Source organism: Adiantum capillus-veneris, chromosome 27 (assembly GCF_014529385.1).
Source record: "Adiantum capillus-veneris isolate H3 chromosome 27, ASM1452938v2, whole genome shotgun sequence".
NCBI classification, from domain to species: Eukaryota; Viridiplantae; Streptophyta; class Polypodiopsida; order Polypodiales; family Pteridaceae; genus Adiantum; species Adiantum capillus-veneris.
Genome location: NC_140957.1, coordinates 51,716,751 through 52,005,108, shown reverse-complemented (window position 1 = coordinate 52,005,108; position 288,358 = coordinate 51,716,751). Strand labels below are relative to the sequence as shown.

General features: G+C 42.9%; 3 protein-coding genes and 6 pseudogenes across 3 annotated transcripts; 4 read left to right on the top strand and 5 right to left on the bottom strand.

The window, feature by feature from the left end:
* Positions 1–151,228: 151,228 nt before the first annotated feature.
* LOC147421970 (putative ribosomal large subunit pseudouridine synthase SVR1, chloroplastic) lies at positions 151,229–257,528 on the top strand. The gene is made up of 10 exons (XM_086502620.1): positions 151,229–151,805; positions 211,441–211,520; positions 216,732–216,832; positions 216,927–216,999; positions 217,133–217,226; positions 217,331–217,379; positions 217,599–217,749; positions 217,823–217,879; positions 255,256–255,311; positions 256,989–257,528. Exons 1-10 carry the CDS (start codon positions 151,367–151,369, stop codon positions 257,113–257,115), a joined length of 1,227 nt encoding a protein of 408 aa, XP_086358746.1. The 5' UTR covers positions 151,229–151,366; the 3' UTR covers positions 257,116–257,528.
* On the bottom strand, positions 166,410–182,848 carry LOC147421976 (uncharacterized; annotated as a pseudogene).
* Positions 170,124–173,141, bottom strand: LOC147421977 (uncharacterized). The gene is made up of 7 exons (XM_086502379.1): positions 172,458–173,141; positions 172,260–172,391; positions 171,953–172,165; positions 171,586–171,826; positions 171,090–171,445; positions 170,762–170,923; positions 170,124–170,618 (listed from the first exon to the last, which is right to left on the bottom strand). Exons 1-7 carry the CDS (start codon positions 173,139–173,141, stop codon positions 170,124–170,126), a joined length of 2,283 nt encoding a protein of 760 aa, XP_086358505.1.
* On the bottom strand, positions 183,929–184,897 carry LOC147421975 (uncharacterized; annotated as a pseudogene).
* LOC147421974 (uncharacterized) lies at positions 185,008–185,664 on the bottom strand (annotated as a pseudogene).
* Positions 186,077–209,317, top strand: LOC147421973 (uncharacterized; annotated as a pseudogene).
* Positions 232,791–238,008, top strand: LOC147421972 (uncharacterized; annotated as a pseudogene).
* Positions 240,178–241,293, top strand: LOC147421971 (uncharacterized; annotated as a pseudogene).
* A 4,249-nt stretch (positions 257,529–261,777) lies between the features above and the next one.
* Positions 261,778–264,760, bottom strand: LOC147421969 (uncharacterized). The gene is made up of 3 exons (XM_086502801.1): positions 263,218–264,760; positions 262,901–263,070; positions 261,778–262,822 (listed from the first exon to the last, which is right to left on the bottom strand). Exons 1-3 carry the CDS (start codon positions 264,656–264,658, stop codon positions 262,118–262,120), a joined length of 2,316 nt encoding a protein of 771 aa, XP_086358927.1. The 5' UTR covers positions 264,659–264,760; the 3' UTR covers positions 261,778–262,117.
* Between the last annotated feature and the right edge of the window lie 23,598 nt (positions 264,761–288,358).

The following is a 288,358-nucleotide window of genomic DNA, read 5'->3' as shown; positions in this document are numbered from 1 at the left end:
TCCTCTCAACGTATGTAACATTTAATGGTCTAGTAACTCGTGTGTAGCAGAAAATAGCATGAACATAGTGAGCATTTCATTAGAATAGATTCCTAATGAGAACAACAAGAGTGCTTGGGTGGAGAGAGCAACAAAAAGTATAACACCTAATTAGATAGCATGAACAATACTTCAAAAGAGAGAGAAATTAAGCAATTGACAACAGTTGACGATTGGATTTGCATGGAGCTGGTCCCCCCTCCAAAAGGCTTTGTATTATGGTTTCTCCCATCAAGAGAGACATTTTACAATACAATCCTTTGCGTTCCTTCAATACTAGCTAGTGCAATGAAGATGGAAACTTCAAGCACTAAGAAAAACACTTATCAAACACAACATCAATTTCCTCTTGGTCTGAGACCCAAGACCTCACACACCTTTGAAGATGGTGAGAGTTAGCGCGGTATGAGAGTAGATTGAGAGGAAGGAGTAGTCTTTTGAGAAAGATGTACATCTCCTCACATGGTCACTCATATTAGCATAGCTTAGCTTAGTAATTAGCATGGTAGAGGAGACGAGCATGCATTGAAGCTTGGATCTTGGTTGGATTTGCATCACAAAGCCAAGAGTTGTTCGTGTAGGCCTCCCTTCTCACAAGCTTGGAGTAGGCGATAAGCTTTCCATTAAAGCTTGAGAAGAGAGAGAGAGAGAGAGAGAGAGAGAGAGAGAGAGAGAGAGAGAGAGTCTTCTTACTCTACACATGAGCTTGTGTGAGTGTGTGTGGATAACTGCCTTTGAAAAATAAGCCCCCTCCCTCTCTTGATCGACCCCTCTTGCTATGTGCTCTTGCTAGCACCTCATTGGACCTCTCCCAGCTTAGCCAATGAAAGTTAAGTAGCATAAGTGATACTCTTCTAACATGTGTCCCCCTTTCCCCTTTTGTGAGAGCTTTAGGTAATTAATTAATTCAACTAAACTCTCATTGGACCCCTTTGCCTCCTAGCCAATAGGAATCAGGCAAGCCATTGGGCTGCCGAATGCTCATTGGACCCCTTGGGAGACTATCCAATAGTCTTCTAGAGAGCTTAAATCCTATTGGCTCTCTTATTAAGCGTTTTTAAATTAATTAAACTAGATTTACTCTAGCCTAATTCTCATTGGTCCACCTCCATGGCCATCCAATAGGATTTGAGTACACCTTGTGGGCATCTGGCCTAGGGAGCTGACATGTGTCCCCCATGCCCTTTGTGTAAAGGGATCTTGTGTGTGTGTGATTTTCTCTCTCATCCACTACTTCTTGGGCTCGCCCCCTCCTTTGTAGGACTTTGGGAAGACTTTTTGGGACACACACAAAGCATCTAATTTCCTAAGCTTCTGACCATTGGACACAACCTTTGAATTTTGGAATCTTAGCATTTTGGAAGTCTTAATGGGCTGAACCCTAAGGTCTTTGGAGCCCATTGTTGCACATAGATCTTTTGCAGATGGCCCCTCTTTTGGATCCCTATCGTGGCCGGTCTGCCAGCTTAACCAATATTCTAGCTTTTTCTCCCATGTTAACCCTCACGCACATTCCTATCACCTAAGACGGATGCCATATTATTTATTTGGTAGAGTCAGGTACCGGGCTTGTCGGTCCAATAGGAAAAGGGTAAGAGTGAAAAGGGCTTTTCGGTCCAATAGGAAAAGGTTAAGAGTGATCGTCGATGAGAGGCGCACTCTAACTGGAACATTCAAGGGATTAGTTGGCTAAGCATGGGTGCCCAAGTGTGAATGGGGCGAGCTCATATAAAAGTCAACTAAACCTAAAATTCACTCATTCTCTCATTTGTGCAATTGAAGAGTGCTCTTGCTCCATCTCCATCTTCTCTTCTTCACCTCTTTGTGTGTGTGTGTGTATGAGAGAGAGAGAGAGAGAGAGAGAGAGAGAGAGAGAGAGAGAGCGGTCGAGCATTGCGATAGTGGCACGGTGGCGGCAAAGCGGTTGAGCGCAATGCTTCGGCAGCTTCTTCTTCTTCGCGGCGAGGAATCCTCCACGACAGCAAGCGTAGAGTGGTGAGTGACACACCATCGCCATCTTTGAGCTTACTAGTTTAGGCTTGTTGTGTGCTTGGAGCCATTTGTGGCTCGCACACAGTGTATCAACAAGTTCCTTGCATTGACACGTGCGACATACGAGTACATTTTTGGCGCCGCTACCGGGGAATGCCATACACTAAGCTTGAACGGCACTCTGTGCTTCTTTTGTGGTGCAATTTCAATTGTAGAAAAGGTAGGGAAGGAGGGGGTGTGTGTTGAGAAGAAGGATTTTGTGTTGCTACTGTGTATTTCATTGTTAATGAAGTTTTAAAAGGTTACTGTGTTTTCTCTGTGATAAGGTCTTAGTACTAAGGTTGTTAGTTCTGTGTAATGTAATGTACAGTAAGTAGGAAGTAGATCTCTGAGAGATAATGAAGTGTGTTAGTGTGTAACAGTAGGTGTATTAGTTGTAAGTAGGTAGGTAGAGTGTGTGTGTGCTCGCGCGCAGCCGCGGCGACCTTATCCCAAAAAAAAAAAAGTTTTAAAAAAATATATTTAAAGATAGGACCGGGATTGGGAATATCTCCTAGACCCAAGCCCAGACCCAAGCTCAAGCTCACGCTCAGGCTCAGGCCTCAGTCGCCCTTTAAAATTAAGTATTTTAGATGACTTTTTTGAGGACCAATGCAGCTTCAGGTGTTCGAATGTTGTGCTGTAAAGCACACCGCGACCCTCTGAGTGATATGCTCGTTTTGAGCTATCACACACTTTAATTAAAAAAATCGATCATTAAAAAACATTAAAAAACGAGTGAAAACGGACGCCTAAAAAAGTAAGCGGTTAACATTTGAGGTTATTCGTCGATGCTTGTAGGGTGCCAAAGGCACATGCATCTGCGCTCTGGTTATGTGCTAGAGACGGAGCAACTAGAGAGAATTTTGACTTACGCAAGTTCTCAATATCCACCTACTTTAGGCTCCGGGCCCTCGTCGGGGACCAAAGGTAGTACAAACCAAGACCCGAACATAGCGGCTAGTGACTCTTCCTCTGACTACGACGTCATGGAGGATTTCCCAATGCCTAATCCCGATAGCTCAAGCCAAGACATGCATGCCATGGGCCCACGACCGGGGCTGAGCGTGCTTAGCTGCCTGAAGGAAACCTTTGGTAGAGCCACTCGCTCCGAACATGGAGCTAATGATTTAAATGAGGGGGGTGGGGAAGTAAATTCTCCATTCGTGACCAACGTAGACCCTATACTCTTAGAGAATGTGCACGTGAATACTTCATGCACTGCACCTCTTAAATCTTCAGAGCTATTCCCCTGCGAGGTCATATTACCCGATGGTAGAAGCCTTGCCGAAGTGCAAGAGGTTGAGCGATATATCACTGCGGCTAGGGAAAAGGAAGTCAAGAGCTTACGCAAGGCGGAGCAACAAAGAGAGTTAAAAGCGAAAGCCCCTATGTCAATATCCTTGCTAAGAGAGCAATCGAGTGCTCCTGACTTAACAACCACTAAGGGCCAACCACTAGAAAGCAGCATTGCATCTAGCTCAAAGGACACCCCTAGCACCTCAATCCTAGATAGAGCAATCTTAAATGAGAACTGCGAGTACGAACTACAAACGGAAACTCTAACAGACTTATACACAGATCACACCTATCACGTGGGTTGGTTAGATGTCCTACAATCCACAATGGGTGCTACTAGTGTGGAGGATCAACAACAAAGATTTTGTGAGGCCATCCATAGGGTCATTGAGTTAGAGAGACAGAACAAGCGGATCAACATCCCTTCAACGGGTCTCATGAGATTCTTGGATATAGGAAAGGCTAAACAAACAACCTTATCGCAAATGGAGACTCCCTCGGTAAGTCCGATGGATCCTCCATATGTTGTTTCGCAAGGGGTCTCGGTGCAATCTAAGGCCACAAGTGATAGCTTTACCTTTCCAAGTCTAGCTCATCTTTCCCTTGATGACACCATGGCTGCCATGCCTACCCCAATGATGGGCATGCTGAGAAACACGCCATGGACCTCATTTGTTAGTGAAGCACCGCTACATGGTAGCTCAATGCCTGCAACAGTACCTACAAGTGTGTACCAATCGTATACACCCATGGGTCCTCGTACTCATGTAGCCCCTACCCCTCCCAGTGTTTCAACTACCTATCCTCCCCAACCACAACACCCAAGTTCTTATTTCCATGGGACCATACCGGCTACCATTGGAATATCACATCCGATGTCTGCTATGCCTAGGGCCACACATATGAACTTTGGGCCACCACATGGCATAACATCGTACCCAATGTGGAACCCAAGGGCTTCCTATGCGCCAAGCCCAATGCCAATACCTACTCCACATGTAGTCTCTGGAGCACCTCCACCCACGGTTCCTGCTCACTTAGGTGACTTGACAACATTTGCTCAAGCTATTGGTCGATCTATTGCAGAGAACATGCATAACACGCCTAATAGAGAGCCTAGAAGTAAGGCAGTACAAATAGCCAAGCTCACACAAAAATTTAGTGGAGACGGGGATGTGAGAAAGCATATCGAAGTGCTTGAACAAATATGCGATTCTCTAGGAGAACACAATGACCTACATAAGAGTAATGCTTTAAACCTAACCTTAAGTGGGAAGGCAGGGGATTGGTATAGAACCCTAAGGGTGGAAGAAAAATCGATTTACGCTACTCTTAGGAGACTGTTCTTGAAAGAATACATACAAGCGGGAGTGCTTTGGGGTGTAGCCTCTCAGCTCCAGAAAGCCCAACGAGAGGAAGGAGAGTCAGTGAGAGACTTTATTAGTCTCTTGAAGCATTTGAATTCTCGTTGTAATCCAAATGAGTGCTTCAACAATAATCAATTGCTTGATAGATTCATTAGGGTATTACGACATGAGGATATCTACAATGGCCTAGTCATTAGAGGTATCACCACTTGGGAAGCAGTCACCACCAATGCGATCCAATTGGAGGATAATTTAACGATTCAAGGAGAAAGAGTGTCTGTTGAGCCTAAATCGATTAGCTCGCAAGCATCAGGGCATCAGCCAATGACCCTAAAGCCTATTGCTAAGGAGCCAAAGATATCTGAGATGACTTTAGCAGATCTCACCAAGGCTATTCAAGAGAATCTTAAAGACAATTGTGCTCCGCAAAACAATCATATGTATCCAAGAAGGGAACAACAATGGTGCTCAGTATGCTGTGGACCCCATAGTACCAGTGAATTCCCTAATTTAAGAGTAAAATTCAATGGGAACTGCAATGCCTGTGGAAGGTATGGTCATCAAGCTAAGGATTGCATAATATTTAAGCGCGCGATGGCCAATAGACCAACCTTAGCATGGACAGACACACCTTGAGTGCCTGCATTGATGCCGGCCCCACCTCTTGAACAAACGTCACAACACATGGTCCCTAGGGCCGAAAATGTTGTTCAAACAACACCCTTACCACCTCCAATGCTAGGACCGCAACCACCACATCCGAGAATCACTTCTGTGAATCAAGTGGGTTGTGAGTCATCTATTGCTTGTTTGGAAGGCTGTGAGGAAGATATAGATACTACTATTGCCTATGGGATGGATGTGCTTGAAGAAAGTCCACAATACTACATGGAGGACTATTGGGGACAAGTCAAACATGTATATCAAGTAGCTGCTCTTGATGCAAGAGGCCAAAATATCAATTACACTGCTAAGAGACCACCTCTTCAATGCTATGAGTGTGGAGGTCCACATCGTGTAGCCAAGTGTCCTATTAGGCTACAAAAGAACGCCACACTAATGCAAACCAATCAAGCGAGCATGTCTACAATGCCGATACTGATGTGTAATCAATGTGGCATAGATCATTTGATTGCCCAATGTCCAAATAATCCAAATGCACCGAAGATCACGCCATTAAACTTGATTGAAGTTACCGAGGATCCATCACAAAGTACACCTGTGGTACTAGTAAACGTACTCACACGATCGATGCTCCAAAAACAAAATTATATTCTTGAGGAAAGAGACACAGCATCAATTGCCCAATCTGAAAAAAAGAAGAAAACACGAAGGAAGAGACCGCAAAAAGTACCGAAGTCAGACCCCAGTTCAAAGACCAACATAGGGACTGGTGAAGACCCCGTATATATGAACGACGCTGAAGAGGATTCTGATTCAGGTGAAACCATGGAGACCAAAACGACCACTAAGATAGAAACCAACAAGGAAGATCTTCATGAGCCACAATGGCCAGTATCCAAGAAGAAGATAGGAACTTATCCAAACCCTACAGAGGAGATTGAGCGAGTCAAGCAATTAAGGAGTTTGGTAGAAGATACCCAAAGAGATCTAGAACCAGCACCTAGGTAGATCCATATTACAGACACCGTGTTCCCTACGCAACAACAATCTCACCAAGTCCATAGACCCTTAGCCATACCTAGTGTCATCCAAGAAGAAAGTGACTTAAAGTCATGGGAAAGTGGGGGTACTCACTTCTTGATGGAAAGAATGTTTACAGAGGGACTACTTGATCCTATCAAAGAAATGGAGATCCCATCTTTCCCACATCAAGGGATTAAAGCCCAAAAGGTGCCGTTAAACATTGCCAAATTGATGGATTTCATGTCTTCAGAAGTCAGAACCACCATCATGTCCAAACTATATAAGGACCCTGAGCTAGTCTCAGCTCTTCGAGCCTTCCTCAATGGAGAATTGAAGTTTGGGCTACCACCATTTGCACAGATGGATGGAGCTGGGGAGATGCCAATAGAGGAGGAACACTTAGATCCACAACCCAACCTAGATGAGAACCTTGTTATAGAAATACATGTTAACAAGTTGGGACAATACTTTGAGGGTGATGAATCCAATGCGACTATACCATTCACTACTAAGGGATTAACTGTGAAGGGAATCCTTGATGGTGGCACTAGGGTTAACATTGTGACTAAAAATTTCTGGGAAACTATGGGAAGACCTCACCTTGCGACCACGACCATAGTAGTGAAGATGGCTAATGTGTCTATTGTTAAATCTATTGGGATGCTAGAAGATCTCAAGATCAAGGTCTTTGGACATAAAATAAGAATTACCTTCATTGTTATGGATTTATCCAAACACACTATGGCCTCATAGATGATCTTATGAGGTCCTTTCATGAGGGAACCAAAAATGGTGCATGGCTGGTCTTAAAACCATGTCTACTTGCAGCTCCAAGATTCTGTCATTCGAGTGGATATTGTGACGGGTCGAGCACATCCTCTAGGAAACAGGTTTATAATTGATCATAGATCTAACACCACAGCTCACTCAGCCCCATTGCAATATTGTTACACGTGTAAAGCGGACATTGGTGTTGGGAAAGATTCTCCTTATGTGGATGTACTACCTGGGATAACTGAATCGGACAATGTGGATTGGGTCCACCTAGGAGCAACCATAGACACTTGGGGAAATAGGGGGACGACCTGGGTAACACCTGAGGGGGATGAAATTGCCACCACTCGTACCCTTAAATATGCTAGAAGCAATGCATATAGCTTCTGACGACCTACAAGATGAAAGTTTGACTGGCATTGAAACCAGTAGCGACTCACAAGACTAATGCCCACATGATTTGGGGTCAGAATCATCAATTGAAATTGAATCTGAGGATGAAGAATCTGAGTTAAATCTTAGTGCAAATGTGGGGACAAACCATTCAGGGCCCAGTGGTACACCAGATGACAATCTATCCAAGGGAGCAGAAGACACAAGAAGCGATTCATCCAGTGATTCTTGAGGAGTTCCTTTTCATATATGCCTAGAGCTTGCTCAACAGGGTCGAGCCTTCAACTTTCATAGCCTATGGCGTGCCCTTTTTGGAGCAAAACAACTCCAAGGCAATCACCACAAGCATCACATTGGACCTCAAAGGGATTTGAGAGATCCGGTAGTGTAAGCACAGGTTGAGAGATAAGCTTTTCTTTAAGCTTTTTGAAAGCATTGTTCTCCTTGGCAGAGCATGTGTACCTAACGTTTTTCTTTGTTAGGTCATGTAATGGTCCTGCTATAAGTGAGAACTTTTCTATGAAGCGTCTATAGTATGCACACATACCTATAAAGCTTCTTAGTTCATGAAGATTCCTTGGTTTAGGCCATCCTTTTATTACCTCTAACTTTGATGGATCCATTTGGATGCCATCTTGAGAGATAACGTGACCTAAATATTGAATCTCTTGTAAGAAAAATTCACTTTTCTTTCGATTAACATAAAGTTTATTCTCTCTTAAAACTTGAGTTATTACCTGGATGTGTTGCTTGTGCTCGTCTAATGAATTAGAGTAGATGATGATATCATCAAAGAACACTCTAGTAAAGGTTTGATGAGGCCTGAATAGCTTCTCCATCAAGCGGTTGAATGTGGCTGGTGTATTGGTCAATCCAAAAGGCATGACAATGTATTCGTAAAGACCAAATGTAGTGTGAATTACGGTCTTTACAATGTCTTGATCAACTATCCTTATTTGATGGTAGCCACTTTTTAGGTCAATCCTACTGAAGTAGGTGGACCCTTGTAGCTTATCAAATATGTCTTCTACCCGTGGAACGGGAAACCTACTCTTGATAGTAATCCTATTTAGTGCTCTATAGTCAACACACATACGATATGTGCCGTCCTTCTTTTGCACTAATAGCACAGGAGAACAAAATGGAGATGAGCTAGGCCTAACCATGCCCTTCTCAACTAACTCATGCACTTGCCGCGTAATCTCCTCTTGTTGAGCTTGAGAACTCTATAAGGAGGTTTGTTAGGTGGTGAACTTCCTGGAAGAAGTTCAATTGCATGGTCATCGTTGCCTCGTTTAGGAGGTAGCTCACAAGGGATGTCGTCAATAAAGACATCTTGAAACCCCTTGAGAAAATTGGATAACTCTAGTTCCTTTTGATTGTGTATATTTTCTTTTGCTAAAACATTAGGTTCATTTAGAGAGTCTTTAACAAAAATCATGTAAACGGAAATAGATCTCTTTATTGACTTATTGAAAGCTTGCGTATGTATAATGGGTATGGTGTTACCCATTTCCTTAGCATCTATGTACATATCTTTTTCCCTGAACCTAAAGGAGATTCTCCTTTCAAGGAATTAACATTGGCAGCCATGCGGTCAAACCATGGTGCACCTAGGATTACATTCTCATGCTTGAGAGGAGAGATAAAGAAGTCCTCTTTGTCCACATAGCTTTGGACATGGAGCCTCAATTTCCCGATTAAGGGAGTGACTGAAGCTTCTTGCCCCTTGAAAGCACCATCTGCAGGTAGGATATCTCCCATCTCGTAAGCTTGTATTCCTAGCTTGGTGGCCAACTCTATGGATATGAAATTGTGAGTAGAACCAGGGTCAAAGAGAATAAAAGCGTCATGTTCTCTTACCTTTCCCCAAGCATGGCATAGAGGAGATCCTTTGTGGTGAGTTTCCTCCTCTTGAATTTCGACCAAGGTAGCTCTAGGAGGCTCATGGCGGGTGTTCTTTTGGGGACAAGTGCGGTACGCATGCCCTTGCTCGCCGCACTTGAAACAAGGGTTATCCTTGTGATAATGCTCAAGCTCTTCAGGAAGAGTTTTTTTTTACCTTTGTAAACTCCCTTCTCCTTAGCTTTGTTGGAGTTGCCCATAGGAGACTTTTGGACATTGTCCTTCCCCTTAAGCTCATTGGAACCCTTGTTTTCTGTGGGCTTAAAATTTCTTTTAGCTCCCGTTTGGAAATTGATTCAAGAAGCCACCATAGTATGGTGTATAAACACCGATATGGTGCGTGGCCTTTGGGAGTTGACATACTCCACCATTTCTTCAGTTAAGCTCGCACAAAATTGTTGCTTTTGCTCTCCAAAATCCAACTTCTTAAAGACAGTGGCTTTGAGTTGTAAGTCCCAAAACTTGTCTACATATTTGTGAATGGATTCATAGGGAGAGAGCTTCAAGCTTTGCCATTCGGTGAGTACTTTGTCTTTGGCATCGGTGGCCAAAAACTGCTTCATAATGGAAGCTCTTAAAGCTTTCCATGTTCGTGGAGCTTCACCGTTGGCCCGTAGGTTAGACCACCATTTCCTGGCGGACTTTTCAAAGTGCATAGCTACATGGCATAGCTTAGAGGACTCCATGAAGCCCTCATCTCCAAACGCCGTATCAAACTGTTGGATAAAGGCCAAGACTTTGTCCGTAGCACCAAAGGTGCCATCGTCGGTGTTGAGCCAGCAGAGGATCACACCCGCATTTTTGCTCACACCCATCATTTTGTAACCATTGATTGTAATAAATGTCTTTCCGACATTAATTTTGATTTGAGCCATTCATTAAGTAACGGGACTCAATTGAGTTTCCAGCTTGTAATCCCAAAGTAATTTCACCTGTTGATGTAAATAATTAGAGATGTTCTCACCTCCAAGGCTGAGGTATATAAGCCAAAGTTTTGTAACCTAAAAGGAGGATTCAATTATTAATCAAAGTGAGTTTTTGAGCGCCGTGACTGTGTCTGAGAGAGAGAGAGAGAGAGAGAGAGAGAGAGAGAGAGAGTCTTATCTCCTTGCTACGCGAGCTACGGGGCCGCCATTGGAGAAGCGACACCACCATTGTGTTAGCAACGGTGAGAGCTACGCACAAATACCAAGAGTGCGCGTTATCCGCTTCTACGTGTGGTAAGTTCCTACGAGCTTCGGTGTGAGTTTTCTTCCAACTCGTGTGTCGGAATAGAGCGTGCAGCATATCTATAGAACCACAACGAGTAGAGCTACACATTAGTACCATCGGGGTCAAGTTTCGGTCACCTGTATTTTTCGACCTGTCTTCATACGCGTTTACCGCACGGAGTGGTTATAGGTTGATTTTGCAGTTCAAGTCTTTAGGGTGTTGTTCTTACCTAGTGTATAGACTTTCCCTTGAGTTTGAGATCGATTCAATGATTCTAGATCCTGTTTCGTATAGCATTCGTTCGTAGTACGGATTTCAGTCACTTGCGTGTTTTAGAACTTAGATTTTATTTCCTTAGTAGTGATTGTCATTAGAAGGTCGAGTAGGTGATTTGACACCCACCTAGTTGTTTCCATGCGCCTGCGGGTCAAGCTCCGTCCTCGTCTGACAAATTCTGTTGTTGGTTGAGTTCTCGCTATTTAGCTTCCGCTAGCGGCGTAACCGCCTTAACATTTGGCGCCGCTGCCGGGGACGAGAGCCCTAAGTAGGTGACCTTAGACTAATCCTACGAGGTGAGTCGTATAAACTACTTTGTATACTTTAGTTAGAAAAGACTCCGAAGGTCTCGAGAGATACTAGGAAGTGGGGTATTCCTGGGTCTTCCGCGTTGACAGTATTTTTAGTCTAGCTTAGATTAGATTGTTTTTGATGGTGTTTAAGTGGTTGTTGACATAAAAAGCATTTGCTACTCCTTGTGTGGTAGTAAATCTCTTTATATTTTCAATTGCAAAAAATCCATTTTATGATTAGAAGTAGCTTAGGTAGGGCCTGATTTGATCCTGATCTAGAGCTATCAATTGGTGTTCTATTCGCTTGATGTGTTTGATTGCATGTTAGATCACTGAAAAAAGTCGCTTTGGTAGTGAAATATGTAATAAACAAAGTTCAGAAAAATTTTCTGTGTAACTGATTGTTGCTGAGCACTTAAAAGAGCTATTGGAAGAGTTCTGTGCTGAAAAACTGGAAATCTGCAACTTTAGACATCATACGCGTATGATGTCTTAGGACCTAAACAGAGACTAAAATTGAAAATTTGACATTGCCAGAGTGTTTAGAAGGGGGGTTTTACCCTAAGATCAACTTAAAACAAGGGCATTAACACTCAAAGAAACCCAAAAAGACAAGTCGGAGTCCAAGAAACGCAAAGAATAGGAAATTTTGGATTCAGATCTTGTTTTTACATTCAAACCTGACAAAAACACTTGAAACTCAATTATAAACATTGGAGAAAGCTTAAAACCAAAAATAGTCAAAATCTGGGACAAAAGACATCATACGCGTATAATGTCTTTTGGCACATCCACTACTTATTTTTGAAATCTGACCTGACAAGATTGTCACAAACACTGTTGAAAGCATAAATATCAAGTTTGGACCCAAATTGATGAAAAAGACATCATACGCGTATGATGTCTTTGACCTAATTTTGGACATATTTTGATACTTTGCCAACACAGATCCATTGTAATAGCTGTCTAGAGGTTATATTTCAAGTTTCATACCATTTGGATCACAATTGACCCAAAAAACAAGTCAAAAGCGGAAAATTGCCAAGAAAAGCCTGAACTAGCCATAACTTGCTCAAAAGAGTTCAAACTGAATTTTGTGAGTGAACAGAGCATAAAGGGGCCACTGAGAGTGAGCATAACCAAAATAGTCAAAATCTGTGAAAAAAGACATCATACGCGTATAATGTCTTTTTCAGCATAACAGTAACAAAATTCTCACTTGATGAAACAGAAGTTGTCCAACTGACAAGATTAAACAATTGACCAAGTATCAGTCAGTTTGGATCAATTCTGACCACAAAAACTTGGGGAAAACAAATTGCCGAGACGGAAAAGTTACAGTCCTTTAGGGGAATTGATGAATTTGAGATCGGGCAGGAATCTCCGGAATAATCAACCAAAACAAGGGGAACCAGCAAGTGTCATATCAACCGAGGGAAGTGTAAACCAAAGTTGGGTGCAACCATTAGAGCCGATCTTTGAAGGAAGTGTCTCTGATACTTCTTCGGAGAGATCTTACGAGATTTTCACCGAACACTTGAACCTGAACAACAGAGAAAATATGGCAGCAGGATCATCAAACCCTTCCGCCACCATGAAGCTATTGTTCATAAAATACCAGTACGACAATGAGCAAGGTGCCAAGATCTACAAAGATGGAATGGACCGCTATTGTGTAAAGATAGAAGATAGACCTAGTGAGTTCAAGGACTTAGTGCCTGTGAGCTATAGCGGAGATAGATATCTAGATGACGAGGGTACCATGTACTTGGTAGTCCTAAACCCTAACATTGTGGACAAGTGGGGATTGATGGGCACCAAAGCCAAAATAGATGAAGAACTCGAGGAGAAAGCACCAATAATGAACTTCCCTAATGCGAGGTTAAGAAGAGAGAATGAAACTACAAGGATCAACACTGATAACATCTATGTGGGGCTGTACAAATATAATAATGGGGAGCAAGATCTCTATTATAGATGTGAAGAACCCTACACCGGAGAGTTGACAGACCAAAAAAGACTTTATGTCTTTACCTACACAGAGGGATCGGAAGTGAAAATTGCCGCTTACGATAAGTATGGCAGGCAATACTCAACAATGGGCAAGAAAGAATTAGAAGGATATACATACTTTGGGGGACCACTACATCAGTATTATGTTACTTCTAGCTCACATAGACCAGCACCAACAAATGGAGTGCAAAACTCAATGACAACAGGAGGACAAAGAACTCAGGTTGCTGACTCTTTCAGTCAACCTTGGGACTCGAAGCTCGGACCAATGGGATCATTACATTCCAGAGAGTCAATGGAGACAAATCGAGGTAGTGCAGTTCCAATCCCCACCTATACCACGCCAGGTCCAAGGTTTGAAGCGGAACCATCACATTTACCTCCTAGTAGTAGATTCAGGGCGGGGGAACCGACAAGGGTAACCCATGAAGTCCATGATGCTAGAGAAAGCTTTAGCCGAGACACAGGAGCAATGAGATTGGTAGCAGATCATAGACGTATGAGACCATCTCAAGTAGCCAAGTGTATGCCAAAGAAGTATGGTGGTTCAGGAGATCCGTATGCACATGTGTCACTCTTTAAGCAAGTTTAAGAGCTGAGCAGATAACAGATTTCCATACACAATACGAGGGATTTGGTCTTACTCTAGAAGGTACTGCATTGACATGGTTTCAACCAATGAACATTGGGGGATTCCATGACATTGACCATTTGCTAAGAGAGTTTGCTGAGGAATTCTCAAAACGAGGGATTAAGCACAATACGGTCTCACAAATATATGCTTTTAAACAGAGAGAACACGAAAAAGTGAAGGAAGCTTCACTTCGCTTCAAACAATACATTGAGAGATGTCCAGTACGTGAACGACCACAAGATGACAGACTATCTGTTCTCTTTATTGAGGGACTGAGGAAAGACACTCTCAAGAAGGACTTGCACTTGAAAGCTTGTACAAGTTTCGAGCAAGTAACGAGAGAGGCATTGTACTTAGTGGATAACTGTACGGTTTATGGAGAGGTGTCAGCGGATACAGATTTTGCATCCAGTAGCTCCTCCTCCGTAGCGAGCGAGACTACCACTAAAAAGAATGTTCAAACAACAACCATGCCAAATGTAGAGCAAATGATAGAAGATGCTCTAAAAAGGATGGCACCATACCAAAAACCATTGCCAAAAACACTGAAATGGTGTGCTATTGAACAAAAATGGACAAATCATCCAACAGAGGAGTGTTATTACAACAAAGGGTATGTAAGGGAGCGCCAGTATGCACCTCCTGCTCAATTAGCACCACCTCAGATACATCCAGTACCTCGATACCCAACGGGAAATGTACCAGGACCTATGGGGATAGAAAGACCGCAACCGGTATTGGGACAACAACCACCTTTACCAGGAGCAAGACCAGTGGGCATTAGATATGCACCAACCTTAGAGAATCAGGAAGAACAAGCCTTAGTGCCTGTTCAAGCCTATTATGAAGAATCGGGTGCACACATGTCTCCGACAGTGTATTACCCACCAGAAGAACCAAAACAACCAGAACCATGGGGCATGATGGGGAATGTTGGAACACCAACAGTTACAAGTGCTTCTGATGAAGAGAGATACAATTTGGACGCAAGAACCTTGATGTTCATAGCTCATGGAGGGTTAACAGGACAAAGACCATCCTATCCACAAAGGACGAATCAAATGGGACCAAGACCAGCACTAGGACCTTGTTACAAGTGTGGAGGTGACCATCTGATGAATGTTTGCCCACATACGGAAATCATTAGAATTAACGCTTATTGCACTGAGTGTGGGGTTACTCACTTCATTGAGGATTGTTCAAAGAATCCAAACAAAGTGCAAAAGACGACATTGAATATGCTAGAAACTATTCCTACCAGCAGTGGGTCTGAAAATGAAACTCTGATACCAACGCAAGTTGTTACTAGAGCTCAAGCTAAGAAAACCACTAGAGAACCTGAGAATGGAAAGTTAGCGACTGAAGTGGTTAGTCAAGGACCGCGGAGTCAGAAAAACACATGGAAAGCTAGAAAAGCACGCATGAAGTTGAGAAAAGAACGTGAAGACGCTATTCTAGCTGAGGAACTAAAGCAAACTAAAGCTAGATTAGAAAAACTTGAGAGTCAAAACGGGAAACGAGAGATGAGCCCGGAAAGAACGAAACAAAAGAGTATCAAAGAAACAACGAGCTTAAGCTCAGGGGGATCAGTGCTAGTCGACAAAGTACACGAACCATTGGACGCACTGATGAGAGCTTACGAAGCTAGGTTAAAGAACAACCAAACACAAGAACAGAGGTGGATGACATACCCAAACGCGGAATTGGAAAAGCAGAGACTTGAAATGTGCCAGAGAATGATCGAGACTGCACAAGCCTTATTAGAACCACCAAAAGAAACAATGAATTGTGGAAAGGAAAACCCAATTCAGCAAGAGACTATCGTTTCACGGGTAGCTGAAAAGACTCCCAGTGCACAAAAGCCTGAAAATACACAAAAGGATGACCGCATAGTATTGAACACAACCGATCAGGAGATAGAGAGTTTTCATCCAGTCATACAGAGGATTTACGGAAAAGATGAGGATTACAATGAATTTTGGAAACAAGTGAGAGAGGCAAACTTTGCAAACGAGCTAAGTTGCCAAGCTAATCAGACAAATTGGGAAAAGGACATCAGGAATCCTCCCATAGTGGAATTTGAGGCAGGATCTCAAGTGGACTTGGATCTGCAATCTTACTGGGGAGATGGGGGCTCTGTTAGAACAATGGAGAGCAAACCTCATTCACTGAAAACCTTACCTTCATACTTAGGAGAGTATGAAGCAAAATCCGAGATTAGAGCACTTCCCTCACGAAAAATCTCATCAGAAAAAGTCATGGACTCGCAAGGATTGATAGAGATTTTGTCAACACCAGTGACATGCACTATCACTCTAGCTGAGCTTTTGAGGCTAAGACCACATATGTGGACCACTGTAGGAAAATGCTTGGAGAAATTCGGGATAAAAGATCCAACATCGAGATTGCAAGAGAGCATTGAGGAGCTGAGCAAGCCACAAAAGAACGCTAAGCCTGTACCCTTAAACAAGGTCGGAGAGTATTGCGAAGGTGAAGAGGGGAATACAACCTTACCAGTTGAATTCCAAGGAGTGAACACAATGGCAATACTAGACAGCGGAGCTGGGGTAGCCATTGCTACAAAAGAAATCTGGAAAAAATGGGGGAAACCAGCAATAAGGAAGACTAGGTTGAAACTCCAATTAGCAGATGGACACATGGAGAAACCTATGGGGTTATTAGAGAAAGTTGTAGTGACTTCTTGCGGCATTGAATACGAACATACTTTTGCTATTGTCGATTTTGGCAAGGAGAATAACTATGATATCATACTGGGAAGACCATTCATGAGACAGTTGAAAATGGTCCAGGATTGGGGCTACGATCACATATACCTGAGAAATATGGAAACCACTACACGTGTGAACCTGAAAGACCATAGCTACAAAGATGTGAACCGAACACCGGTAGAGGAGTTTGATTCAGCTACTTTGGCGGGATCCGAATTTCCAGCTTGGTTAGGTAAACCCAAGGAGTTATGGATGTGTGGAGCTTCGAAATGTGGAAGTCTGAAACGAGAAGAATGTGTTTTAGAAAGGGCTATCGAAGACGAAACTTATGTAGGAGAACCCTTTCCAGAGGACACGTTTGAACCATTAGAATGGACACACATTCTAGCAACCCTAGATGTTTGTGCAATTCCGGATGGTCCCACAACGAAATTTTGCGACAAGGACGGGTACGACGTGGTTCCGTATTTCATGTTGAGAACTGTGCTCGAAAAAGAAACTGAAAAGAACGATACACTGGAAAAGGAAGATGAAGAAGAGGTGTTTCAAGACATTCCCAATCATCCAGAGTGGGGAAATGAAGCAGACAACGAGTCAACGGACAATTCAAGCGGAAACGAAGAAACTATAACGGATGTTCGATTTTATGATTTTCCGAACCAAACTAAACAACGCCAGAAACACTATAGAGCAAAGAAAAAAACAAAAGGGGTTAGAACCAATCCGATGCCTAGAATAAGAGGAAAAAATCAATTCCTAATGCTAGTAAAGACTGAAGATTGTGTTAAGGATAAGATTTCTGAAAGAATGAGAGGCAGTGATCAAAAGAGCTTACGAAAAGACAAAAGAGGCTCAAGAAATCAAGTTCAAAATAATGGAACAAAAACTGAAACAGAAAAATCAGAAAAGAACAAGCGCAACAGAGAATACACGGAGTCCAAGTTAGAACGTAGAAACAAGTACCGAGAGCTCAAGAAAACTCTGAAGGAAGTTTGGATGACAGAAATTGAGAGTGGAGAGGACGAAAACGTCAAAATCAAGGAAAACATGGATGTTCCCTCTCACTATAGGAAATTCACAATAGAGGATAGGAAGGTGATATTAACCCCACCTATTCGAGAGAGGAAGGAGAACGAATCTTATGACGGACCGGAGGATGCAAAAAAAGTTGATTTAGCAGCTCCAGGTGAGACGCCTAGACCGGTGTACATAGCCACAGATTTGTCTCCAAGCGAGGAAGAGAGACTTTTGAGTCTTCTCAGAGAGTATAGGGATGTGTTTGCATGGTCTTATAAGGACTTAAAGGGAGTTGACCCATCGATATGCCAACACTCAATCCCACTGAAACAAGACGCAAAGCCTAGCAGACAGAGACCATACACATATAATGATACTTTTGCTAAGCGAATCAAGGAGAGATAGATAAGCTAATGGAAGCTGAATTCATATACGAGATTGAACACACTGATTGGGTATCTCCGATTGTGGTAGTACCTAAGAAGAACGGAAAACTCCGAGTGTGTGTCAACTTAAAGAAAGTGAATGCTGCAACAATCAGGGACAATTATCCCCTGCCGATAACTGATCATGTTCTAGAGCGTGTATCAGGGAAAACAGCATACTCCTTTCTTGATGGTTTTTCAGGATATAACCAGCTAGCCATAGCACTGGAAGATCAACATAAAACAGCTTTTGCAACGGAGTGGGGAATTTATGCTTATCGGGTTATGCCTTTTGGTCTAACCAATGCTCCCGCAACCTTCCAGAGGCTGATGACGCATGCTTTCAAAGAATACTTAAGGCTGTTTCTCGAAATATACATGGATGACTTATGTGTACATTCTCTACTGAGAGATGAGCATCTAGAACACCTAAGAAAAGTATTTGAGAAATGTAGGACATATCGCATTTGTCTCAATCCTGAGAAATGTGTGTTTATGGTCCGACAGGGCAGAATTCTGGGACATATTGTCTCACAAAACGGAATATCCACGGATTTAGAGAAGATAAAATTTATAGTGGATATGCCTAGACCAACCAATGCGAAACAAGTACAGAGCTTTATGGGACATTGCGGATATTATAGACGATTCATTTACATGTACGCTATAATAGGCCAACCACTTTACAGGCTAATAGTGAACTTTGAATGGACAGAGGAGTGTGAGGAATCATTCAAGAAATTGAAAGAGGCACTCATTACTGCTCCAGTCTTGAAATCACCAGATTGGGAGAAGATATTCCATGTGCACATAGATGCTTCTGCATATGCAATAGGATGCATTCTGGCTCAGCCAGAAGAAGGAAACATGGATTTTCCTATCTGTTACGCCAGTCGACAGCTCAACCATGCAGAGAAGAATTACACCACAACAGAGCGAGAGGGATTAGGAATGATATATGCTGTGAAGAAAATTCGGCATTATCTTCCAGCCAACAAGTTTGTGTTTTTTTACGGATCACCAAGCCTTGCTCTACCTAGTGAATAAACCATGCAATACCGGGAGAATAGTGAGATGGTTCATTATCTTACTGGAATTCGACTTCACGGTAGTAGTAAAGAAAGGAAAAACACATCTTAGAGCTGATCATCTTTTGCGATTGACGAATGGAGAAGACCCTATAGGAGTAGATGACGACATGCCAGACGCGTACTTGTTCAACATAGAAATGATACCTAAGTGGTCTCAAAATGTCGTTGACCTATTAACCTATGGAGGAGAGTTCGATAGAAGAGAATACAACCTGAAACATATTGCTATTCAGCAATCCAAGAATCTTCAATTGATTGCAGGAAGGTTGTATCAATTGGGAAATGATCATGTTTTACGACTATGCATCAATCCTGAGGAATATAATATATATCTGTGCGAAGCACATGTTCAGGAATGTGCATTTCATTGTTCAAGAAGGAACACATATAGGAATTTGTTACAATTGGGAGTCTATTGGCCAGGAATGAAAGAAAGCGTACATGAATATGTCACTGTATGTATTGTATGTTCATCAAAACCGCCAGCCGAGTATTCAACATTATATCAGATAATGATCGCTCCAGAATGGAGTCAGTATATTGTTGAATATCTCACAAATAGAACTTTCCCAGAAGGAACGTCAAAAGCTCGTCAGAAATCTGTAGAGACAGAAGCTAGAGATTACGCTTTAATAGGAGATCAACTCTATAAGAGAGGTAAAGACAACCAGCTTAGGATTTGCGCATCAGAGTCTGAGTATGTGATAATCCTGGAGCAAGCTCATGGAGGAGTAGGTGGAGGCCATTTCTCAGGTGATAAGACAGCAAAACTTGTCTTAGCCGCAGGAATATGGTGGCCAACATTACATATGGACGCTGAGGAATACGTTAAACGGTGTGATGACTGTCAGCGGACCAAAGTACCACTTAAAAGAGATGATATGCCGCTTAGACCAATGATGGGGGCAAGAGCTTTTGCAAAATGGGGGATTGATTATGTCGGACCCATTTCACCTCCTGCATATAAGACTCATGCACAATACATCATTGTGGCTACAGACTATCTAACAAAGTGGGTCGAAGCAAAGGCAACTCAAAAAGCAGATGCCAGGACCACGGCACAATTTCTATATGAATACGTCTTTGTACGATATGGATTGCCAATAGAAATTGTGAGTGATCGAGGCACACATTTTATAAATGAAGTGATAGAGATCCTTCTAGATGAATTCATGGTAATCCATAGGAAATCAGCCCCGTATCATCCACAAGCAAACGGACAAGCTGAAGCAACAAACAAAACCATATGCACGGTCCTTACGAAGATTGTATCTGAGTCGAGAACTGACTGGGACCAAAAGTTGCATTCAACATTATGGGCATATAGGGTAGCATATAAAACATCAATAGGAACGACCCCATATAACATGGTTTTTGGGCTAAATGCTATCTTGCCAATAGAATTCTTGATTTCAACCTTAAGGGTGGCTAAGGATCTAGAATGGACAGGGCACGAGCTCTCTGATAGATTAGATGACCTGGAAAAGCTAGATGAGCTTCGCCTAAAAGCAGTAGCTTCCATCTACGCTCAAAAAAGGCGACAAAAGGAATTTTTTGATAAGCATGTGCGGACTAAAGAGTTTAAAGTTGGGGACTATGTCCTAGTTTACACTCTGAAACAGCATGCTAAAAAGCTTAAAAAGCGAGGGATGGGACCTCTGGTGATTAAAGATCTATCACCAAGTGGAGCCGTCAAGCTTGCTACATTAGACGGAGAAGAAATGCCCAATTGGATTAGTGGATGCAGAGTGAAAAAGTATCTGTTGCCGCTAACACAAGACATGCTTCTCAAAATACATCAAGAAAAGCTGCGTGTCCAGAAAAAGAAAAAGATTGAGGAGGAAGCGCAAGCCGAGGCGAAGGAAAGAATGGAGAAAAGAAGACTACTGCGTCAGAAACAGCGCAATGAAGGAGCAATACGAATAAACGCAGTTAGTATAACAGAAATGGGGAATGACAAAGAAGAACCCATCATTGAATGCAAAGTAGGAACCAACCAAATCAAAGCCAGAGCACTATTGGATTCAGGAGCTCAAGCTAACCTACTGTCACTCAGTTTGTATAGACAATTGACAAATGACACTAAACTACAAACTGCCAAGCAAGAGTTAAAAAGTTACTCTGAGAATTCAATCAAAACTGTCGGATGCACAGTTTTACATATACAGATTAACCAATATGTGTATCCTCATATGTTTTACGTGGTTGAAGACCAAGCTACACAACATCCATTATTGCTAGGACAACCATGGCAGAAGCAATACAATGCAATGATTGACTGGAGTTCTAAATCAGTGCTTATCAAATACGAAGGTGAAAGTCAATCAGTTAAGTTCACCAAAGGAGAAGAGCCAACTCCAAAGGACAAATCCAAAGACAAAGATGAACAACAACCAAAGAAAAAGAAGAAGCAATGGCAACCAAAAGTTTCTATACAACCGGACTACTCTTCGACGAGGAATTCTCAACATTGGATAAGGAAGACAAGCAATAATATAACAGTTCAACCTTGGAAAAAAAACGGAGTCAACGTTGGTATGGAGACCAAAAAAGGTGGTGCCGGAAAAAACAAACAGAGTCTTCAATACCAGACAACAGAGTGATCCCCGACAATCAAGGACAGTGAAACAGATCTGGATTCCAAAGAAGTTCATGATGGCACAAAGCGACAGCAAGCAAATTTGGATCCCAAAGATTTGTAAACCGGAACTCCCTTCAATACAATCAACGGAAACTCCTAGGTATTTCAAGGAGAGGAAATCAACACACAGAACAAAGGAGGTTTGGGTCGCAAAGAGTTTGTGGCAAGCACAAGCAAAGCGGAAGCAGATTTGGATTGTGAAAAATGACAACAAGGTAACGAAGAATCCATCTACTGATTCTACTACCGAAGTGCCAAAACCAACCCAAAACCCGACCACCAATCCTTCAATCAAACAAAGAGCAGCTTTATTGGAAAGACTGTTGTATCATCGCTCTACAATTGCATTGGGAACTTATGACCAAAACAACTACAATGCTTCACCCACAGACACTTCATAGTCGTCCGAGAGGACTCAGACTAGGAGGGGGGGAGGTATACAGGAGCTACAAAGCAGCTACAAGCGGAAAAAACAAAGAAAAACAAAAATTATATTACAAGGGCAGTGTCTTACATGATTTTGCAATTTTTTATGTTTGATTGCGGATATTGATAATATTTATGCCCTTATATACCTTGTTTTGCAACAAGAAGAGATCAAATGATGAATTTGGGTCTCTAGATGTGTAAATATCACTAAATAAGAGTGTTTTTGGAGCTAAAAAGTGGAAAAAAGTGGTAATCCAAGTCCAAAAATCACAAAGAAGTGTATATTCATATACACAGGGTTACCATATTTATCGTGTATGTTTGGAATTTTTTGGCTTCAATTTGCTATTTTCCTTTATTTTTTATGATTTTCTTAATAAAAATAAAAGAAAAATAAAAAAGCAGGTGAAATGAGATCGGAAAAAAGAAAAGAATAGACGGTGATGATCCTAATGACAAGGGCAACCCATGGTAAAAATGGGGTACAATTCTGAAAAAGTTGCGGAAAGCCCGAAATGACAGAATTTTGGCAAAGTGGACAGATTTCTCAGAAACAGGTCAAATGGAGTCCAAATTGAGAAATTTCAAATCCTAAAGTGCATTTCACGACGAGATAGGAGCACATGTCAAATTTGGTAACAAGTGATCCGGGAAGCCCGAAGTTAAGTATTTTTCACTTCACTATCAAGCTCATTTCCACTATTACCTTCTTGGAGAGAGCAAAGAGCACACAGGAGCATCCGACCTTCTACCGCCTTCTACGACTGCTACGAGAGCTCAGAGGACACCAGACATGAGAGGTAGACTCGTTGCCATAAGCTTTTGATGCTTATCGTTAACTTTTGTCGCGAAAACTCACCAAAACCAAGAAACAAGAGCAGACGGGGAATGGGGAAGAACGCTAGGTAGGGGCACAACCGCCTAACCAAACCTTGCAAGAACTTAGAGGTGGGTTACCCTAACATAGAAGATGAGTTTCTAGCACTCAAAGCTCGAGAAAGAACGACTGGAAAAACCCTAGGTCAACAGAGCCTGCAAGAGGCAAACAGAAAAAAGTTGTCGGAACGACACAAAACTTCTCAGGAAGCTTAACAACATCGAGGGCAATGCAACCATGGAGTATCTCCGGGTTTGGATCACCAAAAGTAGGTCGGAACAACCGATTCGGCTGCGGACACACAAAGCGTCATTTTGGCATAACGGCTAAAATTGACGACCAAATGACATGAAACTTCACGAGCAGTTTCAACTATACATGGATGACTTATGTTTGCAAGCAAAACCCAAAAGAAAGCTGATTCACTTACCGATGGTGAAAAAGACGCTTTCGAGCAACCAAATGGATAAAGATGGAGAACGGGGAGCCAAAGTCAAGTCCAACCAACTGGATGGCTTCACAACATATCCAATGAGCTGGAAATGCAACTCTCAAGAAGAAAAGTTGAAGAAATTCAACTCCAAGGCAAAAAGACGACTTCGGAGACTGAAATGCCTATAAGGGGGCTTTTTAGCTAAACTGATGACTTTTTAAGTTGAAAACTAGTTAGCAGGGCTTAGGGCACTAGCACAAAGCATTCTTTGCACAAAAAGACCAACATTTCAAGAAAAGACATCATACGCGTATGATGTCTCACAGCATGATTTTCACATTCATTTCAACATTTGAGTGCATAGCCTCATTCCACATGTTAATCACATCCTATGAACCAAGTATCATGAGAATTGGAGTTAGAAAACCCAAGGAAAACCAAAAAGACGCAAAGTAGGCCATAAAATTGATTTTTGGTCCTAATTTTGTCAAAATAACTCCAAACTCATTGAAACTTTGTAGGATTGTTGATTAACACATCTACAAGCTATCTGGAACCAAAAAGCACCATTTTGACACAAAAGACATCATACGCGTATGATGTCTATTTGCACTTACAGAGCCAAAAATGCTCATTTGTCATCATACATCCATTATATATATCTAATACATGCTACATATGAAGTTTGGAACCATTTGGTCAAGTGGATCACCCCATTAGCCCAATTAAGAGAAAATCCTTCATACAAAGCCTATTTTTGTTCCAAATCCAACATATTCAAGTCCAAACCAAGATTTGAGTATAAACAGTCCTTCACTAGCACATGGAGAGTCCACAGAACCAATCCCATGAAAAATTGATGAAAAAGACATCATACGCGTATGATGTCTCCAGAGCCATTTTTAGTCCAAATTCTATCCAAACTTGATAAATCCACTGAATAAGCCTATCTAAAGCCAAAACCAAGCTTATAGAGAAAATTGGTCCAAAAATGCACTAAAAGACATCATACGCGTATGATGTCTCACTATGTGATTTTGGCACCTCAGGGCTTCAACCACCAAACAGAAGTGTTCTACATGCCATTTGAAAGTAATCCACCAAGTTTTACCCAATTTGGATCATAAAATCCAATTCCCTTTCAAAATTTTGCCAAGAGCCTGAACTGGAGTAAACTGGCCAAAACTTGACCAAATGGGATCCAAACTCAAATCCAAGCATATGATACTCATGTATACACTATCAGCTACAAGCACAACCAATATGAAGTCATTCTGACACAAAAGACATCATACGCGTATGATGTCTCAAGCATGTTTTTGAGCCCAGTTTGCATATTTTTTCACCTACATTGCATCCTTAGGCCCTGAATAGCTCATGTTTCAATTTTCAAGTCATTTGAATAGTTAAAAGCTTCATTTCGGCTTTCAGTACTAAAAAGACGCTAACTTCTGTAATTGGAGTTACAGGATCCATGGATTCCGCTAAGTCATCGGCAACTAAGAGAAAAAGACCAACCATCAAGGATGCTCTTGCAGAAGCAGAACCTTTTGATATTCCAACAGAAACCCTCAAGCCAACCAAGACTTGGGTGGAGGAAGCAGTACTAGAAAAAGAGGGAATAAAGATCTACCAGGGGACTTTCAGAGATCCTCAAGGGCAATCGGTCGATGTACCTATGATCCCACGAGAATTAGTGGATTATAGAAGATCAGAGAACATCAGCAGATACCTGGAAAAGGCTGACTTACACAGGTTCTTCACCTCGAGACCATCAGGTGTAGACACAAGAAGAGTGTATGAGTTGGCAACATCCATTCAGAAGGATGGGAAAGCCACATTGACAGCCATGGATGGAGAAACAGTTGAAGTACAGATCACTCCACAGCTCATTGCAGATGCGTTGAAGTTGCACAACAAAGGGAGTTCTGTCAGAGAAAGAAGGGAGGCCATAGAGGTCTATGGATCAAAGAAACAAAATACAACCTACAGAGATATGGCAGATCAACGAGTGGCAACCCTTTGCCGATTATACAACCAATTTTTCCATGTGTGCAGTAAAAGACCGCAGAAGTATACTACACCACCCCATGCCATTGCGACAACCATCACATGGGCACTGAAGAGCAACGTGCCAAAAGAGGTGAATTATGCTCAATACATCCACGAGCAAGTAATCGCCATGCACAACCAGAAGCCAAAGTACATAGGAGGAGGAGAAATCCTAACAAGAATAGCTTATGAAGCTATTGGAGCTAGGGATCAAGGGCCACGGGTTCCCTCCCAGAATGAGTGGCTTAGAGAAGCCGATGAGGAGGAAGAACAGCAAGAAGTATCCAAGAGGGCGTCCACAAGAGCACGCCGAAAACTAGAAATAGTTTCAGAACCTGAAGAGGCCGTGGACGAGCCGCTCAAGAAGAAAGCGAAGAAGAAGGCCGATCCCAAGCAAACCAAAAGTCAAAAAGCCGCAAGAATGGAAAGGCTGGTAGAGCAATTTAGAGCGGAAAGAGCTCTAAAGGGGGACTTCGAAGAAATGTGCGTGCCAGACCCCAGTAAAGTCGGAACCAGCTCAGCCATGCCACATGTTGATCAATATGATCAATATATTAGAGCTTATGAGGAGTCAGAGGCCATACTGGAGCAGCAACCTGTCGAGCCTTATACTGAAGAGGAAGTACAGCTTTTAAAAGCTGAGCTGAAAAAGGACGACAAGGAGAAGAAGGAAGTAGATGAGTCTACTGAACTTCGAGAGAAAGACGGGCAAGCAAACAAAGGGAAAGCCAAGATGACTGAGGACAATCAGCCCTCTTTTACTGTTGTACCAAGCCCGAAGAAGATGGAAATTATTGTGGAGGAAACCACAATAGAAATAGAAACAGAAGTTATGGAAAAGTCGGAGGCCGGGACCAAGGAAAAGGAGATAGATCCAGTTCAGCAAAAGAAAGATGATTATGAGGATCTGGTAGCGATCGGATACAGTGAAGAGGAGGCCCTGGAGGCAGTTTATGGGATATCCCTACGAAAACAAGATGATCGGAAAGGGACGAAGGAAAAGACAAAGGGTACAATGGAGAGTAAAGAGAAAATGGACGAGCCGAAGCCATTGGAGGTGGTGGAAGAAAGAGCTGTCAAGTTGACAGATGAAGATGAAAAAGACATGCACATGGTGCATGAACTGCTCAGCAAGATTAAAGAAAGATCCAGAGCAAAGGAAGTAGCACTTGAGACAGCAAAACAAAAGGAAGCAGAGTTGCAGAAGAAGTTAGAGAATGCTATGACTGAATCTGAAAGTCATAAAGCATCACTCTACGACGCCGAAAACGAGAGAGACAGCTTGATACTCCAACTAGCCGAAGCTTCAAGAGAGGTAACAAGTTCACAGGAAGCAAAGGAGAGAATAGAAGATGAGCTGGAGGCAGCCAAGGATGAGCTCATTGAGCTAAGGGAAAGAGTCGAACTTCAAGAAAGGACAATCACGAGACTCAAGACCACCCCTAGAGCTAGCAGAGCAGGAACAGAACAAGAGGGAGCCCTCGTACCAGCTCTGGAAGATCAGGTCAGAAGTTTGCAAAGAGAGCTAAGGTTAGAGCAAGTGCAAAGATTGCACATGGCGGAGGGATCATTGGCTGCAGAGGAGAGGCTCACATCAGAAAACCAAACACTAAGGACAGAAAATGAGGCCCTCCGCAAACAGCTCCAAGACCTCCAAGAGCAACAAAGAAGAGAAACAGAGACACCACAAGAAGAAGCAGGGGGAGCAGCCATAAAGCTACCAGAAACTGGAGAGGCAACCACAATTGAAGATCCAGCCCCAGTTCAAGAAGTGGCCTCGACTTCAGGAATCTCCGAAGAAGAAGAACAAAGGCTCCAGGACCAAATAGAAAAGTCAACAGAGGAAAGTGCCAAGGCGGAAATGGAATGGGAAAGGAGACTCCTCATCTCCATTAGACTTCAAGGTTTAGACACAAAAGTGCTCCATGAAGAGTGGATGCAACCCAGCCTGCCTTTCCCTCTGATGAAATTTGAAGTGATAAAGACGAAAAAGAGAATAGAGGAGGAGCAGTATGTCGCTCTTTACGAAGGCGACATCACAAAGGATGAACAATCAAAGAGGATTGTAGATTCTCAACCTAGATGGAGGAAAGGTTGGCTGAACAAATACCCAGCCTACCTCATCTACTTGGTAGAGGCTCCAAAGGAGATTCGGGAGGATGCAACCTTCTGCCCGGTGCCAAGAGTCAGAAGCTGGAAAGAGCATGGCAGGATTGCAGAAAAGAAGCCAAATTGGCTTAATTACCCAAGGATGCCAGGACCAAAGGCAGGAGAGAGAATAGGTAAAGCCTACATGGTGAAAACCCTAACGGGCACCATCAAACTCTTTACTGGCTCTCCTGACCTTTCGTGTCAGATGCTAAAGAAAATCTGCAGGACTCTCTTAGCATGCATTGAAGTGTTCGCGCCAGATAAAGCCACGACCTCGAGTCTACTATCGACGGCCGACACAGTGATGGATATGATGTATGATCTTTCATTGCAACCATCACCAAAGGTGTTACATCTCTTGTACCAAAGAATTATGTTTTTGCCTAGCTTCCACATGCAAACATTCGAAGAAGCTTTCTACACCGGCTTTTTCACTCACGAAAGCAAAATATTCGGCCCAACCTTGACCATCGGCAACCTACGCTACGAATCACATTTGCAGATGCTCAAGACGACAGGACTCTATTGATCAAGCCTAAAAGTCATGTCAGGGACGACATGAACGCGGAGGGGGGGAGTGTTGAGCCAGCAGAGGATCACACCCGCATTTTTGCTCACACCCATCATTTTGTAACCATTGATTGTAATAAATGTCTTTCCGACATTAATTTTGATTTGAGCCATTCATTAAGTAACGGGACTCAATTGAGTTTCCAGCTTGTAATCTCGAAGTAATTTCACCTGTTGATGTAAATAATTAGAGATGTTCTCACCTCCAAGGCTGAGGTATATAAGCCAAAGTTTTGTAACCTAAAAGGAGGATTCAATTATTAATCAAAGTGAGTTTTTGAGCGCCGTGACTGTGTCTGAGAGAGAGAGAGAGAGAGAGTCTTATCTCCTTGCTACGCGAGCTACGGGGCCGCCATTGGAGAAGCGACACCACCATTGTGTTAGCAACGGTGAGAGCTACGCACAGATACCAAGAGTGCGCGCTATCGGCTTCTACGTGTGGTAAGTTCCTACGAGCTTCGGTGTGAGTTTTCTTCCAACTCGTGTGTCGGAATAGAGCGTGCAGCATATCTATAGAACCACAACGAGTAGAGCTACACATTAGTACCATCGGGGTCAAGTTTCGGTCACCTGTATTTTTCGACCTGTCTTCATACGCGTTTACCGCACGGAGTGGTTATAGGTTGATTTTGCAGTTCAAGTCTTTAGGGTGTTGTTCTTACCTAGTGTATAGACTTTCCCTTGAGTATGAGATCGATTCAATGATTCTAGATCCTGTTTCGTATAGCATTCGTTCGTAGTACGGATTTCAGTCACTTGCGTGTTTTAGAACTTAGATTTTATTTCCTTAGTAGTGATTGTCATTAGAAGGTCGAGTAGGTGATTTGACACCCACCTAGTTGTTTCCATGCGCCTGCGGGTCAAGCTCCGTCCTCGTCTGACAAATTCTGTTGTTGGTTGAGTTCTCGCTATTTAGCTTCCGCTAGCGGCGTAACCGCCTTAACAGTTGGTAAGGAAAGAGATGCTCTTCCCTCCCTCTTTGAACTTCTTCAGTTTGGAGGACCTCTTCCACATGGCATAGGATTTCCTATGGAATCTTCTTTTTGATGGTTCAAAGGTTGCACCATCACTTTCTTCAGAAGGTGAAGAATTTGAGAAAGATGGAGAAGAGAGTGACCTCTTTCTCACCTTTTTCTTGCCTTGATCTTCTTTGTCTTCACCATCACTTTCATAAGAGGAAGAAGATGAAGAAGATGGAGAAGAGGGTGTCCTCTTTCTCGCAATTTTCTTCTCTTGCTTTTTGTCATCCCTCTTTGAATTATGGTGTGGAGAAGCATGCGATGGTCTTCTCCATTTTGGAGATGATGGAGAGCGTTTATCCCGTCGTCTTCAGAGAGCCATCTCCACCGAGGTGGCAGGAGACTCACTTCTTTCTCTTTCCTTTGGTGGGGGCTCTTGAATTCTCCTTTGAGAAGGAGATGCATCATCAAGGAGAAAATTTTTGAGCCCTTCATATGGATCCTCTTCTTCTTCCCGAATCGGAGAGAGACCTCTTTTGGAAGTCTCGCAAGGAGGCTTCCTAGGTGCTCTCTCGTCATGGTGGGGAGCTTGGAGAATCCCATGAGCACGAAGTTATTGTTGCACTTACTTTGGAGGGATGGATTGCCCATGGCTTGTTGAAGCCTAGAAACAAGATAGCTAACAAGTATCAGGGCATCATTAGTAGCCTGCTCATTAGCAAAATCAAAGTTATCAACATTAATTTCACTCTCTTTACTATTGTCAGCCATTCTAACAACAACTATTAGGTGTAAACTTTTTAGGTGTACTTTGGCACTTAAAGCCCTAGTTGCTACTCCTCTTTACCTCTTTAGAAAAAGCACTCAAGCTACTGTACCCGTGGCTTGAATACCATTAACTGCAAGGAATAGAAGAGAGGGTCGTTCAACACCAAAACAACACTGGCTCCTGTCAAGCTTCTAATAGCTCAATAGTGGTTAAGCCATAGGCAAGCCCTGTAGGACTCCACTATTAAGACCATAGCTCTTGACGATGATGCTCCGTTAACTGCACAAAGGTAGGTGCACTGCAAGGCTGAAAAATCCCTATTCTACTTACTCACATGCAATTAATAATACCAACCATTTATAGCTAGCTTGAGGACCTCCCTTCTTGAGCAAGAAAAGAGAAACCTTGTGCTCTGATACCAATGTAACATTTAATGGTCTAGTAACTTGTGTGTAGCAGAAAATAGCATGAACATAGTGAGCATTTCATTAGAATAGATTCCTAATGAGAATAACAAGAGTGCTTGGGTGGAGAGAGCAAGAAAAAGTATAACACTGTTAACCCTCACGGCTCACGGACACCCTATCACCTACGATGGATGTTGTATTATTGACTTGGTAGAGTCAGGTACCGGGCTTGTTGGTCCAATAGGAAAAGGGTAAGAGTGATCGCCGATGAGAGGCGCACTCTAACTGGAACATTCAAGGGATTAGTTGGCTAAGCATGGGCACCCAAGTGTGAATGGGATGAGCTCATATAAAAGTCAACTAAACCTAAAATTCTCTCATTTGTGAAATTGAAGAGTGCTCTTGCTCCATCTCCATCTTCTTCTTCTTCATCTCCTTGTGTGTGTGTGTGTATGCATGTGTGTGTGTGTGTGTGTGTGTGTGTGTGTGTGTGTGTGTGTGAGAGAGAGAGAGGGAGAGAGAGAGAGTGCGCGATCGAGCATTGCGGCGGCACGACGGCGGCGAGGCGGTTGAGCGCGGTGTAGCGGCATCTCCCTCTTCTTTGCAGCGAGGAATCCTCCACGAAAGCAAGCGTAGAGCGGTGAAAGACACACCATCGCCATCTTTGAGCTTACTAGTTTAGGCTTGTTGTGTGCTTGGAGCCATTTGTGGCTTGCACACAGTGCATCGGCAAGTTCCTTGCATTGACACGTGCGATATACGTACACATTTTTGGCGCCGTTGCCGGGGAATACCGTACACTAAGCTTGTATGGCACTCTATGCTTCTTTTGTGGTGCAATTTCAATTGTAGGAAAGGTAAGGAAGGAGGGTGTGTGTGTTGAGAAGAAGGATTTTTTGTTAGTACTGTGTATTTTTTTTGTTAATGGAGTTTTCAAAGGTACTGTGTTTTTTCTCTGTGTAAGGTGTTAGTATTAAGGTTGTTAGTTCTGTGTAATATAATGTACAGTAAGTAGGAAGTAGATCTATGAGGGCTAATAGAGTGTGTTAGTGTGTAACAGTAAGTGTATTAGTTAGAAGTGGGTAGGTAGAGTATGTGTGTGCTCTCTCGCGCGCAAGCCGCGACGACCGTATCCTTTAAAAATAAAATAAAAAATAAAATTAAAATTAAAACAAATCAATTAATTATTATTTTTTAAAGGTAGGACCGGGATCGGGAATATCTCCCAGACCCAAGCCCAAGCTCACGCTCAGGCTTAGACATCTATCGCCCTTTAAAATTACGAATTTTAGCTTCACACGTAGCTAAAAATCGACTTTTTTGAGGACCAACGGAGCTTCAGGTGACTGGGTGATACGATCATTTTGAGCTATCACACACTTTAATAACCAAAAAAATCAAACATTAAAAAATTTAAGAAAAACATTAAAAATGTAAAAAACACGAGTGAAAACGGACGCTTAAAAAAGTAAGCGGTTAACCTTCGAGGTTATTCGCCGATGCTTGTAGGGTGTCAAAGGCACATGCATCTGCGCTCTGGTCATGTGCTAGAGACGGAGCAACTAGAGAGAATTTCGACTTACGCGAGTTCTCAATATCCACCTACTTTAGGTTCCGGGCCCTCGGCGGGGACCCAAGGTAGTACAAACCAAGACCCGAACATAGCGGCTAGTGACTCTTCCTCTCACTACGACATCATGGAGGGTTTCCCAATGCCTAATCCTGATAGCTCAAGCCAAGACATGCATGCCATGGGCCCACGATCCGGGCTGAGCGTGCTTAGCTGCCTGAAGGAAACCTTTAGTAGAGCCACTCGCTCCAAACATGGAGCTAATGATGTAAATGAGGGGGGTGGGGAAGTAAATTCTCCATTCGTGACCAACGTAGACCCTATACTCTTAGAGAATGTGCACGTGAATACTTCATTCACTGCACCTCCTGACTCTTCAGAGTTATTTCCCTCTGAGGTCATATTACCCGATGGTAGAAGCTTTGCCGAAGTGCAAGAGGTTGAGCGATATATCCTTGCAGCAAGGGAAAAGGAAATTGAGAGCTTACGCAAGGCGGAGCAATGAAGAGAGTTAAAATCAAAAGCCCCTATGTCAATATCCTTGCTAAGAGAGCAATAAGGTGCTCCTGACTTAGCAAACGCTAAGGACCAACCCCTACAAAGCAACATTGCATCCAGCTCAAAGGACACCCCTAACACCTCAATCCTAGATGGAGCCTTCTTAAATGAGAACTGGGAGTACGAATTACAAACAGAAACTCTAACCGATCTATACACAGGTCACACCTATCATGTGGGTTGGTTAGATGTCCTGCAATCCACAATGGGTGCTACTAGTGTGGAGGATCAACAACAAAGATTTTGTGAGGTCATCCATAGGGTCATTGAGTTAAGAGACAGAACAAGGGGATCAACATGCCTTAAACGGGTCTAATGAGATTCTTGGATACAGGAAAGGCTAAACAACCAACCTTATCGCAAATGGAGACTCCCTCGATAAGTTCGATGGATCCTCCATACGTTGTTTCGCCAGGGGTCTCAGTGAAATCTAAGCCCACAAGTGATAGCTTTACCTTTCCAAATCTAGCTCATCTTTCCCTTGATGACACCATGGCTACCATGCCTACCCCAATGATGGGCATGCCAAGAAACACGCCATGGACCTCATTTGTTAGTAAAGCACCGTTACATGGTAGCTCAATGCCTGCAACAGTACCTACAAGTGTGTATCAATCGTATGCACCTATGGGTCATCGTACTCATGTAGTCCCTACTCCTCCCATTGTTTCAAATACCTATGCTCCACAACCACAACACCCAAGTTCTTATTTCCATGGGACTATATCGGCTAGCATTAGCATGTCACATCCGACGTCTGCTATGCCTAGGTCCACACATATGAACTATGGACCACCACATGGCACAACATCGTACTCAACGTGGAACCCAAGGGCTTCCAATGCGCCAAGCCCAATGCCAATACCTACTCCACATGTAGTCTCTGGAGCACCTCCATCCATGGTGCCTGCTCACTTAGGTGACTTGGCAACATTTGCTCAAGCTATTAGTCGATTTATTGCTGATAATATGTGTAACATGCCTGATAGAGAGCCTAGAAGTAAGGTAGTACAAATAGCCAAGCTCACACAAAAATTTAGTGGAGACGGGGATGTGAGAAAACATATCAAATTGTTTCAACAAATATGCAATTCTCTAAGAGAACACAATGACCTGCATAAGAGTAATGCTTTAAGCCTAACCTTAAGTGGAAAGGCAGGGGATTGGTATAGAACCCTAAGGGTGGAAGAAAAAACGATTTACCCTACTCTTAGGAGACTGTTCTTAAAAGAATACATACGAGAGGGAGTACTTTGGGGTGTAGCCTCTCAGTTCCAGAAAGCCCAACGAGAGGAAGGAGAGTCAGTGAGAGACTTTATTAGTAGCTTGAAGCATTTGAATTCTCGTTGTAATCCAAATGAGCACTTCAACAATAACCAATTGCTTGATAGATTCATTGGGGGATTACAACATGAGGATATCTACAATGGCCTAGTCATTAGAGGTATCACCACTTGGGAAGCAGTCACCAGCAATGAGATCCAATTGGAGGATAATTTAATGATTCAAGGAGAAAGAGTGTTTGTTGAGCCTAAATCTATTAGCTCGCAAGCATCAAGGCATCTGCCAATGACCTTAAAGCCTATTGCTAAGGAGCCAAAGATATCTGAGATGACTTTAGCATATCTCACCAAGGCTATTCAAGAGAGTCTTACAGACAATCGTTCGCCGCAAAACAATCATATGTATCCAAGAAGGGAGCAACAATGGTGCTCAGTATGCTATGGACCGCATAGTACCAGTGAATGCCCTACTTTTAGAGTAAAATTCAATGGGAACTGCAATGCCTGTGGGAGGTATGGTCATCAAGCTAAGGATTGCATAGTATTTAAGTGCGCGATGGCCAATAGACCAACCTTAGCATGGACAGACACACCTCGAGTGCCTGCATTGATGCCAGCCCCACCTCTTGAACAAACAGCACAACACATGGTCCCTAGGGCCCAAAATGTTATCCAAACAACACCCTTACCACCTCCAGTGCTAGGACCGCAACCACCACATCCGAGAATCACTTCTGTGAATCAAGTGGGTTGTGAGTCATCTATTGCTTGTTTGGAAGGCTGTGAGGAAGATATAGATCTTAATATTGTCTTTGGGATGGATGTGCTTGAAGAAAGTCCACAATACTACATGGAGGACTATCGGGGACAAGTCAAACCTGTATATCAAGTAGCTGCTCTTGCGGCAAGAGGACAAAATATCAATTACAGTGCTAAGAGACCACCTCTTCAATGCCATGAATGTGGAGGTCCACATCGTGTAGCCAAGTGTCCTATTAGGCTACAAAAGAACACCACACTAATGCAAACCAATCAAGCGAGCACGTCTACAATGCCGATACTCATGTGTAATCGATGTGGCATAGATCATTTGATTGCCCAATGTCCAAATAATCCAAATGCACCAAAGATCACGCCATTAAACTTGATTGAAGTTATCGAGGAGCCATCACAAAGTACACCTGTGGTACCAGTAAACGTACTCACACGATCGATGCTCCAAAAACAAAATTATATTCTTGAGGAAAGAGACACGGCATCAATTTCCCAATCTTAGAAAAAGAAGAAAACACGAAGGAAGAGATCGCAAAAAGCAGCGAAGTCAGACCCTAGTTCAAAGACCAACATAGGGACTGGTGACGACCCCGTATATATGAACGACGTTGAAGAAGATTTTGATTCAGGTGAAACCATGGAGACCAAAACGACCACTAAGATAGAAACCAACAAGGAAGATCTTCATGAACCCTACAGAGGAGATTGAGCGAGTGAAGCAATCAAGGAGTTTGGTAGAAGATACCCAAAGGGGTCTAGAACCAGCACCAAGACAGATCCAGATTACAGACACCATGTTCCCTACACAACATCAACCTCACCAAGTCCATAGACCCTTAGCCATACCTAGTGTCATCCAAGAAGAAAGTGACTTAAAGTCATGGGAAAGTGGGCGTACTCACTTCTTGATGGAAAGAATGTTTACAGAGGGACTACTTGATCCTATCGAAGAAATGGAGATCCCATCTTCCCCACGTCAAGGGACTGAAGTCCAAAAGGTGCCGTTAAACATTGCCAAATTGATGGATTTCATGTCTTCAGAAGTTAGAACCACCATCATGTCCAAACTATATAAAGATCCTGAGCTAGTCTCAGCTCTTTGAGCCTTCCTCAATGGAGAACTAAAGTTTGGGCTACCACAATTTGCACAGATGGATGGAGCTGGGAAGATGCCAATAGAGGAGGAACACTTAGATCCACAACCCAACCTAGATGAGAACCTTGTTATAGAAATACCTGTTAACAAGTTGGGACAACACTTTGAGGGTGATGAATCCAATGCGACCATATCAATCACTACTAAGGGATTAACTGTGAAGGGAATCCTTGATGGTGGCGCTGGGATTAGCATTGTGACTAAAAATTGCTGGGAAACTATGGGAAGACCTCACCTTGCGACCACAACCATCATAGTGAAGAGGGCCAATGGGTCTATTGTTAAACCTATTGGGATGCTAGAAGATCTCAAGATCAAGGTCTTTGGACATAAAATACAAGTTACCTTCATTGTTATGGATTCCTTCAAAGACACTATGGCATCGGAGATGATCTTAGGACGTCCTTTCATGAGGGAAGCAAAAATGGTGCATGACTGGTCTAAAATCCATGTTTACTTGCAGTTCCAAGATTCAATCATTCGAGTGGATCTTGTAAGTTGTCGAGCACATCCCCTAGGAAACAGGTTTATAATTGATCATAGATATGACACCACAGTTCACTCGGCCCCATTGCAATATTGTTACATGTGTAAAGCGGACACTGATGTTGGGGAAGATTCTCCTTATATGGATGTACTACCGGGGATGACGGAGTCGGACAATGTGGATTGGGTCCACCTAGCAGCAACCATAGACACTTGGGGAAACAGGGGGACAACCTGGGTAACACCTGAGGGGGATGAAATGCCACCACTCGTACCCTTAAATATGCTACAAGCAATGCATATAGCTTCTGACAAGACTCATCCTAATATAACGAAGAAAACATACAAGTGGGTCCCTAAAGCTTCTTTAGCGACCATAGCTAGTGCTAAAAAACAGAAGCCTTGTAAGAAATGTCCCACTTGCCCTAAGAAATGTAAGAGAATGTGGCGTTGGATTCCTAAACGACTATTAGAAGCACAAGGCTACTATCAAGGAAATGATCAAATCTGGGTGCCAAAACGTAGATTGTGTTCTTACCTGTCACGTGACCCATGTGCGCCCAATCCTGTAGCTCCAAAACGAATCAACGATCACGGAAAGAATAAAATTACAGAATGCCTTACACCCGCTCCAGAGCTAGTTTGGGTACCAAAGAAAGAACAATTTGTTCCACCTAGCTCAGGAAGGGGGGAGTCCCGTGAAGCTTCTAGCTCCTCATGTAATGCATCCATAGAGGTAAAAGCTTCTCCACAGCCTCCACCTACAATAGTGGACCTCTATAAAGATACAAAGGAATCCACACCTCCCAGTGTTCAAGAATCACCTGATGAACCACTTCAAGTTTGATCCTGGGAGAGTACCTTACCACCCTTGCAACTCGATGAGGCACCTAAGGTAATAGAAAAATACTGGCAAAAATCCTCACCTATTACAAACTGGAAAGATTGGTTTCAAAGGGTGACGAGCACATTTCAAACGGTATGATCTAACAAGAAAGGGGGGAGTGTTTGATGACAGTCATCATTCACTCATTCCCCTCTCAACCTTCCTCCCTGACCTCTTAATCTCCCAATCTTAGGGAATGTATATATATAGCCTTATACTCACAAAAAATAAAAATAATAAAGAGCAAGAGCAATTAGCAAACAAGCATGCACAATAAAAGTCAAAACATTGACCAGACCTACACATTCATATCCGGTACATTGAAACAGAAACATATGTCATAAAACACCTTTGATCCTCATCACTCAAGTAATGGAGGGTGGGTGGGATTAGTAAGATAGGAGTGTTTCTGTTTTAGAGTTTGGTGATTAGCAAAGTTCTTTCGTCCCACTGATGTGCCTCCTAGAGGTATTCTTTGTGTTTCCTCGTGTGTACAGAAGCGTGTTGCTGTTGTTAGGATCTAGACCTTCATGGAATCTTTATCTCGACTCACTCTTCAAATCAAGTGCAATTATCAACGCAAACAGGTGTTTCTTGTCCATTAGCATGGCCCCTTATCTTTTTTTCATCTATGTTTGTCTGCTTTAATTGTGATTGGTTGCATAATATTCAGCACATTTGCTTAGTACCAAACATTAAATTCAATGTAATTTTTTGTCATAATCACTTGTCTAGATTTAAAAATCAAGCAGTCCCCGACTAAGCTAGTTTGACCAAGCTAGGTGTTAGAGATCTTCTCTTAATACCATGGGTAATGCCTTCCTAATAATCAATGGTTACTTAGGTTCTTAATCCGATTTAGGCAGCATTGTGTGAAATGTACCAGGGCTTTCTAGTGGGCTTGACCCTATTGACCTTTAACTTAAGTATTATAAAGGGATTTTACTAGTGTGATGAGCCTGGGGAGGTGTAATAGTGTTATATGACCCCCCAAAGTTACAAAATTAAAATGCTGAAAACGAACAAACAAAAATCAAAGTGTCACAATGTAAAATCTTAAGCTGGAAGAGAAATCTCAGCTTGATTTGGTACTTCACTCACATGTATCGCCTATGGTACTAGAGCCCTAGAGGTTCCCAGTGTGGGCGCTTTTCCTTGAAAATCAAAAAACCCAAGGCATACAAAATAAGCACACACATCAAAATTGAATCACTGTGAAAAGACTTTTGGGGATCAAAGAAAAGGTAATCAGTCAGGCGATGATTTCATGAGAAATTCCTTTTATCGTAGCCTAACTACAAGGTCTTCTAGGTATAGCCTCTAGTCAGCCCTCAAACATGAAATACTTGGCTCTCACAATTAAACAACTTAATTGATTAGACAAAATTAAGAAGCTTACCCATGGTATTAATCGTCGATCTCTAGTACCTTTCGACCGTTAAATTAGCGACCCCAGACACGTGTCCCTCATTCCATTTGTGTAAAGGGAGCTTGTGTGTGTGTGTGAGTTTCTCTCTCATCCCCTACTTCTTGGGCTCTCCCCTCCTTTGTAGAACTTTGGGAAGACTTTTTGGGACACGCACAAAGCATCCGATTTCCTAAGCTTTTGACCATTGGACACAACCTTTGAAATTGTGGAACCTTAGCTTTTGGAAGTCTTAATGGGCTGAACCCTAAGGTCTTTGGAGCCCATTGTTGCACATGGCCCTCTTTTGGATCCTTATTTTCCCTCCTTTGGATCCCTACTGTGGCCGGTCTGCTAGCTTAAGCAATATTCTAGGTTTTTCTCCCCTGGCACTTCCCCATATTATACCTGTTCAAGGCCAGAAACCCAATTCCATAAGTTTTGGAAATTTAGGCCTCTTTCATTGTGTTGGTCTATGGACGCCACCATTTTTTCCAGTAGGTTGGCATACTTTGGCTCCTCTTGACTTGCTTTTCATATGTTGATACTGCTTCGTGAAACAAGTCCTTCAACTCTTGTAGAGACTGATGTAGCCTTTGTGTTATTTTCCATGAGAAGCGATTGTTGATACGTGTGGGTTCTTTGTGATTGATTTTCCACGAGCGATTTTGGAACCCACCTTGTCTTTGCTCCTCGTGTGACCGTCTTTTGCATTTGCTCCTTTTGCTTGATGACTTGTTGATGGACACTAGGCTTCGGTAGCCAGACTTGACAATTTCCATTGTAGAAGCCTTGATTTTGGAGTAGATGACGAGGTATCCATCTAGAGATTTTAGCTGCCTTGGCTACATTTGGCTTATGTTGGATATTGGTTATCATTGCTTGCCTTTGGGTAGAAGCTTGTGTTGCATGATTTCTCTTGGTTGTTCCAGATTGAGCTTCCAGATTGAGCTACAACTTTTGGTAACCATGTTTGAGTGCTACCTGCATTAAATTCTTGTGCTTTGAGTAGCTTCAGTGGAATCATATGTTGCTACACCTGTTTGCGTTGTGTAGCTTTGTTGAGGTTTGACTTTGACACCCCTTCTTGTCGCATTACTTGTTTCTTTGATCTTTTCTTTTGCTGATTGTGGTTGTTCTTTTTCTTGCTTGAGTTGTTTATGTTTTGTTTATAGCTCGGCTTGCTTTTTGTAGGAATTTTTTCTTGAGGTGAGTAGATCTATGCTATTACTTTAGGCTTTTGGGCCCAAACACTAGCGTTTCCTTGGAAGTAGCCTTGAACAGTGATTGGCTCATTTGATGCTACCCATCCTTTCACATTGTGTTGTTGTTGAAGCTTTTCCTTGTGGTTGAAAGAAGATGTTCCTCTAACTTTTTGTTAAGACCAGACTCTCTTTGATATGATGGGAGTCAATTATGTAGAAAGTATCCTTGTACTCCCCAGTACTCAACTTGAGTACGGCTTTTGCCACTCCAAAGGTAGAAATTGGCATTTTAGAACTTGTGTACATTATATCCTCTAGCTGGGTGATTGGTGCCTTTCCCATCATTATCCATGTGCCATAAGACATTAGATTCTTTGTTGCTTCTGGATCTATCACAGCTAAACATGTGATTTTAAGTCCTATTTTCCCGCATATGCTGAATTTGATCATTGTAGGAGACAATCGATCTTCTTCCTTATCCCTGCCCTTCTCTTGATCTTGTGTTTGTTGAACATTTGAGGTTGAACTTGGAAATTTTGCTCCTTTATCTGCTTTCATTTGCGCTTTTTCTCGAGTTGGCTTCTTTGAAAAAGCTTTTGTCGATTCTTCAGGTATGTTAATGATGACATATTCTCATGGTTGCTCTGCTTCCTTTGTTTGCATTTTGACACTATGCTCCAAGACGCAGCCATTTGTCTCACCTTTTCTGCTTTCACACTCACAAACCTCGTTAGCTTCCTTCAACACCTTTATCGTAAATAAGGGATTTATGTCATAGCCATTTGGAAGTTTGTCTTGAGCATCATGTGCAAGATCTTGTATAGAAACTTCATCCACAATATGTTTGAAATCGCTTACCAGTTCTATTTCAGTAGCTTTAGAGAGGTTTTCAGTTCCTTGGACCGTCGAAACCATTAGAAAGGGTCTTATATCATAGCCATCTTTGTCACAAAATTTGGTAATAATTACCTTGTTTACGCAGACATCAAGAGTTGCTTGTATTTGATCCCATCCAAAAGGTTCAAACTACTCCTCTACGGATGGTTTCTTTATGTAAGCTTCATCTTCTACTAAACGCTCTAGGATGCAATCCTCCTTTTTAAGTCTTCCACACTCTAAAGATATGCCCTTTGCTTTGCAACCAAGCAAGTGCCTCCTTTTCCTATTCAATTGTGGAGTTAAATTCTTCCCCCAGGGTTCACTCTACATCTCTATAACTATGATCTTTGACATTGATTTTTGTAGTGACCTCTTTGTATCTCAAGTAGATATAGTCATAGCCCCAATCTTGTACCATTTTGAGCTGACGCATGAATGGTCTGCCTAATATGATATCAAAGTTGCTGCTCTTGTCAAAATTCATTATGGAGAAGGTGTGTTCATCATACTTTGTTTTAACACATTGGGCCACTTGATATGGTTATAATTGTTGTGGTTCAATCACCAATCTAACCAATTCATGGTCTTTTTCAAAGTCGGATCTCGCTCTCTCCTCTCGTCTTAGAGAAAATCCTCATGGAATCCTCTCTAATATGTCATTAAGCATCGTTTTTTATTGAAAGTAAGTAGAGATTAGAGTACCCTTGTATGTGTATTGTTCTAAGTCAATTGGATCAACAAGTTGTACTCACATCCATCCCTATCTACCATCAAAAGTTGCACTCCGTGGGCATGTGTATATGTGAATGCGTAGAGGTTCTAATGGGTGGTCAACTCTCTAGCAATGGGTTCTACACACTTGTAGAAGATATATGGATTTCCATTTGTGAACCTATACAAGCCCTCATGATCGTAATCTGTAAGCACTCTCATGGATTTGTTGGTTTTGATGAATCTCACGTTTGGTTTGTTGGTCAGAGGATGCCTCTCCCCTAGGTATTCTCCCAATCCCATTGTTGAAGGCATTGTAGAATTTCTTGCGTTTTTCATGTCCCTGAGTGGAGTAGAAGACCCTGGTGGTGGATGATTTGGCATGTTTGAGGTTCACTCAATAGTCTCAAGATAGTCATTGACAAGACCACTTTGGTTTAGTACAACCTATCCCTTTTTTCCACTAATCACGTCTTTCAAAAGTCAGGAATTTGTGGTCCTTTGGTCTTTTGGGACTAGTCTTGGGGTACCTGCGACCTAGAAAAATCCAACTTTAAACAGGTGTGTTCTATTGTCCGCAAGCTTTCTTTGTAGCTATACCTGACTCAAGTTGGAGTTGTCTATCAAAAGTTAGAGCAATTTTGGTGAACTGCACTTGAGAAAGCACTAAAAACAGTCTCAGGACTAGGACACATGAGCTTTGGCTTGTATCTTGGTCTTCAAAATGTATTTTTAGCTCAAACTTGAGATTTGGGTTGTCCTCAATTATGTCTACAAGATCATCAAGTCAAATGCCCTTACTATGCTGAGGTACATGGATCACGATCCATGACCACTTGTCAAATTTTTACTTGAAATATTGACAGTATCTAGACAAGGTCATAGGGGCTTTGTACCAATTTTCATCAAATTCAGAGGTTGGGGTACATGGATCGCGATCCATGTTCAACTACATTTGGACTTGATCTCTTGGCAACTTGTTGCACTCTATGTCCACAAGCTAAATCTCAAATCCTTTTGGATTTGGACTTGTATTGATAGATCAAATGCTCAATACTTATCTGCACAAGGGTTTTCAATTTGTCACCTGTTTTGCCCTCTTTTGATCCAAATTTTTCAAAAAATTTCAAAACTGGACTTGGGGATATTTTTTCTTGTGTATGCACTAATGATCTGGAGATTTTCAAGTCAAGTTGTCATATGGGGTCATGGATCACGATCCATGTTTGCATCCCAAATTGACTTTTCTTGGTACCAACAGAATCTGCATGATTAGTAGGTCCTATGGCATCAAATTTTTTGAAAATGGACCTCAAGATTGAAAATTAGGTCAATTTTTGCACTTTGTCACAATGCTTGACAATTTTAGGCTTTTGGATTGTTTTTTGGTATCCAAATTCACTTTTGAAAAAACCACTAGACTCCTTGTGATGGGCTCTAGCTATGGTACAAGTTTGGTCTCAGTCTGTTGACAGGGAACATGGATTGTGATCCATGTACCCTTGTGTTAGATTGCACTGAAACTTGGCACACAGCTTCCCCTTGGTCCACTGTTGGACTTAATTACGTCAAGCAAAAGTCAATCCATAGAGCTGTTCACCTTAAACTATTTTGGCCCTTTTGATCCACTTTTTGGACTTTTTGACAACGCTTCTTTGGGAAGTTTTGTTCAGAAAGGTCTTTGCTATAGACTGGTAAAGTTTCTTTCCAAAAAAATTCTCAGGGGGTCATGGATCGTGATCCATGTTCCACCACTTTTGGACTTAATCTTTGGTGTGCTGATAGCTTATGGTCTTTCTAGCGTGCGCCACAAAAAAATTCAGAATTTGGATCAGTTTTGCCCAACCAAAAGTGACTTCAAAAGTTTGTTGTGGAGGTTTTGAGAATGCTTTGTTTTTGGCTCTTTTGACCATTTTTTACAACTTTTGTGCATATGGTTCTTTTGGGAAAGTTGTTCCGAATAGTATCAGCTCCCTACTTGTCATGTTTTAGTGAAAGATCATGATGAGGTACACGGATCGCGATCCATGTTTAACCTCATTTTGACATGAAACTTGGTCAACTTATTGTCCATGTTATGGTGACACTCTTCCCCAAGTCTTTTTGAATTTGAATCACTTTTGCCCAACCAAAAGCAAAATTTTGTGTCTGCTTTGTGGTTTTTGGCTATCTGAAAAAAATTTGGTGTTTTAATCAACTTTTTCTAATTTTTTGTTATGGTCCCTTTTGGCAAAGTTGTTCCACTAGTTATCAGGGATATACTGGTCAAATATTAGTCTCAAATGCCAAAAAGATACATAGATCGTGATCCATGTTTAGAAGAATTTTGTCATGAGTTTTGTTATGTTGGTTCTCTATTCCTTGTAGAAGCCAAATCTCACCCCTTTTTGAATTTGGATTCCAAAAAGTTGAAAAACCCCAGATTTTGTGTCTACAATGTCTATTTTGCTATTTTTTCTCTCTCAACCAATTTTGATGTGATTTTTGAGTTTTTCTTTCAAGTAAACTTGATCAAAGCAATGTCCCACTGATGCACAATCTCATTGGTCACTTCTCTGCAAAACTGGTCTCTGGGGTCATGGGTCACGATCCATGTTCCTCCATAGAATCTTACCAAACTTTTTAGATTGATTTTAGAGAGTTTGCTAATGCCCTTTATCGACAAATTTTTGAATTTGGATCACTTTTTAGCTCTCTACCACATCAAAATTTCAAATTTTCACAATTTATGGTCGTTTCAACCAAAATATGGTTATCACCCTTTTTTCCCTCAATCTTTTAGCCCAAATTTGATGGTGGTAGTTTCTACTTACCCTACTCCTATGTACAAAAATGAAACTAGGAAGAAAAACAAACAAAATGGTACAAAATAAAGTCAAAACGAAAAACGGTACAACACTCTGAAAGCATAGAGAAAATCAAAGAATGAAATGCTTTTGGCTATCTCACTCACAACCCTCTTTACCTCTTGAGAATAGACCTAGCAAGTCCTCGACTTCTAGACTCTATCAAGCACTAAACCCCATGTCTAGCTGCTGCATTGCTAAGGTGTAAACGGAATGGAAGGAAAATCTTCAAAAAAGAACACTCTAAATATGCATTAGGTCACTCACCATCTAAGGATCATTATCCCCGACAAAGATGTAACATAGCTATCTGGCACTTACATAATGTCAATAGTCATGGAAGTGACTCAGATGGGGCACGAAGACTCTTTGAAGTTGTCAATCTCAAGAAGTGAACCTAATAAGCTAATTGTGAACAAATTTATAACCTCACTCCTATCTTATTGCAGACATGGCGAGTGTTGGGGTATAAAGCCCAATGTGGTCGCCCAGGTAAGTGGGCGGGCCGCCAGGTATGTACACATATTCTTTTGTAAAAACCTAATAAGAACTCACTATGCTCTACACATTACAGTAGAGCGAGTTCACCGTATCGTCGTGCTCTTCTTCTCGCACTCTCTCTCGCGTCGCACTTCCGCTCGTACTCCTTCAACTGGTATCAGAGCTCAGATCGAGGCTCGGGGCAGCACTGCAGGAGGCTAGAGTCACCAGCTCAGATTGGAGTGAAATTCGACAGGCAAAGACACGGCCCCAAATCTTGTGGGAGGTCATCTCGGTCATCTCGGTCACCGTTCGGCTTCGACAAAGTTGCTGAGGGTATCGGTCATCTCGGTCACCGTTCGGCTTCGACAAAGTTCTGCGCAGGCCATTTTCGACTACGTGGTCTCAGCGGGTGCAGATCCGACTCTGCAAATTTGGGGTTTTCGGCCTACGACTAGAGGTGCTGAGGATATCGACACTCCCAGAGTGTTGATTTGTGGCTGTCTACACATCGAAGGATGGCTCACAGTTGTTGGAGGCGTGTCACATACGACACGGGCGCATCTACACACAGACTGTAGGCGACATCCACTAGTTCATCAGGTAGCTTGTGTTTGCTACTTGATATTCCAGATTTCATCCTGACATTGCAGGTACTTCCACATGGGATGTATTGTCAGAGATTATGTATGTTTGTTGAGGGTTTGCTGGCTGTGAGTCACACAGCAAACAACCGCCGCAGTGGTTACAGCATACAGTGGGAAATTTGTGGATGTATGACTTTGTGGGAAGTCTATGTACTGTGAGATTTACTGCAGCCTTTGTTGAGGGTCGAGTGAGGTTTTATTGATCTGGGGGATTCTCGAATGTTGAGATCCTTTCGGTGATACAGGTCTTGGAGCGATCCCTCGAGCACCCTTAGATAGGCAGCTAGGATGTATTGACTGTGAGTTAGACAGTTGGGATTGCATCTTTGCTTTACTGCCGTTGAGGCATTGTCGCAATCTATGCTTACAGGACAGTGACAGGAAAGTCAAAGACAGTACAGGTGTAGGACAGGTTTACCCACAGCTTACAGTGTCAGAGAGACAATGTTTTTAAGTTGTTTTTGGTCTGTTTTTTGAGTACACCAGAGCCATTTTACAAAGGAGACTCTGCCGAAATTTATGCAGAATCTGAAGCTTTCTTGGTTCATTTGACAGGTTGATATTGGTTCAGAGGTCAGTTTACAGGGGAAACTCTGCCGAATTTTTCCCAGGAAAGTAAACTACTGTGAAGCGTAGCTATGGCTGGATCACAGGACACTGCTCTTTACAATATCAAGAAGCTGGATGGAACCAATTTCCCATTGTGGAAGAAGCAGATTTGGCACGTGTTGGTACAAAAGAAGCAGATAAAACCTATAAAGCTCAAGGGGATAAAACCAGAAGATATGGACGAAGATGAATGGAGCGAAATGGATGAATTGGCACTTTCTACCATTATGCTGACTTTGGCAGAAAGCGTTTACTTCAATGTAGCAGACGAGATGTCGGCTTATCAAGCATGGTTAAAGCTGAGTGATCTTTATGAGAAGCAGAGTGCAGCTTCACAGGTATACTGGCTTAAGAAGCTTGTTGACTTGAAGATGAAAGAAGGGACACCTATGTCCAATCATCTGAATGAATTCAACACAATCTATAGTCAGTTGTCAGCTCAAGGTGTCAAGTTTGATGAACCTGTTAGAGCTATGTTCCTGTTGATCACATTGTTGAAAAGTTGGGACACTTTTCGCACAGCTTTGAGTAATTCTGCACCTCCAGATGGTTTGAACATAGCAGGTGTAGAAGGAAGTCTGCTTACTGAAGAAACCAATAGAAAGACAATGGACAAAGGCAAAGGAACAGCCTTAGTTGTCAGGGGAAGGACCAAAGAAAAGTACAAAGGTGGAAAGAGGAATCAGTCTCGTAGCAAGTCCCGCATTGCTAAAGGCAAGAGTGACATAGAATGCTACCATTGTGGCAAGAAGGGTCACATGAAAAGAGATTGCAGAGAATGGAAAGCAGAAAAAGGCAAAGAGAAAGCTGAAGACCATGGTGAGAAGAACAAGTCCTCAGTGAAGATTCAAGAAATAAATGTGACAAACACTGTTGCAGAGGATGACAGTCTAGTGTCAGGAGACATCTACTTCTTGAAGAATACAATGGACTCAGCTCTTCTTATAGCATCTGATGGAAATGCACTGAGTGACTGGATTATAGACTCAGGGGCATCACTTCATGTGTCTCCAAACAAGGAGTGGTTTACCTCTTATGTGACCACTAAAGATCATGTTCGGCTAGGCAATGGGCAGACATGTGAGATCTTAGGTGTTGGAGATGTACAATTGAAATTTCAGAATAGCTCTTCTTTCACGCTGAAGAATGTGAGACATGTTCCCGCAATTACAAAGAGCTTGATCAGCACAGGTTTACTTGATGATGCTGGCTACGTCACCACTTTTGGACAGAACATGTGGAAGATATCCAAGGGTTCTATGACAGTAGCACATGGAGTAAAGTCTGGAGGACTTTACATGGTTTATGTATCAAATGTCTCTAAAAATGTAATCAATGTAACCGAGCAGCCGAACGTTTCTTTGTGGCATAGCCGGTTAGGACATATGTCCAAGAAGGGAATGGAAATCTTGTCTCGTTCTGGTTATTTGCCTGGCTTTTCATTTAATGATTTTGAATTCTGTGAACATTGTCTGTATGGTAAGCAAACACAGCAGCCACATAAGCATAGAAACAGTAGAAGAGATACACAGTTGGCACTTGTTCATAGTGATTTGTGTGGACCTATGCTTAACCTATCTCTAGGGGGAGCTTCTTACTTTATGACATTTATAGATGATTACTCGAGAAAAGTATGGGTTTACTTTCTCAAGCACAAGGATGAAGCGTTTAGTGTTTTCAAAACGTTTGTGACACTTGTGGAGAATCAGAGTGGCAAGAAGCTTAAATGCTTACGCACTGACTATGGTGGAGAGTATGTTTCAAAGGCCTTTCAGGACTTTTGTGAGTCAAAAGGTATAAAACGTGAACTTAATGCTCCTTACAATCCTCCTCAAAATGGTGTTGCTGAGAGGATGAATAGGATTATACAAGAGAAGGTCATAAGTATGTTGTCTAATGCACAGCTGCCAAATGGGTTTTGGGCTGAAGCTGTATCAACAGCTGTTCATCTTGTAAATAGATCTCCTAGCAAGGTTCTGCAGAAGGATTCAGTGCCAGAGATAGTATGGTCAGGCAAAATGCCCTCATACAAACATCTCAGAGTCTTTGGCTGTGAGGCATATACTCACGTTCCAAAGGAATTTAGGAACAAACTTGAGCCAAAGAGTAGAAAGTGCATCTTTCTAGGCTATGGTAATTCTGGTGAGATGGGGTACAGACTTTGGGATCCCGAATCCAGAAAGGTTGTCCGCAGCAATGATGTTCACTTTAATGAATCCAAATATCATTCTAAACCAGAGAGGGTTGAGGAGATTAGAAGAGTTGTCTTCCAAAAAGATGGACCTGCACGTGCAAGACAAAATGTCAAGGCTCAAGAGGAGTAAGGATAGGATAGAGTGGAACCACAGGTTGTGGCTGAGCCTGAGCCACCTATTGTGCATAGATCTGGACGTGTCACGCGACCTCCTAATAGGTTTGTTCCATCTATGAACTATGTCATGTTGACTGATTGCAATGAGCCTTCATGTTACAAGGAAGCACTGCAAATGAAGGACTCCGGGAATTGGCAATTGGCCATGCAGTCAGAGATGACAGCTCTGCATAAAAACAAGACATGGAAGCTAGTTAAATTACCACCGGGCAAAAAGGCTCTACCTTGTAAATGGGTTTACAGGTATAAGATCACCGCTCATGATAGTCAACCAAAGTACAAAGCAAGGCTTGTTGCCAAGGGCTTTAAGCAAGAACAAGGCATTGACTTTGATGAAGTCTTCTCTCCGGTGGTCAAGATGACTACATTGAGATGCTTTCTTGCATTGGTTGCCATATTAGATTTGGTGTTGCACCAAATGGATGTCAAGACAGCGTTCTTGCATGGTGATTTAGATGTGGAAATTTAAATGCAGCAGCCAGAAGGGTTTGTTGTGAAAGGCAAGGAAGATTGGGTATGCCAGTTGTTAAAGAGTCTTTATGGCTTAAAACAATCATCGAGGGCATGGTACCATAAATTCCACAAGTTTATGCTTTCTCAAGGCTACAAACGTAGTGAGTTCGATCACTGTCTATATACAAAGAAGGCTAAGGATGGTAGTTGGCTGATCCTTATTTTGTATGTGGATGACATGTTGATTGCTGGCAAGCACTTGGAAGAAATTTCAGCTTTGGAGTCAAAGATGGCAAAATCGTTTGACATGAAAGACATGGGTGAGGCAAGTCATATACTTGGTATGCGCATTGAGAGAGACAGATCAAAGAAGTTGATATGGTTATCTCAAACAGAGTATATTGACAAGGTTTTGCAACATTTCAATATGGAGAAGGGAAAGGCATTGAGTGTTCCATTGCCACCATATGTGAAACTTAGCAAACAAGATTGTCCTGTGTCTGAGGAAGAACAGGCTGAAATGGATAAGATTCCATATGCGTCTGCAGTGGGTAGTTTGATGTATGCAATGATTGCTACTCGCCCAGACATTGCATTTGCACTGGGAGTAGTAAGTCGATACATGTCAAACCCAGGCAAGAAACATTGGGAGGCAGTGAAAGGAATATTGAGATACCCGAAAGCTACAAAGAGTATGCGTATATGCTATGGGAGTCAGGAGCTAAGTGTAAAGGGTTTTACAGACTCAGATTATGCAGGTGACTTACACAACCGAAGGTCTACGTCAGGGTATGTCTTTACATTGGCTGGTGGAGGTGTATCATGGCGTTCTAGATTACAAGATTGTGTTACTCAGTCTACTACAGAGGCTGAATATGTTGCAGCATCAGAGGCATGCAAAGAATCAATTTGGCTTAATCGACTAGTAACAGATTTGGGAATCAAAGAAGAGATGCATGTGTTATATTGTGATAGTCAAAGTGCTATACAATTGGCTCGCAATCCAGTTTATCACTCAAAGACAAAGCATGTGGATGTGAAGTATCATTTCATCAGGGAAATGCTCGAGGATAAGCAACTTCATCTTGTAAAAGTTCACACCACAGAAAATCCTGCTGATCTACTTACAAAAGGACTTCCCTCAGAGAGCTTTGCGCATTTTCGTAAGCAGTTAGGTGTAGGGTAGTACATCACTTCTCTACATCTCTTGTATATTAGCTTGTATAGTAGCTTCTCTCACACTTAAAGTACCACATTGGACTTTAAGTGGGAGGTTGTTGGGGTATAAAGCCCAATGTGGTCACCCAGGTAAGTGGGCGGGCCGCCAGGTATGTACACATATTCTTTTGTAAAAACCTAATAAGAATTCACTATGCTCTACACATTACAGTAGAGCGAGTTCACCATATCGTCGTGCTCTTCTTCTCGCACTCTCTCTCGCGTCGAACTTCCGCTCGTACTCCTTCAGCGAGAACCACAAATATAATTGTCAATCCATGGGACAAAGCTGACATGACTAGTGCATAGAGGCTACAAGAGGGTGTTAATCTCTTGGAATACAACAGACAACTCGCATCTAACTTAAGCTACACTCAAATTACCAAAGTCACCAAAAGCTAGTCGCTAATCAACAAACAAAACATGACCATTACAATGTCAAACAACATCCGAATGTTACGAAACTTCTAGGACTAGTATATAAGACCTAAGCACACATATAGTATGGTCTCAAATCTCACTTTTGATGAAGTGAAAAAATCACGATTATTAATAGTAGTGAGTTTTTGACCTCGAATACATCTAAATGCTTAGTAATGATGCCCCAATACCCTACCTATGCTCACTTTGTGATTTCCTAGCTTAAATTTCTACTTATGAAATTAGGCCACGGGTCGGCGACGCCAAAAGCTACAGATTACCATGATATATTTACGCCAATGCGTAGAGCTCTTACCTGCGGTTGCAATGCAACAGACGGCACTGCAATGTGACAACTAGGAAGGGAGTAGGAAGCGCGAGAAGGAGAGAAGTGAGCACCGTTAGTTCACGCTATGGTTCTATTATCCAAAAGTTGAAAACAGCTTACAAAAATTTTCCTTTATACCTTAGCCAAGGTTTCTTTGGTCAAAACTAATAATCTGGGAGCTCTAACTAAAGATAAGTTGATACAGTTTGGAAGCTTATAGCCCTGGCTCATCGATTACACTATCCATCTGGAAAATAAGAGTTACAACCTTCCCGATTTGTAAAAAGATTAAGTGTTCTCACAATAAAAGTTCTCAAAAAATGTTATCTGAGTTAGCTTGCTGCTAACATTCCCCCCTCCTTGAATGTGTTGTCCCTTGACATAGCTTCATGGATTGAAGTAGTCTTCGGGTTGACGTCTGGCGAGGCGGTCTTTAAGCGCGTGTAGAGTTTTCTCATATATCTGATTTGTCTTTCTTTGTCAGGGACTTGCAAAAACTGCATGGTGACTTTGTTTTTAAGTTTGATGACTAAATAGCCAACAAATTGTGATGTAAGATTGTTGATTACTGGCCCAAAAATATTTGTCCGCTATGTGAAGCATCCAATATAAAATGCCTCTTCAAATGCCAACATATTGTTTGATGCCAAGAACATGCATCTTGCATAGAAGCCGTAGAGGACTTCTTCTAAGGGCTGTCCACTCAAATCATAGCATAGACCTTTGTTGCCTTCTAGGAAAGACATCCATGGGGCCCTTGCTTGCTCAAGCTCATGAAAAGTTTGAATGCATGTAAGAAACATTCTGCCCGTGAGGGTTTTTACCATGTGTTCCTTCGTCTTGGGTAGTTGAGCCAAGTTGGTCTCTTCATCCTCAATGCATCGTGTACCTGCCATGTCCTTACCCTTGGTACATGATAGAATGTGGGGTCCTTCTATATGGCTGCAGGTGCTTGTGTAAACAGAATGAGGTATCTAGAGTTTTTGTTGAGCCAATTCTTCTCCATTTGGGGTGGAGAGCATCTGAGCCTTCTGCCTGCATATGCTTCTAAAGTCTTCCTTTAACTTCAGTAGCTCCACCTTTATCAATGGGTAGGGTAGCGACTATTGACGCCATTGAGCATTGATTTGGCTGGGAGTGAGTTGAGTTACATTGACTGAGGGGAGAACTCTCAACTCCCAATCCATTGCTGCTTTCCATTCAACGTCTACTTCCTGGACAATTTGCTCTTTCAGTGCATCTTCTTCAGCTTTAGAAAGTTGGACCATTGGCACTTGCTCGTCTTCAGTGATTGGCACTTGAAACTCTAACTCTCCTGCTATCCCTTCTGATGACTGTGTTTCCATATCAACAAAAGAGACTAATGGTATATCTATGCTTGGCTGTTCAGAGGTTCCTGCCTCCTCTTAAGCTGTTGTATGTCCTTGTCTCAACAGTTGGTTGGCTCTCTTTAAATCTTCTATCTCCATGAGTAGCTGCTCTTTGTTTGGTGGACACAGCGGACTGACACGTAAAAGGCATGTACACCAAACCTTGTTGTACTCGCTCATTTTTTCAAAAGTAGTGGTGTAATTCTGCTAATAAGGATTCCCAATTGTAATATATTTTGTCATGCCCTCTTAGCCTCTCTGACTCTACACCCCTTGTAAGTGCCCGAATGGCCGTGGGAAAGCCCCCTTAGCTCTTAAGTCAAAACCCTTAGTTTGGACTAACACATTATCTTGAGCAAAAGAAAGTATTGGACGTTGACTGTGAGAGCTTCTCGCTGCTACAATTTGCAATCCGCTTTTCTCCTTGTCTGGTAATCAGAATTCAATTCCGAATAGCACATTGTGTTCCTTATCTCTTGCTCTACAATCTAAGTGTAATCATTCTCGATTCTGTTGTGGTTCATGATGTCTTGTTTGTGAGCTAAATGCAATGATTTGAGTTTTCAAATGGTTGTTTTTTTATGTTTTGACCTTGGATAAGTGTTTCTATGCTTAAGGGGGACCTTTCCGTGTAGTTCTGTTTCAGTTTTTTGCACATTTTTTGTGATGGATCATGATTTATATACCTTCCCAGATGATTGCAGAACTTGGTAGGATTGTACCCTTAGGTGTTATAACACCTCTCCTTAAGTTTCCTTGCATTCCGAATTCGTTTGGATGCCGAAAAGGCATGATAATCCAGAGCGGTGAGATCGGACATAGACTGATAATCCAGAGCGGTGAGATCGGACATAGACTGATTTTCTGACTAAGAAGTGGTTGATTTGCTTTTTTCCTAGTATGAATAGCCCTTTGAGTTCACTTTGGTGAGATTGACACTCTCGTTAAGTCTATGTGCCCCATCCCTAGTCGCTTCCTTGCATATTGACATTAAGTTAGTACAAAAAGCTATGTTGCAGACGTCTGTCGCGGCGACCCGCTAACATTGGCGTTGCTGCCGGGGAAGTCGATCCTTAGGTGGTGAGTGACTCAGTTGTACAAAAAATCCCTTCCAAAGCTTTTGACACCCATTTCGTTTACGCATAGACAATAAAAAGCATCTAGACGTACGTTTAGTGCTTAGTAGAGACTCGAGTCTGAGACTAGCCAATGCTACTCCTTAGGAGCAAAGAAAGTTGTGAGTGAAGTACAAGAGAGTATTTCATTCTTTGATTTTTCCATGCTTGGAAAGGACTATTTCAAGACACACTTCGTTGTCATTTTTGTACTGTTAAATTCATTTATGTTTGTGCATCTATTTCAGTTTGTAGGAGTAGGTTAAGTAACAATTTCCACCATCAATTTGGGCCAAAAGGATCAAGGAAAAAACTGTCCAAAGTCTTATTTTGGTGCCGAAGACCATAACTCTGAAAAGTTGTAAAATTGATGTTCAAAGCCTCAAACCTGAACCAAACCCAACAAAACTTGCAACAGGGGATATACAATCTTGCTAGAGACAGATCGTGCAAAATTTTTCCATCTTGCCTATCCAACATGGATTGCGATCCATGTATCTTTCAGACAAAATGAGTAAAAATTGTTTCCTTTGCCTAGAACAAACTCTCAAGCATCGGAACCTTGAGTCTGGCCATAAATGGAGTGCTAAAAGATAATCTAACTCAAGAAATTGGGTTAAGCAAAGCAAAACCTTGAAAATTAAGAAAATTTGGAGAAACTGAACTTTTATTTGTCCAAATTCAAAAAGGGGTGAGAATTGGGCTCAACTAGAAGCGCGGAGCTAGCAGGACAAAAAATCATGACCAGATGTTGTCCAACATGGATCGCGATCCATGTTCCTGATAGACATTTGTAAGTGAAATTTGACCCATGCCGTCCTGAGAACTAAGGAAATAACTTTTCCAAAAGGAGCCACAACAAAAAAGTGAAAAAACTTGATCAACATACCAAAATAGGAGTTGTTTGCAAAAAATCGCAAGCGGACTTAAATCTTGCTTTTGACTTGGAAAAGTGGGTCAAATTCAAAAAGATTTGGGGAAGGGCATCATCATACCCTCTGTCACAAACTCACAAAAGGTAATGCCAAAATCTTGCCAAACATGGATTGTGATCCATGTACTTTTTTTGAATTTTGAGCTGATAATTGGCAGGTAGAAAAGTGATAACATTTGAAATACTTTCTCCCAAAGAACTTTGATAAAAAAAGGTCAAAAGGTAGGCCAAAAGGGCATAAAATAGATCAAGGGGGAAACCGCTAAAACAAACCCTAAATTTGATTTTTGGTTGACCTAAAAACACTCCAAAACACTTAAAAGACCATATAGCCAGCATCTTTAGACCAAGGACTAGTTGTGTGTCAAAGTTTTAGTACATTCTGGCACTGAGGTACATGGATCGCAATCCATGTTCCTCTGACACAATTTGATACAAAATTTGCACGATAGCTAGAGGACGTCATAGGGAATATAGACGCCTTTTCAAAACTGGATATAAAAAACCAGACCAAAAGCCCAAAACTACCAAGAACTCTGGCAAAGTGTCAGAATTGACCTAATTTTCAATCTAGAGGTCCATTTCCAAAAACTTTGATGCCATAGTATCTACTAATCATGTTGAATCTGATGGTACCAAGAAAAATCAATTTGGCTTCCCAACATGGATCATGATCCATGTTCCTGTGAGTCAGAATAAAAGCAAAATTTTACCACAGAGAGAGGTAGTCCACAGGAACCTGATAGCTTTTTCAAAATTGAAATTGGACCTAAAGTGTTGATGTTGTGAGTAAAATTGTGTGCTATTGAAAAACCTCGTTAAATTTTGTCGATTGAAAGCTAGAACTATCATGAACGGCTATAAACTCACATCTATCAAGCATTTTTTGACAGATTGCAGGTACTACAGAATACTACCCAACAAGTAAGATCAAAACGGGGAATTCAGGCTAGCAAATGAGGTAACCCGGTTTGGATTTTTGCAATAACAATTCTTCATGAATTTTCGATTAGGAAGATTGTACCAGAATAGCAATCCCAGCATCATAGACCAAGTGAGCAGTCACTCAACTGAAGGTAGCATGAATCAAAGACCACTGCATCCTATAGAACCCATTGTAGAGGAAAGCTTTTCTGACACCTCGTCAGAAAGATCATACAGCTTAATGACTGAGGACTCCAACAAGATGAACCCTAAGGAAACAGCTTCCATGAGGGTGGGTCCTTCTCAACCTGCATCTGACATAAAAGTGTTGTACTTGAAGTTTTAATTTGAAAATGTGCTGAAGGCCAAAATCTATAAGGATGGAATGGAGCACTACTGGGTTAAGTTGGAAAATAAGCCAAGCAAGTTCAAAGACCTTGTAGATGTGGATTATGATGGGGTTAGATATTTTGATAGAGAGGGAATGATGTACTTAGTGGTTCACAACCCCTATATTATGGACAAATGGGGGACGATTGGCACCAAGGACAAGATAGATGAAAAGCTAGCAGATGAACCAACCAAAATGGATAAGCAAAATGCGATGCTCAGATCCACCAATGGGACAGAGCAGCTTGATACAGACAACACTTACGTGGAGCTATATAAATTCAATAATGGAGAACAAACACTCTATTATAGATGTGATGAACCCCGCATCAAGGAACTGACTGGCCGCAAAAAAAACTATACATTTTTACTTACACAGACGTGAGAAGTATTCAGGTGGTCATAATGGACAAGTATGGCCAAAAATACTCTCCTATGGATCGTAAGGAGTTAGAAACATATACATATTTCGGAGAACCACTCCACCAATACTATGTAAATCCAGAAGAAGTGAAAACCACGATCACACGAGATTGGAAATTGGGTGCGTAAGTCCTGTGAGAACCAAAGTGGAAGATTCTTTTGAACATAAAAAATTTCCAAACACAAGGTCCATGGGATCAACGGGGTCTAGGGCTTCTATGAACATACATAGGGGCAGTTCGGCACCTGACATAACTTACACAACTAGAATCCCTCCGACTATTACACTAGATCGACTTGATGAATGTATAGTGGATAGGATAATCATAGTGCCAAGAGGAGATTATGAACCTAGAGAGACCACACCAGGAGGACCAACGATCGTGAGGATGGTTGCGGAGCCCAGACGCATGCAACCATCTCAAGTGGAAAAATATGTGCCCAAAAAGTATAGTGGATCGGGAGATCCGTATGCCCATGTTCGATCTTGCAATGTTTTCACTGGACAATCCTTTTATGACGTGTTTTAAGCCTCTAAGTCAAGTCAAAACTTAATTTGGCTTAAATTCTCAAGAACAAGTAAATAATATGAGTTTTTGCAAACTCTTGAAAATTTACCTCAAATGCATCTTTAAGCTTACCCATTGGTTCATACAACCTTTAGAGCATTATCTCCAGCCGGATTCAGTGGGTTGATAGTCTTTTGGTGTTGTTTCAAGCCATAGACCTGAATTTTTACAACTTCACATAAACAACTCACAATCAGTTCTTTTGGAGTGAGCAATGCTTTGAGATCCACCTCGGATTCTACTTATCCTACTCCTAGGTTCTACCGCGATGGGGTTGTGGAAAGTGTCCACAAACACTTGTTTTCTTGTTTTTTATGGTTTTTTGAGCCTTGATCTTGAGACTTGTGTCATCCATCAACCATTTTCAAAATCCTAATCTAATCCTACAGTCATAAAAGGTACTTAGCAAGTACAATCTGCTTCCAAGCTACCTCTACAGAGCAAAAAACGACAATCGTAAGCTATGCTATTTTTTAAAGAGAAAGTTGAACTCTAGGTGAACCTAGAGGAAGTTTAATGATAGCTACACAAGACGCTCATGTTTTCCATAGTTTAGGTCTATTTGATCCCCGACAGTGGTGCCAAATGTGGGACGGTCTTCTAACCTCACTCCTATCTTATTGCAGACATAGCGAGAACCACGAACATAATTGTCAATCCATGGGATGAAGCTGACTCGACTAGTGCATAGAGGCTACAAGAGGGTGTCAATCTCTTGGAATACAACATACAACTCGCATCTAGCTCAAGCTACACTATAATGACCAAAGTCATCAAAAGCTAGTCGCTAATTGGCAAACAAAACATGACCGTTACAGCGTCAAACGACATCCGAATGTTAGGAAACTTCTAGCACAAGTATATAAGACCTAAGCACACATGCTTATGCTCTCAAATCTTACTTTTGATGAAGTGCAAAAATCACAATTATTAACAGCAATGAGTTTTTGACCTAGTCGTTTTTGACCCCGAATGCATCTAAATGCTTAGCAATGATGCCCCAATACCCCACCTATGCTTGCTTTGTGATTTCCTAGCTTAAATTCTTACTTATGATAAAATTATGCCGCGTGTCGATGATGCCAAAAGCTAGGGATTACCATGATATGTTTATGTCTATGCATAGAGCTCTTACATGTGATTGCAGCGCAACAGATGGCACTACAATGTGACAACCGGAAAGAGAGTAGGAAGTGCAAGAAGGAGAGAAGTGAGCGTCGTTAGCTCATGCTGTGTTCCTATTATCCAAAACTTGAAAATAACTTACAAAAATTGGCCTTTATACCTTAGCCAAGGTTTCTTTGGTCAAAAATAATAATCTGGGAGCTCTAACTAAAGTTAAGTTGATACAATTTGGAAGCTTATAGCCCCGGCTCATCGATTACACTATCCATCTGGAAAATAAGAGTTACAACATTCCCGCTTTATCAAAAGAATAAGTGTTTTCACAATAAAAGTTCTCGAAAAATGTTATGTGAGTTAGCTTGCTGCTAACACTAACACAACAACTCAACAAACAAATCCTTCACTCAATGATCAAGGAAATTTGCCTATGTTATTTCTCACCGCTCTAGGTCATTACGCCATTTTGGCACTCAAACGGACTTGAAATGCAACAAAACTTTAGGAGGAGGTCTAGGAAACCTAGGGGCACTATCCTACTAAGTTTGGTCGCAATCCAACAAGGTACCAAAATCACGATCCATCATGAAAAAGGTCTTGAAAACTAAAAAAGATTAGTCTAGAAAGATCGCCCTATGGTCTACGAACACTCTCTATGGTCAATGAATAAAAAAAGTGATTTAAGCACTCAAATCTTTAATAAGACTCACAGACGTGTAGTCGTGAACCACAACAAAACTGACCATGCTTACACTTGAACGAAAGAGCAAAGAGAGAGGAACACAATGCAAGTTTTGAAATTGAAAATGGATTATCCAATAGTTAGAAAAGTTGGTTACAAGTTGGAGCAGCTTTGTAGCTTGAGCATACATGCAGTAGAGCTCTTTTCTCTTCTAAAGCTAAGCCTCCTTTCACAATAATGTTATTGACCTTTATACCTAGGGCTTTCTAAATGGCCAATGGTCGGCTTACATGGATCTTTACAATTATCATGACAAAATTACAACCCAGGGAATCAACCTGCTACTCTAGAATCAGGATTTACACAGAGTATCACTAGACTAGCTGGATAAAATTATAGAGTACAAATGTGGTGTCCGGCTACATGTCTGGCCAGGTGGGCGCTCATACGTTCAATCCACTAACAGTGATGTCTTCATATCATTAATAGCAAATCCCTTGAGTTCATTGTTTATGGGTTTGGTCTATGTAGAGGATACATACTCAAATTGCGAAGATTGATGATGCTATCCTTCCTTCTTGAAGTGAAGCAATGCACGACATTACAAATCAGCCTACTCGTGATGGATGGTGGGGTAAGTTTGAAGCCACTTGTACTCCCCTGGGTACTTGACTTGTTATCAGGATTATGGGAAGGCACTCCAATGATTGATCCAACTTCTTTGCCTTATAAGGCTTGGCCTTTCCCATCCCCCTCCTCCCCTCATCCAAAAATTCATCCTTCTTGTTCTTCAGTCTGCTCTCAAATGATCGATCCTCCCCAATTTCCACTCTTGCTCTTGACTTGATCCTTCCCCATCTTAAATCTTGCTCACAAGCATGCTCTTGCTTAGCACAAGCACAACAGCTACAATCAATCGCTCAGAATGAAGAGTGTAGGTGTGAAAGTTGTTGTGCTAAGCACTTTTGTGGTCATACCATGGTTGGGTAGTGTAGCTCATGACTCGCCCTTTCTAACAAGATCAAGGGCCAACTTCTTTGCACTCTTGATGTTCTTCCTATGTACTTTTCTCCTAGCTGGCAGCCTTTAGATCCTTGATCCTCCAATGACATCTATTTTGTGCTCAAGCCTCAGGCTCATCTTAGCAAGCAATATCTCCCTTCTCCTTGTCGGCTGGTTGGTTGCATCCCCTCCCTTAGAGCATCTTTCCTAGCCTCTCTCTCTCTCTCTCTCTCTCTCTCTCTCTCTCTCTCTCTCTCTCTCTCTCTCTCTCTCTCTCTCTCTCTCTCTCTCTCTCTCCCCCCCCCCCCCTTGAGGTCTCCTTCTCACACCCACTTGATAGATCTATCCCTTCTCACTCTTTAACCCAATATATCACTCACATGCACACACAATTATACCTCTCTCTCTCTCTCTCTCTCTCTCTCTCTCTCTCTCTCTCTCTCTCTCTCTCTCTCTCTCTCCCCCCCCCCCCCCCCAATATACCTCACTCAAATGGACATGCATGTATACACACACAAAAACATACACAAAAGAAACTAAGCAAGTAGAAAGAAGATCCCAATGAAGCAATCACACTCAAGCAAGCACTTAGAAATATACTCACACACTTGGGCAAGCACTCATGCACATTAGCGTGGCCTAAACTCCCAAGCAAACACACATGCATGCAAGCAAACAATTACACATAAACACACACAAACACAGTCACACGCAACCAAACTCTCTCTCTCTCTCTCTCTCTCTCTCTCTCTCTCTCTCTCTCTCTCTCTCTCTCTCTCTCTCTCTCTCTCTCTCTCTCTAGCAAGCAAATACCATAAAAGATAATAAAAAAGTACGTACCCAATCAAATCGCAAAATACACATGTGCAAAGAAAGGTGCACGGTATGGTTAATGCCGAGGAGTTCTAATTGACACAAGGGCGATCATGCCTAAGTTTCCATGGTGCCAAATACACATATGCAAATAAAGGTGCATGAGAATGCCGAGAAGATCCAAGTGACACAGAAGTAACCAACATTGTAGGTTCACTATTGAGATCATGACACGTCCATTGATAACACCCTTATGGTTTCTATCAACAAGGAAGTGCTATCCTTGGGTACGAGAGAAGGTAGTTCAAGCGGCCAAATGCACAACGATGTGAAAATTGGAAGTGATACCTTTGGTGGCATAGTAAACAACCCCATCATTAGGAGAAATATGGACTTTGCATGGGCTTTGAAAGGAAGCCTAATTTTAAGGGATTATATGGAGGGTTAAGGGGACAAGCACATTCTAGAAGCTAGCTTTTAATAGGCTTTTCTAACCCTTTTGTAGGCCCATATTGGATATGGATCTAGGAGGTCCCTTTATCTCTCTAGCTTTTTGAAAGTGAAGGGGGAAAAGAGAGTGTCGCATTAACTACTCCCTCTTTTCTTTTTCTCTTGCCACATCATAAAAAAGCGTGCATAACTAAGGGACAAAAATGACCATTTGTTCAAAATTTTATTTTCACTTATTTTCAGTCTAAAACTTCCCTCCAACATATATGCATATCAAAAAAACCATTTTTTGACCTTTTTTAAAATTTACACTCACTAAAAGTCCATTTTTTCAATATTCATCCCCCCCCCCCCCCCCTTCCCAAAAAAAAAAAAACCTTTGTTCTCTCCTCCTCCTCTCTCCCCTCTCCCTCCCTCCCTGTCCCCTTCTCCCCCCTTCTGCTCCTCTCCCCTCCCCCCCAACCTCACTTTCCTCTCCCTCCCTCCGTCTTTTCCTCCTTTGCTTCCTTAGGATCAATTGCAATGGTGCTCAATGACATCACAAACTATGTTCCTCCACACGTACTTCACACACCACAATCGTAGATATTCTCTTTTCCACAAAGTTTGCACTGGATGTACGTGTTGATGAGAGTAGAGTTTATCACAAGAAAGTTCCACTGCTAGTTAGATTGATATCACCGTTATTGCCATTTGAACCCCATAAAATCCTGTAAGATGCTTCCATCCAACATTTAACAGCCTCTTGATGTTTTTTCAATATGTTGGGAGAGGAGAGACAAGCTTGTTAGGTTATTGCAAGTGGTTGTCTATAGGTGCAAGTGATTCTTTGCATTGGTGGATGCACCAATGTCAAACACTCCATCTCAACACATTGGCATTACAAGAAAGAATTGCCTCTTTGGAGAGAGAGCTTGCAACTCTCTAACAACAAATGCAGGAGAAGGATGCCAGCATTTCAAAGCAGTTCTTGCCTCTACTTGTTTTCTAGTGCTTGTTGGTGAGTGTTAAGTTGTGAAAGATCAAAGGCTTGAGAGGTTGAATGTCACTCTAATAATGAAGCCAGATTGAAAACAAAGCAAAGTGATTCAATCGAGCCATCTCCCACTCTATCTTTCAGTGAGCAATTGGAGAAAGACATTTGGTGGTTGGGCGCTCTTGAGGTGTCCAAAGAGACCAATGGAGTACTTGCATGGATTTTTGAGAGAACTCCATGGATTACAGAAGTCATACACTTTCAAATTGTGGATGAGAAGTTGGAAGTTGAGGGTTTAGGTAGCTTTGATGTGGAGTGGCACTTGGGCGGGGACTTAAAGACCATAAAGTGTTTTCTTGGCTACAAACAAGGGGGATTCTTCATTCTATCATTGCCCATTTTGCAATGGGGGGACAAACCTAGCAAAGCAAAAGCACAAAATAACTCTACAAAGGGTGATTCAATGCCTCCATGGAAAGAGGATGGAAACAAAGCTACTATATTTTTTTTTGTTGAAGATGAAGGTAGGGAATAGAAAGCGTCTTTTTTGAGATGCCCCATGCTCAATGCATTGAAGGACAAGATTTGGAACCTCATCTTTCCATCGTGCATTGAAGGACAAGATTTGGAACCTCATCTTTCCACTTTGTCTATCTAATGTGCATTTCTATACATTACAAAAATTCATGCACATTTTTGATAGGCTATTGAAGCTCCACATTTTCACAATGAGTCCATTGCAGAAGTCCCAAGAAGCGATCACTAGGATGGAGGCACTTCTCAATTCCATTAGTTGTCATGGTGGGAATGCGTCAATTGTTGTTGTTGCAAAGAACAATTGACACATTCCCATCATGACAAAAAGCAAGGCACTTCTTGAAAATCTAATCCATGAAACCCATGCCAAGACGATGCTCAAAATATCTCTAACCACTAGGTAGGGGAGTGACTTCATTGTGTACAATGGCAACATCGCTAGGGTGAAGTTTTCCTTTGTAATATGCAAGGGAGGACTATGGTCCAAAGGCCAGCCATTTACTGCCCATCCACTCAGCAAACTCATCAATCTTTGGGACATCCTATCAATCACCAACCAAGGGTAAGAAAAAGAAAATTAAGGTATGAACAAACAACTTTGAAATTAGGATAGAACTTACCTACCGCTCCTTTTTCTCCTCCTCTCTATTACCCTTGACATCCAAGTCAATGGATGACTTCACCACATCCATAATCTTGGGATCATTAGAGGGGGGTTTTGCACTGGAGTAGGTAGCCACAACCTTGGCTTCCTTGGCTTGAGAATCTTTCTCTGTCACATGCAACTACTTTGTTGCTAGAACCTTCTCACACACAAGTGCAATAGTGTTAGTGACAGACTCACTAACACTATCACAAGTGCAATAGTGTTAGTGATAGAGTGATTGAGTGGCAAGATCTTGCTCTCAAGGGCATCTTGAGTGGAGTCTAGGGGAAATTAGGTCTTGGTAGTGCATAGCACACTCAAGCACGCATACATGCACATACCAAAGGCTTTCTCTAAATCATGCCAAAAAAGAAATTCCTCCCCATCCACTACCAATGAAGATATGCGTCCCATGTCTATTTTTGAGATAGCCTCATCCATTAGTGGAGCATCCTCTAGAGTGGCACTAGTGCTAGCCACAACAATGGGTTTTTTCAGCACTTCCTTGAGCCCCTTGGGGTACTTAAGTAGAAGTTCTTGGCCTTCGACTGAAGGGTTCATGGGCACACCCTCTAGCTCCTTGGCATCCTTGATGATGATGCCAACCTGTAGGTGTGGTAGTCACACCTCCTTCAAATTGGGTTCCTTGCTGAAAGGGAAGATGAAGTTAGTGCAAGAAAGGTACTCCACCGAAATTTTTCCCTTCTTTAGTGCTAGCACCCCTAGGGCCTGCTAGTCCAAGAAATGGCCTACATCAGTGATAGTTTCCTGGAACCGTCTCAACCACTTAGAGAATGGGGATTTCTTTTGTGGGTGTAGCACAAGAGGTCACAAGGCACCTAGATCCCTACATGTGGTGGGATAACTATCACATGTTTGATGATGTGCTTCTCCACCATAAATGTTGAAATCTCCATAAATGCATCCATATGGAGGGTAATTGTGGTGCCAAGGTTGGGGAGACGAGTAAAAAGTGTGAAGTTCCAACTTTACCTTGTAGTTGGTGTCCTCAAAGAAGAGGGTGAAGATTAACAAACGGGTGGATGTGGATACAGAGGTAGAGGCTATGGATGCATTTATGTTTGGTTTGGAGTGTTGACAGATAGTGGAAGATCTCAAGGGTTGCGAAAGTGCAAAGTGAGAATGAGTTATTAAGCCCCCCTTTCATAGTCCTGGCCTTTTAAAAGAAAGACACTTTTACCAAAAATATCTGCCTTTTTTAATAGGGCAGCCAAACCAGACTATTGCAATGGACTTTTACCTCATTATGATGCCAAGATTTTGAAAAATACACAAAAATGATAAACAAATTGTACACAAGACCGCTATTGTTGAATGAAAAATTATATTCAAATTCCAAAATGTGCTCAAGGTAAGCAAATTGATTATAGAGGGAAATTTATTCAAAAATGTAGAAGTAACAAAGCTATAATAGCGATAGCATAGTTCCATTCATACCGCAATCGTCTTGGACCTTCATTTTGTCTTCCATTCTCTTTCCAATATGCAAAAATTCAACATAAAGTGAAGCAATGAATGTCAAACCACTTTGGTGGACCAAACCTTTGGTGAGAACATCCTCACCTTGCGACCTTGGAGATGAAATTGAGATTTTTGAAGGTCCTCAAAACCCATAATGGTTAAATGTTCTCGCACGTTGCTGAGAGTCCAATGCTTGTTCATTTGGACAGCTTCCAAAGCATCATTGGGTATCCTCACTAGAATGTCAACACTGACAATATCTCCCTCTACACACTATAAGGGAGTCCACACTACAAGCTTGCACATCCTATGATCATAGTGAAATCATATGTACAACGAGGTTCGAGATTGTAAATAGTGCATCCAAATACTTGATGCTCCAACCCTACAATGGTACCTATCTCCATTGTGTGTGCCCTCTACAAAACCCCAGTTCTCTTTTGAAAGCTTCCCAAAATCCTCATAGTGCACGTCTTTGTATACAAACATTGTGATTGTCTCCACACAAATGAAAACTCTTTAAAGATATGCACAAAACAATGAACACGTAAACACCAACTCAAGCCCACAAATCTAGAAGCTTTAGAATATTCTAAGGAGTTTCAGACATCTAATACCATTTTTTGCTTGAAAGATGCTACTGACCATAAATCTGGTTGTGGCCACTCCATACTTAATAAAGAAGATATCTTGATTGGTTTAAGCTTCCCATAACCTTCACAATAGTAGGAAAAAAAATTCTTCTTTGAACCAATTTGGTTGGACAAAGGTGTTGCTCCAATATCCACATGTACAACTTTGAATATGCTGAAGAGGCTGCTCCTTCACCAATGTAAATGGAAATATGATTGCAAAAGCAAGTCAAAATATAATTATGTAGCAACAAAAAATTTCCAATGTGACTTCACACCCAACTATGTATTCTCAAAACATGTACTCACAATGTAGTGGGAATCAAGCAGTTTGTTGCAATGGCATGCTTGACATTGAAAAAACATGTTGTACAATGGCTATGGTCCCCTTGTCCTTGCGATTCTTGAAGCAAAGGAGCTTTCCTTTCCAATGATGATCAAGGTTTCCACGATTTCAAACATGGTGAGGGCTAGTAGCAAATGGTTGCATGTATATCCAAGCACCTTTGGTGAAGTCTTGTGGCACCCATTCATTGTCTACACCTCTTGTATTGTGATATGTAAGTCCAATGACCTTATCCTTTGGCCGCTTTTGCGGAGTAGAGCTTGCCACATGTGAGTAAAGAAAATTAGGAGGAGGAGGAGGAGGACCTTGCTTGTACAAGAAAGGGAATGAGCTCGCTTGGTGTGCCAATGGGAGATGGGAGTGGCAGAGAAAGGAGAGGAGCTTAATTAGTGCCATAATGGAGATAGGAGAAGGTGGATGACCTCTGCTTGGTGTGGCAATGGGAGGGGGAGGGGAAGAGAAAGGAGCTTCCTTGGTGCTGCAGTGGAGGTAGTAGTAGAGAGAGAGTGTTGGAGTAGAGGGTGAGTGTGATGGTTGCAACAAAGAAGGGCGTAGAAAATGGGTTTTAGAGTGAGATTTTCATTTTTTAGGTATGGGATAGGTTTGGAGAGTAGAAAATGATGTTTTGATTTTTTTTATTTTATTTTTTTAGGATCTTTTGTGCATATCTTTTACTTTTAGAGGTTAAAAAATGCTTTTTTGACCATAAAATAGGTTTGAAAGGATTCTGAGAAGATAAAATTTGAATTTTGTAAATTTTTAAAAAATTTAAATTTTTGAGGTTTTTTCAGAACCGGGTCAAAAAAGAGGAAAACTTGGAGGTTCAACAAACCCAACCCCCCCCCCCCCCCCCCCCCAACCAACCACCTTCTCATTGGGTAAGAGGTGTAAGACTACTTTGTCTCCCTATTATTTTGAAGGTGTAATGTGTCCACCACCCTCATTAAGAAGTTGAAGACTACTTTGTCTCCCTATTATTTTGAAGGCGTAGTGTGTCCACCACCCTCTAGCTATTGACTGGCCTCTAATTAACCTTAATCCCAAAGGGCCCCTAGAGGGTTCATATTTTTTCTAATGTTTTGTCCACTTGGGTGGACGAACACAAGGTGGCGTATGAGTGCCTCTATAAGATCCCCTATTTTGGGTCTTTTTAAAAAATAAGAAAAATAGATTTTTAACGTACATCTCTTTTTTTTTTTTAAAGAATGCTTGTTGTGCAATGTTGGGAGGTTTTAAAATGGAAAGCAAGGTCATTTTCATGTTCTGGTAGGTTAAATAAACACTTAATTCAGTTATGAAAAAAAAAATCTTGCTTTTTAGCTTTTTGGTGCATTTTGTGAAAAACATGGCCGAATCCTTAATCTACAAGTTCTAGAGAAGCTAAGGTTGATTTTTTTTTAAATCTATTCTTTGAGTGGTTTTCACACTATTCGTGCTTTTCGATGAAAAACAAGTTTATTTTCTAGTTAAGATAGATCATATGAAGTTGCGGTTCAATTTTAGAAAATTTTGCTTTTTTTAATTTTTCACGTTTTTTTAAAAGTTTTTCATGCTTTCCGTCATTCCCGAAATACAATGTCCTTTTTAAAATTGTTTAACCCAAAAAATATTATTTTTGGTCACCGATTGCGTTAAAAATGGACATATAAATGGAGAAAAGAGATTAAGTAGATTTTTTTAGATCATTGTTTTTTTTTTAAGCGGCATCGTAAAGATGCCAAGGCAGTACAATAAGTGTTGTGATTACACCGGGGCATCACAATGCAGTTAAGTTTATGTACGTCTCCCTAGTTGCTTAGATGCCAATTAACTCATTGACTTAGTGCAGGAAACTTGGATGGTTTTGGCTAGATTTGGCTCCCAAAATCAATGCCATGGTTTCAGCAAAAATCCCAAAAAGCTAGGAGCTATTCTAGGCCAAAAAGGGACGCTTTGTTTTGCCTTGGGGCATACTCCAACTTGTTGGTGAGTTATAAAAGGAGCACTAGTATGCATTTTTTAGTGCCATTAGTTGCATAGAATACAATGAAACTCTACGTACAAATTCTACGGAGGTGGTGCAAGCTCTCCATCACCATCTCCATAAGAATCTCTCTTTCATTCGCGGGAAAAAGAAGAAGAAGACCAACTCTCTTATTATATTCTCTTCTCTTTTCACAGTGTACATGTTCTATGTCAACTTCAGCTCTCAACACCACTCTCTTGCGGCAAATCAAGAAGCCTTTTTTATCGCCAGTAATCACTTCTTATTCACGGTAAGAAGCTCTAAGCTCCATAGCCATCATCTTCTTCTCTCTCTACGTTTGTTTTGGGAAAACTACGCTCTTGGTGGTTGATTTTCTACATACATAGACATGAATGGGCTTGTTGGAGGTGTACGACGATATCCCATGCTTGTCCCATCATGTTTAGCATGATATATGCATACGGTGTGTTTATGATCACGTAGATGCATAAAAAGCACCTTTGCTTTCACGTCACATAGGCGATAGGGACACTATTTTTTCCGTATCTCCTAAATTGTTTTGAATCAAGCCAAATTATTTCAATCAAAGATTAAAAACATCAATTCTTTTTTACGTGTCATGTGAAAATTCCGCTTCAATGAAGAGCCATGGTCAACATATAGCTTGTTGCACAAGTCAAACACTCTCTTTTGCACGTCGTGTGCACATTCAAAAATAGAAAACAATTGTTTTGCACCTACATACAAAGTCATGGCATATGGTTGATCAAGGAGGTGGGGTTATTTTGCATCATGATTGGGTTGATGTGGTGATGGTGTATGATGTATAAAACCTCAAAGATACGTGTGGATGTCTCATGTTCATGTGTGTACTGCTTTTCACCCATCTAGATCAAAACTAGCTCTATGTGTAAGGGGGGTGAAGTGTGGTTATGGTACATTATTTTTGCATGGTCAAACACTTTCAAAAAGGTGTTTTGGTATTATTTTTAATCATTTGTCAAACTTCCTTGTATGCATCAAAATCCATTCTTTTTAAGGGCCATCTGTGTTGGCTCAGTTTGACTACTGCATGTATAGTCAAAACTCCAAGTGTAGGAGTCAATGGTTTATGGTCAAGAATTGAAGATCCCTTACGGTTTTGATTGTGATTTTCTGTTTGTGGAAGGTGATGTGTCTCTTGGACTTTTTGTTTTGTTTTGTTATTGGGCTACAAAAAAAAATTTGCAACCATGTTATGTGCTAAGGTTAGTTTTTGCAAGATGGATGTGCATCACCAAGAGTAGGGTTGAGTGTTCACCCATAAGATTAGGATTGGATTATGGTTTATGGTTTTGGCTTGGATTATGAAGTAGTTTAATGGTTTATGTTAGGGGTGTAAGGGTAGAGACCTTGTACAACCTGATTGCCTTGGAAATTATTGTTGGTGCATACGTAAGATGCTATTTTGATTGAACTCATGTGCTATGTTTCTCGACAATGTTGATATAAGATTAGGATCACCTACATCGCTTAGCCTTAGATAAAAGGGTCGATGAACTCGAGATTTGTTGGATTGAGGGTGTTGCTTACATCTTCTTCTTTTTGTTAGGCTCATCTACATGGTTAGTGTGTCAAGATTTGAATGACCTAAGTGTGGCACAGAAGAAGCATGGCACCTAAACTAACATTGCTGGTGTTGATTTCCTACCACCTATTAATGTTTGGAATCCTTTTAGATCTTGGATTCATGGAGGGAGGTGAAGCGGCTCGGCTTATGTCTATATCAAGTAAGTTGGGGGTGTTTTGGCTCGCTCCAAGAGAAGTAAAATTCTCTCTGTCCATAGTAGGAGTGGATATGGATTGGTGGATCGGTCGATTCCATGCAGGGTATGGTACTTCTACTTAGTCATTTATGCTTTTGAAGTTATGGTATACCCAGATTTTGTTGTGTATTAATTCATGGTTTGCCTATTTCATTTAGATGGGACACTTAATGATTCTCTTTTTTCATTCTTGTGTATCATTTATGCACTCTATTTCACCCTCCACTTTCTCTCTCTCCCTTTCTATTCTTGCAATGCAGTGTACACATATATTCACCCTTCACTTGGCCATTTTCTTGAGTATGTGTTAATTCATACACAAAGGTGACACTAATCACTAGGTACCTCTGGATGCAGTCAGCTCATGGATTAAACTCCATGATAGGTTTGATGCTCGAAAATCCTCCCCTATGCAACTTTGATGTATGATGAAATTGTATAATCTTTCACAAACACTTGGAGAGGGATGTCTCTCTTTTGGTAGCAAGCGAGTTAGTTATGCATCCTGCACACATCCACAAGTGTTGTTTGGGAAACAATTCTATATTCATGAATGTCAATTAGTGACATTGATTGGTAATAACACTTGCTTGAGTTGTCTTCTTGTGAAAATTTGAGTGGGATTTAATTACAATAAGTTAATTAGAGTATTACATAATTGTATTAAGGGTTTTGAATGCTTGTTTTGTAGTTAGCAATGGCTCTTGAAGTGGCTTTTGAATGCTTTAGCCAGGAAATCAAGTTTTGGCCATAGTATTCAACAATATGGTGACATAGTTATCAAGGGATGCAAGAGAACTATTCTACCTTGAGATCAAACCCAAAGTCTTCTAAGTAGCAAAGAACTCTTCTACCTTGAGATCGGAACCAAAGTCTTCTCAGTGCCTTGAGAACTCTCCTACCTTGAGATCGGAACAAAAGTCTTCTTAGTACCAGAGACTAGGACTTGATAGACAAGTGTTGACAATAGTTACCTCACTCGTCATCAAGAGTCTTTTCACCGGCTCTTTATCTACATTGATGATAGCCCAAAGGATTGGTTTGCTAACCTTTGAAGTTACCAAGAAATTTGAAGCACTTGCAACCATTATAGGGAAGGAAATATTAGAAGATAATGATAGACCCAAATGTCATATGAGAGGTTTAAAAGAGTTCCTAGTGATGAGAGTAAAGAGAATATTTAAAGAACAAGCTTCGCAACATGCGTAGTGGTGTAAACCTCCATAAAGAAAAGAAATTTGATGAATAAAGAGCGTAGAATCAATTTTGATATCCATGTGTATTAATTCCTCTCCCTCTCTTTTTCTTTTGTTTACTAAGATCTCCTTAATCATCTAGATGAACTTCCAAGTGACTTTTTGAGGAATGTCTTTTTCAACTATGTTGTCAGGTTCAATGTCTATTGGTGGAGAGTTGAAGTGGTTCAAACTTCAAAAGGGACTTAGAGATTACCTTACTCCAAAACCCTACATAGCATGGGTGTAGACAATGAGAACAAACCCTAGCCGAGAAGACCAATACTAGGAAGAACTGGTAATTGTCAAGCCCAATTATTGCGCTAATTGTACAATGAACAATCAATCAGAGACCTAGTATGGCACCTATAAATAGGGCTCATTACTCATTTGGCAGATCCTCATCACCACTGGAGCTAGTTCTACTCTTATACTCTTTTGGCATTGGCTCAAATTCCTTTGCTCTCACTGTTGTACTTGATATCAGTTGTACTTTCCCTATCTAAATATACGGTCTAGTTCTAGTTCTAGTTCTAGTCTTAGTTTCTTGTTCCATTTTAGTTCAGTCTTTGTCTGATCTTGTATCTAAAATCTACTTGCCTAATCTAATCTGATTAAATTTAATAATCCAACCTGGAATAGCTATAAAAAATGAGTAGCTCATTCTACTTTGGCGATCATGGCAATGAGATGAATAGCTCTTGATAGAGAGTTATCTCCTAGTTGGGTTTTGGAGTTAGTTGAATTCAATCATGCTATCGAGAAGAGTCAAACATGGTTGCAAGTTGACAACCAGTTTCATGGAGAAACTAGATTGTGTTAGTACCATTCTAAAGGAGTCAAAGAGAGGCTTTGACACTGACACTGACACTAAGCTTGGAAATGAAACACATGTGAAATTGGATCAGTGGGAAGCTGAAGAGATGGAGGATTCCCAACATTCTCATCAGTCCAGCGGTAGGCATTTGAAGAGAGCAAAGAAGCGCTCTCGCTCTAGTAGATCTCAATGAAAAGATAAGGGCAAGAGTTGGAAGCACACTGATGACAATGATGGCAATAGGGAAAGTCACATATCAGCACATAGGAAGTCAAAAAGAAAGTTGAAGCTAGATATTGTGTGAATGAGAGAGATGACAATGATAAGTGGATGTTGATACATGTCATTACAGCAAGAGACCAACTAGAGACAAGAAATAGTTTCAAAGGACAAATCAAGACATCATGAACAAACTATAGACTTGAAAATTGCATTTTCGGTGTTCAAAGGGGGTAGAAAGAATGATCTAGACGTGCATATTTAGGCATTTGAACATTATGTTGACCTAAAAGATATCGATGAAGATGAGTGGGGGCGGTAGTTTCCCCAGACATTGAAATATTCAGCTAGGAAATGATACTATCATTACCCAACTAGGAAGGTGTTTGAACAATATGCTAAGTTGAAAGATATAGATGAAGATGAGTGGGGGGTGTACTTTCCCCAGACACTGAAAGATGCAGCTAGAAAATGGTACTATAATTACCCAACATGCTAGCTAAGAACTTACAAAAAACTTATCAAAATGTTTTTGCTTGGAAAATTTTGATCATAGTGGTGATGAGGACATCCTCTGTGAATTGGACATGATAAAGCAATGGAAACTATTACTTCAAAGCTACGTTGAAAAGATCAAGGAGCTCACTCAACAACTGCATGAACCCCCATTAGAGAAAAGAATGAGGGCTTGGTTCCTTAGTGGATAGAAGCATAAAGCCTATAGGAGGCTTTATCCCTAACTAAGAAATTTAATGATCTGGTTTAGAGAGCTTTAAAACTTGAGCATCAAGCTAAGAAGGCAAAGGGTCATAGGTGTAGACGAGATTCCAGTGACACTGACATAACCATTGAGGAGTCAAAATCAAGCTCCAATCCTAGCTCATCTGATAGTGATTTAGATGATAAGGAAAAGGGTCATAGGAGTAGAAGAGATTCTATTGACACTGACACAACAATTGAGGAGTCAAAATCAAGCTCCAATCCTAGCTCATTTGATAGTAATTCAGATGATAAGGCTAAAGGCAAAAAGAAAGGGTCATGGACAAGGAAGTTGGAGGAGATGTCAAAGCAAATAGCTAAATGACTAAAGTTCGACCCTCAATCATTAAGCTAGAGACTTGGTGTTCAAAATGTAGATCCAAGAATCGTAGGCCAAATGAGTGCAGTTAGTGTACATACTGTAAAGCATATGGACATGTCTAAAAACAATTGTGGAATCATAATTCACCATTTTAAGAAGGGTAAAGATCTATTGATGATTGCATTAACCAACCCAGAAGTGGTGAAAGCAGATGGAGCAGTTGATTCCAAAGAGAATGAAGCGAGTACAAGTGATGTAACTGGAAAAGGCATGTATCAAGGGGTAAATGGTAGAGGGAGGGGTAGAGTTGATTTTGGCAAGAAGAATTTCTGTTGTTATAGTTGTGAAAAGTATGGCTATTTTGCATCCCAGTGCCTTGAGAATGCAAAACTAGAAGGAACTAAGTAGAAGCCAGCAGAACAAGTACCAGTTTGAGTGATCACAAGAAGCAAAGGTATGGTGATTGAGGAGCTTCCAAATGAATCAAAGAAGGAAGTGAAGCACGCTGTAGGGATGAAGAAATGGGAACCGCAAAGAGCTACATGGAAGGCAAAAGGCAAGACAAAGGTGGTTGATGAATGACAAGAGCAAAGGGATCTAGCAACATAGGTTATAGAGGATCTGCAAAAGAGGATGCCATAGCAATTAGAATGCTCAAAGGCTAGGACCATCCATATGTTTCCATGTTAGTCTTCAGTGGCTCTGAACGAGAAGCTTATTATAGAATCTGGTGAGGAAAAGGTAGAAAATACATTGGATGAATTTGTAATAGTTGTAGTCAAAAGTCACACTAAAGAGATGAGGCAAGTCACAATAGACTTGGTTGAAGGTGAAAATACTGACTTGGGGATGGATAAGGCTAGAGAGAAATCATATGTCCATCATAGGGTCAACCAACCATCAGATGAAGGAAGCCAATTGAATGGCATTGTGAAGACAGTCAGTTGGAAGAGAGGTCTTCCAGCTCAGATGGTAGTTTTGGTAACGGGCAGGATGAAATATATGCTAAGGTATGTGAGTGGATTCAGAAGCTTATAGTAGAACTGGTGGACGATATTAGAAGAACCATACCAAAAGCTGCAAAATTCATAAGTAAGAGGAGGAAAATAGTAATAGAGGCTATGGTAGTAGACTTATCAGCAATAAGAGATGATGAGGTTCATGTCATTCAAGTGGACTACAAAATAAAAAAGCAATGGGAACCATTGTCAGGAGTTATATTGGATGGTGGGGCAGGAGCCAACATCTTGGAAGAACATCCGAGACAAAAATTTGGGGATACAAGATCTCAAGCTGGCACCTTCAGAATCAAAATGGTTGATCAAAGAGTAGTTCAAGCTATTGGCATGATTGAGGACATGTAGACCAGAGCTAGAAAAGGAGAAATTCAAGACTAGCTTCTTAGTGATGGATATATAAGGGGCATATGGAATGCTGTCGGATAGACTATGGATCAGAACTACTGCAACCATATATGACTATGCAAGTCAAACATTGACTACTCGGGGAGCCAATACAAGAATTCAGATAAGAATTGATAATAGAAGAAGCTGAAAGAAGGCAATGAGTCCATAAGGACTTTGCAAGAAGTATGGCACAAAGAAGATCCGAGTGAATGTTCACATCCATTAACATTTTTCCAATTGTAGAGATTTCTTTAAATGTTGTTCTAATGGATAAAGAGCAAGCCAAAAGACAACACCACCAATACTCTAACTAATTTACCTAATCAAATCTTGGTGACATAACTGTTTGGTTGGATGGGCAAATGGTAGATCAGTCTGACCAAGAGAAGCAAGAGTCCAGATCATAGGCAAGGTATGGCCAGACTAATATGGAGAATCCATACCAAGCTTCGAAAAGGGTGGAAATGGAACCTAGACTCCGGAGTTAGGTGCTACAAAAAACGGAGGCGTGGAGATCCCTGCAAAATACCAAAAACAACACAACATAGCTCATGAACAACAAACTTGCATACCTGCTAATCGTACTTGCACATATTCTGAGATATACACAAGAGGAGAGAGGCAAACAACGACAAAGAGTAGGAAAACACGTGCATGTGCACCTCCTAGAGCAAAGTGCTATGCCAGCACAGCGAGTGGGAAGAGATGGGAGGAGTGAAGAATAAGGCAGACACTAGGTGCAATCTCCCACATTGGCTGGCCGAACTTACATGGCCTTAGCTTATAAAGAGCATTTAATTTATGAAATGTCCATAAAGATGATATCCTTCTACATAACCTTATGCATTGAGAATTTTCATGCCTGCAGGTGATTTGATATGATAGGATTGTAATTAGCTTTATCTGCAAAAGTTTTTCTCAAAATAAGACACTAAACAATTTTATTTATTTTTTTGAAGTTGAGAATAGCTTAACTGTACATTAGATACATTAACATTTTGAAAGTCATTAATGATAAATTTGATTGAAAGTAAGACCTCAACTTTTTGCGTTTGATCGAACTATAGTTCATTTTTCAGGTATAGTTTGATCAAACTATAGCTCCTTCAATTTCAACATGGAAACCTATCACTATAGATTTCAGGTTTATTCTTTGACATTGTTTACCTCGAAAAAAAATAGAGTTTACACTCACGTCATGAGCAACATAATTACCTCTCATGAATGAAAGCAATTTTTCAACAAGAATATCGTCGGACACTAACACATTTTGAATTTGTTAACTATACTTTGGTTAAATTTGATAGTTGCAGCTTTCTCTTACTTGTGCCTATCCCCACATGCCCACAATGGTATATATATTTTCAAAAACAGTATACCCTTCTGCCATGCATCTACTCATGCGAGCTAAGGTGCTTTGGGTCAATGAACAACAATTTGTGAGTACTCTACTACTCAACTATACTCCAATGTCGTGTCACACAGGTAGTAAATATTTTTCTCTTTTATGTCTTGTCTAGTCCATTAGTCACATGCACACAGATTCGCCGATTTAGGCCGTGTGTCAATGCTCATCCTGGTGTAGATTCACCAATTTAGGCAGCACAACAAAAAACTACAGATTCACGCTTTTTAAACAATACCAAATGCAGATTCACCAATTTAGGCAGCATTAGTGCAGATTTGCCGATTTAGGTAGCACGTTTATTGGTGTAGGTTTGCCGGTTGAGGCAACACCGATCACAAATCATGTTGCAGTGGCTGGCCACCACTGTAACTGGTATGATTTTTTTTACTTGCGTATACAAAATGAAGGATATTTGGATTTGGATTTGAAACGGGTACGTGTTGACAGATATTTGAAATTGGATTTGGAATGGGTATATGATGATTTTTTGTCATGACATTATATATGGAATTGAACTTGAGATTAATGAGAATTGATTATTGAATGATGAGTGTGACCAATGATATCCTGATTCATCAGGATATGACATATACTACTTATTATAGTGGTATGAGACACTAGAATAGGCAGTATGTGGATGACGGCAAGCATAAGCAATGTTGTTTACTTTTTTTTTCCTTTTACTATGTGATATTTTTTACACAAAATACTAATCACTGTTTTTTTTTACAAGTATCGTTTGCAAATTCGTACTTTGCAGCTCAGGATAGTTGCTTTCTAGCGGAGAGATATGTAATGGAATTGATATTTTATCATATAGCGCAAGTGACAGATGGAAAAGGCTATGGGTTCTGCAGAAGGATATCATCTTTATGGACATTTCAATATTTAAATTCTCTTTATGAGCTAAGGCCACTTAAGTTCGGCCGACCGATGTGTCTTCATCTTTGAGCATTGAAGAATCTATAAATAAATACGTGCAAGAGGGAAATGCTCACTCTTGCACGGGAGGAGATTGCACCCAGTGTCTGCCTTATTCTTCTCTCCTCCCATCTCTTCTCTCTCACCGTGCCAACATAGCACTCCGCTCTAGGGGGTGCACCTGCACGTGTTTTCCTACTCTTTGTCGCTCTCTGCCTCTCTCCTCTTGCGTATAGTTCAAAATATGTGCAAGTATGATTAGCAGGTTTGTAGGTTTGTCATTCATGAGCTATGTTGTGCTATTTTTGGCATATTGCAGGGATCTCCACGCCTTCGTTTGTAGCAATGAGTATGCAACATGTATTCAAACTAAAAATGAAGCATTGGCCAAAAGGAAAGGAAGTGGTCCAAATTGACTACTTTTAGACTATCAAGATTGAGCAATGGAATCTTGGCTCAATGAAAATCCCAAAATGGTGAAGATTAACAAACATTTGCAACCAAAGATTAAAGAAAAATCAAAAGAATTGTTTCATAAGTACAAAGACGTATTTGCATAGGATCACATTGAAGTTTGAAGTGTGTCGATCCAAAAGTGTTTCAACATCAAATACCATCGAAACTAGATAGATGCCATACCAATAAGACTGCAAAGGTATCAAATTAATCCCAATTATTTCAAGAAGGTAAAAGAGGTGATAAAAATCTCCTGAAAGTTGGGTTCATTACTGAAGTGGCCAGCATCGATTAGTTGTTTCTAATTGTAGTGGTACTAAAGAAGAATGGGAAGTTGAGAGTGTGTGTGGATTATTGAAAGCTTAATGGTCATACCATATAAAGATCCATTCTCACTTCCATTCACAGATATACTACTAGATGAGATTGGTGGCCACAAAATGTATAGTTTCATGAATGGTTAGAGTGGCTACAATCAGCTCAAAATTGTACCAAAAAAGCGAACAAAAATTACTTTCATGTATCTGGTAATGCCATTTGGATAAGTAATGCTCCAACAACCTTTCAAATATGTATGATGGAGATCCTCAGTGAGTTCTTGTATAAGTTTTTGGTTATTTTTATGGATAAATTCATAATTTTCTCAACTGAAAAAACCACATGCATGCATCACAATCCGGGGAGAGATTCCTTTTAAATTTGTTATTCTTGTTACAGGCTTTAGCTCGGTGGACCTATCAATTGTCCCTTGCATGTAGCTTGAATTGTAATAAGGTTTATGAGGCTTGGGGGGATCGTGAGGATGGATTGCGATCCATCCCCACTAGTCTTTTCCCAAGACTGTTGAGGCAAGTTAATAGGGTGGTGTGTTACCAGTGACCTCACCTTTGTCCATGGATCGCGATCCATATGTGGGTTATATCAAAGGTTTTTGTTGAACCCTAAGGTCAAGATCCGTCTAACAAATCACGATCCGTTTAAAAAAAAAACCTCTTTAGAGTTGCGGCTTGGGGTCGTGTCACACCAAATCCTCCTCTTGAGGTGTGGCCATGGAAAATATACAAAAGCAAATGTACGTAGAGGGAATGGTGGGGGGGTTGAGGGGCAAAGGACCCCTCTCTTGACATGGCGGACAAAGGCCCAAAAGGAAACCACACCCTAAACAAGAGAGGCTTGGGCAACATTTCAGGGTTGAACAAAGAGGAGCTAAATGAATGCAAGTTGTAGATCAAGAAAGTATTGGCTGAGATTATAAGCACTTTGTCCGGGAATAAACAAACAGTAGAGGATGCAGAGAAACCATCCGACCTCTGGATGCTGTCAAGGGAGCTAGGGCATTTCAAGTCCTTTAAAAAACCCTCTTGCAAAGAGTGGAAGTGGAGGATGCTCTCACCATTGTGCTCCCTACTGCACTGATCAAGAGGCAACTGGCCAAGCTTGCTAAATCTACAATGGTCTTTGTCTTCATGGGTAGGGAGCCTACCAAACCCAAATTTGCTAACTAACTTCATAGCTTAGATGTCTTGAAATAGGGTGGATCTATTATTATGCTCAATACCTTGCTAAAGGCTTCTTCTCAGTGCAATTCAACAACAAAGCGATAGTGACCAAAGTTCTGGCCAAAATCTTGTTGTTTTTCAACATGTCGCTGGTGTGTGTGCTCCCTTGGGATCTCTCATCTCAATCCCTTGATGCATTCTAAGATATGTGCTTGATATGGGTGGAACTTGTCAACCTCTCATTGTGACTGAGAAGCAACTTGAGAGACCTAGCGGTAGTAGCCCTCAGTTCCCCTTTGTTTGTACCATCAAGCAAAGCAATAGGTACATCAACCAATATGGTGTGTATTTGGTGGGATGTCAAAAATCCCCAGCCAAAGAATGTGCTTGTGAATGTGTGGGGGCTAGTCTTAAGGTAATTCCTTCGAACTTTGGTACCTTGTTTACTGCTTGTTTTAAGTGTAACCAATTTGGACACTTTGCTAGGTAATCTCCATCTGCCTTAGCCACAGCCCCGAGCCTGATATTTGGTGAAAATATCATGCTTGACTCACTCTAGATGGATTATGACACAACAACCTCTCCATCAAATATCAATGAAAAGTCATGAGAAAGGTGGGCAGTCGGATACAAGCAAGAAAACCCTAGATAATTCAAAGAAGCCCACCAAAGTCCATCATAGGAATGTAGAGGCCACGCCAAAATACTGCTTCATTACCGTTGCCCAGGAAAAAAACACCATCCCTAGTGCTTCAAATTTAATTTTTCTATCACCAACTTTTAGAAAGAAAGAGGATGGCAAAAAATATTCAATATCTCATGCAAGCGGTTCAAATCCTAGGTGTGAGCGGTTGGGCAGATGAAAGAAGCTCTACCAAACATTCATTTGTAAAACCCCCTTCCTCTATGATAATATTTTTGTGGCTCTTTGGGATGCCAACCCAAAAAAACTCATGGTAATTGAGGGGAATGAGAAAGGACCAATGCAAGAGGACAACATGAAAGAGGCCATAGAAGAAGAGTTCCTAGAAGTGTAGGAGGTCGTATTCCTATCTCAATAATGGAAGAGTTTGTTGTCCAATCACAGAACGTGAAGGGGCTTAAAACCTTGAAAAAAATCTCTCTCTTCTAAGAGGAAGTTAGAAAAGGCAAGGATATCAACTTTTGGGATATTCAGGAGCATCACCTTGATGGTGCAAAAGGAAGCAAGTGGTGGGGAAGAAGCTTGTGTTCTATAGAGAAGAATTTGGTGAATATAGTGGCATCCTCTCTGTTGCGGACAGGGAACTAGAGCCAAAGATGATGTTTCATCATCCCTCTAGGAGGGTTCTAGGAGTAGAGGTCAAGTGGGTAGATTAGTATATTGCCATCATCAACATATATAGACCTTGCTCGACAAAGGAAAGAGCAAACCTTTGGGAACACCTGAAGGCATCCATGTTGAAGGGGAATGGTTCCTTCTAGGAGAGTTTAATATGGTGGAGAATGGAAAGGACAGAACAGGTTCATTGAACATGCTTGCTAGATCCAAAAGATCCAAATGGGTAAGCTTGTGTCAGAAGTGGGTGTAAGTGGACATGTGGGAGGTGGGCCCCTGGAATAGCATGCTTGGGTACACATACACTAGTCTGCAATATGCCGAGATGGTGTCTTGATTGGATTGGTGCTACTGCTCTCATCAAGCGGATTGGTTGCTATCAGTAATGGAAATAAAGGTGGTGACCTCACAGTTCTAGTCAAATCATCTGCCATTAAGCATGAAATTTAGAAAAACCAAAGGAGAAGATTACTGAAGAGCGCGTGCGAGAGCGTGTATGTGTGTGTGTGCAGCAATGGAGAAGAGAGGAGACACAGATTCGGGTGGACTCCAAACACAATAGTGTCAGGGTTATGAGTCCTTATTCTTTTATATAGAATGAATGGTCAGTGTTAATTCCCAGTAGTCTTTGGCCGCCCAACACTCAGGCACGGCACATTGGGCTTTACCACCCCAACAACCTCCCACTTAAAGGACAATGTGCCTTTAAGCTGGGGTGACAATGTATATATATACACAATACAGGTAGACATTGCCATGATCATCTACCCAATGCCCATGAGTGCCCGACAATTTGCAAACCTCTCTGAAGGTAAGCCCTTTGTTAGAAGATCAGCAGGGTTTTCAGTGGTGTGAATCTTGGCAAGCTGCAATCACTTGTCCTCAAGCACCTCACGAATGAAGTGATACTTCACATCCACATGCTTTGTCTTTGCATGAAACACTGGATCCTTTGCCGATTGTATAGCACTTTGGCTATCACAATGTAACACAGGCATCTCAATATTGATTCCCAAGTCTCCAACTAGCCGACCAAGCCATATAGCTTCCTTGCAAGCTTCTAAAGCTGCAACATATTCAGCCTCTGTAGTAGACAAGGTAACACAATCTTGCAAATGAGATCGCCATGAAACTGCACCTCGAGTGAATTCAAAAACATAGCCTGAAGTGGACCTTCTCTTGTCCAAGTCTCCTGCATAATCTGCATCCGTGTAACCAATTACACATGCTTCCTTTCTACCAAAGCAAATGCACATGTCTTTTGTACCATTCAAATATTGCATAACCCCTTTCATTGCCTCCCCATGTTTCTTGCCTGGATTTGACATATATTTGCTAACAACTCCCACTACAAAAGCAATATCAGGACGTGTAGCAATCATAGCATACATCAAACTCCCAACTGCAGATGAATAAGGCACTTGTGCCATTTCAGTCTTTTCTTCTTCAGACTTAGGGCAATCATTGTTAGAAAGTTTCACATATGGAGGCAATGGAGTACTCAACGCCTTCCCCTTCTCCATATTGAAATGCTTGAGAACTTTACCAATGTACTCAGATTGAGACAAATAGACCAATTTCTTGCATCTGTCTCGCTTAATGCGCATGCCAAGGATATGGCTTGCTTCACCCATGTCTTTCATTTCAAAGTTTGCATGTAACTCTGACTTCAAGGCTGAAATCTCATCCCTGCATTTCCCGGCAATTAACATATCATCCACATAAAGGACCAAAATTAGCAAACTACCATCGTTAGCTCACATAATGTAAAGGCAGTGGTCCATATTGCTACATTTGTAGCCTTGAGAGAGCATGAACGAGTAGAATTTACGATACCACTCCCTTGATGACTGTTTTAGTCCATAAAGAATCTTTTCTATCTGACACACCAAGTCTTCATTGCCCTTCTCAACAAAACCTTCTGGTTGCTGCATATAAACTTCTTCTTGAAGATCACCATGCAAGAACGTCGTCTTGATATCCATCTGGTCAAGTTCCATGTCGTCTTTAGCAACCAAGGCAAGTACACACCACAGAGTAGTCATCTTGACAACCAAAGAAAAGATCTCATCAAAGTCAATACCTTGCTGCTGCTTAAATCCTTTAGCAATAAGTCATGCCTTGTACTTGGGTTTATTATCATGAGGTGTAATTTTTTGCTTGTACACCCATTTGCATGGTAATGCATTTTTACCTTTAGGCAACCGAACCAACTTCCAAGTTTGATTCTTATGCAAAGTCCATTTCTTATTGCATAGCTTTCTCCCACATTGGAGTAAATCTATCAGGAGGCCTTGAAACTCTTGTAGACCTTCTCATAACTGCTTGAGCCGGTTGTCCCTCAGCAACATCTTGTACTGCAGGAGGATTTTGTACTTGTTGTTTGACATTAGCCACTTCAGCCCTATTGTGGACAATTCCATCCTCTTGGAAGATAACTCTCCTGACCTCCACTGTATGCACAGGCTTCTTATGCATCTTTTCTTCATTGAACTATATGTCATTACTGCGAACTATCTTTTTAGCTTCAGGATCCCATAACCAAAGTCCCATCTCGCCAGGATTGCCATAGCCAAGAAATCTGCATTTCTTTGACTTAGGAGCCAACTTGCTTCGAAACTCCTTTGGAACATGGCAATACGCTTCACAGCCAAAGACTCTAAGATACTTGTAAGAAGGTGGCTTCCCAGACCAAAGCTCTTCAGGTGCCTTCTCATCTAAAGCATTGTTAGGAGATCTATTAATAAGATGGACAGCAGCTGCTAACGCTTTCGCCCAAAATCCATTAGCCAACTCTGCATAAGACAGCATACTACGTAACTTTTCTTGTATGGTACGGTTCATCCTCTCAGCAACACCATTTTGTGGAGGGTTATATGGAGCAGTCAACTCTCTTTTGATGCCTTTGGAATCACAAAAATTCTGAAATGCTTTAGTGACATACTCACCACCATTGTCTGACCTCAAGCACTCTAATTTCTTGCCAGACTGATTCTCCACTAATGCCACAAAATTCTGAAATTTTGAAAGAACTTCATCCTTCTTCCTGAGAAGTCACACTTTCCTTGAGAAGTCATCAATGAATGTAACAAAGTACAATGAACCTCCCATGGATACGTTAGGCATAGGTCCACAGACATCACTATGCATTAACTCTAATGGCTCACTTTTTCGAGTGCTTCCCCTTTTGTGTGGTGACTGTGTTTGTTTACCATAAAGACAATGCTCACAAACTGAAAAGTCTGAGAAATTGAAGCCAGGCACATAACCAAAATAAGATAAGATTTTCATTCCCTTTTGAGACATATGTCCTAACCGGCGATGCCACAAAGAAACACTTGGCTGCTTGGTTACACAAATTACATGGTTTTTAACATTGGATACATGTAGCATGTACAAAGTCCCAAACTTTGAACCATGTGCTACCACTAAAGAACCTTTGGTGATCTTCCGCGAACTATCACCAAATGTGCAGTAATATCCTACATCATCCAATTGTCCTGTACTAATCAAGCTTTTGGTAAGCTTTGGCACATGTCTCACATTCTTGAGCATGAATGAAGAACCATTCTGAAATTTCAGCTGCACATCGCCGACACCAACTATGTTGCAAGCAAAATCATTGTCAAGACGAACACGAGCTTTACGGGCTTCATCATATGTATTGAATCAGTCTCTGTGAGGAGTCACATGAAACGATGCACCTGAGTCAATAACCCAATCCTGTAAAGCATAGTCATCAGTGCAACCAAAAATGATGAATCCATGGCAGATGTGAGATGAATATCTCCATTAGAATCTTCAACAAAAACATTGTTGATCTCTTCAATCTTTATACTGCTTTCCTTAGTCTTGCCTTCTTCCGACTTCTTGTCTTTACCTTTCTCTTGTTTCCACTTTCGACAATCTTTCTTCATATGACCCTTTTTGTGACAATGATAGCACTCAATGCCTTTTCGGCCACGTGATTTGGTACGAGATTTTCCTCTCTGATTCTGCTTGCCCTTTTCTTGTGATCGACCACAAACAACGAGAGCAATGCTAGTACCACGAGAAGTATCAAGATTCTTCCTGCTAACCTCTTCAGTAAGCAAACTACCCTCAACATCAGCACATGTTAAACCATCAGGAGGTGTTGAGTTACTTATGGCTGTGCAAAAAGTATCCCAACTTTCTGGCAACGTAACTAGCAAGAACGTTGCATTGACCGAATTGTCAAAATTGACTCCCTGCGCAGAAAGCTGACTGAAAATTGTGTTGAACTCATTGAGATGGTTGCACATGGGTTTACCCTCATCCATCTTCAAATCAACTAACTTTTTCAGCTAATAAACCTCTGATGCTGCACTTTGCTTCTCATACAGGTCACATAACTTCTTCCACATCTCATAACTAGTCTTTTCCATGTTCACATTGAAGTACACATTCTTTGACAAAGTCAGCATGATGGTGGACCTGGCAAGCTCATCCAACTCCTGCCAATCATACTCATCCATATCCTCAGGCTTTATCAGCCGGATCTGCTTCTTCTGTACTAAGACATTGTAAATTTGTTCCTTCCAAAATGGGAAGTTAGTGCCATCTAACTTCTCAATGTTGAACAAAGAGTTCTCCAATGATGAATCCATCACTCGACAAGGAACAAAAGTGATAGATCCGCTCCACTAAAGAAGACGATAGAAAATCTAAAAAATTTCGGCAGAGTCTCCCCTGCAAAACTGACTTCTAAACCCAAACAAATGTGTACAATGACTGAAATGCTAATCAAAAGTGGCTAAACCGGCAAGATAAAATCTCAAAGAACTGTCACTGTCTAGAAGAGTGTCTCTGACCAACTAAACATTGTCAAAGGCATACGCATAAAGATGATAGCAATGCCAACAATGGCGGGTCAGCAGATGCACACCAATACTGCACTAACCGCATAAACATACATCCTATATCGATGCCCAAACTATGGGGATGTCAGGGGCTCGCTCCAAAACCTGTATCATTGAAAGGATCTCCACATTTGAGAACCCCCCAGCTCAATAAAACCTTACCACAACCCTCAACAATAGGCTTTGCATATTTCCATCACAATACATAAACCGCATAAGATCTTACATCAACCACAGAAACCCTTTTCTGTAACCGCTATGGTGGTTTGACTGATATAACAGACCCTCAAGACCTTACATCAAATATGCATGTGACAAACATTGCCGAAAGAGTCTGCAACGAAAACCTGTACACAGAAGAATCGACAAGGGTAGACCACCCTGCTGTCCGAACTAAATATCTCTCAAACTGTGCAAAATTTGCAAAAACTTCCTTCTGCAAAGTTGTAGATCACGCAAAAACGGTTGATCTATAAGCTGGTTTTATATATCAAAATAGATATGTAAAAATCTGCAGCTTCTACTTCACGACCTACAAGCAGTCTGAGTGACATATCTCAAAATCGGTGAAGATTTTGAGAAAACTTTCTTCTGTAAAGTTGAAGAGGATGAAAAACCGGTCATGAGCCATGAGAATTTGCTTAAATGAAGACGTTTTGGTAGGCCAAAATAGATCTGCAAAAACGTGCTGCAGTTTTTGCTGCTTCTCCGCTTGCCTTCCTGCTGAGGTCCAATGGTGCTCCCAATCCTTGAGCTCTGATACCAGTCAAAGAGTGTGTGCGAGAGCGTGTTTGTGTGTGCAGCAATGGAGAAGAGAGGAGACGCAGGTTTGGATGGACTCCAAACACAATAGTAGAATGAATGGTCAGTGTTAGTTCCCGGTAGTCTTTGGCCGCCCAACACTCAGGCACGGCACATTGGGCTTTATCACCCCAACAATTACTACCCCCAAGGGTATAAGAAGCTACTTACAAAAGGGGACCACTTGTTTAAGCACCCTCGCTTCAAAATCTTGGCCTTAAAAGCTATGATCAAGCTTAGTAAAGATGCGGATTTGGCAAGCTCGAGAGCCTAGGATATTTGACTATCTTACAAAATACTTAATGCTTGATGCTTAAAAAATCACCTGACTATTTAAAAATCATCTAGCTACTTAGTTTTTCAAAAAAAATTGAATGATCTTAAGTCCCTTATCACGGGAATGGGTAACCAAGCCTTGGTTAATGGAGTCCTTGACGTAAGCATTAAAAGGGGCCTCATCAAACCTATCCCCAAACAAATTTGTTTCTCTCAACTGAAACATTGGCATCCCATCACTAAGATGTCAATGGCCTATAAAGTTATTGCCAAAACTGAAGGCCTGATGCTCTCTCCCCTCCTTGATAAGTTCATTACTCCCCACCAACATGGATTTATCAAGGGAAGGTCAATATATGATAATATTCAATCAACAATGGTAGGTATTGAGTATACAACATTCACTAAGCAGGAATGTATTCTGATGCAGCTAGATTTAGATAAAACTTATGATAGGATTACATGGTTTTTCATTGAAGATGTCATGAAATCTTTAGGTTTTGGGCCGATGATGTGTCGTTTGATCGGCACCCTTGGAGCTAGGAGCCGATCCAAACTCTTGTTCAATGAGCGAATTGTGGGTGCATTTGAAGTCAAAAGATCAATCAAGCAAGGTTGCCCACTTGCCCCTCTAGCATTTGCCATTGGATCTTATCCTTTGGCGTCATTGCTCGAATATTGCGTGGCAAGAAGGGATATTCAAGGGTTGGCTCTTCCTAAAAACAACCAACTTCTTGCAGCACTATTTGTGGATGCTTCCCTTCTATCCCTCAAAGCTTGCCCTCAAGTGATTAGGAAGGCTCTGAAGATTGTGCAAACGTATGCCGTTGCATTAGGGTCAAAGTGTAGTATCAAAAAATCAAGATTGATTTCTCTTTCAAAAAATGACTCGCTCAATCCGACAGTGTGGTCTCGGGAGATTGTGTTAAAAGGAAAGATTTTAAGAAACTTGGGAGCTCTTCTAGGGGTGGATGTGACCCACAAGAAAGGTAAGATGGGTGTTGGTTGCGTGCCTCTGAATCCAAGTTTGAGTGGAAAGCATGGTGGTGTCCCACGAATAGACACTTCCTTTATCCACAAACCAAGGACGTGTACAACACCCTTATGGTCTCATCGGACTAGCTCTTTCCCATGAACAAGCAATGGGGCAAGCATTTTCCAGAATCAAGATGGGTAACAATCACGAAGAACATTTGGGGCCCAATATGGACACTTCAGATAAAGGTTTTCATATTTAAGGTCCTATTGGGAGCCTTACCTATCAATGTGAAGATCCTAGCTAGAGGCATTGGTCTAAATAGATGCCCACAATGTAGAATGGCCAGTAAGGACCTCCCCCACTTATTCAAGGAGTGTCCAACAATCGGTGATTTAGAAAGGAAGATTTGTAAATGGGTTCAAAAGACTTGGCAGATTGGATTCTTCAAGAATGATCTCTTTCTGGGTGGGAAGGTGTTCAAGAGTAAAGCACTACTTATCAGCACGTAGATTGTTAGATTTTGCTACTTCAAACATGTATGGAAGGCCATGAGCTGTCAAGTCTTTGAGAACGCCCTTGAAACAACTAGTACATAGAGATTATACAAGAAAGCTAGGAAGCGATTGTTGCCATGGGAAAATGGATGAACTCTGATGAATGGAACAAGGCAATTGGTGCAGTATTTAATGGTTAGAAATTGGGTTTGTGCTCAAGTCTCCAAATCTCTTCCTTGGGTCCTTGTCAGTGTCATGGGATGGCTCCCCTATCTGCTGATGTATCTTTGGTTGCTAGGAGACTTCATGTCTTGACACGGACATGACTAAATTTGTAATTTTTTGGCCATGTCAATATAATCAACTCACCACTGTGAGTTTTGCATATCTACCACCAATTAAAGACACTACATTTGCTGCAACTTCATTAACGAAATGAGTAACTCCACTAATACCCAAGATTTTAAAAATCCAATTGCATGAGGATAAAGTGGATACATGCAATAACATCATGGAAAGAGAAGCGAGTTCTACATACGTACGCAAACATACTTTTTTACTCTAGACATTTTAGTCACTTTTTTAGCTTGCTATTGTAGCCTAGCTGTAGGTTCTATCAGTGATAATTTCTATCAAAGATTCAAGCTTTGTTTGGTTAGCCTTACCTTTTCTCCCCTACTATCTCTACATATAGTTCTTACTCGGCTCTTGTTTAGTTTTTTTTAAGTTGTGCAATGTCCCTGCACAACTTGGGTGGCCAATGTTTGAGGTGAACTCTCTTCATCTTCTTGAAGAGATAGCTTTCATTAGATCCTCTTGTAAGGTTTGTAGAAGTTGAATCAAAAAACATTTCCATCATTGTATTGTTAGCTATATGGGGTAAGATATAGTAGTTGAACGAGTTGACTACAATGTTGGTCATTCTCCCTCAACACCTTGTGCTCATTGAAATAATTAGTGATTAATATTGTTGCCAAGGCAAAATATCTCCTCGAGATCTTTGGAATGGAGAACATAATTGTATTAAGGAGCTTTCTTATCTTTGTTTATTGTGACTGTTCTTCCCACCTTGGCAATTGATTTTGCAAATGGAGTGAGACCTTAAAGAATTGGTCCAACTGTAATAGTGCAATGCAATAGATTGTGCAAATGGAGTGAGGTGTCAAAGGATTGGTCCAATTGTGATAGTGTGATGCATTACCTTGTGTACTTTGATATGTATGTTTGTAAATATTCAAAGCCTCACAAGGGGTGTGTGTGGGTCCACAACTACAAGAGATGAGCAACCAATAATAGGAAGTGTGATTACATATGAGAAAGTCACAGAGAGAGAGAGAGAGAGAAGATAATATCAACCTCACTGCCAAAAGACCACCTCTGCAATGCTATGAGTGTGGGGGTCCACATCGTGTAGCTAAGTGCCTTATTAAACTACAAAAAATGCCACGCTAGTGCATATTAATCAAGGGAGCACATCTACAATGCCAATACTCATGTGTAATTAAATGTGGCATAGATCATTTGATTGCTCAATGTCCAAATAGTACAAATGCACCAAGGATCACGCCATTGACCCTAATTGAGATTACTAAGCTGCCATCACAAAGTACACCAATGGTACCAGTAAATGTATTCACACGATCGATGCTCCAAAACCAAAACTATATTCTTGAAGAAAGAGACGTGGCATCAATTTCCCAATCCAAGAAGAAGAAGAAAACATGAAAGAAGAAATCACAAAAGGTAACGAAGTCAAACCCCAGTTCAAAGACTTACATAAGGACTGGTGATAACGCCATGTATATGAACAACATTGAAAATGATTCTGATTTAGAGGAGACCATAGAGACTAAAACGACCATTAGAAAAGGAAAAAACAAGGAGGAACATGATGAGCCACAATGGACACAACCCATGGAACATAGGAAGAATATTGAAACTTACCCAAATCCTATAGAGGAGATTGAGCACGTCAAGCAATTAAGGGTACTTGCAGGCATGACCAAAAAGCTTTGAGCCACAGCCCTGTTGTCTAAACAAACAAAAGTGTGCAAGATTCCAAAGACAGTAGTTTTCTTTTTGTTAATATCCTTGACTTGGATGGTACTCTTGGATAAGGATGGCTTTTCCTAATTGACACCAGACGCCATAGGATAACCAATTATGTTTAGCTCATGTGTCCAATAACATGTTATATAGCACTTTCCTATAGGTGATATTCAACTCGATGGAGTATCCTAGAGGTGGGTCAGAATCTACCAAATTGTCCTCTGATTCAACTTGAAATGCCTGTGTAATTCCAAGTTTGGCTTCTCGTTGGTGCCTAATAGGTTGTTGTCACTCCTGAGCCTAGGCTTCAGCTTGTATCTTTTTCAATTCTGCTTGTGCCTTGGCTGCCTTTTTTTTATGAATGGCACGTAGCTTCTCTTGGCTTAAAGGATCATTAGTATCTTTTAAATTTACTCCCATTGAGGAATCCAATGGTTTCCACTCCATCAAGCGTTTCCAAACAAATGGTACCTTATGGGGTGATTTCACATACTCTAGATAGTCATCTTCCCGTATATTTCAACTTTTTCTTCTCGTTACAGACTCCATACATAAGAACTTTATCCCCAACCTTGATATCTTTTCTCTTTAAATGACGATCAAACCATTTTTTGCACCTATCCTTCTCCACAAGTGCATTTTGCACCACCAATTGCCTCTTTTCATATGAACACTCAATGATATATAAACGCTCAACTACCGTCTTGGTCAAGATAGAAATTAAAGTCTTGTTAGTACTCTCAGGTTGACCATTTTCTTGTGGATAGTAAGGTGTCAACTTATGGTGGGGTATCATGAAGTTTGACGTCGTGAGTTCCTTTATCATTTCATTTATAAAGTGAGTACCATTATCACTCACAATTTCAAAGGGACAACCAAATCATGTGATAATGTTTTCAAAGAGAAACTTAGAGGTTGACCTTGCATCAGCCTTGCGTGTCGCCTTACCTTCTCCCCACTTTGTCACATAGTCAGTCGCAACAATAATATATCGAGATTGGGTGCCATACGGGTTGCCAGACTAATTAGGCCTACAAAGTCTAAGCCCCAATTTTCAAATGGTTGAGTCACTTTAATAGGATGTAAGGGCATCCATAAATCATAGCTAAACCTTTCCATTATGTAGAGGTGAAGTTCCTCTCAGTATCATTCAGTTGGCGACTTGCAAAGCTAATGGGGTAGTCCAATTTATGTTCTCCAAGCTGAGCTATAACACACCCAATAGCAAAGTTCGATGCATTGATATGCACATGAAAATTTATATTCCAATCGAGCACTCATAGGATTGGGGCACTTGTCAAGGCTCATGGTCACACTCTGTTGTCCAATGAAACTTAATAAGAAGCTTGTACAATGGGCCGGCTATCTCAGTAAAGTTTAAAATAAACCATAGATAATAACCAACATGGCCATGAACCTTTGAACTCCTTTATAGTTTGTAGGTGGTGGCAAATTGGAAATGGTTTTAATTTTGCTCTCATCTGTGGTGATCCCATTCTTGGACACTATATGTCCTAAAATGACTTCATGTTTAACCCAAAATTGGCATTTGAAAGGGTTAATGAGATGCGATACAATGTGCACCTTTCAAACACTTTTCGTACACATGATAGATGTTCCACACATAATAAACACAAAGTTCATCTAAAAAAGCTTCACAAAACTCCCTTAAATATTCCCTAAAAGCAGTGTTTATTAATCTTAGGAATGTGGCGAGGGCATTGGTTGGTTAGGCCAAAATCCATAATACAAAATGTGAACACTTGAAATTCAGTTATAAAAGCGGTTTTAGCTTGGTTCTCTAACGCAATCATGATTTGACTATAACCAGAGTACCCATCTAAAAATCTATAATCTTCCTTTCCTGCAACTCGTTCAAGCACATGTTTTGAATATGGAAATGGATAGTGATCTCTCCTGGTGGCTGCATTAACCTTCTTGAGATCCACACACATTCTGAGTTTCCCATTCTTTTTTGGCGCAATAATTGTTGGAGACACCCATTCTGAGTGCTCGATAGGGTATATGAATCCACATTTGATAAGATTTTTTAGTTCTTCTTGGATAATCTTTGCATACTTAAGACTCATTGGACAGGGTCTTTGTTGCGCTGGTTTAGCAGTGCTAATAATTGAAATAGTATGTTGCACTATGGAAGGTGGAACGCCCTTCATGTCATGATATGTCCAAGCAAATATATCCTTGAATTCCTTGAGGAGCTCTTTAAGTACATGTTCCTCAGTCTCTGTCGGGTCTTGGGCAATGAAAACAGGTTTGGACTCCTCACCTGGGTCCACTAACTCTATTTCTTTAACTATCACCGGACCATCATAGACTCCATTACTTCCATTAGTAGGTGTTCTTTAAGCGTTTGTATACACAACCTTATGATCCTCCGTGGTGTAGGATTTGAAATGATCAGGTGTAGGGTGTAAGTCGGTGGGATCTTGTTATGTTGTGGAACACGATTTTTCTTTTGCTTCCCTTAGTTATCTAGCTAACTCTTGATTTTGGGGTCTCCTTGCAGTACGGCTCAACTTTGGCTTCTATGCGACCTCTAATTGTGCAATGCCAATGTGTTATGGGTTGCACCAACATGATGCTTTGAAGGTATTCATCCCAAATATCTACCGACTTTTGATGAGCAACACATGTCCCCATATAACTGAGCCATTATGTGATAGATTTCTTTTCATTTATCCTAGCACGTTTATTTGCTCGATGTCGTTGCCTCTTGTATCGCTTACTCTTCTTATATAATTTTTGATTATGGCCGGTCTCTAGTGCAAAGTCGCCATATGAGTTGCTACTTGTGTCTTCTCCTCTCCATGATAGATCGTCATCTAGGGTACCAATGGGCCTTGAATGGCTAGTCCCCACATTTGCACCAATATTTAACTCAGATTCTTCATCCTCAAAGTCAATTGATGATTCCCACTTCAAATCGTGTGGGCTATAGTCTTCTGGGATGCTATTGGTTCCACTATCAATCAAACCTTCATCGTATAGGTTTAGAAGCAATATGCATTGCTCCTGTCATATTTAAAGGTACAAGTTGTGGCACTTCATTCCCCTCAGGTGTTACCCAAGTTGTCCCTCTGTTTCCCCAAGTGTCTATGGTTGCCGCCAGGTGGACCGAGTCTACGTTTTCAGACTCAGTCATTCCAGGTAGAACATCCATATAAGGGGAATCTTCCCCATCATTAATGTCCTTTTTACACGTGTAACAATATTGCAATGGGGCCGAGTGAATTGTGGTGTCAAATCGATGGTCAATTATTAATTTGTTCCCTAGAGGATGTGCTCAACCAGTCACAAGGTCAGCTCAAATGTTGGCCTTCTCTTTGTCCTTGTTCCATACTAATTCTTGGTCATCACTTCATTTAGACACTTCTAGAATAAGCCTTACAATTCCATGTCCTCCTCCTTCATTTTGCACATTGTAACAAGAAACCATAGTTAGTCCCTTGCAAACCTCTAGTGGTGGAGTGTAATGAGTCCAATTGCATCTAATAGCAACTACAACCAAGAAGATCAACATACCTAGCAATGGAGTGTAATGAGTCCAATTGCATCCAACACAAGGTCATAAACATGACATGCCATGATGATTCGATTTATCACACATTAAGTGTGATCAAACTACACCCATGCACAACAAAGATCACCGTTGCCTTTTTAAATCATTTGACTAACCAAATCAACACCTAAGGATGGTCCCACCATTGACATCTTGAAGGCAAAGCACTTCTCTCCTTCTTTGTTTACGCTTTGCCGTACGTGTCAAAGCTGGGAACTTGCCTGTGCACTATGTGCGAGCCTCGAAAGGCTGCAAACACACAACTAGAAGAGCCTAGCATGCTCAAAAGGTCAGGGGTGTGTCACTCACCACTCAATGCTTTTGTCGTGAAGGATCCTGTGCTTCAAAGAAGAAGGATCCGCCGTCAATGCCGCGCTCAACCGCCTCGTGCCGCCGCAATGCTCTCTCTCTCTCTCTCTCTCTCTCTCTCTCTCTCTCTCTCTCTCTCTCTCTCTCTCTCTCTCTCTCTCTCTCTCTCTCTCTCTCTCTCTCAAGCACACACACACAAACACACCTGGGAGCACATCCGAGATTGAATGTCCTTAGCCTTCTTCAATTACTACAAAATCAACCAAAATTGGCACAGTAAGTGCATTCTCATAATTAAAAATCATATGCACTTGTAGGCAAACAAATTGATTGGTAACGGAATATTAAACAATTTGTCAGCAATAAACATTAAAATGTAATATAATCAAACACATAAACAGTTGTAAAGGTAAAAAATTAAACAAGTTTGGGGTCGCTAATTTAACGGTCGAAAGGCACTAGAGCTCAACTATTAATACCATGGGCAAGCTTCTCAAATTTCTCTGGTCAATTAAGCTATTTAATCGCGAGAGCCAAGTATTTCATGTCCGAGGACTGACTAGAGGCTATACCTAGAAGACCTTGTAGTTAAGCTACGATAAAAGGAATTGATCATGAAATCATCACCTGACTTATTTCAGTTTCTTTGACCCCCCAAGTCTTTTCACATTGATTCAATTTTGATGTGTGTGCTTATTTTGTATGCCTTGGGTTTTTTGCTTTTCAAGGAAAAGCGCCCACACTGGGAACCTCTAGGGCTCTAGTACCATAGGTGATACATGTGAGTGAAGTACCAAATCAAGCTGGGATTTTCCAGCTTAAGATTTTACATTGTGGCAATTTTGAAAAAAAAATGTTCGTTTTCAGCATTTTAATTTTGTAACTTGGAGGGTCATATAACACTGTTACCCTCCCTAGGCTCATCACACTAGTAAATTCCCTTTATAATACTTAAGCTAAAGGTCAATAGGGACTAAGCCCATTAGAAAGCCTTAGTACATTGCACACAATGCTATCTAAATCGGATTAAGAACCTAAAGTAACCATTGATTATTAGGAAGGCATTCACCATGATATTAGGAGAAAATATCTAACTCCTAACTTGGTCAAACTAGCTTAGTTAGACTGCTTGATTCTAAAACCTAGACAAGGGATTATGACAGAAAATTATATAGAGTCTAATGTTTAATATAAGCAAATGTGTGAAAAATTGTGCTACCGATCACATTTATAGCAGACAAACATGGATGCAAAAACAAAGACAAGGGGCAATGCTAATGGTCAAGAAACACCTGTTTGTGTTAATGATCATGCTTGATTTGAAGAGTGAATGAGAGAAAAATTAACAACAGCAACACGTTCATGTACACACTAGAAAACACAAGGAATACCTCCAGGAGACACATCAGTGGGAAGAGGCGCCAACCTTTATTAAAAACAATCAAACAACATAAGGAACCCTAGCCTAATTATTTGCACTCCCCCTAGAGAGTCAAGGGAATAGGATATTGTAGAGATTGGGGGGACCCCTAAGGCTAAACCCCTATCCTTGTCATCATCGAGAAAAACAAAGTCATCATACGTAAGACCATACGTGCCATCCGTGTAATCATGTAAATCATCTTCTTCATTAGAGGCGCCAATGTATACTAAGAAGGTCACTAGATGTCTATAGTCATCTTGGTCAAAAGGGTAGGCTTGTGCAATGGGAGAGATGCTCTCTACTAAGTATGGATCAGTCATGGTCAAGAGACGTATCAGCCATTCTAATTCCTCGAAATTCCTCTCACATGCTAGCTTACCTACCAAATCCCATTCACAGGCAAGCACCGGAAAGACCATGTGAAACTCTTGTGAAACGTAAAGAGGGTACCTCTCACCCAAGGTAGGAGTGGATGACTCTAGAGATCTAGCCATATCTGTACACAAATACATGATGGTTAGAGTGCAAATATTATAAGGGTCATGTCAAAAGGTCGTGTCCTTGTGCATAATGTGTTTTATGATTTTGTGTCATATGTAGAACTTGTAGGTTTCCAATTTTTTTTGGTTGGTGGCTCTTGCTCTTTTACTTTTCTATCTTGTTTTTGTGAGTATAAGGCTTTACATATACATTTCCTAAGATTGGGAGATTGAGAGGTTATAGAGGAAGGTTAAGAGGGGAGTAAGTGAATGATGAATGCACTAAACACTCCCCCCTTCCTTGGGTAGATTACCTTTTGGAATGATGTCGTCACCTTCTGAAACCAATTGTTCCAAGTTGTCTTGGGTGAAGACTTTGACCAATAGTTTTTGACCGCCCTAGGCATTCTATCTAGTTGCAAGGGTGGTAAGGTACTCTCCCACGATTTTATTTGCAAAGTTATTGTAGGTGGTGAACTTACAACGGGAGGTGAAAACTCTTTCTTGTTTGTATGGATATGTACAATGGTAGGTGGAGGTTATGTCAAAGTTTCTATTTCCAATATGAACTACATGAAGAGCAAGAAGCTTCATTCGTTTTTTCTATGGTTGATCTGAGAGAAACAAGCCTTTCTCACTTGGGAACCCATACTAGCTTCGGATCTGGTGTATAGTGTTATGTGATTTTTCCTTTCCCGCGATCTATAGGCCTTGTCATCACAGGATTTGACTCACATGGTCAGGTGACATGTAAGAATACAATTTATGTTTTGGCACCCAGATTTGATCATTTCCTTGATAGTAGCCCTGGGCTTCCAATAGTCATTTAGGAATCCAATGCAACGTTTTCTTACATTTCTGGGAGCGAGCGGGGTGTTTCTTAAAAGGCTCCTATTTTTTAGCATCAGCCATGGTCACTAAAGAAGCTTTATGGACCCACTTGTATGTTTTCTTCGTTATATTAGGATGCGTTTTGTGTGTCTCAAGCTTTGTTTCAACTATAGGAGTTGAAGCTCTAGAGAGTTGGGCTATAGGGACATATGGTTCAACATCCTGGACATGCATTGTTTTTGGTTTTATTTCTCAGGAGGTAATATCTCAGGGACTATGGCTTGAGTGACAGGGCTAAAAAGAGGTTGTTTCTGCGTTGTGACACTCCCTGTCCCCCAATCAATAGTGCTTTTTTTCACTATCATCCACGTGCGTCCTAGGTTTATATGACCTTCCATAGTTCCAACAGGTATGACCAAAAAGACTTGAGCTACAACCGCGATGTCATAACTAACAGAAGTGTGCCAGATACCAAAAATCGTAGTTTTTTTCTTATTGACATCCTTGACTTGGATAGTACTCTTAGATAGGGATGGCTTTCCCAACTGACACCACACTCCGTATGACATCAGATTATATTTAGCACCCGTGTCTAACAAGGTGCTATATAGCTCTTTCCCATAGGCGCTATTTAGTTCAATAGGATATCTTAGAGGTGTATCAAAGTCCAACCAATCATCCTCTTTTTCAACATGGAATGCATGTGTAACTCCAAGGTTGGCCTCTCGTTGGCGTCTTATGCGTTGTTGTCGCTCCTTAGCCTCAACTTGAGCTTGTATTTTCTTCAATTCTGTTTGTGCCTTCGCTGCCTTTTTTTTATGGATGGCGCGTAGCTCCTCTTGGCTTAAAGGATCATATTATCTTTTAAATTTTGCTCCCATTGAGGAATCCAATGGTTTCAACTCCATCAAGAGTCTCCACATGAATGGTACCTTGTGGGGTGATTTCACATACTCTATATGGTCCTTTTTTGGCATATTTCAACTTTTTCTTCTCATTTTGCATTCCATACATAAGGATTTTATCACCAAGATTGATATCTTTGTTCTTTAGGATGACGATCAAATCGTTTCTTCCTCCTATCTTTCTCCACAAGTGCATTTTGCACAGCCAATTGTCTTTCTTGTTCTAACCTCTCAAGGATGTATAAGAGCTCAAATAAAGGGTTACCGTCCCAACCTTCTTATGAAGCTACACGTAAACTAGGAATTACAAACTCCCATGGCATAATTGCTTCTTGGCCATATACCATTTTGAATGGTGTACAATTAATAGCCACTTTGTAAGAAGTACGGTAAGCCCATAGAGCTGATGTCAACTTCAAATCCCAATCTGTGCGATGAGCTTCCACTGTTTTGGTCAACATAGAAATTAAGGTCTTGTTAGTGCTCTCAGCTTGGCCATTTTCTTGTGGATAATACGGTGTAGACTTATGGTGGTGAATATCATGAAGTTTGTTGTGAGTTCCTTTATCACTCCATTTATAAAATGAGTATCATTATCACTCACAATTTTGAAGGGACAACCAAATCTTGTAATAATTTTCTCAAAGAGAAACTTGGCAATTGATTTTGCATCAGCCTTACGTGTCGCCCTGGCTTTCGCCCACTTTGTCATATAGTCAGTGGCAACGATAATATATCAGATTGAGTGTTACGAGTTGTCGGACTAATTGGGCCTACAAAGTCTAAACCCCATTTTTCAAATGGTTGAGTCACTTTAACAGGATGTAAGGGCATCTTATCTTTTTGTTGTGTGATCTTGTAAACGTTGGCATTCATCAGATCCTTTTGCAAAAAGTGATGCATCCTTGAATAAGGTAGGCCACCAATAACATGGTTGCAACACCTTTCTAGTAGTTAGTTCCCCTGAGAAATGTCCTCCGGCTATACCCATGTGGGCTTCTTGCAGTATGTATAAATACTCATCCCCACGAGCACAACGTCTAAGAATATCGTCCTTCCCTAGCTTGTAGAGAGTTCCTGTAATGAGAGAATAAGGTTCACATTCTTTTAACAGTTTTCGAGCTATATCCTTACGAAGCTCCTTGGGTGGAAAACCATTAACTGGAAAGTTCACAATCTTCTCACTCCATTCAGGCATGGTCTCAACTAGAAATAAGGAAGTATCGGGCAATTCATCATCGACTTTAGTAGGGGCTTCACCATTGGGTATGCGAGACAAATGACCCGCCATGACATGTCTTTTACCAGGTCTCACCACAACAATAAAATCAAACTCAAGAAGAATTAACAACCATCGTGTAATTATTTCCGTGGAACAAGGTTTATTTACTAGATACAACAATGCTTGATGATCAATATAGAAAACAAACTTGTTGGCAAGAAGGTAGTAGCAAAATTACTTCACTGCATAAATCATAGCTAAACCTTCCCACTCTGTAGTTTCTCTCGGCATCATTCAATTGACACCTTGCAAAGCTAATGGGATAGTCCAATTTATGTTCTCTTGGTTGAGCTAGAATACACCCAATAGCAAACTTTGATGCATCAATATGCACATGGAAAATTACATTCCAATCGGGCACTCATAGAATGGGAGCACTTGTCAAGGTCTTTTTCAATGACTCATAAGCATGGTCACACTCCAAGGTCCAGTGGAACTCAATAAGAATCTTGTACAAAGGACGAGCTACCTTGGCAAAGTTTAAAATAAACCGTCGGTAATAACCAACATGGCCCATGAACCTTTGAACTCCTTTATAGTTTGTAGGTGGTGGCAATTCAGCGATGGCTTTAATTTTTCCTTCATCTGTGGAAATCCCATTTTTGGACACTATATGCCCTAAAATGACTCCATGTCTAACCCAAAATTGGCATTTGAAAGGGTTTAAGGAGATGCGATACAATGTGCACTTCTCGAACACTTTTTGTAAATAGGATAGATGTTCTTTCCAAGAAGAATAAACATAAAGATCATCTAAGAAATCTTCGCAAAACTCCCTCAAATATTCTCTAAAAGCGATTTTAGCAGGAGCAGTGGTTAAGCCAAAAACCATAACCCAAAATGCAAACACTTTAAATTTGGTTAATATAGCCGTTTTAGCTTGGTCCTCTAGTGCAATTGTGATTTGATTGTATCCAGAGTACCCATCTAAAAAACTATAAGCTTCCTTTCTTGCAATCCTTTCAAGCACATGTTCTAAATATGACAAGGGGTAATGGTCCCTCCTAGTGGTGGCATTGACCTTCTTGAGATCCATGCACACTCTGAGTTTCCCATTATTTTTTGGCACAATCATTATTGGAGACACCCATTATGAGTGCTCAATAGGGTATATGAATCCGCATTTGACAAGCTTTTCAATCTCTTCTTGAACAATCTTTGCATACTTAGGATTCATTGGGTAGGGTCGTTGTTGGACTGGTTTAGCCAGGCTATTCATGGGGATTGTGTGTTGCACAACAGAAGGTGGAACACCTTTCATATCATGACATGTCCAAGCAAACATATCCTTGAATTCCTTGAGAAGTTCTTTAAGTACGTACTTCTCAGTCTCTGTCAGATCTTGCAGTGAAAACATGTTTGGACTCTTCTCCTGGGTCTGCTATCTCTATCTCTTTAACTATCACTGGATCTTCATAGACTCCATTGCTTCCATCGATAGGTTTTCTTTGAGCCTTGGTATACGCAACCTTACGCTCCTCCGTGGTGTAGGATTTGAAATGATTGGGTGCAGGGTGTAAGTCTGTGGGGTCTTTTTGTTCTATGGACTGTGATTTCTCCTTCGCTTCCTTTTGTTGTTGAGCTAACTCTTTATTTTGTCGTCTCCTTACGGTATGGCTCAACTTTGGCTTCCCTATAGCCTTTAGTTGTGCGATGTCAATGGGTTGTGGACTACACCACATAACGCTTTGAAGCTATTCACCCCAGTTTTTTACCAGCTTTTGATGAGCATCACATGCCCCTATATACTTAAGCCATTCCGCGGTAGATTTCTTTTCATTTATTCTAGCACGCACATTTTCTTGATATCGTTGCCTCTTATATCTCTTACACTTCTTGTCTAATTTTTTATTATGGCCGATCTCTAGTGAAGAGTCAGTAGATGAATAGCTACTTGTGTCTTCTGCTCTCCTGGATAGATTGTCATCTAGGGTACCACTGGGCCTTGAATGGTTTGTCCCCACATTTACTCGAAGATTTAACTCAAATTCTTCATTCTCGGAGTCAATTTCATTTGATGATTCTGACTCGGAATCGTGTGGACTATAGTCTTATGAGACACTACTGGGTCAAATGTCAGTCAAGCCTTCATCTTGTAAGTCCTCATAAGCTATATGCATTGCTTCTATCATATTTAAGGGTACGAGTTGTGGTATTTCATTCCCCTCAGGTGTTACCCAGGTCGTCCCCCTATTTTCCCAAGTGTCTACGGTTGCTGCTAGGTGGACCCAATTCACATCGTCAGACTCAGTCATCCTAGGTAGAACATCCATATAACAAGAATCTTCCCCAACATCAGTATCCATTTTACATGTGTAACAATATTGCAATGGGATCGAGTGAACTGTGGTGTCATATCTATGATCAATTATAAATCTGTTTCCTAGAGGATGTGCTCGACCAGTTACAAGATCTACTTGAATAACAGAATCTTGGAACTGCAAAGTAGACATGGTTTTTAGACCAGCCATGCATCATTTTTGCTTGCCTCATGAAAGGACATCCTAAAATCTTCTCAGATGACATAGTATGCTTGGAGGAATCCATAACAATGAAGGTATTTCTTATTTTGTGTCCAAAGACCTTGATCTTGAGATCTTCTAGCATCCTAATAGGTTTAACAATAGACCCATTGGCCATCTTTACTACTATAGTTGTGGTCCAAAGGTGAGGTCTTTCCCTAGTTTCCCATCAATTTTTAGTCACAATGCTAACCCCAGTGCCACCATCAAGGATTCCCTTCACAGTTAATCCCTTGGTAGTGATTGGTATAGTCGCATTGAATTCATCACCCTCAAAATATTGTCCCAACTTGTTAACATGTATTTCTACACAGAGTTCCCATCTAGGTTGAGTTGTGGATCTATTGGCATCTCCCTAGCTCCATCCATCTGTGCAAATTGTGGTAGCCCAACTTTTACTTCTCCATTGAGGAAAGCTTGAAGAGCTAAGAATAGCTCGGGGTCTCCATAAAGTTTGGACATGATGGTGGTTCTAACTTCTAAAGCCATGAAATCCATCAATTTTGCAATATTTAACGGCACCTTTTGGGCTTCAGTCCCTTGACATGGGGAAGATGGGATCTCCATTTCTTTGATAGGATCAGGTAGTCCCTCTATAAACATTCTCTCCAATAAGAAGCGAGTACGCCCACTCTTCCATGACTTCAAGTCGCTTTCTTCTTGGAGGACACTAGGTATGGCTAGGGATCTATGGACTCTGTGAGGTTGTTGTTGCGTAGGAAACATTGTGTCTATAATCTAGATCTGTTTAGGTGCTGTCTCTAGATCCCTTTGGGTCTCTTCTACCAAACTCCTTAATTGCTTGACTCGCTCGATCTCCTTTGTAGGGTTTGGGTAAGTTCATATCTTCTTCTTGGGTCCTGGCCATTGTGGCTCATGACGATCTTCCTTGTTGGTTTCTTTCCTAGTGGTCGTCCAAGCTTGTTGAGAAGTTGACAATAGGCGTAGATTGTGAAACCATTGACTAGGATCATTTTGGATTCTGACAAACACCTAGTGAAAGGGCACCCCATCTCGAGTCATGGAAGTGCGATCATAGGTTCTCCAAGCTTCTTCAATAGTAACACCCGAAAAGAAACCTCGAACAATGCTTTGAAAGAAGTCAGCTTTCTTTTTCGGAGAGTATTGAATCATTATGTGATCCAATACTATCTCCATTGCTTCCAATCCATGACCAAAACATTCAGCAAATACCCTAGGTTCCATAAGGTTCCTAATGCAAAAAAAAGTATAAAATAAGAGACAATATAAGTGTAGTTGCTCTAGGACTTCGTCCACAAAACTTGACATTATAATACATCTCTTTAGATAAGTGCCCAAAGCATTAGATATTTCTCTCTCTCTCTCTCTCTCTCTCTCTCTCTCTCTCTCTCTCTCTCTCTCTCTCTCTTCATTTTCCATATGCCGCTAAGCGTGCATATTACACACTCACGCGGACATTTGTAGGGTTTGAAAGCAACATAGGATCTTTCAATCACACCTCTTCTTCTCTCTATCTAACCCATTCTGTAATCTATCCCTTGGTTTTATGAGTTCTCTATCCATGTGGTCACCTTTTAGTGATCAAACTATGGTTTTTTTTTAGCTATAATGCATGTGTCTTTGGTAATTGCATCTAGAGAGATGTTGAGATCTTGTTGGCCTTGTCCCTATTGGACATACTCCACAATCAAAACAATTTAGAGCTCTCAAAATAGATATGCAAAGTCTCTTGAGACTATTTCTATGATGCTAACATCATCTGCTCGTGAGCTCGAAACTCTCTTCATGAGGCAAAAGTTATCAACCCAATACAACTTTTAGATTTGTTGGATTGTTCCACGGGTTTTAAGTTTAACACCAAGTGGTATGATGTATAGAACGCCCAGGTGTGGTAGTTTATTGTCAAGAATGGGAGCTTGATTATTGCAATGCACTCTTGAGTATCATGCCTTTATTTCAAAACTCATTAGAGTCCTCCATGACTAATGAAATTAGTGCTAGCATCATGGCACTTACATCCTTGGGATCTTCTGAAACTATTTGTATGAGAGAAAAACCATATCTTCTCATGTTTGAGTGAGTGTGTATGTGTAGCAGAGTGGTTATGTTAATTGTCACTTGAATAGCATAGCTGAATTGCGCCGCCCTACCATTAGATAGTTCTTTCAATACTTCCGTAGACAGCATGCTCAAAATCTATATTGAGTTCAAGACCCATACAATGGATACTCAAGGCCTCTTCGTTCAATACCATACTCTCTTGGGATTGCCTTTTGGTATTATGCCTTGATTTTCAAGACTACACAAAGATTTCTAAGGTCTACTGGGATTGCTCTAGGCATTTACATCAAGCTCGAGATCTTTGAAAACCATTTCTATGACATTAAATCTATGCATATGTTTCAGTACAAGAGGTACTTGACATTAGCGACGCTCGCACTGCGACGCTCAAAAGTGAAAATCCACAGCGTCGCTATGAGCATTGTTATAGGCGTCGCTCTTTTCTTTGTTGCATATAGCGACGCCTATAGTGATGCTCATAGTGACGCCAACAGAGGTAAAAAATAAACCGAGAGCACTAGAAACTCAGATCTCAGATCTGAGTTTTTGACGCTCAAGCGAAATAGGCAACCCGCGCTCTCCCTCTCTCTCTCTCTCTCTTTCTTCTCCTCACACACACACACACACACACACACAGAGGAGAGGAAGGAGAGCCAGGTATGCTCCTTCCCTCTCCTCTCTCTCCTGTTCCCTTCCCCTCTTTCTCTCTCTCTCTCCCTCTGTCTCTCTCTCTCACACACACACACACACGCACATTGTGTCTTTGAAAGAGAGAGAGAGAGAGAGAGAGAGAGAGAGAAAGAGATAAAGTAAAGAGAGAGAGAGATAACAAAGAGAGAGAGAGAGAGAGAGAGAGACAGAGAGAGAGAGAGAGAGAGAGAGAGGAGAAAACAAAAAGAAAGAGAAAGAGAGAGAGAGAGAGAGAGAGAGAGAGAGAGAGAGAGAGAATAAAAAAACAAAGAGAGAGAGAGTGGGGGAGAAGACGAAAAGAGAGAGGGAAGGGAAGAAAACAAAGAAAGAGAGAGAGAGAGAGAGAGAGAGAGAGAGAGAGAGAGAGAGAGAGATTAAAAAAAGTAGAGAAAATATGAAATGAAATGTTATATTAAGATTTAGGGTTAAGTTAGATTTAAAATTACATTTAATTAAAATTAGTTTGTATTAAGATCTAAGATTAAATTAGATTACCTTTAACTTATATTTAAAATTTATGCTATATTTAAAATTAAGTTAGACCTAAGATTAGGTTAAGATTTAAATAAAATTTAAGATTAGGTTAGATTAAATTTAGATTTATGTTTATGTTGAGTTCAAAATTACGTTAGATTTAGATTTACGTTAGATTAAGATTAGGTTAAATTTAAAATTAGGGCAAGATTTAAGATTAGCTAGCTAAGTTAGATTTAAGTTAGATTACATTTAAGTTTAGGATTTAAGATTGGATTAGATTTAGGTTTATGTTGAGTTTAAAATTAGATTAGATTTAGATTTAAGATTAACTAGATTAGATTTAGATTTAAGATTAACTAGATTAGATTTAGATTTAAGATTAACTAGATTAGATTTAGATTTAAGTTAGATTACATTTAGGTTTAGGTTAGATTTAGGTTTATTTTGAGTTTAAGATTATATTAGATCTAGATTTATGTTTGATTTAAGATTTAGATTAGATTTAGGTTAAATGTTAGTGCATCTCAATGAAGGCTTTGCCCGAAGAGCAAACACTAGTTACACAACAATATGTATATTCCCATCAGAATCTGACACCTATTAACTCACACACTAACCATATTCATTAGCCGCAAATCACCATATGTTCAACTAGGTTAGATTTAAGATTAGATTTTGGATTTAGTTTTTATATTAAAGTCTACCTTCGGAATTACGATAAAAAAATCAGAGTTACGCGAATGGTGATCTCTCTCTTCCTCTCTACAGATGTGACCTTAAGTTGGAAAGCTTTCAACGGCATGATACTCAGATTGGAGGCCAGCATGTAATGTACTAAGTAATGCCCCGAACAAAAATCTGTTGTGAAGAGATGTGTTGAGCCAGCAGAGGATCACACCCACATTTTTGCTCACACTCATCATTTTGTAACCATTGATTGTAATAAATGTCTTTCCGACATTAATTTTGAATTGAGCCATTCATTAAGTAACGGGACTCAATTGAATTTCCAGCTTGTAATCCCGAAGTAATTTCACTTGCTGATGTAATTAGTTAGAGATGTTCTCACCTTCAAGGCTGAGGTATATAAGCCAAAGTTTTTGTAACCTAAGGGGATCATTAATCAAAGTGAGTTTTTTGAGCGCCGTGACTGTGTCTGAGAGAGAGAGAGAGAGAGAGAGAGAGAGAGAGAGAGAGAGAGAGAGAGAGAGAGTCTTATCTACTTGCTACGCGAGCTACGGAGCCGCCATTGGAGAAGCGACACCACCATTGTGTTAGCAACGGCGAGAGCTACTTACAGATACCAAGAGTGCGCGCTATCGGCTTCTATGTGTGGTAAGTTCCTACGAGCTTCGGTGTGAGTTTTCTTCCAACTCGTGTGTCGGAATGGAGCGTGTAGCATATCTATAGAACCACAACGAGTAGAGCTACACATTAGTACCATCGGGGTCAAGTTTCGATCACCTGTATTTTTTGGCCTGTCTTCATATGCGTTTACCGCACGGAGTGGTTATAGGTTGATTTTGCAGTTCAAGTCTTTAGGGTGTTGTTCTTACCTAGTGTATAGACTTCCCCTTGAGTTTGAGATCGATTCAATGATTCTAAATCTTGTTTCGTATAGCATTCGTTCGTAGTACGGATTTCAGTCACTTGCGTATTTTAGAACTTAGATTTGATTTCCTTAGTAGTGATTGTCATTAGAAGGTCGAGTAGGTGATTTGACACCCACCTAGTTGTTTCCATGCGCATGCGGGTCAAGATCCGTCCTCGTCTGACAAATTCTGTTGTTGGTTGAGTTCTCGCTATTTAGCTTCCGCTAGCGGCGTAACCGCCTTAACATTTGGCGCTGCTGCCGAGGACGAGAGCCCTAAGTAGGTGACCTTAGACTAATCCTACGAGGTGAGTCGTATAAACTACTTTGTATACTTTAGTTAGAAAAGATCTAGGAGTGGTGGACTCCGAAGATCTCGAGAGATACTAGGAAGTGGGGTATTCCTGGGTCTTCCGTGTTGACAGTATTTTTAGTTTAGCTTAGATTTGTTTGTTGTTTTGTTGGTGTTGAGTAGTTGTTGATAGAAGAAGAATTTGCTAGTCCGTGAGTGACAGTGGATCTCTTTAAAATCACAATTACCAAACCCATTTTATGATTAGGAATAGCTTAGGTAGGACTTCATTTGATCCTGATCTGGAGCTAGTAATCATTGGAGTATTTGCTTGATATGGTTGATTGCATGATAGATCACTAAACCGTCGAGTTAGTAGTGAAACTTGCAATAAAAAAAAGTCAGAGAAATTTTCTGTGTATCTGGGAGCTGCTGAGCACTTGAGAAAGCTTTAGGAAGGATTCTGTGCCAAAAAACTGGAAATCTGCAACTTTAGACATCATACGCGTATGATGTCTAAATGACCAAACAGAGACCAAAACAGAAATTTTGACTTTACCAGAGTGTTCAAAAGGGGGGTTATACCCTAATTTCAACTTAAAACAAGAGCATTAACACTCAAAGAAATCCAAAAAGACAAGCCGGAGTCCAAGAAACGCAAAGAATAGGAAATTTTGGATTCAGATCTTGTTTTTACATTCAAACCTGACAAAAACACTTGAAACTCAATTATAAACATTGGAGAAGGCTTAAAACCAAGAATAGTCAAAATCTGGGACAAAAGACATCATACGCGTATAATGTCTTTTAGCACATCCACTGCTTATTTTTTATATCTGACCTGACAAGATTGTTACAAACACTGTAGAAAGCATAAATATCAAGTCTTGACCCAAATTGATGAAAAAAGACATCATACGCGTATGATGTCTTTGACCTAATTTTGGACATATTTTGATACTTTGCCAACACAGATCCATTGTAATAGCTGTCTAGAGGTTATATTTCAAGTTTCATCTCATTTGGATCACAATTGACCCAAAACAAGTCAAAAGCGAAAAATTGCCAAGAAAAGCCTAAATTAGCCATAACTTGCTCAAACAGAGTTCAAACTGAATTTTGTGAGTGGAAAGAGCATAAGGGGGCTACTGAGAGTGAGCATAACCAAAATAGTCCAAATCTGTGAAAAAAAGACATCATACGCGTATAATGTCTTTTTCAGCATAACTTCAACAAAATTCTCACTTGATGAAACAAAAGTTGTCCAACTGACAAGATTAAACAATTGACCAAGTATCAAAATCAGTTTGGATCAATTCTGACCACAAAAACTTGGGAAAACAAATTGCCGAGACGGAAAAGTTAAAGTCCTTTAGGGGAATTGATGAATTTGAGATCGGGCAGGAATCTCCAGAATAACCAACCAAAACAAGGGGAACAAGCAAGTGTCATATCAACCGAGGGAAGTGTAAACCAAAGTTGGGCGCAACCATTAGAGCCGATCCTTGAAGGAAGTGTTTCTGATACTTCTTCGGAGAGATCTTACGAGATTTTCACCGAACACTTGGAACACTTGAACCTGAACATTAGAGAAAATATGGCAGAAGGATCATCAAACCCTTCCGCCACAATGAAGCTATTGTTCATAAAATACCAGTACGACAATGAGCAAGGTGCCAAGATCTACAAAGATGGAATGGACCACTATTGTGTAAAGATAGAAGATAGACCTAGTGAGTTCAAGGACTTAGTGCCTGTGAGCTATAGCGGAGATAGATATCTAGATGACGAGGGTACCATGTACTTGGTAGTCCTAAACCCTAACATTGTGGACAAGTGGGGATTGATGGGCACCAAAGCCAAAGTTGATGAAGAACTTGAGGAGAAAGCACCAATAATGAACTTTCCTGATGCGAGGTTAAGAAGAGAGAATGAAACTACAAGGATCAACACTGATAACATCTATGTGGGGCTATACAAATATAATAATGGGGAGCAAGATCTCTATTATAGATGTGAAGAACCCTACACCGGAGAGTTGACAGACCAAAAAAGACTTTATATCTTTACCTACACAGAGGGATCGGAAGTGAAAATTGCCGCTTACGACAAGTATGGGAAGCAATACTCAACAATGGGCAAGAAAGAATTAGAAGGATATACATACTTTGGGGGACCACTACATCAGTATTATGTTACTTCAAGCTCACAAAGACCAGCACCAACAAATGGAGTGCAAAACCCAAAGACGACAGGAGGACAAAGAACTCACGCTGCTGACTCTTTCAGTCAACCTCAGTACTCGAAGCCCGGACCAATGGGATCATTACATTCCAGAGAGTCAATGGATACGAATCGAGGTAGTGCAGTTCCAATCCCCACGTATACCACTCCAGGTCCAAGGTTCGAAGCGGAACCATCACATTTACCTCCTAGTAGTAGATTCAGGGCAGGGGAACCGACAAGGGTAACCCATGAAGTCCATGATGCTAGAGAAAGCTTTAGCCGGGACACAGGAGCAATGAGATTGGTAGCAAACCATAGACGTATGAGACCATCTCAAGTAGCCAAGTGTATGCCAAAGAAGTATGGTGGTTCAGGAGATCCGTATGCACATGTGTCACTCTTTAAGCAAGTCTTAAGAGCTGAGCAGATAACAGATTTCCATACACAATACGAGGGATTTGGTCTTACTCTAGAAGGTACGGCATTGACATGGTTTCAACCACTGAACAGAGGGGGATTCCATGACATTGACCATTTGCTAAGAGAGTTTGCTGAGGAATTCTCAAAACGAGGGATTAAGCACAATACTGTCTCACAAATATATGCTTTTAAACAGAGAGAACACAAAAAAGTGAAGGAAGCTTCACTTCGCTTCAAACAATACATTGAGAGATGTCCAGTACGTGAACGACCACAAGATGACAGACTATCTGTTCTCTTTATTGAAGGATTGAGAAACGACACTCTCAAGAAGGACTTGCACTTGAAAGCTTGTACAAGTTTCGAGCAAGTAACGAGAGCAGCATTGTACTTAGTGGATAACTGTACGGTTTATGGAGAGGTGTCAGCGGATACAGATTTTGCATCCAGTAGCTCTTCCTCCATAGCGAGCGAGACTACCACTAAAAAGAATGTTCAAACAACAACCATGCCAAATGTAGAGCAAATGATAGAAGATGCTCTAAAAAGGATGGCACCATACCAAAAACCATTGCCAAAACCACTGAAATGGTGTGCTATTGAACAAAAATGGACAAACCATCCAACAGAGGAGTGCTATTACAACAAAGGGTATGTAAGGGAGCGTCAGTATGCACCTCCTGCTCAATTAGCACCACCTCAGGTACATCCAGTACCTCGATACCCAACGGGAAATGTACCAGGACCTATGGGGATAGAAAGACCGCAACCGGTATTGGGACAACAACCACCTTTACCAGGAGCAAGACCAGTGGGCATTAGATATGCACCAACCTTAGAGAATCAGGAAGAACAAGCCTTAGTGCCTGTTCAAGCCTATTATGAAGAATCTGGTGCACACATGTCTCCAACTGTGTATTACCCACCAGAAGAACCCAAACAACCAGAACCATGGGGCATGATTGGGAATGTTGGAATACCAACAGTTACAAGTGCTTCTGATGAAGAGAGATACAATTTGGACGCAAGAACATTGATGTTCATAGCTCATGGAGGGTTAACAGGACAAAGACCATCCTATCCACAAAGGACGAATCAAGTGGGACCAAGACCAGCACTAGGACCCTGTTACAAGTGTGGAGGTGACCATCTGATGAATGTTTGTCCACATACGGAAATCATTAGAATTAACGCTTATTGCACTGAGTGTGGGGTTACTCACTTCATTGAGGATTGTTCAAAGAATCCAAACAAAGTGCAAAAGACGACATTGAATATGCTAGAAACTATTCCTACCAGCAGTGGGTCTGAAAATGAAACTCTGATACCAACGCAAGTTGTTACTAGAGCTCAAGCTAAGAAAACCACTAGAGAACCTGAGAATGGAAAGTTAGCGACTGAAGTGGTTAGTCAAGGACCGCGGAGTCAGAGAAACACATGGAAAGCTAGAAAAGCACGCATGAAGTTGAGAAAAGAACGTGAAGACGCTATTCTAGCTGAGGAACTAAAGCGAACTAAAGATAGATTAGAAAAACTTGAGAGTCAAAACGGGAAACGAGAGATGAGCCCGGAAAGAACGAAACAAAAGAGTATCAAAGAAACAACGAGCTTAAGCTCAGGGGGATCAGTGCTAGTCGACAAAGTACACGAACCATTGGACGCACTGATGAGAGCTTACGAAGCTAGGTTAAAGAACAACCAAACACAAGAACAGAGGTGGATGACATACCCAAACGCGGAATTGGAAAAGCAGAGACTTGAAATGTGCCAGAGAATGATCGAGACTGCACAAGCCTTATTAGAACCACCAAGAGAAACAATGAATTGTGGAACGGAAAACCCAATTCAGCAAGAGACTATCATTTCACGGGTAGCTGAAAAGACTCCCAGTGCACAAAAGCCTGAAATACACACAAGGATGACCGCATAGTATTGAACACAACCGATCAGGAGATAGAGAGTTTTCATCCAGTCATACAGAGGTCTTACGGAAGAGATGAGGATTACAATGAATTTTGGAAACAAGTGAGAGAGGCAAACTTTGCAAACGAGCTAAGTTGCCAAGCTAATCAGACAAATTGGGAAAAGGACATCAGGAATCCTCCCATAGTGGAATTTGAGGCAGGATCTCAAGTGGACTTGGATCTGCAATCTTACTGGGGAGATGGGGGCTCTGTTAGAACAATGGAGAGCAAACCTCATTCACTGAATACCTTACCTTCATACTTAGGAGAGTATGAAGCAAAATCCGAGATTAGAGCACTTCCCTCACGAAGAATCTCATCAGAAAAAGTCATGGACTCGCAAGGATTGATAGAGATCTTGTCAACACCAGTGACATGCACTATCACTCTAGCTGAGCTTTTGAGGCTAAGACCACATATGTGGACCACTGTAGGAAAATGCTTGGAGAAATTTGGGATAAAAGACCCAACATCGAGACTGCAAGAGGGTATACAAGAGCTGAGCAAACCACAAAAGAACGCTAAGCCTGTACCCTTAAACAAGGTCGGAGAGTATTGCGAAGGTGAAGAGGGGAATACAACCTTACCAGTTGAATTCCAAGGAGTGAACACGATGGCAATACTAGACAGCGGAGCTGGGGTAGCCATTGCTACAAAAGAAATCTGGAAAAAATGGGGGAAACCAGCAATAAGGAAGACTAGGTTGAAACTCCAATTAGCAGATGGACACATGGAGAAACCTATGGGGTTATTAGAGAAAGTCGTAGTGACTTCTTGCGGCATTGAATACGAACATACTTTTGCTATTGTCGATTTTGGCAAGGAGAATAACTATGATATCATACTGGGAAGACCATTCATGAGACAGTTGAAAATGGTCCAGGATTGGGGCTACGATCACATATACCTGAGAAATATGGAAACCACTACACGTGTGAACCTGAAAGACCATAGCTACAAAGATGTGAACCGAACACCGGTAGAGGAGTTTGATTCAGCTACTTTGGCGGGATCCGAATTTCCAGCTTGGTTAGGTAAGCCCAAGGAGTTATGGATGTGTGGGGCCTCGAAATGTGGGAGTCTGAAGCGAGAAGAATATGTTTTAGAAAGGGCTATCGAAGACGAAACTTATATAGGAGAACCCTTTCCAGAGGACACGCTTGAACCATTAGAATGGACACACATTCTAGCAACCTTGGATGTTTGTGCAATTCCGGATGGTCCCACAACAAAATTTTGCGACAAGGACGGGTACAACGTGGTTCCGTACTTCATGTTGAGAACTGTACTCGAAAAAGAAACTGAAAAGAACGATACACTGGAAAAGGAAGATGAAGAAGAGGTGTTTCACGACATTCCCGATCATCCAGAGTGGGAAAATGAAGCAGACAACGAGTCAACGGACAATTCAAGTGGAAACAAAGAAACTATAACGGATGTCAGATTTTATGATTTTCCGAACCAAACTAAACAACGCCAAAAACGCTATAGAGAAAAGACAAAAACAAAGGGGGTTAGAACCAATCCGATGCCTAGAATAAGAGGAAAAAATCAATTCCTAATGCTAGTAAAGGCGGAAGATTGTGTTAAGGACAAGATTTTTGGAAGAATGAGAGGCAATGATCAAAAGAGCTTACGAAAAGATAAAAGGAGCTCAAGAAATCAAGTTCAAAAGAATGAAACGAACAATAGAGGATAGGAAGGTGGTATTAACCCAACCTATTCGAGAGAGAAGGGAGAACGAATCTTATGACGGACCGGAGGATGCAAAAAAGTTGATTTAGCAGCTCCAGGTGAGACACCTAGACCGGTGTACATAGCCACAGATTTGTCTCCAGGCGAGGAAGAGAGACTTTTGAGTCTTCTCAGAGAGTACAGGGATGTGTTTGCATGGTCTTATAAGGACTTAAAGGGAGTTGACCCATCAATATGCCAACACACAATCCCACTACAACAAGACGCAAAGCCTAGCAGACAGAGACCATACACATATAATGATACGTTTGCTAAGCGAATCAAAGAAGAGATAGATAAGCTAATGGAAGCTGAATTCATATACGAGATTGAACACACCGATTGGGTATCTTCGATTGTGGTGGTACCCAAGAAGAACGAAAAACTCCGAGTGTGTGTCAACTTAAAGAAAGTGAATGCTGCAACAATCAGGGACAATTATCCCCTGCCGATAACTGATCATGTTCTAGAGCATGTATCAGGGAAAACAGCATACTCCTTTCTTGATGGTTTTTCAGGATATAACCAGCTAGCCATAGCACCGGTAGATCAACATAAAACAGCTTTTGCAACGGAGTGGGGAATTTATGCTTATCGGGTTATGCCTTTTGGTCTAACCAATGCTCCCGCAACCTTCCAGAGGCTGATGACGCATGCTTTCAAAGAATACTTAAGGTTGTTTCTAGAAATATACATGGATGACTTATGTGTACATTCTCTTCTGAGAGATGAGCATCTAGAACACCTAAGAAAAGTATTTGAGAAATGTAGGACATATCGCATTTGTCTCAATCCTGAGAAATGTGTGTTTATGGTCCGACAGGGCAGAATTCTGGGACATATTGTCTCACAAAACGGAATATCCACGGATTTAGAGAAGATAAAAGTTATAGTGGATATGCCTAGACCAACCAATGCGAAACAAGTACAGAGCTTTATGGGACATTTGGATATTATAGACGATTCATTTACATGTACGCTATAATAGGCCAACCACTTTACAGGCTAATAGTGAACTTTGAATGGACAGAGGAGTGTGAGGAATCATTCAAGAAATTGAAAGAGGCACTCATTACTGCTCCAGTCTTGAAATCACCAGATTGGGAGAAGATATTCCATGTGCATATAGATGCTTCGGCATATGCAATAGGATGCATTCTGGCTCAGCCAGAAGAAGGAAACATGGATTTTCCTATCTGTTACGCCAGTCGACAGCTCAACAATGCAGAGAAGAATTACACCACAACAGAGCGAGAGGGATTAGGAATGATATATGCTGTGAAGAAATTTCGGCATTATCTTCTAGCCAACAAGTTTGTGTTTTTTACGGATCACCAAGCCTTGCTCTACCTAGTGAATAAACCATGCAATACCGGGAGAATAGTGAGATGGTTCATTATCTTACTGGAATTCGACTTCACGGTAGTAGTAAAGAAAGGAAAAACACATCTTAGAGCTGATCATCTTTCGCGATTGACGAATGGAGAAGACCCTATAGGAGTAGATGACGACATGCCAGACGCGTACTTGTTCAACATAGAAATGATACCGAAGTGGTCTCAAAATGTCGTTAGCTATTAACCTATGGAGGAGAGTTTGATAGAAGAGAATACAACCAGAAACATATTGCTATTCAGCAATCCAAGAATCTTCAATTGGTTGCAGGAAGGTTGTATCAATTGGGAAATGATCATGTTTTACGACTATGCATCAATCCTGAGGAATATAATATATATCTGCGCGAAGCACATGTTCAGGAATGTGCATTTCATTGTTCAAGAAGGAACACATATAGGAATTTGTTACAATTGGGAGTCTATTGGCCAGGAATGAAAGAAAGCGTACATGAATATGTCACTGTATGTATTGTATGTTCATCAAAACCGCCAGCAGAGTATTCGACATTATATCAGATAATGATCGCTCCGGAATGGAGTCAGTATATTGTTGAATATCTCACAAATAGAACTTTCCCAGAAGGAACGTCAAAAGCTCGTCAGAAATCTGTAGAGACAGAAGCTAGAGATTACGCTTTAATAGGAGATCAACTCTATAAGAGAGGTAAAGACAACCAGCTTAGGATTTGCGCATCAGAGTCTGAGTATGTGATAATCCTGGAGCAAGCTCATGGAGGAGTAGGTGGAGGCCATTTCTCAGGTGATAAGACAGCAAAACTTGTCTTAGCCGCAGGAATATGGTGGCCAACATTACATATGGACGCTGAGGAATACGTTAAACGGTGTGATGACTGTCAGCGGACCAAAGTACCACTTAAAAGAGATGATATGCCGCTTAGACCAATGATGGGGGCAAGAGCTTTTGCAAAATGGGGGATTGATTATGTCGGACCCATTTCACCTCCTGCATATAAGACTCATGCACAATACATCGTTGTGGCTACAGACTATCTAACAAAGTGGGTCGAAGCAAAGGCAACTCAAAAAGCAGATGCCAGGACCACGGCACAATTTCTATATGAATACGTCTTTGTACGATATGGATTGCCAATAGAAATTGTGAGTGATCGAGGCACACATTTTATAAATGAAGTGATAGAGATCCTTCTAGATGAATTCATGGTAATCCATAGGAAATCAGCCCCGTATCATCCACAAGCAAACGGACAAGCTGAAGCAACAAACAAAACCATATGCACGGTCCTTACGAAGATTGTATCTGAGTCGAGAACCGACTGGGACCAGAAGTTGCATTCAACATTATGGGCATATAGGGTAGCATATAAAACATCAATAGGAACGACCCCATATAACATGGTTTTTGGGCTAAATACTATCTTACCAATAGAATTCTTGATTTCAGCCTTAAGGGTGGCTAAGGATCTAGAGTGGACAGGGCACGAGCTTTCTGATAGAATAGATGACCTGGAAAAGCTGGACGAGCTTCGCCTAAAAGCAGTAGCTTCTATCTACGCTCAAAAAAGGCGACAAAAGGAATTTTTTGATAAGCATGTGCGGACTAAAGAGTTTAAGGTCGGGGACTATGTCCTAGTTTACACTCTGAAACAGAATGCTAAGAAGCTTAAAAAGCGAGGGATGGGACCTCTGGTGATTAAAGATCTATCACCAAGTGGAGCCGTCAAGCTGCTACATTAGACGGAGAAGAAATGCCCAATTGGATTAGTGGATGCAGAGTGAAAAAGTATCTTTTGCCGCTAACCCAAGACATGCTTCTCAAAATACATCAAGAAAAGCTGCGTGTCCAGAAAAAGAAAAAGATTGTGGAGGAAGCGCAAGTCGAGGCGAAGGAAAGAATGGAGAAAAGAAGACTACTACGTCAGAAACAGCGCAATGAAGGAGCAATACGAATAAACGCAGTCAGTATAACAGAAATGGATAATGACAAAGAAGAACCCATCATTGAATGCAAAGTAGGAACCAACCAAATCAAAGCCAGAGCACTATTGGATTCAGGAGCTCAAACTAACCTACTTTCACTCAGTTTGTATAGACAATTGACAAATGACACTAAATTACAAACTGCCAAGCAAGAGTTAAAGAGTTACTCTGAGAATTCAATCAAAACTGTCGGATGCACAGTTTTACATATACAGATTAACCAGTATGTGTATCCTCATATGTTTTACGTGGTTGAAGACCAAGCTACACAACATCCATTATTGCTAGGACAACCATGGCAGAAGCAATACAATGCAATGATTGACTGGAGTTCTAAATCAGTGCTTATCAAATACGAAGATGAAAGTCAATCAGTTAAGTTCACCAAAGGAGCAGAGACAACTCCAAAGGAAGAATCCAAGAACAAAGGTAAACAACAACCAGAGAAAAAGAAGAAGCAATGGCAACCAAAAATTTCTATACAACTGGATTGCTCTTCGACGAGGAACTCTCAACATTGGATAAGGAAGACAAGCAATAATATAACAGCTCAACCTTGGGAAAAAACGGAGTCAAAGTTGGTATGGAGACCAAAAAAGGTTGTGCCAAAGAACACAAAGGTGGAAAACAGAGTCTTCAATACCAGACAACAGAGTGATTCCAGACAATCAAGGACAGTGAAACAGATCTGGATTCCAAAGAAGTTCATGACGGCACAAAGCTATAGCAAGCAAATTTGGATCCCAAGGATTTGTAAACAGGAACTCCCTTCAGTACAATCCACGGAAACTCCTAGGTATTTCAAGGCGAGGATATCAACACAAAGAACAAAGCAGGTTTGGGTCGCAAAGAGTTTGCGGCAAGCACAAGCGAAGCGGAAGCAGATTTGGATTGTGAAAAAGAACAACAAGGTAAAGAAGAATCCATCTACTGATTCTACTACCGAAGTGCCAAAACCAACCCAAAACCCGACCACCAATCCTTCAATCAAACAAAGAGCAGCTTTATTGGAAAGACTGTTGTATCATCGCTCTACAATTGCATTGGGAACTTATGACCAAAACAATTACAATGCTTCGCCCACAGACACTTCATAGTCATCCAGGAGGACTCAGACTAGGAGGGGGGGAGGTATACAGGTATACAGGAGCTACAAAGCAGCTACAAGCGACAAAAAAAAAAACAAAAAACAAAAAATTATATTACAAGGGCAGTGTCTTACATGATTTTGTAATTTTTATGTTTGATTGCGGATATTGATAATATTTATGCCCTTATATACCTTGTTTTGCAACAAGAAGAGATCAAATGATGAATTTGGGTCTCTAGACGTGTAAATATCACTAAATAAGAGTGTTTTTGGAGCTAAAAAGTGGAAAAAAGTGGTAATCCAAGTCCAAAAATCACAAATAAGTGTATATTCATATACACAGGGTTACCAGCTATTTATTGTGTATGTTTGTAATTTTTTGGCTTCAATTTGCTATTTTCCTTTATTTTTTATGATTTTCTTGATAAAAGTAAAAGAAAAATAAAAAAGCAGGTGAAACGAGATCAAAAAAAAGAAAAGAATAGATGGTGATGATCCTAATGACAAGGGCAACCCATGGTAAAAATTGAGTACAATTCGAGAAAAGTTACGGAAAGCCCGAAATGACAGAATTTTGGCAAAGTGGACAGATTTCTCAGAAACAGGTCAAACGGAGTCCAAATTGAGAAATTTCAAATCCTAAAGTGCATTTCACGACGAGATAGGAGCACATGTCAAATTTGGTAACAAGTGATCCGGGAAGTCCGAAGTTAAGTATTTTTCACATCACTTTCAAGCTCATTTCCACTATTACCTTCTTGGAGAGAGCAAAGAGCACACAGGAGCATCCAACCTTCTACAGCCTTCTACGACTGCTACGAGAGCTCAGAGGACACCAGACATGAGAGGTAGACTCGTTGCCATAAGCTTTTGATGCTTATCATTAACTTTTGTCGCGAAAACTGACCAAAACCAAGAAACAAGAGCAGACAGGGAATGCGGTAGAATGCTAGGTAGTGGCACAACCGCCTAACCAAACCTTGCAAGAACTTATAGGTGGGTTACCCTAGTATAGAAGATGGGTTTCTAACACTCAAAGCTCGAGAAAGAACGACTGGAAAAACCCTAGGTCAACAGAGCCTGCAAGAGGCAAACAGGAAAAAGTTGTCGAAACGACACAAAACTTCTCAGGAAGCTTAACAACATCGAGGGCAATGCAACCATGGAGTATCTCCAGGTTTGGACCACCAAAAGTAGGTCGGAACAACCGATTCGGCTGCGGACACACAAAGCGTCATTTTGGCATAACGGCTGAAATTGACGACCGAATGAAATGAAACTTCACAAGCAGCTTCAAATATACATGGATGACTTATGTTTGCAAGCAAAACCCAAAAGAAAGCTGATTCACTTACCGATGGTGAAAAAGACGCTTTCGGGCAACCAAAAGGAGAAAGATGGAGAACGGGGAGCCAAAGTCAAGTTCAACCAAATAGATGGCTTCACAACATATCCAATGAGCTGGAAATGCAACTCTCGAGAAGAAAAGTTGAAGAAATTCAACTCCAAGGCAAAAAGACAACTTCGGAGACTGAAATGCCTATAAGGGGGCTTTTTAGCTAAACTGATGACTTTTTAAGTTGGAAACTAGTTAGCAGGGCTTAGGGCACTAGCACAAAGCATTCTTTGCACAAAAAGACCAACATTTCAAGAAAAGACATCATACGCGTATGATGTCTCACAGCATGAATTTCACATCCATTTCAACATTTGAGTGCATAGCCTCATTCCACATGTTAATCACATCCTATGAACCAAGTATCATGAGAATTGGAGTTAGAAAACCCAAGGAAAACCAAAAAGACGCAAAGTAGGCCATAAAATTGATTTTTGGTCCTAATTTTGTCAAATTAACTCCAAACTCATTGAAACTTTGTAGGATTGTTGATTAACACATCTATAAGCTATCTGGAACCAAAAGGCACCATTTTGACACAAAGACATCATACGCGTATGATGTCTATTTGCACTTACAGAGCCAAAACTGCTCATTTGTCATCATACATCCATTATATATATCTAATACATGCTACATATGAAATTTGGAACCATTTGGTCAAGAGGATCACCCCATTAGCCCAATTGAGGGAAAATCCTTCACCTAAAGCCTATTTTTGGCCCAAATCCAACATACTCAAGTCCAAACCAAGATTTAAGTAGAAACAGTCCTTCACTAGTACATGGGGAGTCCACAGAACCAATCCCATGCAAAATTGATGAAAAAGACATCATACGCGTATGATGTCTCCAGAGCCATTTTTAACCCAAAATCTATCCAAACTTCATAAATCCACTGAATAAGCCTATCTAAAGCCAAATCCAAGCTTATAGAGAAATTTTGGTCCAAAAATACACTAAAAGACATCATACGCGTATGATGTCTCACTATGTGATTTTGGCACCTCAGGGCTTCAACCACCAAACAGAAGTGATCTACATGTCATTTGAAAGTGAACCACCAAGTTTTATCCAATTTGGATCCTAAAATCCAAGTCCCTTTCAAAATTTTGCCAAGAGCCTAAACTGAACAAAACTGGCCAAAACTTGACCAAATGGTATCCAAACTCAAATCCAAGCATATGATAATCATGTATACACTATCAGCTACAAGCACAACCAATATGAAGTCATTTTGACACAAAAGACATCATACGCGTATGATGTCTCCAGCATGATTTTGAGCAAATTTTGCATATTTTTTCAGCTACCTTGCATCCTTAGGCCCTGAATAGCTCATGTTTCAATTTTCAAGTCATTTGAATAGTTAAAAGCTTCATTTCGGCTTTCAGTACTAAAAAAACGCTAACTTTTGAAATTGGAGTTACAGGATCCATGGATTCCGCCAAGTCATCGGCAACGAAGAGAAAAAGACCGACAATTAAAGATGCTCTTGCAGAAGCGGAACTCTTTGACATTCCAGCAGAAACCCTCAAGCCAACCAAAACTTGGGTGGAGGAAGCAGTATTGGAGAAAGAGGGAATAAAGATCTACCATGGGACTTTCAGAGATCCTCAAGGGCAAGTGGTGGATGTACCGATGATCCCACAGGAATTGGTAGATTATAGCAGGTCAGAAGACATCAGCAGGTACCTGGAAAGGGTAGACTTGCACAGTTTCTTCACCTCTAGACCATCAGGTGTGGATACAAGAAGAGTGTACGAGTTGGCAACATCCATTCAGAAGGATGGAAAATCCACATTGACAGCCATGGATGGAGAGAAAGTAGAAGTACAGATCACTCCACAGCTCATTGCAGACGCATTGAAGCTGCACAACAAAGGGAGCTCGGTCAGGGAAAGAAGGGAGGCCATAGAGGTCTATGGGCCCAAGAAGCAGAATGCAACCTATAGAGATATGGCGGACCCAAGAGCGGCAACCCTTTGCCGACTGTACAACCAATTTCTTCATGTTTGCAGTAAAAGACCGCAAAAGTATACGACACCACCCCATGCCATTGCGACCACCATCACATGGGCATTAAAGAGCAATATGCCAAAAGAGGTGAATTACGCTCAACACATCCACGAGCAAGTAATTGCCATGCACAACGAGAAGCCAAAGTACATAGAAGGAGCGGAAATTCTGACAAGAATAGCTTATGAAGCTATTGGAGCTAGAGATCAGTGGTCAAAGGTTCCCTCCCAGAATAAGTGGCTTAGAGAAGCCGACGAGGAGGAAGAACAGCCCGAAGTATCCAAGAGGGCATCCACAAGAGCACGCCGGAAACTAGAAGTAGTTTCAGAACCTGTAGAGGATGTGGACGAGCCGTTGAAGAAGAAAGTAAAGAAGAAGGTTGCTCCCAAGCAAACCAAAAGTCAGAAAGCGGCAAGAATGGAAAGACTAGTGGAGCAGTTTAGAGCGGAAAGAGCTCTAAAGGGTGACTTTGAAGAAAAGCGGGTGCCAGACCCCACTAAAGTCGGAACTAGCTCAGCCAGGCCACATACTGATCAATATGATCAATATATTAAAGCTTATGAGGAGTAAAGGCTATTCTGGAGCAGCAACCTGTCGAGCCATACACTGAAGAGGAGGTACAGCAATTAAAAGCTGAGCTGAAAAAAGACGACAAGGGGAAAAGGAAAGTAGATGAGTCTACTAAGCCTCAAGAGAATGGGCAAGCCGACAAAGGGAAAGCCAAGGAAGCTGAGGACAGATATCCCTCTATGACTGATGTACCAAGCCCTAAGAAGACGGAAAAAATTGTGAAGGAGACCACAGTAGAGGTGGACACAGATGATTTGGAAAAGCCAGAGGCCGAGACCAAAGAAAAGAAGATAGATCCAGTTCAGCAAAAGAGAAATGATTATGAAGATCTGGTAGAGATAGGATACACCGAAGAAGAGGCCCTTGAGGCAGTTTATGGGATCACCCTACAAAAACAAGATGAACGGAGAGGAACGGAGGAAAAAACAAATAGTAAAAAAGAAAGTGAAGAGAAACTGGACGAACCGAAAGTACTAGAAGAGCCAAAGCCAGTGGAGGTGGTGGCGGAAAGAGCTTTAGAGTTGACAGATGATGATGAAAAAGACATGCACATGGTGCATGAACTGCTCAGCAAGATAAAAGAAAGGTCAAAGGCAAAGGAAGTAGAGATTGAGAGATCCAAACAAAGGGAAGCGGAGTTGCAGAGAAAATTGGAGAATGCTATGACTGAATCTGAAAGTCATAAAGCATCACTCTATGATGCGGAAAACGAGAGAGACGGCTTGATACTCCAGCTAGCCGAGGCTTCAAGAGAAGTAACAAGTGCACAGGAAGCAAGGGAGCGGATAGAGGATGAGTTGGAGGCGGCCAAGGATGAGCTCATTGAGCTAAGGGAGAGAGTCGAGCTCCAAGAAAGAACAATCACTAAACTCAGGACTACCCCTAGAGCTAGCAGAGCAGGAACCGAACAAGAGGGAGCTATCATACCATCTTTGGAAGACCAAGTTCGAAGCTTACAGAGAGAGCTGAGATTAGAGCAAGTGCAAAGGTTGCACATTGCGGAGGGATCATTGGCTGCAGAGGAGAGGCTCACATTAGAAAATCAAACACTACGGACAGAGAATGAGGCCCTCCGCAAACAGCTCCAAGATCTACAAGAGCAACAAAGAAGAGAGACAGAGACACCACAAGAAGAATCAGGTGGAGAAGCCATAGAGCTACCAGAAACTGGAGAGGCAACCACAATTGAAGATCCAGCCCCAGCTCAAGAGGTGGCCTCGACTTCAAGAATCTCTGAAGAAGAAGAACAAAGGCTCCATGACCAAATAGAAAAGTCAGCAGAGGAGAGTGCAAAGGCGGAAATGGAATGGGAGAGGAGACTCCTAATTTCCATTAGACTTCAGGGACTAGACACAAAAGTGCTCCATGAACAGTGGATGCAACCCAGCCTGCCTTTCCCTTTGTTGAAATTTGAAGTGCTAAAGACGAAAAAGAGAATAGAGGAGGAGCAGTATGTCGCTCTTTACGAAGGCGACATCACAAAGGAGGAACAATCAAAGAAGATAGTAGATTCACAACCTAGATGGAGGAAAGGTTGGCTGAACAAATACCTAGCCTACCTCATCTACTTGGTGGAGGCACCAAAGGAAATTCGGGAGGATGCAACCTTCTGCCCGGTGCCAAGAGTCAGAAACTGGAAAGAGCATGGCAGGATTGCAGAAAAGAAGCCAAATTGGCTTAATTATCCCAGGATGCCAGGACCAAAGGCAGGAGAGAGAATAGGTAAATCCTACATGGTGAAAACCCTAATGGGCACCATCAAGCTCTTTACTGGCTCTCCTGACCTTTCATGTCAGATGCTCAAGAAAATCTGCAGGACTCTCTTAGCTTGCATTGAAGTGTTCGCGCCAGATAAAGCCACGACCTCGAGTCTACTATCGACGGCCGACACAGTGACTGATATGATGTACGATCTTTCATTGCAGCCTTCTCCAAAAGTGTTACACCTCCTATACCAAAGGATTATGTTTTTGCCTAGCTTCCACATGCAAACATTCGAAGAAGCTTTCTACACCGGCTTTTTCACCCATGAAAGCAAAATATTCGGCCCAACCTTGACCATCGGCAACCTACGATACGAATCACATTTGCAGATGCTCAAGACAACAGGACTTGATTGACCAAGCATAAAAAGTCATGTCAGGGACGACATGAACGCAGAGGGGGGGAGTGTTGAGCCAGCAGAGGATCACACCCACATTTTTGCTCACGCTCATCATTTTGTAACCATTGATTGTAATAAATGTCTTTCCGACATTAATTTTGAATTGAGCCATTCATTAAGTAACGGGACTCAATTGAGTTTCCAGCTTGTAATCCCGAAGTAATTTCACTTGCTGATGTAATTAGTTAGAGATGTTCTCACCTTCAAGGCTGAGGTATATAAGCCAAAGTTTTTGTAACCTAAGGGGATCATTAATCAAAGTGAGTTTTTTGAGCGTCGTGACTGTGTCTGAGAGAGAGAGAGAGAGAGAGTGAGAATCTTATCTACTTGCTACGCAAGCTACGGAGCCGCCATTGGAGAAGCGATACCGCCATTGTGTTAGCAACGGCGAGAGCTACGCACAGATACCAAGAGTGCGCGCTATCGGCTTCTATGTGTGGTAAGTTCCTACGAGCTTCGGTGTGAGTTTTCTTCCAACTCGTGTGTCGGAATGGAGCGTGCAGCATATCTATAGAACCACAACGAGTAGAGCTACACATTAGTACCATCGGGGTCAAGTTTCGATCACCTGTATTTTTCGGCCTGTCTTCATACGCGTTTACCGCACGGAGTGGTTATAAGTTGATTTTGCAGTTCAAGTCTTTAGGGTGTTGTTCTTACCTAGTGTATAGACTTCCCCTTGAGTTTGAGATCGATTCAATGATTCTAGATCTTGTTTCGTATAGCATTCGTTCGTAGTACGGATTTCAGTCACTTGCGTATTTTAGAACTTAGATTTGATTTCCTTAGTAGTGATTGTCATTAGAAGGTCGAGTAGGTGATTTGACACGCACCTATTTGTTTCCATGCGCCTGCGGGTCAAGCTCCGTCCTCGTCTGACAAATTCTATTGTTGGTTGAGTTCTCGCTATTTAGCTTCCGCTAGCAGCGTAACCGCCTTAACAAGATGTTAAGATGTTGTGAATTGCTACAGCTAGAGAAGAGGCAAAGGAGTTTTGTCCACTACATACACTATCATGTAGATGTGGGTGTGTAGATTTCTCGTAGCCACAAATATAAGCATTGACCAATAAAGACGAGATAATAACCCGGTGATTCTGATCTCCGTGCACCTCTAGACCGAGGTGTGCGGGGATTGGACATGACTAGAGAATGTGAGGTAGTTTACAGTGTGAAAAGAGAGAGAGAGAGAGAGAGAGAGATAAAAGACGGAGGATGCCAATAGAAAATTAAATTTATGTCCAGGTTATAAGGTTTTTACCTTCATTATGAGTAGTGACGAGGATGTGGGGCCGTCCAACCAAAATACCTATCTCTCAACAAGGATCTTATGTCCTTGTAATAAATGCAAGAATGTTGTGCGACGGACAAGACGCATTTCTTTGCAGCACATTCGTGAATTTGGCGAGTTTGATCCGTCTAGTATAAATTGAGTTGTTGCCAATTATAACTCGTCAAACTCTGACGCTGGCCAACAGGCAGCAATCTTGCAACCCAATAGATGTGTTCGCAGACGCTTTGGTCAAGCAGCATACGTGAGGCCACAAGATGTAGCCTCTGACAGCTCGGAGGATGATCATGTAGACCACATTCCCAACGAGGCAATGTTTGAGCCCGAGATCGATGAAATGATTGAGACGATCATGGATTCAGAAAGGCTTATCTATGATTGATATGAAAAGTGAAGCCGATACACCATTGTATGATGGAGCACGTGTGTCTAGATTGAAGGTGCTCTTGGTTCTTTTCTATTAGGAAATATGACGTAGCTAAATAGATATTTGATTAGATTACGTAATGGAGAGAGATAGATTTCACACACAAGAGATTATAGAGTAGAGAGAGAGAGAGAGAGAGAGAGAGAGAGAGAGAGAGTACACATGATATACGTGGTTCACCCGATGTGGGCTACGTCCATGAGAAAGCAGCCACTTAATGGCTTTAGTACTTCAAAACAAGAAGTAGTTTACAAAGGGATTATACCCTTAATAGAGCTCCCGCCTTGCTTCACTCTCACCACCTCACACCCACCTTGTTGCATCAAGTTCACACTATGAAATTTGTGTAGAAATGGCCTCCTTTTATAGGCCAAAAGGGCTGCCCTCTCTCATGAGAGGCAGCCATGTGTAGCCGCCCTTGTGTAGATAAGTCCAAATAGGACCCTCCAATCCGCCCATGTGTGGCCGTCCTTGAGAAAACAAGTCCGCTTTTGAATTCGGCCACTGGTCTCGGCCATTGACTTCCGACCATCGGCCATCGGCCATTGACTACCGGCCACCAGCCAATAGATCGGTCGTTTTTCGACCACTTTTTGGTCGCCATCTGACCATAATATTCCGGCGAAGCCAATCATGTAAATTTTGGTTTTCAACGAGTGATTTTTATTTCCGACGAGTGATTTTCCTTCACGCACGATGGCTTCTCTTCATAATGGGGGCCTTACAAATGTGCGTTTTTACCACAAAAAATTACAAGGGGTAAATCAGGCTCCATACTTAACAATCTCCCACTTGGAGACTGATCTCCAAACCAAACTTGTGACTGCTTTCCATCTTGGCTTCTTATCCTTGAATGCCGGTTGAATATGAGCAAAAGCTCAGCTTCTCCTTGTTGACCACCTTTGTAAACATGTCTGCAGGAATTTCACTTGTATGCACCTTTCCTAGCTTTAGCTGTCCCTCTTCCAAAAGAGTGCGTACGAAGTGATATCTCACCTCGATGTGCTTTGTCCTTGAATGAAAGGCTGAGTTCTTCACAAGATGGATAGCGCTTTGGCTATCACTGTACAAAGCACAATTGTCTTGTTTGAATCCAAGCTCTTATAAGAATCTATGAAGCCACAAAATTTCTTTGCTTGCCTCCGTCATTGCTACATACTCTGCTTCCATGGTAGAAAGTGAGACCACTTTCTGCAGCTTTGAATCCCAGCTTATTGTTGTGCCTCCAATCCTGAAGACATAGCCAGTAGTGCTCCTTCGAGTATCTTTGTCACCTACCATATCTGCATTAGCATACCCTTCTAGAAAAATATCAGTTCCTCCAAAATACAAAGTATCTGTTGTTGTCCCTTTAGATACCTAAGTATCCACTTCACAGCTTGCAAGTGTTCTTTACCTGGGTTGTCCATGAACCTACTCACAACTCCCACTGCATGTGCAATATATGGCCTTGTCCAAACCATAGCATACATTGGAGAACCTACCACTGCAGTATATGGAACTTTAGACATATACGCTATCTCCTCTCGTGTCTTTGGACACATATCCTTCGTTAGTTTAAAGTGACCAACCAAAGGTGTAGAAACTGGTTTTGCATTTTGCATTGCAAACCTTTCTAGTACCTTCTTGATGTAATCCTCTTGAGATAGCTTTATTGTCTTCTTCGTCCTATCCCTTGATATTTTCATACCAAGTATCCTCTTTGCAGCACCTAAATCTTTCATTGAAAAAGATTTATACAACTCCTCTTTTAGGTCTTTGATGTTCTGCATGTTAGCACTTGCAATCAGCATGTCATCAACATACAACATTAGGATGATGAACTTCCCATCTCCCAAATTCTTCGTGTCGACGCAATTATCTGAGTTGCATCTTTTGAATCCATGATCTAACATCCATCGATCGAACTTCAAGTACCATTGTCTTGATGCTTGCTTTAAACCATATAAGCTTTTCTTTAATTTGCAAACCATTTTCTCCTTACCTTCTACTTCATACCCCTTTGGTTGAAGCATGTAAATTTCCTCCTCTAAGTCACCGTGAGGGAATGCCGTATTTACATCCATTTGCTCAAGATTTAGATCATGAGCAGCCACAAGGCTTAAGACAAGCCTAATTGACTTCCTTTTTACAACATGAGAAAATATTTCATTGAAGTCAATACCCTTCTTTTGAGAAAACCCTTTTACCACAAGCCTAGACTTGTACCTTTTCTTCCCACCTTCTTCTTCCTTCAGCTTGTACACCCATTTGTTTTGAAGTGCTCGCTTACCTTTAGGCAACTCAACCAACTCCCATGTTTGGTTGCGATGTAGTGAGTCCATCTCCACTTGCATGCTCTTCGTCCATTCTTCTTTGGATTCGTGTTGCATAGCTTCTTTGTATGATTCCGGCTCTCCAGAATCTGAGATCAAGAGATGGTTGAAGGAAGGAACAAACCTTTCTGGAGGTCTGCCTGCTCTTGTAGATCTTTGGGGAAAAGGTTGAGGCTCCTCATTTGATTGGCGTTGTTGCACATTGTCACCGTTTGCAGTCCTTGAGTCTTCACCGTCCTCAAGCTCCATGTACTCATCACCTGTTTCTTTTGTTTGTTTTCTTTCCAAGTAATCTTTGTACATATTTTCTTTGTTAAAAATTACATCCCTACTCCTTAAGATTTTACCATCTTCAGGATTCCATAGGCGATACCCAAAGTCACCTTCTCCATAGCCAATGAAGAAACACTTTTTGGACTTTGCATCTAGCTTTGATCTTAGGCTTCTATCTATGTGCATGAAAGCCTCACACCCAAACACTTTGAGAAATGCATAATTCATCGGTTTACCTGTCCATGCCTCTTCTGGAACTCCCCTATCCAATGCCGTTGAGGGTGACTGATTGATTAAGTACACAAACGTACTTACAGCTTCCGCCCAAAAGCTCAAGCGATAGGCCTGCATGTAGCCGCATGCTACGCGCTCCATGATTGTCATCTTCATCCATTTCGAAATCCCATTTTGTTGAGGTGTCCTTGGGGTTGTCCTTTGCCTCCGAATGCCATTGCTAGCACAAAAGCTTTCAAAAGCTTGGCTGCAATATTCGCCTCCATTGTCGAATCTGAGGCATTTAACCTTGGTACCTGCTTCATTCTCCACAAAGGCTTTCCACCTTTGAAATATGGAAAACACATCGGACTTATTCTTCATGACATAAACCCATGTTTTTATAGTCGCATCGTCTGTGAATGTTACATAGTACAATGAGCCACCAAGTGATGGTGTACTTGCAGGACCCCAAACATCAGAATGAACCTACTAAAGTTTTTTATTTTTCTTTCATTTCCTGATTTTTTAAATTTTACCCTCTTTTGTTCACCATAAACACAATCTTCACAGAACTCTAAGTCCACTTTTTTCAAACTTGGTAGAAGCTTCTTCGTTTAAAGGATTTGCATTCCTTTGGCACTCATATGCCCAAGCCGGTAGTGCCACACCGTACTGTCAACTTCTGTAGTTGCTGCACAAGCTGAAGGTTGCATGCTGATAGTACACAAGTAAAGTGTACCGACCTTATCTCCCTTGGCAACCACCAAAGATCCCTTTGAGATCTTCCACCGTTTGTTTCCGAATGCGATGTTGTGACCTTCATCGTCCAATTGTTCTGTAGAGATCAAATTTTTTCGAAAAGAAGGAACATGCCTAACATCTTTAAGCTTCCATTCATTTTCGTTAGCAGTTTTGACAGAAATTGTACCTTTGCCGACAATCTCACAAGCTTCATCATCTCCCAAGTATACATACCCAAAATTACCTTTGGTGTAATCTTGGAAATGTTGCTTGTGTGGTGTCGCATGGAATGAAGCCTCGGAATCTACTATCTAGGAATTAGATACATTGTCTAATGAGAGAATTAGAGCATCTTGCTCTACTTTACATGCCACATTGGCCTCCGATGTTGGCTTGTTGTCTTGAGACTCGGTCTCCTTCTTCTTCTTGGACCAGCAATCCTTCTTGACGTGGCCCTTCTTGCCGCAGTTCCAACATTCAATAACTGACTTTGTGCATGACTTGCTCCATCTTGAGCGATCACGACCCTTTTGGTTTTTGAACCTCTCCTTAGGCCTTCCTCTTGTTTCCACTGACAGTGCAGCACTTGATGATTCTCCTGTGCTTCTCCTTCGTATTTCCTCGCTTAGGAGAACATCCACAACATCATCAAACTTAAGAGTATTTGTGCCACAAATAGAATTACTTACAGCCATCACAAGGCTGTCCTAACTATCTGGTAGAGATGATAGTATAAGGAGAGCTTGCACTTCGTCATCGGAATTGATTTTCACCGATCGAAGTTGACTTATGTTTTTTTTAAAGTCATTTAGGTGTTCTGCAATTGAACCATTCTCTACCATCTTTAGATTGAACAAGCGCTTCATAAGAAATACATTATTGGATGCCGATGGTTTCTCGTAGAAGTCGTCAAGTGACTTCATCAAGTCCTCCGTGGTCTTCATCTCCGAAACATTGAAGGCCACCATTGACTCCAAGCTTAACCGGATTGTCCCCAGTGCCTTTCAATCAAGGGCAATCCATGCTTCATCTGCCATTGTTGTGGGCTTCTTCGCAAGACCGCCTAGTGGCAAATAGAGGTCCTTCTGGTAGAGATAGTCTTCAATCTGCATCTTCCAATGTTGGTAGTTTTTGCCGTTGAACTTCTCAATCTTGAGCTTCCCTTCCTCTGCCATAACTCCCACTCAATTCAAGGAATCCTTTCCTTGAGATAATTTAGCTACGAGCAAACCTTGCTCTGATACCATTTGTTAGGAAATATGACGTAGCTAAATAGATATTTGAGTAGATTACTTAATGGAGAGAGATAGATTTCACACACAAGAGATTATAGAGTAGAGAGAGAGAGAGAGAGAGAGAGAGTACACACGATATACGTGGTTCACCCGATGTGGGCTACGTCCATGGAAAAGCAACCACTTAATGGCTTTAGTACTTCAAAACAAGAAGTAGTTTACAAAGGGATTATACCCTTAATAGAGCTCTCGCCTTGCTTCACTCTCACCACCTCACACCCACTTTGTTGCATCAACTTCACACTATGAAATGTGTATAGAAATGGCCTCCTTTTATAGGCCAAAAGGGCTGCCCTCTCTCATGAGAGGCAGCCATGTGTAGCCGCCCTTGTGTAGATAAGTCCAAATCGGACCCTTCAATCCGCCCATGTGTGGCCGCCCTTGAGAAGACAAGTCCGCTTTTGAATTCGGCCATCGGCCATTGAATTCAGCCACCGGTCATTGGCCATTGACTTCCGACGACCACCGGCCATCGGTCATTGACTACCGGCCACCGGCCAACCGATTGATCGTTTTCCAATCACTTTCCGGTCACCATCCGACCATAGTATTCCGGCGCCGTGAAAATTTTGGTTTCCGACGAGTGATTTTTATTTCCGACGAGTGATTTTCCTTCACGCACGATGGCTTCTCTTCATAATGGGGGCCTTACAAATGTGCATTTTTACCACAAAAAAAATACAAGGGGTAAATCAAGCTCCATACTTAACATTCTCAACATGCAGGCCAAGTTTGGATGGAGCGACACTAGTGTCATAACGCTTTTCAGGTGATCTATTACAATGTGTTTACTTTAATCAAAAAGTCTAGATGTATAATGATATGATAGATTACTTACACAAGTGTACCGCATTTTTTTCGTTGTGTGGATTGCTCAAAGAGCACATACTGCCAACTGATAATGTGATGCTAGATTCCAGAGAGGAAGCAAGAAAGATCTTGTGAAACTTGGGGATGGATTACAATTCAATTCACGCTTGTCCTAACAACTGTATTCTTTTCAGAGGGGAATACATAGACATGGAGAAGTGTCCAAAATGTGATTCCGAGAGATATCGAGTAGATCTCCACGGAACAAAAGTTCCACAAAAGGTTTTGCAACATTTTCCTCTGCTCCTCACATCAAGCATTTCTTCGGATGTAAGTCCATGGCCGCCCTAGCATCATGGCATGAGGAGAATAAATCTTCGGATGGTGTGCTACGAATTCCTGCAGATTGCGCAGCCTGGAAACATATAGACGAAACATGGCCAGATTTTGCCAAGGAAGCTCGAAATTTTCACCTAGGCCTGGCTATGGATGGCGTAAATCCATTTGGTCAAGAAATCAACATCTTACAATGTATGGCCCGTTGTCATCGTCAACTACAACATTCCCCCGTGGTTGACTACCAAGAAGGGCACCTGTGGCTAAGCTTTATTGTGCCGGGGCGGTATAAAGTGAAGAATATGTATGTGTATCTTCGTCCACTATTGGAAGAGCTACAACACTTGTGGATTGGCAACCAAGAAGGGCACCTGTGGCTAAGATTTATTGTGCCAAGGCGGTATAAAGTGAAGAATATGTATGTGTATCTTCGTCCACTATTGGAAGAGCTACAACACTTGTGGATTGGCATAGAAGTGGTGGATATGAGCCGACACATAGGTCGACGAAATGCTTTGATCAGAGGCATTCTAATGTGGACCATGCATGACTATCCCGGACTAGCAGAATGCTCAGGGGATTTACACTCAAACTCAAACACTGTAAATGTTTTCTTCTCCATTCAATATTAAGATTAAATGTTCGTGTGTTTAATGCAGGTATGGATAATGATGAGTTTCTTTCTTCTTTGTCACCCCAGCAAAGGAGGTGGTACGAGGATCGTCATCGCTCTGGAGCACCATCACATCGTTCTACTCCTTCAGCATCTCCCACTGTTTCGGAGCATTCAGCGCGCTCCGAAGCTTCGGTGTCGACGAGACGATCTTCACACTCGTCTAGGCACCGACGCTCTAGTGGTGGCGACGGTGGTTGTGGGGATGCCGCCGCTGATGCCTCGACACCGCCTCGTGTTCGACGAGGCTCTTTACCTTCCTCTTCTTTGCCTGCCCCCACACCAGCCACGACATCGCCATCTACTCCAGGTTTTGCGCGGCTATCGACCGTTCCTGGCTACACACCACTACCTACTCCTTCGGGAGTCACCCCAGTAGACACTCCTTGCTTTTCGGGGCCCAGACTCCAGTGGAGACACTTGACGTCCGTACCCCCATTGACACACCGCTAGAGACCCCTGCCGAGATACCCAGGTTCACGCGTCACAGGCGAGAGGGCTTGCGGTACTCTGTCGACATCAGCGGTGGCATCATCTTGGATGATGAAGGCAAGAAGGTGATCTCGCGCATGCGCGGTCTTTGCTCTCGGTTGTTTAGACACTACATAGTAAACACCTGGAGTGAAGTACTAAGTGAATTAAAAGACAGAGTCATCAGCATGCTGCATGACGAGTTTCCCGTGTCAAGTCGGGATCACTATAACATATGCGCGGTATTATCGCTCACATTACCGCAAAAAAACAAACAAATTTGGAATATGAAAATTCCCGTATGCGAAAAAGACTGCGGCAACATTTGCGGTAATGGTCTAGCGGTAACAGTCGCGGTAATGGCTGCGGCTATATTTCGGCGTCTATTACCGCGTCTTTTACTGCAATCATATCCTCGATAGTTACCGCGTAGATGTTATCGCAGGCATTACCGCGGGCGGGTTTATTATTTAAAAAAAACAGATGATCGTTTGGATTGTCCTTTGCACGACCATCCAAAAGGTCATCTATTTTTTCATTTATTTAAGATATTTTACAAAATTATTATTAATTACAACAAAATATCACAATTGGACAATACATTGAGCCAAAAAAAGATTGATAATTTCATTTACATAAGTGGAATTACAATTGGGGGAGGTATTGAGCCAAAAAATGATAGGTATTGCATTTACATAAAGGGCAAAGAAAACCCGCGTGTACAAAATAGAGTATGGTGATGTGGGATAGGGCAAACGGGGCTCGCATATACAAAATAGAGGATGCTCATGGGGGAGATGGCGGCATTTCGCGTGGAACTCCTTGACTCTGCAAAACCAGAAAAAGAAACAATTAACACTTTGTTATCTAATATTTGATATAAAATCAACAATTTGATTATTTAAATAAGATTAAACTTACATGTTGCAGACTTCTGCACGCATTTTCGAACTCCTCTCGAGAGATCATTTGATTTTCAAACAACCAACACCAAGTTTGATACTCGGTATGGTTCTCTCTATATCTTTGCACATCTCTGGAGCGGGCGACTCATGGTAATGTTATACTGACAAAAAATAGCAACCAATTAATTAAATGAAAAACATTAGATTTTTTACAATAAAACAAATATTTTTACTTACATATTTGTCTTTCCAAGCCGTTTTTCCTCCCGAACCATAATGCGTAGAAGTCTGATGGGATCCGGCCTCAACTTGACGCGTATACATCCTCGCACCCGGCCCTTTCGTCCTCTTTCTCGCCCATAGCTGTCTCCCACTCCACATCATGGACATTTCCTGGCCGATAGCTATGCTCTGGAGACTCCATTGTCTTCTTTGCAGCTCTCCTCACACTAGATTTTTTGTTCTTGAGAAATGTTTTGACATGCTCTTGCAACCATTGCTTTGAGAATCGTTGCCCCTCAGGGTTGGGGAAACGCATGTGCATGGTTGTCTCTATATATGTGAGGTTGTAGGGATCTTGCTGATCAAATTTGAGAAAACAATTGATATATGTGGAGTGGATTAATTGGTTGACGTGTGTGCGGAATCTCCTGCCCTGCGCTGTCCCGAGATCCACCATACCTCCTCTATGAACCTGGTAGTATAACCCGCGAGCATCTGGTGAAGGCATGTCATGGTCCTCATCTTCTGCTGGAGCAGGGAGCGATGACTGTGGAGGAGAATCTGTAGTACTTCCCCCCCCCCCAAAACAACAACTAGCTTCGCTCCCTCGTCGAGATCAACCGACGCTAGCGCGCGAGCTGTCCTGACACTAACTGCTAGAAGAGCGCCGACGTGAATCTGGGATAGAAGGTGGGATAGGTGGACGCCCGTGGCGTCGGACCTTGTGTCGTCGCACCCAACAGTGTCGGACCCTGGGGCGTTGGACCCTGTGAAGGAAAAGTTGAACATGGAGCTGTAGCTGGAAAACTCTACAGGTATGGAGTGCCACCAGTCGGAGTAGAGACCTCTGATAATCCAAAAGCTACTAGCTGCGCCGGTGAATAGCGCTGCGTAAGGGTCTGCTGTGAACCTAACCACTCAGCCCGAAGACGCAATGCCCTCTCCACATCTGGATCGGTCAACAAGTACGGCAGCGGACCCACCAAGAGCGTCCCGAAACCAGCCGAACCCTGATGATGACTGCTGAGGCGACGGCTGTGAATGATAGGCAGAGAGAGCGTCGGGATATGACATCCCGTCCGCCATGAAATCCTCAATGCTGCAAAAGCGTGGTGTGGAAGAAGAAGACATGGTCTGCATTTATTACGACAAAGATTAAACTAAGGTATAAAATTCGAATATATGATTAAAAATTTACACATTGATTTTTTTCAAACATTGGATTCTCTATAGTATCCAATGTGGAAAGAATCCAAGGTGTGTATACAACCTATAAAAGAGTCTTGCAAAGCCTTGAGTGCTAATAAGATATTAGTGTGTGTATTGACTAATAAGAGATTATTGTGTTTATGATTAGTGTGACCGATTGCGCGATCACTTGGACGGCCATTGGGGCCTAATACGTCACCTACGACTTAATCATAGAGGTATGTTTATGTTTTTGTGTTGATTACTGTTTAATTTAACATAATTAGTGTTGGCTTGTGTAATTGGCTTGTGCACACACTAATTAGTGTGTGTTAACATACACTAATTAGTGTGTGCATTGGGTTGGGTAATTGGCTTGTGCACACACTAATTAGTGTCATGATTGGTCAATGCACACACTATTTAGTGTGTGATTAGTGTGTGCATTGGTCAATCCAAATTGATCAATGCATACACTAATTACACACTAATTAGTGTGCGCATTGTTCAATCCAAATTGACCAATGCACACACTAATTAGTGTGCGCATTGTCCAATCCAATTGACCAATGCACACACTAATTAGTGTGCGGATTGTTCAATCACCAATTGACCAATGCACACACTAATCACACAATAAATAGTGTGTGTTAACACACACTAATTAGTGTGTGCATTGGCCAATGCCATTGACCAATGCACACACTAATCCCAAACTAATTAGTGTGTGCATTGACCAATCACATTGGCCAATGCACACACTAATTACACACTAATTAGTGTGTGCATTGACCAATCACATTGGCCAATGCACACACTAATCACACACAAATTAGTGTGTGTTAACACACACTAATTAGTGTGTGCCATTGACCAATGCACACATTAATCCCAAACTAATTAGTGTGTGCATTGACCAATCACATTGGCCAATGCACACACTAATCACACACTAATTAGTGTGTGCATTGACCAATCACATTGGCCAATGCACACACTGATTAGTGTGTGCATTGACCAATCACATTGGCCAATGCACACACTGATTAGTGTGTGCATTGGCCAATGCCATTGACCAATGCACACACTAATCCCAAACTAATTAGTGTGTGCATTGACCAATCACATTGGTCAATGCACGCACTAATCCCAAACTAATTAGTGTGTGCATTGACCAATCACATTGACCAATGCACACACTAATCACACCTTAATTAGTGTGTGCATTGACCAATCACATTGACCAATGCACACACTAATCCCAAACTAATTAGTGTGTGCATTGATCAATCACATTGGCCAATGCACACACTAATCACACACTAATTAGTGTGTGTTAACACACACTAATTAGTGTGTGCATTGGCCAATCCCATTGACCAATGCACACACTAACTAGTGTGTGCATTGACCAATCCCATTGACCAATGCACACACTAATTAGTGTGTACATTGACCAATGTGATTGGCCAATGCACACACTAATCACACACTAATTAGTGTGTGCATTGACCAATCACATTGGTCAATGCACACACTAATCGCACACTAATTAGTGTGTGTTAACACACACTAATTAGTGTGTGCATGGCCAAACCCAAATTTAACATATTAGGTTTTGCAAGTAATAAATTTAACAAATTTGACAAATTTAACAAGTTTAAATTTTGCAAGTAACTAATAATTAACAAATTTAGGTTTTGGTGTGTTTTTACTTACACTAATTAGTGTGTGCATTATAATAATGCACACACTAATTAGTGTATGTAAAGAACAATGTGTATACATGTGTGTGCATGCATGTGTATGAGTGTATGCATGTGAAAAAATCAAAAAACATAACAACAAAACTTACATGGAATTGAAGAGCTTGTTGGGAGAGGGTAGGAGAGTGGAAGAGTAGAGATGGTGGAGAGTAGAAGAGTAGAGATGGAGGTAGAGCTTAAGGTTGTGAGGTTCACGCTCTCGGCTTCTGTGGAGAAGACGATGAAATTCGAATTTTAGGGCTTTGAACTTCGCGGGGCACGCGGGTGCCCCTATTTATAAAAAATTTTGAAAATTGAATTTCCGCGCATATTACCACGAGTTCTACCGCTTGTATTACCGCAGCGCAATTTCGGCCCATCCACACAGATGGCCACGTTTTGACATTATTACTATTGATCCTCAAAATCTATCGGTACTATGTTTTTTATAAAATGTATATAATGAAAGTATTCTTAGTACTTTGAAAATGACATTTTTACCTAAAAGTTTAATTTTTACTTTTTACTGATATTTTATTAACATTTTTTGGTAATTTGATTGTAATTAGTGTATGTAATTTATTAATGTAGGTTGCTTGGGATAAGTTTGGCCCGTCCACTGAACCGGATAGATCACGGTGGTTGGCCGAGCGATTACCATGCCCATGTGTGCGGTGCAAATGCGCCATTGCTCGACTTCGACGGATATGCTTGAGCCATGTAGAAGATTATGGACTATGGGACGATCCTCGCAAGCGTGCACGGATGGAAACAAACGATCCGCGAATTGTAGCGGCTATTGACGTCACCCCTCATTGGCGTGTGGTTGGTGGAGGAGGGGAAAGGAGGGTGGAAGAGCGCATGCGCCAGGAATCCATTAGAGATGGAGGAAGCACATCAAATCAGCCAACTGATGCTCCCTCTACGAGTGACCACATCCCATCTTCTTACGTGGATGCAGAAGATGACCATTTGCATAGAATGGTTGAGGATCTCCTTGCACGAGAGGAGGAGCATGAACCAGAGTGTGCATGCGAAGAAGCTTCCGAAAGAACGAGGAGTGAACTACTTGATTCGGTACACACCGCACTATATGATAGATGCTCTTACTCCATTTTAAGGGCATCTCTCGTAGTCCTTAACCTTCATGCGATGTTTGGATGGAGCAATGCTAGTGTCGACGCACTTTTGAGGTATGTATACAGATTCGGCACACACCGCACTATATGATAGATGCTCTTACTCCATTTTAAGGGCATCTCTCGAAGTCCTTAACCTTCAGGCGATGTTTGGATGGAGCAATGCTAGTGTCGACGCACTTTTGAGGTATGTATAAAGATTGTGAAGGATGCTTGTGGAGTGCATAAATTAGCTTCTAATGTACTTTCTTCTTGTGATAGGTTGCTAGGAAAGATGCTGCCAGCTGGCAATCACATGCAAGAGAATAGACGAAAAGCACGCGAAGTGGTGACTGCATTAGGGATGGATTATGATCGCATTCATGCTTGCGTGAACGATTGTGTGCTCTTTCATAATGAGCATGCCGATTGTGACACATGTCCATCGTGCGGGGAGCCTAGGTTCAAAGAAGGAATGCAGAGCAACAGAATTCCACGTAAAGTTTTGAGGCATTTTCCACTCATCCCTCGCATCCAACACATGTTTAGATCGAAGGGTACGAGCGAGCTTTTGAGTTGGCATGCAAAAAATCGCTCCACAGATGGTATTATGAGAGTGCCAGCTGACTCACCAGCGTGGAAGCACATAGAGGACACATGGCCAGAGTTCAGGGATGAGCTTCGTCACTTGAGGATTGGGTTAGCTGGTGATGGAGTGAATCCATTTGGGCACCGCTCTACTTCATGGAGCACTTGGCCGGTGGTGGTTGTAAACTACAATATTCCTCCTTGGGAGGCAACAAAAAAGGGAAACATTTTACTATCACTTCTCATTCCAGGAAAGCACAAGGTAAAAAACATGGATGTATATCTGCAACCTCTTATTGATGAGCTTCAAGGACTATGGAGAGGCATAGATGTCATTGACATTTCACGGCCACCATGAGACCGCAAAGCCGTCATCAAGTGCATCCTCATGTGGACCATGCATGATTACCCAAGATTTAGAGAGGTATCTGGTAAGTATGCACATGTTAATTTTACTCTTTGCTTTAGGTTTATCATCTCATGTGTAACGTTTGTTTACCTCTTGGCAGGATTGGCAACATCTGGACATAGTGCGTGTCCCACTTGTGGCCCTTCCCTTGTGACAAAGAGACCTCCTCTTCTTGGGAAGGTGATCTATCCCAACAACCATCGCTTCCTACCTCCTTCACATCGTAGATATGCTCCCCCTATCAATGGAGTGCAGCCATTCCATTGGAACATGGCTGATTGGGCGAAGCATTGGGAGGAGCATCATGGTACCTCACCGCCTCCCAATGGGTTGCCAAAGGGTATGTCGAGGTACTCAATCTTCTTGTCGCTCCCCTATTGGGCTTCGTTGAAAATTCAGCACTTATTGGACCCTATGCATGTATTCAAAAATGTTGGGCAAGCTATATGGGATCACATAATTGGCAAGAAGGATTCATTGGGTGCTAGGGAAGATTTAAGAGCCATGAGACGTCTCCCCCCTTCAGCCACGCCCCGCATGGGGGAGCGGGGAAAGATGATTCTCCCAAAAGCACCGTGGATAATGTCAAAGGTAGACCAAGAGCGGAAAAAGCAAGTTATTGCATCCATCAGAACTCCAACGGGATATATGCGGTCACTCAAAGGTGCTTTCACAAAAACCAAAAAGGGTGGCTCCACTCAATTGTATGGATTGAAATCCCATGATTGGCATAAAATCCTTCAGGTAAGAGTAGAACAGTTTGTGGTGTCTATGTGTCCTTATATATAGGTTGACATTCACTAAGATGTTTTATTGTTTGTAGTTTGTACTTCCCATAACTATTAGTGGTTATGGGGACACTAAGGTGAAGGCTGCAATATTCAAAGTGGGTGAGATTGTGAGGTAATGGGTTTTTTTCAAGTACTATATCATGTTGTGCATGCATGAACAATGGAATTTTTTTTCATCTACTATATTATTTGTGCGCTGTAGATTTGTGAGCTCCAAGGAGATAGAAGTAGAAGCCATACCAGTAGCCCATCAGCTAGCAGCAGAGGCAGTGTGTGCTATTGAGGATGCATTCCCACGTACAATCCTTGTTAGCCAAATACACCTATTGCTTCACCTTGTTGAGGAGATTGCCATTTGTGGGGTGGTTCACTCTAGATGGATGTTCTTCTTGGAGAGATTCTTGAAGACTTTAAAGGATTTTGTTAGATTGACGTCACAACCGGAGGTATGCAAAATCAATACAATATAGATAGCATTTATATGCTATGGAGTTACTAATAAAAATATGTGGTTTTAATGTTTTCAAGCGAGCATGACAGAAGGTTGGGTGGTGCAAGAGGCATTTGTGTATGTCTCACAGTATCTCATCACAGTGGATCCATCATTGCCTCGTATGTGGAGTGAAGAAGAGGATCCTAGGAAGCACTCAACCATTCCCATTGGAAAAGGCTCACTCTTGGTCATGGATAGAGAGTTCATGTCATAGTCAACAACTACTCTTTACTCAATTCCACTATCATGACCAAATGGGTCAATATGTACTTGGAAGCCCGCGCAGCTATAGAAAGGGATAGAGATGCATGGAAGAGGTCCCATGGAGGTAGACGTGCACCTCCTTTTCCTAAAGAGCTTGCAAAATATCCTGATTTGATTCAAGTAGAGTGGATCCATAATGCCATGACCAATGCCAAAGCACAAGGAGAACAAATAAGCCCTAAAGAATGGGAGTATGCGCAAGGATGCTTGCGCAAGGTGAGTGTGTATATGTTATGTATGCATGTATGCAAATCACTTAATGAAATGCGATGTAACCTCTTATGCATTGTGATTGTAGGGTCTCATTTTCAACTCCATTTGGTCCGAAGGCCGATATTTTCGCACCTGCAAGATAGATGAGCATCGGACCACTAATGATTGTGGCGTGATGGGAAACTTTGACTCAACAACAAATGAGGTCAGATATTGTGGTACTATAGAGAGAATAATCAAAGTGGATTTCAGATCTTTTCACAAATTCCTCTTTGAGTGCCGATGGTTTGCGGGTGAGGTCAAAAGACATGAAAATGGGCTCATTATGGTGGATTCCACCCAATTCCATCGAGAAAAAACTGACAACTTGGTGTATCCTAGTAGTTGCGAGCAGGTAATTTAGGCTATGTGCAATTAACTTAAATTAAAAATTTAATATATGTATATCAGCTTATTCTTTGTGTGTGACGTACAGGTCTTTTATGTGCCATGTATATATCAAAGAAGACTTTGGTATGTCATTCCAGTCACGCCGCGGGGTAGATCTATCTTTGCGGAGACGGACATTGAGCCAGTAATTGATCCCATCATACTGATAGCCGTTTTTCGGCTTTCCATAATTGCAATAGTAAACTACCTCACCCTATCAAATCACTCAAACATTTTGGTTATCCCTACCATTTCACTTTACATAGGCGTGTGTGAGTTAGGGGACTTTTCCCATATCTTCTTAAAAACCCTCAGCTAACTAGTCACTAGGCTAGTTGAGCCAAAAAAATATAAAAATATAAAAAATATAAGTATATTATGGCCCATTATTTCATTGTATATAGGGCCTAAATAAAAGGGATTTTCATAATTATTTTGGTATTTATTTAAATATTTTTACCTATGGTGTGTTATTTATGCTATATACATTGACTCACCATTACCATATTTTTTCTTACCATCTTGCATACTCTTTATTCCATATAAAAATAATTTCATGTAAGCTTCTCTTATTTTTGGTGTAACTCCATCCCAACAAAAATCCAAAAAAACTAGTTTTATTTATGTGTATATTTTTTCACTATTGTGATTTTTCCTTCCTACATCTATTCTCTTTTACTCTCATAAATTAGAACACCAAAAATATTCATCTTTTTATGGTAGACTTATAATGAGAGAGATTTATTTTGACCCCTTTATATTTTTTCCACCTATATTATTTATATTTGACATGTACATATTTTTTTAGACCCCTCAATATTTGATTTTCTTAGTTGTACTATTCACTTATATCATGATCTCAACAATATCTTCAATTATAGACCTACCAAATAAGGTCAAGGGTATGTGGAATGCATGGATGCACCATGGGGAGCTCACTCTTGGAGGTATTCAAAAGAATCATCCAAAGAAGAACCTCACAAGGACCTTGTGTAGTGGAAAAAACAGTCGGTTTTGCTGAATTTTTAAAGATCACATGCTCCCCGAATTTGAAAAGGTGATACAAACAAAAGTTGTAGCTCGTGAGCTGAACTTTTATCTCAAATTTTTTCATATTTTTTGAGCTACAAGCTGTGAGCTATGATTTTATTACCCCAGTTTGCCCATGCTATGCAGCCACACTCCCTCTTCCACTTTATCATTTTCCTCTTTCACACACACTCCTCCTTCTCCTTCCCACTCCCAAACCTGCAACTCCCATGTCCTAATTCACCCTCTTCACCATTGCCACATCTCTCACACCTCCATAGCCTTCATCGTCCATTTCTACACCCTATGTATCCCCCTTTCTCTCTACATATATGTCCATATTACCATACTCTCTTCAGCTTTGTAAAGAACTTCAAAAAATGAGCAAAAATCCAAGGATAACCTCCGCAAATGAAGGCTTTTATCATGAATTTTCCAAGGTTTGAAATAACATAGCTTCATCGACACGCGCTGCTTCGCCATGTTGACTGCTTCTTCTTCCGGTGTTGTAAAGAGGTGAATGTCAACTTTTCCAAAGCTTCAACCTCTCTTTACAAGCTCATCCCTTCTCTAACTTTTCTCATCATATATCTCACCATTTGGTGAATGATTTTGTAAATATTTTTTGTAGTGATAATTGCTAACTACTAACCACTAACCTTATTGTAAAATGCACCCTCTACTAGAGTAGGCCCTCCCAAATTATTCACTCAATCCCTCTCTCCTTTCATCCTGAATAATTCTCTTCCCTTGAGCCCACATCCATGTGACTCAAAGGACAAGAGAGACCCACCCTCATTAAAAAAAATAAAAATATGCATAATCTTTTATTCCTTCAAATAAACTTGATTAGGCCTAATCCAAATCGGGGCTTCTAAAACCTATAAATAGAGCCCTTCTCTCCCTTGTAAATGATCACATGATCACACTACACCACACCATTCTCAACACATAACACACCACTCTTCAAGCCTAGTTGTGTAGAGTGTGTGCATCGTGAGTGCTCTATTCCATCACTACACATAGGTGCATGGAGAAGCTTGAAGTTAGTTATGCCATCTAGAGGAGTGGAGTGATACTATACTCTGCAATCACACTTGTAGCCTACTCTTGTCCATAAATAAAGTTTATAGTTTTGGGTGCAATTGTATGTTGCAACTACGACTCTTCTCTCCAAATTGACTTGATAAGTTGGCTCATCAGGTGGTTGAAGGTATATTGTCCTTGAAGTTTGTTGTGCCATTTCATGCTTGGTGGTTTGAGGGCTTGTTGAATTGTATGCCTAAAAGGTAAATTGTAAGAGGGTGCTCGGTGAGAGGGCTCCCGTGACCCTAAGACAATTTGTGTATTGGCAACAGGGTCAAGCTTTGTGTACATCTAGTCTTTAAGGCTAAGACTAAGTTGCTCAAGTTGATTTGTGCTCTTCACCTCTCTCTGGCGTGGTGAATGTTTGTGTTTGGTGTGTGTGGCTATCTTGCATTCCCCTCTCTTTGTGCATTTGAGTACAAGGAGATTTCACGTGCGTCCTAGTTCGCATCTACAACTAGGTGGTGCCCCTTTTCTTGTTTGGTTTCTGGCTGTGGGCTGTTGTGTCTCTGATTGTGCTTGCCCCAACCCCAATTGAGCAGAACGGGATCCTCAAAGGGTGTTTAGAGGCCGCTCTTCTTGTTGCCCGCCCCAGACCGCCTCAATACCATCACCACAAGATGCAGAGGAAGATGTAGTAGAAGTTGAAGAACGTCAGCCAAGCCTTGAAAATAGTCATCTTGAGGAGGAGGAAGAGGGAGAAAACGATGATGATTCTACAGGAGGTGATGGAGAGGAGGAAGAATCTCTAAACTTGTTTATTGATTTGAATTCTATGGGTCTAAATATGGATCCTAGTGCTTGTAGAGATCTTATACAAGATGAGAATTAATAAAACTCTCCATTCTTTCACTTGGTGTAGTATATGATTAATTTGCAAATGTTTCGTTATGTGCTTATGAATAGTATTTGTAATGGTTTTGTTGTGAGTTCAATGATTTATGTATAGAATTTTTAGAGTGAAAGAGAGATTAAGTGAAGTGAGCAAGCATTCTGGAGAGTGTAGGAGTTGTAGTGTGTAAAAACATTTTGAGTTGTATTGGATTTAAATGGAAACCCGCGGGAGAGGGAGGGGGAGGGGGGTCTATGGCCTTAGCGGTAATGAACGCTGCAATATGCGCGAAAATGCACACGGTAATACCTGCGATAAAATCCCGCTTGAACATCAAAAGGGTTTCTCTCTCCTTATTTTGAATTCCTCTCTCTTGTTTTGCGGTAATGGCCCGCGGTAAACACCACGATCTCTCATAGTGGATGAGCGCTTCAATGAAGACCTGATGAAGATTCAAATACGCGAATACTGCAAGCACAAGCGTTATGAAGTACAAAAAGCAATAAAGCATGGGTGGAACATACCAAATTGGCTGGCCAAAGAAGATTGGAAGAATACGAAGCGTGCAGCGCATGAGATTCTGACAAGTGGAAGCAACAAAAGGAGGCAGCCAAAGCGCGAGTAGAGGCAGGGAGCTCACACCACTTGGGGAGCAGCAAGTGGGCATCATTTGAGGCCGATTTTGTAAGTGTTTTTGCATTGCTCTTTAGGTTTGGTAGTTACGTCTATTTGTACTTTTAAATTCTAACATAATGGATTCTTTGTATGTTTTGAACAGTGGTCAATGAGACAAGACGTTACCCTACACCGTACGAGCGCGAGTACGCAAGCAAAAAGGGCTTAAACGCACTGATGGACATTCTGAGTTCTCGCGGCGGCATGGTTAGTATTAGGGTTTACTCTTTTCCATTTGTTGTATTGTTTTGTAAATTATATGTTTATACTTACAAAAAGTCTTATTGTTTTTTTCTGCAGAATCCGAAAGATACGCCGCTTGGACGCGATGAGATGTCTGATTAGACGACGTCAATCTAGCCGTAGCTAGATAGCATTAGTTTCCTTTTGTCATAGCATGTATAATGAGATGACGTGTATACGTCTTTTTGTAACTATTAGAAAACCATGTATATTTTCTCAATAATGACAATGGTGTTGTAACTATTACATTTGCAAAGCTTAACAATCAAGTGATTTTGCCTATGATGTATACAATTGTCATTGATTTACTTTCATCAATTTACTTTGGCAGTTTTGTATCTTTATTCTGCAAACAATACTATGGATGATGGAGTTAATGGTTATATTGTCTTGTGGGTGACTACGTTGGGTCTATACCTTGCACTTTCTTTGAAAGGTAAATCTGGGCTTATGTTGGATTCATTTAGGTTTACTTATTATTGAAACATTCAATATGGTTGATGGGTGGCAAGGCATTCAATGCCCTCCCACCCAAAAAATTTTACTCTCAGGCATCGCTATAAGCTTCGCTATATAAGGCTCTGCAACGTCGCTATGAGCGTCGCTATAGGTCGTCTGTAATCGTCACTATAAGCGTTGCTATATACGACGGTTATAGCGACGCTCACGTTCACGTAGCGACACTGTTAGTGCTGGTCTTAGGCACACCAGGGAGTATAAAAACCCAATAATTTCCGTCGCTAAAAACGTCACTATATGCGATGATTATAGCGTCGCTATATAGCGACGATTATAGCAACGCTCACGTTCCCGTAGCGACGTTGTTAGCGATGGTCTTAGCGACACCGGGGAATATAAAAACCCAATGTATTTTCGTCATAAAACATCACAAGTGCACACAACCTCTTGTAGTGTTTGTATATATATACGTTTTGGAGTGGAGCAATGCGAGGACTCGACTCCCTTAGTGAACTTATAAGATTCGCTCTCATAGGAAATATATAACGGTTTATTTTAATTTATCTCTCTCTCTCTCTCTCTCTCTCTCTCTCTTTTTGTGCGGTCTTGTTTCTTTGTGGAGTCTTTTGGATGTAGCCTCATAGCCTCAATGTGTACAACGTGTGGGTGTCCGCTTTTTTATGGCATTCAACTTCAAGATTCTCTCTCTCTCTCTCTCTCAATTGTGTGTGTATGTGTGTGAGTGCATTTCAGATTCATTTCATTTTCATCTCTCTCTCTCTCTCTACATGTGTGTGTGTGTGTTTTCTATATGGACACATGTGTGTATGTCCAAGTCGAGTGTGTATATGTGGCAGAGTGGTTTGAATAGCATAGATGAATTGTGATGCCCTACCATTAAATAGTTCTTCCAATACTTTCGTAGACAGCATGCTCAAAATCTATATTGAGTTCAAGGCCCATACAATGGATACTCAAAGCCTCTTGGTTCAATACCATGCTCTCTTGGGATTGCCTTTTGAGTATTATGCCTTGATTTTCAATACTACACAAAGATTTCTAAGGTCTACTGCGATTGCTCTAGACATTTACATCAAGCTCGAGATCTTTGAAAACCATTTCTATGACATTAAATCTTTTTCTCTGTTTGTATATATATACATTTTGGAGTGGAACAGTGCGAGGACTCGTCGCCCTTAGTGAACTTATAAGATCTGCTCTCATAGGAAATGTTCATATAACATTTTATTTTAATTTATCTCTCTCTCTCTCTCTCTCTCTCTCTCTCTCTCTCGCTTTGTGCGGTCTTGTTTCTCTGTGGAGTCTTTTGGACAGCCTCATAGCCTCAATGTGTACAATGTGTGGGTGCCTACTTTTTATGGCATTCAACTTCAAGCTTCTCTCTCTCTCTCTCTCTCTCTCTCTCTCTCTCTCTCTCTCTCTCTCTCTCAACTGTGTGTGTATGTGCGTAAGTGCATTTCAAATTCATTTCATTTTCATCTCTCTCTCTCTACATGTGTGTGTGTGTGTGTTTTCTATATGGACACATGTGTGTAGCCTTTTAGTCTCTCTCTCTCTCTCTCTCTCTCTCTCTCTCTCTCTCTCTCTCTCTCTAGTCTCATAGGCAATTTCACCGTTTTAACATACCATATTGATATTACCCCCCCCTCTCTCTCCCCTATATTTCATCTTGTTTCACTCACATTTAACTCTCTCTCTCTCTCTCTCTCTCTCATATATATATATATATGGTCACATGGATCTACTTTTTTTAGGACATCATCACAACATTTCATTTCATTGTCATCTCCCTCTCTCTACCTATATTTATGGTCACATGGATCTACTCTTTTGAGCACATCACCATAACATTTCATTTCATTGTCATATGTGTGTGTGTGTATCTTTATGAAATCTTTTTCAAGTATTTAATTTACCATAGAGGTTCATGTCATTGTTCTCTCTCTCTCTCTCTCTCTCTCTCTCTCTCTCTCTCTCTCTCTCTCTCACACACACACACACACACACAGAGGTTATTTTGGCACAATGAAGATGTTAGGATAACATTTCATCACCCTCTCTCTCTCTCTCTACCCCCTTCTTTTCCATTGTTTCTGGTCTTTTTCTTCTTTCTTTGTGTGTGTAAGTGTATTTTTAAATTTAATTCAAGAGAATGAATAAATTGAAAAATCTTCTTTCTATGTGTGTGTGTGTGTATCTTTACGAACTACTTAGCAGTTCATGTCATTGTCATCTCTCTCTCTCTCTCTCTCTCTCTCTCTCTCTCTCTCTCTCATATAGGTTATTTTGGCACCATGTCAACATTACGATAACATTTCATCACCCTCTCTCTCTCTCTCTCTCTCTCTCTCTCTCTCTCTCTCTTGCAGGCAATATTCGGGAAAAGTGTGTCTCAGCTTAATATCGTGTCGTTTCCAATTTCAAAAATGCCGGTTGAGGGCAAGAGGAAAAGGAGAAATTTTGCCCCGAAATAGAGAAAAATTGTGTAAAAACAAAAAAAACCCCTAATTTCTAAAATTTCCTCTTGGCAAACTCAAGGAAAGGAAATTTTTTTGTTTGGAAAAATGATTTTTCCCGAACACTGCTTGCAGGTCTACTCTCTCTCTCTCTCTCTCTCTCTCTCTCTCTCTCTCTCTCTCTCTCTCTCGCTACCCCCTTTATTTTGATTGTTTTTTGTCGTTTTTTCTTTTTATGTGTGTGATCGTGTCGTTTCCAATTTCAAAAATGCTAGTTGAGGGCAAGAGGAAAAGGAGAAATTTCACCCCGAAATAGAGAAACTAGTGTAAAAACTTAAAAAAAACCCCTAATTTTCTAAAATTTCCTCTTGGAAAACTCAAGGAAAGGAAATTTTTATGTTTGGAAAAATGATTTTTCCCAAACACTGCTCGCAGGTCTACTCTCTCTCTCTCTCTCTCTCTCTCTATCCCCTTTATTTTGATTGTTTTTTGTCATTTTTTGTTTCTATGTGTGAATGTGTGAGTATATCTTTAAATTTAATTTAAATTAAAATTAAATGTTTAAATGATTGAATAAAATCAATAATCAAATAAACAAATTAAATAATTGAAATGAACTTAAAATTAAAAATCAAACCTAGTACCTGGTTGAGCTGCTTCACGCACGCCTCGACTATTGCCACCCCACTCGCCTTGGCTTTGTACTTGCTACCTACGATAAGAAAGAGAATGCTAATTGGAGGTAGTTGATAGAACATTTCAATATTGAATATTTTTTTTCATTAAATCACCTTGCTTCACAAATACCTCGATAACGGTCGAAAGCACTCGCTTTGATTTGCGTGTGACTGCAGCTGCCAAAAATAACATTTCATTTCATTTCATTTCATTGTATCTCTCTCTCCCCAAGAAGATCTAACTATAACTTTTCATTTCTTTTTTTCTCTCTATCAGAGGATGTTAATATAGCTGTCCATTCCTCTCTCTCTCTCTCTCTCTCTCTCTCTAGATTTTCTATAACAATTCATTTCATTCTCTCTCTCTCTCTCTCTCTCTCTCTCTCTCTCTCTCTCTCTCTCTCTCTCTCTCTCTCTCTCTCTCTCTCTCTCTCTCGTAGCAGAAGAAGGAAGCTAATTCAAAGCATTTCTTGTTGTGCTCTTTCCTTACGAAGGCTACATTCAGGAATGTTAAAGTGGGTACAATAGCATCTCAAGCAAACCATTCAAGACAGGAAAATGTTAATATTACATTTCATTTCTCTCTCTCTCTCTCTCTCTCTCTCTCTCTCTCTCTCTCTCTCTCTCTCTCTCACACACACACACACACACACACACACACACACACACATTACACGATACCTAAGAACCTGGTTAATATGCTGGTAACTTGCTACTCATGCAGAAATCGATCGGACATACACTATCAGGCAAAGGAAGCAGTGGAGGAACAATGTGAATGCCCCGGAGGGTTTTGGAGAACATCTTATGCCATACTCGTGGAAATTGTTCTGCATATGGTTGTATTCAAATTTTGTTTGGAATGGAACATTCTATTGGTGCCAAGGAATAAAAGGACTCGATGTCTTCTCATGTGAATAGGGCCTAATGGATTCAGGGCACAACACAATTTTAAAGGAATCTCACATGCTAAGAATAAAATAAATGGATTACTGCTAAACATAGTCTCTGAGCCGAGGCAGGAGCATGGTTGTCTTGAAAGCACCGAATTCGGGTAGAGCTAATGAGGGGCATATAAATGCAGCGCGAACCATAGCAGGCACCTCATCTGCACCATTGCCCAATTGAGCACACACACCATGCCTGCACCATCGCCCATCGAGCACACACACCACACCTGCACCATCGTCCTTCGCACATACGCAGGCATCAGCGCCCAAAAGCCCAAAAGCTGGTCCGAACCTAAAGGAGTGGAGGAGACTCCGTGCATTGACATTCCTTGCAGAGGCTTCTCCTAACGCTGAAGGAGGCAATGACAGTTCACAGGTAGATCTCCACCTTGATCTACTGAGCTTAACACACCATACGTACACATATGGTGCATTGTCTTAATGCGCAAAGCTGAGGTATTAAACTTAGGGTCAATAAGGATGAATTTATATGAATAAATTCTACATAAAGGTAGCATATTTAACATCTGGCTCATGCTGACCTGCATAACATCAAAGAGAGCGTGCACTAATCCGCAAGGAAAAAGGCATAAAACGGTTTTCAAAGCATGCAACAGTGTACTGACCCTTACTCGAGAATTCTGGTCTTTAAAAGCGTAAATTGTACTGATCTTTACTGGGGCATGAGCGTAAACTGTACTGATCTTTACTTTGTATATCATTTGCAATATAGCTTTCATACTAGGCATGAGCTGATGTGATTACCTGGAGTACTGGATTATTGAATATATTCAAGCTGGATAAAACGCCTAATTGGGAAATAGGGAAACTAAGACTTCGGGAACCTATAACAGGAATATTGAAGAGATAATGCATGCGTGATCAACTAACATAAAGTCTGGTTACTTAGACCGCTTTTTCAGCTTTTTCAGTTTTTTAAAATAAACACCCACTTAATCACACAGATGCATGTAGATGAATGTTGTCTGGTAGTTGATAACACTCAGTTGTGCATACCTGAGCATAGGCATGTGTACATGAAGTAGTTCTGGAAGAGAATTAATATGGAAGTGGTCGCTTGTCGAGAACAAATGGCATAATAACTGTGGTTTTTTTGAGAGATTGCTGAATCACATGTATTTCTGGACTTAAAGAATCCTTTCATGAATTTACTCTCTGATCCGGAAACATATCATAGTGAATGAGCAAGCTGGCTTTGCTGGTCTGAGCAAAAATATAGGAGTAACTTGGTGGTTACAAACTTAATATGAATAAGGAAATGCTTTTTGTGATTGAGACTGGATTATGCTTAACCAATCATTTGCAGGTATTGATAAAGGTAGTTTTTTTTGAAAGATATGCATATTAAGGTGTTTTTGGAAAGCAACTGGTTGCTTGTCAAGATAAATAGTTTGAGAGCAGGTTTTGAATCACATACAGGAAGATAATTGGAATGTTTGAAACCTTGATACGGTTATGGTTTTTTTTGAAAATTGTTTAGAAAAACAAACAGAACTCTGGCAAATTTTTTTAACAATGATTGCCAACGCTCATGAAATGAATGCTTGTCTGATACAGGAACCAAACAAAGTAAGGCTGATTGCACGAATTAGGGTGAATAGTAACCCAGAGAACATGAAGGCAATTAATAAAAAGCTACAAATGGCCAGATTGGAGCTTAAATTACCTACAGTAGAACCCTATAGGACTAGGGAATACTTACCTAGGAAAGCAAAAGCGGTTTTTGAATCAACAAATGTAAAAAATCAAAATTCAGGATAATAGTAGTTGGTTGTTCTAGGGGTGTGACAACGATAACAAGTGGCAGAGGTCACTTGGTACCTGTCTACCCATTCATTGTAGCCTATTCTAATAAGCTTTGATGTTTGGATGGTGGCAGGTACCGATCTCTCCTTCACTTACCAGAGGACGTCCTACTCCTCCTGAGTGACATATTGTACTTCATTCTTGAAAAATTAATTCAGTAATTTATGATCATGTTCTCTGAGTATATAAATATGATTGTATCATGTCTTGAAGTCTACTAGTTGTGTTCAATGGTGCAATTCACTATATAGTTATGTATAGTTGGAAAAATAACAGTAAACACACACACACACACACACACACACACACACACACACACACACACGCCCGTGCAACATTAACGTCCACGTTGACACATCGCTACAGAGAGAAAGAGAGAGAGTGTCATGCAACACGGATGAGAGAGAGGTGAGGAGGGCATGGAGGACCTCAGAAGACGACGTTGCAAGCGTAGAAGCAGCAGAAGGCTCTACACAATGATGCTGCAACCTCACACACATACACACACACACGCGCGCAAGTGCGCGCACACGCACACACACACACGCTAGAGAGAGAGAGAGAGAGAGAGAGAGAGAGAGAGAGAGAGAGAGAGAGAGAGAGAGAGAGAGAGGTATTGCAGCCCGAGAAGGAGCACGAGTGGGTAGGAAAGGGAAGCCAAGAGGACTGGTACCCTCTGTGTGTGCGCCCTGCTGTGGCACAGAATCTAGGGTCGTAAGAAGAGAGCAGCCGCGAGCATGCAGGGTTGCAAGAAGAGAGTAGCCGCGAGCAGAGCCAGAGAGCAAGAGCGCAATTAACCACGTCAACAAGACGCTACAGAGAGAAAGAGACATAGCATGCAACACGGGTGAGAGAGAGGTGAGGAGGGCATGGAGGATGGATGCGGCTGTGTGAAGAAAGAGGCCGACGCCATTAGGCAGCATAGCAGGCCATTAACATGACTTCACGCTGCAACCTGACACACACACACCCAGACGCGCATGCGCGCTGTTCAGCTCCACCACTATAACGTGGTACACACACAGTAAACGGCACTCACCTGGGTACGGGGGAGTGTATCCACACTCTAGATAGATAGATAGAGAGAGAGAGCAGAAAGAGAACTCCAGGTCCGCAGAGTGGTACACACAGAGTACACGGAGCTCACCTTAGAAGGCGATGGTGATGGAGACGTCCTGCTCGTGGCTCTCTCTCTCTCTCTCTCTCTCTCTCTCTCACACACACACACACACACACACACACACACACACACACCGCGTCGCGGATAATGGTGGATTGGCTCTCTCACGTACGCAACGACCAACTAAAATTCCTCGACAGAGCGCAAGCGGCTATTTGCAAGCATGTGAACGTTTTAAAAAAAAACTTTTCTTTCTTCTTTTATACTTTCTCCTAAATAGCGACACATGGCAAGGCAAGAGCTGCCGCCATAGTATGTTAGTTTAGATACACACACACATACATATACATACACACACACAAGTAAGTACACACATATGTACGTACTTACATGCATACATAGATACCTAGAGACATTCAAAAGCGAGAATCAAGAAATGACAAAGATATAGTGTGAGTGTGCTCATGAGTAAGCTTGAAAAACTATATAGAGTTTTCATTCGAAACCGTTGGTATAACTCTTAAGTAATACCCCGGCTAATACGGTTCCCTCTTAAGTTCGAAACTCATTCTGTACCCTTCTCTTCCTCCATAAGCTTAGAACTCTTCTTCACCACCTACTCCTCCTCGTCTCCCTCAGTTCAAAAATCCGACCTTCTCAATCGCTGCTCGAAGACATGGCAAGCATGACAACGCTGCCGCTAGGGCGCTTGCCAAATGTAGCAGCAGAGAACCTGGCCTTCTTTTCATCGCTGGGCCTCAGCAAGCTGCAAATTTTTCCCTTGTCATATCCGTCTAAATTGCACCCTCCATGTCTGCAGGCGCCCATTGCCATAGTTGCAGCCGCAGCAGTCGCAGTACCAGCTACAGCTTCGAAATCTAAGAAAGGAAAGAGCCAAGAGAATGAAGGAATTCAGAAGGTCAGAAATGCAACCAACCACGCTCAACCGAAGCTTCAAAGCTTTCAACCCCTTCCAGTGCAGCGCATCATTCGTGAACGAAAAGCAGCAGCTTCTGCCAAGGGCACTCCCAGGTTCTCCAAGGCTGCCCGTCGCTTCTACAATGAAACATTCAGACAACCTCAACGGCTCAGCAAGGTTCTCGCTGCTGCTGGAGGTTGGCTTCTTTTGTTAGAGAGAGAGAGAGAGAGAGAGAGAGAGAGAGAGAGAGAGAGAATGGACTCATGAACGGGCACATGAAAAGAAAAAGGCTGCTTCTTAAAGGCTCTCTTACATGAGTTGCATTCTATAAAGAGTTTCCACCATCTTCGTGAACAAGAGAGAAGTCTTGATGTTATAGAAGATTTTCCTTGCTCATTACTTCGTTAGTCGAGTGGGAATTTTCCTTGTAAGAGTTTTTCCTCTATTTTAAACGCCCATTTTCCATTCTTCCTGACTTCTCTGACTTTTACTAAGTTTGATGGAGGATTCCAACATAGACAAAGAGGACAACCTTGGCTAAATCTTTCTTTGTGTATAATTGTCGCTATAATAGATTCCTTTTGGTGTGACTCTTGTTCTCCCTTTTCTTGAACAATGTGAAGCCTCTTTTCTGCTATCTATCTGTATAACCCTTTTTTCTGTTTGATCATTGGAGGATTTTTTCTAACAAAATGTTTTAAATTTGCATTTGCTTATTTGACTCATCGCTGAGATGCTGTGCTGATTGGCCATGTGACATTGATTCATCTCTCGCCTTTTTGTATACCTCCATTTCTTAAAACCTTGTCTAATGTTATGATATATCCTTATCTTTCTTGATGAGATTTGTCTAATAGTAGTAAGCATTCTTGTTCTTTCCTCATTTCCTGTATTAAATAGAGTTTCTTTGCTGATTGCGTATTGATTTCAATGCAAAGGAGACACCGCTTTGGAGGCTCTGGATATGGTAGGGACATTGAATTGGGATCCTCGTGACTGGTAGTTCATTTTTTGAGTACACTATAGGCCTTGGGAGGAGGATTATCTTGAGGATGCTACGCCCAGCTCATCGTCTACGTCAGTTGGAGGTATGGCAGGATCAACGCATTTCTCCAACTTTTCAACGTCAGTTTTGGTCATGCATTTGGACCTTGGACCCTCAGGATCAGCTGCTGGATATGTTACTTCAGGTCGATGATTGCACAGGTAGGATTGCCTATTGGCACTTGGGGTGCGATTGCAGGTCATCATCTGACTTGCCAGAGATGTACTTTACAGCTTGAGTGTAATCACTTCCGGCGACGGAGCGGATGGAAACACAGAGATAACTGCAATCTACACACTTGGCAATACTTTAGGACTTCAAAATACTTCAATAACTGTGAAAGAAAGAGAGAGTAGTCGACGCGGCATGGCGGAGTTGTGAGCCAAGACGCAATTGCCCCAAAGTCTGACACCCCTTTCGGTATTTCTTTATTATTTCACTCAGCAATGTCACGTGCGCATCTAACCCTATGTGCATGTTGACAAGCTACTTCATGACTTAGGGTAGTTGCATTTCCTCTGGTTGCACACATCATGATCATCAACATTACAGTCAGTACCCATCAAGAGCATTTTACAGCGCATAGAACCTATTTTCCCTATTTTAGCCATTTTTCACTTATTATTCATAAGTGACTTTTTGGGAAACTGGGTAGGGCAATTTGGCTAAGTTAATATATAAAAAAGCTAGCGCTAGCACTTTCTGGCAAAAGAGGCAGCAGGGAACCGAGTTCTGGCAGTGCACCTTCTTAGCAAGACCGGCGGGACTTAGCGTTTTTCAGCCATCAAGACACAGATAGCGTTTTCTGCAGCAGATCAGCGTTTTGCAGTTTGTAGCAAATCACCTAGCATTTGCAAATGCCTAGATCAGCCTGGCGTTTTTGCAGACAACAGATCAGCCTAGCATTTTTGCATTTGCAGATTACCATCAGCTTGTTGCAGATTTCCGGCGACAGAACCCACTTTTGCATCAGCGTTTTCAGTTTTCAGCAGTCAGACTCCGCACCGCAGCCCCCAAACCTTGCAGATCTCACCTTTCCGCAGCATATCCTCATCGCACGGTCAGATCAGCCAGAGTTTGCAGATTCAGCCGGCTATTAGCAGATTTCAGCATTTGTGTTTTTAGCGCATCGTCGTCGCCGTCGTCACCGACATAGAGTCAGAATTAGCAGATAAAAGATTTGCAGATTTTAGCCCCTAGCGTTTTCAGTTTTCAGCCCGTCTCGTCGTCGCCATCGTCGGCAAGACCATTGCATTTAGACCATTGTAGAGATTTGCACAATCAATAGCAAAGACTTCTCTCGCCATCGAGAGAGGGGCCCTTGGAGGAGGGTTTGACAATTTTTCTTGTGTCGTATTCTTCTCTCTCTATCTCTCAGTCTCAATAGCTTCATGCACAGTGTTTACCCACTTTGTTTGTGATCATTTGCACTATCTCACTGAAGGAATGGAAGGCTCTCCCTTCCGTAAGTAAAAGGAATCCTTGAGCACAGTTCAGAGCACTCATCTCGAGCAAAGTTCAACATGTACTTCTGATGTACCTTACACCCGAGGGTCCGACTCTCTCCGAGACTCTATGTCCAAATCCCGTCGAGAAGTGGCCGTCTAGGCACTTATAAGGTACAAGGGATGCCCAAAAGCAGAGCCCCAAAAGCATCAAATGCAAAGGCACTTGATCCCAAAAGCATCTGCAGTCAAAAGCTCAATTAAAAATCTGCCCATGGCTGCAAGCACAAAAAGCGGAGATCCGTACAGTAGTGCCATGTTATTAGTCTTGCAAATTACGGATGTCCATATAGCTACCACATCATCAATCTTTTCCCGCAAATTTTTATGTATGTGTGTGCCTTTTATAGTTTAGGCCCCTCGACAGAACTTTATAAGTTGGTAATTCTTATGTATCTTTCTCTCTACTAATCTTTTAGGCCTCTTGGCCGGTTCCTGCAAAATTCAGTAAAGCTAGTTCAATACCGAAGGCCACACAAATCCTCCTAGCACCATGTAGATGACTTCAGATGCAGATCCCACATAGGGAGACTGTTCATGGCACAAAGGATTTCGGCTTTGACCAAGAGCTTGACATGGACCACCTTTAGGGTGAGTGAGTCTGGGGTGGGTCAAATGAACGTAGTGATCCGATGCGTTGATGACCTCGACGCAGAAGCCCTAACCCTAAAGTATGTCAGATACCGCCTTCTAAAATTAAAGCAATCGTCCTCTATTGCAGGATACAAAATGTTCACACTTCTAATATTTCAAATCTCACAATTGGTCATTTAGTCATGCATTCTTCTGTCATGATGGCAAGAGAGAAGCTAGCTGCAGACTCCTCTAGTGCGTGTGACAATCTGTCTTATGGTAAGTTTCTTAACCAATGCCTATAAAAGATCATTGGATCTTGCTTGGATGTAGATCACACCCCCAAGATCATCATAATCATAATGATCATACTCCCAATCAAAATGGAAAGGAGGTGTGAATAATTGCATGTGATCAGAGGGCAAGTTCCCAACCGATGTCTCTCTGGATGCGATTGTTCATCCAAAGTCTATGGAGTCACAAAAGTGAACATCTACCTCATTGTATGACGAAAGCATGCCATCGACATACCATGCCAAATTCATAATCATCATTCATCATTCCTTATCATCATACATTCATTCAAAATTCATGGTTTTAATTATCAAATCGGATTCATTCATAAGCCGCTGTCGCTCCTTGAGTAGCTGGAATATTGAAGTCCAACAATAACTCTTTGTTCTTGTGCTTCAATTGGATCGTTCATTCTCTTTTGTCAAATTGGCCATGATACTTGTATAACCAAGGCATGCCCAATAGAACATCACATCTTGCCAAATCCATAATGTAGAAGTCAATTGGATTTGCAAATGTTTGAGTTTGAAGCCGAAGTGATCCAATCAATGGTGTTGATGATAAATAAGTCCCATTGGCCATTTGTGCTTCAATCTGTGTCCCCCTTAGCAAATTCCTGAATCAAAGAGGATAAGGGCATCTTAATCTGTAACTTGTCCCATAGCTTTACATGGTTCATTGGATGTGTCGATGGCAGGAAGACCTATCAAATCAGAAATCAATCCAACCGAGGGTTGGGGTTTCTTCTGTTTGGTATTTTCATATGGGAGCGATCTTTTGATATTGGGGTTTTCCGGACAGTTCGAGGAAGTATGGCTATGAAGGTCACATTTTTAACACCTTTCTATTGTACCATTTCTATGACAGTCAGTTGTCGGGTATAAGTATTTGAGATTGTATTAGCGTTCTTTCTTCATAATGTGGTAACCCACTCTCGCATGTGACATAAGTTGACGCATACTTGAGACCACTATCCCTCTACAGTATTCTCGCAATGGAAAAGGTAGGCCCACAATGTACTTCTCAATCTATTGTGCAAAAGTAATATCTCAAAAAGTGGAAACGGGTAGATAAGCGTCCCAAAATCTTTGGTTGTATGTAGGGAAAGTGTCATCCGTCAGTCTCTGTTTTTGTTGTTTAGCTAAATATACCAATGGTTGTACCACATAATGGGCATGTGTCTCCTCAGGGTGCCTTTGAATGGAAGGGCTAGGTGGATTTCCTCCTTCGGCTAAAGCCAGGGTTTCAGAGTACTCAAGGCGAGTTTGGGGTGCCACAAGGCAATTTTGATATGGCTGGTTTTTCCAATCAACAAGCAAATATGGCCTAATGGCCAAGGAGCACAAATGATTCCAACCACTACACCCATGTTGCAGACACTTCCCTATGACATTTTAACAGTGCTTGACAAGCCAAAACCATACAAAGAAGGTGGTGCAGCTTGTCAGTAAGTGAAGTTCGACACTTTCAGTGTTTTGAAGACAAGACGAAGGCTCTTACCTTCCTCCAACAGTTTGATACAACATATACAGGGAGGAATTTTACAGAGACTTCGAAGGTTCGGAAAGCTGCAACTTTCTTAAAAGGAACTGCGCGTATTTGTGCCATTGATGGAGGAAATAGAAAAAAACTGCTGTGGGCTGCGTAAATGGCTCATGAATTTTTGTACAAAGAATAGAGTGGCCACCCTTACTCAATTAATGGAGGTTGCCAACATTGGTAAGGCCTTGTTGAAAGGAAGAGATATTCGATTCAAGGGCAACGTGAAAGGGGGTCAGTCAAAGAAAAATTCAACAAAGAAGGCCTTTGCAAAAGCGACCCTTGAAGCTTTTCAGGGGTTAGCAAAAGCAGAGAAAGCTAAAGACTCAACTGAGACTTTTGGAGGACAGGCCAAGAAACAGAAGAAGCCTTTTGTGTGTTAGTCTTTCTAGGAAAAAAGGCTTTAATGGCTGAGGGTCAATGTTTCATTTGCGAGCATCCTGGTCACTCTGCTGCCAATTATCCAAAGTAGAAAAGGCCAATTGACTCGGATGACAAAGAGGACAGGAAAGGAAAGAAGCCCAAACTTACGGCCGGTTTAGTGTCAGATATGATGGGGGGTAGGCCAAACTCTGATGCCAATGAGCTATGCAGAGCGTGTGGTAAAGTCACGGATCAAACAACGCTTATTTTCTTTGATCCATGTGCAAAGGCAAACTTTATCTCACTAGAGTTGGCTATCAAGGGGTACACAGTTGAGGCAAGTTGGCATGTCTTTGCTATTTAGAGTGTGTAACTCCCATCATCTCCCATCATTGGAAAGCTGCGTCTACATATTCAGTCACATGTGGACACATCAGAGTTTAATATCATGCCTTTGGAAGGGTGCGATGCTTTGTTCCAAATCCCTTGTATGTTCCGTGTACATGGAGTGCTAGATGTCTTCAACAAAAAGATCACCTTGCGGCAGAACTCACATCTTGGATGTAAAGCTAAAAGGAGAGTTGCCCCTATTGTATCACTTTGTAATTAAAAATCATCTTTCTGGGTGCTTGATTTTTGCACGTGTTTCATATAATTGTCAGTCAAATTTATCTTTGCTAGATAAAGAAAGGTGAGCATTTTTGCGAGAGTTTAGTGTTACAAACTACTGACGTGTCAAAGCCTAAAGGAGCCAACTTGCAGATGCCGGTCGAGGGGCCTAAACCCTAGAAGAAGCAGAAGCAACAACATATTTTCGAAAATTGCCTAACTGTTGATGATGGGCAGATTTCCGAAAATTGCACTGGCATGATGATGTGGCAGGCTGTACGGATTTCTGCGTTTCGCGCTGGTTGATGACATGGTAGGCTGTACGGATTTCCGTGATTTACGATGGCAGCTTTTTGGCTTTGCTTTTGGACCAAATGCTTTTGAGTTTGAAGGCTTTTTACTTTAAACTGCTTTTGGGGCCTAGGGCCTTTAAATATGAGGTTTGGGCTCATTCTCTGGCATGCTTCCTGGAGAAGGTGCATAGTTTGGAGTACTGGCTTGTATTGTGTTGATGCAATATAAAGAAATACCGAAAGGGGCGCCAAGGTTTGGGGCCAATACACTCTGGGGTGGAATTCCGCCACTCCGTGTCGCGTGTCGTTTCTCTCTTTCAGTCGTTATTTGAAGTGCTTAAAGTTGTTCAGTTTGTTCTTTTCTATGGGCACGTGGTGCCCGTCTTGTGACAGTGGTATCAGAGCATCAAGCGTGTGCTTTTTTGAAAGCATACCGGTCCTACCAAAGAGTAGACAGAGCAAGATCGCACTTCTAAAGTTCGTTGGAAATTTTGGCTTCGTGTTCCAACCCCGGACTTACTAGCCACTCCCACCCTTACTACATCGCGCATCGGGCGCGTTCCCTTCTTCACCGCTCAGGTCTTATAGGGCATAAGCCAGAAAGATCACTTACAAGAGAAGAATCCAAGATTTATTTCGAGGCAGTGCTATGCAGATGTTGATAGCTACCAAGCAACATACTCCAAGTACTTGGCAAGCTTTCAAGAAAACTTTTGCCCAAAGTTATATGGTTTCTGACATCTTACTTTGGAGTGCAACTTCTGGCAGAGTGGGGTATTTTGAAATGCTTGCCATGGAAACCCTAGCAGATTATAACTTGAGGTTTCTCGACATCTTCCAATAGATGTCTCTTCACGAGCAGATGACCTTGGAGGTCAAGTGCGATTGCTACCTTGGGACTACCATCACCGCCAGAGGAACAGTGTTTGTCCAAGAGCTGATGGACCATGCTGTGCTCGGCTATGACCCTATGGAATGAACCTAACCATAATTTTTTTTGGTGCAGGTTTTAGGATGGAAAGTCAGTCGACTTTTCGAGCTCGACTGATGTCGAGATTGCTTTTTAAGTTTGAAATCTGTTTGAGAACTTGTTTGGTGATCCTGTTGGAATTTGTTTGAAATGGATGGTATCTGTTTTGAATTTGTTTTGGTGCCAATTTGAAATGTTTGATTCTGGTTTCATTGATTGGTGATTTTACTCCCGGGTGGAGTAGTGAGAAATGATGTTTGAGAATGCTTGTTCATACTCATGGCTCGGACCCTTGTGGTTATTTGCGGGGGGAATATTGAATGATTGAAAAGCGTTGTTTTTTTTTTTTTTTGTTACTCATGGCCCGGACCCTTGTGGTTATTTACGGGGGGAGTATTGTTGTTGTGACTCCCGGCCCGGACCTGGATGTTTATGCGGGAGGAGTATTAAGAAGTCTGAGCAGTGGTTACTCTCAGCACCTCCAAACGACGCAGGCTGCGGTCTGGGGGGTGTTTGGTTGTAAAAAGCCTCTATGTCTCATGGCCCGGACCTTGTTAGGTTATTTGTGGGAGGAGTGATGAGGGAGTCGTTGAACAGCTCATGGCCCGGACCTGGATGGTTATTTGTGGGGGGAGTGTTCATCGGCGGCTTTATGTTTCTATGTCTTGTAACATGCATATGTAAGCATTTGTGTTGCATTGTGATGTGCCAATTACTGAATATTCCTAATTGGATGAGATTGCGTGGGTATGTAATGTAATTTTAATGCATCAAGACACCCGTGGAAGATCAGTACGGTCTAGGTGTGATAGTTAATTTTACTACGCCGGAATATCAAGAGTTCCAATTTGGATGAAAGGAGAAGCTAACTCCTTGATCAAAACAGCCGAAAGGAGAAGCTAACTCCTTGATCAAAAAAGCCGAAAGGAGAAGCTAACTCCTTAACAAAAAGAGCAAACTAATTGTCCCTTGGAATGTCCCTCCGAATGACCCTCGGAAATTTTTGAGCTGACTTGAGTTGTTTTGCAGATATGCTGTAATTGCGGACGATTACTCTCTTTCAAGAAGGGGAGATGTCACAAACTGTTGATGTGTCAAAGCCTAAAGAATGGAGCCAACTTGCAGATGCAGGCCGAGGGGCCTAAACCCTAGAAGAAGCAGAAGCAACAACATATTTTCGAAATTGCCTAACTGTTGATGACGTGGCAGGCTGTACGGATTTCCGCGTTTCGTGCTGGTTGATGACTTGGCAGGCTGTACGGATTTCTGTGATTTACGCTGGTAGCTTTTTGGCTTTGCTTTTGGACCAGATGCTTTTGAGTTTGAAGGCTTTTTACTGTAAACTGCTTTTGGGGCCTAGGGCCTTTAAATATGAGGATTGGGCTCATTCTCTGGCATGCTTCCTGGAGAAGGTGCAGAGTCTGGAGTACCGGCTTGTACTGTGTTGATGCAGTATAAAGAAATACCGAAAGGGGCGCCAAGGTTTGGGGCCAATACACTCTGGGGTGGAATTCCGCCATGTCTCGTGTTGTCTCTCTTTCAATCGTTATTCGAAGTGCTTAAAGTTGTTCAGTCTGTTCTTTTCTATGGGCACGAGGTGCCCGTCTTGTGACATTTAGTGACTGTTTCTCTGATTCATTACCGTCTCAGTTGCCGCCAAGAAGCCTGATGATCATACTATAGATTTGGTGCCAAGGTTGTAGCCCACCAAACCTCCCTACAGGGTTAGTGCAGATTAGGAGCCAAGTAGAGGGCCTATTAGAAAAAAGGTTGATTCAACCTAGTTCTTCACCCTTTTGCTCTCCAGTGCTTTTAGTGTAGAAGAAAGATGGCTATTGTATGCAATCGAGGAAGTTTGCGATTTCAAGAGGGAGTTATGTCACGAGACTGTGACAAACACTAACTTTATTTGTTGGTTTCCTTTCTTTGATATTTATTTAATTTTGGGACCCTCTTCTTGAAATCACAAATGCGGTCGTCGGCTGAGAGAGTCACCCGCAGGAGTCGAGGCCAGGCAGCCACGAAATGGTTGGGCCGATCGCCACTAGAACCTGACTAGTAAAGAAGTTGGCTAGGTTCAGTTAAAGTCTTTTAGACCCCTTGGCAGGACTTTATAAGGGGATGATGAATTAAACCAAATAGGGCAAACTAGACACATGGCAGTACGAGAGCAACCTGTAGACCAACACACACTCCAAAAGGCCTCATCCCAGCTGGGGGTGCTCAAATATGAGAGGGGAGGCTGAGTTTCAGTTTTGTGAGTGGATTTTTAGGTTTGAAGCTTTAATGGAGAGCTTGCCTCCTTCCCTTGTCTCATGTAGCGTAATGATTTGCTCTCGTGCATCTCTCTCTCCCCTTTGCACATATGGTAATGCCCCACTATTTGGGCTACTCAGATGACCATGTACAGTTCTAAATAGAACCTAGATTAGCTAATTGCTAATCCCCCACACGTACGCACAATTCTATTGCGACAAATTGCGAAAACGGAGAGTTGTCTCGAGTGAAAACTTGCCCAAATCAAAGAGGAATCATCTCATTGTGCGCGGGAGCTCCTAAGACAGACGTGTGCTCCGCTTGAAACAATCCAAAAAAGAGAATAACAGCCTGCTGTGTTTATTTGTAGGTTTAGGGTTTCGCAACTAAATTGCAAGATAACACCAAGGGAGCCTCGCGGACCAAAACAGGAAATTACAGCATGCTGAAATTGACCTGCAGCTCACCGGAAAGCTGCTAAAGTGCATCCGTCCTAGACACGTACTTTTGACCTACAGGGGTTTTGGTGTCGTTATGCTACCAAAATTGGGTTGAAAACCTGCAATTTCAGCCCTTGACAGGTTTGGACAGCTTGGTGAGAGTTCGGTGTAAGTGTTCGGGTAGTTTGTATAGCACCCTAGATGATAATTCCCTTAATCGACCTATAATAGACAACAAATGACATCAAGGGATCCTGTGTCGCAAGCATGAAAAGGGCAGATCCAAGCCTATGTTGTGTCACTTCTCCTTCCATGCTACCTCTTCCTTTTTCGTTGTCGTTGCAGTGGGTCATGCGTCTACTACAATGTCAGACTCGTAGAATGCAGATTCGTAGATGCGACACACTCGAAGTAGCAGACATGTGCGAGAGAGAGAGAGAGAGAGAGAGAGAGAGAGAGAGAGAGAGAGAGAGAGAGAGAGAGAGAGAGAGAGAGAGAGAGAGAGAGAGAGAGAGAGAGATTTTTTACGTCTATGTCACGCCGAAATCGGCCTATGAGACAAATCAAATATACATGCTGTGTATGTCATCCGTCCATCGGAAAGACAAATAAAGTGAAATTGATACAAAACTGACTTGAAACTGAAAATAAGTAGGGATGTACTGAAGATGGTGATGGTGATATGTTGAGGGGATATCTCAGGAGGGATGGAGCTCTAGAGATCTCTAAGGATAAATGTATGTCTATATGCTCAGGGTAGTACAATCATGAGAGTGCATCAAGCTATCTAGCTCCATCTTGTACTAATGGGAGGGTGTAATATGTGGTACATGGGCGGGTTTGGTGCCAAGGCTGCCCGGATGAAAGCTGCAGGGTCAGCCCTCATCTAAGCCACACTCCTCAGTGGCACGTCGCTCTTGGGCCCGGATCTCCTCAATCTGTCGATGGTGGAGGCTCAAGCACCCCTGTAGCCAGTGACTCGTGGTCGTTGTTTTGCTCGGCTCGGCTCGGCCTGTGGGAGTGTCACTCCCCTCTGAGTGTCGGATGAGGGGCGGACTGTAACCCTCTGAAAGAAGTCTGAGAGTTGCAACTGTCTCCCCTCTGTCTGTGTAGTTGCGTGTGTCTGTAGTAGTATGTCACAAATTGGTGATGTGTCATGCTTGGGCGGCAGAGGACACCCCGGTAGAAAATGCTGACGTGGCTGCGGATTTTCGGCGGGGCTGACACGTGGCACTGTCGTATGGAATCCCGTGATTTCCGGCAGCTGTACGGACTTCCGTGTTTGGCGGGCTAATCAGCGGCAGCTTTTGCTGCTTTATGCTACGCAATTGAAGAAAGAGAGAGAGAGAGAGCTTTTGTTTGATTTATTACCTCTCTCTCTCTCTCTCTCTCTCTCTCTCGATGGTGATAAGCAGAAGGTTTTTTCTTTATTTTAAAAGCTTTTGATTTTCAGCTTTTGGGCTTTGCTTTTAGCATCCCTTGTAATCTTTAAATATGCAGGTAGGGCCTCATAACTTAGAGCATCTGGACGCTGAGTTTGAGTGTGAGTGCCTGTCCGCACTCTTGTACTTTAAACACAGATTAATACAAAAAGAAATATCGAAAGGGGCGCCAGTCTTTGGGGCCAATATCTCTAAGCACGGAACTCTGCCAGGCCAGTGTCAAATCAATTGTGAACTGTGAACTGTTTTGAAGTGTTTATTTGTGCTGACGCGGTAGATTCGCGAGTTGGAGTGTCCAAGTCTGTTACAGTGGTATCAGAGCACGGCCGATTTCTCTTCTACGAGAAATCTGATCCCTAGTTTTTTTTTGGGAAAATTACCAAAATACCGTGCTAATTTGTGGAAATTTTCAAAATACCCTTCAAATTTCAAATATTCCCAATATATCCCTCACCTTCAAATTTCCAAAATTCCCAAAATACCCCTGGCTGTGAGAGTAAATTTATCCAAAGATAATTTTTTTTTGTATCTTTTCATAAGAAGACTGAGTGTCTATCAATACAAGATACTAAAACTAGAATTTGAGTTGGTTATGTAGGCTTTTGAGATGAATTGCTTCATTATTTTTAGACATAATTGTCTTTTTTTGGGAGATAATTTGTGACAAATTACATGCTAAGCACTAAAAAACCTACATAACCAGCTCAAATTCTAGTTTTAGTATCTTGTATTTTAGTATCGTGAATAATCCAACTAAAAGAGATACAAAATTTTGGGAATTTCTGAAATTTGAGGGGTATTTTGGGAATTTCCACAAATTAGAGGGGTATTTTGGTAAATTTTTTTTTTTCTTCCGCGGCACTTATGGCTTCAGGCAATGATCAGTCGACTCCCTGTGCATCCGGAGATGCGGGAAGGGATCACAACGATGATTCATGCGAGGAGTATGGCCCGCCTCGGCCTACTCAGGCGGAGCTCGAAGAGGACTGATCGGCGACGCAACAAAGATGATGCTCAATTTTGCGAAGGACCCAAAATTTGCAAAATATATGAGCAAGACCTCTTTCGAGGAGGTGCACGCGCAGTGGCGGCAGACCACAGAAGCACCCAAGAAACCTCCTACTCCCAGGATGTACACGGAGCAAGAATTACAAGAGGTGGTTGATGCACGAATTGCTCAACTTTTTGACGCGCAAAACAAAGCTAAAAAGCACGACAAAAAGCAAAAGAATAGCGTTGACTTCTTGGGTTATTTGGGTCGTCAGTCTACTTTGAAAAGGCAAGAAAGCAGAAGAAGCGTGTTCGATTTGAAGGAGTACCCAGTTCTTCTTCTTCTTCTTCTTCTTCTTCCAGTTCTTCTAGCTCATCTGACTCGAGCAAAGAAGACTTGAAAGGCAAAAAGTGAAGCAAAAAGCAAAGCTTCGGAAAGGGCAAGAAAAAGGCAAAGAAGTCTAAATCTCGCCCCGTGATTGACAGTTCTACAGAGGACTCGTCTACAGACAATTTGGACTATGATGACAACAACTTTTATGCAAAGAAGAAGAATTTTTACAAAGCCAACCAGTATGACTTTCTGGAAGACAAAAGCAAGAAAGTTGGAGAGTTTAAGGAAGGTGGACAACTGGTACCACATTGCATGGGGCCTGAACCGAATCAAATGAACGGAAGTACAAACTTTGCCGCTTTTGGGGCAAAGTGAAAGATCAAGAAGTTCTTTTGAAGGAGCCAAGGCCAACTTCTTTTCACTTGGAAATGGCGGCTCGATTTAGAATTACGCCCGATAGGCTGAGGCCACAGGCAGAGGTAGTTCAAGTGGCACCTGGACGGGATTTTGCCATTACACCGAGCATTGGCAAACTTCGTTTGCAATGACAGGATTGTTTAGGGCACGAGGAGTTTTACGTATTTGCCTTGGAAGGTTGTGTTTTTCTACTCGAAATCCCTTGGTACCACAACAACAACGCCGTGGTTGACTACCGGGCTGAGAAAGCGACTTTGACAAATGAAGGGCTCAGAGATTGTACTTGATGAACTTCAGTTTCTTTACTCACTTTTTTTGGGAGAGAATTGAACGATGGATGAAGGTCGAATATGTTTTGACTTGAACAAGAGAACGCCAAGATTTTCTCCACACTCATGGCGATTGCTTTTCTGAGGGCTTGCTAGGCGAGTTACCATCCGCTTGTCCTAAAGATCATACTATTGATCTGATACCTGGAAGCACACCACCGAACCGGTCACCTTACCGTGTGAGCCGAGCACAGAACGAAGAGATTATGAACCAAGTGAAAGACCTCTTGGAAAAGGCTCTTGTTCAGCCTAGTACTCCAGTGTATTGCTCTCTAGTGTTGTTGGTTTTGAAGAAAGACGGATCTTGGAGAATGTGCATTGTTTAGAGAACTCTCAACAAAATCACCATCAAGAACAGATGTCCGATTCCTAGGATCGATGATATACTCGACAGATTACAGGGATCCTCGTGTTTTAGCAGGATTGATTTGAAGAGTGGATATCATCAGATCCGAATCGCGCCGAGAGACGTCTACAAGATAGCCTTTCGGACGACTTTTGGGTTATTTGAGTTTTTGGTGATGCCTTTTGGCTTAACCAATGCTCTTGCGACATTTAACCGGATGATGGACAGGATTTTTCAAGAGTACATACTATTTGTTGGCACTTTCTTTGACGTTGTTTTCTCCAAGAATGAGGCAGAACATAGAGATTATCTGCTTCAGGTCTTTCAGGCGTTACGAGATCACAAGTTAGTGATTAATGTGAAGAAAAGTGAATTTTTCCTATTTCCTACCAGAGATGCACTTTTTGAGACACATCGTGTCAGCAGCAGGAGTGCAAATGGATCCGGCCAAGATAGAGTATCTGTGATTGGCCCGATTTGAAGAATGTCCATGAAGTTGGAAGCTTCTTGGGATTATGTTCGTACTATAGGCGGTTCATTCGAACGTTTGGAGAGGTTGCTTCCCCTTTGCATATCTTGACACAGAAAGGAGTCCCTTTCTCGTGGGGACCCACATAAGCGACTGCCTTTCAGGAATTGAAACAGAATTTGACTACAAGACCAATTTTTGACTTTGCCGGATTTGCAGAAGTCGTTTGAAGTATATTGTGATACTTGTGGTCGTTGTCTGGATGCGGTCTTAATGCAAGAAGGCCAATGTCATTGCCTATGAAAGCCGATTGTTTTCAAGGCTGGAATTGATAGTACAGATATGTGAGAAAGAGCTTTTGGCGGCTATCCATGCTCTTATTCAGTGGCGGCATTACCTACTCGGAGCCGATTTCACGGTTTTTACAGATAATGGGAGTTTATGCTACTTCTTGTCACGGAAGCAGCGACCGGAAAAAGCAGATGTGGTGGGCAAACATCTTGTCAAAGTTTACTTCTGGATTGTCCATGTGCAGGGATGTAAGAAATTGGTGGCAAATACTTGTCTCGAAAGCCGTTGGTTCTGGCTATTTCCACGATACATCATAGGAACTTTGAGGATATGGTTGGTCAGTACGCCACTGATACAAATTTTGTAGATGTATTCAGTTGAATACAGAAAAGGGAGATAGTAGCGGACTATTCCATTCGGGATGGCTACTCGATCAAGAAAATCATGTTGTGCGTTACACAGCCGTTGAGGGAAAAGGTTATAACCAAATGCCATTGTCCGCCTTATATGGGTCACCGCGGCATTGCTACCACCATGAAAGGGGTAGAGAGATACTTCTTTTGGCCGAGACTCAAGAAGGATGTGGACGAGTTTGTGCGCAGTTGCTTGGTATGCAAGAAGGTCAAGTTTGACAAGCATAAAGCACATGGATTGTTACAGCCTTTGCCCATACCCACCCGCCCTTGGGAAAGTATTGCAATGGATTTCATTTTTGATCTCCCGAGAACACAGCGTGGGCACGATTGTTTATTGCCCAGGTCTTCAGATTACAATGGCATGCTTGAGACAATTGTCTCCCACAGGGACCCTAGGTTCACGAGTTTGTTCCGGACTGCTATTTGGGAGAACATAGGCACGCGGTTGCAGTTTTCGTCATCGTTCCACCCGTAGACCTGACGGGCAATCAGAGATTGCTAATTCAGTGGTACTGGAACTGTTGAAGTCTTCTTTGTTGGATCAGAAGACTACTTGGGAAAGGTTTTTACCTTTGGTGGAATGTGCCTACAAAAACACGATTAACTCTTTGATGGGGAAGGTGCCATTTGAGATTCTTGAAGTTGCTATGAAGGTTCCACCCTTCCTTAGCACAAAAGATAAGATTTTTCTTTGAAGCCGACCAGTCCACGAGGGACTTGGTCCGGAAGGCTTTGCAGAAATTTCAGATGTCGCGATTTGAAATTGAAGGAGAATGATTGGGTGCTCTTACATTACGGAAAGGCACTCCCGAGAAAGAAAAAAAAGGGAAAGGAGCGGCTTCTTTGAAAGCTTAGCATGAGATAGTGTGGACCTTTCCAGATGTTTTGGAAAGATAAATGATATCATCTCCTTTCGACTGAAGCTGCCAGAATACTTGCAGGATTCACAATGTTTTTCATGTGAGTCTCTTAAAGCCGTTTGAAGGCGATGTGCCCGATGATGGGAAGCTAGATGTGCAACCCGAATTGGACGAAAACGAGCAGATACTCATTCCAGAACAGAAATTGGCACAGAAAGAAAGAAAGAAGGTAAAGCGAATCGACGGTTCTTGGTTAAATTCAAGACCTACTTCGCAATGGATGCGAAGTGAATGGAGGAGGAAGACCTAGCAGATATTCCTCGGAATGTGAATCTTTACCTTGAAACTTTCGGTTTAGCATAGTCTACTCCAAATGGAACCCATAATTCAACTTGGCCGGAGATCTGGTGCAGTGGGTTTGCACAAGAGGGGAGTTACTCCGCTCCTTTGTCAACAGATGCCTTGATTTTTATAATACTAGAGTCACTAATGTCTCTTTGAGCTTCGGGGATACTGAGAGCTGACAGTATTCTGCTGGATGACTTTATGAAATGGAATTCCGGAAAAATATGAAACTGACTTGTTCGTGACTTGTTTAAGTGCAGGAACTGATAAACGAAATGACTGTAGCATTTCGGTCTGAATGATCTCGAATAGACATGGTTGCAATAGTGGTTAGTCAATCGGCCATCTGTGAGGTCCTGAGTGGATCTAGATGCGATTGCTAACTGCATTGCCGATAAACCATGCTCTAAGATCCGAATGAATGTTGAATGTGATTTGTCATGTGATGTCGTGTGATGTGACTGTCGATTAGTACATGTGCTACATGTGTGTTCCAAGTGTGTAGGTACTAACAATCAGTGTCTGCTAAGATAAATTTATGGCTTTTGTCTGTTTTGCAAGCGTAATCGAGGGCGACTACAATGCTTTCAAGAGGGGGGTACGTCACAAATTGGTGACGTATCATGCTTGGGCGGCAAAGGACACCCCGATAGAAAATGCTGACGTGGCTGCGGATTTCCGGCAGGGGTGACACGTGGAAGTGTTGTACGAAATCCCGTGATTTCCGGCAATTGTACGGACTTCTGTGTTTGGTGGGCTGATCAGCGGCAGCTTTTGCTGCTTTATGCTACGCAATTGAAGAAAGAGAGCTTTTGTTTGCTTTATTCCCCCCCTCTCTCTCTCTCTCTCTGGTGAAAAGCAGAAGGCTTTTGCTTTATTTTAAAAGATTTTGATTTTTAGCTTTTGGGCTCTGCTTTTAGCATCCCTTGTAATCTTTAAATATGCAGGCAGGGCCTCATAACTCAGAGCATCTTGACGCAGAGTCTGAGTGTGAGCGCCTGCCCGCACTCTTGTACTTTGAACACAGATTAATACAAAAAGAAATACCGAAAGGGGCGCCAGTCTACGGGGTCAATATCTCTAGGCACGGAACTCCGCCGGGGCCAGTGTCGAATCAATTGTGAATTGTGAATTGTTTTGAAGTGTTTATTTGTGTTGACGTGGTAGATTCTCGACTTGGGGTGTCTAAGTCTGTTACAAGTATGTCCCGGTGGCTTTGTATATCTAGTAAGAAACTCCTTAGCTGTCTCTGATCTCGGGAGTCCATGATCTCTCGGAGAGTGGGCTGCCCTTTAAATAAGGCCTCATACTTGCCTTCGATCTCAGTATATGTGCTGCATCGACACACATAATGCTCGTCGCTCTCCACCTCCTCAATGCATGCTCTGCAGACTCGCTCCTCCCTGGGGACACCAGTATGTCTCCCCATCTCAATCTCTAACCTGTGTGATGCCACTCTCAACCGACCAAACACCACCCGTGAGCTATGTGGCACGTATGTGTCCATGTAGCGTGGTCTCTGTATGAACCCATCAGGTAGTATGGTAAGGAACTGGTCTCTGTAGTCGGACATCTTCGTCCCCAAGCCCGATGACTCCCAAACTCTCCTGATGTATAGCTGCCAAAGGTCCTGTCTCAACACCAGGTTGCTCTCGCTATGAGAGAGGTGAACATACGGTGAGTCAGGGTCGTACTGGAAGAGTGGTAGACTCTCCATGTCAAGACCGTGTGCCTCAAACCATGCTCTGACCTATGAGTACCATGCTCTCATGCCCACCCTTTGATAGCTGCATAACTGCCTCAAAAGCCCTGCGAGTAAGTCTGTCGGGAGGTCTCTCTCTCATCCTCTAGATGAAACAGATTGTCTGGAATAGTGCCTCTACTACCATAGGTGGTGTGGCGAGCTCTGCTCTGATAATGTCATGTGGCACTGTGTGCTTGCTATGGAGCAAGTGTGAAATCATACATATCTGTGGCCTCTCAATCTGTGCCCATAGTTGACACGTACGGTCATGTACGATGGTTACACGTACGAAGAGGTGCGGTACTAATCGAACTAAAAAAAATTAGACGTACGTTGAAGTAACGTATGATGCAAAAAAATAAATCATATATTTTTCAGAGCTTTTACTCTATTATGAGTAACTACTTAGTATTAAGTACATACAACTTAAAGGAGATGTCTTACAAGTAAGAACATTAAAGATTTGGCCATGGACATTGGAAACGGCAATGTTCGAAAAAAGATGATCATGATTGCATTTGATTTCATAATTCATTACATAAGTAGAGAGTCGAGGCTCGAGAGATACAAGTGACAAAAAGTAGTGACACAACTCATAGTCTCATGGCCCATGGGTGCAAACTTTAAAGCATAAAGAGAGAGTTCTAAGTGCTCATATCGCTCTCATCACCGGAGTTGTGGTCCGAGCTTGAGCTAGAGCTTGAGCTAGAGGTAGTTGCATCATCCTCATCACTACTTGCATCAGATGCACTAGATGCACCATAATCTCCCTCACTAAGGATGTTGCCCTCATCATCAAACTCGGGCTCTCTAGGATCCGCAGGCCTAGAAATGGACACATTCTCCAAAGTGGTGTCCGCCATAGTAGATCCGCTACCCGAGCCTCGCCGCACATAGGTCCTGGGTGTCCGTGCCGACGCACTTCCACTCCCACGAGCAACCGAAGTGGAAGCTCCTCTACCTGTAGTTGCCAAAGCTCGCACAACCACCTTCTTGCGGGACCGTGTGCGAGAGACACGGCGATCAATCTCCTCCAACTCCAAGTAGAGGTCTCGAAATATTTGCTCCTCCTCTGGATCGCGATCTTTGTTGAGACTCTTAAGAGTCTCAATGGAGAGCTTGCATTCATCTACATTCACCTATTTGTCATTTACAACATGCAAGAAGATTAATGGAGTTAGCAATATGGCATGCCAAAAATATGAGCACATGATACATCATACATATTACATCATACATGTGAAAGCATAAATAAAGAGTATGATGTAGCCAACTCAATTACCTGCCTAGCCATTGGCATCTCATGCGTGGACCTCAACATGCGTAAATTGGAGCGATAATAGATAAGCCGCTCCAATTGCTTCGTAGAAAGCTTGTTGTGGATCTTGGTGTGTATAAGAGAATACGCCGACCAATTCCGCTCACATGCACCCGATGAGCAATCCTAGAGCACATAGATGATAGAAGAGAGGCATGAGATTTGAATTGTGGGAATTGAGAGGTGACTTATGTCACATGAATGATGAATGTCAAATGATGACATGATTGACATTATAAATTTATAATTTATGGTATGGTATTATCAATAATTATTAATATATATGATATACCTGTCCAAGAACCCTCAATGCCGCCCTTTGAAGGTGAGGCAATTGATAGCCAAAACATTCCCACCAAAAAAGAGGCTTCACTAACGAATCCCTCTTCCAACACACCGAGGAAGCGAATGCCGTGCCTCTTTGGTCTCCATAGTTGATGAGCTCTTGGAGAAACTCTCCATGGTGTTCTTCATTGAGTATCTTTGGAAGGTACTTGTCGCGCTTCTCTTGAAGTGCTTGATCCGCAAAGATGGATGGCTTTTTGAAAGCCGGATGCAAGAGGGCGGCAAAGCCATGGATTGGTCGCCTCATCCAATCCCACCGCTTTTTAACAAGGAAGAGAATGTCATCTCTCTTTGGAGAGTCCTCCAACACATCACTACAAAGAGAGAGAGAAAGATAGTCAAGCATGGAAGGGTAGAACCGTAGATAGAAAAAGACAACTTACAATGTACATAAATCATAAGGTGAAATGTTTACCGTGAACCATCGGGTGCTCCATCAAGAATGGTGGATCTCTCAATCTCCTTGTAAGCCTCCTCCATGAAGTGGTAAAGGAGACCTATGGTAGACCCTTCCATGTCGGTCATCCGGAGCACCTTATACAATGGCAATACCACCATGACAAGACCCTTGACCTCTTGCCAAAACTCCTCCTTCAAGCAAAGCCGTTGGATGGCCTTTGCATCTTGTTGGGATGATTGGGTCTCTTCTTCAATCCATGCTTTGAACTCATCGGAGACCATTGTCTTTTGCAAGTTGGTTTGCACATCATAGAGGCGCTCAAGGAGGAGCCACATAGCGGCAAAGCGTGTTGCGGAAGGCTTCTTCAACTCCAAGCCGGAGTAAGTGCGATATATCGTAAGTACTCTCACCTTTTTGTTGATGAAGTTGACGATGGAGAGGGCTTGGGATAGAATGTCCTTCACCCAAGGTAGGTCGCCAATGTCCTCCAAGAGGAAGTCAATGCAATGTGATGCACATGGAGTCCATACTATGTGTGGATACTCCGTCTCTAGCTTTTTGGCCATGGAAGCACAATTGGAGGCATTGTTGGTGATTACTTGAATGACGTTGCTTGGACCGATCTACATATGGAGAAAGAAGGGAAAGTGAGAAGAGCCAAGGCAAAAGACAAAATTGAAAATAGTAGATACTTGAGAGTGGAATCAAAAAGTTTACCTCTTTTATGGCTTGACGAATGTGGCGGTAAATGAAGGCACCCATGATCTTTTTCCCCCTTGCTCCTGCATCAACCGCTCGCAAGAAGTAGGTGCCAAGAGGGCATGAGACAAGGATATTAATGATTCCCCTCTTCTTGTGGTCACTCCATCCATCGGTGAGAATAGAGCAACCATACTTTACCCATCCGGCACGCACGGGGTCAAGAGACTTGTCGATTCGTGCCCTCTCTTCATCAAGCTTCTTGGTGCGCATGTCATGGTATGACACTCCCGTCCACCCTTCACATGGACCAACCGTGGCAATAGCCTTCACCATGCGTTTCCAACGATCCGTGCGAAGAATATGAAAATAGAGATTGCACTCAATGATGGTGCGTGCAATCTCTATCTCCGCTTGTCGTTGCCTCTCTTTGAGGAAAGACAATGGACCGGAAGTTCCACCCACCGTTTGTGCAAGAGTAGCTTGCTTTGGAGGCCGCCCACCATGACTTCTTTTGCTCTTCTTTGAGACGCTACCACCCTTGGTGGAGGCCATGGTAGCGGCGCCGGATGCAACGGACATTGATGGAGAGGCATCCTCTCCCGAATCGGAGAGATCATGGTCGGGCGGAACCACCTCCTCCGATGCCTTTGCAACCCCCTTGCGCGTCTTCAAGGGGAGATACTTTGCTTTGCACTCTTGGAGAATGTCGTTGGGGATATTCGGACAAGGACCCGCTTCCCCTCCCATCTTGGTCAAGTGGATGATAAGGTGGGTGGAGCTTGAGGTCATGGTCTTCGGGCAATATTTGCAATACCATTTGCAAACATTTTGCTTGTTCTTCACCCTTTCAAAGTAGCGCCAATGCTTGTTGAAGGCTTCATGAAGAGCGGGCGGCATTATGGAGAGCTTGAGGGATGGGGAGTGATGAGAGAACTTTAGAGTAATGGAGAGCTTGAAGGAGATGGATGGAGATGAAGGGAGCTTAAGGAATAATGGAGAGCTTGAAGGAGATGAAGGGAGCTTGAAACCGGCCTGTTGAATCCAAAAAGGGCGGTAGACTTTACTTTAAACCTTGATTTAGCTTTCACCCATTATTAGTCGTCTATTTTACCTGTACTTTCAAGACACAACAAAGGGGAGAGGGATACAGGCTGCTAGATTGCACCTGTATGAGTAGACGGACACCAGATTGGCCCCTAACTTAGGCGCCCCTTTCGGTATTTCTTTATTGTTCAAAAGAGGGAATAAACGCTGTGGTTCCCTACAAGCTGCCCCGCACAAACTCGTCTGAATTTCCACTGTTCCAGCCCGATTTCGGCAGCATAACTGTACTAGAACCCTTCACAGTCAGTATTCCCACGCATTGGCCGACTTTCCCGACGCATACGGGCACTTTGCAAAACCTAGTGAGAATCTGCAGCACGCTGAATTCTCTGTTTTCAGCCCTGAAAATGCGCCAGATCACCTGTACAGCGGTCCCCTTACGTCCCCGAACCTCCTGGGGGTATTAGGGTCCGTTTAGGGCCAAAACCCTAAACCTGCAAAAATACACAGCAGGCTGTAATTCACTGTTTCGGGCTCCGTTTCGCGTGCCGGTCGCATCCGTAGCAAGTCCTCGAGCTCCCGCACCTGTAGGGCTACTTGCCCTTTGAATCGGACGAGATTTCTGGCGTGAAAGCTCTCCGAATTCACCTGTACCTGCCGGGGGGATTAGCCGCTAGCTAATCCAGTACTTGTGCAAGAGGCTCTTGCCTCGGCAATCGCGCATGAACCCACACAACTGTACATTGGTCAAATGAAGAGCCCACTAGAGAGGCATAACATACTGCCAAAGGGGAGAGAGAGGGCAGTGCGTAGCGTGCAGGGCATCACTCCTGGCACCGCACTGTGCATAAGAGGGAAAGCAAGCACTCCATAGCTCTTAACCTGTGACAAATCTGAAAATGAGGCTCTCCCCCTCCTAAATTCAGCGCCACTTCTTGTTGCATGAGGCAAGTGCACCAGAATGTGCCACTTGGCACATTTACAAGCATTTTCCCGTTTCGGGGTTGCCGCCTAAAAATATCCCAACCGGTTGCTCAGTTGACTTCACGGCAGAGTAAGAAAATGTTCCCTTTGTCATTCCGGAGGTAACGATGCCAACACATTTTCAGGTCCCAAAATAGCAGTTCCCTAATTTTTAGGAGATACTGCCATTGTATCTTTCTAGGTCATCCGACCCTCTTTGTACACTGTGGCCACATCCAGAACTGAAATGTAGCCTCTGTAGCAAAGGATTCCACTTTGGCTAGTCAATGACCCCACTTGGCTAACCATAGTCCTTGTCCAACCTTAGTGCTCTTTTGCCCTCAGGCCTGGACTCCCTCTAGACAGTTCCACACTAGCTATGCAATGCAGGGATGTTAGATTTCCCGAGGGGTGTTTCCAAAAAGTGAAAGTAAATAGATAATAAGAAAGAAATCAACAAAAAGGATAGATAGTAGTCACACGCTGGTGACATACCCCCCTCTTGAAATCTCAAACGTCCTCGTTTGCATCTATGTTGTTCATGCTCCTAGTCAACACTGATGTATTCAACACCTGTCGACACATGTACGACACATACATGCTCATTGTCAACCCTGGTGTATTCAACACCTCGTCAACTCATGTATTGCCTGCGTGTGAACCCTGTCCCAATGACATAGTGGTAGCTGCGCACTCTGCCATTGCTTTGAGTCACTAACTTTCCAATGACAAAATGGTAGCTGCACATTTCGCCACTGTCTTATAGTACACGTTGGATCCCGTAACACTTTCGAGCATACCCAAACGGACAGTTTAAGAATGCAGTTACACATGTACTCTTCAATAGAAGCAATCACTGTATCCTTGACAAACTGACAAGAAATACTCACTTCTATAGCACTAACCAAACTTTTGGACATTCCATAAGAGCAATTGCCAAACTGACAATCTGTACAGCTCTAACATTCATGTAACAGGTATTTGATTTGAGCTCACTTTAAATACCATGTACATCATTTGTTTCAGAAGCCATTGTCACACTGACAATCCATGTAGCTTTGAAACTCAAGGGGTCAAGGTAGGTTGCAAATCGAAGGCTTCAAGGTAAAGTGATAACACAGTTGGTGACTCTGCAAGTTCACCTTCTTCCATCCACTTAGCATCCATTGGTGGATAGTTTCTGAACTTTACCAAGTAACGCCTAGCAACCTTGCCTTTCACTTTCCTTTCTTTGTGTGCCAAAATCTGTTCAGGGACCAAGATCTCGTCAAGTTCCTCGACTTCCGGCTGATCTTCAGCTGGCATATCTTCTGGCACATCACCCACATAGGGTCTGAGAAGACTCACATGAAATGCATTGTGAATCTTCCAACTGTTAGGCAATTTCAGCCTATATGCAACATCACTGATTATGTCGCACACTTGAAAAGGCCCATAGTAACGCATGCTGAGCTTTGGAAACAGTCTTTCCTTGCCCTTCATCTTCTTTAACCTTGCCTTTTCAAAGCGTAAAAGCACCCAATCACCAATTGAATATACCACTTCACGACGGTGACGATCAGCTGCTTTCTTTTGCTTTGCCTAAGTCCTTTCTAAGGCCACTTTGACCTTCTTGTACATTTCATCCATGTCCTGAACATACTTATCTGCTTCAAATATCTTGTCCTTTGTATGCAGTATGGGAGAAACTTTCTTGCCACCTTCAACTATCTCAAAGGGTGCCTTGCCAGTTGATGAATGCACTGTATTATTGTATGCATACTCCACCAATGGCAGATACTGCTCCCACTTTCCTTTATGCTCTGACACATAACACTTCAGCAGATCTAGGACAATAGAATTTGCCTCTTCTGACTGCCCATCTGTTTGAGGATGAAATGACGAAGAGAATTTGAGCGTGGTGCCCATATTCTCAAACAAACCTCTCCAGAACAAACTTGTCATGCGTGGATCACGGTCGCTAACAATCGACTGTGGCATGCCATGATACTTAAAAAATATTGCTCATAAACAAGTGTGCCATCTGATCTGGCTTTATCTTCTTCCTGACAGGAATGAAATGAGCCTGTTTGCTGAATCTGCAAATAATGGTCCAAATACCATCGTTTCCTGCCTGCGTTCTCGGAAGATCAAAGATAAAATCCATAGCAATACTTTCCCATGGTTTATCTGGAATAGGTAGTGGTTGCAATAACCCTGGTGCCTTTTGCCTGTCAAACTTGACCTTTTGGCATATCAGGCATTCTCGCACAAAGGCATCCACATCCCTTCTCAATGTAGGCCAATAGAAGAATGTCTCAACCGCTTTAACTGTAGCATCAATACCATGATGCCCTGCATACGGTGGGACATGACTCTCTTCCATAACTTTGCGTCGCAATGGCTTTGTGACACACAATCTGCCATGCATCATCATGAACCCATCTCTGAGAAGATAGTGTTCATGACGTTGTCCATCCATTAGCTGCTCGAAGACCCTTGCAAAATCTTCATCATTTTCATACTGTTCCCTCGTATCATCAAGTTCATGATGATAAGGAATTGACACAACTGAAATTTGTGGCTTCCTTGACAAGGCATCAGCCACAACGTTCTTCTTGCCTTCCACATGCACAATCTGAAAATGGAACATGGACAAGATATTTGCCCATCGCATATGCTTCTCAAATAACTTTGTCTGTGTCAAGAAGTACCGCAAGGTCTGATGGTCCGTTTGGACAACGAAATCTGCACCTAGCAGGTAGTGTTTCCAACTTAAGAGCGCATGAATCACAACCAGTAACTCTTTCTCATAGACCTGCATGGTCATCTCTGGCCCTTGCAAAATTCTGCTCTCATAGGCTACTACCCTGCCATCTTGCATTAGCACTGCACTAATGCTACTAGCGCAGGCGTCACACTGGACCACAAATGACTTCCTAAGATCTGGCAACACAATGACTGGATCTGAAGTTATCTTTTCCTTTAAGAGATTAAAAGCTGAAATCTCTTTTTGTGTCCATCTAAAGGTGACTGCCTTCTTTTGAAGAGCATGTAAAGGTGAAGCAATCTCAGCGAAATTTCGGATAAACCTTCTGTAATAGGAGCATAGTCCCAAAAAGCTTCGGACATCATGCACCGTCTTCAAATTTGGCCGTGACTTGATCGCTTCAACTTTTGCAGGATCCATTCTGACACCATCCTTTGAGACAATGTGTCCCAGAAAGTGAATCTCTTCCAGAAAAAACTCACTTTTCTTTGCATTGATGAGCAACCTATGACTGCGTAGCTCTTTGAACACAATGGCCAAGTGATGCCTATGCTCCTCTTCATTCTTTGAGTAGACTATCATGTCATCAAAGAATGTACCAACAAACTGCTGGTGTGGACGGAAAATTCTGTCCATCATCCTATTGAACGTAGCAGGAGCATTTGTGAGACCAAAGGGCATCACTAAAAATTCGTAAAGGCCAAACGTCGTTCTAAAAGCAGTCTTGTGCACATCCTCTGATCTAATGCGGATCTGATGGTACCCACTCTTTAGATCTATCCTGCTAAACATAGCTGCTCCTTCTAATTTGTCCATAATATCATCAATTCTAGGTATAGGAAACCTATTCTTGATGGTATTCTTGTTCAGTGCACGGTAGTCTATGCACATACGCCATGAGCCATCCTTTTTCTGCACCAACAACACTGGAGAACAGAATGGAGATGAACTGGGCTGAAGCAGCCCCTTTTCTAACAGCTCCTGTACTTGGCCCATTATCTCTTTCTGCTGAGCCGCACTAACCCTGTACGGAGGCTTATTTGGTGGGCTACTGCCTGGCACCAAATCTATCGCATGGTCCTCGGGTCTCTCTGGCGGTAATTGAGACGGTAATGAATCGGAAAAAACAGTCACTATACTGTTGTAAAAACATTGACCTTTCTTTATCTAGCACAGATAAATTTGATTCATCACAATCTGACACTTCACGTGCAAAAACCAAGTACGCAGAAAGATGCTTTTTCATTACAGAAGTAATAGCAGAAGCTGATACAGTAGGAATAGACTCCCCTTTAAGCTTTACATCCAGAATGTGAGTCTTTCCCCTGCTCTGTACAGTGATCTTTTTGTTGTAGGCATCCATGATTCCCTGTACACGAAACAACCAAGGAATACCTAACAACACATCACATCCGTCCAGTGGCATGATGTAAAATTCTTCAGCATCTACATAGGACTGGATATGTAGACGCAACTTTCCAATGATGGGTGTCACAGCCTCTGTATGGCCAGGACATGCCAAACCTGCCTCTGCTGTATACCCCATCTCTTCAGGTCTGATTCCCAACTTTGAAGCCAATTCTGGGGAAATAAAGTTGGCTTTGGCACCTGGATCAAAGAAGATAAGCACTGTTTGATCCCTGACCTTTCCCCATGCTCTGCAAAGCTCACTTGCATCTGAATTTGGCTTGTCGCCCACCATATCTGGCACTAGACCGGCCATGGGCTTCTTTCCTTTCCTGTCCTCCTTGTCTTCAGAATCAGCTGACCTTTTCTTTGTAGGACAGTTGTAAGCAATGTGGCCAGGCTGCTCACATACAAAGCATTTGTTCTCTGTCCTCAGGACCTTCTTTTGCTCTTCTGACTTGCGAGGAAAACGTCTTTTCCATTTCTTTGCTGGTCCTTTTTCTGATTCAGCCGTAGCTTTATCTTTCCTTGCGTTGGCTGACTCCTGAGTCCCTTTAGGAGCCTCATTGGGAACGTGCTGCTTGGCTGAATTTTTCTTGCCTGATCCTGCCTTGACGCCAGTGTTAAATTCACAATCTTCTCCCTTGAGCAAACCATTGCCAGTGTTTGCTACCTCAATGAGTTGCGTGAAAGTAGTGACTTTTGTCTTCGTGCAGTATTTTGTCAATCCTTTGGGTAGGCCACAACAGTATTTTTCAATTTGTTCTGTCAATGGCACAAACCTATAGGAAGTTACTGGAAGTAGAGCTTTCCAAAACTTCCGATTGTAATCATCCAGATTTCTGCAAGTTGCAGCATTAAGCTGGTGCCATTCTGTCATGACATCTGCTTCAAAGTCATCAGATAACCATGCTGCTGCAAAAATCTGCTTGAAGTAAATCCATGTGGACGGAGCTTGCGCTTGAAGCAATAAAGTTGTCCACCATTGTCCCGCATTCCCTGTCAAGAAAGTGGCTGCCTTGCGGACCTTTGAAGCCTCTGTAAAATTTCCCCCTGCATAGGCCTTGTCAAACTGCTGGAGGAATGAAAGAGCCTTCTTCGTGTCATCAAACCCTGTAAAGGTCGTGAAAGTCACACCTTTGCCACCTTCTTTGTACGGAGTTGGCCTCTCCAGCGGCGTTAAATTGTCATATGGAAGTGACTGAAACATGGGAACACTATTAGGGTTCATCTGTGTTCCTTGGCCGCTATTAGCTTGACCTGGAAATGCCATATTTGGCTGCTGATTTGTAATTCCAGCCATACCAAAATTTGCTTGTGGCATCCCAAATTGGCCCTGAGTGCTCTGAAACCCTGGTTGCATACCCATGACACTGTACATGGGGTTAGGCATCATCGTTTGAGCACCCCCGAACACTGTTCCTGGCGTGTAAAACTGATTTCCAGGTGCATGACCAGCCATGCTCTGGAATACGGATCCACCTCCAAAATAGCCAGGGTGTACTGAAGGTGGTGGGAAGACCTGTTGCATAGCCTGTAGGTTGCTTCCCTGCCCATTAGAACCAGCTATAGGCTGTTGAAAGGTGGCGGGCTGAACTGGTACAGCTTGAAAGACTGGCATCTCAGCCACCTGTTCTTGCACCTTAGGCATAGGTTGTGGAGACTGCATGTTCTCCGTCAAGTGTACAGGTGTTTCCATTGACTGTGCGGTATGAATCACCTGTGCTCGAGCCTTAACAGGCTTTTCAATATGATCCAGTGACCCAACTTGCTGAGACGGAACAGGAGGTTGCAGAAAGGCTAAAAACCTTGGGTTCTGCATTACTTGTGTGAACATAGCCACAGCAGTAGCCAACTGGGTCCTGAATATATCATCATCTGTCTGTGGTGGTCTTGAGGACTCACCCACTTCATGTGTCTGTTGACCCTGTGAAGAGGAAACCTCTTCAGTCACATCATCTGGTCTGTCAGCCATAATTGCAATTCCCTGTGTCTGGTCTATGATCCCCTGTGTCTTCAAGCCCAAAACTGACCAAGGCTCACTTCTATGGGAAAAAGTGATTTAATCCCGTCGATGGAACCATGAAACCGGCCTGTTGAATCCAAAAAGGGCGGTAGACTTTACTTTAAACCTTGATTTAGCTTTCACCCATTATTAGTCGTCTATTTTACCTGTACTTTCAAGACACAACAAAGGGGAGAGGGATACAGGCTGCTAGATTGCACCTGTATGAGTAGACGGACACCAGATTGGCCCCTAACTTAGGCGCCCCTTTCGGTATTTCTTTATTGTTCAAAAGAGGGAATAAACGCTGTGGTTCCCTACAAGCTGCCCCGCACAAACTCGGCTGAATTTCCTCTGTTCCAGCCCGATTTCGGCAGCATAACTGTACTAGAACCCTTCACAGTCAGTATTCCCACGCATTGGCCGACTTTCCCGACGCATACGGGCACTTTGCAAAACCTGGCGAGAATCTGCAGCACGCTGAATTCTCTGTTTTCAGCCCTGAAAATGCGCCAGATCACCTGTACAGCGGTCCCCTTACGTCCCCGAACCTCCTGGGGGTATTAGGGTCCGTTTAGGGCCAAAACCCTAAACTTGCAAAAATACACAGCAGGCTGTAATTCACTGTTTCGGGCTCCGTTTCGCGTGCCGGTCGCATCCGTAGCAAGTCCTCGAGCTCCCGCACCTGTAGGGCTACTTGCCCTTTGAATCGGACGAGATTTCTGGCGTGAAAGCTCTCCGAATTCACCTGTACCTGCCGGGGGGATTAGCCGGTAGCTAATCCAGTACTTGTGCAAGAGGCTCTTGCCTCGGCAATCGCGCATGAACCCACACAACTGTACATTGGTCAAATGAAGAGCCCACTAGAGGGGCATAACATACTGCCAAAGGGGAGAGAGAGGGCAGTGCGTAGCGTGCAGGGCATCACTCCTGGCACCGCACTGTGCATAAGAGGGAAAGCAAGCACTCCATAGCTCTTAACGTGTGACAAATCTGAAAATGAGGCTCTCCCCCTCCTAAATTCAGCGCCACTTCTTGTTGCATGAGGCAAGTGCACCAGAATGTGCCACTTGGCACATTTACAAGCATTTTCCCGTTTCGGGGTTGCCGCCTAAAAATATCCCAACCGGTTGCCCAGTTGACTTCACGGCAGAGTAAGAAAATGTTCCCTTTGTCATTCCGGAGGTAACGATGCCAACACATTTTCAGGTCCCATAATAGCAGTTCCCTAAATTTTAGGAGATACTGCCATTGTATCTTTCTAGGTCATCCGACCCTCTTTGTACACTGTGGCCACATCCAGAACTGAAATGTAGCCTCTGTAGCAAAGGATTCCACTTTGGCTAGTCAATGACCCCACTTGGCTAACCATAGTCCTTGTCCAACCTTAGTGCTCTTTTGCCCTCAGGCCTGGACTCCCTCTGGACAGTTCCACACTAGCTATGCAATGCAGGGATGTTAGATTTCCCGAGGGGTGTTTCCAAAAAGTGAAAGTAAATAGATAATAAGAAGGAAATCAACAAAAAGGATAGATAGTAGTGACACGCTGGTGACAGAGCTTGAAGGAACAATGGAGAGCTTGAAGGAGATGAAGGGAGCTTGAAGGAATAATGGAGAGCTTGAAGGAGATGAAGGGAGCTTGAAGCCTTGATGGAGTGCCAAAGCTTGAAGCCTTGGCCCTTGATGAATGGAGAGAGCTTGAGGGAGCTTGAGTAGGGAAGGAGATGAATGAGAGAGCTTGAGGGATATATGGAGAAGAAGAGAGGGTGGGCAACCTTATATAGGTTTTGAGGAGGGAGGGAGAAGAGGGTTAAAGAGAGAGCATGCTTCAAAATTCAAATTCCATGTGCCATGGCCATGGCCCATGTGGCTTTGTGTGTGTGTGTGTGGATGTTGGGGGGGTGGGGGTGGGGGTGGGATGGCACATTGGCTTATGATGCCCCAAGGGCCAAGGCTCCAAGGCCTCCAACGTTCAAAAACTGCCAGCACGTGGCGCTACAAAACGGGTGTAAAAACGGTCAAAAAAGTCCGCCAACGGTCTTTTTTTTTTTGATCGGACGGAACCTGGACGGGACGGGACGGATCGTTCCGTTTGACGGACGTGGACAACCCTGTCTGTGCCCACTGGTCATCTGTCAGTCGTGGTGCCCATTCTACTGCTGAGTACATCAAGGCCGGGGCGACTAAGGTGTCGAAAAGCCATCCCTTTGTACGGGGCTCTTGAAAGTGTGCCTGGTGGCATCTCCGCTCTAGCATGGCCAGGGTTGCATACCCTCGAATGAGCCTGTTAGTAGCTGCCTGCCTCATAGTGAATGGTCCTGGTAGGCTGGTGAATGTAACTCCCAGGTAGACATATGAGGTGACCACATCAACTCGTCCTCTTGCTGCTTTGAAGATGGCAGCGCTCCTCACTGCACTAGATGTGTGAAAGATCATGACCTTGGTTTTGCCAAAGTTCACAGTCAACCCCCTGTGTGTGCAGAAATCGTCCAAGGTCCCAAGATGGCGCTGCAAGCCCTCAGGTGACTCTGAAATCAACACAATATCATCAGCATATAACATGATGTGGACTGGAGTACCTGCCAAGTCGCTCCGCTTCCCTCCTGCTCGCAGTATGTAGTCGGAGATCTCGTCGATGTAGAGCCCAAATAGTGTCGGGGAGAGTAGGCATCCTTGCTTAACACCAATGGTCTTTGATAAACCTCCTGGGCATCGAACGCGACTAGTCACCGGCGCTCGTAGAGAGCATATATGGCCCAAATCATCTCTGCTGGTATCCTGAGACTTTGGAGGCGCTAGAAGAGCCTCTCACGTGGAACTGTATCAAAAGCCTTGCGGAAATCCACAAAGCAGCAGTAAAGTCTCTTCTTCCGCGGCTTTGCCTCATCAATGAGGCAGCGTAGGACGAAGATGTGATCAATGGTGGAGAAAGATCGTCTGAAACCTGCCTGACCTGGGGCTCGTAGACGCTCGGTCTCTGCGTATGAGCTGAGCTTTGCCTCGAGTACTATGGTGTGCTGTGTCCACTCCTCTGGAAAGCCCTCCCCCTAGAGCCCGGTTGAAGACATGTGCAATCAATGAGGCAATAGTGGATGCCGCGTATATGATGTGGTCACTCTATAATCTAGTATCGTCAGTTGATCGTCTGTGCTGCATGCGGTGAATGGCTCTCTCTACCATGACTGTTGTGAAGGAGGAGGAGAGTGTGGGTCGTGGCTCGAGTGGCTGTGGGATGGGAGGCTGTCCAAGCACCTCATATAGTCTCTCTGCATAATCATGCCATATCTGTGGATCCTCAATAGGTGTAGTCGGACGTGGCTCGCGGAGGGTGCGCCATGCCGTCGCACTATCCATGCTCATGAATAGGCGATATAGCTCAAGCTCCTGTGCCTCCTCAAATGCTCGCCGCTTTCGGCGTGTCAGTGTCTTCATTTGTTGCCTGGCCTCTCTCTCTGTGATCTCTTCCAGGGCTCCTCATGCGCGGAGGCGTTGATATAGCTCTCTGTACTCATCATACTACCATCGGTTTTGGGTCATAGTCCGAGGAGGGGGGGTGCGTCGTGTGTGGGTGGTGTGTGGAAAAGAGCTAATGGCTGAAGTGTGGAGGACGGAGGAGATATGTGATGTGAGAACTGAGAGTGGTGTGGATGGGTGTAAGAGGCATAGGCCGTGCTCGACCTCGGCCGAGTAAAGAGGGGCTAGCTCATGTGTGAAGTGGATGGTGGTATGTGGAGTGCGTGCTGTAGAGCTACGTGGTGTCTCCGGTGATGGAAAGAGAAAGGTATGTGTGGTCGGCTCCAATGGGTATGGGTGGGATGGTGAAGGATGTAATGAGGTGGGTGGCCTCCCTGGGTCCCAGAATGTAGTCGATTGTACTTCCCCCTCCCTCTGCAACTCCATGTGGCATACAAGTCAAGCCCCTTGAAGTGGGCCACTAGGCCATCCCGTTATACATAATGAGACGATGTTGGGAGCCAAGTCGAAGTAGATGTCGTTCGTAGGCCGTGACTGGAGCCGTGTCTGTTGAATCTCTCACCCAAGCCTCCTCATGTAGAGTGTGTAGTATCTCTGGGTCCTTGTGGTCATATGCCTCACACTGCTCACTGCGGGGACGAGCATTGAAGTCCCCCATAAGGAAAACTTCACCAAGTGTGGAGTACTCCATAATCTCCTCTGAAAGGCATGCATAAGGTGAGGCCTTTGTCGACGATGACTCCTGCTCAATAGAGGCGAATCTGGAGCCTGTGGGAGCAAAGTAGCACAGGGCAATGTAGATGGTCCTGTCTCGTGAGAGCTTAAAGTGAATCCACATGTAAAGGGCCTGTGGGTCCTGGGCAACAATCTTTAATCTGCTGTGAAGAGCCTATCTGAAGAGTATGGCCACTCCTCCTGAGCCACGGGATGTGTGCTGGCGTGCACATCCTCGATTTAAAGACTCCCATTGAAAACCATGTATCCGTGGTAATCCTCTCTTTGGGCTCTCATGTGTCTGCAAGTAGAATGATATCCCGGCCTCTCATCACCTCCTCTAGATCTCCGTGGCAGTTCCAAACCACAAGGTGGATCTCTTCGCGTGTCCCATAGGTGGTGAATCCCTATGCGATGGTCTTGCCATCAATGATGACCCTACCATCTCAGTAGGAGGCCTGCTTTCCCTCTTTGCGGGCTTGATGCACCCGAGGCATGCATGCTCGCCGGTGTGCCACTTGCATCTTTGTGAGGTCGTCATCAAGGTAGATGTGTGGACCTTCAAGCCCTCTCAAGATCACCCTCTTGCGGAGGAAGGTGGAGCGTAACTCATCATTGGGGAATTGGAGGATGAGAGCTCTCTCTTTGTTGGGGTCCTTGCCGGCTCTCCATGCTTTGGTGAAGGGAGGTGATTCTTCTTCCTTGTACCCAAGCTTGTTACATACCCCCCTGCCGTCCCTCTCGGGGGTAGATCCCTCCTTCTCAACTATGCCGGTGACTCGTACATTGAGGCGTCGAGCTTGCCTCATCTTCTCTTCCTCAAGGGTGGTGTGTACGATGAGGACGACCTCCTTTTGTGCTTCCTCCCGTGCTTCCTTCTTGATGTTCTTCTTGACAACTTCCACCCATCCTTCCTTCGTGGCCTCAAGTTTGTCTTCCATGCTTGCGGTCAAGGCCTTGGTGAGCTCTTCTTTGAGAGCTTCTTGGGTGGTGTTGTTAATCTCCCCTTCCTTGGGTGAAAGCGATGCCACCGATGCTTTGAGAATTGCAATTTGTTCCTTCATATCTTCTCTTTATTTCTTCCACTCCTCTTGTGCTTCTTTCCATTCTCCTTTCTCCTTCTCGTGCTTCATCTCCCATTCTTCTTTCTCCTTCATCCATGTCTCCCATTCTTTGTTGAGTGCTTCCGTCTCCTTCTCAAGTTTGGCTAGTCGGGTGATGATACCATTGATGGTGGAGTCCATCATCCTCTTGTTGTCTTTGATGACGATGTTGATCTTATCTTCCACTTTGGTCAAATCTTCCTTCTTGGCCATGTTGCGTCTTCTTGGTGTGTCCACTTCTCGGTTGAGTCCTTCTGCTCAAGAGGTGATCATGAGTGATATGTGTGTGTGTGTGGGTGAGTGGATGTGAATGCGTATGATGGGTGTGTGTTTGTGTGTGTGTGTGTGTGTGGACGGGGGAAGGAAAAGGGGAATGGCGAAGGGGAAAAGGCAATGGCAATGCAGCAATGGCAGTGTAGCAAGTGACAGTGCAGCAAGGGGTGGCTATTCAGCATCGGCAACAGGTGGGTACAGCAGCAGCAGGAGCAGCAACAGGCGGGTACTGGGGGTACTGTGCAGTTGGGGTGGGCGCGCTCAGCAGCTGGGGTGACGCAGCAGCGCGCAGCAGAGGCACAGAGGCGCAGCAGCGCGCAGTACAGCAGCGCGCCTGGAGAGAGAGAGAGAGAGAGAGAGAGAGAGAGAGAGAGAGAGAGAGAGAGAGAGAGAGAGAGAGAGAGAGAGAGAAGCCAAGCTTTAGATTGCTCCAATTAACTCTAAACAAATCGATACGAAATGATAGCTGCAAGGGCCCTTATATGATCGAAGTTCCTCTACGGCATATAAATAAATGGCCGTGGCCCGTACCGTACGGTCATACTACCATATGGAGTAAAATACGGTCTACGTTTGAATCTAAATTTTTTGGAGTTTGTTGTAACATTTGGTTCCTGGCATATACTGCTGATTTCCAGGCGCATAACTAGCCATGCTTTGAAACACAAATCCACTTCCAAAATACCCAGGATGTACTATAGGTCGTGGAAATACTTGATGCATAGCCTGGGGTTCCCTATCCATTTAGACCAGCATTTGGACGCTCAAAGGTGGCTGGCTGAACTGGTATAGTCTGAGGAATTGGCATCCTAGCCACTTGTTCATGGACAGAAAGGGTTTGCCTTGGAGCCTCAAATGACTTTGCAACATGTGAATGCTCCCTACCTTGCTAGGACACATTAGGGACATGCTTGAGCTTCAACATGCTCTACTCGATGAGAATGTTGCCTTGCTTGCTGTGACACTGGTGGAACTTGGAGAAACTACATAAACCTGGGATTTTGCACAATCGGGTAAACACATTCACAGCAGCTACCAATTGTGGCTTGAACACGTCTCATCTAGTTACCCCGGTCATTATCCCTTGAACTTGTGGCGCATTCACATCAACAAAAGGTACAGACAGTGGTGGCCCTTTCACCGACTTCATGCACTGTAGGAATAGCCTGTCTGTCGTGTGAAGAAGAACCCTCTCCTCTCGTGTCATCCATCCTGTCAGCCATAGTGGAATTCGAAATACCTGTACTATGTGTCTTAGCCCAAAACAAACCAAGGCCCACTTCTTGAGGAAAAAGCGATGCTATCCCGGCAATGGAACCATGAAACCGGCCTGTAGCCTCACTAGAGGGTGGTAAACTTGACCTTTCACCCGTAACTATATCGTCTAAATTTCCTTGCACTTTATGACACTTAAAAACCTCACAATTGTTCATGCAACTGGAATTCACCACTTCAAAACAATCCACGACTTGGTAGCCCCCAAAGACTGGCGCCCCTCCCAGTATTTCTTTATTCAATTGCAAACAAAGGACGTGAACACTTACGCTGAACTCTCACCAAGCTGTCCAAACCTGTCAAGGGCTGAAAGTGCAGGTTTTTGACCCAATTTTAGAAGCATAACGATGCCAAAACTCCTGCAGGTCAAAAAGTACACAAGATTCCCTTGCACTTTAGAGCTTTCCGGTGAGCTGTAGGTCAATTTCAGCATGCTGTAATTTCCTGTTTTGGTCATTGTCAGGCTGTGTAAGCCACCAAGGCTTCCTTGAGGCTTACCTTGCAGTTTAGGTGCAAAACCCTAAACTTGCAAATAAACACAGCAGGCTGTAATTCTCCCCTTGGATCGTTTTGAGCGGAGCAAACATGTCTACGTGGAGACAATTCCCTTTTGATTTGGACGAGTTTTTACTTGAGAAAACTCTCCGTTTTTGCAATTTGTAACGATGGAACCATGCGTACGCGTGTGGGATTAGAAATTAGCTAATCTGGTTCAGAAGGCTCTTGCCTTGGCAAGCACGCATAAAACCTAGAGAATTGCACATGGTCATGTGAGTAGCCCAACTAGTGGGGCATTACCATATGTGCAAACGGGAGAGAGAGAGAGCGATGCACGAGAGAAAATCATCGCGCTACAAGAAGGCTCACAAAACTAAAATTCAGCCTTCCCTCTCATATTTAGGTGCCCCCAACTGGGATGACTCCTTCTGGAATGTGTGTTGGCCTGCAGGTTGCTCTCCTACTGCCATGTGTCCAGTTTGCCCATTTGGTTTAATTCCTACCCCCCTCCAACTTATAGAGTCCTGCCAAGGGGCCTAAAAGACTTTAAGTGAGCCTAGCCACTTCTTTACTAGTCAGATTCTGTAGCAGACTCGGATACCCCAAGCCAAAGATCTAATGCAACACATGTCACCAGCATGTGACTACTATCTATCCTTTTTGTTGATTTCTTTCTTATTATCTATTTACTTTCACTTTTTGGAAACACCCCTCGGGAAATCTAACTGCCCTGCATTGCATAGCTAGTGTGGAACTGTCTAGAGGGAGTCCAGGCCTGAGGGCAAGAGAGCACTAAGGTTGGACAAGGACTATGGTTAGCCAAGTGGGGTCATTGACTAGCCAAAGTGGAATCCTTTGCTACAGAGGCTACATTTCAGTTCTGGATGTGGCCGCAGTGTACAAAGAGGGTCGGATGACCTAGAAAGATACAATGGCAGCATCTCCTAAAATTTAGGGAACTGCTATTTTGGGACCTGAAAATGTGTTGACGTCATTACCTCCGGAATGACAAAGGGAACATTTTCTTGCTCTGCTGCAAAGTCAACTGACGCACCAGTTGAGATATTTTTAGTCGGGAATGCCCAAAGTCGGAAAATGTGCCATGTGGCACTCTGTGAGCATTCTGCTACTCTTGGCCAGAGAGGGGGTGCCTAAAATGAGAGAGGAGGCTGATTTTCATAATTTGTCACAGGTTAAGAGCTATGGAGTGCTTGCTTTCCCTCCTATGTACAGTGCGGTGCCAGGAGTGATGCCCTGCACGCTACGCACTGCCCTCTCTCTCCCCTTTGGCAGTATGTTATGCCCCTCTAGTGGGCTCTTCATTTGACCAATGTACAGTTGTGCGGGTTCATGCGCGATTGCTGAGGCAAGAGCCTCTTGCACAGGTACTGGATTAGCTAGCGGCTAATCCCCCCGCAGGTACAAGTGAATTCGGAGAGGTTTCACGCCAGAAATCTCGTCCGATTCAAAGGGCAAGTAGCCCTACAGGTGCGGGAGCTCGAGGACTTGCTACGGATGCGACTGGCACGCGAAACGGAGCCCGAAACAGTGAATTACAGCCTGCTGTGTATTTTTGCAGGTTTAGGGTTTTGGCCCTAAATGGACCCTAATACCCCCAGGAGGTTTGGGGACGCAAGGGGACCGTTGTACAGGCGATCTGGCGCATTTTCAGGGCTGAAAACAGAGAATTCAGCGTGCTGCAGATTCTCGCCAGGTTTTGCAAAGTGCCCGTCTGCGTCGGGAAAGTCAGTCAATGCGTGGGAATACTGACTGTGAAGGGTCCTAGTACAGCTATGCTGCCGAAATCAGGCCGTCACAATTGAAATTCAGCCAAGTTTGTGCGGGGCAGCTTGTAGGGATCCACAGCATTTATTCCCTCTTTTGAACAATAAAGAAATACCGAAAGGGGCGCCTAAGTTAGGGGCCAATCTGGTGTCGGTCTTCTCATACAGGTGCATTCTAGCATCTGTATCCCATTCCCCTCTCTTGTGTCACTATAGCACAGGTATAATAGACGACTAAAAATGGGTGAAAGCTAAATCAAGGTTTGAAGTAAAGTCTACCGCCCTTTTTGGATTGAACAGGCCGGTTACATGGTTCTATTGCTGGGATTAAATCACTTTTTCCCATAGAAGTGAGCCTTGGTCAGTTTTGGGCTTGAAGACACAGGGGATCATAGACCAGACACAAGGAATTGCAATTATGGCTGACAGACCATATGATGTGACTAAAGAGGTTTCCTCTTCATAGGGTCAACAGACACATGAAGTGGGTGTGTCCTCAAGACCACCACAGACAGATGACGATATATTCAGGACCCAGTTGGCTACTGCTGTGGCTATGTTCACACAAGTAATGCAGAACCCGAGGTTTTTAGTCTTTTTGCAACCTCCTGTTCTGTCTCAGCAAGTTGGGTCACTGGATCATATTCAAAAGCCTGTTAAGGCTCGAGCAAAGGTGATTCATACTGCACAGTCAATGGAAACACCTGTACACTTGACGGAGAACATGCAGTCTCCACAACCTGTGCCTAAGGTGCAAGAACAGGTGGCTGAGATGCCAGTCTTTCAAGCTGTACCAGTTCAGCCCGCCACCTTTCAGCAGCGTATAGCTGGTTCTAATGGGCAGGGAAGCAACCTACAAGCTATGCAACAGGTCTTCCCACCACCTTCAGTACACCCTGGCTATTTTGGAGGTGGATCGGTATTCCAGAGCATGGCTGGTCATGCACCTGGAAATCAGTTTTACACGCCAGGAACAGTGTTCAGGGGTGCTCAAAAGATGATGCCTAACCCCATGTATGGTGTCACGGGCATGCTACCAGGGTTTCAGAGCACTCAGGGCCAATTTGGGATGCCACAGACAAATTTTGGTATGGCTGGAATTACAAATCAGCAGCCAAATATGGCGTTTCCAGGTCAAGTGGCCAAGGAACACAGATGAACCCTAATAGTGTTCCCATGTTTCAGTCACTTTCATATGACAATTTAACGTCGCTGGAGAGGCCAACTCCGTACAAAGAGGGTGGCAAAGGTGTGTCATTCACGACCTTTACAGGGTTTGATGACAGGAAGAAGGCTCTCTCTTTCCTCCAGCAGTTTGACAAGGCCTATGCAGGGGGAAACTTTACAGAGGCTTCAAAGGTCCGCAAGGCAACCACTTTCTTGACAGGGAATGCGGGACAATGGTGGACAACTTTATTGCTTCAAGGGCAAGCTCCGTCCACATGGATTTATTTCAAGCAGATTTTTGCAGTTGCATGGTTATCTGATGACTTTGAAGCAGATGTCATGACAGAATGGCACCAGCTTGATGTTGCCACTTGCAGAAATCTGGATGATTACAATCGGAAGTTTTGGAAAGCTCTACTTCCAGTAACTTCCTATAGGTTTGTGCCATTGACAGAACAGATTGAAAAATACTGTTGTGGCCTACCCAAAGGATTGAGAAAGTACTGCACGAAGACAAAAGTCACTACTTTGACGCAGCTCATCGAGGTAGCAAACACTGGCAATGGATTGCTCAAGGGAGAAGATTGTGAATTTAACACTGGCGTCAAGGCAGGATCAGGCAAGAAAAATTCAGCCAAGAAGCACGGTCCCAATGAGGCTCCTAAAGGGACTCAGGAGTCAGCCAACGCAGGGAAAGATAAAGCTACGGCTGAATCAGAAAAAGGACCAGCAAAGAAATGGAAAAGACGTTTTCCTCCCAAGTCAGAAGAGCAAAAGAAGGTCCTGAGGACAGAGAACAAATGCTTTATATGTGAGCAGCCTGGCCACATTGCTTACAACTGTCCTACAAAGAAAAGGCCAGCTGATTCTGAAGACAAGGAGGACAGGAAAGGAAAGAAGCCCATGGCTGGTCTAGTGCCAGATATGGTGGGCGACAAGCCAAATTCAGATGCAAGTGAGCTTTGCAGAGCATGGGGAAAGGTCAGGGATCAAACAGTGCTTATCTTCTTTGATCCAGGTGCCAAAGCCAACTTCATTTCCCCAGAATTGGCTTCAAAGTTGGGAATCAGACCCGAAGAGATGGGGTATATAGCAGAGGCAGGTTTGGCATTTCCTGGCCATACAGAGGCTGTGACACCCATCGTTGGAAAATTGCGCCTACATATCCAGTCCTATGTAGATGCTGAAGAATTTTACATCATGCCACTGGACGGATGTGATGTGTTGTTAGGTATTCCTTGGTTGTTTCGTGTACAGGGAATCATGGATGCCTACAACAAAAAGATCACTGTACAGAGCAGGGGAAAGACTCACATTCTGGATGTAAAGCTTAAAGGGGAGTCTATTCCCACTGTATCAGCTTCTGCTATTACTTCTGTAATGAAAAAGCATCTTTCGGCGTACTTGGTTTTTGCACGTGAAGTGTCAGATTGTGATGAATCAAATTTATCTGTGCTAGATAAAGAAAGGTCAATGTTTTTACAACAGTATAGTGACTGTTTTTTCCGATTCATTATCGTCTCAATTACCGCCAGAGAGACCCGAGGACCATGCGATAGATTTGGTGCCAGGCAGTAGCCCACCAAATAAGCCTCCGTACAGGGTTAGTGCGGCTCAGCAGAAAGAGATAATGGGCCAAGTACAGGAGCTGTTAGAAAAGGGGCTGATTCAGCCCAGTTCATCTCCATTCTGTTCTCCAGTGTTGTTGGTGGAGAAAAAGGATGGCTCATGGCGTATGTGCATCGACTACCGTGCACTGAACAAGAATACCATCAAGAATAGGTTCCCTATACTTAGAATTGATGATATTATGGACAAATTAGAAGGAGCAGCTATGTTTAGCAGGATAGATCTAAAGAGTGGGTACCATAAGATCCGCATTAGATCAGAGGATGTGCACAAGATTGCTTTTAGAACAACGTTTGGCCTTTACGAATTTTTAGTGATGCTCTTTGGTCTCACAAATGCTCCTGCTACGTTCAATAGGATGATGGACATAATTTTCCGTCCATACCAGCAGTTTGTTGGTACATTCTTTGATGACATGATAGTCTACTCAAAGAATGAAGAGGAGCATAGGCATCACTTGGCCATTGTGTTCAAAGAGCTACGCAGTCATAGGTTGCTCATCAATGCAAAGAAAAGTGAGTTTTTTCTGGAAGAGATTCACTTTCTAGGACACATTGTCTCAAAGGATGGTGTCAGAATGGATCCTGCAAAAGTTGAAGCGATCAAGTCATGGCCAAATTTGAAGACGGTGCATGATGTCCGAAGTTTCTTGGGACGATGCTCCTATTACAGAAGGTTTATCCGAAATTTTGCTGAGATTGCTTCACCTTTACATGCTCTTCAAAAGAAGGCAGTCACCTTTAGATGGACACAGAAAGAGATTTCAGCTTTTAATCTCTTAGAGGAAAAGATGACTTCGGATCGAGTCATTGTGTTGCTAGATCTTAGGAAGTCATTTGTGGTCCAATGTGACGCCTGTGGTAGTAGCATTGGTGCAGTGCTAATGCAAGATGGCAGGGTAGTAGCCTATGAGAGCAGAATTTTGCAAGAGCCAGAGATGACCATGCAGGTCTATGAGAAAGAGTTACTGGCTGTGATTCATGCGCTCTTAAGTTGGAAACACTACATGCTAGGTGCAGACTTTGTTGTCCAAACGGACCATCAGACCTTGCGGTACTTCTTGACACAGACAAAGTTATCTGAGAAGCATATGCGATGGGCAAATATCTTGTCGACAGGTGTTGAATACATCAGTGTTGACAGTAAGCATGTACGACATAGATGCAAACGAGGACGTTTGAGATTTCAAGAGGGGGGTATGTCACCAGTGTGTGACTACTATCTATCCTTTTTGTTGATTTCTTTCTTATTATCTATTTACTTTCACCTTTTGGAAACACCCCTCGGGAAATCTAACTGCCCTGCATTGCATAGCTAGTGTGGAACTGTCCAGAGGGAGTCCAGGCCTGAGGGCAAGAGAGCACTAAGGTTGGACAAGGACTATGGTTAGCCAAGTGGGGTCATTGATTAGCCAAAGTGGAATCCTTTGCTACAGAGGCTACATTTCAGTTCTGGATGTGGCCGCAGTGTACAAAGAGGGTCGGATGACCTAGAAAGATACAATGGCAGCATCTCCTAAAATTTAGGGAACTGCTATTTTGGGACCTGAAAATGTGTTGACGTCATTACCTCCGGAATGACAAAGGGAACATTTTCTTGCTCTGCTGCAAAGTCAACTGACGCACCAGTTGAGATATTTTTAGCCGGGAATGCCCAAAGTCGGAAAATGTGCCATGTGGCACTCTGTGAGCATTCTGCTACTCTTGGCCAGAGAGGGGGCGCCTAAAATGAGAGAGGAGGCTGATTTTCATAATTTGTCACAGGTTAAGAGCTATGGAGTGCTTGCTTTCCCTCCTATGTACAGTGCGGTGCCAGGAGTGATGCCCTGCACGCTACGCACTGTCCTCTCTCTCCCCTTTGGCAGTATGTTATGCCCCTCTAGTGGGCTCTTCATTTGACCAATGTACAGTTGTGCGGGTTCATGCGCGATTGCCGAGGCAAGAGCCTCTTGCACAGGTACTGGATTAGCTAGCGGCTAATCCCCCCGCAGGTACAGGTGAATTCGGAGAGGTTTCATGCCAGAAATCTCGTCCGATTCAAAGGGCAAGTAGCCCTACAGGTGCGGGAGCTCGAGGACTTGCTACGGATGCGACCAGCACGCGAAACGGAGCCCGAAACAGTGAATTACAGCCTGCTGTGTATTTTTGCAGGTTTAGGGTTTTGGCCCTAAATGGACCCTAATACCCCCAGGAGGTTTGGGGACGCAAGGGGACCGCTGTACAGGCGATCTAGCGCATTTTCAGGGCTGAAAACAGAGAATTCAGCATGCTGCAGATTCTCGCCAGGTTTTGCGAAGTGCCCGTATGTGTCGGGAAAGTCAGTCAATGCGTGGGAATACTGACTGTGAAGGGTCCTAGTACAGTTATGTTGCCGAAATCAGGCCGGAACAGTTGAAATTCAGCCAAGTTTGTGCGGGGCAGCTTGTAGGGATCCACAGCATTTATTCCCGCTTTTGAACAATAAAGAAATACCGAAAGGGGCGCCTAAGTTAGGGGCCAATCTGGTGTCGGTCTTCTCATACAGGTGGATTCTAGCATCTGTATCCCATTCCCCTCTCTTGTGTCACTATAGCGCAGGTATAATAGACGACTAAAAATGGGTGAAAGCTAAATCAAGGTTTGAAGTAAAGTCTAACGCCCTTTTTGGATTGAACAGGCCGGTTACAACACAGGCAAGGGAAACCACAAAGCTGAGAGAAAGAGGACACGGCACGGCGGAGTTCCTATGCCCAGAGGTATTGGCCCCAAAGATTGGGGTATTTCTTTACTATCATGCTTCCACAAGTACAAAGTATTCTCTCTCCGTATGTCACGTTGTCGAAATGTGTGCGGTCTAGTTGGGAAGGTGAGGACCTCTGGCTGTGAGAGTTCGTGATGAGAGTCACAAACACTTTAAGAAAAAGCGTTTATGTAAAGTCACCAACCCTCTTTCTAAGGGCGACTGAAAGTATAAGAACGTTTGTGACACCAAAGTCACAAACCCCCTTTTCTATCGTGCTTAGATTTTGCTTGTTTTCGTAGTTGAGATTATGATGAGAGGATCACCAAATCACATTCAATCTCACTAATAAAGACCATTTAAAAACACTAAAGTTTCACCCATGAAACGTCAATGCTCATACAAGCACCAATCTCAATCAAAATCCAAACCTCTTTCGTGGTATCATGTAGCCTCGCCCCCAATTACATAGTCGTAACATCAAACAGTTGGAAGGAATGCACAAGCTTCCTAGGCGAGATGAGTGTGCTACCATGAAACACTTGGGGTATGTATGAAACCGGCCCGTAGGGCCCATAGGGCGGTAGACGTCAGCTTTCACCCGATTCTTCAGCACTTGACTTAACGACACAAAGCAATGACTTAAAAGGAACCTGTAACTGAGACTGGAATTACACTTTAAAACAAAAGCACGGCCAGGAAGTCAGAATGCTCCCAAGTAGACAGCGACACCTGTAGGCCCCAAAGGTTGGCGCCCCTTTCGGTATTTCTTTATTCTTTAACAGAGGAAATAAAACCTGTGATTTCCTACAAGCTGCCCCGCACAGTTTGGGTTGAATTCCATCTGTTCTGGCCCGATTTCGGCAGCATAACTGTACCAGGTCACTTCACAGTCAGTATCCCCACACAATAGATGACTTTCCCGACGCATACGAACACTTCGCAAAACCTAGCGAGAATCTGCAGCATGCTGACTTCTCTGTTTTCTGCCCCAAAAATGCGCTTGATCACCTCTACAGCGGTCCCTTCGCGTCCCCGAACCTTCTGGGGGTATTAGAGACCGTTTAGGGCCGAAACCCTAAACCTGCAAAAATACACAGCAGGCTGTAATTCCCTGTTTCGGGCTCCGTTTCGCGTGCCGGTTGCATCCGTAGCAAGTCCTCGAGCTCCCGCACCTGTAGGACTACTTGCCCTTAGAATCGGACGAGATTTCGCACGTGAAACCTCTCCGAATTCACTTGTACGTGCGGGGGATTAGCCACTAGCTAATCCAGTACTTGTGCAAGAGGCTCTTGCCTCGACAATCACGCATGAACCCACACAACTGTACATTGGTCAAATGAGAAGCCCACTAGAGGGGCATAACATAACTGCTCGTAGGGGGGAGAGAGAGTAGTGCGTACCGTGCAGGGCATCACTCCTGCCACCGCACTGTACATAAGAGGGAAAGGAAACACTCCATAGCTCTTAACCTGTGACAGAGAGCTTACAAATGAGCCTCCCAGCTATAAATTCAGCGCCACTTCTTCTTGCATGAGGAAAGTGCACAGAAATGTGCCACTTGGCGTGCTTACAAAAGGAGCATCAAATGCAATGCTCTACTAGATATAGAAGCAAATTGCAATATGATTGCAGAGAACATCCAAAGGATCCTCCAAATCACTCCAGGAAAACATGAGAGCAAAACAATGCTAAGTATGCATACAAGTCAAGAAGAAATGGTTGCTACCCTTAGCATCCAACAACATGAAGAGCAAGTAAAATTTCAGGTAAAGCCTTCAAAGGAAATGCATGCAGATGTAATCATTGGGCATCAGTGGTTAGACCAACACAAGGCCTACAAAAAAGATAAAATGCTAATACTCTCTTTTGTAAAACGTAGCCAACATCATTTACAGGTATCGTAAATAGCAGTTTCCTAAATGTTAGGAAATGCTTCCATGGCGCTCACATTGGTCATTTGACCATCAATCACCACTGGAACCACATCGAAAAATGCAATGTCGGCCAGCTATCAGGTGATTTACACTCGTAGCCCCACCGTGGCTAACCTTAGTCCATTTGCCCAACTTCAGTTCTCACTGGCCGTCCGGCCTAGACTCTCACTGTTCGCCTCACACATGCAACTCGGGCATTGGCATTTCCAGAGGGGTGCTTTAAAACAAGTCAAATAAAATTCCCCCAAAAAGAAATCAACAAGTAAAGTTGCCACAGACTTGTGACAATGTATGTCACGAGGACGTGGCAACTGTTAACTATGTCACGAGGATGTGGCCATTGCTAACCTTAGTTGTTGGTTTCTTTCCAATGATTTTTGTTTTATTTTTTAGACTGTCACAAACTGCTGACGTGTCAAAGCCCTGAAGAATAAAGCCAACTTGCAAATGTCGGCCGAGGGGCCTAAATCCTAAGAAGAACAAGTAGCAGAAGAAGAAGTCCTACCAACTTATGGGGACCCCGTCCGATGGGGCCCCAAGTGACATAAAGGATTAAAATAAAGCAGGACCCGCACACACACACAGACTGATGACGTGGCAGATTTTTGAAAATTGCGCTAACATGATGACGTGGCAAGCTATACGGATTTCTGTGTTTTGCATTGACTGCTGTACGGATTTCGGTGATTTACGCTGGCAGCTTTTTGGCATTGCTTTTGGACCAGGAGCTTTTGAGTTTTAAGGCTTTTCATGTAAAGTTGGTCTTGGGGCCTAGGGCCTTTAAATATGAGGCTACAGCTCATTCTTTGGCATGCTTCCTGGAGAAGGTGCAGAGTTTGGAGTACTGGCTTGTATTGTGTTAATGTAATATAAAGAAATGCCGAAAGGGGCGCCAAGGTTTGGGGCCAATACTCTCTGCGGTGGAATTCTGCCACTCGGTGTCACCTTTTGTCTCTCTCTCTCTCTTTCAGTTCAGTTGTTATTGAAGTGTTAAAAGTCTGTTCAATCTGTTCTTTTCTATTGGCACGTGGTGCCTTTCTTGTGACAATGGTATCAGAGCATCAGGCGTGTGCTTTCCTGAAAGCATACCAGTCCTACAAAAGAGCAGACAGAGCTATTGGAATTTTACTTGAGGTATCTTCGGCCTCCGACCCCGGACTCATTAGCCACTCCCACCCTTACGTCATCGCGCATCGGGCGCACTCCCGTCTTCATCGCTGTGTCTTACAGGGCATAAGCCATAAAGAGCCCAAGACTTGGAATTCATGGTTTCAACAGAATATTTGCAGTTTCTGCTCAACAAGCTTCACGACATTCTTTCGCGGCATCCTCAGCAGAATCTTCCGATGCTGTAAAGTTTTCAACAATTTTTGAACTACATGTTACCCCCTCTGATGTCCCAGGTGGTACCTCCTCCTCCGGCATGAGGAAGTACGAGAGCTTCCAACTGGTAAACTTCTCAGCCGTCTTTTCCAATCGGGGGAGTTTTCAGGAATATGGTGTAGCCATCTGACCCTGATCCACTGCAACCGCCATTGCCCCCACCTCCACCACCACCACCACCACCACCACCACTAGGCTACAATGGTTGGAGCCCATATGGATACCCTTATTATCCATACCCGGGATATGCGCCGAACCAACTCAAAGATGGTGGCACAACAGTCAAATTTTTCACTTTTTCTGGGGTGAAAGATCGCAAGAAAGCATTGCAGTTCCTACAGCAATTCGACAATATCTATGCTTTGGGGAACTATACAGAAGAATCCAAGATTTCTCAAGCAGCGGGATTTCTTAAAGATAATGCTATGCAATGGTGGAGTTCAATCGCGACAGAACCGCGTGCTCCAAGGACCTGGCAAGCTTTCAAGACAGTTTTTGCATGTAGTTACATGACTTCTATGTTTGAAGTCCGGATTTTGGTAGAGTGGGGCAACTTGAAAATGCTTGCCACCGAAACCATGGACGAATATAACCAAAGGTTTCTCGACGTGTACCTTCCGGTGTCCTCCTTTAGATCTGTTCCCTTGGAGGCCCAATGCGAGCGATACACCATTGGACTACCATCACCATTGTAGGAATATTGTCTATCCAAGCAAGTCTCCACCGTGCAAGAACTTATGCTCATGTGTTGATGTATGCTCATGTGTGTGCATGTGGTGTGTGTTGTGTTGGGGAGCATATGTTAGTACCTAGTTCTACACCCACTATTGGGCACTGACGACGTTAGTGGGGATGTTGTGGTATTTAGTCAATACTATGCATGATGGAGTTGATGGTTATATTGTCTTGTGGGTGACTACCATGGGTCTATACCTTGCACTTTCCTTCAAGGGTGAATCTGGGCTAATCCTGGATTCATCTAGGTATATAAATTCTCGAGAGTCTCGTGAAAGTCAATCACAAAGGCCTCGTTTGACACCTCCACAACGAGACACCTTACTACAAGAAGGCCAATATTTCGGATGCTTTCAAACAGGACATAACTATTTTGGTTGTCCCCAACGCACTGACAGACCCGCGGAGCCGACTCCCGCGTCGAAGGTCGACAGAAACCCAGGACCATCTCCAGCCAAATGAGCTAAACCGGCTATTGGATTAGTACCTGACATCTATGGCATACGCCTTGAAAGTACAAATGAATTGTGTCGAGCATATGGCAAAGTCAATGGCTTTAAAGCCCTTATTTTCTTTGACCCCGGAGCTATAGAGCTATCCAGAATTCTTAAAGCAAATGCACTTTGATTATGATGCAGAGGGTGGAGAAGCTGAGCTAGCCACGGGGCAAACTCAGAAAGTGGTACCGCTCATTAGTGCTCTTCCAGTGACTATTCAAGATTATCATGGAAAAGCTGATTTCCACATCATGAAGTTGGGCAATTGTGACGTTCTATTAGGCATGCCTTGGCATGACAAGAATGATGCGACTCTCTAGGTTTGGAACCGAACCATCACCGTGATGCAGAAGGGCAAGCCAGTGGTCCTCAAAGTTTGTTTGTCCCAACAAAACCGTGATTGAACTCTCTAGTTGTTTTATAGTTAGATACTTTTGAACTTTGCTTGAGAAAGTATTGTTTGAAACTTTGTTTGAAATGGATGGATTTCTGTTTTGAACCTGTCTTGGTGCCGATTTGAAATGTTTGACTCTGGTTTTAATATTGGTTTCAATGATTGGTGATTTTACTCCCAGGTGGGTAGTGGGAAATGGTGTTTGAGAATGCTTGTTCATACTCGTGACCCGGACCCTTGTGGTTATTTGCGGGGGGAGTATTGAATGATTGAAAAGTGCTGTTTTTACTCATGGCCCGGACCCTTGTGGTTATTTACGGGGGGAGTATTGTTGTTGTTACTCATGGCCCGGACCTGGATGGTTATGCGAGAGGAGTATTAAGAAGTCTGAGCAGTGGTTACTCTCAGTACCTCCAAACGACACAGGCTACGGTCTGGGAGGTGTTTGGTTGTAAAAGGCCTCTATATCTCATGGCCCGGACCTTTTTAGGTTATTTGCGGGAGGAGTGATGAGGGAGTCCTTGAACAGCTCAAGGCTCGGACCTGGATGGTTATTTGCGGGGGGAGTGTTCATCGGCGGCGTCATGTTTCTATGTCTTGTAACATGCATATGTGAGCATTTGTGTTGCATTGTGATGTCCCAACCACTGAATATTCCTAATTGGATGAGATTGCCTGGATATGTAATTTTAGTGCATCAAGATACCCGTGGAAGATCAGTACGGTCTGGGTGTGATGGCTAATTTTACTACGCCGGAATATCAAGAGTTCCGATCTGGACGAAAGGATAAGTTAACTCCTTCATTAAAAGAGCTGAAAGGAGAAGCTAACTCCTTAACAAAAAGAGCAAATTGAATGTCCCTCGAAATGTCCCTCGGAAATTATTTTTGGGCTAACTTGAGTTGTTTTACAGATATGCTTGAATCGCGGATGATTACTCTCTTTCAAGAAGGGGAGATGTCACAAACTGCTAACGTGTCAAAGCCCTGAAGAATAAAGCCAACTTGCAGATGCCGGCCAAGGGACCTAAATCCTACGAAGAACAAGTAGTAGAAGAAGAAGTCCTACCAACTTATGGGCACTCCGTCCGATCGGGCCCCAAGTGACATAAAGGATTAAAATAAAGCAGGACCCGCACACACACACAAACTGATGACGTGGTAGATTTTCGGAAATTGCGCTGACATGATGATGTGGCAGGCTGTATGGATTTCCGTGTTTTGGCTCACTGCTGTACGGATTTCCGTGATTTATGCTGGCAGCTTTTTGGCATTGCTTTTGGACCAGGAGCTTTTGAGTTTGAAGGCTTTTCATGTAAAACTGGTTTTGGGGCCTAGGGCCTTTAAATATGAGGCTAGGGCTCATTCTCTGGCATGCTTCCTGGAGAAGGTGCATAGTCTGGAGTATCGGCTTGTACTATGTTGATGCATTACAAAGAAATACCGAAAGGGACGCCAGGGTTTGGGGCCAATACTCTCTAAGTTGGAATTCTGCCACTGCATGTCGCGTATCGTCTCTCTCTCTCTTTCAGTTCAGTTGTTATTGAAGTGTTAAAAGTCTGTTCAATCTGTTCTTTTCTATTGGCATATGGTGCCCGTCTTGTGATAGAGACCCTCTTTTTGAAGTTGCAAATGGTTGGACATTGTATGGCCAATGTGAACGGTAGTTTCACCCGTAAACGGGAAGTTGGTCGGCGTTGGAATTCGTATAGTAAGAGGATATCTAGGCTCAGTTTAAGATCATATAGGTCCCTCCGTCGCACTTAGCAAGTTGGTGGATGCTAGGAAGTGATCTCATAAATCCAAGGTGGGTCACCAAAGGAAAGTACCCGACAGTTGGGCCACATTGCATTTTTGGATGCGGTCCCAATGGGGATAGATGGTCAGAAGACGAGTGGGAGCCCAACGGAGGCATCTCCTAAAAATTAGGGAACTGTTATTTTGGGCCATGAAATCTGTTCGCGTCATTACCTCCGAATGACAAGGGGAACATTTTAGAACTTTGCCGCAAAGTCAACTGGGCAACCAGTCGGGAGATTTTTAAGCGGCAACCCCGAAATGGGAAATTGCTTGTAAACGTGCCAAGTGGCACAAAATGGTGCACTTTCCTCTTGCAGAAAAATGGGCGTTGAATTTTCAGCCGGGAGAGGCCTCATTTGTTGCCTGCCACAGGTTAAGAGCTATTGACTGCAAGCTTTCCCTCTCATGTACAATGTGGTGGAAGAAGTCATGTCCTACACACCCCACACTGCTCTCTCTCTTCCCTACGTGCAGTAATATGATGCCCCACAAGAGGGCTCTTCATTTGACTCATGTACAGCTGTGTGGTTACATGTGTTTTCGCTGAGGCAAGAGCCTCCCTGAGTAGGAACAGTAGCTGATTGCTACTCCAAAAGCAGGCACCGGTGAGGGTGATAACCTCACCATACAGGTGCGATTTCAGTCCTGGTTATGCGCTGTATTTTGACCATTTTTCAGCCATACGGACACCAGAACCCTTGGGAATAGTGCCCCATTGCTAGAGGGCAGTTCAGGGACTGTTTAGGGCTGAAAACAGGGCAAGAACCAGTAAATACAGCGAGCTGAATTTACTGTTTTTGGGCAGGAATCAGAGGGTGTATGCCAGTGAAAGTGAGTTCCAATAGGGGAATTGGTTTCGGGCAAGTTTTGGGTAATATGTTGCTGAAATTTTGCCAAAACAGGCGGTATCTAGCTGGATACAGGTAAAGAATTCCCAGGACTCTACTATGTAATCTACCCTCTTAAAGAATAAAGAAATACCGTAAAGGGCGCTAATTTTGGGGCCTACAGGTCGTCGCCGTCTGCTCGGAGCATTCTAGCTTCCGAGCCGTGTGTGTGCTTAAGTGTTGATTCCCGTCGCAGGTTACCTTTGCAAAGTGCTCTGTGTGTGTGTCTAAAGTAAAGAATTTCGGGTGAAAGCCAAAGCCTACCGCTCCACGGGCCGGTTTCAAGGTTCCGTTACCGGGACATCAATCACTTTTTCCTCAAAGAGTGAGCCTCGGTTCTTTTGGGTAAAGACACAGAGTACAAGAAAGCGAGATTATACTTTGGTTGACAAAGGGAAGGGCATTATGGAAGAGGGTTCCTCTTCGAAGGAGAGACATGAAATTCCTGTGGTGTTTGAGATTGGAGAGAGCTCACTGCCACGTCAATCTGAACCTCCTGTTGATGTGAATGTCTCTCCAGTACAGGGCTTTATGTCTGGGCAACTTGAGGATGATGCGTTCATGACTCAGTTAGTTGCCGCGGTGAATGTGTTTTCGCAACTGGTATAGAACCCAACGTTCATGGAGTTCTTGCAAGCTCCACCAGTGCCGCAGCAAAATAGGAAACCTACACTGCGAAGAGAGCTTGTTGAGGCTCAAGCCCAAGTACTTCATGTGTCTCAACAAGATAGGGAACACTCGCATGTTGTGGAGTTAGGGGCCCCAAAACAAGTTCCTCCCATCCTTGAACAGGTGGTTAGGACGCCTATTCCACAGGCTATGCTAGTTCAGCCCTCCACCTTTCAGAGCCCGCATGCTGTTTTGAATGGACAGGGAACTGGTTACCAGGCAATGCACCCAGTTTTTCCACCACCCACGATATATCCTGGGTATTTCGGGGGTGGATCTGTGTTCTAGAGTATGGCTGGTTATGCGCCTGGAAGTCAGCCGTACATGCCAGGAACAGTGTTTGGGGGTATGCAAGGCATGATGCCAAACCCCATGTACGGTACCATCGGCATGCAGCAAGGTTTTCAGAGCAACCAGGGCCAGTTTGGGGTGCCACAGGCTCACTTTGGCATGGCTGGTTTTTCTGGACAGCAGCCAGATATGGCACCTCCGACGCAAAATGTTAATGACCAAGATGTGCCGATGATGCCTACTATAGTGCCCATGTTGCAGACTATTCCTTATGACAATTTGGGGGCATTGGAAAAGCCGAAAGCTTACAAAGAAGGTGGTGCAGCTGTAAAGTTCAACACTTTTAGTGCTTCGAGGATAAAGCAAAGGCTCTCACTCAGGGAATTTTATAGAGGCCTCTAAGTTCAAGAACGCTGCCACTTTCTTGAAAGACAATGCGCTTACATGGTGGATGACATTGTCAATGCAAGGACAGGCACCCGCCACCTAGGTCTACTTCAAGCAAATGTTTTTATCTGCTTGGCTGTCAAATGAATTTGAAGGCGACGTTATGACAAATTGGCACCAGCTTACTTCGGCTACATGCAAGAGCGTGCTGGAGTACAATCGGAGGTTTTGTAAAGCGTTACTCTCAGTGACCTCCTACAGATTTGTGCCATTGACAGAGCAGATAGAGAAGTACTACTGTGGGCTGCCTAAAGGGCTTTGGGACTACTGTACCAAGAACAAAGTGGCTACCCTCATCCAGTCATGGAAGTTGCTAACACTGGTCTTGCCTTGTTGAAAGGAGAGGACAGTGGGTTTTCGAGCTATGAGAAAGAGGATTCAGCCGGGACTTCTGGAGCGTAGGCAAAGAAACAGAAAAGGAAGCCTCTTGTGCGCAAGTCGCTCGAGGAAAAGAATGTCCTAATGGCTAAAAATAAATGCTTTATATGCGAGCAGCCTGGTCACTTTGCTACCAATTGTCCACAAAGGAAAAAACCAGCTGACTCAGATGATAAAGAGGACCAGAAAGGCAAGAAGCCTAAACCCACAGTAGGTTTGGTGCTAGATATGTTGGGTGATAGGCCCAGTATAGATGCTAGCGAGTTATGCAGAGCATGGGGTAAAGTTAGAGATCAGACGGCACTCATCTTCTTTGATCCAAGTGCCAAAGAAAACTTTGTCTCACCAGAGTTAGCTATGAAGCTGAGCATCAAAGCTGAAGAGATGGGGTACACAGCAGAGGCAGGGTTGGCATGTCCTGGCTACTGAGAGTGTGTTACACCCATTATTGGAAAGCTGCGTGTGCATATTCAATCATATGTAGACACAGAAGAATTTTATATCATGCTATTGGAAGGGTGCGATGCGCTACTTGGAATTCCGTGGATGTTCAGAGTACATGGCGTGCTGGATGCCTTCAGCAAGACGATCGCCCTTCAACATAGGGGTAAAACTCATGTTTTGGATGTAAAGCTCAGAGGGGAGTCTGTCCCTATTGTATCTGCTTCGGCTATCACTTCTGTATAAAGAATCATCTTTCTGTGTACTTGATTTTTGCACGTGATGTCTCAAATAAATTGTCAATCAAATTTATCTGTGTCGGATAAAGAAAGGTCAGCATTTTTGCAAGAGTTTAGTGACCGTTTTTCTGATTTATTACCGTCGCAATTGCCGCCAGAGAGACCCGAGGATCATCGGATAGATTTGGTGCCAGGGTGTAGCCCACCAAATAGACCCTTCTACAAGGTTAGCGCGGCGCAGCAGAAAGAGATTATGGGCCAGGTTGAGGAGTTATTAGAGAAGGGGCTGATTCAGCCTAGTTCTTCATCCTTTTGCTCCTCAGTGCTCCTAGTGCAGAAAAAGGATAACTCATGGTGCATGTGTATTGATTACTGTGTGTTGAATAAGAATACCATCAAGAATAGGTTTCCTGTTCCTAGGATTGGTGATATTCTCGATCGTTTAGAGGGTGCTGCAATTTTCAGCAAGATAGACCTTAAGAGTGGGTACCATCAGATTCGTATAAGGCCAGAGGATGTGCACAAGACTGCGTTTAGAACGACATTTGGTCTTTATGAGTTTCTAGTGATGCCGTTTGGGCTAACAAATAGTCCTGCCACGTTCAATAGAATGATGGATCGGATTTTCCGCTCGCATCAACAGTTTGTTGGGACATCTTCGATGACATGATAGTCTATTCGAAGAATGAAGAGAAGCATAGGCGTCACTTGACCATTGTGTTCGAAAAGCTGCAGAGTGATAGGCTACTTGTCAATCCTAAGAAAAGTGAATTCTTCTTGGAAGAGATCCTCTTTCTTGGTCATATATGTTAGGAAATAAGACGTAGCTAAATAGATATTTGAGTAGATTACTTAATGGAGAGAGATAGATTTCACACACAAGAGATTATAGAGTAGAGAGAGAGAGAGTACACACGATATACGTGGTTCACCCAATGTGGGCTACGTCCACGGGAAAGCAGCCACTCAATGGCTTTAGTACTTCAAAACAAGAAGTAGTTTACAAAGGGATTATACCCTTAATGGATCTCCCGCCTTGCTTCACTCTCACCACCTCACACTCACCTTGTTGCATCAACTTCACACTATGAAATGTGTGTAGAAGTGGCCTCCTTTTATAGGCCAAAAGGACTGCCCTCTCTCATGAGAGGCAGCCATGTGTAGCCGCCCTTGTGTAGATAAGTCCAAATCGGACCCTTCAATCCGCCCATGTGTGGCCGCCCTTGAGAAGACAAGTCCGCTTTGGAATTCGGCCACCAGCCATTGACTTCCGACCACCGGCCATCGGCCATTGACTACCGGCCACCGGCCAACCGATCGGTTGTTTTCCGACCACTTTCCGGCCGCCGTCCGGCCATAATATTCAGGCGAAGAAAAAAAAAGTCTCATGGGCTTCCGCCCCCGAGGCCCCTGATTTTGACTGTGAAAATTTTGGTTTCCGACGAGTGATTTTCCTTCACGCACGATGGCTTCTCCTCATAATGGGGGCCTTACAAATGTGCGCTTTTACCACAGAAAATTACAAGGGTAAATCAGGCTCCATACTTAACAACATAGTCTCAGAGGATGGTGTTAGAGTGGATCCCGCAAAGGTCGAAGCTATTAAGACACGGCCACACTTGAAGACTTTGCACTTTGTCAAAAGCTTCTTGGGATTGTGTTCCTACTATGGAAGGTTTATCAGGAATTTTGCAGAGAAAGCATCACCTCTTCACGCTTTGCAAAAGAAAGAGGTCACTTTCAGATGGATACAAAAAGCATAGTTACATGGGACGTCGGGGTCGGGAACGGGGACGGGGACGGGGACAGGGATGGGACAGCAAAAGTCAAGAAACGGGGACGGGGGTCGGAACGCCAAAAACATTTTTTTTTTTTTTGGCATTTTTTGACCTACACACATGCCACACACATAGAGCATCACTTTGACCACAAATTTACACTAAATAGACCAAAGAACATGAGTCATATAGATGCAAATGTGCTTATAAAACATCGAGAAATGAGGACCAAAGGGTGGCTTTTATAGCATTGGGGTGCTTCAAAGTTCAAACATATGGCTATTGGAGAGGAACTAGCCACTAGAAATGATCAGTTTTTCAAATTTAAAAAAAAGTCCCCTGCCGTCCCCTCCCGTTTTTTGCCGTTCCCTGCCGTCCCCTGCCGTTCCCGGGACGTTTTGCTTGCGTTCCCACTTGGCAGCCCATTTGCCATCCGTCCCCACCCGTCCTCGTCCCGGAATCGGACGTCCCCCGTCCCTAGGGTCCGTCCCCTCCGTCCCCTCCGTCCCCTGTAACTATGCCAAAAAGAGATTTCAGCTTTTAGTCTCTTAAAGGAAAAGTTGACTTCAAATCCAGTAATTGTTTTGCCAGATCTTAGGAAGTCATTTGTGCTCTAGTGTGACGCGTGTGGCAGTAGCATCGTAGCAGTGCTAATGCAAGATGGACGGGTAGTAGCTTATGAAAACTAAATTTTGCAAGGGCCAGAGAAGACTATGCAAGTCTATGAGAAAGAGCTCTTGGCCGTGATTCATGCGCTTTTTAGCTGGAAGCACTACCTTTTAGGTGCTGATTTTGTTGTCCAGACAGACCATCAGACCTTGTGATACTTCTTGACACAGTCAAAGTTATCCGAAAAGCATATGTGATGGGCAAACATTCTTTCTATGTTTCACTTTTAGATTATACATGTGGAAGGCAAGAAGAATGTTGTGGCTGATGCGTTATCAAGGAAGCCACAAATCTCAGTTGTGTCAATTCCTTATCACCATGAGCTGGATGACATGAAGGAACAATATCCTACTGATGAAGATTTTGCAAGGATTTTTGAACAGTTACAAGAGGGGCAACATCATGAGCACTGCCTCCTTAGAGATGATTTTATGATGATGCATGGCATACTTTGTGTCACTAGGCCATTGCAACATAAGGTCATGGAAGAGAGTCATGTCCCACCGTATGCAGGGCATCGTGGTATTGATGCGACAGTTAAAGTGGTAGAGACATTCTTCTGTTGGCCTACCTTGAGGAGAGATGTGGATGCCTTCGTGGGAGCATGCGTGATTTGCCAAAAGGTCAAGTTTGACAGGCAAAAGGCACTAGGGCTGTTCCAACCACTGCCGATTCCTGATAAGCCATAGGAAAGCATTGCTATGGACTTTATCTTTGATCTTCCAAGAACGCAAACAAGGAATGATGGTATATGGACCATTATCTGCAGGTTCAGCAAGCAAGCCCATTTTATCCCTGTTAGGAAGAAGATAAAATCTGATCAGATGGCACGTTTGTTCATGTACAATGTGTTTAAGTACCATGGTATGCCACAATCGATTTTCAGTGATCGTGATCCTCGCATGACAAGTTTGTTATGGAGAGGATTGTTTGAGAACATGGGCACTACGCTCAAGTTCTCGTCTTCGTTTCATCCACAAACTGATGGGCAGTCAGAAGAGGCTAACTCTACTGTCTTAGATCTGCTGAAATGCTATGTGTCAGATAATAAGGGCAAGTGGGAACAATATTTACCTATTCTTGAGTATGCATACAATAATACGGTGCATTTTGCATACAAAGGACAAGATCTTTGAGGCAGATTGATATGTCGAGAACATGGATGAAATATATAAGAAATTTAAAGTTGCCTTGGAGAAGACTCAGGCAAAACAGAAAGAGGCTGCTTGATCGTCATCGTCGTGAATTGCTGTTATCATCGGGTGATTGGGTCCTATTAAGGTTCAAAAAGGCAAGGTTAGAGAAGATGAAGGCCAAGGATCGGTTGTTTCCTAAGCTCAGTATGCGTTATTATGGGCCTTTTCAAGTGCTTGACAAGATCAGTGATGTGGCTTACAGGCTGAAATTGCCTGATGCGTGGAAGATTCATAATGCGTTTCATGTGAGTCTTCTAAGACCCTTCGTGGGAGATGTGCCAGTAGATATGCCAGTTGAGGATCAGCCAGAAGTTGAGGATCTTGATGAGATCCTGGTATTTGAGCACGTTTTGGCACATAAGGACAGCAAAGTTAAAGGACAGGTTGCAAGACGCTACTTGGTGAAGTTCAAGAACTATCCGCCTATGGATGCAAAGTGGATGGAAGAGCATGAACTGTCAGAGTCACCAAATGTATTGCAGCTTTACCTTGAAGCCTTTGGGTTACAACCTACTTATGCCCCAACCTAACTGTGCAAAGGAGGGGTAATGATAGGGCTAGCACATCAAATGTACATATGAATTCAATGTAATAGATGGAAATGACAAAAGTATGAAGGTCTCATTAAGTCATTTGTATCTATGTGTTACGACCTTTCTTGCGGATACATGCGATGATAAAAGAGTGCTAACAACACAAGATCATCAGTGGCGTGTATTTATGGTATGCAATCGAGGACATTTGCGATTTCAAGAGGGGGTGTGTCATGAGGATGTGGCAACTGTTAACTATGTCATGAGGACATGGCCACTGCTAACCTTAGTTGTTGGTTTCTTTCCAATGATTTTTGTTTTATTTTTGAGACCCTCTTTTAGAAGTTGCATTCGGACATTGTATGGCCAACATAGCAGCTAAAAAACACGTTTTTTAAATAGAGTACAGAACGGGGCGTTTTAAAACGTTTAGTACATTGCTTTGTTAAAAAACGTGGGCATTTGTGTACACTGTAAAGAATTGAAGTTCTCATTGACTAAGCAATGTGTTTAGGGTCTATAGATGTCAACTTCCATTTAATTATAGGTTCCCCGTCGCACTTAGCAAGTTGGTGGATACTAGGAAGTGAACTCAATAAAGGCATAAAGCCAAGGTGGGTCACCAAAGGAAAGTACCCGACAGTTGGGCCACATTGCATTTTTGGATGCGGTCCCAATGGGGATAGATGGTCGGAAGACCAGTGGGAGGCCAACGGAAGCATCTCCTAAAAATTAGGGAACTGCTATTTTGGGCCATGAAATCTGTTTGCGTCATTACCTCCGGAATGACAAGGGGAACATTTTAGAACTCTGCCGCAAAGTCAGTCGGGAGATTTTTAAGCGGCAACCCCGAAACGGGAAATTTCTTGTAAACGTGCCAGGCATCAACGATCAAGAAATTCTCATTGGATTTATACACGATTGTAGACATGCTAAATTTTCTTGTGTACCAGATGCTTGGATGCTTGTTTGACTTAAGCACGACACGGATCGGAAAGAGTCTTTCACTCCATCCCACTCACATGCACTTGCTGGTTCCGGCACGTGAGAGGTAGGGGAGGCAAGTTGTTGCTCCACCCGAGTTCCTTGAACACTTCTGTTGATGATTTTGGGAATAGACAACCGGCTTGACAACCCGACCTACTTAGTATCTTGGGCAATATGTGATGGAAGCCTTTGATACAAGGCTATAAGAAGAGCTGGAGAAACTGCGTGTTCGTGAGCCGATGGTGGATGGTTTGGGCATGATGTGTTCGTGGTTCTTGCTATCAAATTGTTGGGAGTAGGATGTGCTCCATGTTCGAGGATAAAAATGTGTTCACTGTTTTGAGAATTGGAGTCTTGGTTTTAGAGCTGTCCTCAAGCCTTTAGTGACAGATTTGAAGAATGGTCGGCACTTGCATTCTCTGAGGTGTACCCAGTAGCTTGCTATTGCCTGGGGTGTCCATGGTCGCCTTTGCTTCAATTATTTCATCACCTTCAGTCCACTATGAGCTACACAGGGGGTGTTATAGCTATACATCTCATGTGAATGTGCTCAATTTTTAGCCTGTTATTTACTTATTTATTTTATATGTATTTGGCACAGTTTATTTGGGCAGGGTAAGCCGAGTTTCTATGGGAAGTATCCTTGGGGCTATTGGTTTGTATCCATGTGTTTAGAGTTAATCGGAGCAATCTCAAGCTTGGCTTCTCTCTCTCTCTCTCTCTCTCTCTCTCTCTCTCTCTCTCTCTCTCTCTCTCTCTCATGTTTGCTACTGCGAGTATTTTGTATTTACGCTTCCACATGAAGTTATTCTAACAAAGTGACTCTTAAGCAAAACGAAAAGAAGGATCACATACTTAATGAACGACCCAACCATTTTCTTGGATGTGCATTGGCTTTGCAAGGATTTGACAAACCTTACTAAAGTGAGAGTCAATCAATAAAAATTTCTGGCATTAGAGTTAGCTGATCAATTGTTGATACAATTCATCCAGATGTCTAAAATTTTACTATTTTTCTGATCTTTTCTCATTTTACTATTTTTCTCGATTTAGATTTTTTTATCCCACAATGTTAAATGCGTTTTAATAGCAATATACATGTTGCTCAATAAAGTGGTTTCTTTTTTTTGCAGTGGCCTCAAGGCGTGCATGCGAGGAGTTAATTTTTGAAGCCAAAGTTACTGTTAATGGTGAAATTTGCAAAGTTCCTCAGGTTTGTTGTTCTCTTAGTTCTATTTTCAAAAATTTCTTGACACCAACATTTTGAAGTTGGTGGGCCTTGGACCTCATTAGGTGTTTATTGTATCCTTCTCAGCATTATCAAGAAAGATGAAAATTTGCCGAAGTGGAGAGAGATTGTCTATCAATTTCTAGTTTTCGGTGATGAAAATTTGCCGAAGTGGAGAGAGATTGTCTATCAATTTCTAGTTTTCGGTTGTGAAGGGTTTTACTCGACTGGGCAATGTTCAACTGAAACCAGCCTGTAGGCTCGCTAGAAGGCGGTAGACTTTAGCTTTCACCAGATTCTTTACTTGAACTTTACAAGAGAGAGCAACTCCATGAATAAACCCGTGATTGGAATTTAGCAATTGAAACAAAAACACGGCTTGGCAGCTAGAGTGCTTCCAAGCAGAGATTGACACTCTGTAGGCCCCAAAGACTGGCACCCCTTTCGGTATTTATTTGTTCTTATTAAAACTTGGAAGAAAACTTGCAAATTCTTACGAGCTGTCCCGCTTTTACCAGGCTGAAAATGACCTACTCTAGCTTGATTTCGGCAGCATAACCGCATTAGGAGGCTTCATAGCGTGACCTCTTTCTTTTGTAGAGCATGTAGGGGTGAAGCAATCTCGGCAAAGTTCTTGATAAACCTTCTATAGTAAAAGCATAAGCCCAAGAACCTACAAACATCATGCACAATCTTCAAATTTGGCCATGTTGTGATTGCTCCAACCTTGGCAGGATCCATTCGGACACCATCCTTTGACACTATGTGGCCAAGAAAGTGGATCTCTTTCAAGAAGAATTCACTGTTTTTAGGATTGACAAGCAACCTGTGAGACTGCATAGCTCCTCGAACACAATGGTCAAGTGACGCCTATGCTTCTCTTCATTCTTTGAATAGACTATCATGTCATCAAAGAATGTGGCGATAAACTTTTGATATGGGGAAAATCTGATCTATCATCCTATTGAACATAGTAGGAGCTTTGGTAAGACCGAATGGCATCAATTAAGAACTCATAAAGACCAGATGTTGTCCTAAATGCAATCTTGTGCACAGCTCCTCTACTTGGCCCATAATCTCATTCTCTTGGGCCGCACTAACCCTATAGGGAGGCCTATTTGGTGGGCTACAACTTGGCACCAAATCTATCGCATGATCCTCAGGCCATAGTAAGGGAACGGCCGGAATGGGCTCCTCCTGTTCTCGGAACACGTTCCAGACAGGCATTTTGCCTCAGAATGGGAATGGAGTAGAACGGTGTTCCAGCTCAGAGTGTAACCGGAACGGCCAGGCGGAACGCGGCCGCGGAACGACGGGGCAGAACGCCTGTTTCAAATTTCAAAAATCTGACCCCCCCCCTCTCTCTCTCTCTCTCTCTCTCTCTCTCTGTCTCTCTCTCTCTCTCATCGTCTACCTCATCATCTCCATTTCTTCTACACTGTTTATTGGCTGAATTCTCTCTTTCTCTACTGTGTAATGCTACCAGTAGTGAGCTCCAATCTCTATCACTCGTCTTTGAGCTGAAAACTCTCTTTCACTCTGTCCCTTATGCTGAAACTTATGTGTGCTCTCTTCCACCACTTGGGCAATAGCCCCCAGCCGGTTACAGTGGTGCCAAGCCTAGCTGATTGCTCTTTTGTGTGGCAATCTGATCCAGATTTATGGCCATTTTCAGTAGCTATGGAGAACTCCAAGTACACCAATAACCATCAAGAAGAGGAGTATGAAGAAGTTATAGCCATTTTCAGACATACATGCAGTGCATGTATGGCATGTTGACACATTGGCAATGCATGCACGCAGCGTAATAGGGAACGGCCAGAACGGGCCCCTCTCTACTAACGTATAGGTTAAATCCAACTTAATTTGAGCATATTTTAAGCTTACTGTTCCGGCCCCTGTTCCTGTTCCGCTTTTCCGAGGGTCCCCCATTCCGAAAACGTTCCGGAGGTCTCTGTTCCCGTTCCCTGTTCCCGTTCCATGTAACTTTGCCTCAGGCCTCTTTGGTGGCAACCGAGACAGTAATGAATCAGATAAACACTCACTAAACTCTCGCAAAAATGCTTACCTTTCTTTATCTAACACAGATAAATTTGATTGACAATTATTTGAAACATCATGTGCAAAAATCAAGTACGCAGAAAGATGTTTTTTAATTACAGAAGTGATATCTCACAACTTTAAAATCACAGTTCACTTTGGACACAACCCGGCGTAGTTCTGTGTCCAAAGAGATTGGCCCCAAAGACTGGCGCCCCTTTTGATATTTCTTTTATATTATTGCTTGATCAAAGTACAACTCCCGCGGGTCCTCGGCTCTCAGACTCTGTGTCCAGATGCCCTGAAGAGTGAGGCCCTTAGGGCTCTTTTATTCTTACAAGGGATGCCAAAAGCAGAGTCCCAAAAGCAATAAACTCAAAAGCAAGCAATTCTCAAAAGCAACCAAGTCCAAAAACTGCAAAAAGTAGTCAACGCAATTTACGAAAATTCCGTACAGCTATCAGTGCAAAAAGGGGGACTGTGCGTACAAGCTGCCACGTCAGCATGTCAACAAAAAATCTGGGGGATTGTCTATATAGCTGCCACATCAGCACCCGTACTGCCTGCCACATCCGCTTGCCACGTCATCTGTCTGGGGTGGTCCTGCCACGTCATCACTTTGTGACAGCAACACTAAGGACATTGCTCTCTCTCTCTCTCTCTTTCTCTCTCTCTCTCTCTCTCTCTCTCTCTCTCTCTCTCTCTCTCTCCTGAGGAGCAGTCATCATTGCAGAGCTCGGCCCACACTCATTCGACCACTACTGACACTCTCATCAATCGAGCACTAGAGCTACGGAGATCCAGACGGCCACGATTGAGGAGAGGGGCTACACAGCGTCGACGGAGACTACAGCAGAGGATTCGAGCCATACTCTCTTGATATCCAGAGTGCAGATGAGGATGGATTCTAGTAGTAGTATCTAGTTCTTTTGTACCTGTAACAGATTGGTCTCATAGGTCATTTTGGCCTTTTGAAGACGTTAATATAACATTTCATTTCAATTCTCTCTCTCTCTCTCTCTCTGTGGACCAACTCACAGGGTCTCTCCTCTCTTGCATGCTTGTCGTAGAGATAGACCAGTCCGTGTCGGTGTAAATGAGCTCAATGTTCGCCAAAATACTACTGTGAGGCAAGGGAAAACGCCCCTTGCAACAAGATCCCTCAATGGATGTCAAGATAAGTTTTTGAGAGGAGTTTGTGGTCCTTGTAGGTAGGCGCCTCAGGAACCAGTGCACCGCACTTCCAAAAAATAGATTGTTGTGGAGTAGGAGGTGGCCTACATAACCAGAGAGAGGCCTTGAGAGACCCACCCCTAAGGTGTTGAGAGAACTTGGCGGGGCTTCTCGAGACCCGAGCGTGGGCACACCCCCTCCCATAGGAATGAACATGGGCTCTTTATATATGTGGGTCAGCTCGTAAGTGTCCTGTGAGCAGCGTCCCCAAAGTCGAGAAGAGGTGGGAACTTATTCCCCACCAAAAATGACGTAGAAGCCCTGCATGCCATGCAAATGGTTGGTTGGCCCAGGACATAAGCTAGCCATATATTCTGTTAGGTGCAGCGGAATGAATGTTTGAACTTTGCTCAAGATGAGTGCTCCGAACTGTGCTCAAGGTTCCTTTTGTTCTTATGGAAGGTAGAGCCTTCCGTTCTTAATGAGAGAGTGCAATGATCATAACAAAGTGAATGGACATTGTGCGTGCAAATGTATGAGACTGAGAGATAGAGAGAGAAGAGAGATACGACACCAGAGACGTCGTAAAACCCTCCTCCGAAGGCCCCCCGCTCGTCGGCGAGAGTGGTCTACTTATGATTGCACAAACTGGTACAAACTGAATGCATGTGACTGATGCAAGTCTAGGCTATGTCGATGTTGACGACGGGGATGGCGAGACCGACCTAAGGGCTGAAATCTGCAAGTGTGTATCTTCTGTCCAAAAACGCTATGGGCTGAAATCTGCTGTTGCCGAAAACGCTAAGGAAAACGCTGACTTTGCTGGTCTTTAGGGCTGAAAATCTGCATCTACTGTAGGGCTGAAAACGGAAGTTCTTTGGGCTGAATCTGCTACTCTTTTAGGGCTGAAACTGATGGTCTTTCATTGCTGAAAATCTCCAAGGCTGAAAGCTGTAAAGGCTGAAAATCTGCAAACGCTAGAATCTCCAAAAACAATAGGGCTGCAGATTTTCAAAAACGTTAGATGCTGGGGTATGTGTGGCGATGACCTCTTGCTGAAAACGCTAGGCTGATCCAGATGAGGGTGATGACCTCCTGATGCAAAACGCTAGGGATGGGATCTTGCTTGGAGGGGAAACCACCAAGGTTCTTGCTTGAGAAGTTGCCTGTTGAGCTTGGCTCCTGTTGCCTCTTCTGCCATTTAGTGCTAGATTAGGTTTACTTACATACAAACTTACTCAAGTCGCCCTACCTACTTTCCAACAAAAGTCACTTAAAAATAATAAGTGAAAAATGTCAAAAATAGGCTAAATGCACTGGAAAATTCCCCTGAAGGATTCTGATGGGAATGCTTATGATCATGTTGTGTGCAACCGGAGGATATGCATCTATACTAAGTGTCTGGGCATGCACGGTCTACGAATAGACTCACAAAAGTGCCAGATCACTTCTAATCTATACGGAGTGGACTGACTGAACCCTGATCATACTGTAGCTTGTCCACGGACACATAGGGTTGGATGTGTCACGTGACATATTCAGTCAATAAAATACATGATGGAGTTGATGGTTATATTCTTGACTCTTGTGGATGACTACCATGAGTCTATACCTTGCACTTTCCTTTAAAGGTGAACCTAGGCTTATCTGGGATTCATCTAGGTATATGTGCATTCTGAAGTGATCCAAAGAAGGTGATATTCTAACTTGCTCTTTTATCTTAGGAACTGCGTGTAATCCTTACCATACCTTTTCTAGTAGGAATTTTTAATTCGCACAAATTGAATGTAGATGTTGATGTGTAGAGAAGTCTTCATATAGATATGGGGACTCGCAAAACTGGGCTCTTTGATCAACAGGGAAGCTCAAGGTTTCATGATATCTGTTTCAGGCAGTGTCTTATATTAAGTTTTATGATCGTGTGATCTAGTTTTTGCAATGCAAAAATTTGTACATCTAACACAGTGCCAATTACCTATGCAGACAATGGTTGATCCTTTGAAAGACATCATCTATGTAGATGGGCAATCCTTGCCCAAAAAGTTGGCTCCCAAGCTGTATTTTGTTTTGAACAAACCCAAAGGGTACGATCTGCTAACTAAACATATTTCTGCATTTCATCGTGCCTGAGCTGTTGATGGTTGTATCTCTGCCTTTGTTGGCATACTTTTTCTGCAGGTATATTTGCTCGAGCAGGGAGGAGGATGAGAAGTCGGTGCTCACCTTGTTTGATGATTATATGAAGATTTGGGTTGGGTTTGGGCTTTGACCAAGATTTGGATGCATTATAGAGTATTTTGCATTTGACCTTGTTAGCTGTAGTGCAGCCAAGTACTAGAGCTTCAGTGGAAGGCTAGTGAGTAACATCATTTTTTCTCTCACAGGTGCAAAGAAATCCAGGGGTACCAAAACCAAGACTGTTTACTGTGGGACGATTGGATGTTGCTACAACAGGATTGCTGTTTGTGACTAATGATGGTATGGGATTAACCTCCATAGTAGTGCAACTTTGTACCACACAATAAAACTTGTTTTTTTATTCTTCCCTGCCTTTCTTATGGAGACCTGATGTTGTTTTACAGGAGAATTTGCGCACCATGTTTCGCATCCCTCTTCTGGACTTACAAAGGAGTAAGCATCCATTATATATAAAACATAAAACCACCCTCGGCAAAACCCGACTCTTCCCCTCTCTCTCTCTCTCTCTCTCTCTCTCTCTCTCTCCTTCTCTTCTCCCCTCGCTCTTCTTCCTTTTGAGTATGGAAAAGAAAAAGGAAATTTCAGGCATGCTTGTCAAGATTCTTCTTTGATGCACCATGTTACGGTGAGCAATTCAACTCGCTTATGTAGGTACATTGCAACCATTGAAGGCAAAGTCACCAAGCGGCAGCTGCAGACTATAGCGGATGGCACTGAAGTACAGGAAGTGCCATGTGTTCCAAAGTCTGTTGAGGTTATGGATGGAGAGCCAGGAGAGAACAAGACCAGATTGAAAATTGTGGTACATCACAGCAACATGGTGTAAGGACAGCTGCATAAGTTCAAAATCATTTGAGTCGCTACTTTTTTTGTAGGTCTCTGAGGGGCGAAACCATGAGGTCCGACACCTTATCGAAAACGCTGGCTTAGACGTATGTATTATCTGTATAAAAGGAGACTTTTTTTATTATTCCTCTTTGTTTCCAATCTTAACACTTGTTTTTCTTTGCAGCAACTGTTTGCGTGTGTTGTAATCAATTCCATAATCATTTTATCTTCCACTTCATAGTCATGCACTATAGATTTTAGGACGGGTTCCATTGGAGAGAATCGCTCAATCCTGCAGGAGGGATTGCTGTTCAAGTGGGGTTCATTTGATGTAACTCTCACATCAAAAGCAGCGAGATGTGGCTCTATATTCTTTACAGCAGTTGCTAGTGAGGATCCTACTTTGATGCGCTTTTGGACATAGATACCTCTACTGCTGGATAGTAGCTTATTTGTGTGGTGGGCTCTACAGGGAAGCATTGGTGTGTTGACCCTCGTTTCCTTGTGGAGAATATGTTTTCTATTGGAGATTGTGGATCAGGGAGATTTGCCCCTTGTCTCAGCTGTACTGGGATCCAGGGGATTTGTATTGGCCTACTGCAGCTAATCCTTCACTATCAGTGTCCCTTGAGAATTCTGCTAGAATTAATTGGCATTTTCTGGTCTGATAGGAGAGACAAGCCCACATAGAGATGCGCTCTACGCAGGCTGGCCATATTCATCCTTGGCTCAGTTCTTGGGATCTTCGGATCAGCCCTCGGATATCATATTCTGTAACTCATGTTGGGTCACCAGTCAGGACTTGGACCAGTAGTGCTGGCTATGATCTGACTTGCATTTGTCCTCAAGGTACGATATGGTCATATCGTACTGCCGTTTGGCACGTGGATCAATATGTATGGATCGTACCGTACGTGGGTATGTCAAAAAAAATTACATTACAACTTCTACATGTATTTGATCATTAATCACTCTTGAAAGCTTAGAAAAGCGGAATATTTCACCAACAACAAGTTCTTGCATCCTCACAAAATCATCAAAATGACCAATTAGGGAGTCTTACATAATAAACGCAAAAGACTTCTGTACATAAGAGATTTGTCTTATAGAACAGACATAAGAGACTTGATTTGTATGACTCTTGATTAGTGACTTCATATCATGAATTGTGTCACAAGTTGTGATCGTCTATGTTTATGAACATATTACAAATATCATATTCTGTTTGATAATTTAGGCTTTTTTTAAATTTTCGTATGAATTTTCATGTACCTTAAAACTCATACAGTTCAGTACTATGTACCTTGTGGTCTGAACATGTACCGAACACTATGTACCTTAAAACTCATACAGTTCAGTACTTTGTACCTTTTGATCTGAACATGTACTGAACACTATGTACCTTTTGAGCTTGTTCATCCTCCACTGGAGGAGAAGGAGAGCATAAAACACAGTCTTTGGGTTTGGCCTCATGCTCATATTGTTTGACCTCACCAACCTCCAAATAAAACATTGGAAATGTAATGTGCAGCAGAATTGATTTATGGTGATAACTTAGGATGAGTGCTCAATGCGTGCTCAACGCGTGCTCAACGTTCCTTTTACTTCACGAGATGTGCAAAAGACTAGAGAGAGAAGAGAAAGATATTGTGAGTGAAGAGAGAGAAAGAAGACTTAACACTAGATGGGTCCCAAACCCCCTTCCAAGGGCCCCCCTCTCTATCGCTAGAGAGTTATTTGCTTTAGATTGCACAAATGTTGATACAATGGTGCTAGATGCTGAAATGTTGATGGGATCTTGCTATTGATGCTTGGATCTGCGAGACTAAGGACTGAAAATGAAAAACGCTAGTGGAACCGATGGGATTTGCAACTACCGGTAAGGCTATGGCTGATGTCGAGGGTGCTGATGATGATGGCGGATAAGGGCTGAAATCTGAAAAAATTGGCTGATCTGTGAGGCTAAATCTGAAACCGAGGTGTATCTCCTTCCGAGGCGCTAAGGGCTGAGGGTGGAGGTGCATAAACGCCAGGCTGATTTGGTGATGCTGGTGAAAAACGCTAGGTGATGGTGTTGGTGGGTACTGATCTGTGAGGCTAAATCTGAAACCGAGGTGTATCTCCTTCCGAGGCGCTAAGGGCTGAGGGTGGAGATGCATAAACGCCAGGCTGATTTGGTGATACTGGTGAAAAACGCTAGGTGAGGGTGTTGGTGGGTATTGCTAGCAAACGCTAGAGGTTGGGTACTGAGGGTTGGCTGCCCCTGATAGGTGCTGCTGCGGAGTGTGCAAGAGAGGAAAGGAGTGTGCAAGAGAGGAAGGAGAAGGGGGAAGGGGATGAAGCATAGCATAGTGGGTTAGTGGAGAGGAAAGTGAGAGAGGTCAACTCTCTCACTTTCTCTCCCTAATATTGATTAGAGAAAGAAATATAAGGGTGGTTTCCCACGGCCACCTTGCTTACATCCCAACAACCTCCCACTTGAAGGTCATGGTGGCCAATAGTGGCATTAGTATAGTTAGTCTATACAAAGTTGATGAAGCATCGTTTAGGCTCCATCCTACACCCATAAGTTCTATGCAATGTGTAAATCGCTTCGAGGCTAGGCTCTTCGTGAGAGCATCTGCGGGGTTGTCGTCAGTGTGAACCTTGACAAGCTCGATGCGCTTGCCAGCCAATGCATCTTGTATGACATGGTATCTGACCTCTATGTGTTTCAACTTTGAGTGAAACACCGGATTCTTTGCCAAAGCAATGGCACTTTGACTATCACAATGCATTACTGGAACCTCGCGAATGCCCAAATCTCCCACTAAACTAGCTAACCATATGGCTTCCTTGCTTGCGTCAGACGCAGCAACATATTCTGCCTTAGTGGTAGATGAAGACGTGCAGTCTTGAAGACACGATCTCCAAGAGATAGCTGCTCTAGCAAACATGAACACATAGCCAGATGTGGATCTTCTACGATACACGCAACCCGCATAATCTGCATCCGTGTAACCTACAATAGATGCATCGTTGTTTCCAAAGCGTAAACACTTGCTAGTTGTACCCTTCAAGTATCCGAGGATTTTCTTCACTGCTTCTCAATGCTTCTTGCTAGGGTTTGTCATGTACCTACAAACCACTCCCACTGCTGAAGAATTTTGAATATGGCACTTTCGCCATTTCCTCTTTCTCCGCCACTGTCTTGGGAGAATCTTCCTTACTAAGTTTGGAGTATGCTTGCATTGGGGTACTCAGTGACTTCCCCCCGTGCATACTAAAACATTGTAAGACTTTGTGGATGTACTTTTCTTGAGATAATTCAAGAATTCCACGTTGCTTGTCTCTCTTGATTTGCATACCAACAAAGTGATTGGCATTTCCCAAATGTTTCATGGAAAACTGAGTGCTTAGCATCTTTTTCAATTGATTGATCTCATCAATTGATTTGCTTGCAATAAGCATATCATCTACGTACAAGATCGAGATGATTAAAGAACCATCGTTCTACCTCTTTGTGTATAAGCAGTGATCCTCTTGACTTCTTATGTAACCCTGAGATTGCATGAATTTGTCAGATTTCTGATATCACTGTCTTGAACCTTACTTGAGGCCATAGAGTGCTTTTTAAGTCTACAAACCAATTTTGCCCTCGTTGGCTTTTGGGTTTCATATACGTAGCCCTCTGGTTGTTTCATGCAGACATCTTCATCCAGATCCCTGTGAAGAAATGTTGTGGTCACGTCCATTTGGACAAGTTTCATAGCAACCAAGCCAAGCATAGTGCGAAGTGTAGTCATCTTGACTACTGGAGAGAAAATCTCATCGAAATCCACACCTTTTTGCTGCTTGAAACCTTTGGCAACTAGACGAGCCTTGTACCTAGGTTCGGGATCTTCCGCTGTATACTTCTTCAAGTATACCCACTTGCAAGGTAAAGCATTTTTGCCTTTTGGTAATTCAACCAAATCCCATGTCTCATTAGCCACAATCGAATTGTATTCTGATTGCATAGTTTGCTTCCACTCAACACTATCGTCCATTTGTATAGCTTCTTTGTAGCAGGTTGGCTCTGCACTGTCAGTGACCAAAATGTGGTGTGTATCCGGCTCAAACCGCTCGAGTGCACGTGATACTCTTACAGAGCATCTCAGTGCCTGATTGCTGGACTCTGCTCTCTCCGGAGCAATAGTAGTATCTTGCACTTGAGGATTAGGTGCAACACTACTGAACTAAGTTGGTTTGGAGGCTACATTCTCAAAACAAATGCGTCTGTACTCAAATTCTTTAATGGGCTTCTTGTGCATTTTTGATACGTTGAAAATCACGTGTGAGCTACGAATGACTTTGTTGGATTCTGGGTGCCAGAGACGATATCACATCCCTCCATTTGCACCATAACCGATAAAAATGATTTGTGTGATCTAGGATCTAACTTGCGACGAAGTTCTTTGGGCACATGTGCCTATGTCTCACATCCAAATACACCTAAATGCTCATAGCTTGGCGTTTTACCAGTCTATAATTCCTCTGGAATTTTGAAATTCGAAGGAGAACTAGGTGACGTGTTGATGATGTGCACTACTATCAGAATAGCTTCCCCCCAAAACTCTGGAGTAAGTTTCGCCATAGACATCATAGAGATAACTCGCTCTTGAATCGTGCGATTCATTCTTTCAGCTATGCCAGTTTGTGCAGGTGTGTATGGTGCAATAAACAACCAATGAATGTGTCACGTGCACATGGCTGTGTGTGCCACGTGGACATACTTCATCGACTTCCAGAGCCAGTTTTCCCCTTCTTTCTAGATAGGGATGTCTAGAATCCTAGGAGGATTAGTACCGGCAATTTTGTGAGCATGTTCGCAAGACGTGCATGTCCAAACAAGTCCATTAGACTAGGTTTTCCAGTTTGGAACCCTCTTGCATAAATGGTTTGTATACGCGTTTTGACAGATGTTATTACACTATGGTGGGCATCCGGCATGTCAAGCATGTAGTTCTAGGTTAGAGGAATCCAACGTGCCAGACCGCGTGTCAATCGGATTCCCGTGTGGGCGGATGTGCGATAGTTGCACCCAAATTTGGACCCCCTTGACTTATTTTTAATAAATCATTTTTATGATTTATTTGTTGGAAAACTTGGTGGACAGTTGCCCTACCTCAACCTAAATTAATTCATAAGGCCTATGCCTCACCTATAAAGGGAGCAGGAGAGCTTTGGAGACAAGTTGCAGAAGGAAGTTGTAGAAGATTGAAAACGCTGGCTGATCTGCAAGGCTAAGGCTGGCGCAAGGGCTGGAACCTGCAAACGCTGGGACTTCTTGCCAAAAACGCTAGGGCTGATTTTATGTGAAAACGGTAGGCTGATCTAGAGTCTCCTGCTAGTCTCCTGCTAGCGCTTGTTCGCCAGCCTTAGCCTTGCAGATCAGCCAGCGTTTTCAATTTTCAGTCCATTCTGTCACGAACGGTGCGAGATCTGCTAACGCTGCCTGTTCCCGTTGCGGTCCGGTGCTTCGGCAGCCCATCGAGCCTCCTCTCGGCCATTCCCTCGCCGGCGTCGAGTGCTCACATTGTTGGCCATCATCGCCGTCATCGAGATCTGGGTTTTCAGCCCTGCTCTACACGAGAGATCTGCTGTGTTTTTCGTCGCAGATATGCGTTTTTACAGCCATCATTCGCCCCTTTATTCCTCTCACATCGGGAGCGCAAATCAGCCCCAAATTTACCCTTGGTGGCCATCCACAATCCCACATTGAGAAGGATCCAAAGGTGCGTCAAATCAGCCCTGGAGGTGCCTCTTCCCGAGGAGTTACCGCGGTGATTTGTCGTCGTCAAGTCATTAGAGTCTGCATTGAGGTATTGCATTGTGTATACATTCCATTTACGCAATCTAAAGCAAATACCACATCGGTAACGGTGTGGGGGGCCCTTGAGAGGGTTGGTTGGGACCCCATCGGGTGTCACTCTCTTCTTCTCTCTCTTTCTCTCTCCCTCTACACATCTCTATTGCAATTCTCTCAACCCCTCTCTTCAGGGGAACATAAAAGGAACATTCATTGAAGTACAAAATATTCACTAACGCAAGGAAAGAAGGAAAGGATTTTGTGGAAGTGTAAAACTAGATCTTCACCATTTTAATTCCGCTGCACCTGACATTGGTATCATAGCTTTGAAGATTTTGCACTAATCTACTAATCCACGAAGTTTTTTTCTCTCGTGTTTTTTGGTTGTGTTGGCAGCCCTTCAATGTATACTCCTCCCACTCTTGGAACAACAGGCCTGCCATTGCGCGTAGAGCCGTGCGCCTTGCACGTCGGAAAATAGCAACCATTGTATACCGTGTGTTGCATGCGGGGTGCGCCGACAAGGGGTAGATAGTCTCCCGAAGATTAGTCTGCGACCTTCCTCGAACCAAGAGGAGAAATCCTTGCATGGTCAAGACTCGTAGCGGTTTGAATACCTTCACAAATCAAGAAGGCGAGCAAGAGCCACCTATGGATCCTCCAAGCCCTCCTCCAACTTCTCCACCTTCGCCATCAAATCCCATGGATGCTATGATGCGCATGATGATGGAGATGATGATGCGGTAAGACGAACCTCGGCGACAAGAGCGTGTGGAAGCGGCGGAGCATGAGGAGCGTCGATTGGCGGCCGAAGCCGAGGCTCGTAGGGTGGAAAGGGATTCCATGCGTGATCTCATCGACAAGAGCGTGTGGAAGCGGCGGAGCGTGAGGAGCGTCGATTGGCGGCCGAAGCCGAGGCTTGTAGGTTGGAAAGGGATTCCATGCGTGATCTCATCACCACCTTGGCGGTGCGACCCGATCCCCCATCTTCGGAGCCCGATTATGGAAAGCTTGCCAAGACCATCGCGGAGGCAACCATTGCTACACGGACGACCAGTGATCCAATTCCCGAGAAGATCACGTTCAGTAAGTATGACGGTAAGATGGATGCTATTGTCATTTACTCGTGGTTGCATCAATTTACATCCTATTTTGCGGTTGTTAGAAAGTCTGAAAATAACAAGGTTCTCTTGGCTTCCATGCATCTCACGGTGATGCCATCACTTGGAAGAATGAATGGATGGAGAAGCAAGAGGTGGCCCATGCGGCTGCCCATGCCGAGTCCTACCTCATTCCCCTTCTCGAGCTTAGTTGGGAGGAGTTCGCGGAGGATCTCAAGACTCGCTTCCTTCCTCCACAGTACTTGAAGCATTTGAAGGAGGATTTTCGGGCTTTGTCTCAACAAGGTAAACCGGTGATGTCGTATGCTAATCGTGTGTCACAGCTAGGTGGACAATTGCGAAAATCGGATGAGGAGAGGTTAGAGGCTTTTCTCTTTGGATTGGACCACTCGATCAAGTTTGACGTGGAGGCCGGTGATCCAAAGACATTGCAAGAAGCAAATCCGCTTGGCTCAACTCCAAAAGATGAAGCACAACAAGGGTAAGCTTAAGATGGCCTCAGGTAATGGTACTCCTTCCTCTCTTGACTCGTCTAAGGAAAAGGACAAGAATTCTAATGGGAATGGCAACAATAAAAAGAACTCTCCAAATTCTTCTCAATCTACTTCTACCTCTCAATCTCAATCTAAGGGCGATAAATCTAAGGATAAGGGCAAAGGAAAATCGGATAAGCCTCTACTCACACCTAATGAAAAGATTGCCCAAGGGGTTTTAGGTGGTTCATTAAGTAGAGAAGAACAAGCATTGTATGCAAAAGAACGTAGGTGTTTCCATTGTTCAATCGTAGGTCACATGAAACAAGAGTGTCCTAAGAAAGAATCTAAAAAGGAAATCTCTACTGCGTCCACTTCTGACGCCATGAGTGTGGTAGAGAAAGAAGCTAAGCAGGAGGGGACTTTCAAAGAGGATGAATTCATAAAATGTTATGGACATGATAATGGTCAATGGGTCATTGTGTTGTTTGATTCTGGAAGTTCTCATGATGTCATAAGTGAATCTCTTGTGAAACGTGCACGTCTTCAGACAAATCCAATCCCCACCATCCCGGTGCAAGGATTTTCTGAAGGCATGGACGCCTCTCTCTCTCACGAAGTTAATGATGTCAATTTAATTGTTCAACAAACTCAATTTACTGGTCGTTTTGTAGTCTCTAAACTTGCAGGACGTGATGTCATTTTGGGCATTAAGTGGTTTTGCATGTTTAAGCCCATTGTTGATTGGGAGAAGTACACGCTTCTCATCAATCACAATGTGTTGCAGCCAGTCCTCATTCGCCGCGAGAGCGGCATTCCCTCTCTCCCTCTCATTTCTCATGTCCAGGCTAAAAGAGAGCTACGTCGAGGAGCCCAAGCGGCGGTCATCTATGTCAACCCCTCTCTTCAGGGAAACATAAAAGGAACATTCATTGAAGTACAAAACATTCACCAACGCAAGGAAAGAAGGAAAGGATTTTGTGGAAGTGTAAAACTAGATCTTCGCCATTTTAATTCCGTTGCACCTGACAATTTTGTGAGCGTGTTCGTAGGACCTGCATGTCCAAACAAGTCCATTAGACTAGGTTTTCCAGTTTGGAACCCTCTTGCATAAATGGTTTGTATACGTGTTTTGAAAAATGTTATTACACTACGATGGGCATCTGGGATGTCAAGCATGTAGTTCTAGGTTAGAGGAATCCAACGTGCCAGACCGCGCGTCGATTGGATTCCCGTGTGGGCGGATGTGCGACAGTTGCACCCAGATTTGGACCCCCTTGACTTATTTTTAATAAATCATTTTTATGATTTATTTGTTGGAAAACCTGGTGGACAATTGCTCTACCTCAACCTAAATTAATTCATAAGGCCTATGCCTCACCTATCAAGGGAGCAGGAGAGCTTCCATTTGGAGACAAGTTGTAGAAGGAAGTTGCAAAAGATTGAGCAAGCGCTAGCAGGAGACTACAGATCAGCCTAGCGTTTTCACATAAAATCAGCCTTTGCGTTTTTGGCAAGAAGTCCTAGCGTTTGCAGGTTTCAGCCCTTGCGCAAGCCTTAGCCTTGCAGATCAGCCAGCGTTTTCTATTTTCAGCCCATTCCATCACGAACGGTGCAAGATCTGCTAACGCTGCCTATTCTCGTTGCGGTTTGGTGCTTCGTACAGCCCATCGAGCCTCCTCTTGGCCATTCCCTCGCCGGCATCGAGTGCTCACATTGCTGCCTATCATCGCCGTCATTGAGATCTGCGTTTTCAGTTCTGCTCTACGCGAGAGATCTACTGCGTTTTTCGTCGCAGATATGCATTTTTGTAGCCATCATTCGCCCCTTTATTCCTCTAACATCGGGAGCCCAAATCAGCCCCAAATCTACCCTTGGTGGCCTTGGTGGCCATCCGCAATCCCACATCGAGAAGGATCCAAAGGTGCATCAAATCAACCTCGGAGGTGCCTCTTCTCGAGGAGTTACCGCGGTGATTTGTCGTCGTCAAGTCATTAGAGTATGCATTGAGGTATTGCATTGTGTATACATTCCATTTATGTAATCTAAAGCAAATACCACATCGGTAACGGTGTGGGGGGCCCTTGAGAGGGTTGGTTGGGACCCCATCGGGTCTTCTCTCTCTTTCTCTCTCCCTCTACACATCTCTATTGCATTCTCTCAACCCCTCTCTTCAGGGGAACATAAAAGGAACATTCATTGAAGTACAAAACATTCACTAACGCAAGGAAAGAAGGAAAGGATTTTGTGGAAGTGTAAAACTAGATCTTCACCATTTTAATTCCGCTGCACCTGACAGAATGCTTCTTTGATTGCAAAAATCCTTGAACTCTGTGGAGACGTATTCTCCACCATTGTCCGTGCGAAAAGCTTTGAGCTTTTTTTCTTATTGGTTCTCAATCATGGCGAGCAATTTTTGGACGTAGAAAAGACCTCTTCCTTACGCTTAAGGAGATACACCCACACCTTTTTGATAGAATCATCTATAAAGGTAAGAAAGTAGTTTGCCCCCCCCCCCCCCCCCCCCCCCCCGCGAGTTTTATGTGGCATTGGACCACACAAATTACTGTGCCCTAAGTCTAGGGGTTCGCTTAGTTTCTTGTTCAATGGCGAAGATGTCAACCTAGTCTGTTTGCCGTATAGACAACGCTCACACAATGGAAAGTCCGTGTAATCTAACACAAGTAGCCAAAACGTTGAAGTGTTTTCATTCCCTTTTGGCGAAGATGCCCTAGTCGTCTATGCCACAACTCTGTAGACGACAACTCGGCAACATAGATAGAGTGTTCATCGACACTCGAAACAAATATAGAGTACAGGGATCCGTTTTTACGACCTTTCATCATGACAAGGTTGTTCTTGCGGATGAGCCAAGAACTGTTACCAAAAACTGTAGTGTAGCCAAGATCATCCAATTGCACTATAGAAAGCAAGCTCTTTGTAACCTTGGGCACATGTCTGATATTCTGCAACACAAAAGTAGTGCCATTATACATCTGAAGTTTCACATCACCAATGCCAATAATGTCAAGCTCATAGGAATCACCAAGCTTGACTATGCCATGCATGGATGTATAAGAGGTAAACCACTCTCTATGTGGTGTGATATGAAAACTTGCACTAGAATCAAGAATCCAATTCTGTGCATAACCGTCATCTTGTGCAACCAAAGCATCTGGAGTGAGATCTGAAGTGAAAATGAGAACATCTGAGGGATCTACTGTCACCTCTGCACGAATCTCTGTAAGCATAATGATCATCACTGGAGGAGGAGCATCCTCTACTGCAGTGGTGATATGGGAGACTCAACCACATTGAGCTCCTTAATCTTTACCGTACTTTTGTCTTTGCCAGAATTATCCTTTTGCATGGTTTTCTGATCTCTTAGGAAACTGCGACAATTCTTTTTGTAATTGTCTTTCTTATGGCAATAGTAACACTCGACATTTTTAGTAGTGCAGTCTCTACTTGAGTTCATGTATTTGTTAGGACTACGAGGATTTCGCTCTCTACTTTTGCTTTTGTATTTGTTCTTGTCACGGCCTCTTGCCTTCGTTGAAGTACCAACGATATATGCATCTCCATGACTAGCACCGTTGAAGATTTACATCGAATTTCTTTAGCGAGCAACGCATTTGTGACAACATTGAACACTAACTGGCCATTTGAAGCCGAATTGCTAATGGCTGTGTAAAAGATGTCCCATGAACTGGGTAGAGAGCTTAGCATGAATATAGACTGGAGTTCGTCGTCAAACTCCTTAAACCCCTTACTGACTAAAGAAGGAGTTGAACTCATTTAAGTGACCAGAAACTGTGCTACATTCTTTTATGTTGAGCTTCATAAGCTTTTTCATGAGAAAAAACTTTGTTGTATGCACTTTTGCTCTCCCATGCTGAACATAAGCTATCCCAAAGTTCCTTGGTTGTTGTCTTCCCTATGATAGTGAAGAACATTGACTCGGCTAGATGTAGACGTATCATAGCCATGGCTCTTGCATCCAAAAGTTTCCACTGAGCTTGTGTATAGTCATCATCCTCTGCACGCTCTTTCAACGGTTTTGATAGGCCTTTGTTTGTCAAAAAATCTTTCATGCGCTCTTTCCATATGGTAAATTTGCTGCCATCGAACTTGCGAATGAAATACTCCTCCTTTTCTAGAGAAGAAGCCACCGCTGACAAGAGGGTTTGAGAGGTGCCAAAATATGGCGAGAAGCTGCAGAAATTTGGGTAGAGTCTCCTTTGTATGAGGAGTCAAAACTCAACTCAAAATACACATAAATGTGCCAACTGCACTAACTCTGCATCAAAAAATTGATACTATGACTATCAATGTGATCGCCAACTCGGCGTCAAAAAGCATATGAAACCATCCAGATACATTTCCTATGGCGAGGGTACCGTAAATGGGGAACTCCAGCTACCTGTATCACCGAAGGTGTCTCAACATTCGAGCATACCCCAACTCAAAGAAAACCTCATGCTATTGACCCTCCAAAGGCTAATGCAGACACAAATGGACTAACCATAGTCTTAGAAAGGGCTCTTCCGGTCCGAGTCTTAGAATCGGTTGGGAAAAACTACCAAAATAGCCAAAAATGGCTCCACACGTAGTAGAGTGGGCAGTGTCCGCAACTCAAGGTCCATGAGTAAATCGCGCTCAAATAGGTGCCAAGAACTACTGCATGTGCAGTAAAAGTGATCCCTGGGATATTAGCTCTCAAAAGAGCTCAGTAGCACTAGGTGTGCTCACAACAAAATGCATCTGTCAACGCATCTGTCCGCAGAGAATGTGCTGTCGAAATGATTGCCAAATTGCCTGTGAAAGCGCTGTGTCTGGTAATCTGGAGAACCTGTGTGTGAACAGGTTGAAAAACCCCTATAACCTGTAACCTGCGTGTCGGTGTCGCTATGTGCCGATTTTTGCCGCCAGGCAAAAATGCGCTGGTTGAACAGCCGCCAAAGGTGTCGTAGCCAAAAACCGTGCCGTACAGTGCGATCGATGCGCTCGATGCCAATGCCGGGTGTCACTCCTCTATGGTAGAGGTACCTCACCTATGCGTGTCGCAAGTACAGTTGTCGATGTGGGAAAATGTCGTTCGCGTGAAACCGGTGTCGGGTCGGATATTGAGAAATCTGCCGCAATGCATAAGGACGTTGAACTGGTGCCGAAACGTGAGATCGGTGTCGAAACGGCTTTAATCGCCGATGTCGATGTCGTCTCCCCCCGCCGGACGGGACTGGCTAGCCGAATAGCCGTAGATCGGTGTCGAAAACGGATGCGCCTATGCTCAAAGCCAGTGTCAGGCCGTATAGGCCGAGTCGGATCGGTGTCGAAAACCAAACTCGGCCCGATGTCGGGTGATGTCCAGGCTTACTCGCCTGCACCGCACACGTTGGTGTGTGTGGGTAAGCGCGCGCAAAAGAACGCTCACTCTCTACTTCTCTCTCGCACTGTCTCTCTCAACTCACACGCTCTCACTCTATCTCCAAGCTAGGGGTGTGTTCTTCGATACCGGGTCCGGCAGAAAAATTTATCCGCTATCTCTCTTCCGAGGTGAGAGAGTCGGGGTGTGATCGAGCCCTTTGGCTGCGAGTCCGGGGGGGGGGTGCACCCACCCTTGCACACAAACTGTAAGGTGTAAAAAAAATTTAATTCACTTTCGAAGTGCAGACTGACAAGCTGTTGTTGGTGCTGCTCTCGTTCTTCTCACGGTAGCCCTGCCTTGCTCGATGGGTGTGTGTGTGTGTGTGTGTGTGTGTGTGTGTGTGTGTGAGCATTGTCGACTGCCTTGCTCGATGGGTGTGTGTGTGTGGTGACGCTCTCAAGCTCTGCCGGCTCAAGCTATCACACAGTGTGTGTTTGTGTGTGTGTGTGTGTGTTCAACACGACGACACCATCAATTCCCGACTGTTGCTCAGTTTTCGACCTGCTCACGGCCTTTGCAAACCGGTCGGGTTGACTCCCCCTGCAGCCCCCCTCTTCTCTAGTTGAGCAGATGCTCCCGGGCTCTGGATTCCCTTGCTTGGTACGACCTGGTACGACTTGCCTCGCTGCCCTTGCTTGGTAGCTCAGCTCAATTTTGTCTCAATTCCCCCAATTGCTTGCATCCCATTCAATCGCTTGCTTGTCTTTTGTTGACCAGCACTAAAGACGAAGTTGAATTTTGCTCGCGTTCCCGTTGTCGCTGCTCGCTTTGCCAATTGATGGGTGCTCGATTTGCTTCTCCCTCGCTTGCTTGAGTTGTTGCCGACCTGCAGAGCTTCAAAGCTCCCTAGATTCCATGCTTGATTGGGAGGGCTGCACACACGGGGTGTAGCCGTGATCAAAACGAACTCCTAGATGCTCTGATACCAATTGATAGGCGCTGCTGCGGAGTGTGCAAGAGAGGAAAGGAGTGTGCAAGAGAGGGAAGGAGAAGGGGGAAGGGGATGAAGCACAGCAGAGTGGGTTAGTGGAGAGGAAAGTGAGAGAGTGGTCAACTCTCTCACTTTCTCTCCCTATATTGATTAGAGAAAGAAATATGAGTAAGGGTGGTTTTCCACGGCCACTTGGCCTACATCCCAACAGCCCCAAGGGATACTGATTTGACTTCTTGGGTGATCCCTAGGGTCACTTATATATGGTTTTAATGCTCGTCTGAGCAGTGCTTCCTGAAACCCCACAACTTGTCTAATTTAATAATACTAATGATACTTATTAATAAATTGATCCTTATTAATAAGAGGTGCTTTGTATGCGGCACTACCTAGGCCGGGTACTAATAATCCGCATGGGAACACTCCCCAGTGCACACTGCCTACACCTAGTAGACAGTGGTTGTGCTCATGTGCAATTAGAGGATATGCAACTATTCTAAAGTGCTTGGGCATGTAGGTCTTGCGTACAGGCCTCACAAGGGTGCTAAAATACTTCCTAGGTTGTCCTAAACCCTAGAAGTAGGAGTTAGCTTGCCCACGTGTACATAGGGTTAGATGCATGTGACATCACCCCTTTTCAAGTTGAGATACTAGTAACGAGCTACATGGCTTTCACGTAGTCCACCAAGAACTCCAGGGAATCTGTGAAGAAATCTTCTTTGGCCCACTCTGTTGCATGGGTGCCGCAACACTAGAACTTCAAAAAGGATTGCAATGTCGCTTCTTTGAGCTGCACCAAAAGGAATGCAAAAAAAACTGCTCCGGCTCAAAGTATTTAACTTTGTCTATTGTTACGTCCTCCATAGCATCCGGACCACGGAGCACACGTGGGACGCAGAGGTAGGGTGCTTAGTGCACATTGCTCGTGCATAGCTTGGGGGTGGAGTCCACACGGGATCTCAAGAGGCCTAGGATAGCCATACCGGTGTGTAGTCCAACACACCAAAAGCCTTGCGTCTTGTTCGGCCAAGTGTGAACGGCCAGAGTCATGTCTTTTATAAAGAGGACTCCTATGGTTGGGTGGTAATTCATTAGCAGTACTCCTAGGTCAGTGAGCTCTCTCTAGAGCCCTATATGAGGCGTTTCATTGGTGTAAAAGCCGATAGTTCCCCCTTGTGGATTGGGATTTATGCGCAGATACATATTTATACAGGTGGTAAGTTCGTTTTGTCTCTGATTTGTGCACTAGTGAGCATAAGGAAGATCTGATATGCTTCTTTATGGTTGCAGTTCTTAATTCTTATTTACTTTAAGAACTTATCAGAGGAAAATGGTATGGCTAATTCTCATCTGTATACTATTAGGTAAGAGCTTGTAGTAAGAGATGTGTTATGAGCTCAGTCAAAATTGAGTATAAGTAATCGCCGTAGTAAAGTTGTGATATTGAAGCTTTGGTAAATGCAAGCCTGAATGGAAACGACCAAAGGTGCAATAAGGATTTGGTGGAGGAGCTGCTTAAGTTTGTATTGTACATCAAGTTGCTAGTATAGTTGAGCACAGATCAGCATGCCTAAGAGGGAGTGCCTCTAGAGTTTTACGGAGGTGGCGAAAAGAGGAAGTTTGCAGATGCAGTAAAAGTTAACAGTATCTGCTCCCACACTTTCTAGAGGTGTGTCATTTTATTTGAGAGGCCAGACTCGGCAGGGGTGTGGTCTCGCAATGCCCTTGAAAGGGCACCCTGATTTGCTGGACCAAGAGTAAGCGGATGATACCCTGGTATTCACCGAGTATGCCCCACAGAACAGTCTACGGGCAGCTCTCACTAACTTTTGCTTGGGAAATGGTGCTGGCATAAAGCATTCAGTTTTCTTGGAGTTCACGGACTATTAGCTGGGAGTACAGGATCGTTTCACTTGGCTGGCGCGAGGCCAGACTTGCACATATCTGGGTTTTCATGCCGGCAATGACGTATCACCTGAGCAACAGTTTGTAGTTTTGCAGTCTATCTGGTGTCGTGACGCCTGCGTTCATTGGGAGAAAATAGACAATAACAAGATTTTAGGGTTTTTTTTGGCGAATTTTTTGCAGTGCTTTGGTTGCAGAAAAATATGCCAAATACAGTGAACTCCAATGTTTGAGGAATTTACTGCCTAGGACGGTGTCACTTTGAGTACATTGATAGCACGAGAAGTCTCATGATGAAGGTACCAAGGATGCTTCGGTCAATATATGCTTGGGGATGCCTTGGTAGGGAAGACCGGATGTGAAGTGTTGATCTTGATAGTGCCATTCGACTGCGTAGTTGGTTGCAGGCATGACCTATGCTCAAGTTGAAGGCCAGTTTAGATGAGCAAGGCATCCTTGCAAAGCATGGCTTCACTCCTGCGCTAAAGTATTAGCGAGCTTTGGATCTGGAGAAAAAAAAGGTTGCATCGAGACAACCAATTGAAGGAACATCCTATTCACGATGTTGTTTCTTGGAGCACATCGATTGCGGTAGATTGGCCAATATGAAAGAGGAGGCTTTGATCAATTGCTCCCTTCAATGGCTATGGGTGCTCAGTACTACTGCCTTGGTTAAGTTGTATGCCAAAGTTGATGGGGAGTTTGGGTCAAGGGAACAAGGTGTGTGTGAATGGCCGCTTGGGAAAAACAAGGCTATTAATAAAAACCTAGGCAGCGAATAAAAAAGCGTGGGAGGAAAAGCGTGCAGCAGCGAGGGGGGGTATAAATAACGTCGTCGAGCAAGTTTGGGGAAGGCTCTCAGAGACAGAAAAAGCGGCATCTGTAGAAGGTCATGCTACAAATAAAGCAGGGGATCATGGTGGCTGCGACGAGCTGGTGTCTAAGTTGTGCCGTCAAACGAGAGCAGCAGGAGGTGAGCCTTCCGTAGAGTCGATTGCACAGCTAAAGGCAGCCGAGACAAGCTGAGCACAGAATATTTCTTGGAAGGTGTCGAGCGGCTGAGGCCGAGCGAGCGATTGAGGAAGTGTGTTGTTTGTAGCGCAGATCCGAGGAGGAGTGCTGGCAGTTAAGGAGGCCGAGTTGCAGGGGACGATCCTGAAGCATAGAAGGGATCTGGAGGAGATTCTCAGATTCTCAGCGCTGGTCTATAGACATGGAACCCAGTGGTGGTGATGAGTGGAAAAGGAAACAATGAGGGCGGCCTGCAGTGGGGAGCAGGGACGAGCTGATTGTCTAGCACAGGGCATGAATGTCTCGAGCAGAGACGTAGCGAGGGGAACAAAGTTGGTCTGCAGAGGAGATTGGGATGGAGTTAAAAGGGCTTTGAAATGAGCCGAAGGCAGACAAAAACGCCAATAAGCAGGGAAAAAGTTGACCGAGTTGCAGGGCATTGATTTGCTACTGTTTAGGGCCGCCGACGACGAGTAAAACATGATGCAGCATTATTTGTTTTTCTTTCTTTTTAAGAATTTGAACAGTCTCTTAACACTTTAAAAACAAATTTAAAAGTTGATTCCCACGCCGGTTCTCGGCTTTACAAAGCATCTTAGAAGCAACGCAAACAGAGTTTGGCGGGCTGTTAAAAGCAGAAGGCTAAGTTGGTGCTTATGAAAGTGGTCAAAAATAGCAAGGGAAGGGCATTGAGGCCATACAGTTTGGGCATTCGCACTTCCGCTCATAGTCTCGGCGGGTTCAAAAGCACTTGGTGTCTATTGCGATCAAGTTCTTTTTTGTATTCAGATTTTAGTTCATTTAGGTAATTCAATTCAAGGTGTACAAGGTGTTCTTTTGTGCTATATTCTCTTGTGTTGTGCATCTTTCTCTCTCCGTTTCCCAGAGCGAGCAGCCTGGTGCTGACCCGGCTCAACTATTGAACATAAAATTCCCCCGACATCTTTGGTGAACCCGACGCGAAACTGAGCCGGGGTCTGACTTTGGTAGCAGAAGATGACGACACCACAGGAGGTAGCAATGCAACGGATGATGGAGCAATTTGCAACCTATATACAACAGCAGTATCAACAGAGTGAACGTATTCGTCAAGCGCGGTATACAGTAACTGAAAAACTGCAAAGATTTGAAGGTCGTGATATTTCAAATCTTTGTACTGTTTATGAACAATCTATGGAGGATTATGGAGTTAATGACCATGACTCAGTGGAAGGTTTTCACTTAATTACGGCTCCCGAGCTTAAAGCTCGAATTGAAGAAATTCGGGTAACACATGGTGCAAACTGGTAGGAGTTTAAGAAGGCTTTACAAGAAGAGTACTTCCTTGAAGATTCTCAACGGGTTACCAAGCAAAGCTTTATGAAATGGATACAGCAGAAGGATAAAGAATTGCTTTTAAAAAGAAGTTTGAATAGTTATTTACTGCTGAGCAGAAAACAATGCAGCTAGAAAAGGTCGAACTATTTATTCAAGCAGCAGATTCGCGCCTTCAGAAGAGTTTGGTACACCTGCTCAAGGATCCATTGGGTGAGTTTGGCTTAACTTCTGATTGGAAATTGGTTACAGAAGCTGTTAATATGATTGTGAAGCGACAAAAGAGGGTGGACAAGTTTATAGTGGATGATCCTATGGAAGCTCTTGAAGAGGATCTAGTGGAGAAGCCCAAGCCCAAGCTGGAAGAGCCAGTCCTTGATGAGCTGGTAAAAGGTATACAAGAGTTGAATTTGAATTTGAAAGTTGTTAAACTTGATGGTTTGAGTGCAAGTGGATCTTCTTTAGAACCCAGACAACGTCCTCCACAGATAGACTGGGATAAAGGATGCATGTGGTGTGATAGTTTAGATCATATACGTAAAAATTGTGATGATTTTAATGAAGCTTACAAGAAGAACACAGTTTTTTGGAAGGACGACAAGCTCTATCTTAAGGAAACCGGTGAAAGTCTACGCTTTAACTATGAAAAGGGCGGTATGAAGAAGCTGGTTGAGGAGATGCAGCACAATGTCTCTAGGGTTGATGCAACAACTTATGGATTACAGGTATGCAATGCAGAGGATGAGGAAAATATCAAGGCTAAAGGGAATTTGTGGCCCTATGCTTTGAGGACAGCTGACCAAGGTAAAATAGCTCGTAACACATTAAGTCAAGTTGGGGATTGCATTCGACAAACTACAGGGTGGTCAGATCCTGTAGATTCTCTTTCTGTGTATGCCTTTCTTGCAAAATCTCAGGCTAACGAAGCTATGGTGCAAGAGAAGCGCAAGAGAGATGAAGATATTGCGGGCTCATCAAAACGAGCTACGAGGACTAGCGGCAAGAGGGAAGAAGGCTCAAGTTCCAAAGCAGTTCCTGCACCTGAAGTGGTTATGGAAGAGGCATCCAAAGATAAAAAGCAAGGTAAGCCAAGAGGACCTTCTTACAAGTTAAAATCCGACATTGAATTGGCTACAGATCTAAAGAAAGTATTTGAGGAACGCATTCTCAATAGCAAGGTGGAACTTACTTTGGGTAATGTCTTGGGTATTGCTAAATGTGAATTTCATGAGGAGATTATTGACATTATAAAGCGAAAGCGGCAAGTACCAATTAAGCAAGAACTTGGTACGGTCAAGAGTCAAGTGATTCAACATGTAGAATCAATCCTAGATGCTTACGAGGCAGAGATTGAAGAAGAAAGCTTACAGTCTGCAGTGATCTCCAATCCAGTTACACCGAGGTAAGACATGCTCACTTTAATTATGATGATGGTGATGAAGCAGTACCTAGGAGTCATGTTTCCAGAACACATTGGGCGAGAGCTACTACGGAGACAATTGTTAAGATTGGTGATATTGATGAGCCTATTCTAGCACTTGTGGATCATGTTTCAGAAATTAATTTGATGTCAAAGAGCTTGTACCAGAGAGGGAAGTGGCCTATTGATAAGGATCATGGTTGGCGAATTTGAGCTGCCAACACCCAACGTGGCGAATTATATGGAGCATGTGCAAATGTCAAGGTTACAATTGGAGATGTTTGTGATGAACATAATTTTTTCATACAGGAGCATTCCTCCTATCCACTTATCCTAGGGCAACCTTCCATGACAGCTGTGCGCATGGAGACAAAGGTGTTGGATGATGGTTCGGCATATGAAAGGATCCGAAGCAGAGATGGTAAAAGAGCAGTTCAGTTTTTGACTGTTTGTGTTGATCATGTCAGGAATAAAGACAGCTTACGAGATCAGCCCTTGCCAAGGATTCGCAAAGAGTTCAAAGAGTACAGGTTTGCTCAGGATTTTCTTGGGGTGCCACTATAGAGCGGGACTACAATGGTACAGAGAAGAAGAAGTTCTTGCAAGAAGAGACTTTTTCTTTGGGGTTTCTGGGACTAACATCTAAAGGTTCAATTTCATGTAGGAAGTTCAAGGAGCTACCTAAGTGGGAGAAGCAATATGTGGTAAGTGTTCAGAGTGATCTGCAAGGATGTGATATACTTGAACATGATGATGTTATCTTAGGAGTCTTGAAGAAGTTTCTTATGTTGATACGATGACAGAACTTGAAGTTATCGAGAAGTGTAGGTTGCAAGGTGGGACTGAATTTGTGCAAGTGCATTCGATGGACATGTATGACATAAAGGAAGTAAGCAAAGAATTGGGTGGTGCATTTGAAGTGCAGGTGGATAGAAAGTACAAAACTGTTGCAAAGAAGGTTAGATCCGTAACTACCCCTCTCCCAGGGGGAAGTGACGAGGTTATTGAGAAAGCTTCACAGCAAGCCTAAGAATATTGGCCACAAATTTACTGAAGAGACCTTGAAGCGAGTAGTCATCGGCGAAGAAGGGTTTCTTATTGATGAGGAGATCAAGTGCTTTCAAGAGATACTTGTGAAACATGGTAAGGCCTTTGCTTTTGAGCCCAGTGAGATTGGATGTGTAGATCCAATGTTGTAGCACCTATGGTTATCTTTACCGTTCCTCATATGCCATGGAATTTGCGTCCTATTCCTGTTCCTAAAGCCCATCTGCCAAAGCTTATTGACTTGTTAAATGAAAAGATACGTATGGGTACTTTGGAGCCATCTTGTGCACCTTATTCTAATCAATGGTTCACCATCCCAAAGAAGAATGGAGCCTTGCGATTTATTCAGGACATGGAGCTAGTAAATAAGGTAACAACAATGTGGGCACATGTCCAATTGTGGATGAGTTTGCAGAAGCTTTTGCAAACTCATCCACAATTGGAGTTATATACTCCATGGGTGATCTTTACTCAGGTTATGATCAATTTCAACTTGCATTGGAGAGTAGGGATCTTACTACTATGCGTACGCCTCTTGGGTTGGTAAAGATGTGCACTTTACCACAAGGTGCCACATATTCTGTTGCTCACATGATGAATGGCATGAATAAAGTGTTAAGAGAATTCATTTCTCACATTACTATGCCTTTTATTGATGATTTGCCAATCAAGGGTTGTGAAGAAAGTCTGAAAGATGAGGTAAAAGATCAGAGGGGGTGCCGAAGCTTTGTTACTCAACACATTGCAAATTGTGAGGTTATTCTATCCAAACTTGTAGAGGTAAATCGAACACTTTCAGGTCAAAAATCAGTTTTTGGTGCCAAAGAAATATTGATTGTTGGACATATGTGTGGACCACATGGACGACATCCAAGCCCAACTAAGGTAGAAGCAATACAAAGGATGAAGGACTTATGCACATTAGTTACCGAAGTTCGTAGATTTTTGGGTGCTTGCATGTTTTATCGTAATTGGTTGCCTCACTTTGCTCATGTTGCAGAAGTACTTTTCCAGTTATTAAGAAAAGGAAAAAGATTTGTGTGGGAAGATGCTCATACAAAGGCCATTAAGAAATTGAAGAAGATGCTTTTGGAAGCTCCTACCTTAAGACAAGTTGATTACAAATGTGAAAGGCCAATAATTTTGATAGTTGACACTAGTCCGATAGGTATTGGATGGGCTATTGGTCAAAATGATGAAGATGGTCATAGATATGCTATTCGGTTTGGTGCAAAGGTGCTTAACACTCGTCAACGAAGTTACCCACAGGTTAAGAGAGAGCTTTGGGGCGTTGCTACCGCTCTAAAGTCCGACAAGGAGTATTTAATTGGGGCTTAGTTGTAGTGGAGATTGATTGTTTTCCATTGATAGGAATGATCACGAATTGCTCCACTCCAAATATTGCTATGTTACGGTGGATAGCTTTCGTTAAGTCTCTTAATCCTGAATTATGTCATATCGCAGGAAGAGACAATCCGGTAGCAGACATGTTATCAAGAGCCAGATATGAAGATGAGGAGGAGATGCTTACAGAGAGTGACGATGTGGACTTAAAGTTTTATACTTCTTCTCATTTGCATGCAAGCTAAAGTGCTCTTGCTCGTGTTTTTGAAACTTTTTCAGAAGATATGTATGATGGAGAGTGGCTTTTCATAGGCCGTTATCTTAGCACTCTCTCCAAGCAAGAGGAATGGAGTGATCAAGAATACAGGAGGAGCAGGAAGAAGGCTTATGGTTATTTCCTTAAAGATGGACACTTGTGGAAGCAGCCAAAACATCCAGGAGGATTACCACAACGAGTAGTATGTGACAAAGCAAAATAACAACAGGTAATTAAAGAGTTTCATGAGAATTTATGGGCAGGACATAGAGGAGTTTGGGCAACATTTGCCAAGATCAAAGACCGCTATTGGTGGAAAGGCATGTACAAAGATATTGCTTGATTTGTGGAGGCTTGCATGGTTTGCCAGCAGTATTCAAATGTGCGACATCGAGATGAGTTACATCCTACTTATCCATTGGCTATGCATTATGAGTGGGTTGTAGATCTGATCACTATGCCAGTCGGTATTTGGCAAATGAGGTATATTGTTCTTGCTAGAGAGGATCTCACTAACCAAGTTGAAGGAAGAGCTTTGCGTACCAAAGCTACAAGCTTAGTATGCAAGTTTTTGCTTGAGGATGTGATTTGCCGATATGGTTGCATTGGGAAGATTACTGCTGATAGAGGAGAATCAGATGCAGATGAAGCTCGTGAGTTTTTTAATCAATTGGGAATCAAGTTGGCTCTTACTACAGCATATAATCCAAAAGGAAATGGGAAAAGTGAAAGAGGACATCCGCCTATTGTTAAAGCTTTGGCCAAGGCTTGTCGAAGACGAATTGGTGATTGGCCTAAACTTTTACCTTTTGCTTTGTGGGTTGACGCAACTACTCATAGCTCAGTTATAGGATTTATGCCATTTGAGCTTATGTTATGGGCAAAAGCCAATCATGCCTACAGAAGAGACGATTGTTTTTTGGACCATATTGCCATGGGAATCAGGAATGTCAACTGAAGATTTGCTTGCTATGCGCATTCGACAGCTTGAAAGACGCCAAGAAGACATTGAACAGGCGATAGATAAGCTCAAGGAGGCACGATTGAAGAATAAAGTTGCATTTGACAAGAAGCATAGGTTGAGACCACATACTATCAAAGATGGAGATTGGGTACTTGTTTATGATAGCAGTCTAGAAAATCAATATTCGGCAATGCGTAAGATGGTCAAGAAATGGTTTGGACCATATGCTGTAATGTACGTTTATGATAATGGAACTTACAAGCTGAGTGAACTTGGTGGCACCAAGCTTAAAGTGCCCATTGCAAGGAAGAGGATCAAATTATTCAAGAAGCCTGAAGGACAGGTGGTTTTGGGTGACCAAGATTCTGGAGAATGTCAAGAAGATAATGAGATGTATTCGCTAGAAGATGCTTCTGACGATACTTTTGCTTACAAAGATTAACAACTTGAAGACGGTTGGCACATGCCGAAGGATGTTCAAGTTCAGAGGGGTTGATGTCGTGACGCCATGCGTTCATTGGGAGAAAATATAAACAAAAACAAGATTTTAGGAGTTTTTTGACAAAAGATTGGTGAATTTTGATGCGGTGTCTTGCAGTGCTTTGGTTGCAGAAAAATATGCGAAGTACCAAGGATGCTTCGGTCAATATATGCTTGGGGATGCCTTGGTAGGGAAGATCGGATGTGCAATGTTGATCTTGACAGTGCCATTCGATTGCGTAGTTGGTTGAAGGCATGACCTATGCTCAAATTGAAGGCCAATTTAGATGTGCAAGGCATCCTTGCAAACCATGGCTTCACTCCTGCGCTAAACTATTATCGAGCTTTGGATCTGGAGAAAAAAAAGAGCCTGCATCGAGACAAGCAATTGAAGGAGCTTCCTATTCACGATGTTGTTTCTTGGAGCACATCAATTGCGGTAGATTGGCCAATATGAGAGAGGAGGCTTTGATCAATTGCTCCTTTTAATGGCTATGGGTGCTCAATACTATTGCCTTGGTTAAGTTGTATGCCAAAGTTGTGTTAGGTAAAGGCGGTGTACCTCACCGTGCTTTGCCCGTGTCCGTCGGTCAATGTCTGTGTAGCGCGGATGATGTGTCGTGCTCTCTACAGTGGGTGGTCCTCAGTGCAATGTGCGTGACAATCTCACTCAAACAGACTGAAAAGAAGGGAAAGAGTGGACAACAACTGAGCTCGTAGACACACAACAGCAACAGTAGACCACAACAAATGACTCGACTATCTCAAAGAATTGATATAGACTCTGGCGTGGCAGCACACTCAGCTCCAGCCTAGGACTCTCAGGTACAATGAGGTGTCGAGGCTCAGATATGCAGGGATGGTGAAGATGTGCTCTGTGTATAGACTCACTCTAAACGACTACGTAAAGATCCCGATGACCAAACCGCTACTACTCATATATACAACCATAAAGAGCCACCAACGGCTCATAAATGACAGCACCTAAGTCTATCTCCACTGAGTGGTGGTGGTGACCTGGCCACGATGTCCACTAGACCACCGTATCCCTACCACGTGTCACTGCCCAGCGAGTCCCTCCAGTGTGAACCGACCAACCAAAGACCAAATGTAAAGTCCAAACTGTATTAACTGTCCTGTGAAAGTGACACTGTAGCCAGCTACATGTTGCCCGCCACAAGACCGCTCACCGTCTCGGTGAGAGGAAGACTGAAACTGTGAAAGAAAACTACTAGCTACTGCATATGTACAATGGTGAGCTCCTGAATCTATCATCCAAGAGATAAGAGTGGTGGCCACTGCTGCACCCGAAGTATCAGCCTCTGGAGGTGGAGCCATCAAATCAATTGTGGGGCCCTGCCGTATGTGAGCTCTCCTGTCAGTGACTGTGCCCCCTTGGAAGGGACCAGCCACCTGCTGCTGGTCAGATGGTAGCACCTGTCCTGTAGTGTATTGAGGACGTCGAGTAACACAGCCATGGCGATGTGCTCTAGCAATTTCGTCACAGCAAGTAACATTTTGCATCTGAGGCAATGGTGACGACTGAAACCCCTGAGGAGGATACTGTTGTTGTTGATTGTAATACTGAACGGGAATTGGAGTCTGTGAGTAAAGTCCCATAAATTGCTGAGAAGGACCCGTTGCTGCATGCTGCATGCTGCACTGGTGTACCTGCTCCAGTCCACCCATACCCCATACCCATCATCGTAGGCTGGGTTGTCCTATTTTCATGTAAGAGCAATTCTCTAAATCCTTCCACTTGATTTTGAAGGTCACGAATCACTTGAGACTTTTAACTTCAGGGCCTGTTGGAGTGCGAAAATAGTGGCATCCCTATCGGCGATGTCGCTCTTAGCAACTCGCAGAGATCCCTCCATAGCTGCATAAGTAGCTGCGTGACGCTGGTGTGTAGCTGCTAACCGCTCTGCTCCAAGCTCAATGGTGGCAATGGCTTGCCTAGACTCCTGCAATATATCTTCAGATAGCCGAAAAAGTGATGTAGAGTCCGACGACACTGTGGAGGGCATAGTAACAGGGAATGGCCGTTTTCATGTCTCCGTTCCCATTCCAAGTTCCTGTTCCGAATCCCCATTCCGTGTTTCAAACGTGAGTGCCCGTAACAGGGAATGGCATTTTGTTCCGCGTTCCCGTTCCGTTTTCCCGTTCCTGGTAACTATGGTGGAGGGTCCTGTAACCGTGTCGGGATGAAGAGAGTTGGCAAGTGGTACAGCTGGTGGGACTAGGAGCATGCCTCTCTGTCGGAGTAGACATGGTGGAAGTGGTTGCAGCAGGACTAGGCATAGGAGAAGAGGAAACTCCCACTGGGACTTGGGAGCTAGTCACTATGGTAGGGTAAAAATAGGAGCAGTAGAGAGAGGAACACACACTGTAGAAGCCACAGCTGTGACATGCATAGTGTGATCTGCAACACCTGAACTCACCATCGAATCAATAGCGGAAGTATGCGAGGAACGTCGAACAGGTTGCTTCACTCGAAGCTGCTGGCTTTCCGAAACTGGCAGTGATACTAAAGATTCTATTGTGTCCTTCACTACCTTTGCCCTCTTTTTCTTTGGCTTCCCAGGGAGATCCATTGTCTGTTCAATATCTTTTCCTTTTGTCGTAGAGCTTTTACGCCGCATATCCGTATCCACATCCATAGGACTAACAGGTATGTTAATGACCCAGGCCAACATGGGAGCTGCAAAGCATTGAAAGCTAGATTGCACAGATTGTACCTGAGCTCTGAATCTTTTTTCCCGCGACTGTAAAGAGGTAAATAGAATTTGATTAAAGGCACACGGGATGGTGTGGATGAGGCAGTATAGGCCTTCGCAGTGCGAGAATATAGTAGGCACGTCACATCTGCCCTTGCTTACTTTAGCAGCTCTGACTAAAAAGTAGTACTTGAAAATGGCCCATAGCTTTTTATTCCTTGCATAGTCAGCATGACTCGTACTAAGTAGCTCTTTGCATGCCTCGATGGTCGCATCTTTGGAAAGTTGTGAATAGGTTCTCGTAGCCGGTTTTAGTATTTACTGCAGGAAAGGTTGTCATCCCCAAAGCGTGCCCAATGCGTGTAGCAGTCAGTGGGTGTCCTTTGACTTTGGGAAAAAACTTGAGAACCTCATGCACCATATCCATGGGAATATCAGAAGGCAGATCAGCCTCTGCTAATGCTAACAGACCTAGCGTATGTAGCTGATCTTTCGATAAGACTTCTCGAAGAGACGGATGAGGCTGCTGCAGATGGAAGTTCAAAGTGAATTTGGTTTGAGTTTTGGAAGAAGGAGGCCGAGGAATTTGATGGCTCAGTACCTGAGTGATGGCTTTCCTGGCTTTCCTCTTCTTTTCATTTTTCCCAGCATCTTCACGTTCCTCATCTTCCTCTTCCTCTTGGCTAAAAGACTCTGAATCAGAGTCAGAAGCAGAGCCAAAGCCCGAGTCAGACGCTTCGTAATTCTCATCACTGTGATCATTGGAGGACAGATCGGTGAGGCCATGGCTGGAGGTATCCACATCCTCTTCCTCTGCAGAACTTTGGGATGTTTCAGTTGGCCTCTGTCGAGACAAAGCTTTCTTCTTCCTAACTTGTTTGCTTGTACCAACCATCGTGAAGTGTGCTTGAAAATTTCAAACCTGAAAAGCGTCAGTTGGTCCGAAAAGCTAGCTGCCTGGCCAGTGTGCAGGGTGAACTCGACTCTCAGATTCAGAGATTCAGAGTAGCGTTGCAGTTGGAAAAAGCTTGATTACTCATGAAGAAGAGTCGGGCGGTATCAAGGAGCAAATGCAGGAAGAGGAGGAGGGCCGGCGAGGGGATTGGTGAGGACGAGGGATTGGGGTATGGGCACGGGCGAGGGCCAAAGAGGAGGGTAGAGGCGAGGAGAGTAAAGGGAGGGTAGGGGCGAGGGGGTTGGGGTAGGGTAGGGGCGAGGGGCGAGGGGAGTAAGGGGAGGGTAGGGGCGAGGGGGTGAGGGTGGGTAGGGGCGAGGGGGTGTGAGAGGGTGGGTAGGGGCGAGGGAGTAAGGGGAGGGTAGGGACGAGGGGAGTAAGGGGAGGGTAGGGGCGAGGGGGTGTGAGAGGGTGGGTAGGGGCGAGGGTTTAAGGGGAGGGTAGGGGCGAGGGTGGGTAGGGGCGAAGGGTGTGAGAGGGTGGGTAGGGGCGAGGGTTTAAGGGGAGGGGAGAGGGTGGGTAGGGGCGAGGGGAGTAAGGGATGGGTAGGAGCGAGAGCCAAGAAGGGTAGTAAGGCGAGGGGGTTGGGGTAGGGTAGGGGCGAGGGAAAAGTGTGAGAGGGCAAGGGGAGGGGTTGGTTAGGGCGGTGGGTTATTTTATGGTAGGGGCAAGGGAAATTTTGTTCGGCTAGAGGCCAGAAGGAAAGCAAGTAGAATGCAAGCAGTTCCAGAGGTTGATCAGCAGGAAGAATTCGGTACTGAGCTCCGGCTTCACTTAGTAAACGGAAGCAGAAAGCGGCAACAACAAAAGGAAGCTTTCTAGGTAGGTAGGCAGCAGGCAATAGCGTGCCCGCAGTTGCAGCAACAGCTTCAGGTTCTATTCTCCAGAGATGTCTTGTGATACAACGGCAATAACAACAATTCGGAGAAGGTAGAGAGAGAGAGAGAGAGAGAGAGAGAGAGAGAGTAGATGTTGAACAATTAATGGCCGATCAGGAGACATAGTGTACAAAGAGGAGTGGAAACATAGAGGAAGGATATTACGGAGCAGGAACTTTGTTTTGGAACTGTGTTTGTGTGAGAAGCGACATTAGTGTGTGTGAGCACGTGTGAGAGAGATACGGGACAGACAGATAGAGATGCACCAGAGTAGTGCTAGGAACAATACCAAGAAAAGTCCATATTCTATCCGACTAGAGTTGTACCTCGGACATTTTGAAGAAATCCACAGGGACAAAGAGAGAAAGGGCAGTAGAGAGAGAGTTGTAACGTGTAAGGACTAGAGATAGAGATACCCAGGGATACAGATAGACACGGATACAGAAACAGGAGGAAGATGATTATCCAATCTATGAGTGGATTCAACTAATTAAAAAGAAAAGGCTGGATCGTAGCTTGAATCCAACCCGAATTATATCAATGAGAAGCAATTTGATGCATGCGGTAAAACAAGGAGAATTTTAACCATAACACGGATTACAACTGAGATGAAAAGTTGACATAAGGTAAATCTGAGAACAGGAAAATGGAAAGCCGGAGAGAGCCGAGGATTGAGGACGGGACATTGATGACGTGACAGTCATAATGTTGTAGGTGGGAGTTATAACCTAACAGATTCTAAAGAGTCAGGCAAGTGAGTGATAGCACTTTATTCTTGATCCATTTACCAGTGGCAAAGGAACGCCTGCCAGAGTGACTAACTGGACAGCCCCTTGTGGCAAAATCTCTTGTACCATGAATGGCCCTTGCCAGGCTGGGACCAGCTTCTTAGCTTTCTTCAGATACTTAGCTTGATAGAGTAGCACTAGGAACCCTGCGTTATTTTTGGCTTTCGGAGATGGCAATCATGCCACGCTTTGCGCGCTTTGCGACGAAGTTGCTCAGCTTGGAGAGCATGTGAAGCTAACCTCCTGCTTTCTTCTAACATTGAGAGATGGGAGAGGTTTGTTGAAGCAATCCTCGCTGTGACACGAACACTTCCCACTCTTGTTGAACTTGAGTTGAACTCATATGGTGCAATTGCTTCTAGGCCGAAAGCTAGCTGGAATGGGGTGTAGTTAGTGGTTGCCTTGAAGGAGGTGCAATAAGCCCAAACTGTGCCGAGGATAGCCTGAGCCCAAGATGTTGGATGCAGGTGACAAGCTTTCTTGAGAAGCGCGATTAGCACTTTGTTAGTGCTTTCAGCCTGCCCATTTGCTCTAGGATAGTAAGAGCAAGACTTGCGATGAAAAATCTTGTAATTCGTAAGGAGTGTGGAGATCAGGTCGTTGACAAAACGACTACTTGATCACTAGTGACTTCCAGAGAACACCCAAACCTGCAAAAAATATTTTCATACAAAAATTTTGCGACAGTGGCGGCTGTATAGTCGATGGTAGCCACCACTTCGGCCCATTTTGTTGCATAATCTGTTGCTACCAGGAGATATTTATGATTGTCGGGTTGAGCAGATGGAGTAACTGGACCAACAAAGTTCAAGCCCCATCTCTCAAAGGGCAACCACGCCATAGATACTTGCAGAGGGCAATTTGATTGCTTGCTAGACTTGGGCGCACATCGCTGGCAGACATTACAAATCTTGACATGAGCAATAGCATCTCTAAATATATAGGGCCACCATAAGCCTGTCTGTAAAATTTTTTGCGCCGTGATGTGACTAGGGTAATGGCCACCTGTAGGACCACTGTGTGCATCCTCCAGAATGTGGTCTACTTCATGAGGGGAGACGCACCTGTGCAGCACACCATCTGGCCCAAATTTGTAGAGCTGTCCGCCAATCAAAGAGAACGGTCTAGACTTTAGCAAGAGTCTTCTTTTTGCAAGGGCGAAGCATTCTCAGGATATAGGCCAGTAGAGAGCAGATGTAACACATCTCCATACCATTCTGGGGTTGTGTCCACCTTAAAAAGATGACTATCAGGAAAATCATCATCAACCCCAGTATTGGGCTCACCTGTGTGTACGCGAGAGAGATGGTCGGCCATGACGTACTGCTTGCCTGGACTAAGGACTACTTCGAAGTCGAACTTCTGGAATATGAGTAGCCATCTCCACACTCTTCCTGCAACTTGGGGTTTATTCAGAAGCTAGCGTAGCGCATGATGATCTGTCATGATAGTGAAGTGAATCCCTAACAAGTAATGACGAAACTTTTGTAAAGAATACAACATAGCCAAACCTTCACTTTCTGTGGTGCTGTAGTTGCGCTCTGCTTTGGTGAGCAGGCGACTTGCATAGTGCACAGGGCGATCCAGGTTGTACTCTTTACTAGGCTGAGTCAGCACAGCCCCACAGCCAATTGACTGGCATCTATATGCACATGAAAAGGGAGAGACCAATCTGGAGCCACTAAAATAGGTGCTTCAGTGAGGCGCTTTTTGAGGTATTCAAATGCTTCAGCCTCAGGTTTTGACCATTTAAAGGGCACTGTAGCACTAGTGAGTCGGATCAATGGTTGAGCCACCTGTGCATACATTCGTATGAACCTACGATGATATCCTGTGTGGCCTACAAAGCTTTGAACACCTTTCGGGTTGATGGGAGGTGGTAACTTCAAGGTTGCCACGATCTTCTCTGCGTCAGGTGCTAAACCTTTGGCAGACACCACATGGCCTAGAAGTGTGCCCTCAGTGACCAAAAAGTGACATTTGTTAGGATTGAGTTTTAGCCGTGCCTCTCTGCACCTGAGGAAGATAGCAGAGAGCTGAGCGAGGTGCTCCTCTAGATTTTCCACGGGGTTGAACATTGGGCACCTGAGAAGGTCGAAAAATCGTCCATGAAGATGCGAAGATGACCCGTAAGTAAAGGACAGAATATAAGATATATTGCTCGATTGAAGGAAGGTGGAGCGTTTCTCAACCCAAACGACGTCCTAGTGTAGATGAAAATACCCCAGGGAGTCACAAAGGCCGTTTTTAAGCTGATCACCTGGATGGATGTCCAACTAATTGTATCCACTGAACACATCCATAAAACTGTACAATATATGTCCTGCTACATCTTCGAGCACATGCTCAATGAAAGGTGTAGGGAAACCATATGAGATAGTTACCTTGTTCAGAGCGCGGTAATCTACGCACACGGATTTTATTGGACTGCTTCTTGGGCGCTATCACCATGGGTGATAACTACTCAGAGTGCTCCACAGGTACAATGATCCTTGTCTCTTGCATTTTTTCAATCTTTGACTTGATAGCCTCTGCATACTTTGGGACCTTGGGTTGAGCTTGTAAGCTCAGCCTCTGACAGGCCTAGCCCCTTCAACCAGAGGGATAGTGTGGAGACCCAATTCTGGTGGGATCCCTTCCAAATCCTTGTAGGACCAAGCAAAAACGTCCTTAAAAGAGTGAATAAAAGAAACTACCTGATCAAGTATGCGGGATGCTCCCATAACCAAGCTGCTAAGAGGACGTGTTGAGGGTTGTCAAGGTCGCCTAGGTTGACTTTTTTAACAGGGTCAGGAGGTGTAACTGTGGAGGCCCGAGGGTACTTCAGAAGTTGAAAAATGAGCTGCCTCTTGGAGCTTCGAGACATCATGTGCTGGCGTTTGATCGATTGGAAACTCCGCATACTCTTCTTGTAACCATCCTGGTGGAAGCTCATCGAAGGGTAAATCTTCAGACACAGACATAACAGAGTGCTTTTGAGTGGGCGGGGCATCCGACCTGGGAGATGTTAGAGGAAGGGGGGAATCATTGGCGAGTTCATGTAGAGGAGATTTTTTCCCCCTTCGGTGATATGTGATAGGTTCCCCGAGACCGAGGGCTTCCATAGGAGGATCATCTGAATCATGAGATTTTGGGGCTGACTCACTTACTTCTTTGATTGGTCCACTTTCTGCTGTAGGACTACTGTCTGGTGTAGGACTTGTGACATCTGTGTCCGCCTGAGGAGTTGGGAGAGAGAGTGTTACCGGCACATGTGAGTTTTTAATAGAGACCACATAGCATGGCATCGAGGCGGTAGCTTCCAACCACTGCAGTAGGTCTTCGTCAGACCCCATCAGGTGGGATGGGCTGCTCATGGTCTGGGTTGGACTGTACTGACAATAAGCTTTGATGAACCACTGGATCCATACCTCCTTCGAGCCGAATTGGTTGCATGGGGGAGCCAGGAGTATGTATCCACATGGCGTCGTTTCCCCAATCATGAAGTGCCTTAGTATGCCACAACCATGGTCTACCAATCAGCAAAGGAAATCCTCTCTCCACCTGAGGAAGACTGACCACCACAAAATCCAAGCTAAATGTGAAATCTTGTATTATCAGAGGCACCTTCTCTACTATGCCCACAGGGTAGACTGTCCTCTGGTCTGCCAATGTAACAGTGAATGGAGCAGGGCGGGTAGGCTGCAGACCTAAGGCCAACATAGTAAATTCTGGCATTAGATTGATCCCAGATCCACCATCCACTATGACGCTTGAGAATTAATGCCCAAGAATAGACACAGTGAGACGAGGACTTTTGTAGTTGGTGAGGGGAGCAGCTGGATATGAAATCATGGAGGACTCCAAGGGCTGCATAGGTAGATGCCCGCCACTTGGCCCTGTACCAGGGTATAGGGACTGGATGATGGAAAGGGTGTCACTTCTAAAATTTGCATCAAGTCGAAGCATGTCGTACAGTGACACTTGCTGAAAAGTGTTTTTCAAGATAGACTCTGTTGTGGGCTTGTTTCCTTTGATTAGATCTTGCTCTGGTATCTTAAGCTTCTGCAAGTCCTCTACTGCTTCGATGAAAGTACCATCAATATCTGATAGAAGCGAGGTAGGTTGGCTCGACACTACCTACTGGTTTGTCAGCTACTAGTGGAGTTTGACTCATTTGTGAGACAGGAGATGGAAAGATTGGACCGCCAGGGAGGCTGAGGCCAAGAGCAGTTCTCTGTGCCCGTGTGAGCACACCAGCCGGCTCTTCCACTTGCTTCAACCCTTCTTGAGAGGCAACACAAGAGTGGAAGGTGGTGCCTGTGGAATGGAGCTTACTGTGATGAGGTTAAGCTTTGGAAATGTAAACTCCTGCTGGTTCTGGCTTGTGCTTGCAAATGTGGACGCTCGTTGTTTTCGGCAATCCTTACTATAGTGATCCTTAGCTTCAGGGCAAGGTCGGCAAGGAGGGGACCCTTCTGGCAACGGACATTTGCTCTGATAATGTCCATACTCTCCGCACCTATAGCACAAAATTGGCCTATTGGAGGGGCGAGGTGGTCTCTGCCCTTGCTGCATGGGACCTGATTCTGACGTGTAGAAGCTTTGTGGAACTGAAGGAGTACTAGCATGATAAAAGCTGGGAGATGTAAAGTTGTTGTGCATACCTTGCATAGGAGGTGTTGTCAGCAGAGGTGGCATCAGGTTCTGATGGCTATATGGTGACACCATGTTTGATGTAAGTGCTAGCCCTTGTTGGAGAGAAGGACCTAGACTTTGTTGTATCTGCTGTAATCCCTTGATATAGTAGCAATCCTTGTCTTCATGCCCAGACTTCTCGCAGAAGTGGCAATAAGCCCGAAGGGGACAGTCCTGTGGAGGATGCCGTGGAGAGCGACAAGAGCTGCACCATACCATAGCTTCAGTCTCCTGCTGAGACCGAAGATCTTCTAGCTTTCTCTTGATTTGATCCAAAGCCTCAAGATGTGGTGGTCTAAGAGAGATTGATTTCTCTTCTTGGAGAGATTGATTTCTCTTCTTGGAGAGCGCGTTGTAGTTTTAGGGCTTCAAGTTCTCTGTGCAAAGAAGTCAATGGATCCGCAGGACTTTCCAAAAACACAGAGGGGGTCTCTATGTGAGGGGAGTTGTTGAACAGCTTCCTAGCCCCCTCTATCCTAGTAGCAGCTGCGATGAACTCCTCCAAAGTGGTGCCTGGTCAAAGACTCTCTCGGAGTCTTTGCTGAGAAGTTTTGGGAAGCGCCTTCTCCACACACTTCTTAACCATGAATTCACCTGGTTGCTAGGGAAGCTTGGCAACCAGAGACTTGGTCTTAGTCATAAGCTCTGCAAAAGTCCCTCTGGCTGGAGCACCATGTTGGCTAACTCATCCAACACCTTCTCCTGGTAGTCACCGGGCCTAAAAGCTACACAGAACTGTTGCCTTAAGGTTGCCCAGGTTGCAAAATGGTTCTCTGCAAACTGGCTGTACCATTTGTCTACTAAGCCATCCAAGGTGGATGGAAAGAGTACCAAATAAGCATCTTCCCTGTTAAGACCACGACCCCTACAGAGAGATACAAACCTCCTTGCATGGTCGTCAGCATCTTTTGAAGAGAGTCCTTTGAATGTAGGGAACTTGATGTTTACCTTAGCCAAAACGCTAGCCAACGGCTCCATGGCCCCTTGCTGAGCCTATTGCTCAGTAGCCTGCTGTAGCAGAATAGGAGAGAGCTTTACGGGAGAAGGTGATCTGGAAGATGTGGAACCGGATGAAGGAATGGGTGATGTATGTGGAGGTATAGGTAATGAGGTTGATGAACTTCTACTAGGTACCAAAGGTCGTCTTCTGTTATAGTACTTCAGAGGGCTCAGTAGTGTGCTTTGACGCTCGACTGACCGCCTTGTATGTGTCATGCAGTGACCACCAATCCAACCAAGCTTTGGGCAAGAAAACCTTGAACTGGCTGAAGACTGGTCTAGAGTCTACTAGACCAGGCTAGTGACTAGACCAGGGTGGACCAGGGACGAGGAGGACTAGACGAGGGTCGAGGAGGACTAGATCAGGAGGACTAGACCAGGACGAGGGCTGGTGGACTAGGGCGAGAGATAACTAGGGCTGGTTGGACCAGGGCGAGAGATGACTAGGGCGAAGGAGGACTAGACCAGTTGGACTAGGCGAGAGGAGAACAATGCAAGGCAAGGGAGGCGAAGCTAGGCAAGGTAGGCGAAGCTAGATAGACCCAACTAGCTTCAAGATTTGTACCTCACAGAGTGAGATTTCAGTTGAGGTCCCACCGTGATCGCCAAAATGAGAGCACCTGTAGCGCAGATAATGTATTGTGCTCTGTGGGTGGTCCTCAGTGCAATGTGCGTGACAATATCACTCAAACAGACTGAAAAGAAGGGAAACAATAGACAACAACTGAGCTCGCAGACACACAACAGCAACAACAACAACAATAGACCACAACAAATGACTCGACTATCTCAAAGAACTGATACAGACTCTGGCGTGGCAGCACACTCAACTCCAGCGCAGGACTCTCAGGTACAATGGGGTGTCGAGGCTCAAATGTGCAGAGATGGTGAAGATGTGCTCTGTGTATAGACTCACTCTAAACGACTATGTAAAGATCCCGATGACCAAACCACTACTACTCATATATACAATCATAAAGAGCCACCAACGGCTCGTAAATGAGTCTATCTCCACTGAGTGGTGGTGGTGACATGGCCACTGCCACGTGTCACTATGTGTCACTGCCCAGCGAGTCCGTCCAGTGTGAACCGACCAACCAAAGACCAACTGTAAATTCCAAACTGTACTAACTGTCCTGTGAAAGTGACACTGTAGCCTGCTCCAGTCTGGCCGCCCACATTTATCCCCTTATTCTTTATACATACAAAGAATAAGGAGCTTTCACTCTTTCTCACATTGTGCTCATACAGTGAGATTTGGGAGCTCCACCCACATCTTGTGTACTCTTTCTCTCTCCCCTTTTCACTCTCCGCACACGCAGCGCATTCACGCACTCACAAGTTGATGGGGAGTTTGGGTCAAGGGGCCAAGGTGTGTGTGAATGGCCGCCTGGGAAAAACAAGGCTATTAATAAAAACCTAAGCAGCGAATAAAAAACGGGAGAAGAAAAGCTTGCAGCAGTGGGGGGGGTATAAATAACGTCCACAAGCAAGTTTGGGGAAGGCTCTCAGAGGAGACAGAAAAAGCGGCATCTGTAGGAGGTCGTGCTACAAATAAAGCAGGGGATCATGGTGGCTGCGACGAGCTGGTGTCTTGGTTGTGCTGTCAAACGAGAGCAGCAGGAGGTAAGCCTTCTGTAGAGTCGGTTGGACAGCTAAAGGCAGCCGAGACAAGCCGAGCACAGAATATTTCTTGGAAGGTGTCGAGCGGCTGAGGCTGAGCGAGCGATTGAGGAAGTGTGCTGTTTGTAGCGCAGATCCGAGGAGGAGTGCTGGTAGTTAAGGAGGCCGAGTTGCCGGGGACGATCTTGAAGCATAGAAGGGATCTGGAGGAGATTCTCGGCGCTGGTCTATAGACGTGAAACCCAGTGGTGGTGATGAGTGGAAAAGGAAACAATAAGGGCGGCCTGCAGTGGGGAGCAAGGACGAGCTGATTGTCTAGCACAGGAGCATGAATGTCCCGAGCAGAGACGTAGCAAGGGGAACAAAGTTGGTCTGCAGAGGAGATTGGGATGGAGTTAAAAGGGCTTTGAAATGAGTCCAAGGCAGACGAAAACGCCAATAAGCAGGGGAAAAGTTGACCGAGTTGCAGGGCATTGATTTGCTACTGTTTAGGGCCGCCGACGACGAGTAAAACATGATGCAGCGTTATTTGTTTTTCTTTTTTTTAAGACTTTGAACAGTCTCTTAACACTTAAAAAACAAATTTAAAAGGTGATTCCCATGCTGGTTCTCAGCTTTACAAAGCATCTTAGAAGCAACGCAAACAGAGTTTGACGGGCTGTTAAAAGCAGAAGGCTAAGTTGGTGCTTATGAAAGTGGTCAAGAATAGCAAGGGAAGGGCATTGAGGCCATACAGTTTTGGCATTCGCACTTCCGCTCATAGTCTCGGCGGGTTCAAAAGCACTTGGTGCCTATTGTGATCAAGTTTTTTTTTGTATTCAGATTTTAGTTCATTTAAGTAATTCAATTCAAGGTGTACAAGGTGTTCTTTTGTGCTATATTCTCTTGTGTTGTGCATCTTTCGCTCTCCAGTTCCCACAGTGTGCTAGCAGCCCGGTGCTAACCCGGCTCAACTCGTGAACATAAAATTCCCCCGACACCGGAGGAAGCCTGGGCATTAATGATTCAGAGATGCATAGTAGTGCATCACTTTCCAAGCTCACAGTTAGAGGTCTGTTCCCATGGGCGGACCCATGCCTTATCTCAAGATGTTCCTATATTCATATCCGTTGGTGCGTGACAGTATAAACTGAATCATTCTTGATTCATTGTCTTCTTTCTTCTATAGTTCTTGTGTGTCGTGTTTGCATGTGTTCTGCTAGTGTTCTAGCCCCTCTCGTAGTTAAGTTTAGACTTCTGTTACAATGTAGATACACTTATGCATAAAGAAATTTACTTTCTCTGAGCTTTATAATCTCTCTTTTGTTGATATATTGCAGGTTCAAGGTCTGAAACGTGTGCGCATTGGGAACTATCGACTTCCTCGTACATTGGGGTACGTATTTCTAAAAAATGTGTGATTGGATGTCGGCTGCATCACTAATGGAAATTCTAAAGGGGCTCTTTTGTCTCCATGTGGATGATAGTAGTAAGACCAATTGTCCACAGCTGTAAAATGTGCAATCAGTCATACGTAAGCAAGAATGCGACGTTTGTAAATGTTGTTACTTTTGTATGTGTGGTTGGGATCACAACAATAGGATTGTGAATACAGTTTGGTTCTGTGTCCCTAGAGTAACTAAGGTTGATTCTTCTTCCAAGTGCTAAAACCAAGAGGACAATTGTGGGAACTCGGAAATTATACACATGCACATGGTCAAATGGTCAACAATAGCGTGTTAAAGACATTTAATTACGGAAAAATGCCTTTGCATAGTGATTCTTGTGTCAAAGTTGTATGTGGGTGGTGCTAGCCTCCAGTTATTACCACCAACTTTCCAGTCTTATGTGCTATACATCCTTTTCCCATATGTTATAGGTATTTGAGCATGCTCTACATTCCACATATTTCTTCATATGTAGATGAAATTCATGGGCAGAGTTGAGATGGTGAGGACTGCTTGATGTATGAGAGAGAAAGAAAGGCCCTAGAAAACTAGCCTGTGAGACAGGTTGTGATTAGCAAATCACTGACACGGTGGTGAAACAGACAAACACACCACGAACTGATCTGAAACAGCAAGTACTGAAACTGAAAGAAAACTGAAAAACTGGAGACGAGACACAGTTGGGCGGAGTTCGTCTCTCAGATGCTGTGGTCCCTAAGGTAGGCTTCCTTTGCAGTCTTTTATTAATTGATCTTGAACAGATACAACTGTTGGAAAGTCGCTCGACCAATCCGCAACCATACACTGATATGCAGAGAGCTCCCAAGGCCACATATTTAAAAGCACTTGACCTGAAAAGCAATTGCCGTCAGAATCTGGCGCCCCAAAGCTCTGCAAAAGTCAACAATTTCATGACTGGCCAAAATGCAGCCCTCATCCAGCCATATGACATGATCACACCGTACAGACATGCTGTGTGATTTGTGCCGCGCTTGCTGGCTCGGATTTGGGTCCACTCTTGTGGTCCAGCTCCAGCTCAGCTCAGCTCAGCTAGTCCATCCATCTACAAGTGTGTAGGTCCTTTGGATATGAAAATACAACAATAGTGTCCTCATGTGATGAGTTTTGATGGATATGGAAAAATAGCTGGTAAAATGCAGACTGCGAGGGAGCGAGGGATGGAGCTATCTATCCTATGAGACTCAATGCAAAACTATATGCAATGGATGTACAACATGCTCTGAATGGCACTACTCAGCTGCACAATGATCTAGATCTAATGATCAACTTCCATGGTATATCTTTTCTCATAGTCCTGTAGCAGGGGATTAGATTGCTTATCAACTTTGCTTATCAACTCAGGATGAGACATAATCTTGCACAGCGAAGTTTGAAATGGATTTTGAACCTTAGTCATCTCCATCTTTGTCATCCTTCAGGTCTACCAACTCAACATTCATCAGTACTGTAGGCAGTGATCATGCTCGGGTGGTCTTCTAGAAATGAAATAATGAGTTTTTGATATGTCTCCAATATACTTCAATGTACAATAGAAATATCATGTTGCCATTGTATGGTTTGTCTGCACTGGAGAGAATTTGAGAGAGTTTTTCATGATTGAACAGGATAGGAAAGCACCTGCTTTTAACAGAGGCGAACATGAGAAATGCCCAGCTGATGGGCCAGCCCAAGATGGATGAAGCGAAGCAAGAAAGACAACGTTCCGATGTTTTGAAGATAGGCTCCGCCTGAGCGGAGTGGTCGAGTCTTCTTGTGTGTTATAATCCTTATGGGCACGCATGCAACATGACTATAAGCTGAGACACTTTTTCCAAACCCTACTTCACTAAAAAGAACGTAAATTTGTGAACTAAAAAACTTTGTGAACCAAATGAGCTTTGTATCGTGTTGAAAATACATGGCAATCATAGGTGAGTCCACTAAATGATAGGGATGCTCTCAAGAAGAGGAAGTGATCTTAGCTTCAAATCCTTTTCTTTTGACTATATCATCAAGAGCGCTTTGTTTTACCATCTTTATACTAAAAAGTTTGTATGTTTTTTCTATAAATGATTGCTAGAATGATCAAGGCCAAGGCGATCATTACGATAGAAATGTAAATGGTATTTCTCTAATTTTCTAGAAATTTTTTGGTCCAAGAGGTATTTCTTTTCTCGCTACAACTTAGTGTTTTGATGTTCAAGTGCTTGCCATCGTTTTGCTTGCACCATTGGCTATTTGCCTTAATTGGTTCCTCTTAGGTCATTTATGGCAATCACAAAGAAAGTAGTCTTACTATCAAACCACGGTAAAATCAAACTCAAGCAATATGATAAACAATCGAACAATATGCCATATATTGCACGGTTTGCTTACTAAGTATAGCAATGCTTGATGATTCACAAAGAACACAAACTTGTTCGCAAAAAGGTATTGTCTGAAACTCTTTACAGCATAGACCATTCCTAACCCTTCTATTTTTGTGGTAGTGTAATTCTTTTTTGCACTATTCAGTTGTTTGCTAGAGTAGCAAATGCGAAATCCATGTTGTTCTCTCTAGACTATGCGAAAATGTATCCAACATAAGCTGATGCATCTACGTGGACATGGAAGATGTGTGTCCCCAATCAAGAGCTTTCAGAAGTTACTTTTTTCTTTTTGTGGTGGTATCTCACATTAACAATGAAAGAGGAAAGCCATCTATTTTAAGAGCTATGAGTTCAACATCTGTTTTCCTTTTGTTCTCTCTTCCCAATCATCTCTCCTATTGCAAATGCAGCGATACAACATTCGGTGATATTTTTAAATAGAAAAAGAGATGTATCTCTATTACAATGAGGTATAGCTTTAACCAACAGTCTTGGGTTTTACTCCTTGATTTCTTAATGCACATTCATCCTCAATAGATAAATGGTGTAATTGATGCTAAGGCTTGGTGACATGTTGAATCAGTAGCTTAGATTATTAATACATCGAAAGAGAATGATATGCAATGCATTTAGGCAACTCTATAGAAGTCAGGTGACCCTCGAAAACATGGACTTGATAATAGTAATGTATGTGCCTTAAAGCACTTTGTCCCCATGCAAGGTACTTCCAATGCAAAGGTGGTTGTGCGTAAACATCACCATCTTTGTTGTTGGATGGGTGGATTAAATGGTTTTTTATTTCTCAGCTTCATTTCTCATTGTGAGGAATGGTAATGTGGAGCTTTTCTAATGCTTGCTTACGCCATTCATACATTCAAATCTTTGTTGTTGGATGGGTGGATTAAATGGTTTTTTATTTCTCAGCTTCATTTCTCATTGTGAGGAATGGTAATGTGGAGCTTTTCTAATGCTTGCTTACGCCATTCATACATTCCCCCGCCCATTTGAATGTTTTACTTTCGAATTAGGAAAACACACTTGCATTCTTTTCAAAAGTATCTTGTGTCCGATTCACAAAGACCATGTAGTTAGAATATGTAAAAAGGATGCATGTCTACTGTTGATCAAGCCAAGATTGCAAGGGTAGGGGATACATTTACTCCACCCTTGGTTGTAGTAGACAAAGGAGACCATTTGATTGAGCACAGAAAAGACGCCATCTTTCTTGGGGCTCATTTCTATATTCCATTTTCTAAGCCATGGACAAAAAAGGGACCATTTTACTTGGGACTCAATTTGATATTCCATTCTATTGAGCACAAGAAGGCACCATCTTTCTTAAGACTCGTTTCTATATTCATTCTATAAGCCATGGTTTCTTGGGTTTTACTCCTTGATTTCTTAATGCACATTCATCCTCAATAGATAAATGGTGTAATTGATGCTAAGGCTTGGTGACATGTTGAATCAGTAGCTTAGATTATTACTTGGGTTTTACTCCTTGATTTCTTAATGCACATTCATCCTCAATAGATAAATGGTGTAATTTATGCTAAGGCTTGGTGACATGTTGAATCAGTAGCTTAGATTATTAATACATCGAAAGAGAATGATATGCAATGCATTTAGGCAACTCTATAGAAGTCAGGTGACCCTCGAAAACATGGACTTGATTTCCAATGCAAAGGTGGTTGTGCGTAAACATCACCATCTTTGTTGTTGGATGGGTGGATTAAATGGTTTTTTATTTCTCAGCTTCATTTCTCATTGTGAGGAATGGTAATGTGGAGCTTTTCTAATGCTTGCTTACGCCATTCATACATTCAAATCTTTGTTGTTGGATGGGTGGATTAAATGGTTTTTTATTTCTCAGCTTCATTTCTCATTGTGAGGAATGGTAATGTGGAGCTTTTCTAATGCTTGCTTACGCCATTCATACATTCCCCCGCCCATTTGAATGTTTTACTTTCGAATTAGGAAAACACACTTGCATTCTTTTCAAAAGTATCTTGTGTCCGATTCACAAAGACCATGTAGTTAGAATATGTAAAAAGGATGCATGTCTACTGATGATCAAGCCAAGATTGCAAGGGTAGGGGATACATTTACTCCACCCTTGGTTGTAGTAGACAAAGGAGACCATTTGATTGAGCACAGAAAAGACGCCATCTTTCTTGGGGCTCATTTCTATATTCCATTTTCTAAGCCATGGACAAAAAAGGGACCATTTTACTTGGGACTCAATTTGATATTCCATTCTATTGAGCACAAGAAGGCACCATCTTTCTTAAGACTCGTTTCTATATTCATTCTATAAGCCATGGTTTCTTGGGGCAAATTTCCCCGGAAGGATTCAATCCAAAGTGAGCCACAACCACCACCATGCCAAATCACCTCAGGTAGTAGTCACACGCATGAAAGGTAAGGATGATGGCTGAGAATGGCTTTGTTTGTAGGTGGGGATGTCATGTTATGTAATTCTCAACTTCGTATTTCACATTTTTGTTTGTTAGGCATTTTCAACTAACTAATGATTTATGCTGTTCTCAACTTCGTATTTCCTTAAATACACTTCTGTTCGGTATTCTGAAACTTCATTTCAATTAACTAGTGATTTAAAAATTGCTTCTTCAAACCTTTTGGTCATTTGGAAAGTTTACGGACCCATTTTAACCAAGAGGAAAAGCCATCTTGACCTTGTTTTCATAATGAAACCATCTGTTGGATATATATACTACAAATCACTCTCAATATTCTGTAATCATCTGTATAACAATTCTAAGGCCATACAAACAGTGTACTTGCACATTAAGTTTTCCTTAACTATCATTTCTAAGGCAATCCAATGAGCTACCAAATCTTTCTTGCTGGATTAACTAGAAACTGGAAAATACCAACAGCAGATAGAACTCACTATCTTGTGTGTTCATGGCCTTCATAGTTACAACTTCCCTTCACATTTGGTGGTAAAACCAAGGAGAACAAGTCAAGGTTCGAAACCAACAAGAACACCAATCCCGACTTGCAGTAGATGAGGACAAACAACAGGAATAAGCGTCAACATGGCATTTGATAATCAAAATTGATTGTGTAAAGACATATATCCCTTCCTGGGGGGGTACCGGGGGGGGGGGGGGGGGGGGGGGGGGGGGGGGGGGGGGAGGACAGCACGAAAGAATCCATTTGTAACCAGATCATGGGTGAACATCGCAACTCAGTATAAGGGAGAGGGAGAGTTTACAGAATGTAAACCTGACCAAGTTGATACTTGAGAGTAGAAACAAGATGAGCTGACTCACAAGGAGGTTACATTTCAAAGAAAACCTTATATACTAGATATAAACGGCACTCAACAGCAAAATAACAGAGTTACCAGGCCTTCCATACACCACCTAAGGCATACACTTGAAGCCTGCACAAAATCCATGCGGCACAGATTATAAGCAAAGCTGGCAAGTATAGGCTCCACAGTATTACTGGCATTGGCAGCCAGTAATACAACCACATATTATGAGCAAAGCACGGCAAGTATAGGCTCCACGCGAGCCTCAACTACATGTGACTGCATAACCCTTGCTCAACAGCTGTCTTTCTCTGCCAAGGTTGCTAACACACTACCACAATGCCTTAATCTTGGTAAAGGCTATGACCCATTACAAAACATACTTCAGTCCATCTCTCTTCAAAATCAAGGATCACAGAAAAACGAACAACCAAAATGTCTTAGTCTTGGAAAAGGTTACAACCCATTACGAAACCATTCATCACTCCATCGCACTTCAAATTCGAGAAGCTAAAAAATCCCTCTGCTCCCTTAAGTCATGATGCCCCCCTCCACAGTTGAAGCCCATGAACTGAGCACTAGCCTCGACTCTGCTGAGCATACATACCTGACCAACCTATCTGAAGGTACTAACACATTACAAAGCAACCAAAGTTGGTCCTAGCATGGATTCTGCTGCTTGTTTACTCCTATGACCAGAACCAGCCAGAAACTGAAGTTAAAACAGGTAAATGAAAAGTAAAAATAAAAACACAACAAATATTGGGCAGTGCTAAGATGTTTCTCTCACCACAACAAAGTTACAAGCAGTCCAGGTAAAAGCTCAGCTGATCATTAACATGTCTGCCATTTGTGTTCTGTGAGAAAAACCCCATACAGGAAAGTAGCAATAATGCCTCGGATCTGCGCAGTACTTACACACGTCATGTTAAATTGGCACCATCAGAAAGTCAAAATTGCTAGACTTTCACCCAATTCTAGCCGAGAAGTGACCCTTGAATAGAGATTGTTGCGAAAAAAATGCCTTAGCCTCCTGCCACCAAGATAGACACAAGCGCTTCAATAGATCCAAGCTGTCATCATTTGGTTGCTCTTGAAATGTTCAGCGCAAATAGTACGGCAGGTAACTAGAAGAGGAAGGTACACCACTGCCTAGATGATAATTGCTGCTTGGTCCATGAATTTCAGTGTAAGGTAATCTGCTCCGGGAAGCAGCCAAAAGCCTCTCGGCATCATCTCTGGGCATCCCGCTGTAAGGGTGAATACCAGCACCAGGCAGATTTGAGGCAGGACCCCTGGAATAAGATCCAATCCCATCCCGTTGTCCATAAGGGTTTGACTTAGACAGTGAAACTGGGCTTCTACTTCCCACTCCGTACCCTTCATATGTAGAGTCAGGCATCCTGTTGAGCCTGTCTACACCATATGGGGGGAAGAGAGGCTTTCCAATATCGGTGGGTGTGTAGTCCACCTTGCGTCCCAAATCAGTCGGAACGTAATGACCTCGCTCTAACGAACTGATATAGCCTTTGTGCATTTCATGTGCAGGCTCAAAGCCTGGTCGAGTAATTGCTTCATCACGTCTGTTACCATTTAGTCTCCCAGATTCGCTTTCGTTGGGGGCCTTATCAGATTGGTTTTCTTGTTTACCATTTGTGGCTGACTTCTTGATTGCGGCTCGTTCTTGTTTCAATGCAGATACTCGATTGCGCAAATCCTCCAAAGGAAGCCTAGAATCCAGTTTGTAATCCTCTAACACTTTGATTGCATTCTTTAAAGCTGCGATCTGCTTCGTATACAGTTCACCCTGTACAAATAAAGACTCCACAACATGAGTAAAGAGGCCTTCAAGATGCGATCACATCGAGGAAGGGGCGAAACGTACCACATTGCCCCCCGTTATCGCTATCTTGTCTGCATCAAAAGTTTTCTGGGAATCTTCTAGATAGGATCTGAACAAGGTTCCTGGGTTATACCTGTCAAGAAGGCCAAACACGGATGCATAGCCAATAGCATCTATCTGCTTACCCTCTTTTATAAGTCTGTCCACAACAACTGCATAAATAAAGAGAAAAACAATATAAAGGAAACAATACAAGGTTGATGAAGGAGGCGAGGGGTCTAGCCCTTTGCATTTACTCCCACAAAAAAAAGCAGGAGGCACAAACACGTAAATACATTCAACATGTCTTGTTAACAAACCTGGTATCCTCTCTGTAAGCCCTAGTGTCCTGCACAATGCCGGGCCAACCCCACGTCGAGACATAAAGACAACAGAACTTAGCAAGTCTTCCATGGTATAGTCTGTTCCTATACCAAAAGTGGCAAGAAGCTGCAAGAAAAGATGCGAGGACAAAGCATAATTATCCTGGGGATGCCTCTCCAGCAAAGACTTCCAGCGCCTAGCTACACTTCTGGCGGTCTCCTTTATATCTGAAGGTACAACGGGAAAATCCACTCCTAAAACAGGATCCGCTACTACTTGAGAGAGACACTCTAAAAGAAGAATGCACGAATGCCCACATTTGTTGCTAGCAGAGACTTTGTTGACACCTTCCGACAACTCAAGAATCTTCAGCGACAATCGACATGGGTCGCTTGAAGCCTGAAGGGCAGCCTGCAAGTCAGGTCGGAGCTTCTGAAGGTCCTTCCTATTGTGAATAAAAAACTCTTTGAGCCCCTCATAATCCAGCTTCTCAACAAGTTGTTTTATCTGCATGGGTGGCGGAGGCTCTGCTGCAAGCTTTACCATCTTGATGGCTTCTTCCAAGGAGGGTGCACTCTTCACCATGCCCCCCTTTTCACATTCTGCACTAGCATTGGTAGCAAATTCTGATGCCTCTTTTCTACGTTTTAATGTAGCCGTATCATCAACAGTATGATCCTTCCTCTTGTTCTTAGAGGTCTGCTCAAAATTATCACCTTTTTTAATTGCTTCCTTGGTTTCCACATCTTTCTTCTGTGGACCTGGCACTTCTGCTTTCTTTCTATCACCAAGTCCAACTGAAAGGGTATCCTTCCTCACTGTCTCATTGCGCACACTTCTTGAAGAAGAACCTTCAGAAGAACCCTTCTTCTGGGGCACATCTTTGGTGTCTTTGAAAGTTTTGGCAATTGAATGATCCTGCTTTTGTGCTCCCTTTTCTTTGTCTTTATGATCTTTACTGGTATCACGATCTGTCGCCTTGAGAGGCTTCGCAACATATGCCTTTTCTTGACCTTCATCTTTATTCTGCAGATCAGCCTCTTCATCAGGAATTCCCTTCTCTACTCTCCACTTCGCCCGCTCCTCTTCCAGCTTGCGCCTTTCCTCAGAAATCGCAGCAATGGCTGTATCTTTCTGTTCTTTGACGCGTGCAAGTGAAGCTTCCTCACGGCCAGCAATGGACTCTTCCCTCTTTTGAAGGGCAGCTCGGAGCTCCTGAATCTTGGCATCGTACTCGGTCTCACGTTCAGCGAGCTCTTTGAACTTCTGCTGCAAGGCACGTTCGGTGATGCCGAAGCTTCGCTCCAGGTTCTCCCAATCCGTGATGCAGGCACCGATGAGGTTCCGATGGCTGTGAAGGGCAGCCATGGCCTTGGCAGCTTTCTCCTTCCGGGTTGATACAGAAGCTAAAACGCTGGACATGGTCTCGGTCTCCATAGTTTGGAGAAAGAACGAATGTGAGGGGGGGGGTTGAGCATTCCCCCCTCTCGTTGGACTCTCTAACCCTAATAAGTTCAGACAGAACTTCTGCCTAACCCTCAAAGACTGGTTGGCTCTTGCTATCACTAAAGCAAAAAAAAAAATTAGAGGATAAATAAAGATTTGAGATACAAATACAGGAGACCCACGGAGGATACGAATGCAGAGGTTTAGGCTGAAAAGCATATAATGTGGGCACTTCATTGACGGCTAAGATTTAAGTCACAAAAGGAGCAACCTTCGTTGACGGCTAAGATTTAAGTCACAAAAAGAGCAACCTCTGGCACATTGTGCAAAATTATTTCAAGACAACCAAGTAAATTTTCATCCATTACAATCTATCGAACTCATAAGGAATTAACGCCAAGCTGACTGCAACTTACAGAACATAATGCCCATCAATATCGCTAATAGCATAGCATACTAATGGAGATGAAAAAGATGATAAGCATTGCTTTGAAGCTTGACTCTTGGTTGGATTTGCATTCCATAGCCAATAGGTGTTGGTGTAGGCTCTCTACTTCTCAAGCTTGGAGAAGTAGATGGAGTTCTTGCTCAACACATGAGAGAATGTGTGAGTGTGTGGGAGTGTATGCTCAAAAAAGAGGCTCCCATCTTGCTTTGGCCGACCCCCCTCTCCCTTAGCACTAGCTTGCACCCTATTGGCCCACGCCAAGGCCTAGCCAATCATAGACTTTGGTCATAACTAGCAATAGAGGTAGCATTTAGACAAGTTTCCTCCTTTCCCCTTTTGAGATAGAGAGCTTGATCAATTATTTAATTGAATCTAAATTCTCAATGAACCTCCCTAAAGGCCATCCAATAGGATTCACGCACACTATGAGGCCAACATGGCTAGGGGCTTGACATGTGTCCTTTATGCCTCTTGTGGAAAGGGTGGCTCTTGAGAGTGTGGGAGTGTGTTTTAGCTCATTCCCTACCTTTAGGGCTCGCCCCCTCCTTTGTAGGTATCATGTTTGACTTGAACACCTCAAGCACATGTCTAGCTTGCCTAAGGTCTAAAGTACCTAAAGGTCTTAGGTCTAAGGACTTTTAGCACTAGCCTTTGGATATCTTTAATGAAACTAACCCTAAGGTCTTTTAAGCTCCATTATCTGCACATTGTTCTTCAATAGACCATCTCCTTTTGAGCCCCTTTTGAGATGTAACCATCTGTCTTTTTGGCCCTTGTGCTGAGGTAGGTCTAACAAAACATATCTATGTTCTAGCTCTTGTTTCCCTTTTATCTTCTCATATTAAATGATCAGTTTAACATGAGAAAATCATTTGGTCAAGTTATGTATTATATGATATTACCTCTCTCTTAAAATCATAGGTAGAGAAGGTAAAGCCCTAGTTATTAGTCTATGTTTCTTAGCGAGTAGAGGATCCCTTTTTACTCTACGACATCATTCTAGAACGGATGACTAATTCATTTGGTGTTTGAGAGACTCAACTGCCGCAAGCATGTCTGATCTTTAGTCCATATCATACTCCCAGAGTAGAGTGACAAATTCTACTTGGTGTTTGGGAGACGTCGTCATCACAAGCATGATTCTAAGCATGTATACTACTTAAATTTGTGCACAATAAAAGGAGAACTAGTCTTATAAGACAAAAACATTGTTTATTTAAAAGGCATTTACATTTGCTTACTCTAATGTGCATTGTAAGCATTGCCAAGGTTCCTATTATCCTTAAGTTGTGTTCCTAGCATCCATCTAGCATCTTCAAAAGGATAATTACTTGATTTAATAAGACATCATTGAATAATCTTAGCATGTCTTAGTACCTTGTCTTCATGTCGAAGGATGGATTCGGGTTGGAGCACCTCTTCTTGATCTTCGATCTTCGGAGGGTTCTCAATTATTGGTTCTCTTGGTGGCTCTCCTTTGTAAGGCTTAAGTAGGCTCACATTAAAAGCATCGTGTATGAGCCAATGAGTGGGCAACTTTAGTTGATAGACCATCTCATTCATTGGTTTAAGGATCTGAAAGGACCATAATATCTTTTTGCTAGCTTAGCATAATATACTTTTGGTGGCCCATAGTTTTTTGCCTTAGACGAGCTTTGGGGAATTTTAGCAAGACCCAATCATTTTCCTTAAAGGTTGAGGCTCTTTTGTGCTTGTCAGCATTAGCCTTTTGTCTTTGCTGTGAGATGGATAGAGCCTCTTTGATCTTTTAAAATGATTCTTGCAAATCTCGGCTATACTCATCAGCAACGAAGATCTTCCCATGTACTTTAAGTAGCAAGGGACTTTTAGATCTTCCCTCTATGACATCAAAAGGTGCCTTTCTGATAGAAGTATGTACAGTGTTGTTGTATACATACTCTACAAGGGTAGGTACTTCTCCCATTGTGAGCGTTGATCTAATTTCGTAACATAGGTTTTTAGTAGACCTAGAATCGTAAGGTTTGCTATTTCGCTTTGCCCATCCGTTTGTGGTTGATAGGCCAAGGAAAAAATTAACCTTGTACCTAGATTCTCAAAGAGACCCTTCCAAAAATTATTGCTCATTCTAGGATCTCTGTCCGACACTATGGACGTTGGCAAGCCATGGTACTTGAAAATTTGAGATACGAAGAGAGAGTTGTCATTTGATGTACCTTAAGAGTCTTTTTGACATGTATAAAATGTGCTTGTTTGCTAAACCTGTCGACGATTGGCCATATTCCTGTATTCCCATGGATAGACTTGGGCAATCCAAAGATAAAATCTATGGATATGCTCTCCCATGGCGAATTAGGAAATGGCAATGGCTGAAGTAATCTAGGTTGCTTCCCTCTATCATACTTCATCTTTTGACACACTACACATTTTGAAACATACTCTTGTATGTCTACTTTCATAGTGGGGCAATAGAAGTAGGTCTCTACTCCCCGAAGAGTAGGTTGAATCCCTCTATGCCCTACATAAGGAGGAGCATGGGATTCGTACATTACTTTCTCACGAAGTGAGTTAGTAACACATAGCCTATTTCCATAGAGGAGATAACCATCCTGCAAGGTGAATGGTTCCTCTTTCTTCCCTACAGCAAGGGCTGAAATGACATCTTTGAAATCGCGCTCAGTAGCATACTCATCTATTATGAACGATAGATCATTGTGAGTTGCTATAGACACCGCATTTGCTCTTGGTCGTCGTGATAATGCATCAGCCACTTGATTGTGCTTGCCAGCAATGTGAGCAATATGAAAGTTAAATTGCGAAAGAAAATTTTCCCACCTCATTTGTTTGTCTGAAAGCTTGGTTTGCATCATGAAGTACTTAAGACTTTGGTGATCCGTTCGTAGGATGAATGGAGTCCCCAAAAGATAATGCTTCCCTGTGTCAAGGGCATGGAAAATAGCTAGTAGCTCCTTTTTCTATATTCCCAACACTTGCTCATCGGAATTGGGTCTTCGACTCTCGTATGCTATGGCATGCCCTTCCTGAAGCAAGACTGCTCCAAGGCAATCTCCACAAGCATCACATTGGACCTCAAATGGTTTTCAGAGATCCGACAGTGTAAGCAAAGGTTGAGAGGTAAGCTTCTCTTTAAGCTTCTCAAAAGCATTTTGTAGTCCATATATGCTTAACATTCTTTGTTGTTAAGTCATGTAATGGTCCTGCTATTTGTGATAATTTTTCTATGAAGCATCTATAATATGCACATATATCAATAAAACTTTGTAGCTCATGTAGATTCCTTGGATTAGGCCGTCCTTTATTACACTAGCTTGGTTGATACATACGGATGCCATTTCGAGAGATAATCTGGCCTAGGTATTGAATCTCTTGATTAATAAAAAGTTTATTCTCTCTCAAAACTTGAGAGATTACCTGAAAGTGTTGCTTATGCTCCTCGAGAGAATTGGAGTAGATAATGATATCATCAAAACTTGCGGTAGGGCGTAAAAATTTCTCCATTAAAAGATTGAATGTGGCCGGAGCATTTGTCAAGCCAAAAGGCATGACAAGATATTCATAAGATCAAACGACGTAGACCCTTGTAATTTATCAAACAGATCTTCTACTCGCGGCACGAAAAATCTGTTTTTGATAGTGATCCTATTAGTGCCCTATAGTCAACACACATGCAATAGGTACCATCTTTCTTTTGTGCTAGAAGGACTGATGAACAGAAGAGAGAGGAGCTAGGCCTCACTGTCCCTTTATCTACCAATTCATGTACTTGCCTCATAATCTTCTCTTGTTGAGCTTGGGAAAGTCGATAAGGAGGTTTGTTAGTGGTGAGCTCCCAGGTAGAAGCTCTATTGCATGTTCATCATTTCCTCGTTTTGGAGGCAACTCTCTTAGGATGTCATCAATAAAAACATCTTGGAATCTATTTAGGAAATTAGACAACTCTAATTCCTCTTGATTCCTACCACTTTGATTTAGTAAAACATTAAGATCATTTATGGACTCTTTAACAAAAATCATGTACGTGAAAACTGAGCTTTTCATTGACTTATCAAAAGCAAGCATATTTACAAGGGGTATAGTATGACCCGACTCATTAATATCTATGTACATATTCTTTTTTCTGTAATTGAAATAAATTCTTCTTTTAGGGAACTTCATATTGGCAGCCATGTGGTTGAACCATGGTGCCCCTAAGATAACATCCTCATGTTGGAGAGGGGAGATGAAAAAGTCCTCTTTGTCGACGTAGCTTTGGACATGAAGCCTCAATTTCCCAATCAAGGGATTAACGGAGGCGTGTTGTCCCTTAAAAGCCCCATTGGCAATCACAGCGTCTCCCATCTCAAAATCTTGTCCCATCTCAAAATCTTGTATGCCTAACTTAGTGGCCAACTTCGTTGATATGAAGTTGTGAGTAGAGCCAGGGTCAAAAAGGATAAAGGCATCATGCTCCCTTACCTTTCCCCAAGCATAGGAAAGGGGCAATCCTTTGCAATGAGTATCCTCTTTTGGAGCTTCAACCATAGAAGCGCTAGGTGGCTCATTGTGTGCATTTCTTTTGGGGTAGGTGTGATAGCCATGTCCCTGCTTCGCACACTTGAAACATTTGTTGTCTTTCCAAAAACGCTCTAAATCTTCAAGAGAGAGTTTATTATTACCTTTGTAGACTCCTTTCTCCTTGGTTTTGTTGTTGTTGTTGCTAGAATTTCCTTGGGAAGAGTTTTGAGCATTGTTCTTCCCTCTAGGCTCATTTCGGTTTCTAGTTTCCATGGACTTAGAATTCCTTCGTGAAGCGATCATAGTATGGTGGATGACTTTAGTGATGGTCCTAGGCCTTTAAGAGTTGACATACTTGGCCATGTCTTCAAGGAGCCCAACACAAAACTATTGTTTTGTTCTCCAAAGTCTATCTTCTGGTAGGGGACGGTTAAGGAGCGAGCTCAACGAAGCGAGCTTTGGAGCGAGCTTTTTTTTTTTTTCATCCCATCACCACTACCTCCCATTGCCGCCCCTTAGCAACCATCACCACCCACCACCCTAGCCCACCACTGGTGGTTAGTGGTGCTAACTTACTACCACCATGTGCCGCCCCTACTCCTACCACCACCGCCAATTGCCGCCCCTCTCTCCAGTGGAGTAGCCAAGGACCTCCTCTCTCTCTCTCTCTCTCTCTCTCTCTCTCTCTCTCTCCTGCTGTCTTCCCTTTGTGCATGTGTCTCTCTCTTGCCCGCCACCCCCCTCTCTCTTGTTGTCTCCCCCTCCCACCCCCCACCCCCACCCCCCCCCCCCCCCCCCCCCCCCCTCTTCCCCTCTCTCCCTCTCCCCCTTGCCTTTCCTCCCTTCCTGGAGTGAGCTCCACCCTCTCTCCCCCATCTCTCTCTCTCTCTCTCTCTCTCTCTCTCTCTCTCTCTCTAAGTGTGTGGTGTGTGTATATATAATATATATATATATTATATAATATATATATATAATACACACACATTCTAAAACGTTAAAATACTCCTCTCTTTCTCTCTGTCTCTCTAAAAAAACCTAAAACATTAGCGATTTTGCTAGTGCCTTTATTTTTTTTTTTTTTTTAAATCAGGACCCTCTCACCGCTCCCCTTCTCGCCCTCTCATGATCCCTCCAACCCATTCCCCTCTCTCTCTCTCTCTTCTCTCTCTCTCCTCTCTCTCTCGCTCTCTCTCTCTCTCTCTATATATTTATATATATATATATATATATATATAATATATATATATATATATAATATATATATAATATATGTATATATGTCCTCCTATCTTCACTCCCTATCCCTCTCTCTCTCTGCCCCCCTCCACTTGCCACCCACCTCCCCACCCCCTATTCCTTTCTCTCTCTTTACTCCCACCACACCACCCACCCTTGAGTCCCTCCAACCCTAGAGAGAAATGAAACGAAATGGAATGAAATGTTGTATTAAGGATTTTCCATAAGTAAAAATGACATATGAGACCAAACTGATACAGTCTTGGTGGATATATAATACAATGCATGGTACAAAGGAAATTAAGAGAGAAAGAGGGGAGAGAGAGAGAGAGAGGAGAGAGAGAGAGAGAGAGAGATAGATAGATTTTATTATCGTCCTTGGAGGTCAAATATGACCTATGGGACCAAAGTTACATGTGATGTAGTATGTGTATGGCTGATGAGTGACTCTCGATGCTCCCAAATTGTAGTGATGAGAGTCGCAATGGAGAGCCCACACTTTGGTTGGGATAGGAAAGTGTGTAGGTCTAAGTTATGGCCTGAAATGTGAGAGAAGCAAGTTCGGATGTGATCAAAAGCTGACAGCTCTAGTAGTGTGTGGTACTTCAGACTCTCGAACTTGCAGTGAGCATAATGTGCACAATCGATTTGACTCTTCTCCATTGCCCCAACGCCCTATCTCGCATCGAAGGAAATGGGAGCTAAGCCGAATTGCTGCGATAGTGCGTATCGCGGACAAGGGAATAGGCTCAAGCATGTAAGTGTGAGTACGGTTTCCTCTCTCAGCGAAGAACATGGTTTTATAGTTGGGGGCAATATAGGTGGTGTAATGTATGAAGCGTGACCCACCGGATTTCTCCCAAGCCGTAATACATTGGCGTTGTAGAAAAGCTTTATTCACTTGAGAGTCAATTGAAGCATCATGTAGCAAGTGTAATGCATCCCATCTCCCAAACCACTTCTTTATGTCTTGTATCCATCCCGTGCTCAAGATCTTGCTTTTATTCGTCTTTTGAACTTTTTTGCTTGCTTCCCATGCAATGGTAGGAAGTCGATGTGAGGGGTTTTGACGCATCTTTATCATGTACTCCACAACCCTTTCCATGCCCATAACCTCAATTGGAAGAGATCCCGACTCAAGAAGTAGGAGCATATATGGTGTTTGTTTCTTAACTTGGAGAAAGTTTGTAAGAAAACGCTTTTGGACATTCTCAAACTCTTTCCAAGTAGACTTTGAGATGCTCCCGCCCCACACTTCAACTCCATAAAGAAGAACCGGTGTCACCAATGCATCAAAAAATAACTTCTTGAGAACCCAACACTTGATGTTTCCCGCATTACACATGTTCTCAAATGCATAATATGCTCTCTTTCCCGCTTCCAAACGACGCATAGCACATTCATGCCACTTGTGATTGGATGGAACCTCAAGGCCAAGGTACTTAAAGCTCTCAACAACTTCGAGTGTCTCGTTGTTGTACACAATGCATGGCTTCTCCTTTATGGTTGGTTTTCACAAGCATAACCTTTGTTTTGGATTCATTTACAATCAACCCACTATGCAAGCAAAAGTTCTCAAGGACAACCATAAGCTTTTGTGCATCTTCTAAAGTGTGTGCTAGAAGCACTACATCATCCGCATACAACAAAAGCATGATTACCGCATTGCAAATAGTGACCTCTTCAATGCCTTCTTCTTGCATAAAGTCAAGTACCATTTGTTCCAATTGATCGATGCATAGACCAAAGAGAGTTGGTGACAATGGACATCCTTGTTTAACCCCAATAGTGCTTACAAAAATTTCTGAAATTTCTCTTCCCATGCGCAATTGACAAATCACCTTCTCATAGATTCGAGAAACCGCAAGCATAAACTCACTTGGCACTTGAGTTTCTTCCATCCTTCTCCACAAATTGTTACGTGGAATCATATCAAAGGCTTTCTTAAAGTCCACAAAACAACAATACAATCGCTTGCCTTTCAACCGACTTTCCTCCATGAGAACACAAAGAGTGACAAGATGATCAATGGTGCTATGGCATCGACGAAAAACCCGCTTGTCCCTTTGCACGCTTGTCATTCTCTTCAGCCCAATCACTCAATTTCATCTCCATTATGCACCCAAACAACTTTGCCATAAGAGACCCAATCATTATAGTCCGGTAGTTGCTTACATTCTTTACATCCCCTCCTTTATGCAAAGGCTTAACCCAATTAGTACTCCAATCATAAGGCATACCATTTTGAAGTGCAAGGTTGAACATATCACACATCCACTCATGGGTAAAATCTCCCGTCCATTTGATCATCTCCGGCTTGATACCTTGAAGATCTCCCCGCTTTGCGAGTGGCCAACTTTTCAAGCCCACCGCATACATCCTTAATAGTAAAAAAAAAGACGGCATACATGGGAGTGAACCATAAAATGGTATTTTTTCAGTATTTGCTTGCTCATATAATTGCCTACAATGTATGTACATATCCACTAGACTCAAGTTACCAAAATTCTCAACCCACTTGCCTCTCAAGTTCTCCAAAATCTTCCACATGCATGTGCCTTTTCTTGGACTTGAAATTCTTGTTGCTTTACTTCCCATCTTCTTCTCTTCTTTTGAATCAATGCCTTGTATGTATGCAAATGACTTTGATAGTTGTCTTTGTCCATAGTTGCATCAAGCTTTATCAAGGACTTTCGAGCATCTTGACATTCTTTATCAAACCACCTTTTGCGTGATCTATCTTTGTTGATACCATGGAGAGTTTTTATGGCAAAGCATTCTTCGCACAAGAACAAATAGCTTTCTTGAAAGCTTCCCATTTAGTTTCCAATGGTGCATCACATTGAAGCTTTGTCATCCATAATTTTTGCTCAAACCATTTCAATGTACATTGGTGCCCGTTTGAAATCCATACATAGTGATAACTTCTCTTTCCTTTGGCTGAGATTATCATGCTTAGTTGCTTCTCCACATGAAAGGTCAATACATAAGGTGCGATGGTCGGATTCCCGGGTCCATTGACCAAACATAAAACTCTTTATGCGATACATGATGGCTTCAGAGAGTAGCATATAGTCAATCACACTATCCCCATTATGTCTCCTACATGTAAATCCATTGGTTCCACTCCACAAAGATACACCATTGGCAATGAGCATACCCATGCTATTACACATGTGTAAAAGTAACTTTCCATAGTGATCCGGCTCTTTCTCATCCATTGAAGTACGATCATACAAGTGAACTTCCTCCAAATCCCTTGAAATGTATGGCATATCAAATTGTTGAGTATCATGTTGCAATGTTTTTGTGCGAGCATTCATATCCCCAAATACAATAACATCATCACCTCACCTTTGAAATAAGCAATGTCCTCTTCCAAATCAGAAAATGGTTGATCTCTATCCATGCAAACATAAAAGGGAGAATCATGATGAGGAATGTAGCAACCGGCTACAATAATGGGTGCTCTTTTTGGTGTCATAATTTTCAGCCATACATAACGTTTGTACTTGTCATCTTTCACAATTGATACAAAATATTCCAATCCTTTCTTAACCATACATGCTAACCCTCCTTGTCCTCTTCGTTGCTTGAGATTCTTTGACCACATCAATGAATGTACATTGTAATCCTCCAAGCCGTTAATCCTTTGTGTATCATGCTCCCAAGTTTCAACAAGAAGTACAACATCGGCTTTGCTTGTTAGTTCATCAATGCCAACCCCCGCATTCCATGGGTATCCATTACAATTCCAAAAGCATATTTTCAATTGTAACTCGGTCTCATAGGTCACGCATCCCTATTTGCTTGAGAGACTTGCCTCCTCCTTGGGCACATTTTCTTCATGAGAGATCTCCTTGTTTTTATTATTCTTTTCCTCATATGCCTTGCGACGCATATTTTGTTGCTTAATAATGCGATCTTCACATACAAAACATTTTGTATCCCTCAAATAGATCCAACTATTATCAAGGATAATCTTTCGCTTGGTCTCATCCGGCATGGTGCATACAATTGGCCGTTCTCCCGAGCGAGGAGCTCCTTGCTTCCCCACTCTATGTGCTCCATAGACCATAACTCCGACATGCCAAAGTGGGTTTTGAAGAAATCTTCAATAACAATGGCAAGAGAAGGAGGTGTCTCTAACTTCTCTTTGGGAATTCCACGAATAACAATGTTCTTGGAACGTCGCTCCCGTTCCTTCAACTCCTCCACATCCACATTCTCAACATTCTTTGTTTGAGCCATAGCTTGCATGAGTGAGGAATTAGAAACCACATTGCTACCACATACATCAGCCCAAGACTTGTTTGTGCATATATTTTTCATGTCGCATACATCCCGGCTCATAGTGTCAAATTTCTCCTCTTTCAATACATGGTCATGCTCTACTTTGCTCATCCACTCCTTCAAGGCATTCAAGTCCACAAGAGAGCGTTTACATTCCTTGACTTCCTCTTCAAGTTGCATCAAACGTGTTGTTTGCATCTCAAGTGTCCTCTTGAGATTCTCATTCTCAACCACAAGTACCCTTAGTGTGCCATTCTCCATTGCAAGTGCTCGTAAGTCTTCGCCTTGTTTGTTTACGGTCTCTTGCAATGATACCAAGTACGCCATGATCATGGTTTCCGATGTCGTTGGTTGGGTGGTTGTGTTGTTATCTCCACACTTAGGAGATTTTGGATCATTTTCCACAATGGTTGTGGACCTTGTTGAAGAAGAAGGACCCTTGGGAGTACCGGAAGACATTGTATGTAAAATAGGAAACGAGAATCAATTTTGTTGAACCTGTTCACTTCGGAAATGCTGCTACAGAAACGCCTTCCATAACTCTGAAAATTTTTGTCTTTACATCAATGCGTAGAGGACTTCATGCTCTTCGATTGAGGCTATAGATCACCCAAATCGGAGTTCGGATGAAGAAGTTATGATCAAAAGAGTGGACTGCTGTCTACTAGGTTAAAAAACGGCTGCGTTTTTAGAGAGAGAGAGAGAGAGAGAGAGAGAGAGAGAGAGGGGCCAGCGGGGGAGGGAGAGATAGATAGATAGATTTGTTTATCGTATGACATATGGGACCAAAGTTACATGTGATGTAGTATTTGTGTCGCTAGTGAGTGATTCTTGATTGTCCAAAATTGTGGTGATGCGAGTCGCAATGGAGAGCCCACACTATGGCTGGGAGAGGAAAGTGTGTAGGTCTAGGTCATGGCTGAAAATGTGAAGGAAGTAAGTTTACATGTGACCAAAAGCTGAGCACTCTAGAAGTGTGTGGTACTCAGACTCTCGAACTTGCAGTGAAAGGGGGAGAGACAGAGAGAGACCGGGGGGGGAGGGGAGGGGAGAGACTGTGAGAGGGGGGGAGTGAAGTGTTTTTTTTTTTTTAAAGGGAAAGAAAGGGAGAGAGAGGAGTGAGAGAGAGAGTGCTTAGGCCCCCCCAAAAAAATAAAAAAAAACCATGCAAAGCAATAGCGACCTCGCTATTAAAGCATTGCTTTAGAGAGAGGAGTGCTTAGGCCCCCCCCAAAAAAATAAAAAAAAACCATGCAAAGCAATAGCGACCTCGCTATTAAAGCAGCAATAGCGACCTCGCTATTAAATGCTTTAATAGCGAGGTCGCTATTGCTTTGCATGGTTTTTTTTTTATTTTTTTTGGGGGGGCCTAAGCACTCCTCTCTATCTCTCCCCCAAAAAAACCATGCAAAGCAATAGCGACCTCGCTATTAAAGCAATGCTTTAATAGCGAGGTCGCTATTGCTTTGCATGGTTTTTTTTTTATTTTTTTGGGGGGGGCCTAAGCACTCCTCTCTCTCCATTTCTTTCCCCTTAAAAAAAAAAAACTACACTCCACTCTCCCCTCACAATCCCCAAACCCCCCCCCCCCGTGTGCCCAAACCTTCCCTTCCCTTGCGGACCCCTCTCCCCCCTTCTCTCTCTCTCTCTCTCTCTCTCTCTCTCTCTCTCTCTCTCTCTCTCTCTCTCTCTCTCTCTCTCTCTCTTCCTCTTCCAATACTCTCTTGCGGCTCCATCACTGGCAATTACATGAACGGAGATTAAGAAAATTATCCGTCAAGATCTTATACAGTTGGATACTAAGAGGACATGGGTAGACCCTACACAAGAATTGGGCACAAAGATGGCCGCTACAAAGAAAACTTCCTACAGCTATCTGAAGATGGATTTGTGATTCGCCCGAGCTACATAGATACCCACCTGTCTCATGGTTTGAGATGTGCTATTGGTCAGATTCGTACATTCTCACACCAACTGGAAATTGAATTTGGCAGATTTAGGGGAATCCCACCTGAGAGCAGAATTTGCAAGTTATGCGGAATGGAGCCGGAGACAGAATTACACTACATATGCCATTGCACCGTATACTACGTGGGCGTTTCCATTGCTTATTTAAAGAAGGCTTTGGACCTCTAGATAGAGTCATGCAATACCAAGATCAAAGATGCTTAGGCTTGTACCTACTGGAACTACATCGGCGCAAGGATAATCTAATGAGAAGACAAAGAGCACTACAGCCTCAGAGGCAGATCACAGATTTCTTCGGATCGAGAGAAGCAGGAGTGGAAGGAGAAGCAAGAGGCCAGTAGCCAGCACAAAGGAGTACCCACATTCATACCAAAGACACCCTCATTGATAGGGCGATTGAGCTTAGGAAATCAAGACGACCACGACCGAGATGCAGAAGCACACTTCACCAGAGGAGACTACAACAAAGGATTAGAGGCATTCTAGCCAGACACCCAGAATGCTCCTAAGAAGTTTATTTAATACTTTGTATTTTGTTTTTCACATTTATTTTCACACTTTTGACACTTAGTACTTTGGTACTAAGGTACCTAGACATTATTTGTATCAGTTCGGTCTCATAGGTCATTCTGGCCTTTTGAAGACGTTAATATAACATTTCATTTCATTTCATTTCTCTCTCTCTCTCTCTTCTCTCTCTCTCTCTCTCTCTCTCTCTCTCTCCTCTCCCCCCCCCCCCCCCCCTTCTTTCTCATTTTATTTTGTACCCAGACATTGTATTAGATCCACCAAGAATGTATCATTTTGGTCGCATGGGTCATTTTGGCCTTTTGATGACAGTTAACATAGCATTTCATTTCATTTGTCATTAGGATTGGAGGGACTCAAAAAGCGACAATGTGACAGGAGGCAGAGAAAGAAAAAAGGAAGATGCAGTGGGAGAGAGATCGATCGATAAGGGGAGAGAGAGAGAGAGAGAGAGAGAGAGAGAGAGAGAGAGAGAGAAGGGGGCGACAAAATTCTGAGGGAGAGAGGTGAAGTGTATTGTTTTTTTTTTAAAAGAAAGACGGGCTCACCCTGTACAACCCCTCCCCCCCCCCCCCCCCGCGCTTTTTTTCTTTCTCCCTCCCAGTCTCCTACTCTCTCTCTCCACCTGCCACCCCTCTTCTCTTGATCTCTCTCTCCCTCGCAATGCCCCCCCTCTCTCTTCCCCTCCCTCTATCACTCTCTCTTTCTCTCCCCCTCTCTCCCTCTTTTACAAAAAAACGGAGGCACTAGAGATACTGCTAGTGCTTTGTTTTTTTTAAATAGCTCTCTGCACCCTCTCTCTCTCTCTCTACCCTTGCCACCCTTTCCTCTCGTCCTAGTGTGTGTGTGTATGTGTGTGTGTGTGTCAGAGAGAGAGAGAGAGAGAGAGAGAGAGAGAGAGAGAGAGAGAGAGAGAGAGAGAGAGAGAGAGTCTACCCTTGCCACCCTTCCCTCTCGTCCTAGTGTGTGTGTGTGTGTGACACAGAGAGAGAGAGAGAGAGAGAGAGAGAAGACATGGGGGAGAGAGGGGTGAAGCTCACTTCAGGAACAGAGGGAAGGCAAGGGGGAGAGAGAGAGAGAGAGAGAGGAGAGAGAGAGAGAGGGGGGGGGGTAGGGGGTAGGAGGGGGAGACAACGAGAGAGAGGGGTGGCAGGCGAGAGAGAGACACACACACAAAGGGAAGACAGCACGAGAGAGGGGTGGAGAGAGAGAGAGAGAGAGGGAGAGAGGGATAAGGAGAGGGGTTATAGAGCGACTAAGAAAAGAGAGAGGAAGAAGGGAGTAGGAGATAAGAGGACTTTAGGGAAGGGATGGTGGTTTCTAGAGGAGGAGCTGGAGGAAGGGAAGGTGGTTAGAGGAGTAGATGGAGAGAGGAGGTGGAGGAGAGGAAAGATTTTGGAGGAGGAGGCTGAGGAGGAGGAGGAAGGGAAGAGGAGGAAGCACATGGGCGGCAAGAGGAGGAAGGGGAGGTAGAGAGGGCAACACTCCAAAAAAAAAAAAAAAGCTCGCTCCAAAGCTCGCTCCGTTGAGCTTGCTCGAAGACCTAACTCCTTTTGGTAGACTGTAGCTTTGAGAGGTAAATCCCAAAACTTGTCGGCATACTTGTGGATAGACTCGTTGGGAGATATCTTCAAGCTTTGTCATTCAATAAGAAATTTGTCTTTGGAATTGCTTGCTTCATTATGGAAACTCTTAGAGTTTTCCATGTCTTTGGAGCTTCGCCATTACCTTGTAGACTAGCCCACCATTGTCTGGCAGACTTTTGAAAATGCATAGCTACATGTCATAGCTTAGAGGACTCCGTGAATTGCTGGATAAATGCCAAGACTTTGTTCGTGGCGCCAAAAGTGCCATCATAGGTGAGAAAAGAGATGTTTTTTCCTCCCAGCATAGGACTTCCTATGTCCTCTCCTCTTGAACTCGTTAGGAGATAAGCCGCTATTTTCATCGAAAGAAGAGGAAGATGATGAAGACAAAGAAGAGGGTGACCTCTTTCTCTCCTTTTTCTTCTTCTGATTCCTCTCTTCCTTTTCTAAATTACGAGGAGAAGGACTATATGATGACCTTTTCCTCTTGGGAGTAATTGGAAATCAACGGGACCGTCATCTTCACAGAGCCACATCTTTCGAAGGGTTTGGAGATTCACTTCTTTCTCTTTCGCATGATTCCTCCTCTTCTCTCACCAGAGACCAGAGAGAGTCTTTTTTTGGGAGTCTCAACAAGAGGCCTCCTAAACTCTCTCTCTTCTTGGGGAGTTTGGAGAATCCCATGGGTGCAAAGTTGTTGGGCAACTTCGGCTTGTAAAGCAGGGTTGCCCATGGCTTGTTGCAACCTAGTGACAAGATAGTTCACAAAGATGGGGGCATCATTAGTAGCACTTTCATGTGCAAAATCAAAGTCATCAATATTCATTCTACTCTCTTTATTATTGTCAACCATGCTAGCTAAATTTATATATATGCTACTTTGTTCTTTGGCAACCTCAAAACCTTAGTTGCTACACTTCCTAACTTTTGAAAATTAGCACCACTCAAACAACCACACACATGGTTTAGAGACTGTTAATGGCTAAGAGTAGTGGAGAGGGTCTAACAGTGCTCGATTGATATGGTTCATAATGAGCTTGCTAGTAGCTCAATAATGTCTAAGCCAAAGGCAAGTCCCTAAAGACTCCATTATTAAGTCTATACTTCCCAACGGTGTACCTTGAACTTTGTTCATTCCAACTGGGATAATAAATCCCTGTCCCACTTACCCTCTTGCAATGAACAACTCCAACCTTTCATGGACAACTTAAGGACCTCTCTTCTTAAGCAAGAATAGAGAAACCAATAGCTATGATATCAATGTAATGGAATAAGGCTAATAACATTGACTGTAGAGAAATTAAAGTCAAAGTAGTGAGCATTTCCTTAAGAGAATTCTTAATGAATATAGGGAGAGTACTTGATTGAAGATAGATAAATAAACATTATGCATGCTACTGATAGCCGTTTTTTCGGCTCTTTGTAATTGCCACAGTGAGTTACCTCACCCTACCAAAACCACCCAAACACTGTGGCTATCCCTACCATTTCACTGTACATAGGCGTGCGTGAGTCACGGGACTTTTCCCATATCTTCTTAAAAAACCCTCAATTAGCTAGTCATTGGGCTAGTTGAGCCAAAAAAATAAAAATAAATAAAAAATATAAGTATATTATGGCCCATGCGTATGTAAATATTTCTTTGTATATAGGGCCTAAATAAAAGATTTTTTCATAATTATTTTGGTATTTATTTAAATATTTCTACCTAGGTGTGTGCTATTTATGCTCTGTACATTGCCTCACCATTACCACAATTTTTTCTTACCATTTTTCATACTCTTTATTCCATATAGAAATATTTTCATGTAAGCTTCTCTTATATTTGGTGTAACTCCACCCCAACAAAAATCCAAAAAAACTAGTTTTATTTATGTGTATATTTTTTCACTATTGTGATTTTTCCCTTCCTACATCTATTTTGTTTTTTTTCTAAAAAATTAGAACATTTATCTTTTTATGGTAGCCTCATAATGAGAGAGATTTCTTTTGACCCCTTTATATTTTTTCCACTTATATTATTTATATTTGACATGTACATATTTTTTAGACCCCTCAATATTTGATTTTCTTAGTTGTACTATTCACTTATATCATAATCTCAATAATATCTTCAATTATAGACCTACCAAATAAGGTCAAGGGTAGGTGGCATGCATACATGCACTATGGAGGGCTCACTCTTGGAGGTATTCAAAAGAATCATCCAAAAAAAGACCCCACAAGGACCTTGTGCAGTGGAAAAAAACGATCGGTTTTGCTGAATTTTTAAAGTTCACTTGCTCTCCGAATTTGAAAAGGTGATACAAACAAAAGTTGTAGCTCGTGGGCTGAACTTTTGCCTCAAATTTTTTCATATTTTTTTGAGCTGTGAGCTGTGAGCTATGATTTTATTAGTGGACCCCAGTTTTCCCATGCTATGCAGCCACACTCTCTCTTCCACTTTATCATTTTCCTCTTTCACACACACTTCTCCACTCATCATCCCCACCTCTCTCTCCACTCCTCTCTGCACCCTACTCACCTTCTCCTCAACCTTGAAGAATAAGAGAAACCATGGTGAACTCATACCTCCCACACACAATTCCATTCCAAAATTGACCACCTAGTCTCATTTTTCCTCCTCCAATTTACCCATATCTATCAAAAAAACCACAAAATTCAGCCTCTTCTCTTAAAAGACAGCATCATGGTGGTTGATTACTCAGCTTCAATTACCTTGTCTCTCAAGGAAGGTCAAGAGTGGAGAAAAAATGTACCGTCAAAGCTAGTGGACCGTCAACAAGCGTCAAAAATTGGCCCTACTCAAGACACTTGGAGCATCAACCTTGTAAGAAATCCACCTTTTCTTACCTCTTAAGAGTTTTTCTTCCTTATTTGTATCCTACATGGATACTCCCATTGTAAATATCCAATTCCATTTGTAAATTAATACTAACTCTACTAACACTAACCCACTATGAAAAGTCCTATCACCTCCATTTCTCTCCTCTCTTTTTCCCCACCAACTTCTTGATAATTCCAAGCAAAAGAAATTAGATGAATTGCTGAAAATCTAACCCACCCATGGTTAGAGGAGTAACCCTAGCTTTCAAAATTGCTATAAAAGGAGGGTGTAGCTAGCACAGGGGGGAGCCATAAGCAAGAGCACTATGCTATAGCTTGAGAAGCCAAGCTCAACCTCTCTAGAAGGAGCTCTTGAGTGGAAGCTCATTGTCTTATGCATGTGCATGTGTTGTAATAGGGGATTAGCAAGGGAACTCTATGCCATTTGTAAGAGAGAGAGTGTTCATTCAATTGAGAGTAGGAAATCTATCATTTCTCCTACTAGTGTAAGCCCAACATTTGCTGAATCAAGGAGGGTGGATTTAGACTAAGCTTGGATACTTTGTCTCCCTTCCAACGTGAAGTAATGGACAACAATGATGCGTAAGTGTCTTGGTGTTTTTTGTTAAGTTCTTGATAGCTTGTCTCTGGTGTTGTCATCAATCTAGCCATAAATCCCACATACTGTAAGAGGGCGACAGGGTGGAGAGGACTCCCCTGGCTTTAAGACAGTGATTGGGGTGGCTTTTCTTGTGATGTGTTGTGGTGAAATTTACGCAAGCTATGTTGAACAAATACTAATCTCACTTTGATTTGTCATGACAGATTTGTAAGAAGGCATTAGTGCAACAAGCACCCCCTTCCCCCTTCTCTCTCTTTCTTACACATATATATTTATGTTTGCTTGATCATTAACGATACACTTCAAAGCAGCCCGAGCACCATCTCTCTCCCTCTCTCTCTCTCTCTCTCTCTCTCTCTCTCTCGTGTTGTAGTGTGTGAGAGTGTTCCATTGGTGTTAGGGTTAGTGTAAATTCCTTGCTTGTTTGTGGGTTGCTCTAACGATTCTCCTCTTTTGCGTCCTAGTTCGCTCTTAAACTAGGTGGTGCCCCTTGTGTAGTTGGGATTTAGCTGTGGGTTTGTTGTTTTGGTTTGTGTTGTGTTGTGCCCCAGCCCCAATGAGCAGCACGGGAGCCTAGAAGAGTGCTTGGAGGCCACTCTTCTTGTTGCCCGCCCCAGACCGCCTCAAATTGGTGCCCCCACGGAGGAACGGCTTGTGTATTTTTGTGTAGAATCAACCTTTAGCATAGTCAAGTAGTTTGCATGAATCACGAAAATTTGTATGATCCCTTCATTCCAATTGCAAGGCAAAAGGTACACATAATTGTTAGTACTAAGTTGCAATTTCAACGTGTCATTCGTAGAATTTTAGGTCCTCTTAGGTTGGCCGAGATAAACGCTTTAGTAAATCCTTTTATTTTGCCTCTCATTAGGTACGACCTTAGTTTGGACGTCTATATTTTTGTTTTGTTTTAAGCATTAGGTCATGCATAGACCATGGATAATGGCCCAGGAATAGAGGTTTTCCCCTTCCATTTCACTCCACACATTAGAATAAACATTGCAATTAGTAGGAAAATCCATTTTCAACAACGTATGGTGTTCATGTTTGGTGCCCAAAGAGTAGGAGAAATTCTTGCATCACCAAACCCTGTCATTCTACCTCTCATCAACTACCACACTTCTTTTGATGTACATGTGTTCATTTTATTTTAAAATGAAGCGCAGCCTGGCAAAATAGTGTGTATGTTTGTTTTTTCTTTGTCCAAGTTGTTACAAGAAACAAAAAACGATCATTTGTTCTAACTGGGAATGTGTGTGCAGTGAAAGTTCAATCCTTAGAGATCTAGCTCTATTACCAATTGAGTTGCAGGAGCAAGTAGTAAGGCGTCTCCCTCATAACAAGAGGGTGGTGAAGTTAAGACGGAAGGTCCTACGCGTGGATTCCATTTTCCTCTTGTTGTTGGGCACTAAGGAAGACCGCGCATTCATCCAACTAGTGTGTGCCCTAAGATTGGTAAATAGAGTGAAATTTGGCGTTTGGCGAGTGCATTTCACCATTGAGGAAGACTCTTCAGGAAACTTGCGGCCAGAGTTTATGCTTCATAGACTCACATTTGGTGAATTTTTCCCTCATTTGCGTCTTATTAATAGTCTTCCTTTCGCTTTCAACAAAGGAGATAGGGAGCTATTCAGAGCTTGTCTTAATAAAGAGAGCATAGAGAAGATTGCAAATTTGTATAAATTCTCATCCTTCTCTACTTTCTATGACACTTTGTTCATAGAGACATTGTAAATCTCTTTATGCTTTTGAATGATTTAACCATAATCCTAAGGAGTTTTTGTCCAGGAATTTTGTAGCACAAGTGGAGTCTTTAAATCTTGCAAACTTGATTGGACTTGACGAGGATGTTCTTTATGAAATTGTGAGAAGGTTGCCTCACTCCGACTGTGTGGAACTCGAAGGAAAGGAGCTCCTAGTCAATTGCTACTTTCTCACGGCCTTCGACGAGCATGAAGATCTAGTTTTTATACAAACCGCTTGTGCGTTGGGAATTGTAGAACAAGTGCAATTTATCACTTGGGACGTGGTTGCTCTTTTGGATCCAGAAAATGAAGTTCTAGAGATTTTTGTTTATCGCCTTAGCTTTGAAGAATTTCAACCCTTCTTAGAGCTCATCAATAGTCTACCTTTTTGTTTTGATCAAAAAAATCGAGACCTCATTGAAGCTTGGATAGCTGAAGAAGAAACCTAGAGTGGTATTTTCTTACTTCTTCATTTGCAGGCGAGTGGTTCTAAATCTCTATTGTATCCCTTATTGTAACTCGTGTTGTAATCTTTCATAATAATGGAGAGCCAACGCCAAATGTCTGGATATCCTCTTTTCTTTGGAGAGCCTGGAGAGGATGCAGAATTATTTTTAGCAAATTTCAAGATGTCTTGCCGTATCAAGAGGATAGTAACCGATCAAGAACGTGTAGAAATGTTTGAGGTGGTCCTTAGGAAAGATGCTAGTACTTGGTTTGACTCTTTGCCTGAGGAAGTTAAGGGGAATTACACAGAAGTTTTGAATCGTTTTAAGAGATACTTCTTTGATCCCCAAAACACTCAAAAACTATGGCAAGACATTGTTTCTCATAAGCAAAAAGACTTAGATGACTACTACTTGTACAAGCAAGAGTTTCTACGTCTTTGGGCTCTATGGATACGAAATGTTGCTAACCCTGGTGATGGTGCAGAATTTTTAAAGAAGGAGAGGTTCATAGCCGGACTCTTTCCTGACCTTAAGGTAAAAGTTGAGGTGGGTGCACCTGCTACTTTTGATGCAGCTGAAACTAGGGTGCTGAGAAATATAGGAAACTCAAGTGCTTAAGGGGAGAGGTTCCAATAGAAGGTCTTAGACCCAAAGGTAAGTCACAAGCATCAACATCGATAGATCTTCCTGAGGTAACGACGGAAGTAATTGAGAAGTTAAACGAATCTTTAAGCAGCCTGTCAATTCACCTTGCACAAGCTGTAGGTCCAAAGGGACAAGCAAAGAAGTCTGAAGAGCGAGATCCACGACCTAGGAGAGTCTTGCAATGTTGGAATTGCGGAGAGTCTGGACATGGGATGTATAATTGTCCTTGGCCCCGTGGAGAGCCAGGGAGACCTAACATGAATTACCCAGTGATGAATGCAGGAGAAGGAGCTGGTCAACAACCAAGGCTTCTACAAAGACCAAATGGACCAAGACCACCTCCACAAGGGGTAGAAGGAGTTCCACCTTTGCCAGATCCAAATGTGCATGTGGTAGAGGTGACAAACTCAAATGAGGTTGACATGGAAGCAAATGGCATTAAGCATGGCCGAGGAAAAGGTAAAGAGAAAGAAGGAGTCACATCACAGAGTGACCATGGACAAGGCAAGAAGGCAAAGGACACCAAGGAAACCAAGAGGACTCGACGTCGTATCAACCTCCAAGACTTCCCTCTTGGACATGGTATGGCTCCGTACAACTTGTTGGAAGACATGAGAGGTAAGGGTCCTGATATTTCATGGCCTCAATTTCTTGCATTATGTCCACAAGTAAGGAGGGATTTAACAAGGGCAGTTAGCACTAGGAGAAAGGTAAAAGAGAGTGTGCCTGTTGTAAAAATTGCACAAGCTGAAATGAATGAGGACATTACACCGGTGCTAGACTGTTACATCAAAGGAAGATTGGTTAGGAAAGGTCTAGTGGATGGGGGTGCACAAATTTGCATCATGACAGAGGGACTCATGCAAAGACTAGGCATGCACATCCATGAGACACCTGAAATCAAGTCAAGATGGCAAACAAATAGCAAGGCTAGGTGCGTAGGCATTTGTAAAAATGTTTTTGTGGAGGCCTTTGGCATTAAGAAGCAGTGGATTTTATGTTATGTCATGACCAAGGGAAGTGGTTATCCATTTATCCTAGGAAGACCATGGCTAATGAAAATGCGAGCTTTGCAGGATTGGGAGAGTGGGAAATTAATTTGCAGGAATGACAATCATAAGAAGGTTGTCTTTGACATGAAGGAGCAACGCCAAGAGGAGCTCCATGAAGAATCATCTCAAAGTGAGACGGAAGAAGGTTGGACCGATAGCACTTCAGAAGAAGAAAGTAGCGGCAGCAGCATTACTGAAGAGGAGTCTTCCATCGAAGTCATGGGGGTAAGGTTTAAGCCAAGCAACCAAGAGACCTCTTGTCGAGGTTTGGAAGAGGTAGGTTCCCAAGAGAAAAAAGGTGGAAGATGAAGGAATGTTAGAAGGTATGTTGTATACAACACTTACAAAGGATGAAAGAGAGGAGTTCAAATGTGTGCTAAGGAAATTTCCGAGGCTTTTTGCTAAAGACTACACCGATGTGCGTGGAGTAGATGTTGTTCAACACAAGATTGAGTTGAAGCCAGAGGCCACACCTAAGGCTCAAAAGCTACGAAGGCTAGGAGTCATTAAGGAGCAGGCTCTACTCAAGGAGGTAAGAAAGCTTATAGCAGCAGGTTTCATTTATCCAGTGGAGAATTCAGAGTGGGTCTCTCCTGTTGTTGTCACTCCTAAGAAAAATGGCAAGTGGAGGTGTGTGTGGATTACCGTCCCCTCAATGAGGCAACAAAAAGAGATCACTTTCCCCTCCCATTCCAGGATGAGATACTAAATGAGGTAGCTGGTCATGAGAAGTACACTGTGTGCGATGGTTACTCAGGTTACTTTCAAATAGGCATTGCATTGGAGGATCAATTGAAAACAACCTTTATCACTCCTTGGGGTTGTTATGCTTTTAGAGTCATGCCATTTGGTCTGACAAATGCTCCTGCAACATTCCAACGTTTCATGAATATGGTGTTTCAAGCATTCTTTGGAAAGTCAATTAGGGTGTTCATTGATGATTTCTGTATTTATAGCTCAAAATCATTGCATCTACAAAGGGTAGAAGAAGGTTTAAAGAAGCTCTACGACATGGGAGGTCAACTCAACCCCGACAAGTGCCATATAGGTGAGGATGAAGTAATCTTGCTTGGTCATAAAGTTTCTTACAAAGGCATTGAAGTGGATCCTTCAAAGGCAAAGGCTCTTATTGAGCTACCATCACCCAAGAATCTCAAAGAGGTCATATCATTCATTCAAAAAGTGAAGTATATGTCACGCTTTATTCACTTAGCTTCGGAGTTGCTTCATCCTTTGCAAAAGTTGACACAACAAGTAGAATTTGCATGGTCTGATGAGAGTACTTTTGTAACATTAAAGTCATTTTGTCAGAGCTACCAACACTCATGCCTCCATGTTGGGAGTACACATTCTTTGTTAGCTCTAGTGTTGGGAAGGAAACAATTGGTGCAGTTTTATTACAACAAGTTCCCCACAGTACAAGGATGCGACCCATCTACTTTGCTAGAAGGGTCATGAATGCTTTGGAGAGAGACTACACAGAAGCAGAACTCATGATGCTTTCTCTCATGTTTGCGATAAGGAAGTTTAGATCCTACTTGCTCCCAAAACCTTTTGTAATCCTCACCGCAGAGAATTTGTTCCCTTGGGTGTCATCTCAAATGAATCTTAGTACTAGGATCTCAAAGTGGATTATGGAGTTGCAAGAGTTTCAATACTCTTTCAAGGTAGAAGATAGTGTGCGTGCACAATTGGCAGGGATTCTCACTTATAGGGTGCATGAAAAGGAGATTAAGGTGCCTGAAGTAAAGACCCTACCATTGCCACCACCAAAAAGTATTCCTAATGCTTTTACCTTG

Excerpts from the sequence above, each read along its gene's own strand:
- LOC147421970 (XM_086502620.1), top strand. The coding sequence starts at position 151,367 with ATGGCAAGCATGACAACGCTGCCGCTAGGGCGCTTGCCAAATGTAGCA. Across the intron at positions 211,521-216,731 it reads AAATTTGCAAAGTTCCTCAG|ACAATGGTTGATCCTTTGAA; the intron begins GTTTGTTGTTCT and ends TTACCTATGCAG. Across the intron at positions 217,380-217,598 it reads TCTTCTGGACTTACAAAGGA|GTACATTGCAACCATTGAAG; the intron begins GTAAGCATCCAT and ends TCGCTTATGTAG.
- LOC147421977 (XM_086502379.1), bottom strand. The coding sequence starts at position 173,141 with ATGCCGCCCGCTCTTCATGAAGCCTTCAACAAGCATTGGCGCTACTTT. Across the intron at positions 172,392-172,457 it reads TCGACAAGTCTCTTGACCCC|AGGGGAATCATTAATATCCT; the intron begins GTGCGTGCCGGA and ends GACCACAAGAAG. Across the intron at positions 170,619-170,761 it reads AGATGCCAATGGCTAGGCAG|GTGAATGTAGATGAATGCAA; the intron begins GTAATTGAGTTG and ends AATGACAAATAG.
- LOC147421969 (XM_086502801.1), bottom strand. The coding sequence starts at position 264,658 with ATGGAGACCGAGACCATGTCCAGCGTTTTAGCTTCTGTATCAACCCGG. Across the intron at positions 263,071-263,217 it reads GCTTACAGAGAGGATACCAG|TTGTTGTGGACAGACTTATA; the intron begins GTTTGTTAACAA and ends TTATTTATGCAG. Across the intron at positions 262,823-262,900 it reads CGATAACGGGGGGCAATGTG|GGTGAACTGTATACGAAGCA; the intron begins GTACGTTTCGCC and ends TTATTTGTACAG.